This window comes from Zea mays, chromosome 10 (assembly GCF_902167145.1).
Source record: "Zea mays cultivar B73 chromosome 10, Zm-B73-REFERENCE-NAM-5.0, whole genome shotgun sequence".
In the NCBI taxonomy this organism is placed as follows: domain Eukaryota; kingdom Viridiplantae; phylum Streptophyta; class Magnoliopsida; order Poales; family Poaceae; genus Zea; species Zea mays.
Window position 1 is genome coordinate 14,695,368 of NC_050105.1, and position 288,358 is coordinate 14,983,725.

At 46.5% G+C, this 288,358-nt stretch overlaps 3 protein-coding genes across 3 annotated transcripts; 2 read left to right on the forward strand and 1 right to left on the reverse strand.

The window, feature by feature from the left end:
- Positions 1–132,380: 132,380 nt before the first annotated feature.
- Positions 132,381–134,850, forward strand: LOC100282708 (SWEET13a). Its single transcript, NM_001155615.2, has 5 exons — positions 132,381–132,666; positions 133,430–133,466; positions 133,581–133,953; positions 134,074–134,193; positions 134,290–134,850. The coding sequence occupies exons 1-5, from the start codon at positions 132,615–132,617 to the stop codon at positions 134,614–134,616; spliced, it is 909 nt and encodes a 302-aa protein (NP_001149087.1). The 5' UTR covers positions 132,381–132,614; the 3' UTR covers positions 134,617–134,850.
- A 60,167-nt stretch (positions 134,851–195,017) lies between these two features.
- On the reverse strand, positions 195,018–195,603 carry LOC103642320 (uncharacterized). Its single transcript, XM_020545289.1, has 2 exons — positions 195,259–195,603; positions 195,018–195,044 (listed from the first exon to the last, which is right to left on the reverse strand). Exons 1-2 carry the CDS (start codon positions 195,601–195,603, stop codon positions 195,018–195,020), a joined length of 372 nt encoding a protein of 123 aa, XP_020400878.1.
- Positions 195,604–197,738: 2,135 nt separating this feature from the next.
- LOC100277782 (uncharacterized) lies at positions 197,739–200,456 on the forward strand. Its single transcript, NM_001372525.1, has 2 exons — positions 197,739–197,945; positions 199,377–200,456. Exons 1-2 carry the CDS (start codon positions 197,759–197,761, stop codon positions 200,291–200,293), a joined length of 1,104 nt encoding a protein of 367 aa, NP_001359454.1. The 5' UTR covers positions 197,739–197,758; the 3' UTR covers positions 200,294–200,456.
- The last annotated feature ends 87,902 nt before the right edge of the window (positions 200,457–288,358 follow it).

Consider the following 288,358-nt stretch of genomic DNA (forward strand, 5'->3'; position numbering starts at 1 on the left):
CCACGGACTTACCTCCCGTGTCGAGGTCGAGATGCCCATTGGTTCCCATGGGTGTCTTGATGGGTTTGGCATCCTTCATCCCAAACTTGGTTAGAATGTCTTGAGTGTACTTTGTTTGGCTGATGAAAGTGCCCTCTTGGAGTTGCTTCACTTGGAATCCTAAGAAATACTTCAACTCCCCCATCATAGACATCTCGAATTTCTGTGTCATGATCCTACTAAACTCTTCACATGTAGACTCGTTAGTAGACCCAAATATAATATCATCAACATAAATTTGGCATACAAACAAATCATTTTCAAGAGTTTTAGTAAAGAATGTAGGATCGGCCTTTCCAACTTTGAAGCCATTAGCAATAAGGAAATCTCTAAGGCATTCATACCATGCTCTTGGGGCTTGCTTGAGCCCATAAAGCGCCTTAGAGAGCTTATAGACATGGTTAGGATACTTACTGTCTTCAAAGCCGGGAGGTTGCTCAACATAGACCTCTTCCTTGATTGGTCCATTGAGGAAGGCACTTTTCACGTCCATTTGATAAAGCTTAAAGCCATGGTAAGTAGCATAGGCCAATAATATGCGAATTGACTCAAGCCTAGCTACGGGTGCATAGGTTTCACCGAAATCCAAACCTTCGACTTGGGAGTATCCCTTGGCCACAAGTCGAGCTTTGTTCCTTGTCACCACACCATGCTCATCTTGCTTGTTGCGGAAGACCCACTTGGTTCCTACAACATTTTGGTTAGGACGTGGAACTAAATGCCATACCTCATTCCTAGTGAAGTTGTTGAGCTCCTCTTGCATTGCCACCACCCAATCCGAATCTTGGAGTGCTTCCTCTACCCTGTGTGGCTCAATAGAGGAAACAAACGAGTAATGTTCACAAAAATGGGCAACACGAGATCGAGTAGTTACCCCCTTATGAATGTCGCCGAGGATGGTGTCGACGGGGTGATCTCGTTGTATTGCTTGGTGGACTCTTGGGTGTGGCGGCCTTTGCTCTTCATCCTCCTTGTCTTCCTTATTTGTATCTCCCCCTTGATCATTGCTATCATCTTGAGGTGGCTCATTTGCTTGATCTTCTACTTCATCAACTTGAGCTTCATCCTCATTTTCAGTCGGTGGAGATGCTTGCATGGAGGAGGATGGTTGATCTTGTGTATTTGGAGACTCTTCGGATTCCTTAGGACACACATCCCCAATGGACATGTTCCTTAGCGCTATGCATGGAGCCTCTTCATCACCTATCTCATCAAGATCAACTTGCTCTACTTGAGAGCCGTTAGTTTCATCAAACACAACGTCACATGAGACTTCAACTAGTCCAGTGGACTTGTTAAAGACCCTATATGCCCTTGTGTTTGAGTCATAACCAAGTAAAAAGCCTTCTACAGTCTTAGGAGCAAATTTAGATTTTCTACCTCTTTTAACAAGAATAAAGCATTTGCTACCAAAGACTCTAAAATATGAGATGTTGGGCTTTTTACCGATTAGGAGTTCATATGATGTCTTCTTGAGGATTCGGTGTAGATATAATCGGTTGATGGCGTAGCAGGCGGTGTTGACTGCCTCGGCCCAAAACCGATCCGAAGTCTTATATTCATCAAGCATGGTCCTTGCCATGTCCAATAGAGTTCGATTCTTCCTCTCCACTACACCATTTTGTTGAGGTGTGTAGGGAGAAGAGAACTCATGCTTGATGCCCTCTTCCTCAAGAAAACCTTCGATTTGAGAGTTCTTGAACTCCGTCCTGTTGTCGCTTCTTATTTTCTTGATCCTTAAGCCGAACTCATTTTGAGCTCGTCTCAAGAATCCCTTTAAGGTCTCTTGGGTTTGAGATTTTTCCTGTAAAAAGAATACCCAAGTGAAGCGAGAATAATCATCCACAATAACTAGACAGTACTTACTTCCGCCGATGCTTATGTAAGCGATCGGGCCGAATAGGTCCATGTGTAGGAGCTCCAGTGGCCTGTCACTAGTCATAATGTTCTTGTGTGGATGATGAGTGCCAACTTGCTTTCCTGCCTGGCATGCGCTATAGATCCTGTCTTTCTCAAAATGAACATTTGTTAATCCTAAAATGTGTTCTCCCTTTAGAAGCCTGTGAAGATTCTTCATCCCAACATGTGCTAGTCGGCGATGCCAGAGCCAGCCCATGTTAGTCTTAGCAATTAAGCAAGTGTCGAGTTCAGCTCTATCAAAATCTACCAAGTATAGCTGACCCTCCAACACTCCCTTAAATGCTATTGAATCATCACTTCTTCTAAAGACAGTGACACCTACATCAGTGAATAGACAGTTGTAGCCCATTTGACATAATTGAGATACAGAAAGCAAGTTGTAATCTAAAGAATCAACAAGAAAAACATTGGAAATGGAATGGTCAGGAGATATAGCAATTTTACCCAAACCTTTGACCAAACCTTGATTTCCATCCCCGAATGTGATCGCTCTTTGGGGATCTTGGTTTTTCTCATATGAGGAGAACATCTTTTTCTCCCCAGTCATGTGGTTTGTGCACCCGCTGTCGAGTATCCAACTTGATCCCCCGGATGCATAAACCTACAACACAAATTTAGTTCTTGACTTTAGGTAATTGAAAGTCGCCTAGAGGGGGGGGAGGTGAATAGGGCGAAACTGAAATCTACAAATATAAACACAACTACAAGCCGGGGTTAGCGTTAGTAATAAAGAAACGAGTCCGCGAGAGAGGGCGGAAAACAAATCCCAAGCGAATAAGCAAGTGAGACACGGAGATTTGTTTTACCGAGGTTCGGTTCTTGCAAACCTACTCCCCGTTGAGGAGGCCACAAAGGCCGGGTCTCTTTCAACCCTTCCCTCTCTCAAACGATCCACGGATCGAGTGAGCTTTCTCTTCTCAATCACTTGGAACACAAAGTTCCCGCAAGGACCACCACAAGATTGGTGTCTCTTGCCTCAGTTACAAGTGAGTTTGATTGCAAAGAAAGGATCAAGAAAGAAGAAAGCAATCCAAGCGCAAGAGCTCGAAAGAACACAAGCAAATCACTCTCTCCAGTCACTATTGTGTTGTGTGGAATTTGGAGAGGATTTGATCTCTTTGGTGTGTCTAGAATTGAATGCTAGAGCTCTTGTAGTAGTTGGGAAGTAGAAAACTTGGATGCAATGAATGGTGGGGTGGTTGGGGTATTTATAGCCCCAACCACCAAACTTGACCGTTGGCTGGGTTGTCTGTTCGATGGCGCACCGGACAGTCCGGTGCACACCGGACAGTCCGGTGCCCCCTGCCACGTCATCACTGCCGTTGGATTCTGACCGTTGGAGCTTCTGACTTGTGGGCCCGCCTGGGTGTCCGGTGCACACCGGACAGGTACTGTTTGCTGTCCGGTGTGCCAGCATGGGCGTGCCTGCCATCTGCGCACGCAGAGCCCGCATTAAATGCGTGGCAGAGAGCCGTTGGCGCGAAGATAGCCGTTGCTCGGAGTCGCACCGGACAGTCCGGTGCACACCGGACAGTCCGGTGAATTATAGTGGACGAGCCGTTGGCTTTTCCCGAAGCTGGCGAGTTCCTGAGGCCGACCTCCCTTGGCGCACCGGACACTGTCCGGTGTACACCGGACAGTCCGGTGAATTATAGCCGAGTCGCCTCCGGAAATACCCGAAGGTGGCGAGTTCGAGTCTGAGTCCCCCTGGTGCACCGGACATGTCCGGTGGCACACCGGACAGTCCGGTGCGCCATACCAGGGGTGCCTTCGGTTGCCCCTTTGCTCCTTTGTTGAATCCAAAGCTTGGTCTTTTTATTGGCTGAGTGTGAACCTTTTACACCTGTATCATCTATACACTTGGGCAAACAAGTTAGTCCAAAGATTTGTGTTGGGCAATTCAACCACCAAAATTATATAGGAACTAGGTGTAAGCCTAATTCCCTTTCAACTGGAACAAGGCCTGAGATGTGACTGGCTTTGTCTGAAAGCCTTGAAAACTGGTAACCAGCATGTCCTTGAGCTTCTGCCACGACGTGATTGTCCCTGGCCGAAGGGAAGAATACCATGTTTGGGCCACATTTTGGACTGCCATGACGAAGGACTTTGCCATGACAGCTGCATTGCCTCCGTATGAGGATATTGTTGCCTCATAGCTCATTAAGAATTGCTTTGGGTCCGAGTGCCCATCGTATATGGGTAGCTGGGGTGGCTTGTAGGATTGTGGCCATGGAATAGCCTGCAATTCTGTTGCCAGGGGAGAAGCATCATCAAAAGTAAAGGTACCATGATTAAAATCATTGTACCTATCATCTTCGTTGGATGAGCCCTCCCGACGAAGCTCCCTGTGTTGGGGCCTTCGGTCATGATCATTCTGAGCAAGATGACGTACTTCCTTAGTAATTTCATCGATCTTCCTTTGAAGATCGGCTAGCCGAGCCATCTTCTCCTTTTTCCTTTGCACCTGCTGGTGGATGATTTCCATGTCCCTGATCTCCTGGTCCAACTGCTCCTCCTGGAATGTTGGACTAGTGGCCTTTCTCTTTTGGCTTCGGGCCTCTTGGAGAGAGAGAGTCTCCTAGTTTGTGTCCAGTGGCTGTAGTGTAGCCCCTGGCGCTGTTAACTTCTTCGGCGGCATGACGAAGGTCGATGTTTTGCCGAAGGTTGTGGAATTGAGTACACCGGAGGTGGGCGCCAATGTTGGGGACTTGTTCTTAAATGCTATGAATTAAGAACAAGGCAACACAAAAGGGGTTATTGGTTAATGCCCTTCGTCCTTCGAAGCATTATTTCCCTTAGGATATAACGATCTTCGGACGAAGGCCATGAAGGACGTACCTTCATTATCACATTACATATTGATGAAAGACAAAGCATATGGAACATGAGAAATAAGATGAATAATTATGTGAAATTATTTATATATCTTTTCTATATTATCATGAATGAATAAGAACAACATTGAATTACATTGTACCTTCAGCTTAACAGAAGGCAAAAGTACAAGCGTGACACACGAGCAGGTGTAAGTCAGCGTGAACAGTACGGTGGTACTATTCATCTATTTATAGGCACAGGGCGCAGCCTGTGTAAAATTACATTCATGCCCTTTATGTTTACTATTGTCTTAAGGACAATCCACCGAGGACTAGATAGCCTTTTCCCTTTTAAGTTGGTTTCTCTTTCTGCCGTTGAGCTGAAGCACCCTTGCGCATAGCTTCGGAACTGCATCAACCTTCGTCTTGACCATGCTTTCCATATCATGTATAGTTTTATTCCGAGTCCGAAGGTACCTGTATGTATATTACACTTGGGAAACATTGTTAAATCATGTTTTTGAGGACCTTCGGAAGACGAAGGCCCCCAACACCCATTTTACATAATTGAGAAACTGAAAGCAAATTGTAATCTAAAGAATCTACAAGAAAAACATTGGAAATGGAATGATCAGGAGATATAGCTATTTTACCCAAACCTTTGACCAAACCTTGATTTCCATCCCCGAATGTGATAGCTCGTTGGGGATCATCGTTTTTCTCGTAGGAGGAGAATATTCTCTTCTCCCCTGTCATGTGGTTTGTGCATCCGCTATCAATTATCCAACTTGAACCCTCGGATGCATAAACCTGCAAAACATTTTAGGCCTTGTTCTTAGGTACCCAAACAGTCTTGGGTCCTTTCACGTTAGAAACAAGCACCTTGGGTACCCAAACACAAGTCTTTGAACTCTTGTGTTTGCCCCCAACATATTTGGCAACTACTTTGCCTGATTTGTTAGTAAGCATATATGATGCATCAAAAGTCTTAAATGAAATGTTATGCTCATTTGATGCAGCAAGAATTTTCTTTTTAGGCATTTTAATGTGAGTGGTATGCCTAGAGCTAGAAGCCTTATTTTATACATAAATGCATGATGAGAAGAATTGTGAGGTTCTCTAGCATGAATTCTCCTAATTTTATGCTCAGGATATTAGCAGGATATAAAATGTAACCCTCATTATCCTGAACCATGGGAGCCTTGCCCTTAACAAAATTGGACAATCTTTTAGGGGCATTAAGCTTGACATTGCTTCCCTGTTGGAAACCAATGCCATCCTTAATGCCAGGGCGTCTCCCATTATAGAGCATGCTTCTAGAAAATTTAAACTTTTCATTTTCAAGTTCATGCTCGGCAATTTTAGCATCTAATTTAGCTATATGATCATTTTGTTGTTTAATCATGGCAAGGTGATCATTTATAGCATCAACATTAATATCCCTACATCTAGTACAAATAGAAACATGTTCGATAGTACATGTAGAGGGTTTGCATGAACTTAATTCCTCAATCTTAGCATTTAAAATAGCATTCTCATCTCTAAGACTAGAAATAGAATCATTGCAAACATTTAAATCTTTAACCGTAGAAATTAAGCTAGCATTTTCATTTCTAAGGCTAGAAATTGACCCATGGCAATGCTAAGCTCCTTAGATAAATTTTCACATTTTTCTACATCCTGAGCATAAGCATTTTTCAATTTAACATGTTTTTGTTTTCTTTAATAAGGAATTCCTCTTGGCTATCCAAATGTTCATCCTTCTCATGAATAGCTCCTATTAGTTCATTTAATTTTCCCTTTTGTTCCATGTTGAGGTTAGCAAAAAGAGTAAGTAAATCATCTTCATCTTCACTAGAGCTACCCTCATCACTAGATGTTGTATATTTGGGGGTGGCTCTAGAGGGTACCTTCTTTTTCCTGTCGTCCTTAGCCATGAAACATTTGTGGCCGACGTTGGGGAAGAGGAGGCCCTTGTTGATGGCGATGTTGGCGGCGTCCTCGTCGGAGGAGGAGTCGGTGGAGCTCTCGTCGGAGTCCCATTCCCGACACACGTGGGCATCGCCACCCTTCTTCTTGTAGTGCCTCTTCTTCTCCTTCTTCATCCCCTTCTTGTCGTCGTCCCTGTCACTTTCAATAGACATTGGACATTTAGCAATGAAATGACCAGGCTTACCACATTTGTAGCACACCCGTTGGGAGTGGGGTTTGTAGTCCTTCCCCCTCCTTTGCTTGAGGATTTGGCGGGAGCTCTTGATGATGAGCACCATCTCCTCATTGTCGAGCTTGGAGGCGTCGATTGGAAGCCTACTTGGTGTAGACTCCCTCTTTTCTTCTTCCATCGCTTTTAATGTGACGGGTTGCACCTCGGGTGTGGAGGTGGCGCCTTGCTCCAAGTTGACAATATGTTTGGAGTCTTTGATCATAAGTTCAAAGCTCACAAACTTGCTAATAACCTACTCGGGAGACATTAGTTTATATATAGGATCCCCACGTATTAATTGAACTTGAATAGGATTACAAAAAACGAGGGATCTTAGAATAACCTTGACCATTTCATGGTCATCACATTTGGTGCTCCCGAGGTTGTGCACTTGGTTTACCATCGTCTTGAGCCGGTTGTACATGGCTTGCGGCTCTTCTCCTTTGTTGAGGACAAATCGATCGAGCTCGCCCTCGATCGTCTCCTGCTTGGTGATCTTGGTCACCTCGTCCCCTTCGTGCGTGGTCTTTAGCACGTCCCAAATTTCTTTTGCGCTCTTTAACCCTTGTACCTTGTATACTCCTCTCGACACAAGGAGGCGAGGAGTATAGATGTGGCTTGGGAGTTAAACTGCCGAGTTTGGGCGGCCTCGTCCGAGTCAAAGTCCTTATCCCCCACCTGTGGTACCTGCGCTCCAAATTCAACTATATCCCAAATGCTTTCGTGGAGTGAGGTTAGGTGATGCCTCATTTTATCACTCCACATACAATAATCTTCACCATCAAAATATGGTGGTTTGCCTAAGGGAACAGAAAGTAATGGAGCGCGCTTAGAAATACGGGGATAGCATAGGGGCATCTTACTATAATTCTTGCGCTCATGGCGCTTAGAAGTGACGGACGAGTCGGAGCTTGATGACTTGGAGGGTGATGAAGTGTCGGTCTCGTAGTAGACCACCTTCTTCATCTTCTTATTCTTGTCACCCTTCCGATGCGTCTTGTTGGAGGAAGAGGATTGCTCCTTATGCTTGTGGCCGGACTCCCTTGAGAGGGTTCTCCCCGAGCTTGCGGGCTTGTCGCCGGTGACGATCTCCCTCTTGGCGTGTTCTCCCGAAATCACTTCGAGTTGTTAGACTCTTAATGAAGCAACGGGCTCTGATACCAATTGAAAGTCGCCTAGAGGGGGGCAAATAGGCGTAATCTGAAATTTACAACTTTAAACACACACTACAAGTCGCGGTTAGCGTTAGAACTTAAATCAAGTCCGGGAGAGAGGGGAAACAAATCAAATGAAAATCAAGCGAATGAACACGGTGATTTGTATTACTGAGGTTCGGTTCCAAAGAACCTAGTCCCCGTTGAGGTGGTCACAAAGACCGGGTCTCTTTCAACCCTTTCCCTCTCTCAAACGGTCACTTAGACCGAGTGAGCTTTCTCCTTTATCAAACGGGTCACTTAGACCCCGCAACGACCACCACACACTTAGGTGTCTCTTGCTTTGATTACAAGTCACTTGGGAACAAGAATGAGGAAGGAAGAAAGCGATCCAAGCAACAAGAGCGCAAAAGAACACGAACACACACTCTCTCAAGTCACTAGGTGGTTGGGATGAATTTGGGACTTGGAGAGGCTTTTGATCTTTTGATTTGTGTCTAGGAGTGAATGCACTAGCTCTTGTATTGAATGAAAAACTTCAGAAGACTTGGACTCTTGGAGTTGTGGTGGTTGGGGGGTATTTATAGCCCTCAACCACTAAGAAGCCGTTGGGGAAGGCTGTTGGCGATGGGCACACCGGATAGTCCGGTGCGCCACCGGATATGTCCTGTTCACTGTCCGGTGCGCCGCCACGTCACCCAACCGTTAGGATTCGGAGCTCGGTCGACCATTGGAGCTTTGTCTTCTTGCGGCACCGGACAGTCTGGTGTCACACCGGACAGTCTGTTGCCCCTCTGACTTTCTGCTCTGACTTCTTCGTTGCACTGTAGCTGCACTATTCACCTTTGCAGAGTCGACCGTTGCGCGAGTTAGCCGTTGCTCCGCTGGCACACTGGACAGTCCGATGAATTATAGTGGAGTGCGCCTGCTAAAACCCGAGAGTGGCTGGTTGGACTCAGTACGGTCCTGGTGCACCGGACACTGTCCGGTGGCACACCGGATAGTCCGGTGCACCAGACCACATCACACTTGGTTTATTTTGCTCCTTTGAATTTGATCCCTAACTTGAATATTTATTGGTTTGTGTTGAACCTTTGTGCACCTGTAGAACATGTATTCTAGAGCAAACTAGTTAGTCCATACATTTATGTTGGGCATTCAACCACCAAAATTAATTGTGGGAAAAGGTTAACCCTATTTCCCTTTCAAATACCCGCTGGGCCATCTCTACATGCCAGTGACTTTCGACGCCACCGATAACTACCGAACTGAGTTCCTACGCTTCGAGGTGGCTCGGTTCAACTGCGGCTATAACGCCATCATTGGGAGGCCAAGGTTGACTAATTTCATGGTCATCCCTCACTACCCCTACATGGTGCTCAAGATGCCCGGGCCCCATGGAATCATCACCGTCTGGGCTCACTTCTAATGAGCAGCAGATCGTGCTACCATGGGACCATCCAGATGGCTCTTAGCGCTGGCCCCTCAGTGGCACCATGATAACCGGCGCCCAACACTGACACATCACCAGGGGATGACCTCATGATCCCAGTGAAAGAAGCAACCCCAAGAATCATCACTAGAAGAGGTATACTTGCGAGTGTCTCTACAAAATATAAGTTTATCATGCTCATCAAAAAGAAGATCTTGCTTTTCTATAAGTTCATTCTTCTCATTGATGTAGTTAATCAATTTTATATCTATCAAGGCCCTTAAACAACTTGCTATAATCCTCCTCATCACCACTATAGAAGTGGTATACTTGCGAGGTTCTCTACAAAATACCTTCTTTTCTTTTGCCATCAAGCAAGTGTGATGGACCTTGGGAAAGAGAGAAGACTTGTTGAAGGCGATGATGGAAAGGCCTTCGTCGTCAGAGTTGGAGGAGCCGCAGTACAAGTCCCACTCCTTGTCGATGTGCGCCTCACCCTTCTTTCTATAGAACTTCTTCTCTACTTTCTTCCTCATTTTGTTCTTATCTTGGTCATCATCATTATCGAGGCAGTTAGCTATAAAATGACCAGTCTTACCGAATTTGAAGCAAGCATACTCCCCCTTGGTTTAGCGCCATTGTTGTTTTGCCCCTTCAACGCTTGCTTGAAAATCCTTATGACGAGTGCCATCTCCTCGTCGTTGAGGCCGACTGCCTCAACTTGTGCCACCTTGCTAGGGATTGCCTCCTTCTTGTTTGTTGCTTTCAAAGCAACATCTTAGGACTTGGTAGAGGCATTGCTTCCATTGGCAATGTCGTCGATGTACTTGACATCTGTAACCATCATTTGATAGCTAACAAACTTACCAAGTACTTCCTTAGGTATCATCTTAGTGTACCTAGGGTTCTCATAGATCAAAGAAACAAGAGTAGGATCTAAAGTGTAAAAAGCATTAGCATGAGTTGAATGACTTCATGATCCATCCATCTCTTGCTCCCATAGTTCCACACTTTGTTCACTAGGGACTTGATCCTATTGTACTTTTCTTGTGGCCCTTATCCCTTCTTCATGGAGAACCTCCCAAGTTAAACTTCGATGAGCTCCATCTTGGTGGCTTTTGTCATCATGTTGCCTTCGTGTGCGACCCTCAATGTGTCCCAAATCTGCTTTGCATTTTCCAAGCAATTCATCTTATTATATTATTCCCTACATAGGGAAGCTAGCAAAACTCTAGTGGCTTGGGAATTTCTATGAATAATTTCTTCTACTTCTATAGCATTGTAATTGCCATCATCGCTATCAAGTATTTGCATTCCATTTTATACAATGTCTCAAATACTAGGGTGGAGAGAATAAAGATGACTACACATTTTATGGCTCCACTAAGAATAATCCTCCCCATCAAAGTGAGGAGGTTTGCCAAGAGGTACAACAAGTAATTGAGCATTGACATTGCAAGGAATGCAGGAATAGTTAAAATACATTTTATAATAGTTTGATTTAATCGCCTTTTGGTGATGCTTGGAGGAGGACTCTTCTTTGTGTGAAGTGGAGGAAGATGTAGAAGTATCGCTCTCATAGTAGATGATCTTCTTCATGCGCTTCTTCTTGCTCTCTTTCTTGTGTTGGGAGTCTGTGGTCTTGTTGTCTTCATTCGTTGCCACCACCTCCTTGTGGGTGTCCACCCCTTGCCTTTAGGATCTTCTCCTAAAATCACTTTGAGTGGTTAAACTTAACAAGATGTATCGGCTTTGATACCAATTGATAGTCACCTAGAGGGGGTGAATAGGTGATCCTAAAATAATCACAACTTAAAATAAATTTGGATCCAAATTATTGATTAGTGCAAAGCCAAGATCCAAGAGAGTAGAAAGAGGTGGGAAAAGTTCTTGCACTTGATGCCCAACTTGATTTATGAAATAGTCCAAGGTCAAAAGCTCAAGTGTAGATCAAGAACATTAGAGTGGAGAGGAAGGACAAATTCCAATAAGAATATAGCACACAAGACATAACAATTTTTTCATGTTGTTTAGTCAAGCCTCAAATGCTTGCCTACTGCATGTTGTGGTGTCCCAAAGGACCAGGGTTGCACTGAACCCCTCTCATGTGATCCAATGATCAAATTAAGACCACTGTCTTCCTTATCAAATATATCTCATCACAGGGATCTCCATAGATTGGAGTCTCTTGTAGTCATACAAAAGTTAATGGGAGTTGAAACTCAAAAGAACAATAAGAGAGAGGAGTATAACGCAACACAAGAGCTAAGAAACAACACCCAAAGACACAAAACACAAGTGCGATAGCAACATGGCTCAATCTCACTACAAAGGGTGCTCAGATCGCTTTGGCGTGGTTCACAAATGTGTAGGAATGAAGTGCTTGCTCTTGAGTATCTTGGTGAAGAGAGGGGCCGCTAGGGGCTCTATTTATATCCCAAAGTCCCGTCATAGCCATTGAAGATTCCTCCAAAAATTGCTTTGCGCAGTGGCACACTGCACCGTTCCGGTGAACCACCGGATTGAGAAAAGTAGCACACACACCAAGATTCTTATTGGCGGCTTCCATAATTGAGTAGCACATGACTAATCTGGTGCACCACCAAACTATCTCCACATCAGCTAGCCATTGGCCGCCCACTGAAGCCCGCAATAGCCCTTACTCACGAAGTCTGATGCACTACCGGACCATGGTTAGATGATTTTTAGTAGAAAACCCTGAAGACAAGAAGTTCACATACGGATGGTCCGACACACCACCAGACTGGTTTGGTGTGCTAGGCCTCTAAAGCCCTAGTCTGGGCTCCCTACGAATTCGGTCCGGTGAGCCCCAGACAGCTGGTTGAAGTCCTTTTTAGCCAAGTGTTCTTTAATTCGACTTGGCTTTCCTTGGGAGCTATTCTATGACTTAGACAAACAGACTTAAACTATGTTGGACATGCCTAAGTCATATGTTCATACCATTTAGCTCATCTCCCTTTGAGTTTTCCCGTTTCTGCTCAAAACAAGTCCAAATATGCACTTTCTCCAAAAACTAAGTTAGAGACCAAACCGAAGAGCTAAATACATAACAATAGGTGTGTTAAACTTATTCAAATGTCGAAACCTCATTGTTTTACCCATTTTCATAAAGTTGCATTTTCTCGCCTCATTTGAGCATATCTGAACTTCACTTTACTCAATTTGTCTTAAATTTAACCTGTGCTCATAGACTTTGCAAATAGTTAGTCCAGTATGTTGTGTTGTACATTAATCACCAAAACAATATGGAAATGACTATTTGTCCATTTCCTTTTCCTTTGTACCGTCGAGGTGGAATATATATCGATCGAAATTTGTTGTGCTCAATTGTTATGAATGAAACAAACTCTATTGAATTATGGAATTTTATTAAACAATGTGTCGCTTATGTGTGAAAACAAAAGTGCCATGTAATTGGCCACAAATCCAATTCAACACTTAGGAACTAAGCATATTGATATAAAGCATCATTTCTTGAGAGATCATGTAGGAAAGGGAGATATTTCTATTTGTTTTATTGGCACAGATGATCAATTGGTAGATATATTTATAAAACATTTGGATGAATCAAGGTTTTGCAAGTTGAGAAATGAGTTCAATGTCTGTTGGGGACTTGTTCTCAAATGCTTCGAATTAAGAACAAGGAAACACAAAATGTTAATGATTAAAGACATACGTCCTTCGAAACATTATCTCCCTTAGGATATAATGATCTTCAGACGAAGGTTATGAAGGACGTACCTTCATCATCTCAGTATATCATAATGAAAGTAAGAGCATATGGAGCATGGGAAATAACATGGATAATCATATGACATCATTAGGATATTTTTTGTTATATTATCATGAATAAACATGAACAATATTGAATTACATTTGTACCTTCAGCTTTGACAGAAGGTAAGAATTCAAATGTGACGAGCGAGTGAATACAAGTCAGCGTGAACAGTTCGGTGTTACTGTTCATCTATTTATAGGCACAGGATGCAGCCTGCGTAAAATTACATCCATGCCCTTGACATTTACTATTAACTTAGGAATAATCTATCAAGGACTAGACATCCTTTTCTCCTTTAAGTCGGTTTCATTTTCCATCACTAAGCTGAAGCTTTTCCACGGGTAGCTTCGGAACTAGTTCATCCTTCTCCCGAACCGCGCTTTTCATATCATGTACAACTTCATCCCGTGTCCGAAGGTTCCTGTATATATATTATACTTGGAAAACATGTTAGTTGTGTTTTTGAGGACCTTCGGAAGACGAAGGCCCCCCAACAGTAGCCCCTCGCAGTATTAATTTGTTATAATAATAAATTCAGACTGCGATGTGAACGAAGGACTTAAACCTAAGGTGCGAAAAACACCTTCCCTTCGCTAGAATAGAGAAATTCAATGATAAACGGGGCCCGCCATATTGCAAAGCGCTAGGTGTATAAATAAGAACCCACAGCGGCAACATTTGATACGCCATTTCTGTTGTTTGCCTTATTTTCTCAAACTTTTAGCTCTTGCTTACCAGCTCTTGCTTGATTTTCGAGCTTCGATTTAAGGACGTGCTTACTCCATGTCTGAGGAGAAGATGACCGAGGAAAAGATGACTGAGGAGAAGAAGTTTGCTGAGGAGAAGAAGCTATATGAAGAGAAGAAAGTTGCTGATCCTTTCATCGCTGGGTTTTATGAGTCTATGGCAAAAACGAATATAGAGAAAATTACTAAGGAGATAATGGAGGGTTTGTCCGAAGATTCTGATGATAGTGATAGTTATGATGTGGAAAGTGGGGATGAAGATTCTGAGGACCGGCCCTGGCGACCAAGCCATACCATCTTCGGAAAGTTGACCATCAAACATAGTCATATTGACGCCATGAGAGGGAGATATTTTCGCGATATGTCCATTATCAGGATTGGAGGGGACAACACTGCCCCTACGCCTGAGGAGAATGAAGTTGTTATTTACCGAAGCTTCTTGAAAGCAGGCCTTCGGTTTCCGCTGAGCAAATTTGTGGTTGAAGTGTTAAAGATATTCCAAATATTTCTTGATCAGATTACCCCCGAAGCTATAATTAGGATGGGGATGTTTGTTTGGGCTGTAAGGAGCCAGGGGCTAGAGCCGAGCGCGAAATGCTTCTGCAATATGCACGAGCTATTATACGAGACAAAGGCTACCGACAAAGAACAATACCACAACAACTTCGGTTGCTACGGGTTCATTGCCCGCTCCAATGCAAGTTACCCGGTGCCAACATTCCGGAAAAGATGGCCCAGGGCCTGGATGGAGGAGTGGTTTTATGTTAAAAATGATCTAATTAAAAGGGAAGACATCAAGGAAATTATCCAGCGCCCCATCTGGTCTCGCTTCAGCCTTCAAAGGCCGAAGGTCACTATTGAAAGTGACGTCGAAGCATGCCAGAAGGCATTTAGCAATGTTTGCGCCTTCATTGGCACAAGGGATATAATTCAAGAGCACATAGCCTTCAGGGTGTGGCCATGTGTGGAGAGTTTTGATATGCCGAAGGAGAGCACTACCGAATCCAGTGAAGGTGGCCTGGTTCGATTGAAATATACCTTTAGATTTAGAGAGAAGTTTGACGAACCAAATGATGACTGGTTGAAATGTGTTGAAGCTACCAGCGACGAGCTGCTTGGGACATATTCCAAGGCCGAAGATGATGCCTTGTCCGCAGCCTTCGGGGGTCGGGGCAAGAAAAGATTGAACATGGTGTTTGATGCGATTGGCTTCATATACCCTGACTATCACTACCCGCTACGAAGGCAAGCAAAGTAGAGAAAGACTGCCGCTTGGCCACCACTGCTGTGCCGAAGGGCAAAAAAGTAAAGGTTAAGACCCACCGGCCGCGATACATTGAACCGGCCGTAGTGCCTGATTTTGGCGAAGGGACCTCTTCAACTGCCGAAGCTAAACAAGCGAGCCCCGCCATGCGGAGCGCTGTAGAATCGGTTGTAGTGCCGAAGATGCCTACAGTCGGGCCAGCCGAATCCAAGGATGATATGACCGAAGAGCCAAAAGTGGAAAAGAAAGTAAAAATACCAGAAATTCTGAGCCCATCAGCAGGGGCGGAATTGTCGAAAGTACAAAAGGCTCCTGCTGCAACTCCCAAAAGGAGGAGGATGGCCAGCGTGCTAGACGCTGTCCTAGAGACCACAAAGGCGTTGAGCCCTGCTCCTACCAAGAAAGCTGCCGAAGCTATCAAAGTTCAGGCTGGAGCCAAAGCTGGGCCTTCAGTGCCGATTGAGACGAAGCCTGTCGCGCCTGAGGATAAAAGAGAGCAACAGACTTCGGCTATCGGCAAAGCATCAGAGGAGATCGCAACAGAAAAAACTGAAGCTCCTGCTCCCGAAGCTCCGTCTGAAGATATTAATTACATTATTCGACATGCTTCGGGAAAGAAATTATCCGAAGCAGAAATCTTGGAAGCCAAACATTACGCCCGGAAACTGAAATATCCAGAGGGGGCCTTGGTGTTTAATGGCACAGACGAAGACGATTTCATGTACTGTCTCCCGGATAACAAAGAAATATCCATTTGCCGGAAGATAGCCAAGAGTATGGGATTTCCGAAACTTGAGGAAGGCCTTTCGGCCATGTCGAAGGATGATCTTGCTGACAGCCTTACATACAACAGTATAAAGGTACAAAAGCTGTTAACTTTTAAAGTTGGGAATGAAGTATCTCATTGTCATGCTTAATTCTTTCTTTTTCTTGCAGGGCCTAATTCTTAGTAATGCCTTGAGGGCACAAAAGAATGCCGAAGACGAAGATTGCACAATAGCTCTCAGCAACCTTCGCTCAGAGGTAATTGAGCTGAGAAACGAAGGTTTTGAGAAAGATAAAATTTTAATTTCATTGGTGAATAAAATGAAAGAAGACGAAGCTAAGTATAATGTTCAGGCCGAAGCCCAAAAAGCCGAGGTTGAAGACCTTCAGAAACAATTGGCCGAAGCTAAAGAAAATTGTGAAGTAGCGAAGGCCAACCAAGAAATAAGTGAATGGTGGAAGGCCAGACTGGAGAAGAATATTGAAGAGCTTCGCGAGTCCAAGGAAAGATGCTTCGAAAAATCTTTGGACTGCGTAAAAAATTTAAAAAACAGCTTTGCAAAAGTTGTTGCCTACTCTACTGAGGAAAACTTCATCCGAGGCGATCCCGAAGGCGTCATTGAGTGGATACGCGGGGAAGCCGAAGCTTTTGAGGAGATTTTGAATGATCGTGGAGATATTTGTGCTTTCTCTGGCGCCCGGGGAGTCGCAGCTATTCTGGAGAAGGCTGGATGCAAACATGTGAAGGCTGCAGCGAATGCCGAAACTGCCTTCTCCATAGATGATACAAAAGACCCTTCAGCCGAAGCGACTTTGATGGGCGGAAAATTCTATTCTGATGTCTGGGTGAACGGTGGCCGAGAATTGGCTCATGAAATTATATAAAAGAGTGAAAAAACACCCACGACGCCCGAGAAGAAGCTAGAAAAACTGAAGAGGCTGCTGAGCGCGAAAGGCGCATATGTATTTTTTTTTAATTTTAACTTCGGTACTTACTTTATGGCTTCGCACTAATAGTTTATATATTACAGCTGAGCTATCACCGCTGCCGGAGCCGTACAATCCCCTGGCCGATCCGGAGATGAAGGAAGCACTGGACGTTATAAGCCTTGCAAATTCTATTATCGACGAAGTTGTCAACAAATTATTAAACGAAGCTGCGGAGAAGATCCTTAGAGAAGAGTAGACTTTGTAACTTCATTGTAAAAATATTTTGTAGCATTTGGTGTATGGAACAATGGACGAGACATGTAAATTATTGTAACATATTTCTTTACGACGCGTGAAATTTACACACATACCGTTTTTGAGCCTTCGGCGAAAAAACACCTTTCCTTCTTTTCAGGCTTCGTAAAGAAACAAATCCCTTCTATAGCGAGTTTGATAAAACTGTATTTCCCGAAGCTTACTTCGTGTCTCAGCACATTTTCATTTTGACGAAGCGTTTGCCGAAGATTTGCTTCGTATTCAAATTTTGTGCCGTTAATGCAATATGATGTATGATGTAATGTTATGCGAAATGATATGATGATATGATGCAAAATGATGAGGATGCCAAAGACACACACCCACGCGCCCACACTGGAATACACAAGACTCTGCATCCCCTTAGGAATGTCTTTTGAGTCTTTAAGCTTTGCATCCCCTTAGGAACGACTTTTGAGCTTCTTCACCTTCTATTTCGGTGGAATTTAAGCTCTGCATCCCCTTAGGAACGACTTTTGAGCTTCTACACCTTATATTTCGGTGGTATTTGGCTCTGCATCCCCTTAGGAACGACTTTTGAGCAGAAAACTTACGCTGCGCTCCCTTAGGAACGACTTTTGCAGCTTCAGATTGTAATTTTTGGTTCTGCATTTCCTTAGGAACGATTTTTGAGCAGAAAACTTACGCTGCGCTCCCTTAGGAACGACTTTTGCAGATTCAGATTGTAATTTTTGGCTCTGCATTCCCTTAGGAACGACTTTTGAGCTTCGAAATTTACTGCGTTCCCTTGGAGTCGTCTTTCGAGCTTTGTAAATCTATGATGAAGATATATTTCACTCTGGTGTAGGCACAATCATTACAAGAAATTGAAATTACGTTACTTGTTTCTCACACAGAAAACAAAATGGAATAAAAGATAAAGGTACATCAAAAGTATGATATTTCTCAGTATATATGCTTCGACTCTGGTACAGTGTTGTTGACTGTACGAGCTTCGGACTCCTCCCTGAAGTCGCGCTGCTGTTGGGCGTGCTGGTGCCCTTCTGGCTGCTGGCTTCGGGTATGAGTAGGGGGCATTGGTGGTGGTAGTGGGAGCTGAGGCCAGGAAGCTTGTGAATGGCTTGCCGAAGCAATAGAAGCTGCAAGTTGATTGCCTACGTATTCTGGTATATAAGGAGAATAGCACGAAGCAGTGTGTAAAACCTGCTTCGGCTGATTCTGCCGTGCTTCTGCTTCAGCAATCTCTTTTTTCTTCTGGATAGTGACCTGGCATGTTCTTGTAGTGTGGCCCTTGTCCTCGCCACAAAATAAGCAGTAGAGTTTCCTGGGCTGATCCCCATATCTTCCTCCAAAGCCCCTGCCACCTCTGCCCCTTGGAGCTCGTGGCCTGAAAGAGCTCTGCTGCTGCCCTGAAGATTGTGAGCTATGTTGTGGCCTCTGAAACTGGCTTCCTCTGTCCTCACTCTGACTGGAGTTGTGGATTGATCTAACATGCCTAGGGTGGATTCACCCTCCGAATCCCCTAGTCATCTTAGAAAACCTATAAGCTTCCTCCCTTCTTTGGTGGAAATCATTGTCGACCCGGATGTACTCATCCACTTTCTGAAGCAGCTTCTCCAGAGTCTGAGGGGGTTTCCTGGCGAAGTATTGAGCCATAGGTCCTGGCCAGAAACCCTTGATCATGGCCTCAATAACGATTTCATTGGGCACTGTGGGCGCTTGTGCTCTCAGTCGCAAGAACCTTTAGACATACGCCTGGAGGTATTCTTCGTGGTCTTGCGTGCACTAGAAAAAAGCTTGTGCAGTAACCGGCTTTGTCTGAAACCCTTGGAAACTGGTGATCAGCATGTCCTTCAGCTTCTGCCATGATGTGATTGTTCCTGGCCGAAGAGAGGAGTACCAAGTTTGGGCAACATTCTTGACTGCCATGACGAAGGATTTCGCCATGACTGCGGTATTGCCCCCATACGAAGATATGGTTGCTTCGTAGCTCATCAGGAACTGCTTCGGATCTGAGTGCCCATCATACATGGGGAGCTAGGGTGGCTTGTATGATGGGGGCCATGGGGTAGCCTGCAGTTCTACTGACAGAGGAGAAGCATCATCGAAAGCAAAATTTCCACGATGGAAATCATCATACCACTCATCATCATCATAGGAATTGTCTTGACGAAGCTCTCTGCGTTGAGGTCATCGGTCCTAGTCATCCTGAGTGAGATGACGCATTTCCTCAGCAGCTTTGTCAATCTTCTTCTGTAGATCGGAGAGGCGAAGCATCTTCTCCTTCTTTCTCTGGACCTGTTGATGGATGGCTTCGAGGTCCCTTATTTCTTGGTCCAACTCCTCCTCCTGAGGCGTTGGACTTGTAGCCTTCCTTTTTTGAGTTCTGGCTTCACGCAGTGTTTCCTGGTTGACGTCTAGTGGCTGCAGTGCAGCCACTAGTCTTGAAGAAGCTTTCTTCGGCGGCATGACGAAGGTCACGTCTTGCCGAAGGTGGTCGAATGTGGTCGAATGAGTTCACCGGAGGTGGGCGCCAATGTTGGGGACTTGTTCTCAAATGCTTCGAATTAAGAACAAGGCAACACAAAATGTTAATGGTTAAAGACCTTCGTCCTTCGAAACATTATCTCCCTTAGGATATAATGATCTTTAGACGAAGGTTATGAAGGATGTACCTTCATCATCTCAGTACATCATAATGAAAGTAAGAGCATATGGAGCATGGGAAATAACATGGATAATCATATGTCATCATTAGGATATTTTTTGTTATATTATCATGAATAAACATGAACAATATTGAATTATATTTGTACCTTCGACTTTGACAGAAGCTAAGAATTCAAATGTGACGAGCGAGTGAATACAAGTCAGCGTGAACAGTTCGGTGTTACTGTTCATCTATTTATAGGCACAGGACGTAGCCTGCGTAAAATTACATCCATGCCCTTGACATATACTATTAACTTAGGAATAATCTATCAAGGACTAGACAACCTTTTCCCCTTTAAGTCGGTTTCATTTTCCATCACTAAGCCGAAGCTTTTCCACGGGTAGCTTCGGAACTGGTTCATCCTTCTCCCGAACCGCGCTTTTCATATCATGTACAACTTCATCCCGTGTCCGAAGGTTCCTGTATATATATTATACTTGGAAAACATGTTACTTGTGTTTTTGTGGACCTTCGGAAGACGAAGGCCCCCAACAATGTCATTGATTTCTCCAATGTGGCTTGAAGTTGGGAACATATGCGATGAAATATTCATTTAGCCCATATTGCATACTATTTAGTCATTTTATTGTGTTTTAGGTGTTTTTAGTTTATTATAGATTCATGTCCATTTACATGAAATTCATGTACTTTCATGTAAATTACATGTATATATGCATACTAACCCTTGATGCAACCAAAATGTCCATATATGAGCAACGATACCTTTACAAAAGTCACAAACGAAGATAATAGCAGCAATTTCGGATAGATAAAGTGTCAGGGCTTGGACCATCCGGTCCTAGGCTTTGGACTGTCTGGGTGTCTAGGTCCCAGACTGTTCAGGCTCTGATCGTGGACCGTTCGGTCAATCAGGCCGTGGACCGTCCAAGCTCCCACTACAAACCATCCGCGGCAAGTAGTTCAATATAACCCGAGGACATCCAGCCTTTGGACTCTTTCCCCCATTCATTTTCTAGTTAGTTGTCTCTCAAATACACCCAAAAGTGAGTCTTTATCGCTAGTGCGAAGGGAGATCCTTGGAGAAATCCATGAACCATTCGGAGATCATCAAGACAAAAGAATCTTAGTCAATCAACATGTCTTCCTCATGTGGCTTGGGCAAGACTATGAAAAGCTTAGTAGGGCATTTCAAGAAAGGTGCCAGCAAGAAACAGAGGGCAGATGATGATGCAGATAGGGATTATGATTCTACTATGGACTTAGAGGCTCGATCTTCTATTGAAGGGAGTGTGTCAATGGACACTGAAGATGCTCCTACTCTCCATCCTAATGAGCTTATTGACATAACTGTATGGAACTTTCCTAAGAGAATGTTCTCAATGGTCAAGTACTTAACTCTAAGGAATCAAAATCAGTATGTCTTACAGTGAGACACCAACATTCTGTTCTTCCATTCTCAGCTACAGTTTGATCTCTTTTCGAGATACATCTTGGAAACTAACTGTCACAAGCATCAAACCATCGTTTGGGCATACATGCTAAAGGAGTCTGTGATGGTGGACTTGGTTCCTTCATTTCAGAATGTTGGGCTCTATGACTTTATGTCCAAAATGTGTGATTACAGTGAGATGATAGTTAGACAATTTTTGCCACTACTAAAATTGACATTCCTAAGAATATGACTGAGTGCATGACTAGACACAAGAGATGTAACACCCCAGGTGTTACCAAGGCCCTGACTCCATACTTGTAACCGTGAATTGTTATCACATGTGTTAAGTGGAGGAGAGGGAGCCCCAAAACCTTGGAAACCATGGATTAACTAATAATGTAAATGACAAAAACTTCACCCAAACATTTTGACCAATTATCACCTTGGGCAAAAGAGGTTAAACCCTAGACCCCTTAAAGCACTAGACTTCCAAGCAAGGGATTAGTGGGCAAGCTAATCAAATGGCAAATTCTTGTTTCGAATCCTTAACCAAGATTTAAGTACACTAATGTAACTTCAAAAACAGCAAGGGAATCATCACAAAAAGGCCCCTTAAAGACCCCAAATCCATTCCTTAAGTAGTGAGCACACTAGAGCTCTCTAATCTTCTCTAAGTCAAAAATAAACCCTAGTTTAAAGATCAGACGTGTTCACTTAGTAAATGATGCCAAAACCACTTGGTCTGAATACCAAAAAGGAGCCAAACTACCTAAGGAACCCATTGGAAAAGTTTGAACCCGAGCCAAATTCGTTTGACACGATTTGATAGCACTTTTGTCTCGGGGTGAACAGTGAGACAACGCAGAATTGGCGTCCGCAAATCTCCCTACCTAGGGCATATCTGCCATTGGAACTCACATACAAGAGACAGCCTAGCAAAATCAATTTGGTTAAATAAAACTGAAGTTATGAATTTTCCTAAGTAGTTCACATTATTCACAACCTAGCAAAATGTGGCGGAACTGCCCGAATTATTCCAACTTAAGTGCCTAAGTCCCGCCTTAGAGGCTAGACCACACTTAAATGGGAATAACCCGTCAATCCCTCGGATCTAGTCCGACGAGGCCACTAACAGGATCAAGTACCATAGTCTCACTCGATGGTGAGTCACAGAGCAAATACAATAAAGCAAAAAACCATACATTAAGGAATAGTAAATTTATTACATCAACATCAGAGTTTTAGCAAAAGTAGCATCATTGTCTGAAGTGCAACGGAAAAAAACTAACGGTAAATAACCGGAGAGATGGGGAAGCCTGTCCCATCACTCCTCATGCTCCTCCTCAGCCGAGGCAGGGTCCCACTCGACTGTCCAACCCGGTGGCAAGATGGACGGCCAAGTCACTCCAGCAACCATGTCCTCCAGAGAACCTATAAAAAATTATGCCACAAGCAAGGCTGAGTATACTAATACTCAGCTAGACTTACCCGGTGTGAGGAGTCTACTCCTCTACCTCTAGACATGCAGCTGTTTGGCTGTGGGGTTGGGTTGCCAAAAGCACTAGCTGAGTTTATAAATCAAGTTTTAGCTTTGTCATGTTTTAGTGTGACTCTCTTAAGACTAGATATGTACTATCTACTCATTCATGGTAGCAAGCAAACTTAGCAATCAACATCTTTTGTCACCTCATCATATTCCACTTGTTACTCAATGTAGCACCATGGATCAAGCAGTCTCGTTAGCTGCGAGAAGCAGACGATTTGAATCGAGTTTTTATCCTTGCAAGGTAAACCTAAACACACGACATGTAGGGGCACTCCATCCCCACACACATCAACCGTCCCCATCGATTCCCTAGCAACAGATCAGGGCTCACCGCCTTGGCGTACAATGCCTCACTGACCCCGACTGCCATCGTGCAGTGACCGCACTTGTACCCACCATAACCGGAATGGGAGACCACGTCTCAGGTCGCGTGAGGGGATATGTCTGCGGGCAGGTTCACTCAGGTACTAAGCTTATCGATTTACCATATTTCTCGGTATGTGATTAGTACGTTCAAACGCTTGACTCACGGTACAACACCTTAATCCTTATTCCAATTTTTATCCCGTGGACAACCAATCCCCATGGATTGTTGTCCACAAACCAGCATCATTATGATAAGAAAGTGGATACAACCAATTTTCTGACCTCGCGCGAGTGCTAGAAAAATCACTCGACTTCTACCGAAATCCCTAATTAATAAAGCAGCTACTCGGCTTAGCATACTAGTTTTCATCTCAATGGGATTCCTGAGATCATGCAACTAGGGTTTCAAACAACTCCTACACTTAAGTGCACATTCAATCCTACAATCATTAAGTGTAGTAAAATAGCATAATAAACAGGTTATGCATAAACCGGGGCTTGCCTTCCAAAGCTGGGGCAGGCAGATCCTCTGGTGCAGGCTCTGGTGCTGGATCCAGGGCTACCTCCTGAGCAGCTCCTTGCTCCGGCACGAGGACGTACTCTCCGTCAGCGAGGTTGCAGTCTATCGAATGCAATGAATGGGAATATGTATGTCATGATTATGCAGGATTTAACAAACATTATGCTAAATGAAGAAAAGCTAAGTTAGTTAGTAACTTAGGTTTTTCTGGTCATACGTGGCTCTTTAGTGGTTTATGCTTATCACTCTAGGTTTGGATTTTGTTAGGGATAATCATAGTGGATTTGTAACTTGGATTTCCCTTAGATGTTTTAGTAGACGTTTAAGGGATTTTGTTGGTTGGGTTAAAATGACATTACTCTCATTGTTAATTTCCTCTTTCTTTTTCTATTTATGAATTCTAGGGTGGGTTTGAACTACAACAGTGATTTAACCTATTTCAAAAATTCTGAAACAATTTCAGTAGACTACTATTGGCCACTGTAGTTTGTCCTATGAATTTGAGGTCCAGAATAAATAGAGTATGCTCTGGACAAAAATAACAAAGGTTGGGGCAAAGGGGTCACTTTGCACTACAACTCTTAACTAGGGGTAGGTTTTGTCCTAAGGGTCATTTTTGCTGGTATTTAAAAGTAATAACATGCTTCTGTGCCAAAATTCATAGAGGGTTATTTAGTTATGATTTTCTAAAGTTTAATGCCAAAAAGATACTTATAACTAACTTGTTATTTGAAAAATATCAAAACAACAGAACTAGTATTTTTCCTATGTTCTTAATAACAAAACATTAGTTATCCCAAGGTTTGGGTTGTTTTTTCCTTGGAATTATTTTTCTAGGGTTTTCCTAAGGTTTCCTTGTTTTCCTCAAATAAAAGGTATCCCATTTATTTTGTACTAAACAAGGGTATAATAAATTTTCCTGGTAAACTATATTGAATAAGTAAATTAACAAAAATGTGGGTGCTCCCTGGTTCTTTATTTAAACCTCCATTAATATTTTCTTAAACTTTAGGCTAAAAAGGATTTAAATGGTAAACTCTATCTTAACTGGGTGTACAGAGGGGTTTATTATTTTTGAACATGTTAGGAAGATGATCAAGTACTTCTCCAAATTTTCTTAACCTCAGTCTAACAGTGTAACTATTTTTCCTTCTATTATTTAGCTTTTGGCCAAACCAATATTTAAATCCTAACTTTAAGATTTTCAGTAGCACTTAGGGGCTTTATATTTTTCCTAAGTAGTTTACATTATTTAGGATCTGGCAAAATTGGTTTGACTCGATTTGGTTGAATAAAACAAAAGTTATAAATTTTACAAACTCTATTTGTATTTAAATTTGAAATATTTAAAAAGTTTCCTGGAAAATCAGTTTACACTGAGGACCCTGGGTTCTTTCTAAACTAATCCTCTCAGTTATACCCCTCCGCGACTATTCCCCTGAGTCACTGACAACGCACAAAACCCCCTAGCCTTTTCTTCTTCTCCCCCGCGGTCCCTCCCCTGGTTTAAACAGTACCCACAGAAAAAAAGGGCGGCGCGGCTTACCGGCGGCGAGAGAGGTCCGGCGAGGGACGGGGTTGGCTCCGGGAGGTCCTAGCGGTCACAGCGGTGTACGGCTCGACGGCGGAGGTGGCCGGAATCGTTCGGTCCACGTGCACAGGCGGGTGATCTCGTCAGCGGCGGGTGTTCCGGCTAAACCACGGCGATCTAGTTCAATCAAATGGCACGATGAGCTCCACGGGGTGATGTAGAGGCTATGTGCACAAGGAATTAAAGAATGGGGCAGAGATTTACCCGGTCTACGTTCACCGGCGGTCGAGCGAAGTCCAGCGATCGTGGACTGGCTTCTCCGGCGAAGCAAAGTCCGATTCCTTGCTCGGGGAGCTTCACCGAGGTGTGCACAGCCTCTTCCAAGGGTCGGGCGTGGCTAGGAAAAGCTCTGTTGGCCGGTCTACGGTGGCAGGGGCTCGGGTGGCCGCGGGCACGCCGTGCGCGGGGCAAACGCCGGTGGTTTCTGGCTCTGGTGAGGTCGAGCGTGCGCGGAGGAGTACGGTCGACGCCTGAGGATGATTTATAGGCGCGGGCGCGAGCAGGAGACGCGGGCATGGCTTGGCGTGGCGCGGGGCGCGCGGGGTCGGGCGCGGGTGTGCTCTGGCGTGCCCAGAACGCGTCGAACACGTGGAGGTGTTCTTCTGCCCATGTTCAAAAGCTTGCTGAGATCGCAAACGTGCGAATCTTGGCAAAAATCCGGTGCAGACCTCTTCCTGGCACCTATGGCTATCTCTTGTATGTGAGTTCCAAGGGAACATAAGCCCTAGGTCAGAAGATATGCAGACGCCAAATCTGGCTTGTCTCCCTGCCCAGTTCGCGACAAAAGTGATTTGCACATTTGCTTAATCTCCCCCCTTCAACCAAGGTTTTAGGAGATAGGGGTTCAAGGGGGGGTCTAGGGTTTACTCCCCTCTTGCCCAAGGTGATAATTGCACAAAACCTTGGGTAATGCTTTTGGTCATTCACATTCTTGGGTAAAACATGGTCTCCAAAGTTTTTATGCTCTCCTCCTCAAGTTTCTTCCACATGTGATCACAGTCATTAGTGCATAGATGTGCCATGGCCATAGTAACACCTGCGGTGTTACAGCCCTCCCCCCTTAAAGGAATCTCGCCCCGAGATTTCAGGTAGAGTCCTCTTGAGGGGTGCCATGAAGGCGTGTTAGTGCGTTGTTCCTTCTTTTATTCAAGTTTCTCTAGTTAACTGCTCTTCGAATGTCATTCTCTTTGCGACTTCAGAAGGAAGTCCTTTTTAAGTCAAATCCACAACTTATACTACCCTTATCATCTAAGTTTTTCTTATATTTGTATTCAAAGGGCAGGTGGGGTAGGGTTTTGGGTTACGTACCGACTCTTTTGGGCAGAAAGTTAGGGAAGCGAGAGCGTAGAAAATCCTTAGTCTCCCATGTAGCTTCTTCTACTGAATGGTGACTCCACTGAACCTTATACATTCTGATCGACCTTGCCCGTGTTGATCTCTCTTTCTGATCCAATACCTTGACGGGGTACTCTTGATAGGACAGGTCTAGTTCTATCTCAATTTCTGGTTTAGGTAGCACTTCAGTGGGTAAGCGGACACATTTTCGCAGCTGAGATACATGGAACACATCATGAACAGCTGACATGTGTGGTGGCAACTTCAATTGATATGCTACTGGTCCACAAGTTTCCTTGATCTCGTAGGGCCCAATGTAGCGAGGAGCTAACTTGCCCTTGATTCCAAATCTCTGGACACCTTTGGTGGGTGACACCTTAAGATAAACATGATCTCGCACTTCAAACTGCAGAGGTTTCCGCCTCTTATCATGATAGCTCTTTTGCCTGGCCTGAGCAGCTTCTAAGTTCTTCTTGATGACTCTGACCTTTTCCTCTGCTTCAAGTACCAAATCTGGCCCAAATATTTCCCTCTCTCCTGCTTGAGACCAATTCAGCGGGGTTCTACACCTTCTCCCATACAGGGCTTCAAAAGGTGCCATTTTTAAACTGGACTAGTAGCTGTTATTATAAGAAAATTCTGCCAAAGAAAGACACTTGTCCCAATCCTTTCCATAGTGTAGCACACATGCCCTCAACATGTCTTCCAAAATCTGATTTACCCTTTCGGTCTAGCCATCTGTTTGAGGATGGTATGCTGAGCTTCATATTACATGGGTCCCAAGTGATTCCTGCAATTGCTCCCAAAATCGGGCCACGAAAGGTGCTCCTCTGTCCGATACTATAGTCCTTGGTATTCCATGCAAACGAACTATCTGGTCGATGTAGATTTCTGCATACTTCTCCGTCCTGTGGGTGGTGTGTACTGGCAAGAAATGAGCTGACTTGGTCAATCTGTCCACAATGACCCAAATGGAATCATGGTGCCGGGAGGTATTGGGCAATCCCACGATAAAGTCCATGCAAATGTCCTCCCATTTCGAAGATGGTATGGGAAGGGGTTGCAAAGGGCCCGCTGCCTTCAAATGACTGGCCTTGATTTTCTGGCAGGTGTCACATTCGGATATGTACTTAGCAATTTCCCTCTTCATCTGGTCCACCAGTATAAGGATCTGAGATCATGATACATCTTGTTGCTGCCGGGGTGCATGGAGAATTTTGAAAGGTGAGCTTCATCCAATATCTTCTTTCTGAGCTCAAGGACCTTGGGAACAACCAATCGATCTCCAAACCAGAGAATTCCTTTGCAGTCCTGATGGAAGCATTTGTATTTTTCTGCTTTCTGCTTAATCATTTCCTTGATAACCTGAACACCCTTGTCTTCAATTTGTGCCCTGACTATTTGCTCTTGTAATGTGGGCTCCACCGAGATATAACTTAAGGCACCTGAAGACACAACTTCCAGGTTCAGCTTGCACAACTCATCACACAGGGTGGTAACTCTTGCATCCATGCTCATACAATTGCACTGGGCCTTTCTGCTCAAGGCATCTGCCACAACGTTGGCTTTGCCAGGATGGTAATGCACCTCCAAGTCATAGTCCTTGATTAACTCTAACCATCTTCTCTGCCTCATATTTAGATCTGCCTGAGTGAACGAAAATGTATTTGAGACTCTTATGATCAGTGTAAATGTTACAGTGAGCTCCCATCAAATAATGTATCCAAATCTTGAGAGCATGAACCACAGCTGCTAACTCCAAATCATGGGTAGGGTAGTTCTGCTCATGGGGTCTAAGTGCTCGGGAGGCATAAGCAATTACTCTGTTATCTTGCATTAAGACGCATCCCAATCCAGTACCGGAAGCATCGCAATAAACTTCAAAGGGCTTGGTGTTATCAGGTTGAGCTAGCACTGGGGCTGTTGTCAAATGCTGCCTTAGTGTATGAAAGGCATCTTCACACTTCTGGCTCCAATTATACTTGACTCCCTTCTTCAACAGTTCAGTCATTGGCTTGGCAATTCTGGAGAAATCCGGAATAAATCGTCGATAATACCCTGCCAATCCCAGAAAACTCCGAATCTACCGCACTGTGGTAGGAGGTTTCCAATCCATTACTTCTTGTACCTTCTCAGGATCCACTGATATCCCATCCTGGGAAATTATGTGGCCCAGAAATTTAATTTCCCGCAGCCAGAAATCACATTTAGACAATTTGGCATACAACTGATGGTCACGCAGTCTCTGAAGTACAGTATGCAAATGTTTAGTGTGCTCAGCTTCATTCTTGGAATAAACCAGAATATCATCAATGAAAACCACCATAAATTTGTCCAGCTCTGGCATGAATACTGAGTTCATCAGGAACATGAAATAAGCCGGGGCATTGGTCAGCCCAAAAGACATCACCAAAAATTCATAGAGCCCATATCGGGTAGAGAAGGCCGTCTTCGGAATATCACTGGCACGGATCTTGATCTGATGGTAGCCCGAGCGAAGGTCTATCTTGGAGAATACCTTGGCTCCCACCAACTGATCAAACAAAACATCAATGCGGGGTAGTGGGTATTTGTTCTTGACGGTCACCGCATTGAGATGGCGGTAATCAACACACATTCTCAAGCTCTGATCCTTTTTCTTCACAAATAAGGCCGGACATCCCCATGGTGAAGTACTTGGGCGAATGAACCCCTTGTCCAACAACTCTTGCAGTTGCTTTTTCAGTTCTGCCAATTCCACGGGAGGCATCCTATAGGGTCTCTTGGAGATAGGAGCGGTCCCGGGTTGCAATTCAATTGTGAACTCAATGTCTCTATCAGGTGGCATCCCTGGCAATTCGTCCGGAAAAACATCTGGGTAGTCACGGACCACTGGGATCCTTTCCACTGGGGACTCTATCATAACGAAGGCACAAGAACGGGTACAACCCTGGTCGGGCAAATATAATGTGGTTTCACCACAAGTCGGTGAGTGCACCTCAATGGCCCTAGTTTCAATATCCATAACTGCCTGATGTTTGGTTAACCAGTCAGTTCCCAATATGATATCCACACTATCCAAACCAAAAATGAGGAGGTTGGTTTTGATTATCAAACTACCAAACTTTATAGGCACATTCTTGTTGATTTGGTAGGTGGCAACCCTGCCTCCGGGTGTTGAAATTGTAATACCCCCATTGGTGTGGAGAAAAGGTAATTGACACTTGGCACTAAATTTGGTACTGATAAAACTATGTGATGCACCAGAATCGAAGAGAATAATAGCAGGATAATTCAAAACTGTAAAGATACCAGTCATGACGGGTGCTCCCTCTCGAATATCAGCCATGGTGGTGAAGTTCAGCCTGCCTTGCCTCACTTGCACCTTCTGCCTCTTGCCTTGGTTCTGATTAACATTCTGTCCCTGCCTCTGCTGGTTTCTGGGGCAATTCTTGGCATAATGTCCGGTGTTGCCACAAGTGAAACACCTGTTGTCATTTGCTTGACGATATTGCTGCTGCTGTTGATTGTTCCTCTGAGCTGGAAACTGGGTGCGGTTGGGTGCCAGCTGCTGCTACTGTGGTCGGATCACCCATCGCCCTTGCTGCTGCTGAGGTCCTCTGTTCTAAGTGTCAGACACGATCCTAAAGTGCTGTGGCTGAGCTGAAGGTCCTGCCACAGTGGTCTTCCTCTTCTTCTCTGCCTAACGAGCTGTGATACAGTCCTCCTGAGAAATGGCCATGTTGACTAACTCATTATAGCTGTTGGCCCTGACTGTGTTGAGACGGTCACGGAGCTTAGTGCTGAGCCCCCTCCTGAACCTGTCCCTCTTCTTCTCGTCCGTGTCTGCATGATACCCAGCATACTGGCACAGGTCATTAAAGGCCTGAGCATACTGTAACACTGTCTGGTTTCCCTGAGTGAGTGCCAGGAACTCGTTGAGCTTTCGGTCCATAATGCCTGCTGGTATATGGTGTCCCCTGAAAGCTGCCTTGAACTCTCTCCATTCCACCTCTCGGTCATCTGGCTGCATAGCAAGAAAATGGTCCTACCATGTCCGCGCGGGTCCGCGAAGCTGTTGGGTGGCGAACCTGACCTTAGTGACCTCTGAACAAACTCCATGGAGTAGCGGGAATTTGGATTCCACTACTCTCAACCATACATCTGCATCAAGTGGGTCCTCTGCCCTGGTGAACAATGGTGGCTGGGTACTGAGGAACTCCTGGTAGGTGGCTGCCGCGGGGTGACGCTGATGATCACCACCACCATAATGCTGAGGTGCTGGCTGACGCTGAGCTAGCTATCTCAAGATATCATTCTGCTGAGCCATCAGCTCCTGCAGAGTAGGAGGCGGTGGTGGTGGTGGAGGAACGCGCTCATTTTGACCACGACGCGCTCTCCCGGCCATCTGAACAAAAAAATCACATATATTTTCAATATCACAACTTTGAGGTTCAAGGCTCAATCGCGGTGAAAGAGTCAAAAGGCGAAATCCATCTATTCTTGCATAATCATAAAAGATCCCACATGGCATAAACTTTTCTTCTTAAATTAAGACTGACAACATTTATCAACCATGCTTCCAAAGGAGTTTATCGCGATTACATCAATACCCCAAAAGACTCAACTCCATCTAGCCTAGTACCCTAAGGGTGCAAAAGCTAAGCTAGCTTCGAGGAGTTCTACCATCGCCGACTTCTAACTCTATCCCTGCGACCTAGTGAGCAAACGAGGCAACACTCGACTCGGGGGAAGGTGGACTCCCTGAGCCAGCAGTGTCCAAGCTGGAGGCAGGCTCCTCTCCTCCCTCGATGTCGACATCCTCGTTGGCCTCCATGTCCTAGATCTCTTGGTGATGCATATCCAGGTGCTTGTTAGCCTCCGCAAGCTGCTGCTGAGTGTTGATAAGCTGATCCTCGAGAACCTCGATGGTGTTCACCCTGGTTCCCACTAGTTCCTCAAGCTCTTGGATCTCATTTGACAGTTGCTCCACCTGTAAGTCCTTTTCCACCATCTCAGTGGATAAGTCAACCACAAGCTCCTCTCTGTCATCCAAGGTGATCTTGGTTGCCTCCAACAATGCCATCAGATGGGACATTGCCTCACCACGCATCACTTGCAGACGATACAGGGAATTCATGCACTGCACCGTCAAGTGAGCAGTCTGGCCTGGGTAGATAGCCCAGATGTCCTTGGCATGCTCCACTCGGTCCTTCCACATTGGGTCGTCCTCCCTCTCAGCGGGGAACAAGCCAATCGGGTGGGTGGACAGCTCCAAGGGGTGGAATCCGCAGAAGGTGGTCCGTCCGTGAAGGGCAATCGCCTCGATCATATCATCAGCCCGGTATCCAAAGGACTCAGAGTCCAGCGAACGCCAGCCTGGCTGCAGGGGATGAGGCTCCAGGGTCATCCTCACCCTACAGCGGGGCACTCGGTGCTTCTCGAACTGCTGCACCGCGTACTGAGGAGGCGTCGTGTAACCGGCCCCATAAAGCACCTCCCACAAAATACGGGGGAAACCCTCTCGTGCAAGCCCGTCAGTGTGGGACTGTGCATTCCCTTCGTCCGATGATCCATGAGAAGTCATCTGTGTACGGTTAAGCGTAAGTAAAAGAAAAAGAATTATAAAAAGAAAAAGGGATCACAACTCAGCCTCTCTATAACTACGACAGTGGTACTGGGGTGCTTAGTTTGTCATCATTTTGTATTAAAGTTCTTACCCAATTATCCATTAGTTTAATTAAGGATGCATGCATGCTCGTCCTGAACGACCTCTCATCAACTTAGAGAGGATAGGGATGAACTCCTATCCCTTATAGTAGCCTGTAGGGCTTACTCAATTAGCCACCTAGCTACCCCTCTATCATCCTAAGGCTTCACGTCCTAGGTCTATCCTGATCGTCCTACGATCTATCCAACATTTGTTTCTATCAAGTTTTACTTTGGAAAAGGATGGTATTTATAGTTTATTGATTCCTCTGTGGTGGTACAAGCTCTGATACCAGCTGTGGCGGAACTGCCCGAATTATTCCAACTTAAGTGCCTAAGTCCCGCCTTAGAGGCTAGACCACACTTAAATGGGACTAACTCGTCAATCCCTCGGATCTAGTCCGACGAGGCCACTGACAGGATCAAGTACCAAAGTCTCACTCGATGGTGAGTCACAGAGCAAATACAATAAAGCATAAAACCATACATTAAGGAATAGTAAATTTATTACATCAACATCGGAGTTTTAGCAAAAGTAGCATCATTGTCTGAAGTGCAGCGGAATAAAACTAACGGTAAATAACTAGAGAGATGGGGAAGCCTGTCCCATCACTCCTCATGCTCCTCCTCAGCCGAGGCAGGGTCCCACTCGACTGTCCAACCCGGTGGCAAGATGGACGACCAAGTCACTCCAGCAACCATGTCCTCCAGAGAACCTGTAAAAAATTATGCCACAAGCAAGGCTGAGTATACTAATACTCAGCTAGACTTACCCGGTGTGAGGAGTCTACTCCTCTACCTCTAGACATGCAGCTGTTTGGCTGTGGGGTTGGGTTGCCAAAAGCACTAGCTGAGTTTATAAATCAAGTTTTAGCTTTGTCATGTTTTAGTGTGACTCTCTTAAGACTAGATGTGTACTATCTACTCATTCATGGTAGCAAGCAAACTTAGCAATCAACATCTTTTGTCACCTCATCATATTCCACTTGTTACTCAATGTAGCAGCATGAATCAAGCAGTCTCGTTAGCTGCGAGAAGCAGATGATTCAAATCGAGTTTTTATCCTTGCAAGGTAAACCTAAACACACAACATGTAGGGGCACTCCGTCCCCACACACATCAACCGTCCCCATCGATTCCCTGGCAACAGATCAGGGCTCACCGCCTTGGCGTACAATGCCTCACTGACCCCGACTGCCGTCGTGCATTGACCGCACTTGTACCCACCATAACTGGAATGGGAGACCACGTCTTAGGTCGCGTGAGGGGATATGTCTGCGGGCAGGTTCACTCAGGTACTAGGCTTACCGATTTACCATATTTCTCGGTATGTGTTTAGTACGTTCAAACGCTTGACTCACGGTACCACACCTTAATCCTTATTCCAATTTTTATCCCGTGGACAACCAATCCCCATGGATTGTTGTCCACAAACCAGCATCATTATGATAAGAAAGTGGATACAACCAATTTCCTGACCTCGCGCGAGTGCTAGAAAAATCACTCGACTTCTACCGAAATCCCTAATTAATAAAGCAGCTACTCGGCTTAGCATACTAGTATTCATCTCAATGGGATTCCTGAGATCATGCAACTAAGGTTTCAAACAACTCCTACACTTAAGTGCACATTCAATCCTATAATCATTAAGTGTAGTAAAATAGCATAATAAACAGGTTATGCATAAACCGGGGCTTGCCTTCCAAAGCTGGGGCAGGCAGATCCTCTGGTGCAGGCTCTAGTGCTGGATCCGGGGCTACCTCCTGAGTAGCTCCTTGCTCCGGCACGAGGACGTACTCTCCGTCAGCGAGGTTGCAGTCTATCAAATGCAATGAATGGGAATATGTATGTCATGATTATGCAGGATTTAACAAACATTATGCTAAATGAAGAAAAGCTAAGTTAGTTAGTAACTTAGGTTTTTCTGGTCATACGTGGCTCTTTAGTGGTTTATGCTTATCACTCTAGGTTTGGGTTTTGTTAGGGATAATCATAGTGGATTTGTAACTTGGATTTCCCTTAGATGTTTTAGTAGACCTTTAAGGGATTTTGCTGGTTGGGTTAAAATGACATTACTCTCATTGTTAATTTCCTCTTTCTTTTTCTATTTATGAATTATAGGGTGGGTTTGAACTACAATAGTGATTTAACCAATTCCAAAAATTCTGAAAAAATTTCAGTAGACTACTATTGGCCACTGTAGTCTGTCCTATGAATTTGAGGTCTAGAATAAATAGAGTATGCTCTGGACAAAAATAACAAAGGTTGGGGCAAAGGGGTCACTTTGCACTACAACTCTTAACTAGGGGTAGGTTTTGTCCTAAGGGTCATTTTTGCTGGTATTTAAAAGTAATAACATGCTTCTGTGCCAAAATTCATAGAGGGTTATTTAGTTATGATTTTCTAAAGTTTAACGCCAAAAAGATACTTATAACTAACTTGTTATTTGAAAAATATTAAACAACAGAACTAGTATTTTTCCTATGTTCTTAATAACAAAACATTAGTTTTCCCAAGGTTTGGGGTGTTTTTTCCTTGGAATTATTTTTCTAGGGTTTTCCAAAGGTTTCCTTGTTTTCTTCAAATTAAAGGTATCCCATTTATTTTGTACTAAACAAGGGTATAATAAATTTTCCTGGTGAACTATACTGAATAAGTAAATTAACAAAAATGTGGGTGCTCCCTGGTTCTTTATTTAAACCTCCATTAATATTTTCTTAGACTTTAGGCTAAAAAGGATTTAAATGGTAAACTCTACCTTAACTGGGTGTACAGAGGGGTTTATTATTTTTGAACATGTTAGGAAGTGATCAAGTACTTCTCCAAATTTTCTTAACCTCAGTCTAACAGTGTAACTATTTTTCCTTCTATTATTTAGCTTTTGGACAAACCAATATTTAAATCCTAACTTTAAGATTTTCAGTAGCACTTAGGGGCTTTATATTTTTTCTAAGTAGTTTACATTATTTAGGATCTGGCAAAATTGGTTTGACTCGATTTGGTTGAATAAAACAAAAGTTATGAATTTTACAAACTCTGTTTGTATTTACATTTGAAATATTAAAAAGGTTTCCTGGAAAATCAGTTTACACCGAGGACCCTGGGTTCTTTCTAAACTAATCCTCTCAGTTATACCCCTGCGCGACTATTCCCCTGAGTCACTGACAACGCACAAAACCCCCTAGCCTTTTCTTCTTCTCCCCCGCGGTCCCTCCCCTGGTTTAAACAGTACCCGCAGAAAAAAAGGGCGGCGCGGCTTACCGGCGGCAAGAGAGGTTCGGCGAGGGGCGGGGTTGGCTCCGAGAGGTCCTGGCGGTCACAGCGGTGTACGGCTCGACGGCGGAGGTGGCCGGAATCGTCCGGTCCACGTGCGCAGGCGGGTGATCTCGTCGGCGGCGGGTGTTCTGGCTAAACCATGGCGATCTAGTTCAATCAAATGGCACGATGAGCTCCACGGGGTGACGTAGAGGCCATGTGCACAAGGAATCGAAGAATGGGGCAGAGATTTACCCGGTCTACGTTCACCGACGGTCGGGCGAAGTCCGGCGATCGTGGACTAGCTTCTCCGGCGAAGCAAAGTCCGATTCCTTGCTCGGGGAGCTTCACCGAGGCGTGCACAGCCTCTTCCAAGAGTCGGGCGTGGCTAGGAAAAGCTTTGTTGGCCGGTCTACGGTGGCAGGGGCTCGGGTGGCCGCGAGCACGCCGTGCGCGGGGCAAACGCTGGTGGTTTCGGGCTCCGGTGAGGTCGAGCGTGCGCGGAGGAGTACGATCGACGCCTGAGGGTGATTTATAGGCGCGGGCACGAGCAGGAGACGCGGGCACGGCTTGGCGTGGCATGGGGCGCACGGGGTCGGGCGCGGGCGTGCTCTGGCGCGCCCAGAACGCGTCGAACACGTGGAGGTGTTCTTCTGCCCATGTTCAAAAGCTTGCTGAGATCGCAAACGTGCGAATCTTGGCAAAAATCCGGCGCAGACCTCTTCCTGGCACCTATGGCTATCTCTTGTATGTGAGTTCCAAGGGAAGATAAGCCCTAGGTCAGAAGATATGCGGACGCCAAATCTGGCTTGTCTCCCTGCCCACTTCGCGATAAAAGTGATGCCAAGACATGTCAAATTCAAGGGCTCGGTCTCAACTTTTTCCAGGGGGTGCCTTAGGTGGTATGCCACATTTTTGGTATACAACTTAGGTGGTTTTGGTGCCATCTACTAGGTGAACACGGTGGATCTTTAGATTAAGTGTAGAATTTGACTTATAGAGAATTAGAGAGCTCTAGCTCTCTCTCTAGTTAAGGAATGGATTTGGGGTTTCTTAAGGGGTCTTTTTGCAATGTTTCCTCTCTATATTTGTAGATTAATATGTTACTTAACTTTGGCCAAAGGTTAGGTCATGATTTGCACATTTGCTTAATCTCCCCCCCTTCAACCAAGGTTTTAGGAGATAGGGGTTCAAGGGGGGGTCTAGGGTTTACTCCCCTCTTGCCCAAGGTGATAATTGCACAAAAGCTTGGGTAATGCTTTTGGTCGTTCACATTCTTGGGTAAAACATGGTCTCCAAAGTTTTTATGCTCTCCTCCTCAAGTTTCTTCCACATGTGATCACAATCATTAGTGCATAGATGTGCCATGGCCATAGTAACACCTGGGGTGTTACACAAAAGAATTTAAAGTTTTGAATTCAATAGTGTTCTGGCCAAAAGCTGAATAAAAGGGGGAAAATGTTTACACTGTTAGACTGGGGTTAAGAAAAATCAGAGAAGTACTTAATCACTCCCTAATCTGTGTAAAAATAGTAAACCCCTCAGTGCACCAGAGTAAGGAAGGGTTTACCATTTAAAATCATTTTTGCCAAAGTTAAAAGAAATAAAAATGGTAGTTTAAATTAAGAACCAAGGGGCAACCAAATTTTTGCTAGCTCACTTATTCAGTATAGTTCACTGGAAAATTTTGTTAGACCCTTGTTTAGTACAGAAGAAATGCATTACCTTTTATTTTATAAGAACAATGAAAACTTAGGAAAATCTTAGAAAAAATAATCCTGAGGAGAAAACACCCTAATCCTTGGGATAACTAATATTTTGTTATTATAAATATAGGAAAATATGAGTTCCGTTGTTTGATATTTTTTCAAATAACAAGTTAGTTATAAGTACCTTTTTGCCATTAAACTTTAGAAAATCACAACTAAATATCCAGTAGCTCTTTTTCTGTGATTTTTAACACAGAGGCCTAATATCACCTATGAATCTGGACAAAAATAAAATTTAGTGCAGAGACCTCACCTAAATTAGAGCTATAGTATAAAGTGCCCTTTTTCCCTTACTTTTGATAATTTTACACAAGTAGTGTCTGAATCAATTTCAGCCTCAAACTTCTAGAATAACCCACAATGGTGAATATTTACTCACTGTAATTTTTATAACAGTTTTGGGAAAAAGATAACTGACCATGATAGTTTAAAAATGCTTAAATAGAAACACAATGGAAAGAAAAAGTAAAATGTTGGGAGAATTAAATAATGTACAAACCAAAGCCTTTCAAGTACCTCATAGAGCATAGAAATAGAATTAAAGAGTGTAAGTTTATTCAAAAAAAATCTCAAAGGTGGAAGTATAAAACCCTTAAGTATACCCAAAAGAAACCCTAGAATACCACTACACTTAGTACTATTTTACCATGCATAACCTCTACAATTTATCATGTCATTAATAAGCATATATCTTATTCATTGCATTCGATAGACTTTAATCTCACTGACGGGGAGTACATCCTCGTGCCCGAGCAAGGAGTTGCTCAGGAGGTAGCCCAGGAGCCAGCACCAGAGCCTACCCTCGAGGATCTGCCTGCCCCAGCTTTGGAAGGCAAGCCCCAGTTTTATGCATAACCTACTTATTATGTTATTTTAATACACTTAATGATTGTAGGTTTGTACTGTGCACTTAAGTGTAGGAGTTACCTGAAACCCTAGTTGCATTAACTCAGGATTCCTTTTGATATGGATACTAGTATGCTAGGTCGAGTAGTTGCTTTACTAATTAGGGATCTCGGTAGAAGTCGAGTGATTTTTCTAGCACTCGCGCGAGGTCAGGAATTGATTGTATCCATTTTATATCGGAATGATGATGGTCTGTTGACGACGGTCCATGGGGATGCATCGTCTCCGAGACGGAAACTTGAATAAGGATTAAGGTGTGGTACCGTGTGTGAAGCGTTTGAACGTACTAAGCACATGCCGAGAAATTTGGTAAATCGGTAAGCCTAGTACCTGAGTGAACCTAGCAGCAAATTGCCCTCCTCACGCGACCTGAGACGTGGTCTCCCATTCCGGTTATGGTGGGTACAAGTGCGGTCACTGCACAACGGCAGTCGGGGTCAGTGAGGCATTGTACGCCAAGGCAGTGAGCCCCTCTCTGCTGATGGGGAATCGATGGGGACGGTTGATGTGTGTGGGGACAGAGTGTCTCGCCACGTCGTGTGTTTAGGTTTACCTTACAAGGTTTAAAACTCGATTCGAATCGTCTGCTTGTCGCAGCTAATGAGACTGCTTGATCCATGCTGCTACATTGAGTAACAAGTGGAAATGTGCTGACTTGGTAAAATGTGTTGAATGCTAAATGTTTGATACCATGTATGACTAGATAGGTACACATTTAGTCTTAAGAGAGTCACACTAAAACTTGAAAAAGCTAAAACTTGATTTTAGACTCAGCTAGTGCTTTTGGCAAACCAAACCCCTCAGCCAAACAGCTGCATGTCTAGAGGTAGAGGAGTAGACTCCTCACACCGGGTAAGTCTAGCTGAGTATTAGTATACTCAGCCTTGCTTGTGGCATAATTTTACAGGATCTCTGGAGGACATGGTTGCTGGAGTGACTTGACCGTCCATCTTGCCACCGGGCTGGACAGTCGAGTGGGACCCTACCTTGGCAGAGGAGGAGCATGAGGAGTGATGGTCCAGGCTTCCCCATTTCTCTATTTATTTACCGCTAGTTTTATTCCGCTGCATTCCGAACAATGATCACTACTTTTGTTAAACTCCGATGATGTTGTAATAAATTAAATACTCCTTAATGTATGGTTTTATGCTTTATTGTATTTGCTCTGTGCCTCACCATCGAGTGAGTACGTGGTACTTGATCCTGTTAGTGGCCTCGTCGGACTAGATCCGAGGGACTGATGTTTTATTCCTATTTAAGTGTGGTCTAGCCTTTAAGGTGGGACTTAGGCACTTAAGTTGGAATAATTCGGGCGGTTCCGCCACAAGAGATATGAGGCCACATTTGTAGAGTTTTCTTATGCAAATTATCTCGATTGTGCTCTTATTTTAGCTAGTATTGACCTTTATGAGGAAGAGAACTATGAGATGGAACAATTCTATGAGCTAGCAAGGTTCGGTATTGCTAGGAGGTAGGAGACCCTAGGGTTAAGGCACCAACCTACAGTAATCAACAAAAAAGGGTCACCATCTTTCATAAGAGCGGTGACAAGAGAAATATTAAAGATAAGTTTTGTAATATCATTAAGTGATGTGACCATTCCAGCATCGTCAACCTTGCCGATCATTTCTACCGGACCTATCAATCGAAGCCGAGCAAAATAGATACAACAAGAGGTGCACGATCTACTTTACGAATTTAAATTAAACACTAATGATAACTTTATGCTACTTAAGTCGTGTATGTTGATTTTGCTTAGGTTCACCAAAGAGGAAGGACAAAACATATCAAGGGCGAATCAGAGAGAAGAACTATGTTCGAGTTAGCCCAACGTGAGAGAATCGTCTAGAAGAAACAATCATATCTTTTGATTCCCAAAAGCTATGAATGTCCATAAGTAAATTTTGGAAATCTATTGAATTCTAGTTTCGAATGCTTCTAAGACCGACTTAATCGGATCTCCCAGCAAGGCAACCGACCTACTTTAGTGTTGACTGGTCAGAAGGTCAACAGACTGCTTGATGACCAAGTTTCAGTATTAAACTGCATCATTATACAAAGTTTCATTAGCCATGCTATACATGGTGAGAAAGATTATAAAGTTAGCTTTCCAACGCATCTAGCCCCACGCCATTTGGAGATTGCTAGGAGAAGTTATTATTAAAATGATGAAGGCTGCGCAGAAGTCAAACAGCCACGCGGAATTCAGCTCTGGATATCTCCCGAAGAGGCCCCTTCAGATTAGCACGTTAAAATACTTTTTTTTCGTGTTTATGCCTATCTAAGGCTGGTTGTTTCTAGTATAAATACCCCCTATGTCTATGATATAAAACAACTTTTGATAACCTTTGATGATTTGATAATCCAAGTGATTACCTCAGCCGAGTTGCTGAGTGTTACTCTACCCCTGTTCTTCCTTGTTCTCCTGGACTTGTGAAGAGATTCCTCTGGGATCCACTAGTTCGTGCCTTGTGAGTTCTAGTACGGCTGCCTCACATTATGTGGATTAGCTCCGGTTGTGGTTCTGCGGTCGTTCGGAGATCGAGTCGAAGTCTACACAGTTTCGGTGTCTCTCTCCCCCTCACTTGGTCACCTCCGACCTTGATCAGGTATAAAGTTAGTTACTCGTTGTTCTTCAGTAAGATTACCTTGTTATTCCGTTACTTTTATACCCAACCATCCTATTTATCAACCTACTGTCGTGAAGATCGAGCCACCCTAGTACCGAATATAACTCGGTACATATCATCTGGTATCAAAGCTTTCGTTGTCATGGTAGGTCTTACTATCATCCACTTATTTATCACAGTCTTCATCCAAAGCCAAAAGAACCTATAACCCTTTGGCGGTACTGTTACCTTGTGTTGTTTAAACTTCCTCAAGTTGCTAGTTACCACCATCGTATTCATATTATGTCATTGCATTTGATCTTGGCACCCCATTAGTGTTATAAAAAAGAGAGAAAGAAAAAAAGAAGAGAAATAAGTAAAAAAAGAAGTGAAAAAATTGTGAAAGGGGATTGTGTTGCAATGTGTTGCTGAAAATTTCAGTTTACATTGATTTGGTGAGAATCTTTGCAGCAACAATTTCATATATTTTTAGCACGTCAACACACTTGGTTGACAATACCATAGCCCACCTTGATTAGCCTCCTATAGCTCCACTAAAAACATGAATTGGGACGTTTGACTTGTGATCCTTTCGACCGCTCTACCATCTCTGTCGAAGCTGTCACATCGGCACCATCATGGTCCTAGAGATCAGGAAAGAGCTTGGATAAGTAAGAGGTGAGATCGAGTGTTCCACAAATACTTTTATATTCTACTTTCTCTTTCTTCCCTTTAACATGGTAGGATCCAATTCAAGTGTTCAAAGTGGAAACCATGGAGACGGAGAGCCCCCTGTCTCTCGGGCTGAATCGCATCAGATGGCCGACTCACTTGTGTAGGCCATGGAAAGGATGTTAAATGAACGTCTGCCCGTGACAGGTGGTCGAAGGCAACATCATCGTGATCCAGAAGAATTTAACCGTGAAGAATCCGAATATGAGAATTCTGGTTTCGGCCATGAAATCGATCCCTTCGACGATGGCCGTAGAGGTTATGGTGATGGTCACCACGCTAATTTCGATAATTTGTGTGGAAGGCGTCGTGTACATGAACGCCAAGTAAGATTTGAAGACGAGGAGTTTGAAGACCATGATCGTGAGGAAGAATCTGATGAGAATCCCTTTGCAAATGATGGAATGTTTGGTCAGCGTCATCATCACTGACATGCTAACTTTGAAGATAGAGACTGTTATCATGGGCGTCGTCATAGAAATGACCCGGACAATATTTCCTGAGTCAAGTTGGATATTCCTAAATATACTGGGAAAGAAAGTGCAGATGAATATCTTAATTGGGTTGAGAAGCGCGATCAAATTTTCAGAGTTCACAATCTTTTAGATCAACACCGAGTGAACTTGGCTTCAGTCGAGTTCTCTGGTTATGCTCTAAGTTGGTGGAATCAAGTGCAAGAACATCAAATTAGATTGGGACTAGTCCATATTAATACATGGGAAGAGATGAAGCGAGTGATGAAAAGGCGATTTGTTCCTTCCAGCTATCAACGTGATCTTCGAAATCGATTGCAATTATTGAAGGAAGGAAAGAAATTAGTTGATGAATATTTTAAGGATATGGAGTTGCTGTTAGTGCGGACTAGAATCAGAGAAGATCCCGAGTCAACAATGGCAAGATTTCTAGGCGGACTCAATGAAGAGACTTCTGGATTTGTCGAGATGTTCCCATACCGTACCTTGCAAGATCAAGTTGATCAAACAATGCGTACAGAGAGAAAAAATTCAGCAAGAGTCACGTGGAAAATCTTATGCAAGTCATTATAATGTTGTCCCATGGCGCAAACAGCAATCCAATGCTTCTTTTGGTGGAGGATGATCCCAAGGAAATGCAGCTAGGTCTTCTCCATCCAATGGTACATCAAAGGTGGCAGCTTCTATAGGGTCATTCCCTACAAATAATCAGCGGCCTCCTGCTAGTACATCAGATCCAACTAAAACTTCAGTCGCTACTTCTTCTACCCGTACAAGAGAAATTGTGTGCCATAAGTGCCATGGTCGTGGGCACATTGCTGCTCGATGTCCAAGTAGGAGAACAATGATGTTGAATGAGAAAGGTGAATGGGAATCAGACAGTGATCCAGAAGATGATGGACCGAAGTTTGATGAATATATTCAATAGGACGAGAATGAGATTTAGCCAGAAGAAGGAGATCATAACTGTTTTATCTCTCTTCGAGTGCTAAGTGTGATTGCTGAAAGGGAAGAAAATGGACAGCGCCACAATCTTTTCCATACCCGAGGTATGATCAAAGATAAGCTATGCCGCATCATTGTTGATAATGGTAGCTGCAACAACATTGCTAGTCAAGAATTGTTGGACAGATTAGAATTAAAATCAAGGCGTCATCCTAGTCCATATAAGATGCAGTGGCTTAATGATTGTGGAGCGTTGCGTGCTAGCCACATGGTGAATGTTCCTTTTTCTGTTGGGAAGTACAATGATCATGTGGAATATGATGTGGTCCCTATGCAAGCATGTCAATTACTGCTAGGCCGACCTTGGTTATATGATTGTGATGTCTAGATTTTTGGAAGAACCAACAAGTTGTCTTTCTTTTATAAAGGGGAGCGAATCTCTTTGCTTCCTTTAACACCGGAGGAAATTTTGAAGGATGATCTAAAGAAGAAACATCGAAAGAGCAAGAACCACTTGATAGTGATCCACAAAAATAGTAGGGGAGAGTTTCCAAAGCCAAATAAAACTCCACCGCCTCCAATAACCAAGACACCGGGAAAAGAGGGATTAGTCATGATGACTAGGAAGGGGGATCTAAAAGAATTGAGTGAACCTAATGTCATGTTCTTTGTGCTCCTGTACAAGGACACCCTTCTTTCTACTAACAACTTACCCTCTACCTCGCCAAGTATTGTCTTTGATGCATTAAAAGAATATGAGGATGTGTTTCCTAATGAAGTGCCACTAGGGCTACCACCTAAGAGAGGGATTGAACATCAAATAGACCTTGTGTCTGGCGCTTCCCTCCCAAATCGTGTTGCCTACCGCACCAACCCAGAAGAAACAAAGGAGATTCAACAACAAGTGAAAGAATTGATTATTAAAGGGTACGCACAAGAAAGTCTTTCCCCTTGTGTTGTCCATGTCCTACTAGTTCCTAAGAAAGATGGATCTGGGAGAATGTGTGTGGATTGCCGAGCTATCAATAACATCACCGTAAGGTATAGACATCCAATTCCTAGATTAGATGATATGCTTGATGAACTTAGTGGTGCTTTTATTTTCACTAAAATTGACTTAAGAAGTGGCTATCATCAGATTCGTATGAAAGAGGGAGATAAATGGAAAACAGCCTTTAAAACAAAATTTGTGTTGTATGAATGGTTGGTGATGCCCTTCGGGTTAACAAATGCACCTAGTACATTTATGAGATTGATGAATCATGTTCTTAGAACTTTCATTGGCAAATTTGTTGTTGTCTATTTTGATGACATACTAATTTACAGTAAATTCCTTGATGAACATGTTGAACATATCTGATACATACTTACTGTCCTTCGAGAATAGAAATTGTATGCTAACCTTGAGAAGTGCACCTTTTGCACCGACAAAGTAGTGTTTCTTGGATTTGTTGTATCAGGACAAGGTGTGGAGGTAGATGAAGAAAAGATCAAAGTTGTACGTGACTGGATGCCTCAATAGAATGTGAGCCAAGTGAGAAGCTTCCTTGGGCTCACTGGGTTCTAGCGGCGGTTTGTAAAAGACTTAAGTACTATTGCTGCTCCCATCAACGAATTAACCAAAAAAACAAGTACCTTTCAAATGGGGAGAAGCACAACAGAAGGCATTTGAAGAATTGAAGACAAAGTTAACAATAGCCCCAGTTCTTGCACTCCCAGACTTCGGTAAGACATTTGAAATAGAATGTGATGCCCGTGGAATTGGGATCGGAGGCGTGCTCATGCAAGAATGAAGACCAATTGCCTACTTTAGTGAAAAGCTAAGTGGCCCGACTCTAAATTATTTAGTTTACGATAAAGAATTATATGCTCTTGTTCGGAGTTTGGAAACTTAGCAACACTATCTTTTTCCTAATGAATTTGTGATACATTCAGACCATGAATCATTAAAACATCTTAAAGGACAACTAAAACTAGATAGAAGGCATGCAAAATGGTGTGAATTTATTGAATCATATCCTTATACTGTCAAATACAAGAAAGGAAAAGATAATGTTGTAGCAGATGCTTTGTCTCGACGACATGCTTTGCTAACACAACTCGATGCTAAAATTGTCACACCCGGATTTAAGGGACAAAGTCGGTGCATCTCATATATGCGCCAAAGAAGACAACACATATAATAACAGAGTGTATAGAGATAAATGTCACAATATAATCAGAGTACTTATTACATAGCGGAAGTCTTACAGGATAAAAGATAAATATAAAACGAACTAAGGTCCATCCTTGGTGCCATAAAGTCAACTGGGAGACGCCACCTAGATCAAATTGAACTCCTCGATGTGTGGCTCCACTTGAACCACCTGTTCTTCTCCTGTGGGGGGGTGTGAGACAGCAAGGGTGAGCTCACACATGTTCATCGCTCAACAAGTTATGGGAAATAATGTGGCATGAACTCACCAAAGGTGGGAGTTCCTGTGATGTGTAAAGCTGATCAACAAAAGGGGTTAAAGTTGAGCATTGCTTTTAATAAGTTGGTCAAATTTTATTAGTAGTTACTAAGTGTAAGTAAATACCAAACCATAATAAATAATAGAACAAAATTAATAAATAATCCCATACAATGCAAATGACAAATTGAACTTAAGTTCCATAAATTAATCATGCGAGAGTCCTAAGCTGCTCTTGACCGTGAGCTCGACTAGTATACCAGTTTTACACTCTGCAGAGGTTGTACCCTGTACCCACAAGTCATGTTACCCATCTGCCAAGGGGTCATGAATCACATACACCTCTACCAAGGAAGCGAGGCAGGGTAACGCTATGAGGCCGTTACAAAGTTCCACTAGCTTCCAAAAACCGCTACAGTTTATGGGAAGAGCACTTGCAAAATCCCTTGTCTCACCGCCATCGCAGCAAAATCAACCCGAGAATCTCCCTGCATGCAACTCTCCTACTGCCTTTGCCCCTTTCGGGTAAGATAGTCTTCCACTAGCTTTCCTAATTAGTCAGCCAAGGGCATCCCATTCCACCCTTGTGGTGGCACGTGTTTCTCAAGTTAAGCTCCATGTTCCAATTAAAGATAATGATCTTGACATGAACATAAATAACATAACAGAATAATTGGAACATGGATATAATGAAATATTAACCCAAAACCATATAGAGCAATAGCAAAAACTACCCAAATAGTTGAGGGGTAAACAAGGCATAAAGATAATCAGACTAGGGTGACCTGTTGGGTCCCATCGAAATTAAACCTATGCATTGAATAGTGATAATAAAGAACATTATTGGGTAAATGAAAGTGATCAAGGGCACAACTTGCCTGACACTTGAGATTCCAAGTACCAGGATGATCTTCAGATCCTCGTGACCTCACTGCTAGTCGCAGCAATACAAACAAACATAGTATAGGCAAAATTAACATCACATCAAACATAAGTACAAATTGAATAATAATAATAATCTACGCGAAGCTATGAGCTCGTGGCATCGAGAACTACCAAGATCGGAGTCAGGGTTACGAAGTTATGATCTATGGAAGATCTATGTGATTTAAACTATATTATAAATTGGTTAGTACATATCATACGATAGATTATTCCATAAATAATTATCTCAATTTAAATCTAGGACATTATTTGATTAAAGATCATCTAGTTAAATTATAACCATAAGATCAGAAGTTAATCCAATAGACCTAGATTAATCTAATTAACATAGGATAAATAAATATCTAATTATAAAAGTATGAGACATGGTATAATCAATGTTGTTATTGCGTAGTAAATATTTATACAAAACTAACACAACTGGAACGAGTCAATTCGGAATTAAACAGAGAAGTTATAAATTTCCAAAGGTTTTATGTATTTGGTACAAGATTAATTAAGAGAATAATTTTAATGGGGTTTTCATGTCAAAACAGTGGCACTATTTGATAAACAATAATATTTTTATAAAATTATAGGAACTGGAATGGTTCAATTTGGAGTTAAAATGAATTTTCTATGAATTAAACAAGTTCTAGGAATTGTTTTGTATTAAAAATGCATTTTCTAATTCATTTACCTTGATTTTCCATTCCCTGGACTGCGCGCATTAAAACAGAGAATAACAGGGGTTAACTCGCAAGAATTCCCAAGACTCAGGCTACTATTCCCTGGATTGCGGGTTGATTTGGTGAATTCGCGAGGGTTCTTTTATAAAATGGGCGCGACCGAGGGAAACTCCTGATCCGAGCTGTCAGATCAAAACAGACGGCCTAGATCAGATTTACCCCTCCATGAACCGGTACGCGATCTAAGTCGTCATTATTGCGTCAATGGCCTAGATCTAACCGAGCGAATCCGTATCTCATGACTTAATCACGACCGTCCGATCTAGATTCTACGGAGTACACGATCTCACCGTTTCTTCCCCCTCCGTTCAGCCGTCGCCACGACGGCGCCGACTGCGCAACGACGACAATTGCATCGGCGAGCGACCTAGTCGAGCACAAACTCCAAATTAAGATGCGCAACACATTGACAAGAACATGGGGAGCACGTGGGAGGGTTGCATACCAAGGGTAACGCGGAGCAGAGCGCTGCCCGCGGGGGTCCGAGATACGCAGCGGATGGAGAAGTCCGGTGAGCAATTCACATCACCCCGAGGCTTCATGCTCCCGAATTTCGTGCCGCGCACAACCCACAAACACGTCCAAGCGTCTAGGATCCAGTCACTGGTGCTAAGCGGCAACAGAAGTGAGGTTCGATGACAACGGCGAACTCCTTCTCGACTCTCCCTCACTGATGGCGATGGCAGCCCTCGGTGGTTAGAGCGGCGAGAAACCTCGACACACGGGTCACGCAGGAGGGACTGCGGAGAGCCTAGGGGGGTCTTATCCCCACGGCGCGGCAGACCCGGTCTAGCTTCCGGATTCCACGCGGAGGTGGTAACAGCACGCCCGCGAGAGGGGGAAGACTGGCCTAACCAGCGGGGCCACACATCGACGACAGGCTTTGACGAAATAGGGCTGACCGGTGGGGTCCGCACGTCAGGTACGCAAGGCTTGCGGCGCGTGACAGAGAATGACCGAGGGGCCCGCTTGTTAGTGGGGCGCGATCGTGTGTGAGAGATAAGTGTGAGGCTGACAGGGAAGCCCCGCCATCCAGCGAGCGCGCAGGTGGTGAGGTCGTGTCGCGTGGAGAAGGAACACTAGTGGGCCGAATTAGGATAGAGTGAGCCCATGCGTCTATTTTTCTTTTTCTTTTGATTTTATTTTCTGTTTTCTTTTATTCTCAACTCTTTTGAATCCAAATTTGTATTCAAACTTAATTGCAAATTTAAACTCATTTTAATTGTGAAATTTTGTCAAACCTTCATAGCAAGGTTTTATTTATCCCATATTTTGTTTTATTTTGTATAGTAGCTTTCCTTCACTTTTTCAAATTTCTAGAATTGTAAATTAGGTATCAAATCACAATATTAACATAATTATATTTTTATTGATATTATCATTGTTTATAAATACCTAACAAAATAAACTCCAGCATGGTGCACAAGTTGTTCATGTCTCATTTGTCAATTCTTCACTTTTAGGTGTGGTTATAAGTGGAGACAAAATACATAAGAGAGTTACCCCTTTTTTATATGGTTTACAACTTTGGGTATTACAAAAATTCTTGGAGTAGAAGGTATAAAGGAATTATATCCGACTGACTTAAACTTTGCTGAACCATATTCTAAGTGTTGTGATGGCAAAGGATGGGTAAATTTTCATATTAATGATGGTTTTTTGTTCTGAGCTAACAAACTGTGCATTTCAGAATGTTCTGTTTGAATTTTGCTTTTGCAGGAAGCTCATGCAGGAGGACTTATGGGTCATTTTGGCACCAAGAAGACAGAGCAAGTGCTTGCCGATCATTTCTTTTGGCCTAAAATGAGAAGGGATGTGGAGTGACATGTCCTTCGATACGAATCATGTCATAAAGCTAAGTATCGTTTAAACCCTCATGGCTTATACACTCCACTACCTATTCCTAGTGTGCCTTGGGAATCATGTCCTTATACATGTCCTTCGATGCGAATCATGGTGTTGTCCGCGAGGGCCTTGCCTTTTTTCTCCACCAGTAGCGCTGCATGGGGCTGCCTTCGAACTAGCTCGCTTGGAGGCCAACACGGGTTGTTTTTCGTAGCACGAACGGTGGGCGCCATATGTTGGCACTTGCTCTCCTGGGCAAGTTGATCCAACGGGAAAGCAGAAAGAGTATTTGCAAAGTTTGGCATGGGATGGCAAAAGCTTTGTTTATCTACCACTATGAGGGCACTGTATGAGGGTATTTATAGGCACTCGAGCGGCCACCCGTCCCTTGTCAAAGACGTTTATGCCCTTGAGTACCCGGTTTATCCCCATAATATTCCCACGAGGGGAGGTTATAGATAGTCATTACAGCAAAAGGCTATTACTAACGCGGCCCGTAATGTGCTTATCCTCGCGGGGGTCGTTACCGTGGGCCAAATCCCGCATGGGCCTCCCGGGGCGGTGACGACGTGGGAGACTTGTAAACTTCGACGAAGCCTTCGTCTTGCAATAGAGAGGACGAAGAGGGACCGCGCCGTTCTTCATCCAATCGACGCCTTCGGCTTGTTCGGGCGTGTTATGTGGATGTAGTCTTCGTAGGAGTGACAAGGCGACGAAGGCATCGAGTGAAGGGTAGCATGTTTGCCTTCGCCCCAACAGATATATCCATGGATTTTGTTCTTGGTTTACCACGAACTAAGCAGGGAAGGGATTCCATTTTTGTTGTGGTTGATCGATTTAGCAAAATGGCAAATTTTATTCCATGCCACAAGAGTGATGACGCGTCACATATTGCTGAATTGTTTTTCAAAGAAGTTGTTCATTTACATGGGATTCCACGAACTATTGTTTCTTATCATGACACTAAATTTTTGAGTTACTTTTGGAAAACTTTGTGTGGAAAACTTTGAACATGACTTCTGTTCTCTACAACATGTCATCCACAAATAGATGGACAGACTGAAGTTGTAAAACGAACATTATCAATATTGCTATGAGCTATCCTCAAGGAAAATTTAAAACTTTGGGAAGAAAGTCTACCACATGTCGAGTTTGCATACAACAGAGCTGTAAACTCGACTACTAAATTTTGTCCATTTGAAACTGTATATGGCTTCAAACCCACTGCTCCCATAGATCTTTTGTCATTTCCTATGCAGGAACGGGTAAACTTTGATGCTAGCAAGCGAGCCGAGTTAATCAAGAACCTTCATGAAAAAGCTCGAGCAAATATTGAGAAGATGACCAAGAAATATGAAAAGTGTGCCAACAAGGGACGAAGAAAGATGTTGTTCGAACTAGGAGACATGGTTTGGGTACATCTATGCAAAGAAAGATTTCCTGATCAACGCAAAAGCAAATTACAACTACAAGCTGATAGTCCATTCAAAGTGCTTCACAAGATCAACGACAATGCTTAAGAAATTGATCAGCCAGATACTTATAGTGTGAGTTCCAATTTTAATGTGGACGACCTCTCTCCTTTCTTTGGATTGGAAGAGTTGGGGACGACTCTTTTCAAGGGGGGAGGATGATGTGACCATACCAGCATCGTCAACCTTGCCGACCATTTCTACTGGACATATCACTCAAAGCCGAGCGAAACAGATACAACAAGAGGTGCACGCGCTACTTTACGAATTTAAATTAAATACTAATGATAACTTTATGCTACCTAAGTCGTGTATGCTGATTTTGCTTAGGTTCACCAAAGAGGAAGGACAAAACATATCAAGGGCGAATCAGAGAGAAGAACTATGTTCGAGTCAGTCCAGCGTGAAAGAACCGTCCAGAAGAAATAGTCATATTTTTTATTCCCATAAGCTATGAATGTCCATGAGTACATTTTGGAAATCTATAGAAGTGTAGTTTCCAATGCTTCTAAGACCGACTTAATCGGATCTCCCAGCAATGCAACCGACCTACTTTAGTGCTGACTGGTCAGAAGGTCAACAGACTGCTTGATGACCAAGTTTCAGTATTAAACTGCATCATTCTACGAAGTTTCATTAGGCATGCTATACACGATGAGAAGCTTATCAAGCTAGCTTTCCAAGGCATCAAGCCCCATGCCATTTGGATATTTCTAGGAGAAGTTATTATCAAAATACTGAAGGCTGTGCAGAAGTCAAACAGTCACACGAAATTCAGCTCTAGATATCTCCTAAAGAGGCCCATTCACATTAGCACGTTAAAATACTTTCTTTTCGTGCTTATACCTATCTAAGGCTGGTTGTAGCTAGTATAAATACCCCCTATGTCTATGATGTAAAACAATTTTTGATAACCTTTGATGATTTGATAATCCAAGTGAATACCACAACCGAGCTGCTGAGTGTTTACTCTACCCCTGTTCTTCCTTGTTCTCCTGGACTTGGGAAGAGATTCCTCTGGGATCCACTAGTTTGTGCCTTGTGAGTTCTAGTATGGCTGCCTCACATTGTGGGGATTAGCTCCGGTTGTGGTTTTGCGGTCATTCGGCGGTGTCCCTCTCTGTGTCGCTTGGTCACCTCCGACCTTGATCAGGTATAAAGTCAGTTACCCGTTGTTCTTCAACAAATTTACCTTGTTATTATGTTACTTTTATACCCAACCATCCTATTTATCAACCTACTGTCGTGAAGATCGGGCCACCCTAGTACCGAATATAACTCGGTACATATCATTAAGCATGTTATGAATGGAGAGATCATGGATGTGGTTACTTTCATATATCATGCGTATGCTCCATATATCATGATCCTTATAAAAGAGAAGACCAGATTTCAAGGTAGGCGTGAAGTGGTACACACCTCCTTCGGGCCATTCAAGAATGACACAACCTTTCTTCATAGGCCTCTAACTCCATTCCTTAATTAGGAGCAAGCAAACTATGATGATGAGGAGTAGGATGCTCCAGTTGATTAGGGTGCTTATAAAATGCCTCCATGTCCTCCACAACAGTTCTGGGTTCCTCCCCTAGGTACACTGATTCATATTTCACCTCTATGCAGTAGGCGACCCAGAATGCTATTACTCATCGGTTTCAAGTGATGAGAAGCTACGTGGCTGGACAATTTAGTAACATGACCTTCAGATTTGAGGAGATGGATGAAAGGCTTGTGAGGTAATGATGAGAATACAAACTCTGCAGGAGAATGTCCTGACCCAAGTGCATGATCCTCTCATGGTTGGGATGAATAACATGCAACAAAGTTTCTAGGACAACATGGGTGCATTATCTTGTCTATTAAGGAAATTATCATGAGCATGATCAGAAGAAACATGACCTCTAGAATGATTTCAGTCAGTTCACATCTATTTTTGATGACTTCAGTGAGCACTTCTATTCAGTCTATCCTCTTCCTCCACCTGGTGGTCAGTAGGTGGCGCCTTTTATGACAAGTTGATGACAAAGTGGTAGATAACTGAAGTGAAGCTCAAGAGAAGGTTGAATGACTAAGGGGGAGCTCATGAATTATCATAGACAATTGTTATATTTTTATGCATGAATATGTGTGTTGGACTATGTGTTGAACTATGTTGGTTATGCATTTCATGTGAACATATGCTTACTATTTAGTGTAAAAACTTGGTGTCTGCCAAATATTTAATCTTCTTATGGTTTATCTTATAGAAAATCTAGCATGATTTGTTGGTTGATCGAGTTGTTATGATTGCCCTATAGTATCTTGATTATCATAATATTAAGAAGTGTGCCTCACTCACCATCATATAGGGAGACTTCACTAAAACTCTGGTCATGTATATGTGCATAGATCAAATGATTATATCATGAACATATCTAGGGGAGTTATCGCAACACCCTTGAGTTTTGTTATGACTTATCCACTTTTCAAAAAGGGACCTCACTGCCAGATAAGTCACTCAAATCTCACCCTCAAATCCTTCTTATACCTCGGGTATTAGAATGATTTGATCTCCAAATGACCTCTTGAGATGCATTGTCATCAACTACTCAAAATGGGGATATTATGAAGCATCTTGGCCCCTAAGTACTATTTTGGTAATTAATGTCAAACATGTGTGGACTAACGATTTCTTTGAGAAAATAAGAATGCAGGTTGGTCCATGAACATGTGAGCTACATAAAGTCTTGAAGGACTTTGGAATGAATTGTTGGATAGCTCAAGGCAAAGGTAAAACGTAGGTTTTTCCGTTTGCCGGTTAAAAGGTGATTAGAGAAGTACATTGACTAGATTAGTAGGATATATAGTCATACTATTAAGAGGGGTTAATGATGTTTTCTTGACGAGTTTTTAAGGCCTCGTTGATCATATAGTTGAGGCATGTGCATGAGGGATAATAACGCTTTTGATTGTGAAAAAAAATCTTTTCAGAAGCAGATTTTGACAAAGGGGTTGATTTGTGTATTGTGGATCGTCCGGGCCAGGAGGTCGGACTATCTATAGGTCTAATAGAAAGGTTGCATAAATGTGTGTTTCTATGTGGTTTGCAAAATTTGTAGTGCAGACCATCCAGATCAAGTGGCCGGACCGTCCGCAGTAGAGGCCAATAGTGCCACAGATTTTGGCTAAGTCCTTAGTGCCTTCTACGGGCCGTCTAGCCCAAAGGCATAGATCGTCCACATTTCTCGTGTTGGATCTATGCAATGACTATGTGTTTTTTGGGTATTGTCTTGCAAACAGTCCATGCCCAGGTCATAGACAGCCCAGTTGCCCAAGCCATTAATTGTTCGTGCCTAGGTGTCGTATCGTCCACGATTGTGCAAAATTAGGTCTGCAGAGCTTGGGGTGCTTTAAGTTTGTGGTTAGTGGACCACGGCCAGGGTCAGTGGATCAAAGAAGATCGTCATCTTATTACTCTTGGAGGTTGGCGCCTCCTAGATGGCTTAGTAAAGGTTCCTCGTTGAGCTATCCAACAAAGATTATGGAGAGGCCATGACGATGATTGTGAGAGGCTTGTGCTTGCCTCACCGAAGCGATTAAAAGTGATGCTAGTGGAATCGAGGTGCGAGTGATTCTTTGACCTTCTAGCTTAAGAGATCAAGTGGAGCCTTGATAGAGGACGGTAGAGTGCATTGGATCCACCTCAATGTGGATTAGGGGTGATCGACAAATCATTGAGACCATGATAAAAAAATCCAGTGTCTTATGTGTTGATTACTTTGTTTTCATGGCCATTACTTGTGTTTAATTTATGTTATCTCACATTACTATCAATATTGATCACTTGTTCATCCTAGCATGCAACCAAGCCATGGGCCCTCTCCACACGCAAGTGGTGCTCCGCTTCTAGCTCCTCTCGGATGCACCCCGCCGTCTCCAATATTGAGCTTCTGGCCGAAACGTTGTGGGCCTTGTTCCCACCGGTACACGGTGGCCGTCGTGACACAAACATGGTTGTCACGGCCTCGCAAGACTCGCGCCCCACTCTGTACAATTACAATGGCTCACACAAGAGCCGAGGAGTTTTGTGGGTTTTTTTCTAAACTCACTCAACTAACTAGGATTCACCTAGAGCAAGTGCATAAGCGGTCTAACTAACCTAAGCACTTCGCAAAGCACCTACGCTAATCACCTAGTGATTTTATTAAGCACTTGAGTGTTTGGGCACTTGGAAATGTCTATATCCTTCCTTGGTATGTTGCTTGGGCTCCCACTCCTTCAAATGGCCGGTTGGGTGAAGTATATATAGGCCCCAACTCTAAACTAGCCATTGGAGAAAAGTTGCTACTTCTCTGCGGCACACCATACAGTCTAGTGGTAGTCACCGGACAGTCCGGTGCCCTGTCTGGTCCTCCACTAGACCTTGGATTCATCATTGCAGGTGACCATTGCCGCACGTCAGCCTTGCATCGGACAATCCGGTGGCTCTGCTCCACAGTTCCACCAGAAACTAGTCATTGGGCTACTATTCCCTGGTGACCAGACAGTCCGGTGTGCCACCAGACAGTCTGCTGCTCTCAGTCGGACGGTCCGCTAGTGGCTACACTCTCTTCATGTCTTGGACTTTGATTGATGCTTGTTGATCTTCACTAATAGTCTTTATAATGTCTTCTTTTGAGGTGTTGCTTCCTTAATGCCTAGTCCAAGTCACTTTAGCATCATGTGAACTACAAATACAAACACTAGCAAACACATTAGTCCACGAGTTATGTTAATCATCAAACTGTTAGAAATATGTCCTAGAGATAATCATAGAGATGAGCATATTTATTTGTATCCATGATATATATATATATATATATATTGCTTAATTGAATATCCATGAAAGGCACCTTGTATTGATTAGCAATTATGTGAATTGTTTGTGAGATTCTTTACTTTTATGGTTATTCTAAATGATGTCCCTAATCAGAGTCGATGACTAGCACATGTATTAGCTGATGACTACATTTCACAAGTCATGGACATGGAGATGTTAAACTAATAATGTGCATGCCTGTATGACATGAGGCTAGACCGACCCAACATGAGATATTGTAATATAGTTATCTTTTTGCAACATGTATATTGTATCCTTAGACCTAAGATTGTCACATGTTCTTAAGATGTGAATTAACTTACTTAGGTACTATCAAACGCTACTCCGCAACTGGGTAGTTATAAAGGTAGTTTTGGGTTTGTCAGGAAGCATGCTGTGAGGCATGGTCAGTCAAGATGGAATTTGTCCCTCTCTTCTTGAGAGAGATATCTCTGGGCCCCTCAAGTGATTGGATCAAGAAATGAATGGTCGTGCTAGGGCTAAGTGTTAACCAATATAAGGATTCCAATTCACAGTATCGAGAAAGAGAGGTTAGCTTAGAGTCAGACCATATATCGTGAGACAAAGAGAACAACACGTACGTAATGTTGCAATGGTTCATCTGATGTGATCTTTACGTGCGCATAGGAATTGACATGTCTTGCTAGAGGCCGCTGTCAATTATTAGGCCAAGTAAGAGTACTTGGGTCATATGTACGTGAACCTATAGGGTCACACGCTTAAGGGGAAGGAAGCGTAACTCGGATTAGATCTGAAATTAGACAGGACTTTAGGGTTACTGATGTGTCTCAGAGTTATAAGCCCAACAGAATGCCTATATAATGAGGGGCAGGGGCACGGATAAGAGAACGCTAATTCGCTACCAGTAAACGCGCAGCCGCCTGCTCCTTGCCCTCGCCTAACTGCCATCGCGAACCTAGCAGTTCGGAACGCGACGCTTCCTCCCTGTACGTGTGGATACCTCGGAGGTGCTGCATCTGGAGCAATAGGATGAACCACGCGAGGACGTGAAGGTCGCCGGCGACTGCACAACACTGCTCGACGTGTTCGTCTACATCGAGACGTGTTCCACTGCCCTGCGCGTCTAGTGGTAATTCTATGATCTATAACCGTAACAGTTTCAGGTTTTATGGGGTCGAAATTTTTGTTTTGCGCTAGTGTAGCCTCCCCATAATCCTTCACAAACACCAAAATTAATTAGTTAAATGGGTCGAGGTCTATTTTCCTTACAACTTGAAACCTTGGAACAGACAATATTTTTTCACCATTACTAACCTAGTCTAAGGCTCCCTTTGGTAGGGCTCTTCCTCTGCCACCTTCAGCTCTGGATCTGGCTTCTTCAGAAAAAACAGTTCCCTACTTATTTTTAGGAAGAGCTTCAGAAAGATTATCCTGTTTGGTTAGAAACACAGCTCTACATCGTCTCGTGCGATGTGGGTCCATCGAAAAGAAAAAAAATGGGAGAAAAGCCGCTAGAAGCTCCTTTTACTAGCTCCTGTTATTTTTTGGAGGACCTTCTTTCTCTTTTCTAGAAAGAGCCCAACAAAGAACCTCTCATTTGGTAGATTTTTTCAACTAGATGTTGGAGGAGCCCTACCAAAAGACCTAAACTTGCATTTTTTTTATTTGGAGTGGTAGTGGGGTTTAGGGTTTAGGGCACAAAAAGAGCACCTTGTTTGGTTAGAAACACAGCTCCTTCTGCAACGTCTCATGCGATGTGTGGGTTCATCGAAGAGAAAAAATGGGAGAGAAAGTCGCTAGAAGCTCTTTTTATTGGCTCCTGTTTTTTTAGGAGTTTTTCCTCTTTTCTAAAAACAGCCCATCAAATAACCTCGATTTTTTTCAACTAGACGTTGGAGGAGCCCTACCAAAAAACCTAAACTTGCATTATTCTTTTTTTTTATTTGGAGCGGTAGTGGGGTCAGCCTTTTGGTCAATAGTCTTTCCACGATGATAGCCACTGAAAGTGGTTCGATAAAATGTTTGCCAAAGAAAAGTGAAAGATCGAGGAAAAAGACCAATAATATAAGTAAAGAGAAATAAAGAGTAGTGACGAGTTCACGTCACAGCAGGGATAAAAGAAAATGCAGAACGCGCATATCCTAATGTTAATGCGCACAAGATCGTGGTCTGGAAAAAACGTAGTAGCTAGCAGCGAAGGTGACAATTCAGCAAGATTTTGTGGGGGAAAGCGCTTTATTACCGGAAAACGACACCGGAGATTCTGCTGCGATGCAAGAAATTATACAGTGTAGTACTGCTGCTACCTCATACGGTGAACAAAATATCTCTAGTCTACGGCGCGCGCCTCTACACGTACGGTACGTATGTGCCATGCAAAAACAATACAGTTATAATAACAATCAAATACCTATAGATGTTACAAAATAAATAAAAAAGGTAAAACGTAAGGCTATTGTGTATTCTGGTAGTAAGGCTAAAGTCAGCAGGTCGTGTATCTGACCATGCAAAATACTATTTTTGTACTGTAGATAATATTGTTTACATAGCGAAGTTTGAAATACGGTAATATGAGATAAGAACGGGGATAGGAGAGCCGTTGGAGTTTAAGATCAAGAACTAACTTGTAGAACCATAATATATAACAAGACATTGCGAAAGGATGGTGGTGAACTCTACAGACAAAAGGGTTCTTTTCCTGTAATCATGATGAGCTTCTCTCTTTTCTGCAGGCGACCGTGTGATGCATGAGCCGTGCATGTTCATCGTTCAGCGAGAATATTCGCCACAAGTCAGCATCAGCAGCTAGAATCTGGTCTCTCCAAGCATCGGCTGTGCTGCAACACCCCTCGAATTGTCAATTAAGCTGATACGCTTCTTTTGCTTTTTAATTTCAGGGTGGGAGATTCTTTGAGCTATGATCACTACTAATCAAGCCAGCTAGTGAATCCATACATGCTTTATATATAACAACATTAATCATACACCTGACATTTGTGGGCTTTTTGGAAAGCATGACTTTTGTTGACTACTACTTACAACCTAAGGACGAACGATCTCAAGTTCTCAACCATACATAGACATGGATGGTGTACGCTTGTCTAGTGTATAGCCTATTGGTTTGACTGCATTTGTTATTATTGTTAAACAATACCATGATCGTAGTATAATATGCTTGACCATCTTTATAAAAAGAAAAAGGAATGACAGTTGGATGCACCATTTGGGGTTAGCATGAGCAGCGTAGGCTTTAGGTCCGTGCCATTATCATATTATGATCGAGCTACCGTTCATGCATGTATGAAGATTGGTTAGCAGCTAAAATTAGCTGAAATGTTTAGAACGGATCAACTAATGGACCAACTAGTAGTTAGTTATACCTCTTAAATAGCTATTAGTTGTTAACTACTCCAACGCAACTAAAATTGATTAGCTACCTAACAATTAGCTCTACGGAAAGGGCTAACTACAAATCGAAGATTTTTGGCACATGGTTTCAATTAACAGAAATTAACCATTTTCCAATATATAACAAAGGGCATTTTGGCTACCACGAGGTAGTATACAAAGTTCACAAAGTTGAAAATCAGTTCTATGATGACAGTTGGTTCAAAAGTTTCAAGTACTAATAACTGAAACTGAAAACCCAATGCATCGAAAATCCTCATCCATGGTGAGAGGCAGATAAAACATGGCATTTCCAAAGTGCAAAATTATCACATACTTTCTTATGGTTGTAAGTGCCTAATATAAGGTGCCTTTGTTATGATATTTTTTTCATTTGCATTATAGTTTTGTTTGACAACACATTTTTATTGTATTTCCGTTGTCCCCTATCCATTTGTTTACCAAATCCACAACACAATTAAAGTTATATTTACTTACATGATAATAAAAGGCTACATGAGAACAATAACTAGTTGACCACCAATATCTCTGTTAGAAAATAAAGCTGCTACTGATACACTAAGGGAGAGAAAGAGTCTTCAGACACTTAACGTTTAGTACTGGTTGATTTAGAACTGATACAGACGCAAGCATTACTACCAGTTCTAAGTACCGAATTCTTAGAGGAGCCATTAATATCAATTGGTGGCTTCAACCGGTATTAATGTTCCTTTTTCAGTAGTGGATGTAGCTACATGTTGGAGACTTGTTCTCAAATGCTTCGGTTTGACGGAAGGCAAAAATCCAAGTGTGGCGCGTGAGCAATTACAGAATCGCGTGAACAGTACAGGGGTACTGTTCATCTATTTATAAGCACAGGACGCAGCCTATGGGAAATTACATTCAAGCCCTTTACAAAGGTCTACAATCATAATACAAATTATTATGGGTCGATTGGTCATTTCATCTTTAAGTCGGTGCCTTTGGAAATGTACTCCGAAGCCTTCTGATTGGTAGCTTCGGCTTTGTGTCAATCTTCCGAAGGTGTTTCTTCTTATGGGATCTTCGGCGACGAAGCATACCCCCAACAGTAGCCCCTTCGCGGTGCTAGATCGTTTTTCGTAACGAGCTTGATCCGTGAAAAAATCTCAAAGGCTTCGGAATGCCGAAGGTCCGAAAAACACCTTCCCTGAGCTCGTTGCCGAGAAACGATCACAATATTCCGAGCGTGAAATGGTCCCACCATGCAACGGATACGCGCGTCCTGGCGATTCACCTTCTTGGGTTCTGTGGCCCACCCACTAGTACAATTTGGCTCTATACAAGCGGTAGGATTTTTACATCACAGGCGGTTCGGTTAGAAAACCGCCTGTGATGTCCCAGGCGGTTTAGTACGCCTGTGATGTAATAGTATCACAAGCGGTTTTTGTTAAGGACCGCCTTTGATGCTCTATCCTTTTCACAAGCGGACCCTAAGACAAAACCGCCTGTGATTGTAAAAATATGAAAATACAATTTAAATATGAAAATAATTTTAATTTTTAACAGAAATATGCAAATACAATTTAAATGAATTAATATTTAATTTTTAACAATAATATGCAAATACAATATAAATGAATTATAATAGCACACATCGATAACTAGAGAGATTTTAAATTAATTGGCAACCACAATTCATAGTCGATCATACATGATAACAAATACAATTTGATTCATACAATTTTTCATGAACTACCATTTTTCCGCATGTATGGCTTTAAGTTCTTATCAATTTTCTTTTCCACACGCTTGATTCTCTCTGGACCGTTAAAGACGAACATCTCTTCATACTTATTGTATTCCTCATCTTGGTCTCCCACATTCTCAACTCCAACAATTTTTTGCTTTCCAGAAATAACTACATGCATCTTCTCATCTGCTGGATCGAGTACATAGAACACTTGTGCAACACATTCGGCGAGAACCCACGGGTCATCTTTATATCCTACTTTCTTTAAGTCTACCAGTGTGAGTCCGTAGTTATCCACTATCACCCCCACGGGATGTTGTACCCATTGGCACTTAAACAAGGGTATTTTCATGCTTGGGTCATAATCAAGTTCCCATATTTCCTCTATGAATCCAAAATATGTGGTCTTCTGTCCATGTAGGTCAAAAGCATCGATACGAACACCGCTATTTTGTGCAACACTTTTCATGTCTTTTGATTTAGTGTAGAATGTGTACCCATTGATGTCATATGCTTGCCATGATGTCACAAAACACGATGGCCCAGAAGCCAAATTCTTCATTGTTTTCTCATCCGAAGAGTCTCCGAATGGGATGTTTTTGTCCATTAACCATTCGCTGAAACGATGTTTGTGCTCCCTCATGATCCAGTCCTCTGTGCGGTTCTGATTTTCTTTACGAAGCTCATTCAGGTGTTCCTCTATGTAAGGCTCGGCTATCGTGAGATGTTGTAGTACACTACCATGAGCACAATGTACTAGCTTGTAATCCTCAACGCGAAAAGTTTTCTTGCCCATTCTCCCTCTCCCACATAGTTTACCCTCATGTTTAGGTACAGGCACACCTATCATTGTTCCGTCACTGATGTAATCTATACAGCTCTCAATCACTTCTTCTGTAGTGTATCCCTCCATGATTGAACCCTCTGGGTGAGCGCGATTTCGCACATAACCTTTTAATACTCCCAGGTATCGCTCCAACTGAAACATATGATGTAAATATAGTGGCCCTAATATTTTTATCTGATCCACGAGATGTATGATTAGGTGTACTTGCATATCAAAAAATGATGGAGGAAAACACATTTCAAGCTTGCACATAGTCTCGATGATGTATGCCATTAGATAGTCCAAGTCTTCTAAAGCTATTACTTTTTGTGAAACCGCATTGAAAAAGTAACACAAGCGTGTGATGACAACTTTGACATGCTCTGTTTTGAGGGCTCTTACCGCAATTGGGAGGAACACCGTCATCATCACATGGCAGTCATGAGAGTTGTAGCCAAATAGAGACAAGTCCTTCATCCTGACTAGTCTGCTGATATTGGATGAGAAACCTGTGGGCACTTTGACCCCACGCAAACATTTGCAAATCTTTGTTCTCTCCTCAACTGACAAGTTGTAGCTAGCTGGGGGGAGGTAAGGCTTCCCTTTGCCACTATCCACTGGATGAAGTTCCGGTCTGATTTGAAGATCTACTAGATCATTGCGTGATTTAAGTCCGTCTTTTGTCTTACTCGGCATGCCCAACAAGGTTCCAATGATGCTGTCAAAAACATTTTTTGTTACATGCATCAAATCAATGCTGTGGCAAATTTCCATATCCTTCCAGTATGGGAGGTACTTGAAAAATATTGATTGCTTCTTGAAAGTTGTGTAAGTTGAAGGGTTAGTTCTCTTTCTCTTTTCTCCTTTGTTTTTTCCCTTTCCGAATACAACATGAATGTTCTTTACAATTTCAAAAACAAGTTTCCCACTATAAGGCTTTGGTGCACCTTCACTTTCCAGTTGATTGTTAAATTCCTCTTTCATCTTTCGGTACTTATGCTGCATCATCAAGAACCGTCTGTGTCCCATGAACACCAACTTCTTGGATGATTTAAGGTACATGGAAGCAGTTCCATCGACGCACACTACACAACCATTCTTTCCTTTAGTCTTTTGCCCTGATAGTGTGGCGCCACCGGGAGAATCATGGATGGTAACAAATATAATTGCTCTTAAGTTGAAATACTCACGGCAATACTCATCCCATATTCTAACTCCTTCATTCCAGAGCTTTGTCATATCTTCCATAAGAGGTTCTAGGAACACATCAATATCAACACCAGCTGATTTCGGACCTTGAATAAGAATAGTCAACATAATATACTTTCTTTTGTGACACAGCCATGATGGAAGGTTGTACATCGTTAAAGTCACGGGCCAGGTGCTATGTACACTTCTTTTTTCACCAAATGGATTCATTCCGTCTGTACCCAAAGCAAATCTTACATTTCTGGTTTCTTTGGCAAACTCAGGATACATAAGATCGAAATTTTTCCATTGTGATGCATCAGCAGGGTGTCGAATCTGTTTGTTATTCTGCTTGCGATTTTCAGCATGCCAACGCATAAGCTCAGCCTCCCTAGGGTTTGAGAACAAACGTTTTAAGCGATCAATTACTCGAAGATACCACATCACCAAAGCTGGGTTCTTTGACTTCTTTTTCCCATCCATGTCATCAAAAGTGTCATCGTCACTTTCAGGTCCAATAGTGGATTTCTTGTTTTTATTTTTCTTCGGGAATTTTTTTACACAGTCTTGATTGTAGCTCTTCTTGTATCGACTGACATTGAAAACTGGGCATCTTGATGCGTTCTCAAAATCGCCACGATACAGAATACAATGGTTCGGACATGCATGAATTTTTTGCACACCCAGAGCTATGGGAGATATAAGCTTCTTCGCTTTATAAGTGCTTGTTGGTAGTTTGTTGGGTTTTGGTAGTAATTGAGACAGAAAATTCAAAAGATCTGTGAAGCTAGTATCAGACCATCCGGCGCTAGCCTTCAACTTCAGAAGTTCTAGAACTGTACGCAGTGTAGTAAACTCTTTGTCACAACCCTTTGATTCATCATATAAAGGTTCTTTTGAGGCACTTTCTAGTCCCTCCATTTTAGATAGCCCTTTCTGCGATCCCACAGAACTTAACATTTCTGGTTCCATATGGCGCAACATCTCTTCACAATCAAATTCTTCAAATTCTTGATTAGCATCCACATTATCCACTTTACCATCAACTTTAAGATCTAAAATTCCGACAACTCTCTCGTCATTACCAAACACTTCACACGGATCCAACTCACCATGTTCTGACCATATCGTGTAATTGTTTTTAAACCCTCTTTTTAGCAGATGTGATTGGATTACTCCTATATCTCTCCAAGCTATCTTATTATCACAATCGATGCACGGACATAATATCTCCTTGCTCTTTCGCAAATTCGCGTGCTTGTTGGCCGCTTCAATAAAGCTTCTCAAATTTCGAATGTACGACGGATGTGGTCTTGGCACATTGTACATCCAACCTCGGTCCATTACCTATCCCTATATTGATTAACGTCAATATCGAGATGTAACATGAAAAAAATAAATGTTCATGAAAGTGAAACAAGATCATATCGAGATGTACCTAGTACATGAGACAAAATTTTTTAAAATATCCCTAATTAATTGAATTTAATCCCTAAATCATGAACGAATTAATGTGCATGAAAATGAAACAAGATTGCAGCAATATAGGTACCTTGAGGTGAGACAACTCTTCAAAAAAAATCTTTAAATTAGATCAACTACAAGTCTAAATCTTGGAATTCCTGAGTTTTTCTTCAATTCCGGTCTATATTACAAAATTGAGGCAAAAAATCGTATCAAAATGAGAAATAAAACAAACGGAGATCATATATATGCATAAACTCTTGAAATCAAGCCCGAAAATCAAAAACAAAACCTTCTCCCCGTAGATCAAAAAAATCCGCCGCCGCTACAGTAGTGTGCAGCCTAGCGGCGTCGGGCTCCGGAAGTTAGGGTTCCTGCGCTGGAACCGAGCCTTTTATACTACATACACATCACAGGCGGATTTTAAGAAAAACCGCTTGTGATGTATAACATCACAAGCGCTTTTCTATTTCGACCGCCTGTGATGTTTACATATCACAGGCGGTCGACATAGAAAACCGCTTGTGATGTTATACATCACAAGCGGTTTTTCTTAAAATCCGCCTGTGATGTGTTTACTATATAAAAGTGTCGGTACGGTGGCTTAGGGTTTAGTTTTCGCCCGGAGCTGATACTACGCCGCCAGGCTGCTGCGCCGCCGTTCCCGTCCCCGTCTCCGAGCCGTGAGCGCCCGCCACGCCGTCGCCGAGCCCGAGCCCAACCGCCACCGTCTCCGAGCTGGGCGCCCGTCCCCGTCCCCGAGCGCCACCGTCTCCGAGGCCAAGCGCCGCCGTCTCCGTCCTCGAGCCCGAGCGCCGCCGAGCCCGAGCGCCGAGTGCGCCGCCGTGCCCATCTCCGAGCCCTCGGTGCACTCCTTGATCATGCCTTAATTACTTGTTAAAAATCCATGCCTTGATTACTTGTTTTTGCTAGTCCTGCCTTAATTATTGTTAATCTTATATTGTTAATGTTGGTCATTATGCTTATATTGTTGGTGTTTTCACTTACATATTTTGTTAAGGTCACCATTTTTGCTTTAGTAGCTTGTATCCCTTGTGATTAAATGTTGGTAATTATGCTTATGAAGAATTTTGTCATGGATAGTTGATGCAACTACTAGGACCCCTTCTTGGTAGAAAATCTCCATAGTGATTGGGGAAACAAGTCTATTTTTAGTGTTTATGGCCACATACATCATGGAAGTACATAGCCATGGCAATGTTATTATCTCCCTATGTTATACGACTTGTTCTTATCTCCCTTCTTAGTTTTTTGACTACCTATCTTTGCTTCCCAACCCTATGTTATAAGACTTGTTCTTATCTCCCATCTTTGACTTGTTCATAGCCATGACAATGTTATTTGGACCCCTCTTTTTGCCCTATAAGCCACATCCTTGTTTTCCCTCTGATCTCTGCCTTTGTTGCGATCTCAATGTTGATTGTGAGGCTTGGCCATTTTCAGTTTTAGAGATGGAAAAAGAGCCACTTGACATGGTTGAGAGCTCAGTTCGAGTCATCGAGACACATGTTGACATCATTTGCAGTCTAATGACTGATGGGGTTGTGGATACTAGTGAACCAGAATCAGTGTACACACTTAAGACCACTTTGTTTCAAATTGGAGATGTATGCGACATGCTTGAGAAGTGTGCTCTGTCCATCAAAAAGTATGCTGACTCCAAGAGGGCTAAAATTATTCAAGATGAAGCCCTGCAATATGCTGAAGATGATGAAGCTGCAGATGATTTGGAGGAACTCCCAAGCCCAGATCTCCTTACTCAAGCCGACATATTGGAAAAATATTTTGGAATTGAGTATGATAGCGACCAGTCAAGGGGTTGTTGATGTTTAGTCCTAAACAACACGATATGAGTATCGTAGGTTTCACTCTTAGAGATAATGTATTTTGTATGAACCTCTTAGAGAGTGTCAAGTCAATGAACTATCTTCGAGTACTATTGGGAAGTGTATCTCTTTGATGTATTTTTTTTTCTAGTGATATCGATGGTGCCGAGTAGCACCAAATTTGGACTTGTGTCCATATCTATAGATGCTAGTAGTTGAGCACTAGCTCCTACAATCTTGACTACCTCATCCCTATTCTCTGTTTGGGACTTATATGGAGAATGGCATCGGCGGAATGCCTGAATCGGCAGACCCCAAGAAGAGATTAAGTCCTGTAGTCTACCACCTCCCGTTATTTGTGGGCTTCACCGATGGCTGGAAACATTTGGTGATAGCAAACGACCTTCGGGTTGAAGACGTCTGCGAGCTTGTTAAGGGGCCAGATGATGGTGAGCCGGTGTACTATGTCCGGATGTGTGGTCACAAAATTTAAAGCTGCCCCGGCTGCATGTGTGTGCTTCTCTTCTCTTAGGTGGGGTGCTAAGTGATCTTAGTAGCCGACATAAGAGAAGAGAAGCGCACAGATGAAGCCGGGGCGGCTTTAAATTTTGTGACCACACATCCGGACAGAGTACACCGGCTCACCATCGTCTGGCCCCTTAACAAGCTCGCAGACGTCCCCAGCCCGAAGGTCGTTTGATGTCACCAAATGTTTCCCGCCCTCGGTGAAGCCCACAAATAACGGGAGGTGGTAGACCACAGGGCTTAATCTCTTCTTGGGGTCCTACAGGGCTTAATCTCTTCTTGGGGTCCTTCAGCATGGCTGTGATGTTATAATGCTGAAGGACCCCAAGAAGAGATTAAGCCCTATAGTCTACCACCTCCCGTTATTTGTGGGCTTCACCGATGGCTGGAAACATTTGGTGATAGCAAACGACCTTCGGGTTGAAGACGTCTGCGAGCTTGTTAAGGGGCCAGACGATGGTGAGCCGGTGTACTATGTCCGGATGTGTGGTCACAAAATTAAAAGCTGCCCCGGCTGCATGTGTGTGCTTCTCTTCTCTTAGGTGGGGTGCTAAGTGATCTTAGTAGCCGACATAAGAGAAGAGAAGCGCACAGATGAAGCCGGGGCGGCTTTAAATTTTGTGACCACACATCCGGACAGAGTACACCGGCTCACCATCGTCTGGCCCCTTAACAAGCTCGCAGACGTCCCCAGCCCGAAGGTCGTTTGATGTCTTCAAATGTTTCCCACCCTCGGTGAAGCCCACAAATAACGAGAGGTGGTAGACTATAGGGCATAATCTCTTCTTGGGGTCCTTCAGCATTATAACATCACAGCCATGCCTTCTCTGTCTAACTGCATTGGAAAGTGCCTTTTCTCCAAGTTCCCTTATTGATGGAACCAGTATATTAGACTAACAGTATATCCCTTTATCGATGGAACCAGCTTGAATGGCAGACAATGAGCAGCCTAGTATGGATGTGGTCTGCACCGGTGCGTCTAACAAAGTTGATGAAGACGCGACCAAACTTGAATGGCAGACAACGAGCAGCTCCAGTGAAGGGAGCGGGGAGGATAGTTCTAGTGACGACAATCCTTGTACTCCTATACCTCCAAGGAAGAAAAAAACATCAGATGAGTTTGATGCCGACTATATTCCCAACGATGAAGAGGTAAATAGAAATATGTCGACTATATTGTAAAATAATGTTCATATATGAATGGCCATTAATTTTTTCACTATATAGATTTCAAATGAAGAGAAGAAAGAGGATGCATCTTCTACACGAAACACGGAGGATGCTCCGATGCCTGAATCATCCATTTCACATAAGCGGAAACGAGGGCGACGAGGTCCAAATCAGATGAAAGAAGGTGCAGTTATGTATGTAACAAAACTAAATGCAGAGGGGTTTCCTGAAGAACCACTTGACGTGGTTACAAAGTTTCAAAATTCCTGCGGGGCTACTGTTAGAGATATAGTGCCAATCACACTTCAAAAATGGAAGGATTTAGATGAAGACACCCGCAACAAGCTATGGGCTAAGTTGTCTGAGTCATTCAAGTTCCCAAAAGGCACAGAGGATGCAGTAAGGAAGTCGATGCTCTCTGCTATGGCCAAGATGTTTCGTGGGTGGAAGGCCGAGATGAATAGGGACTTTGTTAAGAAGAATAAGGTTCCTCCGCCCAAGAAAATGGGGAAAATCACTCAAGCTCAGTGGGAGGAATTTGTTCGTCAGAAGACCGAACTGAAGGCCAAAGAACTGGGCGAAACTAATTCTCAGAGAGCGAAGATGAACAAACACCCCCATCGCCTGGGGTCAAGCGGATATCACCATAAAGTTGTGCAGTGGAACAAGATTATCGAGGAAGCTATAACTAACGGCACTTTGGACTCAATATTAAAAGATATCGATGAGAGAGCTATTCGTTGGATCTTAGGTCGAGCAGGTTTGAGTGAGGACGGCAAACTTGTGCATCCAGAATTGGTAGGCGAAGTTTCGTCAAAAATTCAAGAATATGCAGATAAGAGAAAAAAAGGAGAATTTAAGCCTCGGAGGGAGAATGACATACTAACTGCAGCCCTAGGCAATCCTGAACACACTGGACGGGCTCGGGGAATCTCTTCTAAGATTTCCTGGAGAGAGGTGTTTCCAGAGTATGCGTCGTCATATAGGAAACACGAGAAGTCGAAAAGGACCCTTGAAGAGACTATTGATGAAAGGGTACAAAAGGCTATTAATGACGTGATGAACAAAATGAAGAAAACAGAATGCATATCATTTGAACTCAAGCCAAGCCACATGAGTCCACCTATAGTCCCTAGCAGCGTTGGATCTGTGCAAGACTTGACCAAGTACCCTGTAGACGATATTGTTGAGGACAAGCCTTGCTTTCTTCATATTCCAATCAATCGATCTGGGACAAAAACAAAGCAAGCTGCTACTAGTTTGGTAAAACCAGGACTTGTTAACTACAAGGACAATCCTGTCCCACCACACTATGCTGTGGTCCAAGTTCTAGAAATCACAGACAATGGTTGTGAAGATTGGGAGATAGATTTTCCAGTTGAGGGGATCATAACTTTGCATGAGGCAATTAACGAGTTGGTCCTTTGGCATCGACGCGACATCAAGTTTGGTGATGAGCCGAATTCAACACCAATGCAACAAAAAGCTAGTTCGATCATTCCACACCCCATGGTGCAGGAAGATATGACACCGACCTCCAAAAAAATCGTTGAAACAATCATATCGCCTCTTGCGAAGGAACTCGACGAGGGGGACGTAGACAAAATTGTTCCTCAGAATGTCGACGTCAACATCAAAAAGGAACCAAAGGTTGGCACCAATGTTGAAGGGCCAACTATTTCAAAGAAGATTCATAAGCGAATCGCCACAGACGATGTCAAGAAACCGTCAGAATCAGTGGCACGCTACCTGCATAAATTGCAGAGAGTTATGACTAATCAATCAAAAGCAGTATCAGCATCTCATGGAGTAGGCACACGGCCGGCCCAAATAGACAATTTCGAAGTATGGGAAGAAGATGGAATGATTCATACTCGAGAATCATTACGTCTTAAAACCAATATCTCGGTATACAAGAAGGAGGATGTTCCTCTTAAATTTGTGAATGGGAGGCCGTTCTTAACGACGGTGCAACTTTCTAAGTTGTCGACTCCGGAGATTAGAATGCATGAGTGGTACATGGTGGCTAGCAACAAATACAAACTCGAGGAATTCACATTTGTTGTGCCAGAAGATGCATTTTGGAGCAATGATCATATAAATCCTGTGCGGCATTTATTCTTTGACGATCTCTGGTCGTTGTACCACCGACAAAGGATGGAAACGAACTGCTTAACCCTCTTCTGCTTGTAAGTACCTCTAAACTTTCATATTTGTTAGTTTTGTACACGCACACATAAACGAGAGTCTAACGATTAACACTATTACACGTAGGATGCAATACATGGATGATAAGAAGAAACAACTTAAGACAGGGTTTCTTGACCCGTTGATGATATCCCAAGCTCGCTACAAAGTAGTTGCTCGGAGGCAAGGAGAAGAATACAAAGACTTGGACGATGCTGAATTTGAGAAAGCCGTCAAACAGAATCAGAGAAAGAAAATGAAGGTAATGGCGGCATACATTGGATGAGCCATGTATAATCATGTACAACATGGCAAGGACTTAATAATAGCTCCTCACCACTTTAAGTAAGTTATCGACATGGTTTAATTTTGAACTATAAATTATGGCAATCGTGATATTAACATGTGTTTTCGTCTATGTATATATAGTGACCACTACATTTGTATCATGATCTGGCCAAAGGATGGTAAAGTCGTGGTCTTCGACTCACTGAGAATGGAAAAGGCTACGTATAATGACTTCTTGAAGATTTTAGAGAAGTATGATTATTATTGCACACTTGTACTTATTACAACTTAACAAATGTATTCTTAATCTCACAATGCTATTCTTATATGCAGTGCATACCGTTTTTATTGGAAAGATCTTGGCGGCGAACATCCAGAGGACAAGCCTAATTTGTCAATATCATTATTTCCATATGGTGACAAACAACCTCCGGGTACTGTCCTGTGCGGTTATTATGTATGCGAATGGTGTCGTGTCACCTTCCATTACATGGTCAATCGTGAGGATGTAAGTTCGCTATCATTATCTATATTGCAATTTTTATGTTATATTGTTGCTCATCACATTACTCTTAGCACCGATTGCTTTTTGCTTTCATTGCAGGTTCCTAAATCTAAGATCAATGCTGAATGGTTAGAAAGAGATATGGTTTCCACCGGCGTGGCTAAGGTTGTAAGAGACTTGCTTTACTTTATGCGCCGTGAAGTTCTTCATCAACAAGGGCTATTCTACAATGTAAATGGAAATTTGCAAAAATTCCTAGAACTAAGTTTGTACACAATATCACACAGTGTTTAGGTCTTTAGTTAGGAAGTTTAGATGTTTAGGTGTCTATGGAACTTTGAGATGTTGAGTTGTTATGCAACTTGATGTGTATAAATCTGTGTATGATGGAACTTGATATATATGTGGATGAATCTGTGTATGGAACCTGCTATATATGGGGATGTTTGAATCTTTGTATGATGAATATGTGTTTGAATCTGTGTTTGAATCACAGGCTGTTATTAATTCTGTTTCTGTATATGAATCTGGAAAATATATATGAATCTGCTTCTGTATATGAATCTGGGAAATACAGGCGGCTTATAATTAAAACCGCCTGTGATGTGTGTCTATCACAGGCGGTTCTTTTAAACCGGACCGCCTGTGATGTGTGACTATCACAGGCGGTTCTTTTAAACTGGACCGCCTGTGATGTGTGTCTATCACAGGCGGTTTTTGATTGACCGCCTGTGATGTTGTTTTACATCACAGGCGGTGCACCACAAGCGGTTCCTGGAACCGCCTGTGTAGAGGCTATTTCGACCGCCTGTATAGAGGATACCTGTAGTAGTGACCATTCAGTGGGTGCGAGCGACTGTTCGTCCGGTGCGGAAGACTTGACGATTCACCTTCCCACCTGCGGCACTATACAAACAGACGGGTAGGTGTGAAGTTACCACAGCATTCATTGCTATTGCACTGTTTTGCTGCCAAAAATTTGACCATAGCCGAAGCTTCTTCATCGTACTCAACCGAAGTACCGTTGTTGGTTTTGCTTCGTCACAAGAGGAAGAGCTTCGGGAAAATTAAAAAAGTCAACAACTTGATCAAAAATTGTAAGGAATTCATCATCAAATGGCGAGGGTACGTTCCACTGCCAGGGTTACACGTGACGGAGAAGAAGCCGAAGCTGCTGAAACCGCTCTGATTTCTGAAGTGATGAAACGGTCAGGGCTGGTAGTGCCGGAGGATGTTTCTGACGAAGGTGCACCTGCCACTGAAGCTGAGGAGGTTGATGCTGAGGAAGGTGAATCTGAAGATGATTACAGTGCCCTGCCAGCCACCTGGAGTTTGGGAGGTCCAATGTTACCGAAGATGATATGCCTAAGTTGATGAAGTTAGGCTATTTCAGTGAAGCCAAAAAGAAGCTGATTCGTTTTGGCGGAGATGAAATTACTCCAAAGCCAGAAAAGGATGAGGTGGTAGTCTTTAAAAGCTTCTTTAAAGCAGGATTAAGATTTCCTTTGAATGATATGATTGCGGATGTTTTGGAGAAGTTTGGGATTTATCTTCATCAGCTAACTCCTAACACCATCATTAGGCTTAGCATCTACATCTGGGCTCTTCGAAGCCAGGGGGCAGAACCGCTTGCCGAGGGCTTCTGCCGGGCACATGAGCTTCATTATCAGACAAAAGCTAGAGAAGATGGGCTGCACGAGAACTTCGGCTGCTACAATTTTGCTTATCGCCAAGATGCGAACTCTCCAGTTATCAGCTATCGTACCAAATGGCCAGCTGGCTGGAAGACTGAATGGTTTTATGTCAAAGTTGATGAGAAAAAGGAGAAGCTAGTTCAAATCCCATTAGAATTAATATTCGAAGAGACTAGGCCCCGGTGCGACATGAAACCAAAGAGTCCATGCCAAGTTGCACTGGGCGACTTTCAAGTTATTGCGGAGCACATTGGTACTAGGGATCTGGTGCAAGAATTCTTAGCTTTTAGAGTATTCCCAACTTTGAAAGAATGGGACATGCCGAAGCTCAAAGGGGAAAAGAAAGAGAAGGAACTTATTCGGTTGCCCTATTACTATAAATTCAAGAAACACTTCAAAGAACCTTACCAAGAATGGTTAGACACGATTGAAGTTATGTGCAACAAGATCATTGGCAACTATTCTAAAAAAGAAGATCAATTAATGACTGCAGCCTTCGGCACTCGACCGAAACGAAGGTTGAGCCGGGTGATGGATGCCCTGAATTTTGAGTATCCTGACTATGAGCGATTGGACAGAGGTGCCGAAGGACAAAAAAGAAAAAGAGTTGCTAGCGTCCTGGATAAAGAAGCTGCTAAATTGGTGAAAAAGGATGAAGAAACTTTGAAGAAAAGAAAATTAAGCCCTGAGCCGAAGATAGCTGCTTCGAAGAAAAAGAAAGTTGCGGCTTTGAAGCGAAAAATGACTGATACTGAGGATGAAGCTCCTTCAACACCTCCTGCTGCCGATGTGGAAGAAATTTTAAAGGTAATGACTGAATCTTTGCCTGTCAAGCTAAGTCCACTAGGGCCACATCTGACGAAGCTTTTTCAGAAGGAAAAGGAGCCTTCGGTAGCGAAGAAGCCAGATGAGCCGAAAAAACGAAGAATTATTCATGTAGTTGAAGTTATCGAGCAGACACCGCCGCTGGCATCGGCGACAGAGACTCCAGCTATTGAGAGCAGTGCTGCTGCCGAAGCTGCACCCACCGAAGCCGAAAGTGCCGAAGCTGAAACCGCTGAAGATGTAAATCTAGAGGCCACACTCTCTGAAATTGATACCATGCTTCTGGTGCGGCCGCGGAAGAAGCTGCTGCAACCGCTGAAGAGATCCCGGGCACAGTGGCTGGAAAAGGAAAGGAAAAAGCCAAGGATACTTCGGAAGAAGAGGACTTCAATTTCCAAGATATACTTGGGCAAGAATTGTCAAAGGCTGAAAAAGAAGAACTGAAAGAGTATGCTATATCTTGCGGGTACAGACCAGGTGTGTTACTCTTCGGGGGAGTCAACGAAGAAAGCTTAGGATGCCTTCGGGACAACACTAGGGTGAAGGTTGTCGGCACTCTATCGAAGAGTGTTGTCCTCCCGAAGGTTGAGGCAGACCTCAGCAGGTACCGGTGGCATCATATCGCCGGTAGCCTATTTTATGCTAACTTTAAGGTAAAATTCTTAACTTTGTATTGCTTTGATATGAAGATTGTTTTCTGATGAAGCTTATTTTATCAGAGCTTACCACTGAGCAAACTCCTGAGGATGCAACAAGACCTCGAGGACAAAAAGAATGAAATTATAATTGACGGCCTGGAGAAGAAGATTAAAGACCATGAGGCTACCTTGGAGAAAAAGACTTCGTACTTCAAACCATGGAAGGTTCAGTGGCGGTGGCCCAGGCCGAAATTGCTAGATTGAATAGTGAACTCTCTATGGAAAAGAAAATTTTTGAAGCCAAACTCGAAGCTGAAGCTGAGAAAAATTCAAATTTGCGGAAATCACTGAAAGAACTTCAAGAAAAATGTGTAGACTTCGGCAACCAGTGCCTGCAACGACTAAAGCAGGTTTTCAACTCGGTTGGAGCCAGCGCTGAGAAATTCAGTCCTTTAGTTGAAAACCTGCCGGAAACCTTCGAACACATTGAGGGCGAAGTTGATGCACTCGACAAAGTTATAGCTGGACACGCCGATTTCTGCGCTCTGCTAGCTTCTCGGGGCACAGTTGTTGCCTTTATGAAATCTGGCTGTACACATGGAAAAATTGTCAACAAACCAAATTTTAGCTTATCACCAGCAGACTAAATTGATATCCCCAGCCTAGCTCGGAGTATAGGAAATAGATTCATAACTCAAATTTGGGTAAAAGGCGGGCGAAAAATGGCTGGCGACAAAGCTCGAAGCCACCTTAAGCCGGTAAAAAATTTGTGCCTGTTACTTTACCTTCTCCTTGAACTCTACACTTCTCTCATATCATTTTAATATGTACAGGATCACGATGCTGAGGAACAATGAGCCGAAGCTTGACAGGTGATCCGAAGCTCAGATGATCCGAAGCTCAATAATGTCAAAGCTGGAGACCTTGCTGAAAAATTCTAGAGAAAATCTTGTAATATCATTGTAAAAATATTTTTAATTTAAGAATCAAATACTAATTCTGTAAATTTGTGCATACCTTGTAATATATTTTTACCTTTTCGTCCATGTATGAACTGCTTTGATGTGGACGAAATTAGTATTTTTTGAGCCGAAGGCGAAAAACACCTTTCCTTCTTTTCGTACACAACGAAGCATGAAACTGCTTCTTTTTCTTTTTGCCGAAGCTTTATCTTTATAGCCAAAGCATCTGCCTGTGTGTATGTTATGATGATGATCATCCTATGTATGTCTAAATGAATGTTTATGAATGCAAATGTATGATGTAATGTGTCGTGCAAATGAATGCCCAAACACACACATCCGAAGCTTCATGCACAACCTTCATTCCCTAAGGAATGACTGAAATCTCTTTGTCGTTTATTTTTCGGCTGCACCGTTTATTTTTCGGTGTAAGTTCTGCATTCCCTAAGGAACGTCTTTTGAACTTCTTCGCCTTCTATTTCGGCGGTATTCACGTTGACTTTTCACGCTTCGCCTTATATTTCGGCGGTATCAGCGTTGACTTTTCACTGTAAGATCTGCATTCCCTTGGGAACGACTTTTGAGCAGAAAACTTACGCTGCGCTCCCTTAGGAACGGCGTTTTGTAGCTTCGTCATGCTCTGCATCCCCTTAGGGACAACTTTCGAGCTTCTCCCTGTTTTTTCCTTTTTTCCCTGCACTCGATGGTGCATGCTCAGTTTTTACATTTACATATTTGGGGGATTTTGCTCTCGTAGAGCTGAATAAGAAAAAGAGAAATTACATGCTATGGCCCCATTAAAAACTTTTCTCCCCCTTTAGAAAGGAAAAGGGTGCCATAGGAAAAATAAAAAGATTACATCAAACTAGACATAATATCGTCGAAGCTCATCCGCATTCCAAGATCTAGGAATGTCGTTGTTGTCCATATCCTTCAACCTGTAAGAACCGGGTCTTGACGAAGATACTACCAGAAAAGGTCCTTCCCACTTGAGCTGTAGCTTGCCTACTGTATCTGGGTTGGCCACTCTCCGAAGTACCAAATGCCCTGGCTTAATGTTCTTTAGCCGAACTTTTCTGTCACCCCATTTTATTGTTTTGGCTTGATATTTATTGATATTCTCCATGGCCTGAAGCCTGATCCCTTCTATAGCATCTTTTGCCACAGAATAATCAGCTTCGTCCTCTGCTGAAGCCACTGTTCTTATTGATCCTGCCTTAGCTTCTTCTGGGGTTATTGCTTCGTCACCAAACAATAGTTTGAATGGTGTAAAACCTATTGACCTTGATATTGTTGTGTTGTGGCTCCACACCACTTTGATCAATTCATCTGGCCACTTTCCTCTGGGCTGATTGAAGATTAACTTTATTATTCCCGTCATTATAATGCCATTAGCTCTTTCAACAAGTCCATTTGACTCTGGATGTCTGACCGATGCAAAATGAATCTTTGTGCCAATTTGTTCATAGAATTCCTTGAAAGCTTCAGCATCGAACTGTGTTTCGTTGTCTACAGTAATAGCCTTCGGCACTCCGAAGCGACAAACAATGTTTTGCCAGAAGAATTTTTTGACGGTGACCAAAGTTATTGTGGCTAAAGGCTTCGCCTCAATCCACTTGGAAAAATACTCTACCGCCACCACAACATATTTTAGATTTCCTTGTGCTGGTGGAAGTGGGCCTAGCAAATCGAGGCCCCACCTTTGCAACGGCCAAGTGGGCTGTATTAACTGAGTGAGAGATGAAGGTTGCTTCTGGTCTCTTGGACATTTTTGATAGCCTTCACATTTTTGGACTAATTCTGCTGCATCCGAAGCTGCCTTCGGCCAGTAAAATCCTTGTCGAAAAACTTTTCCCAACAAGGGCCTAGATCCAATGTGAGATCCACACAGACCTGCATGTATCTCTTTCATTAATTCCATACCTTCAGTTCTTGATGAACACTTGAGGAGTGGTGAACAAACTCCATGTTTATACAATTCCCCTTCTATTATCACATATGGTCTTGTTCTTGCCTCCATTCTCTTGTTATAAGCTTCGTCACATGAAAGACAATTGCCTTGGAGAAAAGATATTATTTCAGTTCTCCAGTCTTCACTTTGTATTGGAGAAATAGTAGGCACTGCTCCTTCCATGAGCTCAACCGAAGGTGCTTTTATTGTTTCGAAAAATACTTCTGAGGGTAGGGGGAGCCTCTGAGCCACTGATTTGGCTAGCAAATCTGCATGCTCATTTTCGCCTCTTGGAATATTCTTGACAGAAAAACCTTCGAATGAAGCTTCCAACCTTCGAACTGTATCCATATATCTTTCAAGCTTCAGATCTCGTGCCTTGCTACTTTTGTCCACATGGCCAGCAATAACTTGAGAATCAGTCTTTAGGATGGCCCTTCTTATTCCCATTGCCCTTAGTTTCCGAAGCCCTAATAGAAGTGCTTCGTACTCAGCAATATTATTTGTGCAACTGAAATCCAGTTTGATTGCATAACATGTTTTAACTTTTGAAGGTGCCACAAGGACCGCAGCTGCTCCTGCACCGAAGGCTCCCCAAGAACCATCGCAAAACACCATCCAGGCTTCGGCATCTTTGCTTGTCCCCTTTTCGTGAGCCCCGGGAGTCCAATCAGCGATGAAATCTGCTAGCGCTTGGGATTGAATTGAAGATCTGTGCACGTAGTCAATAGTGAATTCATTGAGCTCCACGACCCACTTTCCAATCCTTCCAGTAGCTTCTCTATTCCTTATGATATCCTTCAGGGGTTGTGATGAAGGAACAATTATGTGATATGCTTGAAAATAATGCCGAAGCTTCCTGGATGCCATTAACACAGCATACAACACCTTCTCCAATTCTGTATAGTTTTTCTTTGATAAACTCAAAACTTCGGAGACAAAGTATACTGGGACTTGCTTTTTAGCTTGCCCTTCAAGCTTTTCTTGTACAAGCGCCGCACTCACTGCAGAGTGCGAAGCTGCCACATACAATAGCAATGGAGCCCTAAGCACATGTGGAGTTAATGTTGTTAAATCAATCAGGTATTGCTTCAGCTCTTTGAAAGCTTTCTGTTGAGTTGGGCCCCATTGAAAAACTTCAGCTGACTTTAGTACTTCAAAGAATGGTAAATTTCTTTCTGCTGATCTAGATATAAATCGATTTAAAGATGCCAGTCTTCCTGTCAGCCGTTGGGCCCCCTTCTTTGTGCTTGGCGGCTCCATTCGAAGGATAGCTTCGATCTTGCTTGGGTTGGCTTCGATCCCCTTTGTTGAAACTAGACAGCTAAGGAACTTTCCCTTCTTCACTCTGAAGACACGTTTTTCTAGATTTAATTTCAGGCCAGCTTGCCTAAAGTTAGCAAATGTTTCCTGCAAATTAGTAATGTGGTTTTCTTGCTTCGTGCTCTTCACTATGATATCATCAACATATGTTAGTACATTTCTGCCTATCTGAGAATGAAGAACCTTGGTTGTCATCCTGCTGAAGCTTCCTCCATCATTCTTGAGCCCCTCAGGCATCCGAAGATAACAATATGTACCACTCGGGATTATGAAGATGGTCTTTGGCTCGTCTTCCTTCTTCATCCAGATTTGGTGGTAGCCTGAATAACAATCTAGTAGACTCATGAGCTCTGACGAAGCTGCTGCATCTACTAGAGAATCTATTCTTGGTAATGGGAACTCATCCTTTGGACAAGCCTTGTTCAGATCAGTAAAATCAATGCACATTCTCCATTTACCATTGGCCTTCTTCACCATAACAGTGTTGGCTAGCCATTCTGGGTATTTTACTTCTCTGATGACACCAGCACTGAGAAGTCTTTTTACTTCGTTCCGAGCACCTTCGACTTTATCGTCAGACATTTTCCGAAGCTTTTGCTTCCTGGGTCTGAAGGATGGATCGACATTGAGTGAATGTTCAATGACGTCCCTGTTGACACCACAGAGATCGTTGGCTGACCATGCAAAAACATCTTTGTTGTTGAATAAAAACCTTATCAAGGTTTTCTCTTGCTCTTCAGATAATTGGGACCCCAGTAATACCTTCTGCTCTGCTATGTCTTCACATAGAAGCATGGGCTTCGGCTGATCAGCCGAAGCAGCTTTCTCTCTTCTGTACTTATACTGTTCACAAGCTTCGGCTCCATCTATATTGTGGATTGCTTTTGAGTCTGTCCAATTTCCTTCAGCCTTTCTGGCAGCTTCCTGACTTCCATGAATAGCAATATGCCCTTGATCCGAAGGTATCTTCATGCATAAATATGCTGGATGAAGAATTGCTTCGAATGCGTTGAGTGTTCCACGACCAATGATCGCATTGTAGGGGTACTCCATGTCAACAATATCAAACACAACATGTTCAGTTCTTGTATTGTGAACAAATCCGAAGGTCACTGGCATCGTGATCTTGCCAAGTGCTACAATCTACCTTCCTCCGAAACCACAAAGAGGGTGTGTAGCATCATGGATCTTATCCTCTCGCTCTTGCATCTGTCTGAAGGCCTTAGCAAATATGATATCCGTTGCACTGCCTATATCAACCAGAACATTGTGGACTAGAAATCCCTTGATGACACAAGATTTGACCATAGCATCATTGTGAGGGTAATCCTTGAGCTGAAGGTCCTCTTGGGAGAAGGTAATTGGGATGTGGGACCATTTTGACTTGATGAAGGGTCCCTGCACCCCAACATGTTGTACCCTTCTCTAGGCCTCCTTCTTCTGCTTCTTATTGGCCGGCTCTGAGCATGAACCACCTGTTATCGGGACCACCAGCTTCGTAGCCGAAGCAGCTTCAACTTGATTGTTGAAAGAAGCCATCAGCTCAAAAAGTGGAAGTGAGTTCACCGGAGGTGGGCGCCAATGTTGGGGACTTGTTCTCAAATGCTTCGGTTTGACAAAAGGCAAAAATCCAAGTGTGGCGCGTGAGCAATTACAGGATCGCGTGAACAGTACAGGGGTACTGTTCATCTATTTATAGGCACAGGACACAACCTGTGGGGAATTACGTTCATGCCCTTTACAAAGGTCTACAATCATAATACAAATTATTATGGCCCGATTGGTCATTTCATCTTTAAGTCGGTGCCTTTGGAAATGTACTCTGAAGCCTTCTGATTGGTAGCTTCGGCTTTGTGTCAATCTTTCGAAGGTGTTTCTTCTTATGGGACCTTCGGCGACGAAGCATACCCCCAACACTACCGATTAGTTCTAATATCTCCGCAGAGGTTAGGATTAATTGGTGGCTCCAACCAGTACTAAACAAGGGACAATAATACCAATTGGATCCACAAACCGATACTCTCCAATCCACTATTTAAGGGTTTCTTTCTCTAGGGCCATAAACAAATACGACCTATTTTCATACTCTATTTATGGTGATTTTTATGGGAGTTTCTACCAATTTATTTTAAGGTATTTTCTTGTATCTTATACTTATTTAGTTGTTTAGCAAAAGGTTAGCAAGTTGATCCTCTCATCTTTTATGATGACAAAGGTTTATTGTCTTATTTACTTTTTTTGAGTTAGGTGGTTTGTATTTGGTTACAAAAAGAAATATGTATGATCAAAAAAATTCATAAAATGTTTTTGAAGACTTCAAGCATCTAAATATGAAAAAGGTTTAGCAACTTGATACTCTCACCTTGTATGGTTACAAAGTTTTCTTGGACTTTTGGAAATTTTGATTTAGATGGTATGCCTTTAATTAGATGCAAATGGATATATGTACGAACTTCATTGTCCATATATCTGGTATACTGTATATGTTATATATAGTTGTTTTTTTGTTGAAAGTCTAAATGCTTTAGAGAAAATATAAGTTAACACATTTCATGGAAGAGTTGAAATGTTATTACATGTAATTATCTACAAATTATTACATTTTATAATATTCTATATCTTTTAAACTTTAATTGGGGCTATATTTTGAAGCCGAGGTGCTCACAAAATATTTCCAATAGATTTTTGAAGCGGAGGTGCTCATCTAATCCTGCAAAACGTTAGCACCTTGATCCTCTCACCTTGTATATACAAATGTTTCACATTTTATATTCAGAAAAAAATACTTTTTAAATTGTATGTATGTTGTATACTATTTTTTTAAATTTTGTTGAAGACCTAAATGCTTTAGAGAAAATGTAAGGTAATTAGGTTCATAGTATTGGTATGATGCATGCATGCATGTTATATTTCATTGGCTATAGATGTTTACTTTTATTGTCACACCCTAAAATTTTCCCAAATTACAGGATTTGAATAAGAAGAAAAGTTAATACAGCTATTTTTTGCATAATTTTAAATTTTTTGCTAACCTGCACGTGTAGGGTGTAGGGTCCACTCACTGGAGTCGTCTTCTATCAAGAGTCCATATAATGAGAGGTGAGCCCATGTAACCGCCCACCTCCTTGGACTATATAAGGAGAGGTGAGAGGAACCCCGAGAGCACAGACCAGAACATAATAGATCAATAGCCACAAAAACACTGGATATAAGGTATTATCTCACAACGAGCGTCCGAACTAGAATAACCTGTAAATTTACTATCGGAAATCCTCGATGGAGGGATTGGAAGACCAACCCTATGAAGACTCGGAGCAACATGTAGAAAGAAACAAGTTGTGTTCTTGATCACGTTGCTTTGACCTATTTAATATTTACTGTTATGTTCTCACATTTGCATTACTCAGTTAAGTCAATTTGACGGGACCAAATAGAGTATACCTAGAATTGTTTTCCCTAGACCTTGATTACACCTGGTTTATTTTATATTGGGTAGACTGCTAGTGCTCTACTTGATTTTTAGAATAATGTTACATATGAAATATTTATAATGAATTATTATTGTTGGCTTATTTATTATGCATGATAAAATCACTTTGTTTAATTGGAACATGGAATAGCAACCCAAGAAAACAGTACAATTACAAGGACAATTATGCTTATGGTTTTAGCTGATTAATTAGCAAAGGTAGTTTGGGTTTGTCGTACACGAAAGGGCAAGAGGGGAGGAGTTACTCAAATATAAGTATGTTCTTAGGCTAATCGGCTCTATCGTAGCTTTGTAGACAAGGGATATCTATACCACCTCTACTTGAAACCTTAGCAGGCACTCTAATACTAGTGGATCTTAAAGGCCTCGTGGTGAACCCTGCCTCACCTCCTACGAAGAGATGTATGGGAGTCATAACTCTTTGGCAAATGGGTAACACATTTATGGGTAAAGATGTACAACCTCTATAGAATGTAAAACTATTATATCAGTCATGCTCAATATCAAGAGTGGCTCAGATCCTCACATGGTTAAATTACGGAATTAAAATAAACTAGACATGCATTTTATTGTTAGTATTTTATTTATGATCTTTTACTTCATTGATGTGTTATCAACATATACTTAGTAATTACTAATAAAATTTTGACTAACAAAATTAAAATGTGCAATGCTCAGATCAAACTATTCCTTGATAAGACTTACACTGCACTTTTCTTCATACTTGCTAAGTAACAACCATAAGTGTACTCATTATTGCTGAATTTGTTGCTCAGAACAAGGACAGCATGAGGAAGACTGTTATGAAGAGTTTTAGATTATCGTCGCACCGGTCAACTTATCTGTGGCTCGTTATCGGGATCATCGTCGTCGCTTAGTTTCTTTAATTCAATTAGTTTTGCAAAGATATTTTATTTATAAATAAAGTTTGTGACATCAGTATCTGTACGCTGAGTCATCATATGTGTGTAAATTGGTCCTAGCGCACATATGGAATACATCTGGATTTGTGTTGAAATCAAAGTGTGAAAATTATAGAACCCCATATCATTTGATCTAATGTGCCTAAGTGTTTTCCAAGAGATTACTACAAGTAAAATTGACCTTGTGATTTTTAACTAGGGCATCAATTTCTTTACTAGTTTAACACTATACAAAATTTGATTCTAGAATACTATCAAATTTGTTAATAAAGACACTCCATAATTATCATCTACTAAAATATCTAGTTAAATCATGGACGTTGTGTCCATTTTTAGAGAAAATTAAACAAAATTGAAACAACCATGTCTCAAAATGTACTTACATAGACATGTCTCTAAAAAGAACGTCTGTAAAACTAAGATATTTTTCGACGGATAACCCTACAAATGGGATGAAGCCTAGCTACCCCATTATTATTTTTCCATCAATCTCAATATTCCTTTGGATCTCTCTCTTTCAAAGGCAAGGGTACACTAGTGAAGGATGGCTTTGAGCATGGTGACACGATCTCTCGCATGATTGAGGGTGCATTTAAAGGCATGGTTTCATGCATGTCAACCCGACCATACTATACTATGCATACAGAACATTAGGTGTGTTTGTCTTCAATGTTATCAATGGGAAATTTAATAGTGTGGTGTTAAGCATGTGACCACTGCAATTTCTACATGATCGTGGACATGATGGCCTTGCCCCCAACTGATGTCACCTCTTAGATGTGGCATGTGGGGTGACTTTAGCATTGATGGGTTGGCTATTGACTATATGCCCAAGAGGCTATCATTATCCATGGGAACACATTGGAACTTTAAGATAAAAGCACATTAGCATTGGAGATTTATACACAAAGGGGTTGGCATGCTAAACAAAAGACAAACTCGTATTAACTGGCATGACATTTCTCTCTAGGGTTATGGGTACCCAAGATGCTACTATCGTTTCTCTTGCTGCACACACACTGCTAGCACACTAACATGGCGGCATTCCCTCCTCACACATGAGGATACCATGGAGGAGCATCTACTATTGTTGTAGTGTTGATCAGCAACGAACTTTATGAGCACGTGTGAGCATTTTGTTGTTAATGGTACCTGAGGACGTACGAGTACTTCCACTATATCATCGTGCTTCTTTTGCTATATTGCATGTCTAGTGGTAACAATCCATGAGGCACTTCTCACATGCTATATTGGTTGAAAATGGCAAATAAAAAACACGACATGTGGAAAATGTCAAATGTGCTATTGTGGAGAGTACCAATTTACCAACAATGGTGCCAAAGCTAGATCATGCACAATTTTTGATCTAGATAGTTTACATGTAAGTGATATACCTAGTAGATTAGATATAGTTTTGCTTTAGTTGTAGCATAAATTGGGATGAACGAGGTAGTTATCGCTATAGTCGCATATTTTATTTTCCACTACCAGTTTGGAATCACCATCGGGGCTTAAGTTCAGTTTGCTTTCCCTCTTAACCCCTCACAATACTTACCCCTCCCAACCAGTATCACCGTTGGGGCTAATAGTGCATGTAGCTTTCAGGTTGAAAAGGCGATAAAACTGAGTTGGGTGTACTATTATCATTATACCTAACATTGTTTACATATAATGCATAAATTGTCTGAACAATCCCTTTTCACATCACGTGTAGTATCTAGTTGTCCACATAACTTGGTTTTGCAGGAGAAGTTCTGAAATGGTATGGACTAAATCTAAGGTCCATGGACGGAAACTTAGTGATGGAGATCACCATGATAAAGGACCATACTATCTCACATTTAATATGATTTTCTGTGATGTTTTTTTCATGTTATATTATTCGTCCATGTATTAAATGTGATAGAATAGTTTACCTTAGAAAAATTAAGAGTTCACTCTGATTCCCTTCTAATTGCTGATGCATATTCTAATCATTATTTGGTAGGTCCACAAGTGTAGTGTACCATCAATTATTTTGACCTAATAGGGTGAATGTCAGACATCTACAAGCATAATGTTGGTTTGCATAATGAGGCTATAAAATTAGATTTGGGCCTTGGGCATGATGTTTGGAGCCAGGGTAATGGATGTCACCTAACAAACAAGAGTCACATCGAATGTGATTAGCAAATATTGCTTACTTATGTCTGTATGTTTCTAGCCTTGTTGCCAAGGATTTCAAAAAGGCTTAAGGAGCTTCCACCTTTGGAACAAAGGTAGCTTATCCTCGTTACAAGGTTAAGCTTTAAGCTCTTTGACAATAAAATCACTTTACCCAGTTTTAGCAAAAATGCATTAATGCAGGAATGAAATTTTTGAGAGGTTAAACTAGGTATGAAGCAGGGATAATGCATAGACATGCTTTCTCTTCCTTTTATACAAGATATGCAAGGAATGTATAGGAAGATTTAGGTATATGTGTAAATGAGAGGAAGTGGTTTACCCTTATGTACCTTCATATAGAGATGCTCTCTTCATTGTGTTTTGTCATTAGTCTTGGTTACTTAAGACCTATATTCAAGACAATGTATGGAAATATTTTGCACAAGAGAGAGTTCTACAACTAGTGATCCTTTTTTTGTTATAGCTATCATATATCAAGTAGATCACAAATTGCATAAATTTATCCTGAATTCTCCTTTAACTTAGTGCATATCAAGAGAGATATTGATTGATAGTATATCAGGCACTAAGCAACATAAGTGTCAATTGAAGTTATTCAATGAATAACAGATGCGATCAAAAGAACAACATAAGAATATCAAATATGCTTAAAATAGGAGAATCCAGTAAATATGCTACTTTAAGAATAAAAGCTACAATCCTTGATTAAAAGTGATATTACTTTACCAAATTGGATTGAATTGAAGCAGCATAATTCATGAGAAACTTATTCTCATACTTGAGACTTTATGAGATTACTAAGAGAAAATGTTAGTCTTAATATGATCAAGATATAGAAATGGAGCTCCCCCTAAAGATATGCATCAAGAATTTGAATGACTTGGTTAGATACACTTTTCCTTTAAAGAAACATAGGGGAATACATTGAACATCTTGATCAAGGCATGTAATATTTCCAATAATCAACATATGCCTGGTATTCTCAACAATCAAAAAGGTTTAGAATACTTACAACCACACCATTGACCATTTGAAGATCTTACTGACCAAGTAGGTGTTGTTGTGCTTGATGTCTTCCTTTTGAGTGTCCTCCCTTTGAAGTTGTCTCTTTTTCTTTTCAAACTTATTGAAAATACTCAAGAAAGATATTAGCAGCACAGAGAAGTATATGATGAATGATGATTTCTTTGCTTTTACCTTTCTTCTTTTAGGGGAAGAGCAACCCTTGAGGCTTGTGTCTTTTAATAAATTGAACATGCACTTACTCTCTTGTAAATTTTCATAAATATGCTCAAGAGATATGTCATTAGTAACACAAGCACTAGTTTCCCTTTTGTAATCATTTTTTAGAAGGAATGAAAAGTAGATTACTAAAGCATGTAAACTTCATAACATGAACTAGATTATCCCATAGATAATATCATGCTTAGTTTTAACTCATAAAACAAGCATAATTAATCTCTCAAGATCATGGGAACAAATCTAATTCATAATATGGATAGTGATTAATGTAGAAGAATCATATTCAAATGAAGCAAGAAGAAATACATCATATACTATTGGACTGATCTACCTTTTGTGTTAAAAGTATGCATTCCATAGAGAAACTCATTATCTTGATGTAAGACTACTTGAGTCACTTAGACAAAAGCATTAGTCTCACAAATCTAGTCATAAAGAGAACTTTTCTTTTATAAGTGTCCTAATGATTTGAATTCCTTATATGCCACTTTATTCTTTTAAGAACTTGGAATATCTCTCTCTATGTCTAGAACATGGCAACAATAGGATAATTAATGTAGATCATGCCATAAGGTAGTTAAAACAATTTAAAGCATGTAGATTGCCATAATATAGAAATGATAAATATGCAATCTACCATAAGAGAGAAACTTCCTCCAAAGAATAGTAACAAAATTTAACATCATTCTTAAGTGCTTCCTTTTTTATGTGACTACACAAGACACAAGAGATATGATAATTGAAGATACTTGCACTTAAAGACATAAGTGTTACCATCCTTCGGCTTTCCTCCATGTTGTAGGTCTTCTTGATTTTCCACATAGGATAATCCTACAACATCAATGTCTTGCTCGAGATGATATGAGTTTTAGATATAATAACTCAAAATAACTTTGGGTCAATTTTAGATATATATATAACATTGTAAGATTGATAGCTTGAACTAATAAGAATTGAATTAACCCACTCAAGCACCGCCAAAGCTTCATATCATCTCCTTTCCCCTGCAAAGCTTGTCATGCATATTTTGGTCCCCATCTCTTGATGGGTCCATCAAGGTTAGTCAACAAAGATTTAGGAACCCAGATGTCCTTTGTGCTAGCACTTGGTAAACTTATTACCTTTCTAGCACAAGTTGCGATTTTGGATTGCCTAGTTACATATGAATCAATTGACAAGTTAGGGGCGGGATAGTTACCAATAGGACAATCCTTACATTGATGTCCTTTCTTTCGGCATATGTAGCAAAGGCGATCTTCTTGTCTTGAAGATTTCTTCTTTCCTTGTTTCTTGCTTGCTACATGGTTAGTAAATATTTTCTTTTCTAAAACTATGCCTTTTTGTTTTACATAGGGACATGACTTTACTACATGTCCCTTCTTAGAGTATTTGAAACAAAGTTTATCATCCTTGTTAATAATCAAGCCATTTTCTTTAATATAGGGTCATGACCTAATCAAGTGCCCCTTTTCAAAGCAATTACTACACTTCTTACTTTTCTTAGCGCGAAGTGTGGCTTGATCATTACCTTGGATGTTACCTTGTGTGGAGGCATGGTTGAGGCTTTTGACAGAGGTATTTATTTTCTTCTTTTGTTCCTTCCTCTTGACAATCCTCAAGTCCTTGACATTTCTTTCAAGGGATTTTGTGCATGCCTCGGTTGTTCCCGTCTCAAGCTTTTTCACCATGTGATCATGGTTATCTTGAGAAGGTTGAGCAGTGCACTTCCCTTTTTGTTGTGTCAAGCTCATTCTTAGCCTCTCATTTTCTTCCTTGAGCTCTTGACATGAATCATCTTTTACTCCTGCAAATTCTAGCTCAAAGGAAGATTTGCTTGCTGACGAGCAACAAGCATTAGCACATGGTAATACACTTTCAATTTGAATACATGTGCATGAGTGAGGTTGTTTGGATTTTAAGTTTTCTATCACAACCTCATGAGCAATGTTTAACATGATATGATCATCCATAAGATTTTCATGAGAATATAGAAGCATATCATGTTTTTCTTGAAAGGCTAGATTTTCAATTTTTAGCCTTTCTACTTGGTCCTTAAGTAAGGCATTCCTATTTACTAATTGAGCGATACAATATAAAGAATTATCTTGCTCAATTGAAATAGTTTCATACCTTTGGACCAAATCAACATGAGAGCACTTTAGCTCCTCATGTTCTTTAGTCAACTCTTCAAAGTAGTGCATTTTTATGTTGAGAATATCTTCTAGCATGTGAAGAGCTTCACTTTGCTCTCTCGCTCTTTTTAAAAGTTTGAGCATGACCTCCTTATCTTCTTGGCTTAGATGAGCGTAGAGTTGCATGAGGCTTCTTTCATCCTCCTCATCCTCATTTGCGCTTCCACTATCATTTTCATTAGCCACACAACATATGTGTGAATCGAAATGGGAAGACAAACCTTTTGGAGAGGTGGATTCATCATTTGGTCTCCAACGTTCATTTTTTTCTTCTTCCTTCAAAGGGTTAGTTTCACAAGGACTAAAGGAAGTAGAAGCATCAAATGAACTAATATGTTTGGACTCTTCAAATTTATTTTTAATTCTAGTCCAAATATCATGCGCATCATGAATAGGTTCATCATATCTCATTATGATGGCACGAAAATCTTCTTTGCTAAGAGAATTACTTAAGATGTCATAAGCTAGCTAGTTTAATCGTATACATCTTTGATCCTCCTTGGAAGCATTTTTCTTATCATAACTAGAAGGTATAATACTCTTGTCTAAAATCTGTTCTAATTGTGAATCTATGGTTCTAAAAGCATTTATCACACGAGTAGACCGTGAAACATAATTAGAACAATCGGAAAGTAATAACTCAAGAGTTACCTCATAATTTTCCTTCGGAGGTGTCTTCTTGTTCTTTTGGGATCTTCCTCAAGCCATCACTTCGAGTTGTTAGACTCAATATGAAGTGCCTAGCTCTGATACCAATTGAAAGTCGCCTAGAGGGGGGTGAATAGGCGAAACCTGAAAATTATAACTCTAAATACAAACTAGATCCCTTGATTAGTGATTGGAACAAGAAGCACAATTATCGAAGTGTAAAACTAAGTCCCTTGCTTGTAAAGAGTGTTGCTTTCAAAGAATGCGGAATTAGCAAATCAATACAACTAATAAATTTATGGAATATAGAGCAAGAGGGCTTAGGTAAAAGGAGGAATAACGCAAGTTCTTTCTTGCAAGACGTTGCTTCTCTAAATGAGAATTTAACTTGAAGTAACACAAAATAATATTAGCAAGGAATAGTGCAAGAGAACTTAGAGAGAAAGAAAACAAACAAATCAAAATCAATAAGCACAAGAGACACGGGTGATTTGTTTTACCGAGGTTCGGTTCTCGAGAACCTAATCCCCGTTGAGGAGTCCACTAAGGATGGGTCTTTTTCAACCCTTTCCCTCTCTCCACCGATCACCAAGACCGGCGAGCTCTTCTTCTTCTTTGTCAACAAGAGACTGAAGTCTCCGCAAGGCCAACCACAAAGATAAGGGGCTCTTGCTAGCTTTACAATGAATGGGTGTCAAAACTCCACGATCAAATGATCACAAGAGGTAGCACACACTTTCTCTCAATAATTCTCACAAGACACTATCACTAAACGCACACGAGTAGCTCTTTCTTGCTTGATCTCTCTTTTGTGGCACTTGTGAGGCTTTGATGTGTATAGAAGTGTTGCTCTAGTAGATAGGAGTTAATACCCAACTCTTGTGTATGAAATGGATCAATGAATACTTGTGAATGGGCTGGTTGGGGTGGCTTTTATAGCCCTCAACCACCCATATAGCCGTTGGGGCGCATCTGCAAGAATTTGCACTGGCGGATGGTCCGCGGCTAGGGCCCGGACGGTCCGTGACCCTCCAACGGTCGATTCTGACATCTTCAACGGATACATCTGACAGATCAACGGCTTTCTGCCTCGGTCACACCACCCGGACGGTCCGCCCTTGGTCCCGGACGGTCCGCGTCAGCTCTATAATTCCTTTTGCTCAACTTGTCACCTTCGGGCCGAACTAGGTTTACACATGCGGACGGTCCGTGAATTATAGCCGGATGGTCCGCACTGTATAGACGGACAATCCGCGGTTTACTCGGACTATCCATGATTTTCAGTTCCTGGCCGAAGTCGAAACGGTGTCGCGGACGGTCCGCCAGAAGGGGCCGGACGGTCCGTGATAGGCAATTTCAGAACTTGAGTTTCTGACTTCCTGTTGATCTTTGAACAATCTTCTCCAAGTTGCTTTGGCTAAACTTGAGAGAGATCCTATGACTTAGAAAAATATCTCAAGTGGCTTTCCATCTATTCTAAATCATGGATCATGAACATTTTGATTCTTTCATTCATGTTTCTTCTTTTGCTCAAACTAGCTACAAAATAGTGATACGTTGATTTTGAGCTTTCCAACCTTTCTAGAAATGTTGAATACATTTCTCAGGGTATTTTGAACTTATCCAAAGAGTAGAACTATTGGTAGTTCATCTATCTCATGTTTTACCCCCTATTTGGTTGAATCTGAGCTGATTCTTTCTTAGAAATTGAACTGTTGAATCTTATGAACCTGTGAATCAAAGACTAGGCAAACTAGTTAGTCTAAATGGTTGTGATGGTCGTCAAGCACCAAAATACAAGAAATGGTTTAAGGCCATTTCCCTTTCACTAACAAAACCAAATCGAATGAACCTCGACACCCACCCTTAGCAGAGCAAGCACTATGCCCCAGCCCCCATTGACAGCACAACAGTGAAGCAAACTACACCCCCAGGTTCCTCCAATTAATCAGCTAAGGGCGTCCCAGTCCACCCTCATGGTAGTACTGTTGTCCTGAGTGGTCTCTCAACAAACAGGTCCTTACGGAGAGGTACTCGGGAAACAGCCCGAGCCCCCTAAGTGCCACAAGTTCTACATCTCAAATACCCATTACTACCAGATCAGCAGGAAACTGTATCCCCCATCTTTCGACTCTTGCATTTGGAAAAAATTTGTCTATTGGGGTCCTCCCACCAATTGAACTAACCCTCATAGGTGGGAACATTGTGTGTTTCTACCCATGATATAGTCACAAAAGAATGTGTGGCTCCCGTATCAAACAACACATTTGCAAAATGAGATTCGACTAAGAACGTACCTAGTGCCACTCCTGGGGTCTCCTAAACTGTGTCGGCCTCCAGGAAGTTCACCTTTCCCTATTGGGTACGCGACTGGCCACGGATGCTTGCTTCCTGCCGAGGTGCATTATGTCTTGCTGGGGCATTAGGAGTTGACTGTTGTTGAGCCATCTTCTTCGAGCACTGCATCACCTAGTGGCCTTGCTCTCCATAATGGAAACATCCTCGGCCTCCTCCTTGCACTTGGGCTATCTGGCTGTTCTAATTAGCTGCTGGGGCAGGAAGGCGAGGTGCCTAACTGTTCTGGCTCTAGTACTGATTTCCTCCTGGTTGGCTGTTCTGACGGTACTGCAGCGGCTGCTGATACTGCCTCTGAGTCTGCTGCTAGTTCTGACACTGATTCCGCTGCTGATATCCCTGTGGGTGGCTATGCCTGAACTACTGAGATGAGTTGCCTGAGAAACGGGGGCGACTATTGCTCCTAGGCTGGGATCCACTCATCTTGCGCTTTCTTTCAGTCATGATAGCTCTATCAATCAGGTGTTGGAAGGTAGGGAAGGTGTGATTCATCAGTTGGTAGTTGTAATATCCCAAAAAAATATTGCCAAAGGTTGATCTTTGGTGTGTGGATGTGGGAAAAGGGTTGTGGGCCGTTGGATGCTAAGTCAGAGTCATCTGTGGCTTCACTTCATGTCTCCCGCAAAGAAACCCTAGTGGTGGCCTTTTCCCCTTTTTGCCCCTACTTGGCCGCCACCCCTTTCCCCCCCTCCCACACTTGGTGGCCGCCCCTTTCCCCTTGGGCTGGCCATCCTCTCCTCCCATGGTAGCCCCTCTCCACGGCTTCCTCCTCCCTCTAGATCTCCCTCGCGCAGCAAGGATCGAGAAGAGCAGGAGCACATTGAATTGAAGGGGAAGAGAGGATCAAGGAGATGTTCTTCCCTATCTCTTCTTGCAGAATTTCTTGTGGAAACCCTAGGTATGGATGAGATCCTTGTTCCTCCCTGTAATTATGTGCTTTTGGAGGTTGTGGATCATGGGAATTAAAGGATTAGAGGTTGGATTAGATGTGGGGTTAGGTTTTGATCTCGAATTTAGTTTTCTGCAGAATGGCAGATTTGTCAGTTTCTGTTCATGCCAGCTTTCCGTGGTTTTAGTGGCCTCAAAAAATAAAAAGTCTATATATTAATCGTAGATAATTTGTAGATCTTTTTGTGGCCGCGAAGAACACCTCAATCCGACGTCATATCAGAGAGTTATTGTAGTTTGATTATATCAGTTTTTCAGTCTCTTAATTCTGTGCAGAATCTGTTCTCTTAAGATTTAGGCAATTTTATCAACATAATTAAACCTTGGGTTTGTAAAAAAATATGTAGATAATTTCATAAGCTTTCCATATTGTTAAAGAGTGCATTCATATGAATTATGAAACTCCAGTTATGTTTGTTTTACTGTGGCTGTTCCTGTTTGCCTGACAAAAATGAGCGGGTCTGTTCACCGGTAGGTTTCATGAGGTAAATGGCCGAATTGGCTCTCCCAGCTATGGAGAATTTTGTAGAGGGATAAAAGTTCTTACTTCCAGCAAAATTTCATGATTTTTGGTTGAGTAGTTGTTTGATATATCGAATTGAAAGTTAACTATGCTGGTGTCTAAAACAGATTCAGTCAGTTATTTTGTCAGATGTTTTAGAACTTATAGATGGCAAAATTTAATTATCCATCGAATGTCGAAGTTGTAGAGTATTTTGTGTAGATACTCTTAGAGTATTTGTTTGATATCAACACTGTTATAATTTTAAAGATACAAAATTAACAAACAGCGCTGCTGCTGTATGGCATATGGTTCAGAGTGGGAGGTTTTCCACCAGGTCTTGGTTTCAGGTGTAGGAGCGATTTGTTGATTGTTGGCAAATGTTTGTGAAATATTTGTACTAAGTTTTATGCCCACTAGCAGGTGGCTACACTCCAGACCATGCCTAGTACATTTTTCTTCTTCGATGAAGGCAAGTGAATGTAGGGGTGGTTGCTTCCGTTCTGACCTGTTATTTCTATCGCCTACACTCTAGTATTCAGAATTATTGGATTCTTTCATAATTGGACTCCATGGTGATGCTTTACTTGCTTGCATTATCCTGATGCTCAATCATATATTGATGATGATTATTATTCGAGTACGACTCATGAGATTAATTCACACCCCTGAAGGTAAATGAAGTATTATTTGAGGTTTGTATTGTATCTAAAGGTAAATGAAGTATTATTTGAGGTTTGTATTGCATGTGAAGGAAGTGAAGTATATTGATAAATGCAACATGCCATATACATTGCATGATTCACTTGCATCTGAAGTTGGGTCGTGACCTATGGCCTGACCGTACCGGTACAACTTAGCATCGTACGTTGCCCGAGAAGGGGTACGATGCGGCTTCATACCCTTAGAGGTATGAAGGCAGAGGACATATGCATTGCATTCATATGCATTCATTGAAGTGATATTTGCAGATGATGTGGTTTTATACCCTCAGAGGTATGAAGACAGAGTACTTACACATTGCGTTCCTATGCATACATTGAAGTGATATTTGCAGGTATTGTTGACGCAGGGAAGTGTTATACAAACTATTGTGGTTGTTCGAGGAAATGAGATGGTATTGGTTATATTGAGAATACTGAGTTCTATATCTACAAGTATTTCTGATCTTAATTGTGATTCTTTTAAAATGTTGATTAATTCAATTTGTGGTTTAAATATCTTGTCAAAACAATTCGCTTGTTGAGATGTTTCATCTCACTCTTGCATTACTCAATGCAGGTGCTTGTTGCTCATCAAGGGAAGTGGGAAGTAGCAACACATCCACCGTCACTCTCATAATAACGCTGCCTAGGCGCAGTCATGATTTAGTTAGAAACTTCTTGTCAAAGGATGTTGTTTCTAACAAGTTGTGCGCACTGGTTGATTTAGTTCATGCTGTTATGGTTGTCTTCCCATTGCTAGCAGATTATTAATGTCTATTATGTTTTCTTATCATGTATCTATTTATACTTTGTTGTTTCCCCATTTATGCAATTTTCAAAGAGGATGCTGTCGAAATTTTATATATGAATGTTAGATGTGTAGTTTAGTAGCATTCTAGGGTGTTTGTAGATCCCGGGGTGTTACAGTAGTGTAGGGGATCAACCAAACCTCTCAGGAATCGATACAGCCTCTTCGCATCAGTGTTGACGTCTTAGGGTGCATAGCGAGACAACTGCAGGAATCTGTCTCGGTACTCACTGACGGACATGTGTCCCTTCTTCAGTGCCAGGAAATCCTCCTTCACTATCATCATACCCTCTGAAACATGATATCGATAGAAATTTTCTATTAATTCCTCCCAAGTGATAGCTTCAGGATCGGCATGGGTGGCGAGGTAGGACTCCCACCAGGACTGTGCTGCTTCCCTTAGCATACGAGGACCATATAGAACCTAGTATCTGTCATTGCATTGTGCGGTGTGCAACTCCTGCTCCATTGTGCGCAGCTAGTCTTCGGTGTCCATGGGGTTGGTAGAGTGGGTGAAGATAGGGGGTGACCTCTAATGAACTCCACAAGCTTATCTCTTGGCATCTTAGGCATCTACATTTGTGGTTGAGGTTGAGGTTGTTGTTGTGCTTGCTGCATGGCTGCTAGAGTCTGCCCAATTGCTTGCACGGCTTGGGTCTGCATGAAGAACGTTATCTAAGCGAGTGCGAACACACATTCAATATTCTTGAAACAGAAAAGAACTATACACCATACAAGGGAAAAACATGTGCCATACAAAATAGTGCTCGTTTCTACGGTCACACGAGAAAAAGAAACGCCGAGATCAAAGCTACGATTGAGAAGTCATTGCATGTACGTTCTACAAATATGAAATGTAACATTTAATTCTACATACTCGTATTATTCAAAATTTATTAAATGCAATTAGAGCTATCGCTTAGTCTTAATTAATCTACTACGCTAACAACCTTCAGTTAGATGAGTAATTTAAATAATATTAGTGACTCTAAGCGAGACGAATTAACGGCGCGAGACGAAATACGCAACGCGCGAAACAGCACGGCAGCACACTCACGGAGCGTGGGCCAACACGACACGCGAGGAATAATAAATAGATAGCATGTTCAAACTAAACAATTATTAATAAAGAATATTTCAGTTAAATTTAACCGTGTTGGTGTTTATTTATAAATACGCAAATCAAAACCCTAAATTAGATTTAAATTGAAACGTTATTCTAATAATCATTGGTCAAACAAACATTTAAATAAATTAAATAAAAGGTGTAACAGCAGAGAGAAATACTTCTAACATGTAGAAAATTTTAATACAAATCTAACGCAACTTGAATGGAATGAATCAGATTTAAAACGCAAAAGTGAGAGAAAGTGACTTAAAGAGTCTAGTACATACATGTGGATTAATGAGTTCAGTTGCGAGAGGTAGTTTTTAGTACTTCATCACTATTATTGATGACTTGAGTAGATGTGGGTATGTCTACTTAATGAGGCACAAGTATGAATAATTTGAAAATTTCAAGGAATTTTAGGATGAGGTACAAAATCATTTGGGCAAAATATTAAGATTCTACCATCAGATCATAGAGGTACCTTGTCTGTGGTTACCATTATTATATTACCCATGCCATTACAGAACATTCTTCTTCGGCACAACCTTGCCCAATGTTTAGTCTTTCCACAATGGATGCAATCATCCCCAATAGAATGTTTGGGAGTGCCTTACTTCATATTGGTGTTGGGTGGAGCTTGAAGATGGGAGCCTGATTGCTATGATGTTGCACCTGGTTCTGCAGACTGGGATACTGGGGTGCCTGCCCTAGTAACCAAGGCATTGTTACTAGTGATTTTGTTGATCAGAACATGGTTGATTGTACTATTGTTGAGAGTACCGTGTAGATCTGATCATGGGTTGCTCGAGGCCGCTTGACAAAACCCAACCCAACCCAACCAATGCAATAGGAAGGTATGAGCCATAGTGTTGGGGACTTGTTCTCAAATGCTATGAATTAAGAACAAGGCAACATAAAATGTTAAATGTTAATGCCCTTCGCCCGCTGAAGCATTATTTCCTCAAGGATTTAATGAACTTCGGACGAAGGTTAAAACGGTACAATTACGAAGGTTGAATCTTCGTAATTGAACTCTCAAAGATTATATAAAATAATGCGAGATATAAAGCATTAAAGACAAGTAAATTATAAGTAAACGACATCATTTACATTATATAAACTTGATGTATTTAAATATTAGATACATTTATACCTCTGCCTTGGCAAAGAATAATTTCCGAGTGATGCGATTGCAATTACAGGAATGCGTGAACAGTAAAGGAGTACTGTTCACTATTTATAGGCACAGGACACAGCCTGTGAGGAATTACAATCATGCCCCTCATAAAAGTTTACAACATTGACTCAGACCTTTATGGGCTAAAAGGTCATTCTATCTTTAAGTCGGTTCGACCCTTCATCTTCGGATATGTTGTAATACCGAAGCTTCATGAGTGGTCCCTTCGGCGTTACGTATGAGTAGCTTCAGCCGAAGCTGTCTCTTTCTGCAGGACCTTCGGCGACGAAGCATGGTCCCAACAGTAGCCCCTTCGCGGTGCTAGATCGTTTTTTGTAACGAGCTTGATCCGTGAAAAAAGTCTCTTAGGCTTCAGGAAGCCGAAGGTCCGAAAAACACCTTCCCTGAGCTCGTTGTCGAGAAACGATACAGTTTCCGAGCGCGTAACGGTCCCACCCTGCAGGTTTACTATTTGGTCTTTGCGGCCCACCGCGCAGCGGGTGCGAGCAGCTGTTTGTCTGGTGTAAAAATCCTGACGATTCACCTTCTTACCTGCAGCACTATATAAACAGACAGGTAGGTGTGAAGTTACCACAGCATTCATTGCTATTGCACTGTTTTGCTGCCAAAATTTTTAACCATAGCCGAAGCTTGACTCTCTCATTCAGACGAAGCTCCAGTTTAGTTCCTACTTCGTCAAAAGAAAAGCTTCGGGAGAAGAAGTTATTTAGTTCCCAAGAAATCTTTCAAGAAATTCAAAATTAAATGGCCAGAGTGCGTTCTACCGCTAGAGTTGAGCGTGAGGGAGGCGAAGCCGAAGGAGCGGAGACTGTTCCCATCTCCGAAGCAATGCAACGATCCGGATTGGTGACCTCGGAAGGAATCCCTACTGCCGAGACAGAACAGACTGTTGCCGATACAGAACAAGCTGCTGCCGAAGCGGAGGAAGGAGATATTGAGGAAGCTGATTCCGATGATGATTACCATATCGCCGTACCGAGCAAGCCCAGCCATTTGGACTTCGGAAAGTCGACGATCTCCAAGGCTGATTTCTCCAAAATGGTGAAGTCAGGCTATTTCAGTGAAAATGAGAAGAAGCTGCTTCGCTTCGGGGGGAGGAAACTACCCCGAAGCCAGAAAAGGATGAAATAGTTATTTTCAAGAGTTTTCTGAAAGCTGGGTTGAGATTCCCTTTAAATAGAATGATCTCAGATGTGCTACAAAAGTTTGGTATCTATTTTCACCAACTGACTCCTAACGCCATTGTCAGGCTTAGCGTTTACATCTGGGCTCTCCGAAGCCAGGCGGTGGAGCCGTTCGCCGACAGCTTCTGTCGAGTTCATGAGCTGCATTACCAGACTAAGGCCAGAAAAGATGGATTGCACGAAAATTTTGGTTGTTATAATTTTGCCTATCGGAAAACCACAAAGTTTCCTGTGATCAGCTACCGAAGCAAATGGCCGGCAGGCTGGAAGTCAGAATGGTTTTATGTCAAAGTTGACGAAGACAAAGAGAAGCTGGTACAGAGCCCTCTTGAACTGATCTTCGGAGAAACAAGACCCCGATGCAAAATGGCAGTAGAAGGTCCAACTTGGGCTGCACTGGCTGAATTCAAAATTATTGCAGAACATATTGGCACTAGAGATTTAGTGCAGGAATTTCTGGCCTTCAGAGTATTTCCAACTATGAAGGAGTGGACTATGCCGAAGCTTAAAGGAGAAAAGAAAGAAGGGAAGCTTGTCCGACTACCTTATTATTATAAGTTTAAAAAATATTTTAAAGCACCCTGCTAAGAATGGCTCAATACAATTGAAATAATGAGTAATGAAATTCTTGGAAATTACTCCAAAAAAGAGGACCAGCTGATGACAGCAGCCTTCGGCACTCGGCCGAAGCGAAGGCTGAACAGGGTGCTTGATGCTATAGGATTTGAATATGCTGATTATGGTAGACTGGGCGGAGATGCTGGAGGTCCGAAGCGAAAAAGAATTGCCAGCGCTACTGACGAAGAGGTCGCCAAGGTAGCTAAAAAGAAAAAGAAAGAATCTGAAAAAGTTAGCCCTGAAGAGTTAAACCCTGAGCCGAAAGTGGCCACTACAAGAAAGAGAAAAAGTGTATCTCCAGAGCCGGAAACGCTGGTTCGAGAAGAAGATACTCCTGCTACTCCTTCTGTTGTTGAAGTAGAAGAGATTATGAAGGTAATGACTGAACCCTTGCCTATCAGGCTAAGTCCGCTGGCACTGGAACTGACGAAGTTTTTTCAGAAGGACAAGGCAGCTTCGGCAGACGAAGGCCCTGCGCTGCCGAAAAAATGAAGGATTATTCAAATAGCAGATGTAATTCATGGGACACCGTCACCAACACCTGCATCAAAAATTGTCATTGATCAAACTGCCGAAACTGCCGAAGCTAAAGGCGCCGCAGCCGAAGCCACCAGAGCGGAAATCTTCGAAGCTGATACTGACGCAGCCGAAGCTACCGGGGCTGAAATCGGGGCCACAGAAGATCCGAACCTAGAAGAGACACTTGAAGTTATCGATAACATACTCTTAAAAATGACTGAGGAAGAATCTGTTGTGGCTGCGGCAAGCACAGCTACTGAAAAGGGGAAAAAACAAGCTGAAGACATTTCGGAGGAAGAAGATTTTGAATTTCAAGATTTACTTGGGCAAGGACTGACAGACGCTGAAGAGGCAGAACTTAAAAAATGTGCCATAGCCTGCGGATATAAGCCAGGGGCTATACTATTCGGTGGGGTTAACGAAGGAAAACTGAGGTGCCTTCGGAACCGCAGCGAAGCTAAAATTGTTAGAACTCTCTGCAAGAACATTGGCTTGCCGAAGCTAGAAGCGGACCTCTGCCATTACCAACGACACCATATCGCTGGAAGCTTGCTTTAAGCTAATTTCAAGGTAACAAATATTTTTGTTATTTTATTACTATTACTATTATCTTTTAGGTCATTTTCTGACGAAGATCGTTTCGACAGAGCATATTATTAAGTAAGGTTCTAAAAATGCAACAAGATCTCGAAGAAGAGAAGAACAAGGCCGTCATTCAAGATTTGGCTGAAAAAGTTGAAAATTACGAAGCTAATCTGAAAAAGAAAGACTTCACAATCCAAGACCTTGAAATCATGGTTAAAGAGCACGAAGGTGCATTAGAAAAGAAAGATTTTGTTATTCAGACCATGGAGGGTTCTTTGGCTGAAGTCCAAACTGAGAATAACAAGTTAAAGAATGAATTGCTCCAACAGTCAGAAAAATTTGAGCAAGAAAAGAAATATCGTGAAGCAAGCCTGAAAACTGAAGTGGATAAAAATTCAAATTTGCAGAAATTCTTTAAAGAACTTCAAGAGAAATGCTTAAGCTTCGGCAGCCGATGCGTGCAGCGGCTGAAGGATGTGTTTCACTCTGTCGGAGCCAGTTCTGCGAAATTTACACCTTCAGCTGAAAATCTGCCCAGCACATTAGAATAGATTGAAGGCGAATTTGATGCCCTTGACGAAGTTATTGGTGGGCACGCCGACTTCTGCGCCCTGGTAGCTTCTCGGGGCACAGCTACTACTTTTTTGAAGGTTGGCTGCACGCATGGAAATATTGTGAACAGACCAAACTTCAGCTTGTCAGCATCAGATCTGATAGATATCCCAAGCCTAGCCCAAAGCATTGGAAATAGATTTATGACCCAGATCTGGGTAAGTGGCGGGAGGAAAATGGCAGGTGACGAAGCTCGAAGTCATCTTAAGCCGGTAAGAAACTTATGTTTGTTACTTTTACCTTCTCTTTTGAAATTTGCACCTTTCTTATTCTGCTGTTTGGTATACACAGGATGACGAAGCTGAGGAATGACGAAGCTGATGACGAAACCTAGGCTGAAGCTTAAAGTTGCTTACAATATGCTCTCCTGCAAAAATTCTGGAGAAATTCTTGTAATATAGCTATGGAACAACTCATGTAAATTTGTACATACCTTGTAATATATTCTGTCTCCCTTATTCGCATACAGTCTGCTTTGCTGTGGACGAAACTTCTCTTTTGAGCCGAAGGCGAAAAACACCTTCCCTTCTTTTCGTACACAACGAAGCATAAAATTTTTCCTTCGAAGTTTTTCCTTATTTCTGAAGCACCTGTCTTCTTTGTGTAGCATGATGATGATTCTATATATGTCTAAATGAATGTTTATGAATGCAAATGACATGATGAAATATACTGTGCAAATGAATATTGGGACACATGTTCAAAAACCATAAGCACAGCCATTCATCCCCTTAGGAATGATACAAATCTTTTTGCCGTTTACTTTTCTGCTTCACCGTTTACTTTTCGGTGTATCAGCGTTGACTTTTCGTTGTAAGCCTCCCTTGGGAGGTTCTTCGCCTTTTACTTTCAGCGGAATCAGCGTTTATTTTTCGCTGTAAGCCTCCCTTAGGAGCTTCTTCGCCTTTTACTTTCAGCGGAATCAGCGTTTATTTTTCGCTGTAGGCTTTGCATTCCCTTAGGAACGACTTTTGAGCTTCTCCCTGTTTCCTTTTCTTTTTTCCTTTGCGTTTACATTTACATTTTTTGGGGGATGTCATTCTCATAGAATTGAAATAAGGAAAATTACATGTTGTGGCCCCATTAAAAACCTTTCTCCCCCTTTGGAAAGGAAAAGGGTGCCACAAAAAAGAATATAAAAAATTACATCAAACTAAACATAATATCGCCGAAGCTCATCCGCATTCCACGATCTAGGAGTGTCGTTGCCGTTCATATCCTTCAATCTGTAGGAATCGGGTCTTGACGAAGATACTACTAAAAAGGGGCCTTCCCACTTCAGCTGTAATTTGCCTACTGTCTCAGGATTGGCTATTCTTTGAAGTACCAAGTGTCCTGGTTCAATGTTCTTCAGCTTGACCTTTCTGTCACGCCATTTTATTGTTTCAGCTTGATATTTATTGATGTTTTCCACAGCTTGAAGTCTGATCCCTTCAATAGCATCTTTTTCTACAGAGCAATCAGCTTCGTTTTCGCCTTCTGTCGAAGCTACTGTCCTTATTGATCCTGTTTTGGCCTCTTCTGGGGTTATTGCTTCATCACCGAACAATAGTTTAAAGGGTGTAAAGCCTGTTGACCTTGACATGGTTGTGTTGTGGCTCCACACCACTTTTATTAACTCATCTGGCCACTTTCCCCTGGGCTGATTGAAGATTGACTTCATTATTCCTGTCATTATGATCCCATTGGCTCTTTCGACAAGTCCATTTGACTCTGGGTGTCGGACTGATGCAAAATGGATCTTCGTGCCGATTTGATCACAAAATTCTCTGAAAGCTTCAGAATCAAACTGTGTCCCATTATCCATAGTAATAGCCTTCGGCACTCCGAAGCGACAAACAATGTTTTGCCAGAAAAACTTTTGAATAGTAAATGAAGTTATTGTGGCTAAGGGCTTTGCCTCAATCCATTTGGAAAAATATTCCACTGCCACTACTACATATCTTAAGTTCCCCTGTGCTGGTGGTAATGGACCTAGCAAATCAAGACCCCACCTTTGCAACGACCAAGTGGGTTGTATTAATTGAGTTAAAGACGAAGGTTGTTTTTGATCTCTTGCACATTTCTGACAACCTTCGCACTTTTGAACTAAATCCGCTGCATCCGAAGCTGCCTTTGGCCAATAAAATCCTTGGCGAAAAACCTTCCCAAGCAAGGGCCTAGATCCAATGTGAGATCCACACAGGCCTGCATGTATTTCCTTCATTAATTCTATACCTTCGGATCTGGATAAACACTTGAGCAATGGGGAACAGACCCCACGCTTGTATAACTCCCCTTCTATTATAACATATGGTCGAGCTCTTGCTTCTATTCTTCTGTTATAAGCTTCGTCGTCTGAAAGAAAATTACCCTGAAGAAAAGAGATGATCTCAGTTCTCCAATCTTCACTATAAATAGGGGATATGTTAAGGATTGCTCTTTCAAGAAGCTCGACCGAAGGTGCTTTTATTGTTTCAAAAAATACTTCCGAAGGTATAGGCAGCCCCTGGGCTGCTGACTTAGCCAATAGATCAGCGTATTCATTTTCTCCACGAGGAATATTTTTGACAGAGAAACCTTCGAAGGAAGCCTCAATCCTTCGGACTGTATCTAGATATTTTTCAAGCTTCGGGTCTCTTGCTTTATAGCTCTTGTCGACATGACCAGAAATAACTTGAGAATCAGTTTTAAGAATGGCCCTTCTGATTCCCATTGCCTTTAATTTTCGAAGACCCAAGAGCAGAGCTTCATACTCAGCGATGTTATTTGTGCAACTAAAATCAAGTCTTGCCGCATAACAAGTTTTAACTTTGGAAGGTGAAACCAACACAGCAGCCGCTCCTGCTCCGAAGGTTCCCCAAGACTCATCGCAAAACACTGTCCATGCTTTGGCATCTTTATTTGTTTCTTCCTCTTGAGCCCCTGGCGTCCAGTCAGCAATGAAGTCTGCTAACGCCTGGGACTGAATCGAAGATCTATGAACATAATCAATACAAAATTCATTGAGCTCTGCAACCCATTTTCCAATCCTTCCAGTAGCTTCTCGGTTTCTCATAATATCCTTCAGAGGTTGTGAAGAAGGAACAATTATGTTGTAAGCTTGAAAATAGTGTCGAAGCTTCCTGGAGGCCATCAAAACAGCATACAGTACCTTCTCCAATTCCGTATAATTTTTCTTTGATAAACTAAGAACCACGGATACGAAATATATTGGGGCCTGCCTCTTAACTTGGCCTTCAAGCTTCTCCTGGACAAGTGCTGCACTTACCGCTGAGTGCGAAGCTGCCACATATAATAACAAAGGAGCCCCTGGCGTAGGTGGAGTTAATGTTGTTAGATCTATCAAATACTGCTTCAGCTCTTGGAAGGCTTTCTGCTGGATTGGCCCCCATTGAAAGACTTCGGCTGACTTTAGTACTTCGAAGAATGGTAAGTTTCTCTCTGCTGATCTGGATATGAATCTGTTGAGAGATGCCAGCCTTCCTGTCAATCTTTGAGCCCCTTTTTTGTACTTGGTGGTTCCATTCGAAGTATAGCTTCGATTTTACTTGGGTTGGCCTCAATTCCCTTTGTTGAAACTAGGCAACCAAGAAATTTCCCCTTCTTTACTCCAAAGACACATTTTTCTGGATTCAGCTTTAGACCAGCCTGTCTGAAATTAGCGAAGGTCTCCTGTAAATCAGCAATGTGGTTATCTTGCTTCGTGCTTTTTACAATGATATCATCAACATAGGTTAGTACATTCCTGCCTATCTGAGAATGGAGAACCTTCGCTGTCATTCTGTTGAAGCTTCCTCCAGCATTTTTAAGCCCCTCGGGCATCCGAAGGTAGCAATATGTCCCACTAGGGGTTATGAAGCTGGTTTTCGGTTCATCCTCCTTCTTCATCCAGATTTGATGATAGCCTGAATAGCAATCCAGCAAACTCATAAGCTCTGATGAAGCTGTTGCATCGACTAAAGAATCTATCCTTGGCAATGGAAACTCGTCCTTCGGACAGGCCTTATTGAGGTCAGTAAAATCGATACACATTCTCCATTTACCATTGGCCTTCTTCACCATAACAGTGTTAGCCAACCATTCTGGGTATTTTACCTCTCTAATAACTCCGGCACTGAGGAGTCTTTTCACTTCATTCCGAGCGCCTTCGGCCTTGTCATCAGACATCTTCCGAAGCCTTTGTTTCCTGGGTCTGAAGGATGGATCAACATTGAGCGAGTGCTCAATAACATCCCTGTTAACTCCACAAAGATCATTAGCTGACCAAGCAAAAACATCTTTATTGTTGAACAAAAACCTTATCAAGGTTTTCTCCTGCTCTTCGGACAATTGGGATCCCAATAGCACCTTCTGCTCTGCTATATCCTCACATAAGAGCATGGGTTTCGGCTGGTCAGCCGAAGCAGCTTTTTCCCTTCTGAACTTGTATTGCTCACAAGCTTCAGTTCCATCTATATTATGGATTGCTTTTGAGTCTGTCCAATTTCCTTCGACCCTTCTGGCAGCTTCTTGACTTCCATGAATAGCAATGGGCCCTTGGTCCGAAGGTATCTTCATGCAAAGATAAGCTGGATGCAGAATTGCTTCGAAGGCATTAAGAGTACCACGACCAATGATTGCATTGTAAGGGTATTCCATGTCAACAATATCAAACACAACTTGTTCAGTCCTTGTGTTGTTGATAAATCCGAAGGCCACTGACATTGAGATTTTGCCAAGTGCTACAATCTGCCTTCCTTTGAAGCCGCAAAGAGGATGTGTGGCATCAAGAATTTTATCTTCAGGCTCTTGCATCTGTCTGAAGGCCTTAGCAAATATGATATCAGCTGCACTGCTTGTATCAACCAAAACATTGTGGACCAGAAATCCTTTGATAACACAAGAGATAACCATAGCATCGTTGTGTGGGTAATCCTTGAGTTGAAGGTCCTCTTGGGAGAAGGTAATAGGAATGTGAGACCATCTTGACTTGATAAAGGGTCCTTGCACCCCAACATGTTGTACCCTTCTCTGTGCCTCCTTCTTCTGCTTCTTGTTGACTGGCTCTGAACATGAACCGCCTGTTATCGGGAGTACCAGCTTCGGAGCCGAAGCAGCTCCAGCTTGAATGTTGAATGAAGCCATCAGCTCAGAAGAGTGGAAGTGAGTTCACCGGAGGTGGGCGCCAATGTTGGGGACTTGTTCTCAAATGCTATGAATTAAGAACAAGGCAACATAAAATGTTAATGCCCTTCGCCCGCTGAAGCATTATTTCCTCAAGGATTTAATGAACTTCGGACGAAGGTTAAAACGGTACAATTACGAAGGTTGAATCTTCGTAATTGAACTCTCAAAGATTATATAAAATAATGCGAGATATAAAGAATTAAAGACAAGTAAATTATAAGTAAACGACATCATTTACATTATATAAACTTGATGTATTTAAATATTAGATACATTTATACCTCTGCCTTGGCAAAGAATAATTTCCGAGTGATGTGATTGCAATTACAGGAATGTGTGAACAGTAAAGGAGTATTGTTCACTATTTATAGGCACAGGACACAGCCTGTGAGGAATTACAATCATGCCCCTCATAAAAGTTTACAACATTGATTCAGACCTTTATGGGCTAAAAGGTCATTCTATCTTTAAGTCGGTTCGACCCTTCATCTTCGGATATGTTGTAATACCGAAGCTTCATGAGTGGTCCCTTCGGCGTTACGTACGAGTAGCTTCAGCCGAAGCTGTCTCTTTCTGCAGGACCTTCGGCGACGAAGCATGGTCCCAACACATAGTTTTTGGCCCACGACAATGTACGGGTCAGACACAAGCCATATTTTTTGTCCCAAACCCAACCCAACCCAAAAAACCTGACCCAACTTGAAAAAACCTGACCCAACACGCCTAACAGGGAAGCGCAGGCTGACCCAACCTGACCTAACACTTGGCATGGGTTGGGTACAGGCCATGTCAAACGACCCATGACCCGACCAAAACTCGACCAGACCCGACATTTGAACAGGTCTAGCAGCGGGGATGATTGTCAATAATAGACTAATTTGCATTTGTCTTGCACTTCTTCTCATCAATGTCCTAACACATGTTCTTAGTCATGAAGGCATGATCAACTAGAACCTAGAAGGGGGAAATGTGTGGTTCATTAGCTAGTACCTCAAGGGACCAATGAAACCTTGGAAGAAGTGATTCTATTTCTTCAATCAATGGCTAACTCCTTAGAATCATAACATGACAACTGAATGAACTTATAACAGTACTTAGTCACGAACATGGAGCTCTACTTCATTGCCAAGAACTCCTTTAGTGTCGTTAGTGCTTCTTGAACATACTAAGTCCTAAAGCTAACCTTGAACTCCTCCTAAGTGATAGAATCTAGGTTATCATGAGCATACATGTAAGACTTCCACTATTCATGAGCATGACCTTGCAGCTACTGTTACCCATAGAGAACCATCTCCCTATCATTTCATTGAGCAACATGTAGCTCTTGCTCCATTGTATGATGCCAATCATCTGTTTGCATGGGATCAAAGGCATAAGAGAGTATAGCTAAATGTCTCTTCAGTTTGTCATAAGTGCATGATGTTATGTGGAACCTATTGTTGAGCAAGAGCAATTACATCCATAGTCTGACGAAGTCCTTTTAGAATTTGTGTTTGTATAACCATCATATATTCCATTGTCATCAGGTTGTTGTGGTGGTGGTATTGGTATATCCTAGCACTCCTGCCTCTACCACGGACTATGCCATGACCACCACATGCGGACATTTGTAGCAATCACATCATCGTATAAGCATGCCATCTCATATTATTGTCATTGTATAATAGTGAACATGTTTGCAAGATATGTAGTGAAAACATAAGATTTAACTGAATTGCCTTATCTTATTGCAGAAAGGATGCACACTAATAATAAAGATAGGGAGAAAGAAGTATAAAGGTTTTTACCCACTATCTAACAACGTTATATAGCAACTATTGATTGAAATGTAGATATCCCCACAACTCAACTGCAATCATAACGAAGTACCAAAACAATCATAGATCACAAATGTAAGCACACATACACACTTTAAAAGAACCTAGCTACATGAACAAACTAATCGAATTAAGCTTCTATGGAGTAAATATAGGCATGGCTAATAGTTATATCACTATATGTACATTATAGTGCTAGAGAATTCCAAGCCATAATGGGTCCTTTGGCACAACAATGACTTGGAGACCTACTCCACCTCCTCCTTCAGGGTGGGAGGTGCACCAGTGGCAGCTCTCAAATCACTCAACTCTCATTGAGACCTAGAATCTGTCCTTGATTGTGATCACTCTCATCTAGCAAGTGGTCTAGCTCATGTTCAGCACCACCACAAGGTTCATGGTCGAGTCTAGGGTAGTGTTGTCTTAGTGAAGAGTGGTGGCAACAATGCAACATATATTTCCATTAGTTTGGCAAGGAGTACTTGGTGTACTTTTTGCTGATAATTTCGTCATAGTACCACCCCTTGTAGAGGCCAAGCACATTTTGCGTGGTATCATGTATTGTGGTACTCATGTCCTCCCTAGGGTAGTTGACAAGTGCTCTAATAGTACCTTAGCACCCTATATCTAAGAGTTAGACATCGTGAGTACCCACATAGTCTTCCAAGTTTTAGGGAATCAATTGGTCATATGCTAGCAAACAAAGAGTTTGTACTCCACTACTGTACATAAATTGGACCAAAAATTGAGCAAATTGCCATCTGTAGCTCTTTGTGAAAGTGTTGAACTATTTGTCAAGGTGAATATCCCTGGTGATCTAGTACTCAGGTGGTGATTCATCGCCCTCTGAGTTTAAGCCATCTGAGTCATCACTGTCATCATCGCCATCATCAGATTCACCAGTGTTGTTAGGAGCTCCTCCACATAGGGCATTCTAGGCTAGTAATTGTAGCTCTTCTAACAGAGTAGATGGCTACTATGAAGTTGGGCTATAACCTTCATGCTTGCCGTGGAAGTAGTAGGTCCCTCGAGGTCCATAGTTTGGTGGTCAAATAGCTCCCTTCCATTTGCCTTAGTTCTCAAAACAATTAGAGAATGGATTATGTGATAACCATCTAAGTGGGGTAGTTGCCTATCCCTCCTAAAGCGTTTGGTCTCTCCTATGCTTCTTGATCTTTGTTGCCAGTGCAATCCAAACACCACTCTCTTCAAAGTAGGTTCAACTAGACAGGCTCCAAGATAACTGATGGAAGACTTGCATGTGGTCTACCTAGTATGAGCCATTTACACAAAGTAGACAGAAAAGGCATGATAAAAGATTTGAACGAAGATAACTATAAAATTAAGCCACATAATTTTTTATCATGGAGTGAAGAGTCAAGCCAAAATAGATAAAATATTTTTTAACAAAAGAAAGGATGATGTAAATAACAACTCAAAAACCATAATAACGACCATTCTACACTATGTCTGATTCTTATAGTCAGTACGAGCTTTGATACTACTTCTGTTACACTCAGTTCCACGAAGACAACCAAACACAAAATCATGTATATGTTAGGATCAATTTTACATACAGATTGACATCGTCGGTGAAAGTATCATCCCATATTACTTGAAATAAATTATTACTGACCCAAGTCATAACGTAAGCAAATTAATATTAATGAATAACGATTATAACTATAAAACCTAAAACTCCATTGGCATCTAACTGGTGGTCCTCTCGCCTAATAATTGTCATACTTCTAGAACTCCTCCATATACCCATGGTCTCTATCATCTTTATCCGAGCAATAGTTGCATTTGGTTCAACATAGTTGTTATAAAATATAGCAAGGGTGAGCACTGGTCATACTCAGCAAGTGAAACTAAAGCAATGCACATATGAAGGCCTATAGTGGACTATCTCAGCATCAGCATTTTTGTTGATCAAGTTGTCACAATTTTTATTAAGGTGAAAGGATAACCTCCCAAAATTGCCATGAACATAAATTAAATGTATATGAAAACATGTATATGCCCCAACCATATTATGAGAAACTCAAATTTGTGAGCAAAACCTCAAGTTTTCCTTAACCATGAGTACTATTGATATCAGATTCTAACAACTCTCAAGAGGTTTGTACAGTTTACCTGCAGGACATGATTTTTTTCTTTGTCTGGGTTGTATCGACCCTTACACACTTCTAAGGTATGGGCATGTACTTTGACTGTAATATTGTTTCTTACGGTCACCCAGATATTTTCAGTCCCCTACAGGATTCCACCAAGTTTGTCTATATAAACTCCCATTTGAATGGGTGACTGACCAATCATGCACCGTACTTAGCATCATAAGGTCTAAACCTCAAACCCTCGCTTGTACCACGTCGGGTAAGTATCCACCCATCCGAGATCTTAAGTCTACATGGCCAAGGCATTGCTCATGTTAGACCTTGTAGTTGCATAATAAAATCTTGGTGATTACTTAACGATCCATTCCCTAGGGTGAGGCACATTGCATTTGACAACCCTATCCACAAGCCCCTCATTGCCATATTGCTAAAAAGAAAGTTTTAATTGTCATATTGCATAAAAGTCATAATCAAGATTAACCAATACTATCATAATTATATTATTAAAGGTAGAGCACTAGCAGAAGACAAACATACCTACCCAAGGTTTTATATTAGGATAAAACATAGTTAGTCATCCTTAATAGGAGCGATTAAATTACTGCAATGAAGTAGATGTATATAACTCATGGGATAGCTCTAATTACAGATGTCCAATAAGCACGAGGCCCGCGAGCCCAGCACGAAGCCCGCTGTTTGGGCCCGGTCCGAGCCCGGCACGACCCGCTTCTATGCGGGCCTGGGCCGGCCCGGCACGAACAAGCGGGCTGGGCTCGGACAGGAAACTAGGCACGGTGGGCTAGCCTGGCACGGCCCGTTTAACTCTAAGCCCGCTTTTTTTACACTAAAACGTGTTTACCGGCCCGTATAGCCCGCTTTTCGGCCCGCTTTTTTCGTGCTAAACGGACGGGCCCGGGCCGTTTAGGCCCGCTGCGGGCCGGGCTCGGACAGAAAATTGAGCCCGCGTGCTTAGACGGCCCGGCCCGGTTTTCTAACCGTGCCTGGCGGGCCGGGCCAAAAACAGGTCGGGCTTCACCGGGCCCGGGCCGGGCCGGGCGGCCCATTTGGCCATCTCTAGCTCTAATGCCACTAGCCTTGCTCATTAAATATTAGCTCTTCTCCTTTCCAAGCTTGCTCTTCATCTAACATGGATGACTCCTCTACTAAACATTACACCACATCAGGAAATAAGCACAAGAAAAGACAAAACAATACATCAAACATATATAAAAGATAAATATTAAAAAGAAATTCAAAATAATCTACATTTTTTATGAAATTATGAAGGGAAGAACTGCTGGAAACAATTAAATGGCAAAGATATGATGGTTCCATGGTGAGCCATTTAGTGGATTTTATAAATATGCATGTAGATTAAATTGTTCCATGGAACTAAGATTAAAGGTGTAGATAGATTATTGTAAAATGGTGTATGGGTAAAAATGGCTCTCAAGACAAATGAAACAACTAGCATGGAAAAGAAAGAACGGAAGAAGAATTATATGTAGAAATTTGCATGGCATGCACTATTTTTATACACATAATATTGTGCATGTTATTTGCATGGCACTGTCCTATTCAGGATTGTAGCACATGGGGAATAAGTGCTACCAACTTGCTCTAGCTCATGCTTTCTTGGGTCGGGGGTAGGGTCATCTTTATATGCACCCTAGTTGAGACCTCACAAGAAATCAGCACACACGCGAACAAAAATAGGACAACTCTATGGCTAGTTTGGAAACTCAAATCCCCTAGAGGATTGGAGGGGGGGAAGTGAACTAATTTCCCCATGGATCCCCTCCAATACTCATAGGGATTTGAGCTTCCAAACTAGCCTGAACAAAACCTATCCAAAGCACTGAACCTACAGGAGAGAGAGAGAAGGGGGAAGAAAAGGAGAGGATACAAATAGATACTTGCATACTGGCATGTAAACAATACCCCTAGTACATGATTAGTGTTGTGAACAATGTCCCTATTAGTTCCATTATGACTAGCCACTCCTCCCGATACTGCTCCTAAATGTGGCCAATGTCATACCCCGTATATGTTATTTATAGGTAGCCATATCCTGTTGCAGTGATCAAGTTCCAGTACATTCATGGAAATTATAATGCATCCACTCGTAGGTGTGAGTGGCCCCCTCCAACCTTAGTGGCGAGGGTCTTCTCATGCAAGATCCATAGGATGGGGAACCTCTAGTAGGGGTCCTCTAGTTCCTATAACTCATCTAGATCCTCCTCTCTAAAGTCTTCAGACTAGTTTAACTCCTCGAGTGACTGATACTCCTCAAAGCCATCATCCTCTTCTAAGTCTTCTAAGTTAACTAAGTCTTGTACCATCCATGACTCATCTGAATCCTCAGGCTCATCTAGGTAGTCAACCTCATCCCAATATTCTAGCTCCTCAAACTCTACTATGTCGTATTACATAACCCCCATAGGCTCATCCTACATGAACTCCTCTATAGGTTCATCCTCCTCCACAGGATCTAGAAACTAGTCGCAATTTCTGCACCCTCTAGATTATCCTCAATTATCTTCCTTACTGGCTCATATTTCACCTTGGGCTCAAAGGGTGGCAGAAACTTGGGCTGCCTAGGGACAAATCTAACATGACCTCTTGTGTGCATGCAAATAGTCTGCTTGATATGGGCCATCTATGGAGCTAGAAGATATAAGACATGCAGGGAGATATTCTAATTCAATAGATTAGTAGGGATGGATAATGACAACCTTTTGGCAAAAAGGTAGATTTAGGTGAAAATATATTTTCTAGCAACCAGTTCTACCCTAGGCTTGTGTCCTATAGTCATCATGGCTTCGATATCACTTCTGTCATATCTGATTTTAAGCAAAAAATTGAATGCTCGCTATACATGTACCAGAATTATAATCACATGCCTACCTATATCATATAATGGAAATATAAAAAGAATAGTACATTATTAATATCGAATAATAATGATTATATAATCCACAACATTGATGAAACAAGTAATTTAAACAACTTTTGTTTATGACTCTTGTAGACAACTGGAACAAAAGACGAGCATGAACTCCACAAGAACACTGACTAGTTGACCACATGCCTAGAACTTGTCAAAGTCTTGGAACTCTTGGGTCCAATCTCTAGCTTCACCTTCTTCTGAGGAGTAGTTGCATCGATTGCCACATAGATGTTATAGAAATAGAAAGGTTGATTACTTTTTGCGCTCAACAAGTATCCTATTTTGGGAAAAGTGGAGTGGCTTTATAGTGAGCTAGCTAAAGTAGTTATTTTTAGTTGGTAAAGTTTTAATTTAATAAAAGGAAAAACAAATTCCAACTTATCATAAATTGTATATAACCATAAACTGGTAACCATAATGTAGAAATCATTTGTGTTTTCATTTAAAACAATAATTTGTGAGGATCCAAGTTGGGCATAACCGTGGGTACGACTGGCATATCAGTTTTTAACATTCTCTGCAGAGATTGTACAGTTTGCTCACAAGTCATGATTCCCATATGCTAAGGGTCATGAATCACATATCACCTCTTCCAAGGAAGTGTTGCACGGTTGAGATATTTACAATAACTCCATAGAGAGTGGCTACCCATTCTAGGTTTATCCTATCATCAACCACTAAAGTCTTCCTAATGGGGGACTAACAAAATACCAAATAAACCAAATTACACCCACTAAGCAACGAATCAAATACCCATTTAAAAGTATCCCCTTACACCATCTTTGAGGTAAGCAAGCCAGAACCCTAGTTCATTTAATTATTCAGTCAAGCCTAGTGTCCATATAAGTCTCATTGTTGCAATGCTATCCCATGGTGTCACTTGGCAAACCAATCCTTAAGGTGCGGTAGCTTGAGCAAATAGAACTCGAACTCATGTTAAAGCCCCTAGTTCCACGTTGCTAAAAAACTTCTTTTAAACAATAGTTCAATGAGCCTTTAATCATCATTAAATATTTGTGGTGTTGAGCACTAGCATCATGCTAAACAAAAATCCATTCCTTGGTTATCAAGAACATGTCATGAAAGAAACTAGTAGACTTAGATAGGACCAATAAATTTGAATAAACAATATGTTGTATTATGGTGATTAAGAGACAACTCAATACTTGCCTTACTCACACTGCTTACAGCTCTCCCAAATAGGGCCTTATGGACATGTACACTCCTTTAGGTCTATATGTAGCAAGCATTCGAGCAATAAGTGCACAACAAAACAATACATATTCAATAAAAATATAGAACAATCAGGTTTTCAGAATATTCTACTTGATAAGATGATTCCAAATTGACTAAAATCATCGAAATCAAGTTTAAAATGATTAAGTTACACATTATATATAAACCAAGGGCTATTCTACAATTATCTATTAAAGCTGGTGAAAAAGATAAAAACATGGTGCCTGGATTGAGCTACGATGGACTATGGGTTATTTCTGTGAAAACTGAGGGTCTCCTTTGCAAAAGTAACAACACTCGTTCTGGTTGATTGGTATTGTTTGGGCTTGGGTTATTAGTCTACATTGGATCTCAATCCGATGATCCAAGTAAGACCATGCAACTATGGGTGACGATATTGCCATCAACAACCAATTCCACAGTAGCACGTCACTTGAGCTACGTGGAGTTCACAATACCAGGGCCTCCAGCAACCGGATCTACATAGAAAACTTAAATGTGTGATGGCAAACCCTAAGATGATGAATTGGTAATGACAAGAGGTGACTAGGTGATAGCTCACAGTGGTGGGGTTCCACAGCCATGGTTGAGAATGACGGTGAGCAATTGCTCGAATAAAAAAACAACAATTTGAGTCAAGAATTGGTAATATAGAACATATACCTCTTTGTGAAGCTCATGGGCTGAACGTTGGCTGCATGGAACAAACAGTCAAGGCTAGCGATGGTCGAGAAGCACGACAGGTCGATGTTCTCTGTGGACATATCATTGAGTTACTCCACAAGGTTAAAGAACATGCAGTTTAGGTGTTCTCAACTTTGGTGAAGCTTGGCAAGCCAAGCTCGGTCACAAGGTTCCATAGATATGGTAGAACACCAATTTTGCGTTGTCTAGGCGACGACGACTTGGGAACTTAGGGTGGCTCTAGGGTTCAACCTATTGCAGTTTGATGGGACGAACGAATGCTCCTCTGATGCCTTTATAGTGTTGAGACCTGAGTTCTCTTGAAGGGGTTAAGACATGGCAGCGCAAAATAGGAAACTACTGCGAATCCAAGTTCGACCTAGACTTAGTCTACGCAGACATGAAAATGGAAATTAAGATAAACTGAGGAAGGGCCTGACCCTGCTGATCGAACTTGTGTTCAAGGTGGACTCAATCGATTGAGTCATGCCAGAGTAGGATTTGGAAGGGTGGCATCACTACCGGAATCCGGGCCTTTGCCAAGTGCCGGACTCTTTGCCGAGTGCTTTTTCTCGGGCACTCGGTAAAGCAGCCTTTGCCGAGAGCCGCACTCGGCAAAGTCCTACTCTCGGTAACGAGCTGGTTTACCGAGTGCAGGACACTCGGCATAGAAAAACTTTCGGCAAAGACACGTTTGCCGATTGGCAAACACTCGGCAAAGGGCCGTCAGCGGCTGTTCTAAAGCTGACAGCCGTCAGCCTTTGCCGAGGGCCACAGGCGGCACTCGGCAAAGACCTCTTTACCGAGTGTCTTCCCTGGACACTCGGCAAAGCACATTTTTATTTTTTTAATTTTGGCAACCAAACTTTTTGTGGTTTGTTCCTACACTATGTAGACCTACATGTACCATTTTGGGACAATTATAACAGAGTTTTCAATAGGTAGTAGATTTAGTTCGTTTATTTAAATTTCTTCGAAAAATTTAGATTTGAATTGCAGGTCACTCGAAACTTAAAAAACCGTGCATGCAAAAATGATATCCATGCTACTTGGCACAAGTTACGACCGATTTCAGGAGCGGACCGGAAACTTCGAGCAACATGCTCACTAAACATGATCGTGAACTTGCCATCACTACCGGAATTCGCGCCTTTGCCGAGTGCCGGTGGCTTTGCCGAGTGCTTTTTATCGGGCACTCGGCAAATCCGGCTTTGCCGAGTGCCGCACTCGGCAACGTCCTGCGCTCGGTAAAGAGCTAGTTTACCGAGTGTAGGACACTCGGCACAGCCGAGCACTCGGCAAAGACTTCTTTGCCGAGGGTCAAGCACTCGGCAAACAAGGCACTCGACAAAGGGCCGTTAGCGGCCGTCTACAACTGACGGCCGTCAGTCTTTGCCGAGTGTCAAATATCTGGCACTCGGCAAACATAGTCTTTGCCGAGTGTCCTTTTTAGACACTCGGCAAAGCATATTTTAATTTTTTTTATTTTGGTCACCAAAATTTTTGTGGTATGTTTGTACACTATGTAGACCTACATGTACCATTTTGGGACAATTATAACAGTTTTTTCTATAGCTAGTACATTTAGTTTGTTTATTTGAATTTCTTCGGAAAATTCAGATTTGAACTGCAGGTCACTCGAAACTTGGAAAACCGTGAATGCAAAAATGATATCCATGCTACATAGCACAAGTTACGACCGATTTCAGGAGCGAACCGGAAACTTCGAGCACCATGCTCACTCAACATGACCGTAAACTTGCCATCCAGGTGTTTAAAAATTGTATAAAACAGAAACAAAGTCAGAAAATCATGAACCCTGTCCACGTGTCATGATATCATATGTAGAGGCTGTGATAAAAATTTGAAAAAGTTTCGAGAAAGCTGTAACGCACTATGTGTACAAACCTAAGAGATCCACATTGAAACTCTATGATTTCATGTGTGGTTCTCTTAGGTTTCTACACATAGTGTCTCACAACTTTCTCCAAACATTCTAAATTTTTTATCACAGACTCTACATATGATATCATGACATGTGGACAAGTTTCATGATTTTCTAAGTTTGTTTGTGTTTTATAATTTTTTTAAACAGTTGTATGGCAAGTTCACGGCCATGTTGAGTGAGCATGGTGCTCGAAGTTTCCGGTCCGCTCCTGAAATCGGTCGTAACTTGTGCTATGTAGCATGGATATCATTTTTGCATTCACGGTTTTCTAAGTTTCGAGTGACCTGCAGTTCAAATCTGAATTTTCCGAAGAAATTCAAATAAACAAACTAAATGTACTAGCTATAGAAAACACTGTTATAATTGTTCCAAAATGGTACATGTAGGTCTACATAGTGTAGGAACATACCACAAAAATTTTGGTTAGCAAAATAAAAAAAATAAAAATGTACTTTGCCGAGTGTCCAAGGAAGACACTCGGCAAAGACTTCTTTGCCGAGTGTCTACCATCTGACACTCGGCAAATATTACCTTACACTTCTTTGCCGAGTGCCCCTCAGGGTGGCACTCGGCAAAGATGTGTAAGGTAATATTTGCCGAGTGTCAGATGGTAGACACTCGGCAAAGGATCCTTTACCGAGTGCCACCGATCTGGCACTCGGCAAAGTTTATTTTAAAAATTAAAAAAAACTTTGTCGAGTGCCAGATCACGGGCACTCGGCAAAGAAGGCGAATATACTCGCCCGCGGCTTCCTTCTTTCTCCTTTCTTCTTTCTTCTTTCTCCTTTCTGCTTCTTTCTCCCTGCGCGCCCGCCCACGCCCGCCGCCAGCGCCCGCCCGCCGTGCCCGCCAGCGCCCGTCGCGGCCGCCGCCCGCCGTGCCCGCCGCGGCCGCCCTCGCCAGCGCCCGCGCCCGCCGCGGCCTCCCTCGCCGGCGCCCGCGCCCTCGCCGGCGCCCGCCCGTCCGCCCGCCCGTCCGCCCGCGTCCTGGTAAGCTTTATTTGATTGTGAATCTCTTGTTATATGTGGTAGGACCAAAATAATTCATGTGGGCCACAAGATGATAGGACCAAAATAAAATAATTGTATGTTTGTATATCGTACCTATCCAATTTAAATGACATGTAGCATCTCAAACATATACATATGCTAAGGAGGTAAGCAGATAGGACATGCATGCTGAACTAATAACTCCACTATATTGATCGTCAAAGTTGACAAGGCTTATTGATCACAACACAAGAATCCTAATCGTATATGCAATTGAACAAAGCATTAACAACCCACATTTATCAGTAGATGAGATAAGAGTAATCTAACGAGTAATATTGTTACACAAACTAAACTGTCTCTTTTTTAATTTCTTGATCGTTTGATGTATGCTTGCATGGTTATAGATTGGCTAAGTGTGGATTAATATACCACACTAGTTGTTAGACCCTGGTTTAGTTTCCATCTTTTATCACATGACAGACATGCTAATAGTGCAACACAATGCCTTGGTTGGACATTACATACCTCTACATGACCTTGCTCGAATGAACTAGAGCGAGTGCTTGTAGTGTTTTATTAGGATTTTGTATTGTATTAACCGCTTGATTGTATAGTGACCTTGCTCGAATGAACTAGAGCGAGCGCTTGATTTTGTATTGTATTAACCGCTTGATCGAGTGCCGGTGATGTGAATTTTTTGTTGACAGACATGTATTTTTTGCAGAGGTCTTCCTAGCCGCTGCGGGTCTGCCTGCACCGCGTCGCGTCGCCACTGCACCGACCCGCCACAGCCCCACTAGCCTGACTCCACCGCCACCCTAGGTATAACCTCTATTTCCGCATCATGGTCGTAGATCACGTAACCCAGTTAGGCGTCTCCCGTTCGAAAGAGATACGGTGTAGATATGCAGATCTTTGCATATCTACAAATGTATCAGTTTCGAATTGTCCACGTTTTTTGGACAGCCCGCGGTTGCGTAGATGGTGTTAGTTTCCATGCTCTACTCCGGTCCGAGAAAGAGTTTCGGCGTCACCTCCCTGTTGTTCTCCGGACAGTACACTCTCCCTGCCAGGACGTGTATCCGGAGAACAGCGGGGAGGTGCTGCCGAAATTCTATCTCGGATCGGAGTAGAGCATGGAAACTAACTCCATCTACGCAACCGCGGGTGGGATTAGGACCTATCCTCACCTATTAGAAGGTAGGAACGTAGTGTACATGCATTACATGTCTATATTAAACTATACTCGGTTATATATGTTAGAGGATGGAGGACCGTGAGTGGATGTACACGGGCCGCGTTCGACGTAATGATGTCACCCCAGAATGGATTAGGAAGACCGATGCTTTCGTGGAACGGGCATATGGCGAAGCTGCTAAAGGAGCTAGCCTAGTCCCTTGTCCGTGCAGCAAATGTGACAACCGGAAAAGAAAACCAAAGAAGGCCATGGTACAACATATTTGGAAGAATGGATTTACGCCGGACTATACTCGGTGGATCTTCCATGGTGAAGCGCATCGCACGAGAGAGGAGGTGGTGAGACAACGCGTCGAGGATTACGATGCTGATGCCGGGGTAGGAGACATGTTGAACGACTATCATGAGGCACAGTTCGCCGAAGGACGTACGGAGGACGAGCCAGAGGCGACCGCAAAGACATTCTACGACATGTTTGACGCGGCACAGAAACCCCTTCACGGCAAGACAAAGGTTTCTCAACTGGATGCCATTGGGCGTATAATGGCGTTCAAGTCGCAGTATAGCATGAGTCGAGACGCATTCGATGGTTTGTTGACAGTTATTGGCAGCCTGCTTCCGGAGGATCACGTTCTGCCAAAGAGCATGTACGAGGCACAGAAACTCCTTCGTGCACTCAAGATGACGTATGAGCAGATACATGCTTGTCCGAAGGGCTGCGTCCTATTTAGGAAAGAACACAATGAGGCAAAGTACTGTCCGAAGTGTAAATCATCTAGGTTCATGGAGGTAGACTCTGGTGATGGACAGAAGAGGCAGCTCGACATCCCCGTGACAATCCTACGCCACCTTCCGTTCATACCGAGGATCCAGCGTCTATACATGACAGAGGAATCCGCGAAACAGATGACATGGCACAAAAAAGGCAAACGATACAATCCTGACAAGATGGTTCACGCATCCGATGGTGAAGCATGGACCCACTTTGATGCCATTCACCATGAGAAAGCCAAAGAGGCTCGTAATGTTCGTGTTGCGCTGGCCACAGATGGGTTCAATCCCTATGGAATGACCGCTGCCCCATACACATGTTGGCCCGTGTTCGTTATCCCCATCAATCTCCCCCCCCCCCGACGTATGCTTTCAAAGACAGAACATATTCGTGTCGTTGATAATTCCTGGACACCCGGGGAATAAAATGGGCGTGTACATGGAGCCTTTGATTGATGAATTGGTCCGTGCTTGGGAGGAAGGGGTATGGACGTACGACCGAGCTACGAAGACAAACTTCAAAATGCATGTTTGGTACCAGTACTCCATGCATGACTTTCCGGCGTACGGGCTATTTTGCGCCTGGTGTGTTCACGGTAAGTTCCCATGCCCAGTTTGCAAGGAAGCTCTTAGGTTCATTTGGTTGAAGAAGGGTGGCAAATATTCGTCATTCGATAAACATCGACAATTTCTCCCTCCTGACCATGCATTCCGACTAGACATCAAGAACTTTACGAAAGGTGTCGTGGTGACAGACCGCCCACCTGCAATGATGACTGGTGCCGAAGTTCGTGAACAGATAGATGGTCTCGTGGCCAACCCAGAAGGTGGTTTTGTGGGATATGGTGAGCAACATATGTGGACACATAAGTCGGGCTTGACTCGGCTCCCCTATTATGATGACCTGCTCCTTCCACACAACATTGACGTGATGCACACTGAAAAGAATGTCGCCGAGGCACTTTGGGCGACAATTATGGAGATTCCTGATAAGTCAAAGGATAACGTAAAGGCAAGAGTGGATCTGGCAGAGTTATGTGATAGACCAAACCAAGAGATGAAGCCGCCTAGTGGTGGTAAGACATGGAGAAGGCCTAAGGCCGATTTCGTCCTGAGCAGGGCCCAGAGGAAGGAAGTACTAGAGTGGATCAAGATGTTAATGTTCCCTGATGGGTATGCAGCTAACCTTAGTAGGGGGGTGAACTTATCTACCCTGCGAGTCTTAGGGATGAAGAGTCATGACTTCCACATATGGATTGAACGAATTCTTCCGGCGATGGTTCGAGGCTATGTCCCTGAGCATGTCTGGCTAGCGCTTGCAGAGTTGAGCTATTTCTTCCGCCAGCTTTGTGCAAAAGAGTTAGCTCGGACCATGATTGCAGACTTGGAAAGGATGGCACCCGTGTTACTGTGTAAGCTGGAGAAGATCTTTCCACCCGGCTTCTTCAATCCGATGCAGCATTTGATTATTCATCTCCCGTATGAGGCACGAATGGGGGGGCCCGTGCAGGGACGTTGGTGCTATCCAATCGAGAGATGTCTAAAGAGTATCCGAAAGAAATGTAGAAATAAATGCAAAATCGAGGCTTCCATTGCAGAGGCATACATACTGGAGGAGGTGTCAAACTTCACAACAACTTACTATGGTGACAAACTGCCAAGTGTGCATAATCCACCCCCTCGTTACAATGATGGCGGCAATGAATCGAACCTCAGCATTTTTCGAGGGCAACTCGGAAGCGCGAGTGGTTCGACCACCAAGACCCTGAGACATGAAGAGTGGCGCCATATCATGCTATATGTATTGACCAACCTTGAAGAGGTGACGCCATACATGGAGCAATTTCTTCATGAATTCTGGCGTCGATCAAGGGACCCAACTCCACAGGAATATGATACCCTTCTTAGAAAGGGTGCGGGAAATGGATTGCCCGATTTCATTTCCTGGTTTAAACATAAGGTACGTGCTTAGTTTGTTATTCCAAGTTGCTCTTACGTGCGAATAATATAACAATCTAGCGTGTTTGAACTTGCAGGGCCAAAGAGAGCCGTCTATGAGTGCCGAGTTGAGACAAGTAGCCAATGGCTTTGCCTATAGGGTCAGGAAATTTTCTGGGTATGACGTCAATGGATACCGTTTTCGCACAACAAGCTACGACCAAAGTCGGCCCAATCGAAAAACCACGTGTTCTGGAGTCTTTACGCCCGGGCTTGACGAGGTCGAGTATTATGGAAGAATTGAAGAAATATATGAACTCAATTTTTATGGTTCCAAACCTCTTACTCCAGTGATATTCAAATGTCATTGGTTTGACCCTGAAGTTACGAGACGGACACATTCTAATCTTGGGCTAGTCGAAATTCGACAGGATTCCACCTTACCAGGAGACGATGTCTATATTGTGGCCCAACAGGCCACACAAGTGTATTATCTTCCATATGCGTGCCAAACGAAACAACATCTTAAGGGTTGGGATGTTGTGTATAAGGTATCACCGCACGCTAAATTACCTGTTCCAAACGATGAAGATTATAACTTAGACCCGGACACATATGACGGAGAGTTCTTCCAAGAAGATGGGCTCGAAGGGCAATTTGAGATAGACTTAACCGAAGCGATCGGAATGGAAGTAGATATTGAAATGGTTGTTGATGACGAGGATGATGAGGTGCAAAATGAGAATGACTTAGAAATACTTGAAGGCAATGCCAATGACGAAATTGCGCCTTCAGATGATGTTGACTATGAAATGGTTCATAGTGATGATGACACTTATGATCCGGCTAACCCGGACACATATGAAGATTATTTTTAATCGATGTAATGCTACATTTCATTTATTTTGCATATGTTTCTAAATACATATTTTTTTATCTGTGCTTAATTGTTTACTCTTAATTGCAGGTTGTTGGACAAAGATGGTGGGCGGTGGGACGAGGACGAGGAGGGGGAGGGGGAGGGGGAGGAGGAGCACCCGTAGGACGGAGGAGGAGGCGCAGCAGGACGACGACGTACAGCAGCAGGTGGAGCAGCAAGCCGCTGTCGATGTGGCACAGCAGGACGACGACGATGCGGCGCAGCAGGACGACGACGACGACGCCGCTCAGCAGGACATCTCAGGTTCTGGCTCCTCAGGTTCGAGGAGTATCTACCTGCGAGGTCCCGCGAGCCTACCTAAGCGACCCATACTTCGTGACAGACGTCCGCTGATACGACCCGATGGAGAGAGGTAGGTAACTTTAGATGTTGTTGCTGCTTTTTCATATTATATGTTCAAATTAATAATAGAAACTAATACTTCATCTTAATCACTGCGACAGGTCTTGGATGGTTTTGGAGACTGCAGGGGGTCACGGCCGCAACCCCAATGGCATCCTCGGCCTTCTATGCCGGGAACACTTTCCTGGACTTGTCGAGTACGCCGGAGTGACGAGCCCAGCATACACCTTCGACCACTACGCCGTCGCCCCCGATGCAGTAGATCGGGACGGCAGACAATTCAACAACAAGGCGGAGCGGGTGAAGCAAGAGCTGTGGGTAAGTCTTCCTCGCACTATATTGTTTAATAAGTCGCATTTGTTGCATATTCTTGAAATAATGTATGGATACATCGTCTTTGTATGTAGGATTTCTTCAGGTGCGATGCTGGATACGAGGCCAGGGCGGATGTGGTGTCTACGACGTGCTGTAAGAAGCTCGTCGTGGACATGCACTACGAGGCGCGCATCCAGGCCATCGTCACTTACCACGGCTCCGTCCTTGGGGAGAAGGTGAACAAGAAGGACGCCCGAACCATGTCATTGACTGCGGACCAGTACTTGCAGGTAAATACAAAACTTTATTATTGGTACTAAATATGCTTATTCTTATCTTCTGATATGCGGTGTACTTATATTTTTTTAGATGATTCCTCATTGGTGCGCCGCGCATCCTGAGTGCTGGGAGAAGATGGTGCAGAGGTGGTGCTCGGCTGAGTGGGATGAGGCGCACAACGCTAGCCGGGAACGGCGTTTGCTGATGCAAGGTCCCTCCCACCATCAAGGCAGCCGCAGCCTGGGCAAATACGCGGAAGCATGGGTACGCGCTCTTTTTTATTTAGGTATATAACTTTCGATTAGACATGATTTCTAACCATCTCGTTGGTTTTCTCGCAGTCGGCGGCACATGGTGGCGCGCCTTGCTCCACGTTCTCGGCATATGCCATGGCCCACAAGGGGAAGGCGACGTCCGACGTCACCTACAACCCGGATGACGGGCCCGAGGCGTACACCAACCCCGCCATCCACAGCCGACTCAGTGAGTACACCGCCATGGCCAAGGAGGTCCATGGGCCAGATTACGATCCGAGGACCGAGGACATCGACGGAGATGTCCTCATGAGGGTCGGAGGAGGCAAGAGGCATGGGCGGTACTGGATTGCCGATGGGGCAATCGACTCGTCCTCCACTCCCACTCTCTCTCAGGTGCGAGCAAGGAGCACGAGCGCGAGCCCAGCCATACGACCTCGGCAGGACACCTCACAGCATCGTATCCAGCAACTCCAGGTTATTCCTTATCTATTCATCGTTCATTGATTTTTATATATCTTCTCTTTGCATTATCGTAACATTAGGGCGAAATATTACAGACTCAACTAGATGATGAGAGGAGGCAACGTGAGGAGCTAGAGAAGAGGATGGCGGAGATGTTCGCGTACATGCAGAGCCTTGGCGCCGCACAGGGTCATGCTCCACCACCTCCGTTGTTCCCTGCAGCTGACCCTACAGAGTTCACTACTCCTGTGAGTATCAAAATTTTAGTACTGCATGATATATATTCATATGTTCTCACACATACAATCTGTTCTCTGTGCAGGGTCAATCGGCGGCGTCGAACAACCCTCATGCTTCGTCCAGCCCTTCGCCGAACCAGTCCAGATGCCCACCTCGTTGATGATGTGTTTTGTGATGATCGAGACTTACCTTTATGAGTGTTGGTGATGTTTGTTACACTTTATCTTGTGAGATACTTGGTGATGTTAGTGATGATGCAGACTTGTATCTGTTTTGTGATGATCCTGACTTTAGTGAGACTTGTGATCTGTTTTGTGAGACTTTGTGATATATATGGTGTTGATGATAAATGTGTTCATTCTGTGATGTGCTTGATATATAATGTGATGTGAATGATATATATCTTTTGTTTGTTTGGATGGAACAACAAAAGCAAATAAAAAAGGGACATTCTGGTCACTTTGCCGAGTGTAACACTCGGCAAAGGGTTGCTTTGCCGAGTGCTATGCCCATAGCACTCGGCAAAGAAGGAAACCTGGGAACCGGTAAAGACATCTTTGCTGAGTGCTGACAGTGGCACTCGGCAAAGAAGGAAACCTGGGAACCGGCAAAGATGTCTTTGCCGAGTGCTTTTGCCAAGGCACTCGGCAAAGATACTGGCAAAGGGGCCCACTGGAGGGTTCTTTGCCGAGTGCCAGTCCACCAGACACTCGGCAAAGAAACCTCCTTTGCCGAGTGCCTACTAGGGCTCTCGGCACAGGGACTGGCTGTGGGGTCCACTGGACCAGTCTTTGCCGAGTGTCGCCGTAGGCACTCGGCAAAGGATCCGTCACCGTCACTTGGCGCCGTGACGGTGACTTTTCTTTGCCGAGTGCCAAATGGCACTCGGCAAAGTCTTTGCCGAGTGCCCGACAAAAAGTACTCGGCAAAGAGGCTGTTGCCGATGTACAGTTCGCCGAGCGTTCTTTGCCGAGTGTTACACTCGGCAAAACCTTTGCCGAGTGCAAAATAGCCTTTGCCGTGTGTTTAGAACACACGGCAAAGAAGCTGATTCCGGTAGTGCATCCACGTGTTTAAAAATTGTATAAAACACAAACAAAGTCAGAAAATCATGAAACTTGTCCACGTGTCATGATATCATGTATAGAGGCTGTGATAAAAATTTGAGAAAGTTTCAAGAAAGTTGTGACACACTATGTGTAGAAACCTAAGAGATCATGTGTGGATCTATAGCTGCCTTCATGACTACACCGCCATGGCGCTGGAGGTCCATGGCCCAGAATATGATCCGAGCACCGAGCAGATCGACTCCGATGTACTCATGAGGGTCGGAGGAGGCAAGAGACATGGGCGGTACTAGATTGTCGACGGGGCAATCGACTCATCCTCCACTCCCACTCTGTCTTAGGTGCGAGCAAGGAGCACGAGATCGAGTCCAGCCATACGACCTCGGCACGACAGCTCACAGCATCGCATACAGCAACTCGAGGTTAGTGCTTCTGTAACTTGTCCTTCCTTGAGTTATATACCTTCTCTTTGAGTTACTATAACATTGGCTTGTAATATTACGGACCCAACTAAAAGAAGAGAGGAGGGAACGTCAAGAGATGGAGGCGAGGATGGTGGCGGAGCGGGAGGCTCGCCTAGCAGATCATTAGAGGATGGCAGAGATGCATGTTCCAGTACATGCAGAGCCTTGGCGCCACACAAGGTTTCGCTCCGCCACCTCCATTGTTCCCTGCAGTTCACCCTGCTCTGTTCCATACTCCTGTGAGTATCAAAATTGTACTTAGATGTTGGTAATGCATCTGGTATAACACATGCAATCTCTTCTCTGTGCAGGGCCAATCTGGGGCGGCATCCAACAACCCTCATGAAGGATACAGCCCAACGCAGCACCAGTCCAACCGCCTACCTCCATGAGAGTTATGTTTTTAGTGTTTCGACTACAAAACTTATGTTGAATACTTATGTCAGAGCTTGTGAACTTGTGTTGATACTTCTGAACTTGTGTTAATACTGTTTGTGTTGAGAACCTCTGAACTTATGTTGAATACTTATGTCAGAATTTGTGTTAATACTGTTTGTCTTGGCTATATATGTATGTGATGATCTGTGATGTATATATGTGATATCTATGAAATATCTTTTGTTTGTTTGGATAGAATAGGAAAAACAAATAAAAAAGGTGTGTACTGGTCTCTTTGCCGAGTGTGACACTCGACAAAGAGGTGCTTTGCCGAGTGTCGGGACCATAGCACTCGGCAAAGAACCAAGACCTGGGCACCGGTACAGGTTCTTTGCCAAGTGTAGTGGCCCTGACACTCGGCAAAGAAGCACGCTTTGCCGAGTGCCATACAGAGGCACTCGGCAAAGAACCTGACATGGGGACCCCGCTGGCGGATTCTTTGCCGAGTGCTGGCCGGCAGACACTCGGCAAAGGTAACTCCTTTGCCGAGTGCCACCTGCGACACTCGGCAAAGACGCTGTCTCCGTCACCCGGCGCCGTGACGGCTGCTTTTCTTTGCCGAGTACTTCCTGGCACTCGGCAAAGTCTTTGTCGAGTGCCCGAGAAAAAGTACTCGGCAAAGAAGGCTTTGTCGATGCACTGTGTGCCGAGCACTCTTTGCCGAGTGCGACACTCAGCAAAGAGTTTGCCGAGTGTTTTTAAGGCTTTGCTGAATGCTTTAGGCACTCGGCAAAGCCGTCGATTCCGGTAGTGCATCTGGGTCGATCACACTCACTCAATGTTGCCAGGGTAGGGCGAATGATGGTGATGACATGTGGGAGTAGGATGACAGTCGTTGTGGTGATGGGTTGTGCTATGATGTGATGCTGAGATGTGGAATCTAACTAGGAGCGACTTAGAGGAAGAGGGATGTGATGTGACTTGTCTGCTAATAGTCGAAAGCCTATGGACCACACCTGATTCATTGTTCACTATTTTTTTAAAAAAATCTGAATTGTATTTGGAAAAGAAATATAATAATCAAATTTGAATTCAAAGCAAACAAATTTGAATATACTCAAACAAAACAATTCAATGGCATGAATGCATAACCCAAGTTTTTAAAACTATATTTTACAAATTTTGAATACGGAAATAATTTATGCCATGCTCTACAAATTTAAAATAACTTTTTCATTCCAAAACTATGGTGTTACAAATCTACCCTTAAAAGAAATGTTGTCTCGATATTTTAGGTTTGTCTAGCAAAGAGATCGGGGTATGTGGCTTTAAGGTTATTCTCTCTTTACCTAGTAGCCTGATATGTGGTGTGGTTACTCCACCTAATTTTGCATATTTTTGCCACTCTTAGTTGTACCCAAAATTTCCATTGGGCTTAGTACATGTCACATCATCATAAACATTTAGATCTTCATTTGCAACTATTCCTCTAGCACCCTCAACCACCACTTGAATTATTACACATGAAATACGTCATGTACATCTGCTAACCTCTCATGCAACTTCAACTGGTATGCTACTTCATTTTTTCATTCTAAGATTGTGAACGTACTAACGTACTCTGGTGATATTTTTTCCTTTACTTCAATCCTGCGTAAGCCTTAGATAGGTGACACCTTAAGATATACAAATTCTCCTACCTCAAAAGCTAAATCTCTTCTCCTATTATCGGTATAACTCTTTTATCGTGACTGTACGCAATCCTTAAATTATCCTTGACCATTTGCATCCGGTTCTCTTCTTCCTGTATAATTTATGTACGAAATATTTGCCTCCCGTGTGTATGACTCTCATGCAAAGATGTCCTGCATCGTTTGTCTTATAATGCTTCAAACAGGATAATTAATGCACACCCTTTTTACACCAAGAACAAAGCAGAGGTGAAAACCAAGAACAGCTCACACACAACTCCTAATACTCTCTCTGTCCCAAATTTAAATAAAATTCGTATTAGATAATTAATGGATTCATACAATACTTGATGTATGTGTTTTATATATGTCTCTAGATTCATTATCATCCATTTGAATATAGATAAAAAAACTAACACCTAAAACGAATATTTCGTCCCGATCCAAAATATAATTCATTTTAAACTAATCATGCATTCATTAAGTAATATATGAATGCAGTTTGTATGTATATGTCTATATTCATTATCATTTGAATGAATGTGGGTGAAAAGAGTAGACTAGAAAGAACTATATTTTAGAATGGGTGGAGTACTATTTTATGAGGGCAGGAGTAATATACAAAGTCATGAATGAATACATGCCGTTTTGACGCCATGAATCAAGATATCATTGAAATGAGCTGTCCAAACGTCAACCATTTATAGCTGAAAACATCCTTTGCTGATGCTGCATCAATGATCATTTTAATTAACCACTCTAGTTTGATTCCAACAATCGTGATTAGGAAGAGGAACGTACGTGGAACACTCTCTCTCCTCTCGCATTCGTCAAGCTACATGAAAAAACTTGGGCACAGCTAGCGCTTTAAACTTCCGCTTTGACCATACTTTTACAATATGTGTTCCTATAATCTACATAAATTGTATTCATTCTATAAATATTTTTACTTGATTAACTGTATCATGGCCTTTTGACGGTATTTTACTGTGAGAAAAGGACAATTTTATGAAAAATATATGTAAACATTAAAGAAAAAGTTTTTTTTTCACACGACACCATAAATAATTAGTATCACATGTATGTTACTTAGGAGCACGCGTAAACTTTAATATGTTTAATTATATATGCTTAGTGTTCTAATCATTGAATTGATTTGAAACGACGCAATATAGAAAAATAAAAGCTGGCATAAAGCTATGTATGTCCACTAACCGCAGCGACGTGAGGAAAGTAGAATTAGAGAAGCAAAGGCATTCCGAATGATCTATACATGCCGACGAAGATCTACTGTTGTTGAGTCGCAGTTACTGGTGCCGTGTACAACCATATTTGATGCTATATTATTCATTTGAAGCAACACATGGGGTGTTTTTAAGCTGCAAAAAATATTTCATGGTGAAAAACTCGGTAATACACATAACAATGTTTAACCAGTGGTTAGAACAACTTAATTTTCATGTTTAATTACATGACCAAAAAGAATATTCTAATTTATCATTAGGTTCTACTCAGGAGCAAAATCACAATCAAATTAAGAATGTTATCTTGCTGTTGTTAGAAGATTTAACCTATTACAGTAGAAAGGGCCATCAATACCGATTGAAAATCGGCTATTGTATTGTATTCATATTTGGTACTAGACAACTAGGACTAAAGACATAAATCTTTAGTTTTAATTTCATGGCTGAGTGGTCTTTAGTACATGTGTTTGTGGATCGAGTACTAAAGGGGAGGGGGGTTAGGCTATCCACAACCGTTACCTCTAAATTTTTTCCTCTATATCACTTTTTCCCCCTATTTTCCCCCTATTTTTTCATCTCCCGCAGCGGTTCCCGCTAAATACTCCCCCTATACCCCACTACAACTAGAAAATATCATTTTCTATATCAACTATCAATTTTTTATCTACTAACAATTACTCGTAGACCTACATCATATCATAGTGTTTAGAGGGATGAATAGTGACACGCTAGATCTGGGGGGAGAGAAGGGGGCCGACGTGTAGGGGGCGCTGTAGGGGGCACCGCTGCGGCCGTAGAGTGCCCCCTACAGGCCGCATGCAAGGGGAGGGGGCTGCGTAGGGGCTGTCGTTGCAGTTAGTCTTAGTGTGCGCTCCTATTGGGACCTTTTAGTACTGGTTCAAGGCACATTATAGTGTCTAGGGAACTTTTATTATGTACATTTAAAAAATATTAATTGATAAACATTTAATATATATGCTTTAATTAATATATGTACATTAATATTTACAAATTTATTAATAGTCCTAGTTCATGAATATTAATATTAAATGTATACATATGTAACAACAAATAATATGATGTTTACTGAGTATTAAATATTTATTCGTTTCTATATTCTCAATATTCATCATCTTCGCCTTCTCATTTGACCAAAAGATTTCGTCCATCATAATAGAACTCTTCGTTTTTCGATACGATCTTATTATATATAAACCATATTAGTTGTCCTTGAATTGTTTCAATCTTTTCCTAAGGAACTTCCTTCGTTTTCATAAACTATGATTTATCAAAAAATTAATAATAATTTTAAATTCAAAGCTAAGACACTTTATTATCATAAAATCAACATTAATATTGTAGACTTTGCTAAGGAGGAGTCTATTGGTGCTTCCTTCATAGATAATTTCTTCTTGAAATGTTCCTTTAACTCGGCGCTGACGGCAACATTCAATTATGTGTTCTTTCTTATTGTTCGATTTGTATATATGGCAATGTTCCATTACCTCGGTGTTGATGACAACGTTCAAAAACAAAGATGTGCAAGGAGACATTGTTGCAGCAACATACCTTATGGATAAAGTTTCCCTTAGTATAAGAAATAAAAAGGTGCATCCAACTTAGGCATCACTCATAGCCCTAAGGGCTAGATTACTGTAACATCACTCATAGTTCGAAAGGCTAGTTTAATGGAACAACACATGTAGCCCTAAGGGCTAGTTTCCTGCTTATGGGTTCGTTCATGATTTAACTTCTCCATTATTTGGCGATCCATCTTAGCATGATTCCTATGAAAAATATGTCGATGTTTAGTCCCGATAGCGCACTACGGGGTTGCCCACGCAGTGCTTTTGGGAGGACGGTGACGTCGATCGCGGCTCGATGGTATGTACAGGAGCATGCCAGAACACAGGAAGTTTATACAAGTACGGGCCACGTGAATGTGTAATACCCTACGTCATGTGTGGTGATGAGTATTGAATTGCCTTGAGTTCACAAATTACAGGTGGTTTAGGGGCGGAAGATAAGGTCTCCAATCAATCTAATGGTGAACGAGAGTGAGAGAGAGAGTTTTTGGTAGGGGTATCTCTACTGCCTTATATAGTCGACTGGAGAGTTATACCTGTAAATTTCATCGAGCTTATCTAAATCTACTTTCTATTGCTATGAGTATGCCTGTTTTTCCGGTGCTTGGTTGGCTTCTCTGGTTTATCATCCGAGTTATCAAGTACCTAGCCGCGTGAGAAACGTGTCTTCAGAAATTTGGTAATTCTTATGCGATATACGTGCACGGATGGTATGTTGGTGCAGTGTTCTTCGAGATCTCCTCGTATCCAGTGCTCCGTTGCTGCATTTGACTTTTATTTCGTCAGGACGAGGCCCATCAGTACGCCCCACCGGACGTCTTATTAGGGTCCTCTCCCATGGCCCAAGGAGTACATTTATGCCTTGGCGACCCATAGGATATCTATCTCCCACAAAATATATAGAACTAAAAATAGGGTTTAAGGTTGAGCTCAAGAATGAATGTCCTTTTTAAAATAACATTATATCGAACTACTTCGAATCACGACTTTCTTGATAATGTATTATGTTCATTGGAGAAATGTGGCTCTATATACGCATTGTGGGCATTATGGTCCAAAAGAAAAAAGAGAGAGAAACAACAATTTCTATACATCAAGCTTGCAAGTGATCGTGGAAAAGGGAAACTATATAGCAAAGGCACATAAGAATCTTCTATAGCAAAGACACACAATAATCTTTCCATGAGTTTAATACACCATGATTATATATAATTATAAAGATAGATAGATATATTGCAATGATATAACAAAGCTTCGGTTTCTAATGTGCTCATTGTAGGGTTAGGGAGTCACTTCTATGGCGATGGTGCAGGGTCGATGGGAGAAGTGGTGGCGCGAGGAGGGCCCTTGCATGTATGCTCGACATGGGAAATGGTGGTGTGGGGAGAGGGCTCGACGAGCTCACCAAGAAAGGTGCTAGAAGAAGAGAAGAAGAAGGGCATAACGAAGGCTGAAGTTATATTGGGCACTTATCGATTCTTGCAAAGAACCAGTACTAAAGACCTCTGACCAAGAACTGGAAAGGGGCCATTAATACCAGTTCTTACAAAGAACCAATGCTAAAGACCTTCAGGATGGAATTGAAAAAGAACCTTTAGTACCGTTCGTGTAAGAACCAATACTAAAGAGTTCTTTAGAGAGATGGCAAACTAAACTACGAGCGTTCATTAGAGCGATGGTAGACAAAACAAAGCAAGTTACAATCTCTACTTGAAGCTTATTACACTAAGCTCCTCTTTGTTCCTAACGCCAGCTCGGGGAGCGAGGGTTGGAGGTTATAAAGCAGGTACATTAACACTAGTTGAAAACACCAATCGATAATAATGTTATGTCATCAAATTCCAGTTAAAAACACCAATCGGTACTAATAGAATTATATTAGTACCAATTGGTGTCGTCAACCGATAGTGATAAGTTAATATTAGTTCCGGTTAGAGACATTAATCAGTATTAATGCCCTAGCTCTACGAGGACGCATTAGTTAAAACCGGTGCTGACGAATTGAGTGAGTACCGATTTTAATGCAATAATAGGTACTAATTTGATTTAATTTACTTTAGTGCACAACAATTTGTATAGTGTACAAAAGTTCCTTTACCAGAGACGGCCCTTACCACAGAGTCCAAAGCAGGTCGGAGATCGAGAACCCCACGCGGTGCACAACAATTTGTAGTGTACGACTCTGGCACTGACCGATGTATAATTGACTAAAAAGCATGCACGCAAAGCAGCTCCCGCTTTTTTCGAAAATGTAGAAGATTATCTCAATCAATTAATGTAACAATTTATACACTCTGGTTATATATATACATGGCCAGAAAAAAATGTCATCTATTATAAAGCTGCTATATATATACATGCATTGAAAAGGATCTTTGCGTCTATATATAATTTCACAAAAAAAAGTGTTAATATCATATGTGTGTGATTGAAGAGCCCTGAGCTTGCTTGTACACGATGACACAACACATGTACACCAAATCATGCGTGCATGTGCCACCTCGCGTGCCTATATAAAGCCACCCACAGCCCTGCCTATCATTGCAAGAGTTTGAGCCAACACACACAGAGAGAGGACAACTCCTCACAACTCTCCCTTCCCTCCTGTAGGGGCCAAAAGGGTTAGAGAGTAGGAGAAGTAGTTCCCTAGCCCAACACAAGAAAAACAAGCTCGATCTCCTCATCACCCTAATCCAAGCAACTGCTTTGTGTGTTGGGAAATTCTTGTGACCCCTGTTATATTATTATCCGTGTAGCTACTAGCTTCATTCCCCCCTTTGTACCCATCAAATGGCTGGCATGTCTCTGCAACACCCCTGGGCGTTTGCTTTCGGTCTACTAGGTACATACTACACCTTCACTAATAGCTAAACAAGCGCCCGCCGCAAAGCTATGAATTAAGGGCAGGCATGTTTGGTTTGCTACCTATTTTACCATACTTTGTCTAACTTTTCTGTCTAAGGTTATAGTTCTTCAATTCGAACGATTAATCTTAGCCAAAGTGTGACATGGTTAGCCACGAACTAAGCAGGCCCTTAATTATTGCGCATGTATATATTATATATTTATCTTTCTATTCTGTTTAATTTGTTTTCTCTTTACATATATATACTACTATGTAAGTATATATTATATGCACAACAAGCAGGCCTCCTTCGTGCACATATGCATAGAATCAATCTATACCCTTCATAGAAGCCACTTTGAGATATACCTTCCAAAACAATCCCAAAAACAAGACGCTCGATCTTGCGCTCACAATCACTTAGTTTTGCACCAGATTAAGCATGCACCACTAGATTTTATGTACTGTATTACCTCTGCCATCCATGGTCGATCCTTTAGTTTATCCTATTCATTTCCGTCATGAACTACCTGTCGAGCTAGCAATCGGTCCTTTATTTAGAGTGTTCAGATAGGCATCTGTCTTTATACAAACAATAAAGCCTCACGAATCTTTAGTCACAAAACAAGGCAAATTAGACAGGCCACGGAGGTGTAAAGTGTCAGCTCTGCTTATCACAACTTATCTCTGCTTTATTTGGGCACACTTTTGCCATACAAATGGCTGATCTTGGCGCCTTTTTTTTCTCCTTGCTTTGCAGGTAACGTCATCTCCTTCATGACCTTCCTGGCCCCGATGTAAGTGACATATATATATATATATATTGCTTAATTAATTATCACTGCTTCTTCAGATATATATTCATCGGTTATTTTAATTAATTATGTGGATATGTATGCATCGTATAACAGACCGACGTTCTACCGCATCTACAAGAGCAAGTCGACGGAAGGCTTCCAGTCGGTTCCCTACGTGGTTGCCCTGTTCAGCGCCATGCTGTGGATCTTCTACGCACTGATCAAGTCCAACGAGACCTTCCTCATCACCATCAACGCCGCCGGCTGCGTCATCGAGACCATCTACGTCGTCATGTACTTCGTCTACGCGCCCAAGAAAGCCAAGCTGTTCACGGCCAAGATCATGGTCCTCCTCAATGGCGGCGTCTTTGGGGTCATCCTCCTGCTCACCCTTCTCCTCTTCAAGGGCAGTAAGCGCGTTGTGCTGCTTGGCTGGATCTGCGTCGGCTTCTCCGTCAGTGTCTTCGTCGCGCCACTCAGCATCATGGTGAGCCCTGAGCACGCGTATAAAACTGTGCCAAGATGCATGGACGACAGATCGATCAACCCAATCAGTTTTGATCCATGTGTATCGTTTCTAATGCACCGTGTTTATATATGTGTGCAGAGACGAGTGATCCAGACGAAGAGCGTGGAGTACATGCCCTTCTCCCTCTCCCTCTCGCTCACCCTCAGCGCCGTCGTCTGGTTCCTCTACGGCCTCCTCATCAAGGACAAATACGTCGCGGTAATTGTTTCATCTAATCTGCTGCAACCGCCATGGTATTGGTATCTCTCACTGGTCTTTACTGATAAACTACATACGATCTCTGTACGTATGCAGCTTCCAAACATCCTGGGGTTCACCTTCGGCGTGGTCCAGATGGTGCTCTACGTGTTGTACATGAACAAGACGCCGGTGGCGGCGACTGCCGAGGGCAAGGATGCCGGCAAGCTTTCCTCAGCTGCAGACGAGCACGTCCTCGTCAACATCGCCAAGCTCAGCCCAGCCCTCCCGGAGAGGAGCTCCGGGGTGCACCCAGTCACCCAGATGGCGGGCGTTCCTGTCAGGAGCTGCGCTGCTGAAGCAACCGCGCCGGCGATGCTGCCCAACAGGGACGTGGTCGACGTCTTCGTCAGCCGACACAGCCCCGCCGTCCACGTGGCATAGATTCTCGATCGATCGCGTGCATGGCCCATGCATGCGCCCGCCACACGTACGCTAGCTTTTATATATTCGAAGGACGACTTGCTGCTGGTCGTGAGCATATATATGATGGAGAAAATGATTAAGTAGTATATATATAAGTAATTAACTGCCATGCATGGAAGCTAGCTAATGGATGGAGGCAGAGGCCAGAACGATGAAGGGGGAAGCTATACATATATGTGTGTAATTAATATAGATATATGGGCTTTGTGTTCATCTTTGCAGCTATGTATTAATTTGCATGGATATCTGTTATTCCTTTTTATGTGTAACGTCTTCTAATAAAATGTAATTGAACCCACACTACTGTTGTTAGCTACCACAAGTTTCCCAAAAATGGCTTCTGTGTGTTCGGGCGGGAAAGCCCTGGCCCAAAGTTGTCATCCGGTTCAATCACACTAGGTCCCGGACGTTTATAAAAGGAGCCTCAAATTGCTAAGTTTCAGTTTTTGACTCCCCACCCCTATAAATGAGCGACAACGCCCACCCAGACGCGAGTGTGGCAGCGGTTACCCGAGAGCGCGAGGCGACGGCAGTTCCCCGAGAGCGAAAGGCGACGGCGCCCAGAGACTCGCGCGACCGCGAAGCCAAGCGCGGTGGCGGCCTCTAGAGGCACCACGGGCGGCTACTCCCAGATTTGGCGGCGCCGAGGTGGTGGCTCCCCGATTCGGTGGTGCGACGGTGGTGGCTCCCCGACCCGGAGGAGCGATGGCGGCATTTCTTCGATCCAGCGGCGCGACGGTGGTGGCTCCTTGATCCGGCGGCGCGATGGCGGCGATTCTTCGATCCGGAGGCATGACGACATCGGCTCACCGATCTAGAGGCGCAGCAGCGGTGACTCCCTGGAGGCGCGCAAGTGGTTTGCCCTCGGCTCCGCGGGCCATGTGACACCCTCCGATCCAATGTACCTCGGGCATCCTCCGGCGACGGTATCCTCCGATCCGGCTCAAAATTGATGATTTTTATGATCATAAATACAACACATATGAATAATCAACATCTCTCACGTTGGATCAGTTTTACGATAAAAATGAGGATTTTTACGCTAAAAGTTAAAGAATTTTATGCAAATCTAGGGTGCGCACCACTGTCATGCATGCATATTTTCCGCGTGCACAGTGAAAAAGGAAACCTCATAATTTATGGTGTATGTAACTACTATGAAAATTCAAATCCCTTAATTATCTTCCCTAATTAAATCCCACAATCAAGTCACGTAATCAAATCCCTTGATATATGGTGGCTGCGTGGACGTGGAGGTTGTTGGCTGGGATTGAATCAACGTTTTACGCTGTATCTAACATTGTTTTATGCTCATATCTTTATGATTTTTATGATAATTAATCTAACGTACCAGAGTTGTCAACGTCTCTCACGTTGGCTCGGTACTTACAGTGAAAACTAAGGAGTTTACGCTAAACACTGAAGCATTTTACACTCAAACCTAGAGTGCATCTAACAATGTACCACATGCATATTTTACGTGAGCACAGAGAAAAAGGAAATTTCTTGATTTATTATGTCTGTGGCTACCATAAAAAATCAAATTTCCTAATCAACTCAACTAATTAAATCCTCCTAATCAACTCCCCCAATCAAATCACTTGATTTATGGTGGTTGCATGGACGCGGAGACTGTTGTTGGGAGTGAATCTACATTTACAATATATTATACATTATTTACGCTCAAACTTGAGACTTTTTACGCTCAAATCTGGGTTGCGCCCACACAGTAGTGAAAGTCGCCTAGAGGGGGGTGAATAGGGCGAAACTGAAATTTACAAAGTTAATCACAACTACAAGCCGGGTTAGCGTTAGAAATATAATCGAGTCCGCGAGAGAGGGTGCAAAACAAATCACAAGCAAATAAGAAGTGTGACACGCGGATTTGTTTTACCGAGGTTCGGTTCTCGCAAACCTACTCCCCGTTGAGAAGGCCACAAAGTTCGGGTCTTTTTCAACCCTTTCCCTCTCTCAAACGGTCCCTCGGACCGAGTGAGCTTCTTCTTCTCAATCGAACGGGAACAAAACTTCCCCGCAAGGGCCACCACACAATTGGTGCCTCTTGCCTTGGTTACAATTGAGTTGATCGCAAGAAAGAATCAAAGAAGAAAGCAATCCAAGCTCAAGAGCTCGAAAGAACACAAGCAAATCTCTCTCACTAATCACTAAGGTGTTGTGTGGAATTTAGAGAGGATTTGATCACTTGGGTGTGTCTAGAATTGAATGCTAGAGCTCTTGTAAGTAGTTGAAGTGGGAAAACTTGGATAACTTGAATGTGGGGTGGTTGGGGGTATTTATAACCCCAACCACCAAACTAGCCGTTTGGTGGAGGCTGTCTGTCGCATGGTGCACCGGACAGTCCGGTGCACACCGGACAGTGTCTGGTGCGCCAGCCACGTCACCAGGCCGTTGGGTTCCGACCGTTGGAGCTCTGACTGCTGGGCCCGCCTGAATGTCCGGTGGCACACCGGACATGCACTGTAGAGTGTCCGGTGCGCCACTTCGCGCGTGCCTGACTTCTGTGCGCTCTGGCGCGCATTAAACGACTCTGCAGGTGACCGTTGGCGCGAAGTAGTCGTTGCTCCGCTGGCTCACCGGACAGTCCGGTGTACACCGGACACGTCCGGTGAATTATAGCGGAGCAAATTCCCGAAGCTGGCGAGTTCCAGAATTGCTCTCCCCTGGGGCACCGGACAGTCCGGTGAATTATAGCGAAGCGCCCCTGGATTTTCCCGAAGGTGAAGAGTTCAGCGTGAAGTCTCCTGGTGCACCGGACACTGTCCCGTGGCACACCGGACAGTCCGGTGCGCCAGACCAGGGCACACTTCGGTTATCCCTTGCTCTCTTTGATGAACCCAATTCTTCGTCTTTTTATTGGCTAAGTGTGAACCTTTGACACCTGTATAACTCATACAGTAGAGCAAAGCTAGTTAGTCCAATTATTTGTGTTGGGCAATTCAACCACCAAAATCAATTAGGAAATAGGTATAAGCCTAATTCCCTTTCAATCTCCCCCTTTTTGGTGATTGATGCCAACACAAACCAAAGCAAGTATATAAGTACATAATTGAACTAGCTTGCATAATGTAAGTGCAAAGGTTGCTTGGAATTGAGCCAATATAAATCCTTATAATATATGCATGGATTGTTTCTTTTATTTTTGACATTTTGGACCACGCTTGCACCATATGTTTTGTTTTTGCAAATTCTTTTGTAAATCCTTTTCAAAGTTCTTTTGCAAATAGTCAAAGGTAAATGAATAGGATTTTTCGAAGCATTTTCAAGATTTGAAATTTTCTCCCCCTGTTTCAAATGCTTTTTCTTTGACTAAACAAAACTCCCCTTAAATGAGATCCTCCTCTTAGTGTTCAAGAGGGTTTTGATGTTTTGATATATCAATTTTGAAATACTACTTTCTTCCCCTTTGGAACATTAATAAGATACCAATTTGAAATTTCCAATTGAAAATCATTTTAAAATTAGGTGGTGGTGCTGTCCTTTTGCTTTGGGCTAATGCTCTCTCCCCCTTTGGCATGAATCGCAAAAAACGGAATCATTAGAGCCCTCTTTAAACAATTTTCTCCCCTTTGGCAAATAAAACATATGAGTGAAGATTATACCAGAGACGGAGTCCTTTTGCTTTGGACTCATGCTCTCTCCCCCAAAGATGGAGAGTGGCTCGGAGCGACGGCGAAGGATGAGTTACGGAGTGGAAGCCTTTGTCTTCGCCGAAGACTCCAATTCCCTTTCAATATACCTATGACTTGGTTTGAAATTCACTTGAAAACACATTAGTCATAGCATATATAAAAGAGACATGATCATAGGTATATGAATGAACTATGTGTGCAAATCAACAAAAGAAATTCCTAGAATCAAGGACATTTAGCTCATGCCTAAGTTTGTTAAAAGTTTGTTCATCTAGTGGCTTGGTAAAGATATCGGCTAATTGATCTTTAGTGTTAATATATGAAATCTCGATATCTCCCTTTTGTTGGTGATCCCTTAGAAAATGATACCGAATGGCTATGTGTTTAGTGCGGCTATGCTCAACGGGATTATCCGCCATGCGGATTGCACTCTCATTATCACATAGAAGAGGAACTTTGGTTAGTTTGTAACCGTAGTCCCTAAGGGTTTGCCTCATCCAAAGTAGTTGCGCGCAACAATGGCCTGTGGCAATGTACTCGGCTTCGGCGGTAGAAAGAGCTACGGAATTTTGCTTCTTTGAAGCCCAAGACACCAAGGATCTTTCTAAGAACTGGCAAGTCCCCGATGTGCTCTTTCTATTAATTTTACACCCCGCCCAATCGGCATCCGAATAACCAATTAAATCAAAACTGGATCCCCTAGGATACCAAAGCCCAAACTTAGGAGTATAAACTAAATATCTCAAGATTCGTTTTACGGCCGTAAGGTGAGCTTCCTTAGGGTCGGCTTGGAATCTTGCACACATGCATACGGAAAGCATAATATCTGGTCGAGATGCACATAAATATAGTAGAGAACCTATCATTGACCGGTATACCTTTTGATCGACGGATTTACCTCCCTCGTCGAGGTCGAGATGCCCATTGGTTCCCATGGGTGTTTTGATGGGTTTGGCATCTTTCATCCCAAACTTGCTTAGAATATCTTGAGTATACTTCGTTTGGCTTAGGAAGGTGCCTTCTTGGAGTTGCTTCACTTGGAATCCTAAGAAGTACTTCAACTCCCCCATCATAGACATCTCGAACTTTTGTGTCATGATCCTACTAAATTCTTCACATGTAGACTCGTTAGTAGACCCAAATATAATATCATCAACATAAATTATTTGGCATACAAACAAGTCATTTTCAAGAGTTTTAGTGAATAAAGTAGGATCGGCCTTTCTGACTTTGAATCCATTAGTGATAAGGAAATCCCTAAGGCATTCATACCATGCTCGTGGGGCTTGCTTAAGCCCATAAAGCGCCTTAGAGAGTTTATACACATGGTTAGGGTACTCACTATCTTCAAAGCCGGGAGGTTGCTCAACATAGACCTCTTCCTTGATTGGTCCATTGAGGAAGGCACTTTTCACGTTCATTTGATAGAGCTTGAAGCCATGGTAAGTAGCATAGGCTAATAATATACGAATTGACTCAAGCCTAGCTACGGGTGCATAGGTTTCACCGAAATCCAAACCTTCGACTTGGGAGTATCCCTTGGCCACAAGTCGTGCTTTGTTCCTAGCCACCACATCATGCTCATCTTGCTTGTTGCGGAACACCCATTTGGTTCCTACAACATTTTGATTAGGACGTGGAACCAAATGCCATACCTCATTCCTAGTGAAGTTGTTGAGCTCCTCTTGCATCGCCACCACCCAATCCGAATCTTGAAGTGCTTCCTCTATCCTATGTGGCTCAATAGAGGAAACAAAAGAGTAATGTTCACAAAAATGTGCAACACGAGATCTAGTGGTTACCCCCTTATGAATGTCGCCGAGGATGGTGTCGACAGGGTGATCTCGTTGGATTGCTTGGTGGACTCTTGGGTGTGGCGGCCTTGGTTCCTCATCCTCCTTGTCTTGATCATTTGCATCTCCCCCTTGATCATTGCCGTCATCTTGAGGTAGCTCACTTGCTTGATCTTCTCCTTCATCAACTTGAGCCTCATCCTCATTTTGAGTTGGTGGAGATGCTTGCGTGGAGGAGGATGGTTGATCTTGTGCATTTTGAGGCTCTTCGGATTCCTTAGGACACACATCCCCAATGGACATGTTCCTTAGCGCGATGCACGGAGCCTCTTCATCACCTATCTCATCAAGATCAACTTGCTCTACTTGAGAGCCATTAGTCTCATCAAACACAACGTCACAAGAAACTTCAATTTGTCCGGAGGACTTGTTAAAGACTCTATATGCCCTTGTGTTTGAATCATATCCTAGTAAAAAGCCTTCTACAGTCTTAGGAGCAAATTTAGATTCTCTACCTCTTTTAACAAGAATAAAGCATTTGCTATCAAAGACTCTAAAATATGAAATGTTGGGCTTTTTACCGGTTAGGAGTTCGTATGATGTCTTCTTGAGGATTCGGTGTAGATATAACCGGTTGATGGCGTAGCAGGCGGTGTTGACCGTCTCGGCCCAAAACCGATCCGAAGTCTTGTACTCATCAAGCATGGTTCTTGCCATGTCCAATAGAGTTCTATTCTTCCTCTCCACTACACCATTTTGTTGTGGGGTGTAGGGAGAAGAGAACTCATGCTTGATGTCCTCCTCCTCAAGGAAGCCTTCAATTTGAGAGTTCTTGAACTCCATCCCGTTGTCGCTTCTAATTTTCTTGATCCTTAAGCCGAACTCATTTTGAGCCCGTCTCAAGAATCCCTTTAAGGTCTCTTGGGTGTGAGATTTTTCCTGTAAAAAGAACACCCAAGTGAAGCGAGAATAATCATCCACAATAACTAGACAGTACTTACTCCCGCCGATGCTTATGTAAGCGATCGGGCCGAATAGATCCATGTGTAGGAGCTCCAGTGGCCTGTCGGTCGTCATGATGTTCTTGTGTGGATGATGAGCACCAACTTGCTTCCCTGCTTGGCATGCGCTACAAATCCTGTCTTTCTCAAAATGAACATTTGTTAATCCTAAAATATGCTCTCCCTTTAGAAGCTTGTGAAGATTCTTCATCCCAACATGGGCTAGTCGGCGGTGCCATAGCCAACCCATGTTAGTCTTAGCAATTAAGCAAGTATCAAGTTCAGCTCTATCAAAATCTACCAAGTATAGCTGACCCTCTAACACTCCCTTAAATGCTATTGAATCATCACTTCTTCTAAAGACAGTGACACCTACATCAGTAAATAGACAGTTGTAGCCCATTTTGCATAATTGAGAAACGGAAAGCAAATTGTAATCTAATGAATCTACAAGAAAAACATTGGAAATAGAATGGTTAGGTGATATAGCAATTTTACCCAATCCTTTGACCAAACCTTGATTTCCATCCCCGAATGTGATAGCTCGTTGGGAATCTTGGTTTTTCTCATAGGAGGAGAACATCTTTTTCTCCCCTGTCATGTGGTTTGTGCACCCGCTGTCGATGATCCAACTTGAGCCCCCGGATGCATAAACCTACAAAACATGTTTAGTTCTTGACTTTAGGTACCCAAATGGTTTTGGGTCCTTTGGCATTAGATACAAGAACTTTGGGTACCCAAACACAAGTCTTTGACCCCTTGTGCTTGCCCCCAACATACTTGGCAACTACCTTGCCGGATTTGTTAGTTAAAACATAAGATGCATCAAAAGTTTTAAATGAAATGTTATGATCATTTGATGCACTAGGAGTTTTCTTCGTAGGAAACTTAGCACGGGTTGGTTGCCTAGAGCTAGATGTCTCACCCTTATACATAAAAGCATGATTAGGGCCAGAGTGAGACTTCCTAGAGTGAATTCTCCTAATCTTGCTCTCAGGATAACCGACAGGGTACAAAATGTATCCCTCATTATCTTGAGGCATGGGAGCCTTGCCCTTAACAAAGTTGGTCAATTTCTTAGGAGGGGCATTAATTTTCACATTGCCTCCCTGTTGGAAGCCAATGCCATCCTTAATGCCAGGGTGTCTCCCACTATAAAGCATACTAAGAGCAAATTTAAATTTTTCATTTTCAATTTCATGCTCGGCAATTTTTGCATCTAGTTTAACTATATGATCATTTTGTTGTTTAATTAAAGCCATATGATCATGTATAGCATTAATATCAACATCTCTACATCTAGTGCAAATAGTAGTGTGCTCAACGGTAGATGTAGATGGTTTGCAAGATTTTAATTCTACAACCTTAGCATGTAATATGTCATTTTTACTTCTAAGGTCGGAAATGGTAGTATTGCAAACATCAAAATTTTTAGCCTTAGCATGCAATTTTTCATTTTCATCTCTAAGGCTAGCAAGAGAAATGTTCAATTCTTCAATCTTAGCTAGCAAATCATCATTATTATTTCTAAGATTGGGAATTGAAACATTACAAGCAATGGAATCAACCTTAGCTAACAAATTAGCATTCTCATTTCTAAGGTTGTCTATAGTCTCATGGCAAGTGCTTAGCTCACTAGATAATTTTTCACATTTTTCAACTTCTAGAGCATAAGCATTTTTAACTTTAACATGCTTTTTGTTTTCCTTGATTAGGAAGTCCTCTTGGGAGTCCAAGAGATCATCCTTCTCATGGATGGCACTAATTAATTCATTTAATTTCTCTTTTTGTTGCACGTTTAAGTTGGCAAAAAGGGTACGCAAGTTATCTTCCTCATCACTAGCATTATCATCACTAGAGGACTCATATCTAGTGGAGGATTTGGATTTAACCTTTTTCTTTTTGCCGTCCTTTGCCATGAGGCACTTGTGGCCGATGTTGGGGAAGAGAAGTCCCTTGGTGACGGCGATGTTGGCGGCGTCCTCGTCGGAGGAGGAGTCGCTAGAGCTTTCGTCGGAGTCCCACTCGCGACAAACAAGGGCATTGCCGCCCTTCTTCTTGTAGTATCTTTTCTTCTCCTTTCTTCTCCCCTTCTTGTCGTCGCCCCTGTCACTGTCACTAGATAGTGGACATTTTGCAATAAAATGACCAGGCTTACCACATTTGTAGCATACTTTCTTGGAGCGGGGTTTGTAGTCCTTCCCCCTCCTTTGTTTGAGGATTTGGCGGAAGCTTTTGATGACAAGCGCCATTTCCTCGTTGTCGAGCTTGGAGGCGTCGATGGGTGTTCTACTCGGTGTAGACTCCTCCTTCTTCTCCTCCGTCGCCTTAAATGCGACCGGTTGTGCTTCGGACGTGGAGGGGCCGTCAAGCTCGTTGATCTTTCTTGAGCCTTTGATCATAAACTCAAAGCTCACAAAATTCCCGATTACTTCCTCGGGAGTCATTAGTGTGTATCTAGGATTGCCACGAATTAATTATACTTGAGTAGGGTTAAGGAAAATAAGTGATCTTAGAATAACCTTAACCACCTCGTGGTCATCCCACTTCTTGCTCCCGAGGTTGCGCACTTGATTCACCAAGGTTTTGAGCCGGTTGTACATGTCTTGTGGCTCCTCCCCTTGGCGAAGACGGAAGCGACCGAGCTCCCCCTCGATCGTTTCCCGCTTGGTGATCTTGGTTAGTTCATCACCCTCGTGCGCGGTCTTGAGCACGTCCCAAACTTCCTTGGCGCTCTTTAATCCTTGCACCTTGTTGTACTCCTCCCTACTTAGAGAAGCGAGGAGTATGGTCGTTGCTTGGGAGTTGAAGTGCTCGATTTGGGCCACCTCGTCCTCATCATAATCCTCATCCCCTATGGATGGTACCTGTGCTCCAAACTCAACAACATTCCATATACTTTTGTGGAGTGAGGTTAGGTGATATTTCATTAAATCACTCCACCTAGCATAATCTTCACCGTCAAAGGTTGGCGGTTTGCCTAATGGAACGGAAAGTAATGGAGTATGTCTAGAAGTATGAGGATAGTGTAAGGGAATCTTACTAAACTTCTTGCGCTCATGGCGCTTAGAAGTTACGGAGGGCGCGTCGGAGCCGGAGGTAGATGGCGATGAGGTGTCGGTCTCGTAGTAGACCACCTTCCTCATCTTCTTTTTCTTGTCCCCACTCCGATGCGACTTGTGGGAAGAGGGTTTCTTCTCCTTCCCCTTCCCTTTGTTGCGGGACTCTCCCGATGAAGCTTTCCCGTGGCTTGTACCGGGCTTGTCGCCGGTCTCCATCTCCTTCTTGGCGTGATCTCCCGACATCACTTCAAGCGGTTAGGCTCTAATGAAGCACCAGGCTCTGATACCAATTGAAAGTCGCCTAGAGGGAGAATGAATAGGGCGAAACTGAAATTTACAAAGTTAATCACAACTACAAGCCGGGTTAGCGTTAGAAATATAATCGAGTCCGCGAGAGAGGGTGCAAAACAAATCACAAGCGAATAAGAAGTGTGACACGCGGATTTGTTTTACCGAGGTTCGGTTCTCGCAAACCTACTCCCCGTTGAGGAGGCCACAAAGGCTGGGTCTTTTTCAACCCTTTCCCTCTCTCAAACGGTCCCTCGGACCGAGTGAGCTTCTTCTTCTCAATCAAACGGGAACAAAACTTCCCCGCAAGGGCCACCACACAATTGGTGCCTCTTGCCTTGGTTACAATTGAGTTGATCGCAAGAAAGAATCAACGAAGAAAGCAATCCAAGCTCAAGAGCTCGAAAGAACACAAGCAAATCTCTCTCACTAATCACTAAGGTGTTGTGTGGAATTTGGAGAGGATTTGATCACTTGGGTGTGTCTAGAATTGAATGCTAGAGCTCTTGTAAGTAGTTGAAGTGGGAAAACTTGGATAACTTGAATGTGGGGTGGTTGGGGGTATTTATAACCCCAACCACCAAACTAGCCGTTTGGTGGAGGCTGTATGTCGCATGGTGCACCGGACAGTGTCCGGTGCGCCAGCCACGTCACCAGGTCGTTGGGTTCCGACCGTTGGAGCTCTGACTGCTGGGCCCGCCTGGATGTCCGGTGGCACACCGGACATGCACTGTAGAGTGTCCGGTGCGCCACTTCGCGCGTGCCTGACTTCTGCGCGCTCTGGCGCACATTAAATGACTCTGCAGGTGACCGTTGGCGCGAAGTAGTCGTTGCTCCGCTGGCTCACCGGACAGTCCGGTGTACACCGGACACGTCCGGTGAATTATAGCGGAGCAAATTCCCGAAGCTGGCGAGTTCCAGAGTTGCTCTCCCCTGGGGCACCGGACACTGTCCGGTGTGTACCGGACAGTCCGGTGAATTATAGCGGAGCGCCCCTGGATTTTCCCGAAGGTGAAGAGTTCAGCGTGAAGTCTCCTGGTGCACCGGACACTGTCCGGTGGCACACCGGACAGTCCGGTGCGCCAGACCAGGGCACACTTCGGTTATCCCTTGCTCTCTTTGATGAACCCAATTCTTGGTCTTTTTATTGGCTAAGTGTGAACCTTTGACACCTGTATAACTCATACACTAGAGCAAAGCTAGTTAGTCCAATTATTTGTGTTGGGCAATTCAACCACCAAAATCAATTAGGAAATAGGTATAAGCCTAATTCCCTTTCAAGTAGCCCGCATGTAAATTTTTCGCATGCACAACAATTTTCGGATCTTCCGTGATTTTTGGACTTGATATAATTTTTTGATTTGAAAACCGCACTTGCCATAAAAATCGAAAATTGCATGCACATCTGGTGACGAAAAACAAGATTTTATGCTACATCTGGCACTATGTTACGCTCAAACATGAAGATTTTACGCTCAAATCTGGCATCGTGTCCATAAGTGCCATAAAAACATATCCCTAAAATCACACGCCCACATGATTTGGACGTGATATGTGGAGTGGTGGGGGCCGCACGGGCGTGGGTCGTGGGGGAGGGAGCCAACCAGAGCTTCCTATAACTATTTGAAGCTCTGGGCTCCAAATAAATCAGAAAATTGTTTCATGTCTTCTTACATCAAACAAAAAACAGGACAACTAAAAAATTACAAATTGACTTTAATGTTACGATCTTTCATCGCTTGATAGCGTCTAATGATGTTATCATCCTTAACTTGTGAAAAGAAACCACGCTCAGCAAAAGTAACCAAACAATCATTCAAGTATTGACCCCATCCTATTTCCTATCTTGTTCTTCACACAATACTCTCACCACACTAGCAGTTCCAACACGGAGAACTAGCACCTCGATTAGTGCCCAGACTATTGGTTATCTCCAGAATACTCTCGAGCCAATTATGGGTGAGGCATGGCATAGTAATTAGGTTATCTCCAGCAGATCACTTATTGCATCCCCTAACTCAAACTTCAGTCTAGAAACAGTGTCAAAAAGTATCATCTACAGTTCTGTGTCCCCTATTTTAGGATACCAGTTGTAGACAGTCTCAGTGAAATTTAGTTTTTGTGTGTGTCAAATTGTGGTACAGGGAGGGCAGGGTACACCAAAACCATCGGAAAAGTTACGTGTGGAGGTTAGGAGGGGTACTCCTAATGTCCATCGGACACAAGTGGGGGACCTTTTAGAAAAAGGGTACTTTCCTATTGGTTGAAAACTTAGTGGGTACGTACAATCTAGAAGAATCTAGTGAAAAGCCTTCTAAGTGGTCTCCTGGTCGCACACCTAGGGAGTGTGCTTGTGGCTACAACCATGGACTAGATAAAGTTGCACACCAAGTAAGTGTTTAAGTGGCTTCTACTCACAACAAGGTGGAGACATTCAAACTCCCGATGATAGGGGAATGGAGCCGCTTCTCGTGGGAAAAGTGTGCAAACTCTTCAGAGATTAAACTGTCATGATAGTCCTGCTCCCGGTTAAGAGCGGCATCAACCCTTATACAATTAGAAGTTTTGCGGTTTGGTTGGTTATGTGTTGGATATTGATCCTTGTTACGAGAAAATGCTGGGATGAGATCCACAGAATAATTACTTTCTTTTATAAATAAATTTGAACTAAAGGCATTTATGCAAAAGAACTAATTAGCCTTTTTTGATATTAGCGTGTGTAACATATTTACCACACTTGCTGAGTACTAAAAGTACTCAACCTTGCTTTGAATAATGTTGCTCAGTTGATGGTGGTGTTTGTGTGTACGCTAATGAGGATGGTGATGATGTTTAGGCTTGTGATCTCCTGGTCCATGCATGTGAAGGCCACTGACTTTTGCTAAACTTTGATACTAGATGTAATAAGATATATTTGTTTTGACCTACGGCTCCTTATGTAATGATATAACAATGTTTTATGTTGGATATGGATAATTGTTTTCACTGATGATGTCATCGTATGTGTGAATTAAACTTCATGGGCACACATATAGGTGCACTCGATTTTGTTCTTAAAACCAGGTGTGACACATAAGGTGTAGAAGATCTGGCATAGCGCTCATCTAGAAAAACGTCTTCATCAGACACGTGCCAACAGTTGAAAACACTATGTCCCCTCTTGTAGCATAGCTAGTACTTGGGCCTAGTATCAATGATGCATTTTGAAAGGGAAATAGGGTTTAACCTTTTCCCAAAATGATTTTGGTGGTTGAATGCCCAACACAAATAATTGGACTAACTAGTTTGCTCTAGATTATATATTCTACAGGTGCATAAAGGTTCAACACAAACCAATAAAAGATCAAGTTAGGGTTCAAAAGAAAAGAGCAAAAGAAAACGAATAGAACCCTCGTCTCGCGCACCGGACAGTGTCCGGTGCACCAAGGCCATACGAGTCTGAACTTGCCACCTTCGGGTTTCAGAAGCGCCGCTCCACTATAATTCACCGGACTGTCCGGTGCACCAGCGGAGCAACGACTCCCAGCGCAACAGTCGACTGCAACGGACACCTGCAAAGTGCTACAGTGCGCGGACAGTTCACGCAGGAGTCAGAGCCGCCGCTAGAGGCGCACCGAACAGTGCACAGTACCTGTCCGGTGCCACATGAAGACAAAGCTCCAACGGTCGAAACCGCCAGAACCCTAACGGTTGGGTGACGTGGCTGGCGCACCGGACTGTCCTGTGCGCCCATCAACAGCAGCCCACCCCCAACGGTTGAATTGGTGGTTGAGGGCTATAAATACCCCCCAACCACCTCCACTCCAACCATCCAAGCATTCAACACATTGCATTCAATACAAGAGCAATAGACTCCACTCCAAAGACACAATTCAAGTGATCGATCCACTCAAAGTCTCTAATCCAACTCTAGCGCATTTAGACTTGTGAGAGGATCATTTGTGTTTCTTTGTTGCTCTTGTTTGCTTGGCTTGGCTTTCTTTTCTTTCTCACTTCTTACTCTCAAGTGCTTTGTAAGCGAGGCAAGAGACACCAATTGTGTGGTGATCCTTGCAGGGTCTAAGTGACCCGTGAGATTAAGGAAGAAGCCTCACTCGGTCTAAGTGACCGTTTGAGAGAGAGAAAGGGTTGAAAGAGACCAAGTCTTTGTGACCACCTCAACGGGAACTAGGTTCTTTAGAACCAAACCTCGCTAAAACAAATCATTGTGTCATCCGCTTTACTCTCTTGGTTGATTTGTTTTCCCTCTCTTCCGGACTCGGATTTTATTATAACGCTAACCCCGGCTTGTAGTGTGCTTAAGTTTGTAAATTTCAGTTTCCGCCTATCCACCCCCCTCTAGGCGACTTTCAATTGGTATCAAAGCCCGGTGCTTCATTAGAGTCTAACCACTCGAAGTGATGTCGGGAGGATCCACTAAGAGGGAGATGGAAATGGACACAAGCCACGGGAAGGCTCCATCAAGGGAGTCCGGTGCCAAAGGAAGGGAGGAATCACCTCCCCGCGTCAAGTCGCACCGGAGTGGCGACAAGAAGAAGAAGATGAAGAAAGTGGTCTACTACGAGACCGATTCTTCGTCGCCCTCCACATCCGGCTCCGACGCGCCGTCCGTCACTTCTAAGCGCCATGAGCGCAAGAAGTTTAGTAAGATCCCTTACACTATCCTCGCATTTCTAAACGCACTCCTTTACTTTCCTTCCCATTAGGCAAACCACCGGTTTTTTATGGTGAAGATTATTGTATGTGGAGTGATAAAATGAGGCATCACCTAACCTCACTTCACGCAAGCATATGGGATATTGTTGAGTTTGGAGCGCAGGTACCATCAGTAGGGGATGAAGGATATGATTCGTACGAGGTTGCCCAAATCCGGCACTTCAACTCCCAAGCTACTACTATACTCCTCGCCTCTCTATGTTGAGAGGAGTATAATAAAGTGCAAGGGTTGAAGAGTGCCAAGGAAATTTGGGACGTGCTCAAGACCGCGCACGAGGGAGATGAGGTGACCAAGATCACCAAACGGGAGACGATCAAGGGGGAGCTCGGTCATTTCGTCCTCAACCAAGGAGAGGAGCCATAAGCCATGTACAACCGGCTCAAGACCTTGGTGAATCAAGTGCGCAACCTCGGGAGCACCAAATGGGATGACCATGAAATGGTCAAGGTTATTCTAAGATCACTTGTTTTTCGTAATCCTACACAAGTTCAATTAATTCGTGGTGATCCTAGATACAAGCTAATGTCTCCCGAGGAAGTGATAGGAAAGTTTGTGAGCTTTGAATTAATGATCAAAGGCTCCAAACAAATTGTCAACTTGGAGCAAGGCGCCACCTCCACACCCGAGGTGCAACCCGTTGCATTCAAAGCGACAGAGGAGAAGAAAGAAGAGTCTACATCAAGTAGGCTCCCCATCGACGCCTCCAAGCTCTACAACGAGATGATGGCGCTCATCATCAAGAGCTTTCGCCAAATCCTCAAGCAAAGGAAGGGGAAAGATTACAAGCCCCATTCCAAAAGGGTGTGCTACAAGTGTGGTAAGCCCAGTCATTTTATTGCAAAATGTCCTATATCCAGAGTGACAGTGACAGGGGCAACGACAAGAGGGGGAAGAAGAAGGAGAAGAAGAGATACTACATGAAGAAGGGCGGCGATGCCCACCTGTGTCGGGAATGGGACTCCAACGTGAGCTCCACCGACTCCTCTTCCGACGAGGATGCCGCCAACATCACCGTCAACAAGGGACTTCTCTTCCCCAATGTCGGTCACAAGTGCTACATGGCAAAGGATGGCAAAAGGAAGAAGGTAAAATCTAGAGACTCCACTAAATATACAACATCTAGTGATGATGGTAGCTCTAGTGAAGATGAGGATGATTTGCTCACTCTTTTTGCCAATCTTAACATACAACAAAAGGAAAAATTAAATGAATTGATAGGAGCTATTCACGAGAATGATGAACTCTTGGACAGCCAAGAGGAATTCCTTATTAAGGAAAATAAGAAGCATGTTAAAGTAAAAAATGCTTATGCTCAGGAGATAGAAAAATGTGAAAATTGACTAATGAGCTTAGCATTTGCCATGACACTATTTCCAACCTTAGAACTGAGAATGCTAATTTATTTGCTAAGGTTGAGAAGTTAAATGCTTGTGATAATTCAATTACCAATCTTAAAAATAATAATGCTAGTTTAATTGCTAAGATTGATAAATTGAATGAATCAATTGCTAGCCTTAAAACTGAGAATGCTAGTTTAATTTCAGAGGCTAGAGACTTAAATGTTTGCAATGATTCTATTTCCTGTCTTAGAAATGAGAATGTCATATTACATGCTAAGATAGAAGGATTAAATGCTTGCAAACCCTCTACATCTAATATTGAACATGTTGCTATTTGTACTAGATGTAGAGACATTAATGTTGATACTATTCATGATCACCTTGCTAACAAATCAGGCAAAGTAGTTTCCAAATATGTTGGGGGCAAACACAAGGGCTCCAAGACTTGTGTTTGGGTACCCAAGGTGCTTGTTTCTAACGTGAAAGGACTCAAGACTGTTTGGGTACCTAAGAACAAGGCCTAAAACTGTTTTGTAGGTTTATGCATCCGAGGGCTCAAGTTGGATCATTGATAGCAGATGCACAAACCACATGACAGGGGAGAAAAGGATGTTCTCCTCCTACGAGAAAAACGAAGATCCCCAACGAGCTATCACATTCGGGGATGGAAATCAAGGTTTGGTCAAAGGACTTGGTAAAATGCTATATCACCTGACCATTCCATTTCCAATGTTTTTCTTGTAGATTCTTTAGATTACAATTTTCTTTCTGTTTCGCAATTATGTAAAATGGGCTACAACTGTCTTTTTACAGATACAGGTGTTACTGTCTTTAGAAGAAGTGATGATTCAATAGCATTTAAGGGAGTATTAGAGGTTCAGCTATACTTAGTTGATTTTAATAGAGCTGAACTCGATACTTGCTTAATTGCTAAGACTAATATGGGTTGGCTCTGGCATCGTCGACTAGCCCATGTTGGAATGAAGAATCTTCACAAACTTCTAAAGGTAGAGCACATTTTGGGACTAACAAATGTTTATTTTGAGAAAGACAGGGTTTGTAGCGCATGTCAAGCACAAGTTGGTGCCCACCATCCACACAAGAACATCATGACAACGGACATGCCACTGGAGTTACTCCACATGGATCTATTCGGACCGATAGCTTACATAAGCATCGGCGGGAGTAAGTACTGTCTAGTAATTGTGGATGATTATTCTCGCTTCACTTGGGTATTCTTTTTGCAGGAAAAATCACAAACCCAAGGGACTTTAAAGGGATTCTTGAGACGGGCTCAAAATGAGTTCGGATTGAGAATCAAGAAGATAAGAAGCGACAACGGGACGGAGTTCAAAAACTCACAAATTGAAGGCTTTCTTGAGGATGAGGGCATCAAGCATGAGTTCTATTCTCCCTACACACCTCAACAAAATGGTGTAGTGGAGAGGAAGAATAAAACTCTACTTGACATGGCAAGGACCATGCTTGATGAGTACAAAACTCCAGACCGGTTTTGGGCTGAGGCGATTAACACCACCTACTACTCCATCAACCGGCTCTACCTTCACCGAATCCTCAAGAAGACATCATACGAACTCCTTACCGGTAAAAAGCCCAATGTTTCATATTTTAGAGTCTTTGGTAGCAAATGTTTTATTCTTATTAAAAGAGGTAGAAAATGTAAATTTGCTCCTAAGGCTATAGAAGGATTTTTACTTGGTTATGACTCAAACACAAGGGCATATAGAGTCTTCAACAAATCTACTAGATTAGTTGAGGTTTCTTTTGACATTGTGTTTGATGAGACTAATGGCTCTCAAGTAGAGCAAGTTGATCTTGACTAGCTAGATGATGAAGAGGCTCCGTGCGTCGCGCTAAGGAACATGTCCATTGATGATGTGTGTCCTAAGGAATCTAAAGAGCCCACTCAAACTCAAGATCAACTGTCATCTTCCAATCAAGCATCTCCACCAACTCAAGATGGGGATCAGGCTCAAGACAATGAAGATGAAGATCAAGAGGATGAGCCACCTCAAAAGGAGGACAATGATCAAGGGGGAGATGAAGTTGATCAAGTCAAGGAAGATGATCAAGAAATCCAGGGTCAAAGACCGCCACACCCAAGAGTCCACCAAGCAATACAAAGAGATCACCCCGTGAACTCCATTCTCGGTGACATAAGGGGGTAACTACTAGATCTCAAGTTGCTCATTTTTGTGAACATTACTCTTTTGTGTCCTCTATTGAGCCATATAGGGTGGAGGATGCACTAAGAGATTCGGATTGGGTGTTGGCAATGCAAGAGGAACTCAACAACTTCACGAGGAATGAGGTATGGCATTTAGTTCCACGTCCTAACCAAAATGTTGTAGGAACCAAGTGGGTATTCCGCAACAAGCAAGATGAGCATGGTGTGGTGACAAGGAACAAAGTCCGACTTGTGGCCAAGGGTTATTCACAAGTCGAAGGTTTGGATTTCGGTGAAACCTATGCACCCGTAGCTAGGCTTGAGTCAATTCGTATATTACTTGCCTATGCTACTTACCATGGCTTTAAGCTCTATCAAATGGACGTGAAAAGTGCCTTCCTCAATGGACCAATCAAGGAAGAGGTCTATGTTGAGCAACCTCTCGGCTTTGAAGATAGTGAGTACCCTAACCATGTATATAAACTATCAAAGGCGCTTTATGGGCTCTAGCAAGCCCCAAGAGCATGGTATGAATGCCTGCGAGATTTCCTTATCACTAATGGCTTCAAAGTCGGTAAAGCCGATCCTACTCTCTTTACTAAAACTATTGCAAAAGATTTGTTTGTATGCCAGATTTATGTTGATGATATCATATTTGGATCTACTAACAAATCTACTTGTGAAGAGTTTAGTAGGATCATGATTCAAACATTCGAGATGTCTATGATGGGGGAGTTGAAGTATTTTCTAGGATTTCAAGTCAAGCAACTCCAAGAGGGCACCTTCATCAGCCAAACGAAGTACACTCAAGACATACTCAACAAGTTTGGAATGAAGGATGCCAAACCCATCAAGACACCCATGGGAACCAATGGGCATCTCGACCTCGACATTGGAGGTAAATCCATAGATCAAAAGGTATACCGGTCGATGATAGGATCTTTACTCTATTTATGTGCATCTCGACCGGATATTATTCTTTCCATATGCATGTGTGTGCAAGATTCCAAGCCGATCCTAAGGAAGTTCACCTTAGGGCCGTAAAAAGAATCATGAGATATTTAGTTTACACTCCTAAGTTTAGTCTTTGGTACCCCAAGGGATTCACCTTTGATTTAATAGGATATTCCGATGTCAATTAGGCAGGGTGTAAAATTGATAGGAAGAGCACATCAGGGACTTGTCAGTTTCTGGGGAGATCCCTGGTGTCTTGGGCTTCAAAGAAACAAAACTCTGTAGCTCTTTCTACCGCCAAAGCCGAGTATATTACCGCAGGCCACTGTTGTGCGTAATTACTTTGGATGAGGCAAACCCTTAGGGACTATGGCTACAAATTGAGCAAAGTCCCTCTCCTATGTGACAATGAGAGTGCAATCCGCATGGCGGATAATCCCATTGAACACAGCCGCACTAAGCACATAGACATTCGGTATCACTTTTTGAGGGATCACCAACAAAGGGGGGATATCGAGATAGCTTATGTTAGAACCAAAGAACAATTAGCCGATATCTTTACCAAACCATTAGATGAGAAAACCTTTACCAAACTTAGGAATGAGTTAAATATACTTTTGATGAGAAATTTTGATTGAAACATTGCACACATAGCTCATTTATATATCTTTGATCATATCTCTTTTATATCTACGACTAATGTGCTTTCAAGTGTATTTCTATGCTAAGTCGTAGATTGAAAGGGAAATTGGAGTCTTCAGTGAAGACAAGGCTTCCACTCCACTCCATCGGTATCATTTACCCTTCGTTGTCACTCCACATCACTCTCAAATTGGTATAATCTTTCACTCATATTTACTTGTACCAATGTGGGATACAATAAAAAAGGACTCTAAAAGTCTCCGTTTTGGCGATTAATGCCAAAGGGGAAGAAATATTAAGCCTAAAGCAAAAGGACCGCACCACCGCCAATTTCAGATTTTTTTCAAGAATTATTTCAAAATTGGTATCTAAATGTATTTGATCTTACTCAATTTGGTATTTACAAAAAATTGGTAAAACCATCTTGAACACTAAGAGGAGCATTTGATTAAGGGGGAGTTTTATTAAGTCAAAAGAAAAACATTTGAAACAGGGGGAGAAAATTTCAAATCTTTAAAATGCTACTTGCAATCTTATTCATATACCTTTGACTATTTGCAAAAAGACTTTGAAAAGATTTTCCAAAATGATTTGCAAAAACAAAACATGTGCTGCAAATGTGGTCCAAAATATTAAATAAAAGAAAAATAACCATGCATATCTAGTAGAAGTAAAATATTGGTTTAATTCCAAGGAACCTATGCACTTACCTTATGCAAACTAGTTCAATTCTGCACGTATATATTTGCTTTGGTTTGTGTTGGCATCAATCACCAAAAAGGGGGAGATTGAAAGGGAAATAGGGTTTAACCTTTTCCCAAAATGATTTTGGTGGTTGAATGCCCAACACAAATAATTGGACTAACTAGTTTGCTCTAGATTATATATTCTACAGGTGCATAAAGGTTCAACACAAACCAATAAAAGATCAAGTTAGGGTTCAAAAGAAAGGATCAAAAGAAACCGAAGAGAACCCTGGTCTGGCGCACCGGACTGTCCAGTGTGCCACCAGACAGTGTCCGGTGCACCAGGGCGGTACGAGTCTGAACTTGCCACCTTCGGGTTTTAGAAGCGTCGCTCCGCTATAATTCACCGGACTGTCAGGTGCACCAGCGGAGCAACGACTCCCAGCGCAACGATCGACTGCAACGGACACCTGCAAAGTGCTACATTGCACGGACAGTTCGAGCAGGAGTCAGAGCCGCCGCTAGAGGCGCACCGGATAGTGCACAGTACCTGTCCGGTGCGACACCGGACTGTCCGGTGCCACATGAATACAAAGCTCCAACGGTCGAAACCGCTAGAACCCTAACGGTTGGGTGACGTGGCTGGCGCACCGGACTATCCGGTGCGCCCATCGACAGTAGCCCACCCCCTAACAGTTGAATTGGTGGTTGAGGGCTATAAATACCATCCAACCACCTCCACTCCAACCATCCAAGCATTCAACACATTGCATTCAATACAAGAGCAATAGACTCCACTCCAAAGACACAATTCAAGTGATCGATCCGCTCAAAATCTCCAATCCAACTCTAGCGCATTTAGACTTGTGAGAGGATCATTTGTGTTTCTTTGTTGCTCTTGTTTGCTTGGCTTGGCTTTCTTTTCTTTCTCACTTCTTGCTCTCAAGTGCTTTGTAAGCGAAGAAAGAGACACCAATTATGTGGTGATCCTTGCGGGGTCTAAGTGACCCATGAGATTAAGGAAGAAGCCTCACTCGGTCTAAGTGACTGTTTGAGAGAGGGAAAGGGTTGCAAGAGACTCGGATTTTATTCTAACGCTAACCCACGCTTGTAGTGTGCTTAAGTTTGTAATTTTCAGTTTCCGCCTATCCACCCCCCCCCCCTCTAGGCGACTTTCACATTTGTTGGAGTTGTTGTCGTGAGCCTAGTGTTGTCGACACATTTCATTGTTGTGGAATCCACGTCCTCGTAATCCACATGTATGGCCGCAAAGAGTGCCATGGTCGCGCTTCTCGTTGCCCCGATGATCATGACTTGTCAAGTCCGTTGAGACACCTGAGTCAGTACTATGGAAAATTTTGTTCCTTTTCTCTTGCACAATAAGTTGGGAGTACACTTCTCCCACTATGAGTGACTCTAACTTGGTCACCAAGGCCATCATAATGGAGGCAACTCTTCATTATTGCCAGAGAGAATATAAGAGATGAGTTCTTCATCTTTAATTGCCTTATGGGTGAAGATAATCTCATCAACAAATTCTAGGATTTTGATCACATATTCTATGATGGACTTGTCGTCTTTCATGAAATTAGTTAGCACAACTCTTGTGTTTATGAAGCATGTTGTTGTCATAAAAGAAAACATTCTCACTATGGTGCTCTATAGTGCCATCATGGTGGCACTTGTCGCTACCTAGCTATGTCATAACATCTTCGCAATGGATAAGAGAAGGTATGCAAGAGTACTTGTAAAATTATTGCATACCATTTTTTATAGCTAGAGTTGGTGATGTTGAATTTGTTGTCGTCTCATTGTATCTTTATCGTAGCTTGCGACGCTGGTGAGAGAGACCTTCTAGACGCGCTCCTTGCACTATGTCTAGAACTTGTGCCTCCCACGAATCATGGTTCATTTTTTGAGCTTCTCAACAATGGTATGACTGACTAAAAAATTTACTGTTGAGAAGGTAGCCATAGAATTGTGGTGGCTGAATTTTTAAGTCTAATTAGCAACTCTGATTAAAATGTCAAAAGTAAGAGGTGGCCAGAAGCATAGCAGCCTCTATAGGGTCGACACCTTTATATTCAAGGTTTTCACTACCGGAATTTGGCTCTTTGCCGAGTGCCATATTCTTTGCCGAGTGTTTTTTTGGGCACTCGGCAAAGAAGCTCTTTGCCGAGTGCCACGCAAAAAACCCTTGGTAAAAAAAACACTCGGCGAATAAGCTTGTCGGCGTTTCGAGACCGGGGGGTCCCTCAGGCCGACGAGTGAGTGCTGCGTGCCCCAGCCCAGATGGGTCGAGCGCGTGGGCGAGCGCGAAGGGGGGAAAGGAGCGAGGCGGCCGGAGACCGGCGCGAGAGAGGTGGGAATCCCGCGGCCTTCGTGTTCGTCCCGCGCCCAGGTCGGGTGCGCTTGCAGTAGGGGGTTACAAGCGTCCACGCGGGTGAGGGAAGCGAGCGGCCCCAAGAGAGGGCCTGTCCCGTCCTCGTCCCGTGCGGCCAACCCTCTCTAAGAGGGCCCTGGTCCTTCCTTTTATAGACGCAAGGAGAGGATTCAGGTGTACAATGGGGGTGTAGCAGAGTGCTACGTGTCTAGCGAGGGAGAGCTAGTGCCCTGAGTACATGCCAATGTGGCAGCCGGAGAGATCTTGGAACCCAACTAGTGTGATGTCGTGGCCGTCGGAGGAGCGGCGGAGCCTGGCGGAGGGACAGCTGTCGGAGCGGTTGTGTCCTTGCTGACGCCCTCCTGCTTCCGTAAGAGAGCTGAGAGCCGCCGTCGTCACAGGGCATGCGGGGCGCCATTATTGCCTATCTGGTGGAGACAGCCAGATGGGACACCGGTCTTGTTCTCTGCGACCCGAGTCAGCTCTGGGTAGGGTGATGATGGCGCTTCCTGTTGACGTGGCTGGCCTGCGCCCTAGGTTGGGCGACGTGGAGGCTCCTCCGAAGCCTAGGTCGAGTCTGTCTTCCATGGCCGAGGCCGAGTCCGAGCCCCTGGGTCGGGCGAGGCGGAGGTCGTCGGCAGAGGCCAGGGCGGTGTCCGAGACCTGGGGTCGGGCGAAGCGGAGTTCGTCGTCTTCTGGAGCTGAGCCCGAGCCCGAGCCCTGGGGTCGGGCGAAGCAGAGTTCGTCGTCTTCCGGGTCTTAGCTCGAGTCCGAGTCCTGGGTCGGGCAGAGCGGAGTTCGCCGTCTTCCGGGTCTTAGCCCGAGTCCGAGCCCTGGGTCGGGCGGAGCGGAGTTCGCCGTCTTCCGGGGCTGAGCCCGAGTCCGAGCCCTGGGTCGGGCGGAGCGGAGTTCGTCGTCTTCCGGGTCTTAGCCCGAGTCCGAGCCCTGGGTCGGGCGGAGCGGAGTTCGCCGTCTTCCGGGGCCGAGCCCGAGTCCGAGCCCTGGGTCGGGCGGAGCGGAGTTCGTCGTCTTCCGGGTCTTAGCCCGAGTCCGAGCCCTGGGTCGGGCGGAGCGGAGTTCGCCGTCTTCCGGGGCTGAGCCCGAGTCCGAGCCCTGGGTCAGGCGGAGCGGAGTTCGTCGTCTTCCGGGGCTGAGCCCGAGTTCGAGCCCTGGGTCGGGCGGAGCTTCCTATGGTGCCTTTGGCAGGGCCTGGCTTCCTGTCAGCATCACTCTGTCAAGTGGCGCTGCAGTCGGAGTGGCGCAGGCGGCGCTGTCCTTCTGTCAGACCGGTCAGTGGAGCGGCGAAGTGACGGCGGTCACTTCGGCTCTGCCGGAGGGCGCGCGTCAGGATAAAGGTGTCAGGCCACCTTTGCGTTAAATGCTCCTGCGATTTGGTCGGTCGGTGCGGCGATTTAGTTAGGGTTGCTTCTTAGCGAAGGCAGGGCCTCAGGCGAGCCGAAGATGTGTCCGCCGTTGGAGGGGGGCCTCGGGCGAGACGGAAATCCTCTGGGGTCGGCTGCCCTTGTCCGAGGCTATGCTCGGGCGAGGCGTGATCGAGTCGCTCGAATGGACTGATCCCTGACTTAATCGCACCCATCAGGCCTTTGCAGCTTTATGCTGATGGGGGTTACCAGCTGAGAATTAGGAGTCTTGAGGGTACCCCTAATTATGGTCCCCGACAGTAGCCCCCGAGCCTCGAAGGGAGTGTTTGCACTCGCTTGGAGGCTTTCGTCGCACTTTTTTGCAAGGGGACCAGCCTTTTTCGGTTGTATTTTGTTCCGGTGGGTGCGCGCGAGCGCACCCGCCGGGTGTAGCCCCCGAGGCCTCGGAGGAGTGGTTTCACTCCTTCGAGGTCTTAATGCCTTGCGTAATGCTTCGGCTGGACTGGTTGTTCCCTCATGCGAGCTGGCCGTAGCCCGGGTGTACAGTCGGGGCCCAAGTTCTCGGGCTGGTATGTTGACGCTGTCAACGGTTTGGCCGGAGCCGGGTTTGCGAGAGCAGCCCCCGAGCCTCTGCACAGGGCAAGAGGGCGATCAGGGACAGACTCGGCTTTTTTACATACGCCCCTGTGTCGCCTTTCCGCAAGGAGGAGGGGGGAGAGCGCCATGTTACCCTCGATGGGCTCCGAACATGGTGTCTCCGGTGAGCTGCAAGCGGGTAATCCGAGTGGACGTCCGTGCCCCGTTCGTTAGGGGTCGGCTAGGGGCCCAGAGGCACGCCCAAAAGTACCTGCGGGTGATCTGCCGGACCCGGTCCCCTGGCGACGGGGTCCGAGGGCTCGATGCCTCCCTCCGATGGGATTCCGTTGCAAGATCGCTCCCGCTGGTCTCGAAAATGTCCTAGGGTACCTCGGGAGCGCAGCCCGAGCCTTGGTTATGTATCGAACGTACCCCTGGTCATCCCTCGCTCGGCGTCTGAGGCGGCTGTGAACCCTTCGGGGGCCAGCCTTCGAACCCCTGATCAGTAATGGGCGCGGAGCCCGAGTAGCCTGAGGCGGCCGTGGAACCCTTCGGGGGGCCGGCCTTCGAACCTCTGACTAGTAGTGGGTGTAGGGCCCACGCGATCTGAGGCGGCTGTTGAACCCTTCGGGGGGCTAGCCTTCGAACCCCTGATCAGTAAGGAGGCTCGGAGCCTGGTTCCTTCACGGGGAAGGATCCCTTTCGGAGTATCCCCCTTCCCCGGTCCCTGTCGCAAGAGATAGAGAAAGAGGAAAAAGGGAAAAGGATACGAAACCGAACGACGCGGCGTACCTTTTTTGGCGCGGTTGTTTCGGTGAAGGCGAAGCGTCGCCCGCTGCTCCTGCCAGAAGCGCCGCCTGTCCAGCCGCGTAGTTAATGCGACGGGGCGAGTAGTTGGCGGGGCGGCCGTTGCGCGTGCGCGAGCCGTTCGAGGAACGGATCACGGGCGCGTTGTCTTCACGCCGTGAGAGGGGGTTCTCTTGCTGCCCCCAGATGGGACGTGAGCATGGCTGACGACGTGACCGCTGCTCCCGCACGCCTGCCACCGTCATTACTGCCGGCCCACTTTTGGCCGCGTTGACCGCCGCGTCAGGCTGGCGCCGCTGGGTCGCGCGCTGGGTCGCCTCGAGTCGCGGTATTGGTTCCGCAATCGAGGAGGCGCGGTGGTGGCGCAAGTGGCGGTGCAGTTGCTTGCATGCAGCATCCAGCGCGCCGGTTGCGCGACACGTGGGCCTGGGCCTCCATGCTGGCGTGTCGGGAGTCGGAGAAGCGCGTCCACTTGGCGCGGTTGCATGCCGCCTACATGGCTGCCCGCCTCTTTCGCCCGTTGGTCTGGGCAAAAGTGGAGGGTCACTTGTAACCGCTGGGCGGTTGCGTGCACCACGCGCGGCGGTTTGGCTTCTTCTGCTCGGAGCCGGTCTGCATGACATGCGGGGCCCAGCCCCCGGGCCGCAGGGGAGGGCTTTGGAGCGTGTTGGAGAAGACTCAACCCGTGACGGTTGGGGGTGCAAGCAGGGAGAGTTGCCTTTAAAAGGAGGGTGACCCCTTTCGAAAGGCGACCGTGTCTTCTCGCTCCCTTATGCACCGCGTCTTTCCACCTTCCAAGCCCCCGGATGGGGGATACCCGCCGTATTTTTGCCTCGTCGTTGGAGGGACGCAACTCCGTGGGAGTTGGTACCTTTCAGCCATCGTTCGGCTTCAAGGATTTTCATCATGCAGCCCGGCTGTCCCCCCCCCCCCCCCCCCCCGCCGGCGGTCACCCGAGACGGTGACCACCAGCTCCTGGGTGGGGAGAAGCAAGCCGGGCTGCGATCTTGGGCCCACCCTCAGCTTCAAGGATGTTCATCATCCTCGCTGGGGTGGGGGCCGGGCTGAGCCGGCGCTTTACCTCCCGCGCGGGTTCGTGGGTCGCCCTCTCCCGCGGTGTTCGCGGGAGAGGGCGCTCACTGGCCCTGCGGGCGGTCTGGACTTCGACAACGCGGGGCTGGTCGACGGCGGACGTCGTCATCCCCAGTGTGTCGGGCTTGCCGGCTTGGCTCCCGGCGGCCTCTTCTGCCAGGGGGTGGCTGCCGCGCCGTGCACACGGGAGGACCGCCCCAGATGCCGCGCGCTGCTAGGGCGGCGTTCGTGTTCTGGGGTGGTTCTGCCTTTGCACCGGGATGGCGCCTTCGCGCAGAGGCCGGTCCCCCACTCATCCGGGAGGATTTGAGTGGGGATCTGCCGGGGGGCTGATGGCCCCTGCCGTCGGTGCCGAGGTGGAAACGGCTCGAGAAGTCCCCGTCGCCGACGGGATCGCCGCCACCATCCGCGCTTCGGGCCTCCGGTTCTTCGTACTTGTCCTCGCCCCTCGAGCGTCGTCGTGGGCGGGGGCAAGCTCGCAGCAGCGCCCACCCCGAGGCCTGCGCTGCTGCAGCTCGGCCATCCGGAGCGGGGGGCCGTTGTCGCCGTAGTCAGAGCGGGCGGCGGCGAGCCGCTCGTCAGTCTTCTGTTGCTCCGCAGGCCCACCCCTATCGAGTGGGGCTGTTCGTACCTGCGGAGGGGGGAACCGGAGTTCCGTTTGTGATGGCACTTCGAATACCGGTGTTTTTTGTTCATTTCGGCTTTCGGGGCCTGAACATGTATGTAGTTTCGGCACGGAGCCATGTTTTTTCCTCATTTTTGAGCGCTAAGACTCGTCTGTTGATTATCTGAACCGCTTCACCAAGCATGAGTCGCCCCGTGTCAAGGTGACGAGTGAGGTATTCGTATCCCGGAGGCGTAGGAGTCCCTCGGCTTGGTCGGCCTTGCTGTCCGAGGCTCCTCTAGCTTAGTTAAAGGGACCCCTCGGCCGCTCTTCGATGAGCCGAGGCCAGGGGTAGCGATATCAGTATGAACAGAAGCGAAGTCGGCTCGAGAATGAAACCTGGTTGGCCGGAGCCTAGCTGGGTTGTCCGTTGGCGGGACCGACGTCGGAGTTGATCAGCCGAGGCCTCAGGTCGGGCTGGCGCCCTTGGGAGATGGTCGGCCGAGGCCCCAGGGGCAACCGGCCGAGCCGCCTGCTCGGGCCGGATTCCCAGAGAAGTCCCTGGTAGCGATTGCCCGGGTGTGGTGATGACGTCGTCCTTCGGAGCGGAGATCCTCGGACCGCGTCGCCGTCCGAGGCTAGGTCGGGCCTTGCCGAAGGTGTCGTCGATGCCGAGGGTGTTGCTGCCCCCTTCCAGCGTCAAGACCCGAGCCTGCAGGGTCAGAGTGTCTTGTAGTGTGTGCCTTCTGCAGCCGCCGAGGCCAGAATACACGCCCTCGCTGTGTTGTAAAGCTGCGTCTCCTTTCCTCTTGTTTCGAGTATCTGGACTTTTTTGTCGGTAACAGGGATGTTTGTGTGAGTGGGAGTTGCTTCTCGCGTAAGGTGATGTGTGAGGTATCCGTATCCCGGAGGCGTGGGAGTCCCTCGGCTCAGTCGGCCTTGCTGCTTACGCGTACTTTCACCCGTCCTTGAGGCCCTGCCACCGACTCAGTCGAGAAGGCTCGAAGGATTGCTTCGGCAGAAGAACTTCCGAACATGAAGACTTTTTCGGTCCGCGGAATCACTTTATCCGAACGCGAGTTACTTATCGCAGAAGGTGATGAGTGAGGTATCCGTATCCCGGAGGCGTAGGAGTCCCTCGGCTCGGTCAGCCTTGGCTGCTTACGTGTACTCCGTCGTTTTCAGGATCCACTTTTCGAAGTAGTCAAAAAGCACGAAAGATATTCTGGCAGAAGAGACCCTTTTTCGAAGAAAATTTCGACGCAGAGGGGGTTCCCCCCCCTTTAGCCCCCGAGGGAGGGTCGAGCTTTGCCGAGGCGAGGCCGACCCTTCCTTGATGACTAAACTTTGCGTGGGTGCGAGGTATATGAACGACTTGAAAACATCTTAAGGGTAGAAGCGATGTAGCTGTTGGATGTTCCAAGCGTTGCCGTAGACCTCGCCTTGACTGTTGGCCAGCTTGTACGTTCCGGGCTTCAGAACTTTGGCGATGACGAATGGCCCCTCCCAGGGGGGCGTGAGCTTGTGCCTCCCTCGGGCGTCTTGCCGCAGCCGAAGCACCAGGTCGCCCACCTGGAGGTCTCGGGGTCGGACCCCTCGGGCGTGGTAGCGCCGCAGGGACTGCTGATACCGCGCCGAGTGTAGTAAGGCCTTGTCCCGAGCCTCTTCCAGCTGGTCCAGCGAGTCTTCTCGGCTAGCTTGGTTGCTTTGATCGTCGTAGGCCCTCGTTCTCGGGGAGCCGTATTCCAGGTCAGTGGGCAAGACGGCCTCGGCCCCGTAGACCAGGAAGAACGACGTGAAACCCGTGGCCCGGCTTGGCGTCGTCCTCAGGCTCCAGACCACCGAGGGGAGTTCCTTCATCCATCGCTTGCCGAACTTGTTGAGGTCGTTGTAAATCCGAGGCTTGAGCCCTTGTAGAATCATGTCGTTGGCACGCTCTACTTGCCATTCGACATGGGATGAGCTACGGCGGCCCAGTCCACCCGGATGTGGTGATCCTCGCAGAAGTCCAAGAATTTTCTGCCGGTGAACTGGGTGCCGTTGTCGGTGATGATGGAGTTCGGGACCCCGAAGCGATGGATGATGTTGGTGAAGAACGTCACCGCCTGCTCGGACCTGATGCTGTTCAGAGGTCGGACCTCGACCCACTTGGAGAATTTGTCGATGGCGACCAGCAGGTGCGTGTAGCCCCCGGGCGCCTTCTGCAAAGGGCCGACGAGGTCCAGACCCCACACAGCGAAGGGCCAGGTGATGGGTATCGTCTGCAGAGCCTGAGCGGGCAGGTGGGTCTGCTTCGCATAGAATTGACACCCTTCGCAGGTGCGGACAATTCTAGTGGCGTCAGCCACCGCCGTTGGCCAGTAGAAGCCTTGCCGGAAAGCATTCCCGACGAGGGCTCGAGGCGTTGCGTGATGGCCACAAGCCCCCGAGTGTATCTCTTGCAGGAGTTCCTGACCTTCGGCAATGGAGATGCATCGCGGGAGGATGCCCGAGGGACTGCGGTGGTAGAGCTCCTTCTCAACGCCCAGCAGGACGAACGACTTGGCGCGTCGCGCTATCCGCCGAGCCTCGGCTCGGTCGAGGGGTAGCTCTCCTTGGCGGAGATATTGCAGGTACGGGGTCTGCCAATTTCGATCAGGCGTGGCCCCGCTTCGCTCCTCCTCGATGCGCAATGCCTCGCCCTCGGGGACCGAGGGTACCTCGGGTTGAGCTGAGGGTGCCTCGGGCCGTGCCGAGGGTACCTCGGGCTGGACCGAGGGCGCCTCAGGCTCGGGAGGGTCGTCGATCTTGACGGAGGGCTGATGCAGATCCCGGGAGAAGACGTCCGGGGGAACCGTTGTTCGCCCCGAGGCTATTTTTGCCAGCTCGTCCGCAGTCTCGTTGTAGCGCCGAGCGATGTGGTTAAACTCGAGCCCGTAGAACTTGTCTTCCAGGCGCCGAACCTCATCGCAGTAGGCCTCCATCTTCGAGTCGCGGCAGTGGGAGTTCTTCATGACTTGGTCGATGACGAGCTGCGAGTCGCCGCGAGCGTCGAGGCATCGGACCCCTAGCTCGATGGCGATTCGCAATCCGTTGATCAGAGCTTCGTACTCAGCCACATTGTTGGACGCCGGGAAATGGAGGCGTAGCACATAGCGTAGGTGTTTCCCGAGGGGTGAGACGAAGAGTAGGCTCGCGCCGGCTCTTGTCTTCATCAACGACCCGTCGAAAAACATGGTCCAGAGCTCCGGTTGGATCGGAGCCGTCGGTAGCTGGGTGTCGACCCATTCGGCTACGAAGTCCGCCAAGACCTGGGACTTGATGGCCTTCCGAGGCGCGAACGAGATGGTCTCGCCCATGATTTCCACCGCCCACTTCGCAATCCTGCCCGAGGCCTCTCGGCACTGGATGATCTCCCTCAGGGGGAAGGATGACACCACAGTTACCGGGTGAGACTCGAAGTAGTGTCGCAACTTCCGCCTCGTCAGGATCACTGCATACAGCAGCTTCTGAACTTGTGGGTAGCGGATCTTGGTTTCGGACAGTACCTCGCTGACGAAGTAAACCGGCCTCTGAACGGGCAATGCATGCCCCTCTTCTTGCCTCTCGACCACAATCGCGGCGCTAACCACCTGAGTGGTCGCGGCGACGTAGACCAAGAGGGCTTCTCCATCGGCTGGGGGCACCAAGATAGGCGCCTTGGTGAGGAGCGCCTTCAGGTCCCCGAGAGCTTCCTCGGCCTCAGGGGTCCAAGTGAAGCACTCGGCCTTCCTTAAGAGGCGGTACAGAGGCAGGCCTCTTTCGCCGAGGCGCGAGATGAAGCGGCTCAGGGCCGCGAGACATCCCATGACCCTCTGTACACCTTTTAAGTCCTTGATGGGCTCCATGCTGGTGATGGCTGCGATCTTCTTCGGGTTGGCTTCGATGCCTCGCTCGGAGACGATGAACCCCAAGAGCATGCCCCGGGGCACCCCGAAGACACACTTCTCGGGATTGAGCTTGACGCCTTTTGCCTTGAGACACCGGAATGTCACTTCAAGGTCGGAGAGGAGGTCGGAAGCTTTCCTTGTCTTGACTACGATGTCATCGACGTAGGCCTCGACCGTGCGACTGATGTGTTCGCCGAACACATGGTTCATGCACCGCTGGTACGTCGCACCCGCATTCCTCAAACCAAACGGCATGGTGACATAGCAGTACATGCCGAAGGGCGTGATGAAAGAAGTCGCGAGCTGGTCGGACTCTTTCATCCTAATTTGATGATACCCTGAGTAGGCATCGAGGAAAGACAGGGTTTCGCACCCAGCAGTGGAATCCACGATTTGATCGATGCGAGGCAGGGGGTAGGGAACCTTCGGACATGCTTTGTTGAGACCAGTGTAGTCTACACACATCCGCCATTTCCCCCCTTTCTTTCTCACAAGCACAGGGTTGGTGAGCCATTCGGGATGGAATACCTCTTTGATGAACCCGGCTGCCATTAGCTTGTGGATCTCCTCGCCTATCGCTCTGCGCTTCTCCTCGTCGAATCGGCGCAGAGGCTGCTTGACCGGTCGGGCTCCGGCCCGAATATCCAGCGAGTGCTCGGCGACATCCCTCGGTATGCCGGGCATGTCCGAGGGACTCCACGCGAAGACGTCGGTGTTCGCGCGGAGAAAGTCGACGAGCACTGCTTCCTATTTGGGCTCGAGCCCGGAACCGATCTGGATCTGCTTGGAGGCGTCGCCACTGGGGTCGAGGGGGACGGTCTTAGCCGTCTCCACTGGCTCGAAGTTGCCGGCATGACGCTTCACGTTTGGCACCTCTTTGGAGAGGATTTCCAGGTCGGCGATGAGGGCCTCGGACTCGGCGAGGGCCTCGGCGTACTCCACGCACTCCACGTCGCATTCGAACGCGTGTTTGTACGTGGGGCCGACGGTGATGACCCCGTTGGGGCCCGGCATCTTGAGCTTCAGGTAGGTGTAGTTGGGGACGGCCATGAACTTCGCGTAGCATGGCCTCCCCAGCACCGCGTGGTAGGTTCCTCGGAACCCGACCACCTCGAACGTCAGAGTCTCCCTTCGGAAGTTGGAGGGTGTTCCGAAACAGACGGGGAGGTCGAGTCGTCCGAGGGGCTGGACGCGCTTCCCGGGAATGATCCCGTGGAAGGGCGCAGCGCCCGCTCGGACGGAGGACAGATCGACGCGCAGGAGCCCGAGGGTCTCGGCGTAGATGATGTTGAGGCTGCTGCCCCCGTCCATAAGGACCTTGGTGAGCCTGACGTCACCGATGACAGGGTCGACGACGAGCGGGTATTTCCCCGGGCTCGGCACGTGGTCGGGGTGATCAGCTTGGTCGAAGGTGATGGGCTTGTCGGACCAGTCTAGTGTCACACCCGGTTTTAGAAGGCAAACCGAATGCAAACCATGTACGTGCCAGGATCAGTTATTCACGTACACAGCAGTTACATAATATGGACATCATCACACAGTGCTCAAAATAGTATTAAAAGGGAATAATAGTCGATTACATCGTACGTCTGAGACGTCCATATAGTTCTTACAATAAATCAAAGTGCGGAAAAGAAACGTAGATAAACGCGGCCTTCACAGGCAGCCAACTGGGGGTTGCCGCTAACCCACACCTAGAACTCGTCGTAGTCTTGGAACTCCTGGAAGTCTCCTTCCACAGCTTCATCTTTGCCTGAGCAGTGGTTGCAATGCTGACAACCTGGGGGGGGTTTGGTGTGTAGAGCAAGGGTGAGTACACATCAACATACTCAGCAAGTATCCTGTTTGGCTGTAGTGGACTAGCTTTATGTGGGGATAAGTCAAGCAGTTGCTTTTAGTTGGTCAGATTATTACTTACTAGTAGAAAGCCAAGTTTTAGCATTAACCCAAGTTATTAACCCAAACGTACTCCTTTCCAAATGGAAAGAGCACCACTTACCAGCATCATAGTCATAACCAAAACCATCAATCTCATAACCACCTGTACCAAAGTATCTCTGATCAAGTACCACTAATCATTGGAGCTCCCTTGGCCGCTCATAACCGCGAGCACGGCTGATATATCAGTTTTCAAACACTCTGCAGAGGTTGTGCACTTTACCCACAAGCCGTGATTCCCATTCTGCCCGGAGATCATGACTCTCCATTGATCACTACCAAGGTGACCCAGCAGGGCATCACTACGTAGCCTTTACAAAGATTCCCCGGGGCTGTAGCCACCCGTTAGGTTTCCTAAATGTACCGCACTCCTCCCCAAGGGACAAATCAACCTTGGCAGAGCGAGCCGCATACACCGAGCCCCATTGACGGCACGACGGCTAAGTGAACTACACCCCGGATCCTCTAATTATTCAGCTAAGGGCATCCCATTCCACCCTCATGGTTGCACTGTTTTCCCGGGCGGTCATCCATAGAACAGGTCCTTACGGAGAGGCACTCGAGAAACCGCTCGAGCCCCCTTGAAGGTCACAAGTACAACATCATAATAAGAGAAGGGAAAACAGCGTATCATAGATATTCTCATCATGTTCATTGATTAGAGTTGAGCAATAGCATAAAGCTAAACAGTAATAATCCAACCCAAATAGGTAAGCAAGGATAGGGATAACAAAAGCTAGTCAAACCTTAGGTATAAATATGTAAAGCGGGAGGTGAATTAAAGAATGAATAGGACATAGATAGGTCAAGGGACACTTGCCTCCACCAACCGACTGCTGCTCAGGGGCTTCTCCTGCGAGTTCCTCGGGCTCTTCAACCGGATCGTTCTCTATGCGATTGCAAACATACATACATCCACACATTTAATACAAAAGAACAGTACACCATACAATAGAATGCAATAAGTAAACAGACGTTCCACGCGGGCTCGCGAGTACGGTTAAGAGAGAAAGAGGAAAAAGACAGTCGAGAAACGATCACGTTACATGATTATAAATTAACTACTCGCTTAATGGAAGGAAATTTAATGTAGACACTATGTTTAGCGTAAAGTAAAGTCATGTTTCATGTCTAATTATTATAAGCAGGTGGAGATAAATAAAAAGGGTGGTCGCGCGGCGAGACGCGCGACAAAGCTCTCTAAAACAAATTAAAAAGTTAACGACTCGTCGCGCGACCGAGCACGCCACGAGACACTTCGCCTTAGTTATGAGGAGACGTTAAATGTCGCGCGACGAAGCGCACGACGGCATACGTCGACTAAACTGAGTCCAAAGTGGAACGTTGCGTGAATACACACGCGGCGTTACACCTTAAACAACCTGAAACAAAAATGGATCGTCGCGCGACGAAGCGCACGACGCAACACAAGATAGAATCTGAATTTAGACAAATCCGTCGCGCGGCGAAGCGCGCGACGCAACACGCTAATTAACGAATAATCACCGCGAGCGTGGGCGAGCGAAAATACGGTCGGGCGAGGCCGGGACGAGAACGGGCGGCCGAACGGGGGGAAGGGCGGTTGAACCGGCCCAGAGGGCGGTTGAACCGGCCAGGGGCGGCCGAGCCGGGCGGGCACGGAAGCGGCCGAGCCGGGCGGGCACGGGGCAGGGTGCGGGGGCGGCCGAGCCGGCCATGGCGGCCGAGCTGGGTGGCGGGATCGCCACCGCGCGCGGGGGAGGGGCGGGGAGCGCCGCCGGGCGGACAGGGGCGAGCGGGCGCCGCCGCGGGCGAGCAGGGGCGGGCGAGCGCCGCCGCGGGCCAGGGGAGGGGCGGGCGCCGCCGTGCGGGCCGGGCAGGGGCGGGGGCGCCGCCACGGCCGGGCGGGGGCGGGCGGGGAGCGCCGCCGCGGCCGGGGGAAGGGGCGGGGAGCGCCGCGCGGGGCCGAGCAGGGGCGGGCGGACGCCGCCGCGGCCGGGGAAGGGACGGGCGCCGCCGCGGGACCGGGGTGGAGGGCGGGCGCCGCCGCGCGCGAGGGGAGGGGCGGGCGTGCCGCCGCGGGACGGGCAGGGGCGGGCGGGACCGGCCGCGCCGCCGGCGAGCGAGGACGGGCAGGGGCGCGCGCGGGCAGGGGAAAGGGAGGGCGCGCGCGTGGGGAAGAAGAGGAGGGAGAGGGAGAGAGAGAAAGAGAAGGGGAGGGGAGGGGAACTCACCTCAGGGTCCAAAATCCGGTGATCGCCGTCTCCAAACCCTAGGGCACCACGGGGAGAGAGAGGTGGGAGAGGAGAGGTTGCGCGGGAGATCCAAATGAGGGAGAGAGAGAGGATGGGGGCGCATGGGGGGGTTTTGGGCGCCGGGGGCGCGCAGGTCGGGACGGGCCGGGCCGGCTGGGCTGGGCTAGGTTGGGCTGGGCCGAGCCACTTTGCGGATTGAAAACCCACGACGAGCGCGGACCACTAAACGGACTTAAATCGCGAACCGAAATCCGGAACGGAACGAGACGAACACACAACCTCAGACAAAGAAATGTGCTTCGGCATGATGCAACACCCATGACACTTAGGTTTTGGTTTATACATGACACGGACACCTGCCGCTATACTGGTTTGAAATTGGGAAGAAGGAGCAAACGGGGAAAGAGAAGAGAGAGTAACGCCCGAATTTGGTGAGAGAAAAGAAGAAAAAAATTCTACCCCCATATTCAGGGCGTTACAAACCTATCCCCCTTAAAAGAATCTCGCCCTCGAGATTCAGGGTTGGCTAGCAAAGAGCTCGGGGTATTTAGCCAACAGATCATCTTCACGCTCCCAGGTTGCTTCTTCCTCAGAGTGATGATTCCATTTGACTTTGCACATCCTGATGGTCTTCCTTCGGGTGACTCTGTCTGCAACCTCAAGGATTTGCACTGGCTTCTCAACGTAGGTCAAGTCCTCCTGGACTTCAAGACCTTCCACTGGCAACTGCTCTTCTGGCACACGCAAGCACTTCTTCAACTGAGACACATGAAAGACATCATGCACAGCAGACAAATTCTCTGGTAGACTGAGCTGATAGGCCACTTCTCCACGTTTTGCAAGAATCTGATACGGACCAATGTAGCGGGGTGCTAGCTTGCCTTTCACTCCGAATCTTCTGACTCCTCTGATCGGTGACACTTTCAAATAGACAAAGTCTCTGACTTCGAAACTCAGCTCTCTTCTTCTTGTGTCTGCATAGCTTCGCTGCCTTGATTGCGCTATCTTCAGATTCTCTTGAACCATCTTGATGTTCTCTTCGGCTTCAAGCAAAATGTCTGGCCCAAACACTTGCTTTTCTCCGGGTTGATCCCATTGCAACGGAGTTCTGCAACTCCTTCCATAGAGCGCCTGAAATGGTGACATCTTCAAACTGGCCTGGTAACTGTTGTTATAGGAAAACTCTGCATAGGGCAATCTCTTATCCCATCCGGACTGATCTTGCAACGCACAGGCTCTCAACATGTCTTCAAGAATTTGATTGGTTCTTTCGGTCTGGCCATCTGTCTGCGGATGATAAGCTGAACTGAAATTCAGATGCATGCCCAAAGCTTCATGCAAATGCTGCCAGAAATGAGAGGTGAACTGCGTTCCTCTGTCTGACACTATCTTCTTTGGCACACCATGAAGACAAACGATCCGAGACATATACAATTCTGCCAATACTGCACTGCTATAGTTGGTCTTGACAGGCATGAAGTGGGCTGACTTGGTCAAGCGGTCCACTACTACCCAAATGGAATCGTAGCCGGCTCGAGTGCGAGGCAATCCGACTATGAAATCCATACCAATTTCATCACATTTCCACTGAGGGATCTGCAACGGTTGCAACAATCCGGCAGGTCTCTGGTGTTCTGCCTTAATTCTTCGGCAACTATCGCACATAGCCACATGCTCTGCGATTTCCCTCTTCATTCCGTACCACCAGAATTTCTTCTTCAGATCCTGATACATCTTCTCACTGCCAGGGTGAATCGAATAAGCTGTCTCATGAGCTTCCTTGGGAATCAACTCCCGAATGGACTGGACATTGGGAACACACAAGCGGTCTTTGAACCATATCACACCTTCTGCATCTTCTCGAAAATCTTTGCCTCTGCCATCTAGAATCAGTCGCCGAATCTCACTGATTTTCTCATCACTCTTCTGCGCTTCTTTGATTTCGCGCTCCAAGGTAGGTTCCAACTCGACTGTGACTCCTCGCGAATTGTTCAGAAATCCGAGACTCAACCTGTCAAACTCCTTGGCCAACTCATAAGGCATCGGACGAGCGACCATCAGATTGACTTGACTCTTTCTGCTCAAAGCATCTGCCACTACGTTCGCTTTGCCTGGATGGTAATGAATCTCCAACTCATAGTCTTTGATCAACTCTAACCATCTTCGTTGCCTCATGTTCAACTCTGACTGGGTGAATATGTACTTCAGACTCTTGTGATCTGTGTAAACATCGCATTTCTGTCCATACAGATAGTGCCTCCATGTCTTCAGTGCATGAACCACTGCTGCCAACTCTAGATCATGGATTGGGTAATTCTTCTCATGAACCTTCAACTGTCGGGACGAGTAAGCCACAACTCTTCCCTCTTGCATCAACACACATCCCAAACCTGTGTAACAAGCATCACAATATACCGAGAAGGGCTTGTGCACATCAGGCAAGACTAGGACAGGCGCTGTAGTCAACTTCTCTTTCAGCGCTTCAAAGGCCTCTTGGCATTTCCGGGTCCACTTGAACTCAACCTTGTTGCCTAGCAACGCTGTCATTGGTTTCGCAATCTTCGAAAACCCTTCAATGAATCGTCGATAATACCCGGCCATTCCAATGAAACTCTTGATTCCTCGAGCATCTGTTGGCGCTTTCCAGTTCAAAATGTCTGCCACTTTCTTCGGATCAACAGCCAATCCTTCTTTGTTGATTATGTGACCCAAGAACAGGACTTCACTGATCCAGAACTCACACTTGCTCAACTTTGCATACAACTGGTGCTCTCGCAATCTTTGCAATACCATCCTCAAATGATCTGTGTGCTCTTCTTCGCTTTGAGAATAAATCAGAATGTCATTAATGAATACCACCACAAACTTATCAAGGTAATCCATGAATACACTATTCATCAAGTTCATGAAGAACGCTGGCGCATTGGTCAAACCAAATGACATCACTGTGAACTCATACAACCCATACTTGGTAATGAAAGCCGTCTTCGGAATGTCCGAAGGTCGGATCCTGAGCTGATGATAACCTGACCTCAGATCAATCTTGGAGAACACACTGGCTCCTCTCAACTGGTCGAACAGATCTTCAATCCTGGGCAAAGGATACTTGTTCTTGATCGTGACCTCATTCAAAGCTCGGTAATCGATACACATCCTCTTGGTGCCATCTTTCTTTTCCACAAATAGGACAGGGGCGGCCCAAGGCGAGGTGCTTGGCCGAATGTAACCTTTCTCTGACAGCTCATCAATTTGCTTCTTAAGTTCATCCAACTCTGGTCCAGATATTCTGTAAGCTCTCTTAAAGATAGGGGCGGTTCCAGGAAGAAGCTCTATGGCAAACTCAACTTTCCGCTCTGGTGGCATACCCGGTAAGTCCTTTGGAAACACATCTGGGAACTCGGACACAACCTTGATCCTCTCGATTGGGTCTGCTTTACTGCTATCAATAGCTATCTGATAACAACTTCCTTTCTTTGGCTCAGGCGGGACTAACTCGGTCACCACTTCCTCTCCTAGTGGAGACCCCAACTTGATTGTCCTCTTATCACAACTGATAACTGCCTGATACTTATCTAGCCAATTCATCCCTAGGACGACATCTATTCCCTGAGTACCCATTACTATAAGGTTGGCGGGAAACGCTATCCCCCTTATTTCCACACTTATATTCAAACAAATGCTATCGGCTCGAAATCTACCACCGACTGAGTCAATTTGAATGGGGGTTGACATGGTAGTAATTGGAAGATTATGTGCTTCTACCCATGATGCAGTAATGAAAGAATGCGTTGCTCCAGTATCAAATAACACTTCTGCAATATGGGAGTCGACTGGGAACATACCTACTATCATGCCGGGGGTCTCCTGAACTGCTTCAGCCTCCAAGTGATTCAGTCTTCCATGATTATAACGCGGCTGAGGGCGATTGCCTGCTCCAGACTGAGACACATTCTGCTTTGCTGGGGCATTGGGGCCTGACTGCTGCTGGGCTGCCTTCTTCGGACATTGCATCACCCAGTGGCCTTGCTCTCCACAGTGGAAACATGCCCTGTTTCCAACCTGAGCTGGTGCTGCCTGATTGTTCTGCTGGGCTGCTGGGGCAGGAAGACGAGGTGCCTGCTGATTCTGCCTTTGAAACTGACCTCCTGACTGATTGCTCTGACGGTTCTGGTACTGGTGCTGAGGATACTGCCTTTGAAACTGCTGATGCTGCTGAGGTGGACGCTGGTTCTGCCTGAACTACTGAGGTTGATTGCTTGAGAAACGAGGACGGCTGCTGCTTCCAGGCTGGGGTCCACTGATCTTGCGCTTACGATCTTCCATCTCCTTACGCTTCCTTTCTGTCATGATCGCTCTGTCAATCAGGTGCTGGAATGTCGGGAAAGTGTGATTCATCAGTTGGTACTGCAGAGGGTCAACCAAGCCTCTCAGGAAACGGTACTGCCGCTTGGCGTCGGTGTTGACATCTTCAGGAGCATAGCGAGACAATTGCAGAAACCTGTCTCGGTACTCACTGACAGACAACGACCCTTGCTTGAGGGCCAGGAACTCCTCCTTCTTCACTGTCATCAGACCTGCAGGTACATGGTACTGACGAAAGCTACTCCTGAACTCTTCCCAGGTGATGGCGTCAGGGTGGGCATGGGTGGCGAGGTAAGACTCCCACCATGACTGGGCTGCTCCTCTCAACAGACGGGGACCATACAGAACTTTCTCCCTGTCATCGCACTGAGCGGTATGCAACTCCCGCTCCACAGTGCGCAGCCAGTCTTCAGCATCCATGGGGTCAGAAGAATGAGCGAATGTTGGTGGATGACCTCTCATGAATTCAGCACGCTTGTCTCTAGGCACCTGGGGCATCTGAGGCTGAGGTGGGGCCTGCTGCTGTTGCTGCTGCTGCTGCTGAATGGCGGCCAAGGTCTGACCGATGGCTTGAACTGCCTGAGTCTGCATCAGAAACATCTGCTCGATGGACATCGGGGGCGGGGGCGGCAGGTGCTGCTGCTGGGGCACCTCATCCTGCGGAGCGGCTCGCTCCTGCTGAGCACGCCTTCCTCCTCTGCGCCTGTTCTCTGACATCTGCAGAATGCAACCACACATCAGAACTGATCTGACAAATCTTGCAGCATAAGGAAAGAGAATAGAATCCTTCAACAGCACTGAACAGATGAGCATCTTCACTGATCTCCAACACAGACCACACAACTTCTCAGATAAAGAGGAAAGTGGAATAAAAGGTTTCCCAACTATATAACTAACTTTATTAACATAATAGGTAAACCAAAATGCAGGGGATACCCACACTCTGGTGACAATCATTACAAAGATCCAAACCAAACATAGTTCATCATGACAAACATAAATGCACAGGATATAGCAAACTACCCTGTCTAACTAAGACTAACTAAGACCGAGACTAACGCTAAGACTGAAGCTTCTATGTATATATATTTCGTATTAATTACAAGATCCAACTCTAACGAGCTATAGTTCTAGAGTTATCTTGGTCTTGCAGTCGGGATTGCCATAAGACTGGTGTCCACGCTGAGGTGAGCGGTACGGGTGCTGAGTCCCGACGGGAGCGGGGGAACCACCATCCAGGTGACGACGTTCCGCGCGCTCAGCCCGCAACTGGGCGATCTCAGCACGAGCCCTACTCAGCTCGTCTAATGCATGGTCCAGCTCCGTGTTTAGCACGGCGGCTAGGTTGACTGTGCTGCTCAACCTAGGATTGCCCTCACCGACAGGTGAAACAATCACGCCTCCTGTACTGCCAGATGGACGGCGGGGGTAATACTTCAGGTCAAGACCGTCAGCTGCCCCACCGAAAACCGAGCAGTAGTGCGAAAGCGCACGCCGTGCAGCATCTTGCATGGCTGCCTCAGCTGAGTCCCGCTCAGAGATAGAATAGTGCTCTGAACAGACCTCAGCACCCTGGAGACTGTTCTCCGGGCAGCGCACCAAGCAGGTTGCCTCCCAGCGGTCCGGGTAGACCCCGCGACTATGCTGGTAGACCACACAGCGATACTCGACGGACCAAGTATGCCGGTCAAATGCCCGACGTAGCAGGGTGTCGAGCGCATCGTGGAAGTGGCACCCGCGAGCAGCGTCGCGAGTGATGGGTCGAGCAACCCATCCTTCCGGCTCAGGGTTAGCAGAGAAGTCGGTGTCGTGGCTTGAGCTGTCGTCGCCATCTCCGTCGTCTGGGTCTCCTCCAGCAGCTACTCCAGAAGCTGGGACGCCCAATGGTGGTGCAGGGGGCGGCTCCAGAGGAAGCACAGGGGAGCAGCTCCTCACAGACTCTATCTCCTGGTGGAGCGAGAAAGAAGAGCCCTGCTGCTCCTGCTCCTGTCGTCGACGTTCCTGCTCCTCATGCAGGCGGTGGCTGGACTGTCTGGCCACAGGACGGCGAAGCGGACGCTCAGCAAGGCGGGAGGGTAAGAAGGGGATGACTGACTTACGTGTAGTGTGTCTAAGTCGAGCCATCTACAAAAGACATCGCAAGCAAAGGGGTAAGAACAGAATCAATATGACCAGCAAATAATGAATCATAAGTGAATGAAGGATTAGAATAAAATATGATTTTCAGCAAGGTATAATATATAGTAGAACATAGGTTTGGTCGGTATGACCAACTTTTGAAGAGATATCAAAGTCAAGGAAGGGACAGAGGTCCATAGTCCTTAGAACGACCATTCTACTCTAGGTTAGCGGTCCTACAGTTAGCACGGCTCTGATACCACTTATGTCACACCCGGTTTTAGAAGGCAAACCGAATGCAAACCATGTACGTGCCAGGATCAGTTATTCACGTACACAGCAGTTACATAATATGGACATCATCACACAGTGCTCAAAATAGTATTAAAAGGGAATAATAGTCGATTACATCGTACGTCTGAGACGTCCATATAGTTCTTACAATAAATCAAAGTGCGGAAAAGGAACGTAGATAAACACGGCCTTCACAGGCAGCCAACTGGGGGTTGCCGCTAACCCACACCTAGAACTCGTCGTAGTCTTGGAACTCCTGGAAGTCTCCTTCCACAGCTTCATCTTCGCCTGAGCAGTGGTTGCAATGCTGACAACCTGGGGGGGGTTTGGTGTGTAGAGCAAGGGTGAGTACACATCAACATACTCAGCAAGTATCCTGTTTGGCTGTAGTGGACTAGCTTTATGTGGGGATAAGTCAAGCAGTTGCTTTTAGTTGGTCAGATTATTACTTACTAGTAGAAAGCCAAGTTTTAGCATTAACCCAAGTTATTAACCCAAACGTACTCCTTTCCAAACGGAAAGAGCACCACTTACCAGCATCATAGTCATAACCAAAACCATCAATCTCATAACCACCTGTACCAAAGTATCTCTGATCAAGTACCACTAATCATTGGAGCTCCCTTGGCCGCTCATAACCGCGAGCACGGCTGATATATCAGTTTTCAAACACTCTGCAGAGGTTGTGCACTTTACCCACAAGCCGTGATTCCCATTCTGCCCGGAGATCATGACTCTCCATTGATCACTACCAAGGTGACCCAGCAGGGCATCACTACGTAGCCTTTACAAAGATTCCCCGGGGCTGTAGCCACCCGTTAGGTTTCCTAAATGTACCGCACTCCTCCCCAAGGGACAAATCAACCTTGGCAGAGCGAGCCGCATACACCGAGCCCCATTGACGGCACGACGGCTAAGTGAACTACACCCCGGATCCTCTAATTATTCAGCTAAGGGCATCCCATTCCACCCTCATGGTTGCACTGTTTTCCCGGGCGGTCATCCATAGAACAGGTCCTTACGGAGAGGCACTCGAGAAACCGCTCGAGCCCCCTTGAAGGTCACAAGTACAACATCATAATAAGAGAAGGGAAAACAGCGTATCATAGATATTCTCATCATGTTCATTGATTAGAGTTGAGCAATAGCATAAAGCTAAACAGTAATAATCCAACCCAAATAGGTAAGCAAGGATAGGGATAACAAAAGCTAGTCAAACCTTAGGTATAAATATGTAAAGCGGGAGGTGAATTAAAGAATGAATAGGACATAGATAGGTCAAGGGACACTTGCCTCCACCAACCGACTGCTGCTCAGGGGCTTCTCCTGCGAGTTCCTCGGGCTCTTCAACCGGATCGTTCTCTATGCGATTGCAAACATACATACATCCACACATTTAATACAAAAGAACAGTACACCATACAATAGAATGCAATAAGTAAACAGACGTTCCACGCGGGCTCGCGAGTACGGTTAAGAGAGAAAGAGGAAAAAGACAGTCGAGAAACGATCACGTTACATGATTATAAATTAACTACTCGCTTAATGGAAGGAAATTTAATGTAGACACTATGTTTAGCGTAAAGTAAAGTCATGTTTCATGTCTAATTATTATAAGCAGGTGGAGATAAATAAAAAGGGTGGTCGCGCGGCGAGACGCGCGACAAAGCTCTCTAAAACAAATTAAAAAGTTAACGACTCGTCGCGCGACCGAGCACGCCACGAGACACTTCGCCTTAGTTATGAGGAGACGTTAAATGTCGCGCGACGAAGCGCACGACGGCATACGTCGACTAAACTGAGTCCAAAGTGGAACGTCGCGTGAATACACACGCGGCGTTACACCTTAAACAACCTGAAACAAAAATGGATCGTCGCGCGACGAAGCGCACGACACAACACAAGATAGAATCTGAATTTAGACAAATCCGTCGCGCGGCGAAGCGCGCGACGCAACACGCTAATTAACGAATAATCACCGCGAGCGCGGGCGAGCGAAAATACGGTCGGGCGAGGCCGGGACGAGAACGGGCGGCCGAACGGGGGGAAGGGCGGTTGAACCGGCCCAGAGGGCGGTTGAACCGGCCAGGGGCGGCCGAGCCGGGCGGGCACGGAAGCGACCGAGCCGGGCGGGCACGGGGCAGGGTGCGGGGGCGGCCGAGCCGGCCATGGCGGCCGAGCTGGGTGGCGGGATCGCCACCGCGCGCGGGGGAGGGGCGGGGAGCGCCGCCGGGCGGACAGGGGCGAGCGGGCGCCGTCGCGGGCGAGCAGGGGCGGGCGAGCGCCGCCGCGGGCCAGGGGAGGGGCGGGCGCCGCCGCGCGGGCCGGGCAGGGGCGGGGGCGCTGCCACGGCCGGGCGGGGGCGGGCGGGGAGCGCCGCCGCGACCGGGGGAAGGGGCGGGGAGCGCCGCGCGGGGCCGAGCAGGGGCGGGCGGACGCCGCCGCGGCCGGGGAAGGGACGGGCGCCGCCGCGGGACCGGGGTGGAGGGCGGGCGCCGCCGCGCGCGAGGGGAGGGGCGGGCGCGCCGCCGCGGGACGGGCAGGGGCGGGCGGGACCGGCCGCGCCGCCGGCGAGCGGGGACGGGCAGGGGCGCGCGCGGGCAGGGGAAAGGGAGGGCGCGCGCGTGGGGAAGAAGAGGAGGGAGAGGGAGAGAGAGAAAGAGAAGGGGAGGGGAGGGGAACTCACCTCGGGGTCCAAAATCCGGTGATCGCCGTCTCCAAACCCTAGGGCACCACGGGGAGAGAGAGGTGGGAGAGGAGAGGTTGCGCGGGAGATCCAAATGAGGGAGAGAGAGAGGATGGGGGCGCATGGGGGGGTTTTGGGCGCCGGGGGCGCGCAGGCCGGGACGGGCCGGGCCGGCTGGGCTGGGCTAGGTTGGGCTGGGCCGAGCCACTTTGCGGATTGAAAACCCACGACGAGCGCGGACCACTAAACGGACTTAAATCGCGAACCGAAATCCGGAACGGAACGAGACGAACACACAACCTCAGACAAAGAAATGTGCTTCGGCATGATGCAACACCCATGACACTTAGGTTTTGGTTTATACATGACACGGACACCTGCCGCTATACTGGTTTGAAATTGGGAAGAAGGAGCAAACGGGGAAAGAGAAGAGAGAGTAACGCCCGAATTTGGTGAGAGAAAAGAAGAAAAAAATTCTACCCCCAAATTCAGGGTGTTACATCTAGGTAGGCTGGCGCCGCCACCTTCACCGAGCAGACCTCCCGGCGCTCTCGCTTGCGATGCCGAGCCGAGGCATTCGCCGCGTGCCCGCCGTAGATCATGAAGCAGTCGCGGACCTCGGGGAACTCTCCTGCTTGGTGATCTTCCTTCTTGTCGTCGTCGCGGGCCCAGCCACCCTCCGCGGGTGGCCCGGCCCTGTGGAAGTGGCGCCGAAGCATGACGCACTCCTCAAGGGTGTGCTTAACGGGCCCCTGATGATAGGGGCACGGCTCCTTGAGCATCTTGTCAAAGAGGTTGGCACCTCCGGGGGGCTTCCGAGGGTTCTTGTACTCGGCGGCAGCGACAAGGTCCGCGTCGGCGGCGTCGCGTTTCGCTTGCGACTTCTTCTTGCCTTTCTTCTTGGTGCCGCACGGAGTAGACGCCTCGGGAGCATCTTCCGACCGGCGGCCCTGGGGCTGCTTGTCCTTTCGGAAGATAGCCTCGACCGCCTCCTGGCCAGAGGCGAACTTGGTGGCGATGTCCATCAGCTCGCTCGCCCTGGTGGGGGTCTTGCGACCCAACTTGCTCACGAGGTCGCGGCAGGTGGTGCCGGCAAGGAACGCGCCGATGACATCTGAGTCGGTGATGTTGGGCAGCTCGGTGCGCTGCTTCGAGAATCGCCGGATGTAGTCCCGAAGAGACTCTCCCGGCTGCTGTCGGCAGCTTCGGAGGTCCCAGGAATTCCCAGGGCGCACATACGTGCCCTGGAAATTTCTGGCGAAGGCTTGGACCAGGTCATCCCAGTTGGAGATGTGCCCCGGAGGCAGGTGCTCCAACCAGGCGCGAGCGGTGTCGGAGAGGAACAGGGGGAGGTTGCGGATGATGAGGTTGTCGTCGTCTGTTCCACCCAGTTGGCAGGCCAGGCGGTAGTCCGCGAGCCACAATTCCGGCCTCGTTTCCCCCGAGTACTTTGTGATAGTAGTCGGGGGTCGGAACCGGGTCGGGAACGGTGCCCGCCGGATGGCCCGGCTGAAGGCCTGCGGACCGGGTGGTTTGGGCGAGGGACTCCGATCCTCCCCGCTGTCGTAGCGTCCCCCACGCCTGGGGTGATAGCCTCGGCGCACCCTCTCGTCGAGGTGGGCTCGACGGTCGCGGTGATGGCGCTCGTTGCCGAGGTGGCCCGAGGCCGCAGGCGCGGTGTTGCGCGTGCGCCCGGTGTAGACCGAGGCTTCCCGCATGAATCGGGAGGTCGCGGCATGAGGTTCCGAGGGGTATCCTTGCCTTCGGGAGGCAGTGCTCTCGGCCCGTCGGACCGCGGCGCCTTCCAGGAGATTTTTGAGTTCTCCCTGGATTCGCCGACCCTCGGTGGTGGATGGCTCCGGCATCGCGCGGAGGAGCATCGCTGCTGTGGCCAGGTTCTGTCCGACCCCACTGGATGCAGGTGGTGGCCTGACCCTGACGACATCGGCGACGCGGTGCTGGAGACCCTGGGGCAGGTGACGTATTTCTCCGGCCGGGGGTTGGCCCGCCCATGCCTGCCCGACGTCCCGGCGGATCGGCTCAAGCGTCCCTGCTCCCTCGTCGATCCTGGCCTGCGCCCCGCGGACTTGCTCAAGCTGTGGGTCGTAACCCCCCGCCGGAACGGGGACCACAGCTAGCTCCCGCGGGATGTCAGCGCGAGGCACCGGCCCAGGGGGAGCACCGTCCTCCAGCATGCCGAGATGGTTGCCTTCGGAGGGACCCCCTAGATCGACGTGGAAACATTCGCGGCTTGGGCCGCAGTCCTCGTCGTCGAGGCTGCGGCTACCGTCGGAACAGTCGGAGAGGCAGTAGTCACATGCGGTCATGAAGTTCCGCATGGCACTGGGGTTGCCAAATCCAGAGAAATCCCAACAGATGTTGGGGTCGTCATCTTCCTCGGACCCAGAGGGCCCGTAGGTCGAGACGTCCATCAGCCGGTCCCAAGGCGACCGCAAGCGAAACCCCAGAGGGTTTGTACTTGCCTCTACGAGGGCGCCCGCCAAAGCGAGATTGCTAGGCGGGTTGAGGCTGAGTACAAATGACGTAGGATGGGAATCGGTTGGTACCTTTTGGTCGTTGAGCGGCGATGAAGTCACGTCGAGGACTGACTGCATCGTCGCCTCCGGTACGAGGGCGACGTCCTGCAAGCTTTTCGCAAGCGCGCTGGCGTCGTCCACTTGCTCGGGATTGGCGTGTCGCGGGGAGACGGCGCTCGCCTTCGTCTCAAACACGAGGTCGACGCCCAACGCGCCCCCCGTTGGGGTGCTAGGGACGTCGACTCGCTCGACAGCCGACGAGGCGCGGCCTCCTGCTTGGCCTTGGTTGCCCCGCCTCCTCCTCCGTTGGCGGGGGAGAGGACGGGGCGAGCTCGAATGTTGTTCTTCCGCCACGCGGGGAAGACGTCGTCGATTCTGCCGCCGGCGGGCGGGCTGTCGGCCGCCATTGTCGTTGTCGCGCGGCGGTGGAAGGAGTATCATGTCGTAGCTGCTGTCGAGGGACATGAACTCAAGACTCCCGAAACGGAGCACCGTCCCGGGTTGGAGAGGTTGTTGGAGACTGCCCATCTAGAGCTTGACGGGAAGCTATTCGTCAACACGCAGCAGGCCCCTACCTGGCGCGCCAACTGTCGGCGTTTCGAGACCGGGGGTCCCTCAGGCCGACGAGTGAGTGCCGCGTGCCCCAGCCCAGATGGGTCGAGCGCGTGGGCGAGCGCGAAGGCGGGAAAGGAGCGAGGCGGCCGGAGACCGGCGTGAGAGAGGTGGGAATCCCGCGGCCTTCGTGTTCGTCCCGCGCCCAGGTCGGGTGCGCTTGCAGTAGGGGGTTACAAGCGTCCACGCGGGTGAGGGAAGCGAGCGGCCCCAAGAGAGCGCCTGTCCCGTCCTCGTCCCGCGCGGCCAACCCTCTCTAAGAGGGCCCTGGTCCTTCCTTTTATAGACGCAAGGAGAGGATCCAGGTGTACAATGGGGGTGTAGCAGAGTGCTACGTGTCTAGCGAGGGAGAGCTAGTGCCCTGAGTACATGCCAATGTGGCAGCCGGAGAGATCTTGGAACCCAACTAGTGTGATGTCGTGGCCGTCGGAGGAGCGGCGGAGCCTGGCGGAGGGACAGCTGTCGGAGCGGTTGTGTCCTTGCTGACGCCCTCCTGCTTCCGTAAGAGAGCTGAGAGCCGCCGTCGTCACAGGGCATGCGGGGCGCCATTATTGCCTATCTGGTGGAGACAGCCAGATGGGACACCGGTCTTGTTCTCTGCGACCTGAGTCAGCTCGGGGTAGGGTGATGATGGCGCTTCCTGTTGACGTGGCTGGCCTGCGCCCTAGGTTGGGCGACGTGGAGGCTCCTCCGAAGCCGAGGTCGAGTCTGTCTTCCATGGCCGAGGCCAAGTCCGAGCCCCTGGGTCGGGCGAGGCGGAGGTCGTCGCCAGAGGCCAGGGCGGTGTCCGAGCCCTGGGGTCGGGCGAAGCGGAGTTCGTCGTCTTCTGGAGCTGAGCCCGAGCCTGAGCCCTGGGGTCGGGCGAAGCGGAGTTCGTCGTCTTCTGGGTCTTAGCCCGAGTCCGAGTCCTGGGTCGGGCGGAGCGGAGTTCGCCGTCTTCCGGGTCTTATCTCGAGTCCGAGCCCTGGGTCGGGCGGAGCGGAGTTCGCCGTCTTTCGGGGCTGAGCCCGAGTCCGAGCCCTGGGTCGGGCGGAGCGGAGTTCGTCGTCTTCCGGGTCTTAGCCCGAGTCCGAGCCCTGGGTCAGGCGGAGCGGAGTTCGTCGTCTTCCGGGGCCGAGCCCGAGTCCGAGCCCTGGGTCGAGCGGAGCGGAGTTCGTCGTCTTCCGGGTCTTAGCCCGAGTCCGAGCCCTGGGTCGGGCGGAGCGGAGTTCGCCGTCTTCCGGGGCTGAGCCCGAGTCCGAGCCCTGGGTCAGGCGGAGCGGAGTTCGCCGTCTTCCGGGGCTGAGCCTGAGTCCGAGCCCTGGGTCGGGCGGAGCTTCCTATGGTGCCTTTGGCAGGGCCTGGCTTCCTGTCAGCATCACTCTGTCAAGTGGCGCTGCAGTCGGAGTGGCGCAGGCGGCGCTGTCCTTCTGTCAGACCGGTCAGTGGAGCGGCGAAGTGACGGCGGTCACTTTGGCTCTGCCGGAGGGCGCGCGTCAGGATAAAGGTGTCAGGCCACCTTTGCGTTAAATGCTCCTGCGATTTGGTCGGTCGGTGCGGCGATTTAGTCAGGGTTGCTTCTTAGCGAAGGCAGGGCCTCGGGCGAGCCGAAGATGTGTCCGCCGTTGGAGGGGGGCCTCGGGCGAGACGGAAATCCTCCGGGGTCGGCTGCCCTTGTCCGAGGCTATGCTCGGGCGAGGCGTGATCGAGTCGCTCGAATGGACTGATCCCTGACTTAATCGCACCCATCAGGCCTTTGCAGCTTTATGCTGATGGGGGTTACCAGCTGAGAATTAGGAGTCTTGAGGGTACCCCTAATTATGGTCCCCGACAAAGCTCTTTGCCGAGTGTTTTATTTTTGACACTCGGCAAAGAGTTTCTTTGCCGGGTGTCTTTTTCTGACACTCGGCCAAGGGCTCTTTGCCGAGTGTCACAAATACAACACTCGACAAAGAGCTTTTTGCCAAGTGTTTTTTCTCCAACACTAGGCAAAGACAATTTAAAAATCACATTTTAAAGTAGTAAATTAATTCAAATAAAAAAGTTTTCAACTACAAATTTGTATAACTCATCATGTTGTACAATTTATATATTAAACATTTCTTCATATGACAAAATAAAAATAAATTTGTTCATAAAAATTATATCTTTCTCGTAGTTTATGAAACTACGAGAGAGACGTATAGAATTTATGCATATTGTTAGAACCATCATGTGAGATAAACAAATGACCAAACAACTAAAATAAACTTTGTAGATCTTGAGAAGTTATAGAAGTTTATAGTTGACAACTTTTTCATTTGAAGTCATATTGTCAACGAAAACTACGTCTGAATTTTAAAAATTTAAATTTTGAATTTTGAAAACGACTTCGAAAGAAAAAACCACCAACATAAAAGTTGTAGGCATTGAAGAGTTATGAAACTTTGTAGTTGACAATGTTTTGGTTTGAAATCATCTTGTTATGCAAAACTATGTTTGAATTTTGAATTTTTCAAACTATCTCGGATGGAAAAACCACCAAAATAAAAGTTGTAGGTCTTGAAATGTTTTGAAACTTTGTAGTTGACAATTTTTTGATTTGAAATCATCTTATCATTGAAAAATTCGTGTGAAATTTTCAAATTTAAAATTCAAATTTTGTAAACGATCTCGGATGTAGAAACTATTAAAATATAACTTGTAGATCTCAAAAAGTTATACAACTTTATAGTTCGCCACATTTTCAAATGAACTCATTTAGTGCCTTAAATAATCAAATTACTCTCGATTTGTTATAGTACATGGGGATCTGAAAACGTAATATAGACGTAATTGATGTAGTAGTGTAGTGGTATAGAAGGGTATGCGTGAGAGAGAGGTTACAAGTTCGAATCTCACCATTTACAAAACATATAAATTTGATTCAAAATAATAATGAAAAATGATAGGGCCAGGTTAATAGGTAATAGGTAGGGTTGGAGAGAGTTTTTTCTAGAATTTAAAAAAAATGTTTTGCTATTTTTTTAAAAAAAAATCGATTCTTAATTTGCCGAGTGTTTTTCTTTGCCCAGTGTCCGAAAAAAGTACTCGGTAAAGAAACATTTGCCGATGAAATATTTGCCGAGTGTTCTTTGTCGAGTGTTACACTCGGCAAAGGCTTTGCCAATTTGCCGAGTGTAAAATAGCCTTTGCCGAGTGTCTTAGATACTCGACAAAGAACGCGATTTCGGTAGTGTTTGACACTTAACGTGATGGAGAATATATCTAGAACTTGTATAAACTTGATCTATAACTTAATCTACTAAGAAAACTATCTAAAAAATAACTTGTCGTAATATATATATATCTTCATCTTGACAATATTATTTGCCATCGCATGGTCAAGCTAGGTTGTTGCCGATGAGGACGTCCATAGGCCATGTGCTTGGGCCTGCGACTGTATTGATTAGCAACTGATTATTGTATCACCCACGAACGAATCATGGAATAATTAAATGTAATAAATTTATCTCGTCATTTTGTCTTCATCTGTCTAATTAATTTTAGAGGTAACTATTATTATATCCTTCTCCAGTATCGCAATTGTGATTTTCCCACTTGTTTTTTTAACTTTGTGATCTTACCCGTCCGGCTTATAGGGCCCAATAATTCGGTACCATATTTTGTGCTCAACGACCATCTAATATAGTTGGTGTACCATTATAATGCACAAAAATTATACTACCCATGTCTTGTTCTCTCGGTGACATAACATGGGTGGGTATGCGTGTTTATGCCACGTGTGGTTGTCCAACCAGCCGATTTTAGATGTCGTTTGGTTTATAAAATATAACGTAAATGATTATAATAATGATTTACATTGAAGTATCAATAATAAAAAGTTTAAATAGTTCGATATCACTTTCTAGTGTAGTATCCGATTATAGTTAAACTAGAACAAACATGATTTAACGTTATCAGTTATTCATTATGTTATAAATATGCGAACCAAACATCACCTTACTTGTTTTCCTCGTGCGATTTCTTTTTTCCTAGTTATAGCTTCATAGGGCTAGTCTTGTATTTTTCTACTACCAGAGAAGCTCGTTTGTAACCCATTTTCACTAGTGTTTTTTTTTTCAGAACTGCCCGCGCTAGGATGAGTGGAAATCGATTTTTCCGCTAGCGGTTATTTTAGAACCGCTCATGGAAATATATTTTCATTGACAATTCTCTTAACACAACCACCGATGAAAAAGCATATTTGCGCTAGCTAGCGGCTTACTTGAAAAAACTATTAATCAAAATGGTGCATTTGCACTTGCGGTTGATTTAAGTGAATCGCCAGTGAAAAATGGACAATTTGCACTAGCGGTTTTATTAAGCAAACTGCTTGTGCAAATGTGTTTTCACCGATGGTTCTAGAATTGGGGTCATCAATTTTATTTCACTATCGCGCGGTAATAGAAACCGTCTATAAAAATTAGACTACACCGTAGGCATAGAGCAGGTTTCTATCCGTGAATCTATAGAAACATACAGTCTTACAGCTTGTTAAAATAAATAAATAGCTTACGTTTCAGATTCAGCAGAGGATTAAGGCGGCATTCTGTTTTGAGGAATAAGTCGATCCATGTTTTGAATTGGACTGATTGATTGTGCTTATTAAAACGATCGCTATACTCAGAAAATGGTCTTGTAGTTGTATTCGGATGTTACTACCAGGTAAAATGGTCATAAGACCGGTTGTGTAAAGGGTCATGTACTCTAAATTGTAGAGAAAATTCTCGTTCTCTACTACATCTAGCAGCGTCATCTAGACGGTCCTCTAAATTTAGAGTACGCTACTGGATTCTCTATATATTGAGTTCCTCTCACATCTACTCTATTCATTTAAATACTTTAAACAACCGGTTTTGCAAAAATAAAATATATACAATACACTTGAGAGTACGATAAATATGTATGTACAAAAAAAACATATCTCTAATATAAGTATTTGCATATAGAGGATATGATTTAGAGAATATTGTTGAAGAGTAAGATGATATAGAGGATAGAATCTTTTTAAAAAGACTACACAGGACAGATATAAGAGCAACTCCAATAAGAGCCCTAAACATACAAACAAATTAAAATATAACGTCTAAACAAGAAAGGACTGCTCCAACAGAAGCCTCATTTTAATGAAATTCATCAAAACGTTTTGGGGCCCAACTAAATGAGTAGTATATTTGAGACTCAAAGAAGTGCGGCCCTATACCATTCACGCTCCTTTCTAACCTCCACAGATATTTCAGACTTCTTCATCGCCAAGTGCAAACATCTGCTCCTGACCCGGTGGCACTCGACCACCTGTTCCCATCTCGTGCTTGCTTCCATCTCGACACCGTGGAAGCCCTTGCCCTTGTTCGTCCTCTTGCCTCCCTAGCCTCTCCTTGCTCCCCTCCTCCTGATCTACTTCGTGCCTGAGATGGATCCAACATTGAAGGTCGTCATCCCAAGCTCACGTTCGTCATTGAGGCCTCACCTATCATCTCAGCCGTTTTGCATGTCAGCCATCACCTCAAGCACCATCGTCTATCAGGGATGCCTACAAGTATATGCTAGTTTTTGTTCTTATAGATTCCAAATTTTAGTGCTGGGCATGGCTGAATATTGAAAGTCCATGGGGTCTTCATATGTGTGCATATGTGCTAGATGAGTAATGAATTGAACAGTAACATGCAGATATATTGTTATTTATGTACAAGAATTAGTTCAGCCTTAAAATCCATAGAAAGATTTAGTTTATGGCACACATAATGGTGCTTTTCCTTCTACCAGATTTCTAGTAGAAATACACTTGCTGCTTCAAGGCCCCATTACTATCTGAATTCATTATTGATTGACGGGAGCAAAGTAGCAGACCAGTTTGGGTGTTTTGGTCAGTTTTGTGGCTAAATAGTATTGTTGTTTATATTTTTTATTAGAGTACTTTCTCTGTTTGCAATTGAATAGGTTTTCAAAAACAGAAACTCTGTTGTTCATTGAATATGTTTGCAATTTGAATTGGTTAAATCTCATTCTAGCATAATTCTATCAATATCGAAACTCCGCAGTTCATTGGTTAAAGCCCAATGCATACTATTCTGAAACTCTAAATGCTATAGGTCTACAGCATCTGCTGCCCCTGTTCAGGTTCCTGCATGATCCATATGTTCCCTGTCAGCTGAGTCTACAGATAAGAAAATGCTCTCTGTCTCCAGTGAATTGCGGTGGGATGGCAGGATAGGAAAAAGGAAAGAACAAGTCGAACATGAAAGTAGCGACGTCGGGTGAGGGATGGCGGCAAATCACTGAACTGCAGCAGTTGCAAACTACACGCGGTTTAAGGCTCACTGGTTGGAGTCTAACCTTCAGTTCGGTCCTAATCAAATTGACTGAAGTAGCTAAATTAAAATATAGGGCCCAATTATGAGGCTTCTAATTGGAGTTGCTCTAAAGGATAGATATAGAAGACGTTGCTGAAGACTGTTAGCTGTTTCAGTAACATAAAACTGTGGGTAGGACAAGTCTCTAATGTATATAAAGCACCAGCTTTTCTTTATTTATATTATAAAGCATCAGTTTTAACTGTTTGAGTAGTTCTAACTTACTTAGGCTATAACTAATAAATTATGTATATAATCATATAAAACACTATTTTATAAGTTTTGTATTATTTTATATTATTTATATGGCAGAGTTTAAAATAGAAGATTGTACGTGGGCACGTGGCTGGAGTGGATTGTTCTCCCGGTGACATGAGTCGGTGCTTATTGCCACGTGCGGGTGCCCAACCAGCCGATTTTAGTTGCTCTCGTAGTTTATTTTCTTTTTCGTGATTATACAGTCTTGAATTCTCTCTCTCTACTATATCTGTAGAAACATGCGCAGTCTGACGGTGTGTTAAGATGAATAAACAGCTTATGTTTCAGCTTCAGCAGAGAGGATTAAGACGTTATACTGTTTTTGAGAAATAAAGTTGATCCATGATTTGAATTCGGCTGATTGATTGCGCATATGAAGGCGTCTTGTAGCTGTACTCCGATGTTATGCATCAGTTTACGCCGACGTGGCAAGTACCCGGTAAAATGGTCGCGACATCACGGGCGGTTTCAGTAGCCTGAAACTGTGGGCGAGTTGTAACAAATGCAAGTACAGCCCACCGTTTCCAAACATCTGACGCCATGGATCCCCGGACCATCCAGCCTCTTGTGTTTTTACGGCCACAAAGCCGCTCTGCCACAATTCACACGCCCAAGGTGTTCATTCTGCATGTAATATTGTCGTACTCGTCCACCATATAATGGGATTGATCCATTCATCAATACTATACTAGGTGTGTGCTCGTGCGTTGCAACGGGAGTATGCTGTTACAACTGCAATCTTGTTCTGACTATCACCACAGCGAAGCCAGTTATTACCGACTATTTCAAGACCTGGGAGAGAAAAGCAACAGCAGTATCCCTATATTCTCACAACTCCTGACAAAATCAGATGCAGGGATACACTTACAAAGGAGTCTTTCTTTCTGGGAAAAAAAGCAAAAATAATACAACTCAAAAAAGAATTGTAAAGGAAATTTAGAGCACAAATCGTTGAGAAGGCAACAGCGATGCTATGACCTGTCAGGTAACAGCAACCGTACCAACAAGCACAGAAAAAGAAAGAAGTTTATTCCAATTAATAGCAAAGACATTCTCAATGCACACCAGAATGCAAATGCACAGGTGTATCATTCTCTAGGAAGGTTAAACCATGAACTCCACCCAGATGAGCTCCCTTGATAGTGACGCGACTGGCTACTGGCTTGTCTATCTCGTAGACAATTGCACAGGTGTCCAGTGAGCCAGTGGCAACCAATCGACTGTCCTGTGACCAAGCCAGAGAGTTTATCCTAGTTGTGTGGTACAACATGTTCTTCAGTTTGATCTGTTGAATAAAAAAATATTGTGCTTATGTAACCCAAAACATTGAGTACAAAATAAGTCAGTCGAGCACATGAATTTCATGTAAAGAGGTAGTAATCGACATTGACTGAAACAGACTGAATGAAGTTTACAGAAAAAAAATCATACAAGGGGCACCAAACCTTGGACCTCTCCTTAGATCAAGGAAAATATATTTTCAGCAATGTACTTCCTCCGTTCTTTTTTATTTGTCACGGTTTAGCGGGTAACAAATATTCGAGAACGGAGGTAGTAATTTGCATCAGACCTTGCATTAAATGGTTTTATTTTACCATCAAACTAATGAAGATTACAAGGGTGTGAAATTGTTATGATAAAAAATATTTAGTAATCAAGACTCAAGAGACAATTTTAATTTATTTTCATGTAACATGGCAGGGAAAGCCAAGGTGTATTGAATCAATGGGCGGCATTAACCACAAGAAATATCAACAAAAATTCTAGCAAACTATAAACTCATGGAGACAAAACAGCAAAAATATCAAGTATGTGTTACCCGACAGACTCAAGGAGGGAAAAACTCATAAGAACAAAAACAAAAAACTTGGCAGTCCAATATTCATCATTTTACAACTGGAAAAATAATGAGAAAATACCACACCTATTTATTTATTTACAAGTGGATTTCAGGTTACCATATCATGAACATGAAGCGCTCCTCTAAGAAAATGAAGAAGAAAAGTTGGAGAAAATATGTTGGCTTTTAAGCATGTAACCTATAACAACTGTATAAATAGCTGATTGTTAAAAAATATGTTGGCTTTTAAGCATTTTGGGTATAGATGTTGGATTTCAAAGTGCAATACCGTAAAATATGCTCGATCATATGCTACTTGCTGGCGCCCTCCCGCCGAGCTTGTCCATCACGATGAGCCAGTGCTCGTAGTCGCACCTGGGCAGTGGCGGAGCCAACCCAAATTTGAAGCCTAGGCACCGTGAAAAGATTGACTCAGAAAATTAATCCATACAAACCAAATAGAATAATACCTTGTCTGTTACATGACTGTGAAGGAGCTAGAGATGTAAATCAGGTGTCACAAATTCTACAACTAAAATGTGTAATGCATAGGCAATCAAATAATATACCCATAATTCTTCAGAACGAACTACAGTAAACCTCTATTGGATTGTGACATTGTGTTCCTCGCACTAATAGGTTAGGCACCAACAAGCTAATTAATACGAAAAGTAAAAGGTCTTCACCTACCACAAATGTTACATCTGAATAAAACTAACTTAGAGGCAATGGAAACTCTCAAAGCCTGAAACATTGAAATGAAGTCTGAACTCTGAAGTTGTCTCCGCAGTCCTTACCTCATCTCACTGGTGCCGGTGGGCATTGGGTGCCTCGACTGAGCCGTTGTGCAGTGCCGCGGGCGACGTTGTCATTTTCTTGCGGAGGCGTCGAACTCCCAGATCTGGCATTAGAGAGTGTGCACATACTACAAAGATGCATACTACTAAAATTAACTGTTGTTGCCAGACATTAGAGAGTGTGCACGTACCAAATGCTACAAATTGTGAGTTGTCCGTGCATGGGCACGTACCTCGTCAGACATTTGAGAGTGTGCGTGTACCTAATGTTTGACTGCATGGGACCATTCAAGGCAGTCACTAAGTGCGGGTTGATCCTCAGGTGCAGTTGACAAAAGAGATGAACAGGAAGTCTCCATAAAGCCAAAACCTCCAGCATTGGGGAATATCCGGTGCATGCGCATTGGGGAAATTTGAAAGTCGAAAGAACTGCCTAGCACAAGTATATTAAGCAGACTACAGATAAACATTTGTATTCTCTATTGACCATACATTCAAGATAAACAAACAAGAGCAACAAAGAATAAAAGTTGAAAGGACGTCTCGAGCCTGCAGTTTATGTAAATGGCACAATTAACTTATGAGTTTGTTTCGCTCTTGATAACCTACCATATATAAAGGTCACTGAAAATTCTAGAAAATAACAAATTCTTATTCCAGAAGTGTGTTGAACAGAAATGTTACCTTCTATAATTGTTGATCATACATATGATGTTAAGCAGAAAAAACAGACACCAAGTATGTCCAACTGTGTTCAGTAAAAACACAGATAGAAGGTGAAGCCCCATGACTCTCAGGTTCCTGTGTTGTATGAATCAGCAGCAAAAGATTATAGTATATCAATTAGCAAATTAAACAAATAAGCAATTAGAAACTTACATAACTATCTATAAGTCTTCAGAGTCCCAAGTGCAGTGGCCTCCTCTTGTTCCCAATCCCCTCAATGGAGATGAAGCTACGGGGGCGACTTGCCAGCCAGCTTGGCGGACGGTGTCCTCCATGTTACCCTCGGCACACAGATAGACACGCATGGCCTTGAACGGGCCTGGGAGCAGCTCGACCACACACAAATAAAAATCCTGGGACACCAGCACATCGTACTACCCAAGTGTAGTGGCCTCCTCTTGATGAAGTGGACGGGGATGAAGTAGTATGTCCAGGCGCACCACCACATCGTACCGCAGGATCTATGTACACATGCAGATTTTCTTTTCTCTGTTTTTCTTTAACCAGTGTAGTAGAAAAAATAGCCACTACGTACTGAAGCAAATCATCTGCAGAGTGCTATAGAATGGCACAAGTAGCTATCAGATAGAATAGATAACTACAACAAAAAACACTCCATCCATCCTGAAATACAAGGCATCCAAGCAATTTTAGAACCAAATAAGGAGTCTGGCAATTAGACTAACTTACCCCTCACTAATTAGTTAGTTTGATTGCCAATTTGCTTAGTTTTCTGGTAATACATAGTTTGACTTAAGGAAAAAACATCTTAAACTCTGTAACAGCCAACAAGAATTTACAACAAGGGCACACTTAAGTTTTGCAACAGCCAACGAGCAGAGATAAACATCAAAATCATGTCAGTTATTAGATGTTTTTATTCAGGCAGTAACAATTTAATAGCAAACAAACACGAAGGAGAAATTAGGAGTATCTAATTTTGACACATAGTAAGCTACGCAGACTAACCAACTATACTATCCACCTATAGTATGCATTCCTATTGCGAATTTAACAGCAAACTTTTGAATAAGCGTCCTATAACAACAACCGGAGCATAAGTACCACTATGACCAAATTATATTTACCAACAAGACCAAATTACACGCTGTTCATATTTTTCGAGTAGATTCCATCTTTGAGTACATGTTTCTATGTCTATTACTACAGAGCACGGTAATTATTCAGCATATAGATGGGCTTTGCTCTAGATACAAGCACTATAACCACAGATAATTCTTTATTTACATACCAAGAGTGTTAATTATTATAATGGGCAATCCTGTTGGTTGTTTCTTGTACTGCATAACCCCTTAACTTTCTATATTGGTGTCTTGCTCTGTGGACCTGTGTCTGGTCATTATCTGCAGAATAGCTGATAGTATTGATAACATTCAATATTCAGCCAACTTAGAACTCTTTAAGTGACCATGGTTAAACTGCTGATTAGTAACACCATATGATTGAAGCCTATTGACTTAGATAAGTGTAAAACAAATGATGATGTTTTTACATCTCCATGGTCTAATCCGCTACTCCAACAGTAACTAAGTTCAACTGTTGATCCATCTTTTCGTCAAACAAACAAAACTGGTGAGCCATCTTAATAACAAGATGCTCCACATTACCACATTATTAACGAATAATGTGGCAGCAAAAATGATGACTACACTGGGACCTTGTGTAGATGTGGTCCTTACCCATGTGGACAACCAAGGTTGCAATTCCTAAACTACACTGGGTCACTGGGACAACATTTTGGTGTGGCTGCAGACAAGGATGGGCCCTTGTCCGTTTGCTCTTGTCCGCCAAATTTCCCTCTCAATTCTGGTGGATTATAGGTCCCAATCATTTATGGTTCACGAGAAATATGAAAATTCTCGTGTTGAAGTATAAAATGAATTACTGAACTTAGCCGTAGGATAAAAGTTGGAGAAGATAGAAGGGGAATGGCATTCAAGGATAGATGCTAAATCGAACATTCTTGGTGCCATTATTATCTATTCTAACCTCACACAGCACAGAACAAGTACTTCTCCCCCACTTTACAGAGACCAGTATAAATGGGCGGTGCTACCAAATGAAATTAATAAAAACAATATTTCTAATAAAAGTTTCGATGCAAAAGTAGAGTACGTACATGATGGGCATATGTGAAATTGGAGTAATCAACATTGGCATGCCCACTAAAATAATTAAACGATATGGTCTCTCGAACAATGTTATATCAGTCCTAGTATAACTCAAGTGCATATTTGAACAACAGCCTCTATGTTCTGAGTTCTGACAACACCAAAACACATAGTAAAATGTTAGTATCAGATAAAAGTAGTTTCCTTTGCCTACTTTTTATATGCAATGCATGATCTTTCCCTATACACAGACAAAACACCTGGTACTATGCGTCGAGTCATAATAGGGATAGTACTATTTTCTAACCTATTGCACTGCAGCTGCATGATCTCTTTAACGATCAATTATTTAACAGCTAGAGGTAATGGTAAGACATCATTGCAGTTTTATCTTCCTCGCTAGGAGTAGACGCCTTCGCTCCATCGCTGCATTATGTTCAAGCGGAGCAGAGAATACAGAACGATAAGATTCGCAACCAGGTCCATCAGATGGGCAGACACACAGAGTAGCGAAAAACAAACCATGCGAGAACAGAAAACTGAGGGGAAAAAAGGCCAGGCGACGGAATCATTAAAGTGTGGCGCCATAGATGGGCGGGAGGCGAGGAGAGTGTACGGGAACTGTATGTCGTAGCCGTACCTCCAGGGGCGTGTGGCCTTGGAGCTTCCTCGCCGCCTCGAGATCCGAGCTGGGGGCAGCGGCACGCTCACCGCCGCGGCCGAGGAAGAAGCGGAGTCGGCGGCGGATCCCCCGAGGCGGCGCGTGCCCGAGCGTGTGGGCCAGGGGGCAAAGGAAGTGCTCGAGGATGGCCATGGCGAGGAACATGGACACGAGGATGGCGGTGGCCACGAACCCGAACGACACTGCGCTCACGCCACTGTCTAGCTTTCGCCACCACATCTCCTCCTCCGCCGCGGCCGCGGCCGCCGCCGCCGACACAACCGCTGGGGGCATCGCAAGCCCGTCGCGCGCCACGGCAGCCATTGTTGTTCCAGTCTCCGACGATGCCGGTCACGGCCCGCGGTCGCGATGCGCCATTGCTGGCTCGCTTCGCTCGAGTAGGGTGTGGTGGAGTGGTGTGGGTTGGCTTCCGAACCCGAACTCGGACCTTTCACCTTTGGAGTTCCTGGCTTTCTCTGCCGCGTCGTCGTGACGCGGAGAGATCTGGGAGGAGGAGCGAAGGACAGGAAGTTGCCGCCGAACCCGAACCTGCCGTACCGGGAGGACTGCTGGAGCGAGGGCGAGACGGCCGCGCTCGTCGACGCCTGGGGCTCGCGCTACCTCGACCTCAACCGCGGGAGCCTCCGCCGGCCGCAGTGGCAGGAGGTCGCCGACGCCGTCAAATCTCGCCCCGGGGCCTCCGCGCGCCGCCAGACGACCGGGGGATCTGGGGGCGACGCACGCGGGGGGTAGGGTACATAGGATGGACGGTCCGGATAAGCACTTGTGTCCCCAGCCCCGGCAGGATCGCCGCCACAGCCATCGGTCGTAGGCTACTACTCCAACAACGCTAGGGTTTGCTTCGGCTCGCGGATGGGGCGGTTTGTGCGCGTGATCCGTGGGCAGTTGGGGAATCGCGGCCTGGGGGCGGGCGTGAGGGGAATCGCGGCGGGAGGGGGAGGGGAATCGTGGCGGCGGGGGCAGCGCGTGATCCGCGGCCGTTAGGGAATCGCGGCGGGTGTGGTGCGGGCGTGCGCGTTATCTGCGGGTGGAAGGGGATGCGGCGGCAGCAGTCTACACTGCCCCCTTAATAGTTAGTAGAGATAATAAAAAATATTATATAATATTACTAAGTTTAATCACTTGTTATGTAATAAGAATTTTAAATTTTTATAAATTATTTTAATTCATGAGTCTATTTTATAGCTAATTGATATATTGAACTAAAGTTATGACACAAGAACAATACCAAAAAAAATAAAGACGACATAACGATGAATATATTCAACTTTTATATAATGACTCTAGTGTTCATGAGATAACTAACAAATTTACGAGAGAATTCAAAAATCCAACTAGTCTCGAGGATCGATGAAAATTCGTCAATCTACGCTCGTACATGTTAAATTTATTGTATACACACCAACTATCAGGTGACAACTTTCGTTGAAATCTATAGATTTTATTATTCACGAGATCTAATGTAGTATGTATATAAGTTGCTGGCACTCATTCTACTGCTTCGTGTGATCACATGCAGAGGCAAGTCAAGTGGTCAGCAGCAATCGACAGTTGGCTAGCCAGACGACAGGATGAATCCTAAAGGGATGAGGTTCAGATACCAGCGTCTGTAAACGAATTAGGTGTGACGTTTTATGCATCGATTGATCATTCAACGAATATTTTATCTTATATTCTTTGTCTCTTTTAGACTTTGGTTGACATACTACAACAGAGTTATAGATCATGTATTACCAAACACTATATTAAAAAATTTTATTATTATGCTGCACAAAATTTAGAGTATATATATTTAGATACCCACAATTTAGACTATATATATTCTCTTGTCTATGTCGCAGCTTTGGGAGAGGCCATGGCCCCTGCCGGCCCCTTTTGCTCCGCCCCTGCTCGGCCACCTCTTCGGCCGACCCAATCTCAACTCCACAGCTCTTCCATTCCATCTGCAAGGTTGGAGTACGCATGGCAATGGCATCAACACACACGAGCCATCCATCCTTGGACCTGTTAGTTGCTACGAATGAATGCAGAGGTAGGCTCCAATCCAAAACCGGGATGCTTCCAGAACCACCAGAACGGAACCCGTGACGCCCGGAACGCCTGCGAAATTCAGAGTCGGCGCGCCTTTGTTAATCGCGGCGCAGGCAGAAAGGGTCCAGACGCCCTTCACATGCCCTTGTTTCTTTGCGGGTTGGAGGGATGCGTCCTCATCTCTCTTTCAGAGTTCAGACGTCCACCATGCCACTAGAGTACTTGGCTGCTGCACATTTCGCTCGCTCAATGATCAGAGAGGCCCACCTGTCTGTGGGAGCTGTGGCTGGCTGGCTGGGCGTAGATGCCTCTGCACCTTCCGAGGCTGAAGCGGACGTGCTGCTGTACCTGTACTTAACGAGATTGGATATAAGCAGGAGGAGGAGAGCCTCCTCGCAGCTCTCACACGAGCTCTGTCTGTGTGAAGATGAGGAGGCGCTGCAACCAGCTGGGGCTGCCTCTCGCGCTCTTGTTTGCCGCTCTTCTTGGCGGCGCGCAATGCCAGAGCTCTCACGGTGGTGGCGGCGCCGCCGCTAACCTCACGGTGGTGGGCACCGTGTTCTGTGACGCCTGCTCCACCAGCTCCTTCTCCAAGAATAGCTACTTCTTGCCAGGTACTTTGATCCATCGGCTGCAATGTCCACGCCCACATTTTTCTGTGCAAATGGAGCGTAATAATACCTTTTAAATGTTTTCGTTCAGAATTCTGACGATATTTTCGGAACTTCAATCCTTTCAATACTGTGTCTGCGAATTGCTTGTGGACATGCCCTGTGTTTCCTGCTGCCCCGCTTCATAATTTCCTACTGTTAGGGCTATTTGGGAGCCATAAAAGCCAAAAAAACGGAGAGGGTTGGGTAAAATCGCCTTATTATTCAATTTTGAATAAAAATTAGATTTTATTCCCTCCCATCCTCTCTAATATTTCAGCTCTCAAACTAGCCTTTAACACGAAAAAAGATTGTATTTCTACCAGCAAGAATTTCCCTGTCCATCTTTCCAATAACTGTTGAAGAATCATACGCAGAACAACTGGCAAGCCCTTGTCCTGGTTTGGCAACCCAACAAGGTAACACGGCGGCTAGGATGCACGACTTGCTTGAGGCCCACTTGGATTGCAGAAATCTCAGAGCATACAGGATTTTTATAGGAATAGTTTATTTTCACAGAAACAACATAAAGCATAAGAAAACGGAAAAGGTTCCCGCATTCTTCTGAAGAAGGCCTAATTTAATGACTAGCAACGATTTCTATTTATACTTAAGTAAAAATATAAAACATAAAAATATGTGTACTCTATTGACTAGGTCAATAGGTAGGTGTGAATATGGATTTTGAGTCAACATTCATATCCCATTTGTATATAATTCTATCATTTTACTGTTTAAATATGTACGTTTCTTCGAGGACCAAAGTCCATAACACAAGGAAATTCAGCCCAACTGGGAACGTTTACTGACACAATTACATTGCACAGAAATGCCAAATGGACACCAATTGCATCTGCGTATTCTGAGTTCTAGCTATAGCAGGGATGAAGCACAACTTTGAATTGTACTGTACTTATCAAATTGTTGGCGTGCTTGAATTCAAACATAAACACATGCCAAATTTTCGACTGCGAGAGTAAGACATTCTCCCGACATTATATTCTCACACAAGTCCAGAAACCTTCGAACCCCTGACTCACCCATACACAGCGGCCCTGCCGTAGACCATATGAGAAACGACCGTGACCGGGATTAGACTTTAGACTTAAGCTTTAGCGTGGAACAGACGAGGAGATTTTTTTTAAACACAGCCTGAAATTCATTTTCACATGTAGTCGAACTCAAAATCTGAGAAGTGCTATTTAGATCACTTAACCAACTTGGCTAGCACATGCCAAATATTTGCTAAGCGACACCAGCTTTACTCATCTGCATCTGACATCTCTGTATGAATCTACATCTGAAGCCATTCTGATATAAAGAATTGATCAGTTAGCCCACTTAAACCTACCGCGTTATATCCATTTCTCTGAATTTGTCAGTCTCCTCATTCAGGTGTCCGAGTCCGGCTGGACTGCATGATCAAAGTGAACTCGAACTCCAAGGAGGAGATCAAGATCACGGCCGAGAAGGTGACCAACAGCGACGGCGCGTACCAGCTGGACATCCCGGCGATCGACGGCTTCGAGTGCGCGGCGCCCGGCGCGACCGCCGGCGAGTCCTTCTGCCGGGCGGCCGTGCTGGACAACCCGTCCGCGCTGTGCGGCGTGCCGGCCGTGACCACCACGGTCGGCCACATCTCTCTGCCGAGCCAGGACCCCAGCGCCTGCTTCTACAGCCTCAACTCGCTCTACTACCGCCCCAGCAAGCCGGGCCCAGCTCAGTGCGGCGGCGCCGCCGGCCTGTCACCGCCTGCGGCGGCGCTGAACACGTCCCTGTTCTACTGCCCGCCGTGGCCGTGGCCGCCCATCCCGTTCTGCACGCCGCGGCCGTGGTTCCCGCCCATACCGTTCTTCACCCCGCCGCCGCCGGCGTTCCCGTTCCCGCTGCCACCGCTGCCGTTCTTCACCCCGCCGTCGCCTCCGCCACCGGCGTTCCCTTTCCCGCTGCCACCACTGCCATGGACGACGCCACCGTCGCCTCCGCCGTCGCCTTCGTTCCCGTTTCCTCATCTGCCGCCGATCTTTACAACACCATCGCCTCCGCCACCGCCGCCGCCACAATTCCCGTTCCCTATGCCACCGCTTCCACACCTGCCTCCTCTCCCGCACTTCCCACCGCTACCGTCACTTTACTCACCGCCACCTCCTCCACCTCCACCACCGCCTCCGCCGCCGTCGTTCCCGTGGACGTTTCCGCCGTTACCGTTTTTCCCTCCTGGTCCTGGTTCGTCTGGGCCATCTCCTCCACCGTTGATGAGTGGTTCTCGTAAAGATCCAACCACTTGGTCTCCTTCCAATAAACAACCATGAAGTAAATAATACTTGGCTCCTTCTGGGAAGGATAATGTGCATTGCAAAAGACTATGTTATATGTATTTTTTTTCTGTTTTATATCCCTGAGCTGTATGGATACGAATGTAAGTTTCTGCTTGCCCCCGATACGTATATACATAAAATTCCTAGGTTTTGAACACAATGCAATACAAACTTGCCAATACGTATACATACATAAAATTTCAGTTGTTATTCATTGTTTTTTAGGTCTTGTTCAGTTGTTCCGTCTTTGGCAGTGTGCAGTCAGGACTGCAATGCAAACCCAAACCAGATTTTGAAGCCTTCAACTAGTTGATTATATACAAGGCGCAAGAGTTTGAAGGTTTCATTTTCATCACACATCTGTATAACCGGATTCCCTTGAGGAGTGACTACCACATTTATCACGTGAATATTGGACTCCAACCCCCTCCTCCCCCGCCCCACACACACACAACCAACAACCACAGACTCATACTCCACACACACACACACAACCAACAACCACAGACTCATACTCGACTCGCATCTGCGAGCTCGAAAATGCGGCTCGGCTCACCTCTGGCTCGCGAGCCGGCTGAACCAACAAACCTAGCCATAAACGTAATCTACTCTCTAAATTATAATACAAAATCTTTAAAATATTTTAAATTAGTAAAATAAATATATCATTAATATAATATAAAAAATAGATTAATTTCGTATAGTAATCTTAAATAACATAAATTAATTGTGTAATCGGTACTAATATTATATGCTAATTAGGATTTTTTGTAACAAATTATTGTTGGGTCGAGCCGAGCTGGCTCACTCTTTTCACGAGCCACAAAACAGGCTCGGCTCGAGCTCGTTCTGAGCGTCGAGCTGGTGCGAGCCCGAGCCAGCTCGTCGAGCTCGAACTTTTTTTCCAGCTCTAACCACAGTGCTCATTTCAGTCAATAGGCCATGGATATATAGTCTGCAACATAAGAAATAATCATACTATAAATGAATGTATATATAACAGAACTTGGTAAATAGACTCTTTTCAAAATTTAGATGGTAAAAATACTTCATACAATAGCAAGATTCTGAAACCGTAGAGCTGATATGTCTAACTCGAATGGTATGTCACCAAGCCTAACTTTTTTGCATTATAGCCTTTTTTTGGATTTTTTGCACAACTATGTCCTTTGCAGTTTCATTTCAAAAAATAGACCCTAACCTCGACGCCATCATCATTGTCGCCGAGGTAACGCACAGCGACGCCAGTACCATTGGCACCAACTTTTCCTACATGGCAAGCGATGTGGCAAGTCCTAGGGGTCGGTGCCATAGATCTTGACGCCGAACCCCCTTGACAGCGAGGTCAAGGGGTCGGCGCCTAAACCCTAAACCCTAAACTGAAAATTGGATTCTTTTAGTTCTTAGTAAATATTGTGAACAATGTTATCAGAATTCGACGCCATGAGATTATGGCCCTGTTTGTTTCAATTTTTTTCTAGCTTTTGGCCACCAAAAGCTGCTCCGGACTGTCAAACGGTCAGCTTTTCAGCAAGCTTCTATAAAAATTGATACGGTAAAAACCATACAGAATCAGTATAAACACATAATCGGCCAAGTTGTTGTAATAGTAGTAATCTGTCACTTTCTAGTTTATGAATCATACGTGAAAGAAATAGGTGACGCCTAAAAGAGGGGATGAATTAAGACTTCTAAAACTTTCTCTAAACTAGGACACAAATAAATCCCTAGAGCAAAACTTATGCAATTAATCAAACTAGAATGTGCAAACTAGGTTTTGTCTAAGTATTGCTATCTCTACCGCAATGTTTAAGTTTCAATCCTAAACAATCTAAGTATAAAGACAAGATTGAAACTTAAATGCTTAATATAAATGCGGAAGCTAAATAGCAAAGTAGAGATGCAAACTCTCGTGGATGACGCCGGCATTTTTACCGAGGTATCTGGAACCACCCAAGGTTCCGACTAATCCTCGTTGGTGCCCCTACGCAAAGGGAAGCCCACGCGAGGGACAAGCAACTCGGTCGAGTAACTCCATAGAGAGTCGCGGGCCTTTTCCACGTGCAAGTGGTGCTCCGCTTCCGGCTCCTCTCGGACGCTCCCTGCCATCTCCACTAACGACCTTCCGGTCGAAACGCTGCGGGCCTCGTTCCCACCGGTACACGGTGGCGGCCGTGACACAAACTCGGTTGTCACGGTCTCGCAAGACTCTCGATCCACTCGGTACAATTACAACGGCTCACGCAAGAGCCGAGGGGTTGTGTGTTTTTCTAAACTCACTCAACTAACCAAGATTCACCTAGAGCAAGCGCTAACACAGTCTAACTAACCTAAGCACTTCGCAAAGCAACTACGCTAATCACCGAGTGATTCTATTAAGCACTTGGGTGTATGAGCACTTGGAAATGTCTACAATATACCTTAGTATGTTTCTTGGGCTCCCACACCTTAAAATGGCAGGTTGGGGGGTATTTATAGCCTTCTCCCCCAATTATAGTTGTTGGACAGAAGCAACGACTTTCTGTCGACGGACGCATCGGACAGTCGGTGCATGCCTGACATGCACTGTTCACTGTCCGGTGCCCTACCACGTCAACCGACTGTTGAGATCTGCAACACTAATTCATTGGATCCGACAGTTGCCTGACTGTCCGGTGCACACCGAACAGTTCGGTGCACACCAGACAGTTCGGTGCTGCAGCCCGAGGGCGCGTATCTGTGGGGCCCTCTGCGCAGACTGTCCGGGTGTCCCACCGGACAGTCCGCTGCACACCGGACATGCATTGTGCACTGTCTGGTGCGCCACCAGGGCATTGGCTGACTGTCCACTTCATAGATTTCTTTGCTGATTCTTTGGTCTTCTTTTGTTCTTGAGTCTTGGACTTCTAAGCTCTTTTTATGTCTTCATTTGAGGTGTTGCATCCTTAGTACCTTAGTCTAATCCTCTTTCGCATCCTTTGAACTACAAACATAAACACTAGCAAGCACATTAGACTACATGTTATGTTGATCATCAAACACCAAAACCTATTGAGCCAAATGGGCTGGGGTCCATTTTCCTTACAATCTCCCTCTTTTTGGTGATTGATGACAACACAACCAAAGCAAGCAAATATAACAAATATTTGAATGGGAATATGCAATCTACTTGCTAGGATGCATGATCGTGCCCACAAAGTGAGATTTTGGGCTTAAGCCTCTCCTAGCTCCATAATTCACTTGCTTCCTATTTTAGACCAAAAGACCAAAACCACTTGCAAGATCAAAAATTTGAATTTGGTGGTGTTTGGTGTTTGATATCATTTTCATTGCTTTGGTCCCTAAAACTTCTCCCCCTTTAGCATCAACCACCAAAAAGGAAGACATTAAAAGCACATAGGAAGCAAATAAGACTTGCCCTCATAAAGGATTTATCAATGATACTGATTGAAGCAGTAAAAACTAGTACCCCCCTAAATGAGTGTTCTCCTTTAGGAAGAATTTTCTCCCCTTTAGAGACGAAGAAAATACTCCCCCTGACAGATATCTTCTACTTAGGAAAAAACATGTTAGAAATAGAGGTGCAAGACATGATTTGAATAGAGTAACTTCTCTTATGTATATGTAATGAAATATGATTTAACAACATGTGCATGTATAGCAACATGAGAAGTATAAGATACGAAGTAAAGTCTAATCAAATATTGGAAAAGACATGTAAATGATACCAAATGTAGTCTCAAAGATATCAATTGAAAGCCAATTGAAGACCAATTGAAGACCAATGGCAGGCTTGTGAGACATAAGAATTCTTGTAAATTTACAGTGGAAGCATACAAGTTTTGAATACTTACAATGAAATAAACTTGAGAACATGTATTAGTCTCAAAGACTTTGATTGTAGAGTACCCTCCCCCTTAAAGTGTGCATACAAGTTTTGAATACTTGTAGGAGACATGCACTTTGATTTAATATCAAGAGAGGCAAATTATCTATAATCCGAGCTTTGGCACATATAAGTTAAATGATACCAATTGAAACATAATTGAAGCATTATACCATTTATAGTATATGTCATATATAAATATCAATTGATGTATCATTTTCTTAGGAATCTTGAATAAGCTATGTGTCGTGCTTAATTAGACATTTTAAACCATATAGGTTTGCTCAAGAATACGAATTGAAAGTGAGCAATCCTACCATATGATTAACCTAGTATGCATGCATTTTTACTCAAAGGTAAATACCAATTGTAGCACTAGGTATGAAAGGTAAAACTAGATACATGAGAATAGATACACATATCTAAAAATAAGAAGTACAATGAATCTAGTTACCTTAGTCATGGGTGGGGAATTTGGGTCCAAGATATACACTAACCTACTTGGCAATAGACTTTATCCAATATGATGCATCCCATGACATACATCCCAATTTTGCGAAGTCTCCAAATTCCCCGACGTCCTTCAGACTTTTCACTTCCCTTTCGGGATCCAAACCTTCTTGGTGCTTTTCATGGTTGAAATAATCTCCTTTGGCATCCAAATGCATTTGGCCCCCTTTCCTTTGTTGGCTTGCTTATTGGCCTTGATTTCTATCACATTTCCATTCTTTATCTTTTTGATCAAGTATTGTCGGCGTTTCGACCCCGGGGGGTTCCTGGACCGACGAGTAAATTGTCGTTGCGTGTCCCAGCCTAGATGGGTCGGCGCGAGACGAAACACAAGGGGGAACAAAAAAGGGAACCGTGGCTCGTGTTGTCCTGCGCCCAGGGCGGATGCGCTTGCAGTAGGGGGTTACAAGCGTTCGCGAGGGAGAGGGAGAGAGAGAGAGAGAGACTGTCCGTCAGCCCGTCCTCCCGCGCGGCCACCTTCCCGTACGAGGGCCCTGAACCTTCCTTTTATAGATGTAAGGAGAGGGTCCAGGTGTACAATGGGGGTGTAGCAACGTGCTAACGTGTCCGACAGAGAGGAGCCAGAGCCCTATGTACATGCCGGTGTGGCTGTCGGAGAGGTGTTAGTGCCCTGTTCATGTGATGTCGTGGCCGTCAGAGGAGCGCTTGAGCCCTGTAGAAGCACAGCTGTCGGGGCTGTCGGGTCCTTGCTGACGTCTCCTTGCTTTCGTAGGGGGCTGAGAACCGTCGTCGTCATGGGAGCACGCGGGGTGCCATCATTACTTGTTTACCGGGGCGAGCCAGATGGGATGTCGGTCTTGTTCCCTGTAGCCTGAGCTAGCTAGGGGTAGGGTAATGATGTGCCCCCTGTAACGTGGTCGGTCTGAGCCCAAGGTCAGGCGAGGCGTTAACTCCTCCGAGGTCGAGGCTGAGTCCGAGCCCTGGGGTCGGGCGAGGCGGAGATTGTCTTCCGGGGTCGAGGTTGAGTCTGAGCCCTGGGGTCGGGCGAGGCGGAGACCGTCTTCTGAGGTCGAGGCGGAGGCCAAGCCCTGGGGTCGGGCGAGGCGAAGCTTCCTATGGCGCCTGAGGCTGGACTCGGCTGCTGTCAGCCTCATCCTGGCGGGTGGCACAGCAGTCGGAGCAGGGCAGGCGACGCTGTTTTCCTGTCAGGTCAGTCAGTGGAGGGGCGAAATGACTGCGGTCACTTCGGCCCTGTCGACTGAGGAACACGCGTCAGGATAAGGTGTCAGGCGATCCTTGCATCGAATGCTCCTGCGATACGATCGGTTGGCGAGGCGATCTAGCCAAGGTTGCTTCTCCGCGAAGCCTGCCCGAGCTGGGCCTCGGGCGAGTCGAAGGTGCGCCCGTTGCTTGAGGAGGCCCTCGGGCGAGGCGTGAATCCGCCTAGGTCTACTGTTCCCGCCCGAGGCTGGGCTCGGGCGAGGCGAGATCGTGTCCTTTGAGTGGACGGAGCCTTGACCTATATTGCGCCCATCAGGCCTTTGTAGCTTGTTCTGATGGTGGTTACCAGCCGAATTTAGGAGTCTTGGGGGTACCCCTAATTATGGTCCCCGACAGTAGCCCCCGAGCCTCAAAGGGAGTGTTGGTACTCGCTTGGAGCCTTCGAACCCCTGATCAGTAGGAGGGCTCGGCGCTCGCTTCCTTCGCAGAGAAGGATCCCTTTCGGAGTATCCCCTTTCCCGGTCCCTGTAGCAAGAGAGAGAAAGGGGAAGAGGAAAAGGATACGAAATTGAACGATGTGGCACACCTTTTTTGACGCGGTCATCATGACGGAGGTGAAGCGTCGCCCGCTTCGCCTGCCAAAGGTGTCGCTTGCCCTGCCGCGGAGTTAATGCGACGGGATGGGTGGTTCGTGGGGCAGCCGTTGCGTGAGCCGTTCGAGGGACGGAACACGGGCGCGTCGTCTTCACGCCGTGGGAGAGGGCTCCCCTGCTGCTCCAGGAGGGGACGTGAGCCTATAGACTGTTGGGGCGAAGGCGAAGACGCCACCCTTCGCTCGAGGCCTTCGCCGTGGTCGTTGGTCCAACGGAGACAAGACAACGGGCAGGGACACCCTTCGCCCCATACGACATCGGACGAAGACCTGTGACGAGGTCATCCCACCGTGCGGCCTCGTCCAGCATGGAGGCCCACGTGTGATCCGGCCCATTGTAACAGGCCCTGCGTGGCCGCTGCGTGTTACGGGCCTAATTTGTAAAGGCATCTCTGTAATTACAGTATGTAACCCCGCTTTATGGGAATATTCTAGGGATAACCTAGGTGTCTGAGGGCACATGCGTCCTTAACACAAGACGCTGGGCACTCAGATACCTATAAATACCCCCGCACAGTGCCCTTGAGAGGCTAGATGAACAGAGCTATTGCCATCTTGCGCGAGAACCCTGTTAACGTCACTACTCACCCCCGTTGGATTCCCTTGCAACAGAGAGCAAGTTCCAACATTTGGCGCCCATCGTTCGTGCTACGAAAAAACCACCCGCGATGGCACCCAAGAAAGCTAACTCGAAGGCTGACGAGGCTGCAAAGGCAGCACTGCTTGCTGCAAAAAAGGGCAAGGCCCTTGCCCTCACCCACTCCACCCACCAAGAGGCTACTGAAGACGACGTTCTCCGCACCTGCGAAGACGACACTCTCCGCACCTACGGCCCTGAAGGACAATCGCAGCCTCCCCCAGGCTTCGCCCCACTAGAGGGCGTGGACCTCACCGAGGACGGTGAAGTCCTCGGCGTCTCAGCGGAATAACAGCTACAGCTGCGCGCCCTGCGCCTCAAGAACCGCAATCTCCAGAGGCAAAAGGAGATACTGGAGGCCAAGCGCCAGCGCGTGTCCGCACTAGCCAAGGTGCGGCAAATGATACGCGACGAAAAGCAGAAGGCCCAGGACGTCGAGCGGGAGATCGCGCTGATGCAGCGCGAAGGCCACCTCGGCCTGCAGCACGGGCCACCCCTACAACAGCGCGCACAACTGGAAGACATGCGCGAAGGTCACCTCGGCCTGCAGCATGGGCCACCCCTGCAACAGCGCGCACAACCGGAAGACCCGCGCTTCCCCCAGCGCGACCACACCTTCCCACACGCTGCGCCATTCCAAGGGGTCAACTACCTCGACGAGCGAAGTCCCCTGGCGCCACATCTGCAAGTGATGCCTTGGCCCGCCAACTTCCGGGCAGGGACCTATCCCAAGTACAACGGCAGCACTGACCCAGCACAATACATAATGAGTTATCAGGTCGCCGTTGTATCTTCCGGAGGGGACGACGCCACGATGGCCAAGTCTTTCATCATCGTCCTCGAAGGCCCAGCTCTCACCTGGTTTACCAGGTTGCCTCCTGAAAGTCGCCTAGAGGGGGGGTGGATAGGCGAAACCTGAAAATTAAAACTTTATCCCCCAACTAGATCCTTTGATTAGTGGTTAGAACAAGATGAACAATTATCGGAGTATAACAACTAAGTTCTTGCTAGTAAAGAGTATAGCTTTCAAATAATGCGGAAGTGATAAATCAATACAACTAATAATTCTATGATAACAAAGCAAGAAAGCTTAGATGAAAAAGAGCACTAACTCAAGTTCTTTTCTTGAGGAGTGTTGCTTCACTTAAATGAGATTTTAACTTGAAGCAACACCAAATGATATGAGCAAAGAATAGTGCAAGAGAACTTAGAGTAAGGGAAAGCAAACAAATCACAAGCAAAAGCACAATGAACACGGGTGATTTGTTTTACCGAGGTTCGGCCCTCGAAGGCCTAGTCCCCGTTGAGGAGTCCACTTAAGGACGGGTCTTTTTCAACCCTTTCCCTCTCTCCCGATCACACAAGGATCGGCGAGCTCTTCTTCTTCTCAAGGATCACTCTCGATCCCACAAGGACCACCACAATCTTTGGTGTCTCTTGCTAGCTTTTACAAGCCTCCAACACTTTGGAGGAAGTTCGAATGGGAGTCAAAAAACTCCACGCGCAAATGAACACAAAGATGTAGAACACACTATCTCTCAATGAATCTCACAAGGCGCTAGGGCTAAACTCAATTGAGTAGCTCTCAATTGCTTACTCTCTCTTTTGTGGCACTTGTGTTGGTTGTAGTGGACTAAATCTTGTGTATGGGATGGATCAATGAATATAGGTGGTTGGGAGGGCTTGAGTATGTCAACTAGATGACTTGGAATGTTGCTTGGACTCCCACACCTTGAAGTGGCCGGTTGGGGTGGTATTTATAGCCACCATCCAATTTTGTAGCCGTTGGAGAAGCTGCTGGCGATGGGCGCACCGGACAGTCCGGTGCACACCGGACATGTCCGGTGTGCCAGCCACGTCATCCTATCCGTTGAGATTGGAGCTGGTCGACCGTTGGAGGCTTTGTCCTCATGTGGCACCGGACAGTCCGGTGCACACCGGACAGTCCGGTGCCTCTCTGATCCTCTGCTCTGACTTCTGCCGCGTGTACTGTTCTGCACTGTTTACTGTCAGAGTCGACCGTTGGCGCGAAGATGACCGTTGCTCCGCTGGCACACCGGACAGTCCGGTGCACACCGGACAGTCCGGTGCACACCGGACAGTCCGGTGAATTTTAGCGGAGCGGCTGCCGCGCGAACCCGAGGCTGGCGAGTTCTGGAGACCGCGCTTCCTTGGAGCACCGGACATGTCCGGTGTACACCGGACAGTCCGGTGAATTATAGTGCGCCGGCTTCCGAGAATTCCCGAGGGCGAAGAGTTTGAGTCTGAGTCCCCTGGTGCACCGGACAGGTACTGTTCACTGTCCGGTGGCACACCGGACAGTCCGGTGCGCCAGACCAGGGGTGCCCTCGGTTGCCCCTTTGCTCCTTTATTGAATCCAAAACATGGTCTTTTTATTGGCTTTATGTTGAATCTTTGGCACCTGTAGAACATATAATCTAGAGCAAACTAATTAGTCCAATTGTTTGTGTTGGACATTCAATCACCAAAATCATTTAGGAAAAGGTTTAAAGCCTATTTCCCTTTCAATCTCCCCCTTTTTGGTGATTGATGCCAACACAAACCAAAGCAAAAATATAAGAGCATAATTGTACTAGTTTGCCTACGGTAAGTGCAAAGATTGCTTGGAATTTAAACCAATATTGATTTCATAAGATAGGCATGAATGGTTCTTTCTTATTTAGTATTTTGGACCACGATTGCACCACATGTTTTGTTTTTGCAAATTCTTTTTGTAAATCCATTTCAAAGATCTTCTGCAAATAGTCAAAGGTGAATGAATAAGAGTTTGCAAAGCATTTTCAAGATTTGAAATTTTCTCCCCTTGTTTAAAATGCTTTTCCTTTGACTTCAACAAAACTCCCCCTAAAAGAGATCCACCTCTTAGTGTTCAAGAGGGTTTTGATATACCATTTTTGAAATACTACTTTCTCCCCCTTTTGAACACAATAGGATACCAAATGATAAATACTTTTGGAAAGCACTAAGTTTTTGAATTTAGTGGTGGTGGTGCGGTCCTTTTGCTTTGGGCTCATTTCTCCCCCTTTTTGGCATGAATCGCCAAAAACGGAATCATTAGAGCCCTTGAAGTGCTATCTTCCCCTTTGGGCATAAATAAATGAGTTAAGATTATACCAAAGGCGAAGTCCGGTCTTTTAGCTTTGGGCTCCTACTCTCTTCAAAGACGAAGTCGTTTTCTTTGATGCTCATTTCTCCCCCAAAGAATAGAGAGTTGCTTGGAGTGATGGCGAAGTATGATATACGGAGTGGAAGCCTTTGTTTTCGCCGAAGACTCCATTTCCCTTTCAATCTACGACTTAGCATAGTAATATACTTGGAAACATATTAGTCGTAGTCATGGTACGGGAATAGTAGGATATATGCATTTGTACCAAAATGAAAGAGATATGATCAAGAGATATGTCAATTAAGCATGATCATAGTTCTATATAGGTTTCTCCCCCTAAATATGTGCCTTGAGAGGAATACATATTTTGGCCTTAAATGCCAAGTGCACATAATTAGGTTAATGAGAACAAGTCTATATCATAGAGAAAGTGAAGTGCATTGTGTCATAGTATATGAGTGATGCTCAAGACAGTTTATGCACTTATGAAAGCATGTTGCAAACATTTTAAGCATTTTTCCTTTAAGGATTTCAAAGAGACTTAAGAACCATCCACCTTTGGAACAAAGGTAGCTTATCCTCGTTACAAGGTTAAGCTTTAAGCTCTTTGACAATAGAATCACTTCATCTAGTTTTAGCAAAGATGCAATAATGCATGAGTGAAATTTTAAGAGGTTAAACTAGGTATGAAGCAGGGATAAATGCAAAGGACATGCTTTCTCTTCCTTATGTATAAGATATGCAAAGAATGCTTATAAGAGGAAGATTTAGGTACAAGTTTAAATGAAAGGAAGTGGTTTTACCCTTTTGTACCTTCTCATAAAGACGTTCTCTCCATTGTGCTTATGTCCTTGGTCTCGTTTGCTTAAGACCTATGCTTAATAAAAGTGTGTGAAAATATTTTGCACAAGAGAGAGTTCTATAACTAGTGATCTTTTTCAAGTTATTGTTAGCATAAATCAAATGGATCACAAGTTGCATAAATGAATCATGAATTCTCCTTTTTCCTTAGTGCATATCAATAGAAATTAAATTCAAATTACATGAGGCACTAAGAAGCATAAGTGATAATTGAAGTTGTTCAATGATCAACCAATATGCGATCAAGAAAACAACAAAGGCATTAAATTTTCAATCAAGCTTAAAAATAGGAGAATCCAATAAGCATGCTACTTTAGAAATGAAAGCAACAATCCTTGATACAAGCGACATTATTTTAACAAGTTGGATTGATGTGAAGTAGCATACTATATGAGAAACATTATTCTCATGCAAGAGACTATATGAAATTACTAAGATAAAGCAATAGTCTCAACATAATCAAAATATAAGAATGGACTCCCCCTAAAGATATGCATCAAGTAATTGAAAGAACTGACTTCGATGCATTCACTTTTAAGAACATAAAGGGAGAAGCATTATACATTTTGATCAAGGCTCATAAATTTAGCAATAAACAACTTAAGCCTTGTAATCTCATAATGAAAGAGAATTTAGAATGCTTACAACCACACCATTGATTATTGCGAAGACCTTATTGTCCAAGTAGCTGTTGTTATCCTTGATGTTTTTCCCTTTTCATTTGAGTGTCCTCCCTTTGTATTTGTCTCTTTTTCCTTCCAAACTTATTGAAAATACTCAAGAGACATGTTAACAGTGCAAGGGAGTATATGGGAAAGGATGATTACTTTAGATAATTAGCATACATAATTCATCATCCACAAGTCACATAGACATGAAGTAAAATCCTTAACATAAGTGCATTTCATTTGAGAAAAATGAGTGAGCACCTTTTAAGCATTTTAATAATCATTGGAGATTTTACTTTATCATATTGAAGTTAGTTAATCATCACTTGGAAGCAAATCAATATGATAACATATATATAAATATCGCAGAGGCATTAAATAGATTCTAATGGACATGAGCATTGAGAAAATGATATTTGAATGCACACTTAGTTAATTTCGGTCCAATAGCGAATCTATTCCTCACAAGGGTAGAATATGATAATTTAGATTAAATACCCATTGAGATGGGAACTAAACTTAATTAAGAAGATGAGTTCCCATACCTTTGCTTTTTACCTTTCTTCTTTTGGGTGAAGATCAACCCATGAGGCTTGTGTACTTTCCCTTCTATGCATATTTATAAGTAAGCTCAAGAGATACGTTAGCAACACAAGCACTAGTTTCCATTTAGTAATCATTTTGATAAAGAATGAGAAGTTAGATTAACAAAACATGGAAACTCCATAGCATGAACTAGATTATTCATAGATGATGTTATGCTCAATTTTAACTCATAAAACAAGCATAACTAATCCTTTGAGATTATAGGAATAAATCTAAATCATGATTTGGAAAACGATAAATGTGAAAGAATCATATCCAATTGAGCAATAAGAGATACAACATGAATTATTGGATAGAATTTCCTAGACATGATGAGATACGCATTTCCATAGAGAAACTTATTCTCTACAAGTGAGACTACTTAAATTACTTAGATAAAAACATTAGTCTCACTTTTCTAGCTATAGAGAGAATTTTTCCTTTTATAAGTGTCCTAAGTATTTGAATTTCTTATATGACACCTTATTCTTTTAAGAACATGAAATATCTCTTTATACCTAGAACATGGCAATAATAGAATAATTAATGTAAAGACATGCCATGTGAACTTGCAACAATTTAAAACATGTAGATTGTCATAATATAGAATTGATAAATACACAATCTACCGTATGAAAGGAATTTCTTCAAAGAATGATGACATAGTTTTAAAGCATGCTTAAGTGCTTTCTATTTCTATGTGACTACACAAGACACACGACAATTTAAGATAATTGCACTTAAGAATATAAATGTTACCATCCTTTGACTTTCTTCCATGTTGTAGGCTTTGATATTCCGCACATGATAATTCTTTAATTCCTACAACATCAATATCTTCCCCGAGATGATATGGGTTTTGAATAACATATTGAAATAACCTTGGGTCAATCTTGAATATGTAGATCATTTGAAGATTGATAGCTTGAGTTGATAAGAATTGAATTAACTCCCTCAAGCACCCCAAAGGTTCATACCATCTCCTTCTCCTACAAATCTTGTCAAGCACATTTTGGTACCCATCGCTTGATGGGTCCGTTAAGGTTAGTAAACAAAGATCTAGGAACCCAAGTGTCCTTTGTGCTAGCGCTTGGTAAACTTGTTACCTTTCTAGCACAAGTTGCAATCTTTGGTTGCCTAGTCATATATGAATCAAATGACAAGTTAGGAGTGAGATTTTTACCAATGGGACAATCTTTGCATTGATGTCCCTTCTTTCGGCATGTGTAGCATAGGCGTTTTCCAAATTTTGAAGATTTCCTCTTTCTTTGTTTATTGCTTGCTACATGGTTAGTAAGAATTTTCTTTTCTAACCCTATGCCTTTTTGTTTTAAATGGGGACAAGATCTAAGCAAGTGTCCCTTCTTGGAGCATTTAAAACAAAGTCTATCATCCTTGTTAATAATCAAGCCATTTTTAATGTAGGGACATGACCTAATCAAGTGCCCCTCTTTAAAGCATTCACTACACCTCTTAATGTGAAGTGTGGCTTGATCATTACCTTGGATGTTACCTTTTGTGGAGGCGTGGTTGAGGCTTTTGGAGGAGGTGTTGAATTTCATCTTTTGTTTCTTCCTCTTGGCAATCCTCAAATCCTTGACATTTTCTTCAAGGGATGTAGTACATGCCACGGTTGTTCCCGTCTCAAGCTTCTTCACCATGTGATCACGGTTATCTTGAGAAGGTTGGGCAATGCATTTCCCTTTTAGTTGTGTCAAGCTCATCTTTAGCCTCTCATTTTCTTCTTTGAGCTTTTGATATGAATCATCATTTGTTCCTGCAAATTCTAGCTCAAAGGAAGATTTGCTTGTTGACAAACAACAAGCATTAGCACATGGTAATATAGTATTAATTTGAATACATGTGCACGAGTGAGGTTGTTGGGATTTTAAGTTCTCTATCACAACCTCATGAGCAATGTTTAATATGATATGATTATCCATAAGATTTTCATGAGAACATAAAAGCATATCATATTTATCTTGAAAAGCTAGATTTTCAACTTTTAGCTTTTCTACTTGGTCCTTGAGCAAGGTATTCCTATTTACTAATTGAGCTATACAATGTGAAGCGTTATCTTGCTCAATTGAAATAGTTTCATACCTTTGGACCAAATCATCATGAGAGCACTTTAGCTCCTCATGTTCTTTAGTCAACTCGTCAAAGTGTTGCATCTTTATGGAGAGAATATCTTCTAGCCTTTGTCGAGCTTCGCTTTGTTCTCTCGCTCTTTCTAGAAGTTTGAGCATGACCGCCTTATCTTCTTGGCTTAGGCGAGCGTAGAGATGCACAAAGCTTCTTTCTTCCTCCTCATCCTCATTTGTGCTTCCGCTATCATTTTCATTAGCCACACAACACATGTGGGAATCGAAATGGGAAGACAAACCTTTTGGAGAGGTGGATTCATCGTTTGGTCTCCATCGTTCATTCTCTTCTTCTTCCTTGCAAGGGTTAGTATCACAAATACCAAAGGAAGTAGAGACACAAAATGAACTATCATGTTTGGACTCATCAAATTTGCTTCTAATTCTAGTCCAAATATCATGCGCATCATGGACGGATTCATCATAGTTTGATATGAAGGCATGATAATCTTCTTTGCTAAGAGAATTAGTCAAGATGTCAAAAGCTAGATAGTTTAAGCGATAACATCTTTGATCCTCCTCGGAATTAATTTTTCCATTGAAATTAGAGGGAAAAATACTCTTGTCTATAATTTGTTCTAATCGAGGATCTATGGTTCTAAAAGCATTTATCACACTAGATGACCATGAATCATAGTTAGAACAATCATCAAATAAAATCTCAAGAGTTACCTCCTTCCGAGTTGGGTTCTCCTGAGTCTTCTTGTTCTTTTGGGATCTTCTACGAGCCATCACTTCGAGTTGTTAGACTCAAGATGAAGTGCCTAGCTCCGATACCAATTGAAAGTCGCCTAGAGGGGGGGTGGATAGGCGAAACCTGAAAATTAAAACTTTATCCCCCAACTAGATCCTTTGATTAGTGGTTAGAACAAGATGAACAATTATCGGAGTATAACAACTAAGTTCTTGCTAGTAAAGAGTATAGCTTTCAAATAATGCGGAAGTGATAAATCAATACAACTAATAATTCTATGATAACAAAGCAAGAAAGCTTAGATGAAAAAGAGCACTAACTCAAGTTCTTTTCTTGAGGAGTGTTGCTTCACTTAAATGAGATTTTAACTTGAAGCAACACCAAATGATATGAGCAAAGAATAGTGCAAGAGAACTTAGAGTAAGGGAAAGCAAACAAATCACAAGCAAAAGCACAATGAACACGGGTGATTTGTTTTACCGAGGTTCGGCCCTCGAAGGCCTAGTCCCCGTTGAGGAGTCCACTTAAGGACGGGTCTTTTTCAACCCTTTCCCTCTCTCCCGATCACACAAGGATCGGCGAGCTCTTCTTCTTCTCAAGGATCACTCTCGATCCCACAAGGACCACCACAATCTTTGGTGTCTCTTGCTAGCTTTTACAAGCCTCCAACACTTTGGAGGAAGTTCGAATGGGAGTCAAAAAACTCCACGCGCAAATGAACACAAAGATGTAGAACACACTATCTCTCAATGAATCTCACAAGGCGCTAGGGCTAAACTCAATTGAGTAGCTCTCAATTGCTTACTCTCTCTTTTGTGGCACTTGTGTTGGTTGTAGTGGACTAAATCTTGTGTATGGGATGGATCAATGAATATAGGTGGTTGGGAGGGCTTGAGTATGTCAACTAGATGACTTGGAATGTTGCTTGGACTCCCACACCTTGAAGTGGCCGGTTGGGGTGGTATTTATAGCCACCATCCAATTTTGTAGCCGTTGGAGAAGCTGCTGGCGATGGGCGCACCGGACAGTCCGGTGCACACCGGACATGTCCGGTGTGCCAGCCACGTCATCCTATCCGTTGAGATTGGAGCTGGTCGACCGTTGGAGGCTTTGTCCTCATGTGGCACCGGACAGTCCGGTGCACACCGGACAGTCTGGTGCCTCTCTGATCCTCTGCTCTGACTTCTGCCGCGTGTACTGTTCTGCACTGTTTACTGTCAGAGTCGACCGTTGGCGCGAAGATGACCGTTGCTCCGCTGGCACACCGGACAGTCCGGTGCACACCGGACAGTCCGGTGAATTTTAGCGGAGCGGCTGCCGCGCGAACCCGAGGCTGGCGAGTTCTGGAGACCGCGCTTCCTTGGAGCACCGGACATGTCCGGTGTACACCGGACAGTCCGGTGAATTATAGTGCGCCGGCTTTCGAGAATTCCCGAGGGCGAAGAGTTTGAGTCTGAGTCCCCTGGTGCACCGGACAGGTACTGTTCACTGTCCGGTGGCACACCGGACAGTCGGGTGCGCCAGACCAGGGGTGCCCTCGGTTGCCCCTTTGCTCCTTTATTGAATCCAAAACATGGTCTTTTTATTGGCTTTATGTTGAATCTTTGGCACCTGTAGAACATATAATCTAGAGCAAACTAATTAGTCCAATTGTTTGTGTTGGACATTCAATCACCAAAATCATTTAGGAAAAGGTTTAAAGCCTATTTCCCTTTCACCTCCACTGTCCATTGATTCCTGGAGAAGCCTCCAGGACAAGTTCCTGCTCAACTTCCAAGGGTACCGCCCAGACACCGACGCCTTGGCCGAACTCTCACTCTGCAAGCAGCTAGAAAAGGAGACTCTGCGGGAGTATTACCGCAAATTTCTAACACTCAAGTCACAGCTGCCCTCAGTCGATGACCAGATCGCCATCCACTACGCCATCAGTGGCCTTCGCGCCAGCGTCCTCTATAGCCACTGCATCAGAGATCCGCCCAAGAACCTCCAGGAATTATATCAGCTATTTGAAAAATACGCCAAATCCGAAGAGCTCCACCAGCGCAAGGTTGAGTCTCAAAGGAAGCCCAAAGAGGCTCCACAGTCCAGCCGCACTTGGACGAGGACTCCTCAGCAAGACTCCGGTCGAGATGACCGCAATCAACAACAAGTGCACAACATCGCCAACCAGCACCCCGCTGCTGACGCCCCTCGCCGTCAGGAATATCCCCCCCAGGGCCGTGGAAATGGAACTCGCGGTAGGGGCCGGGGGTGTGCGCAGCCGCCGCGCCGATTCTACTGTCTCTTCCATGGCGAAGACTGCGCCCACCAAACCAAAGACTGCCTAGAAACGAAGGCCACCAAAGACAGGATGGCACGGGCGCAGCCAGCCGACAACCCCAGAGTTGTCGCGCACACTTATCAGCAACCCCCTCCACCCTACATCCACGCCCCCGCTCCGCATCCACCGCACCACGCATACCAACACCACCAGGAAGTACAAATCGTACTTCCTCCACCGCCACCTCCACACCAGCAACACCAGAACATCCCCCACCCCCACGCCCCAAAACAAGAAGACTTCGCCGATCAGCCATATCGCGGAGTCATTCATATGATCACTGGGGGGTCCAGCACCGACTTCGACACAAAGCGGCAGAAGCGGGACCACTACCGCAGCATCAACCACGTCGCCATCACCGGCCCAGTCGTGCAGACGAAGTGGTCCCACGTACCGCTAACCTTCGACGCACGAGACGTCGACCTGCGCAGCGCCCCCCACATCGACGCCATGGTTATCAACTGCACCATGGCAGGCTGGGATCTGCACAAAGTCCTAGTCGACAATGGCAGTCAAGCAGACATCATTTTCATCCATGCCTTCGATCGCATGGGCATAAGCCACAGCCTGCTCAAGCCTTCGGACAACCCGTTGTATGGCTTCAGCGGCAAGGGCACTTTTCCTGTCGACAAAATAGAGCTGCCTCTCTCCTTCGGTGTAGCACCCAATGCCCGAAGTGAGCAAGTGACCTTTGATATTGTGGACTTGGTATATCCGTACAACGCCATCATGGGCCGGGGCTCCATCAACAAGTTTGAGTCACGGACTGTACCTGTGCATGAAGATACCAGGTCCGTTAGGCGCCATTGCGGTCTACGGCAATCAACAGACCGCACACAACATAGAGCGGGACTTCGTCCCCGGACAAAGAAACGTGCACTGCCTCATGGCTCAGCGCGAGGTCCCTGCGTCCGTCAGCCCAACCGACAAGGTGCAGGACAAGGCACAGCTGCAGAGCAACGACGGGACCAAGACTGTCCCCCTCGACCAGGCCACGCCCATGCAGACAGTCACTATCAGCGAAGACCTCACTTCGCATGAAGAGGAGAAACTCCTCTGCTGCCTGTCTAAGAACAAAGATGTCTTCGCCTGGTCAGCCCTCGACCTGGTCGGGGTCAGCCGATCCATAATTGAGCATAGCTTGGGAATCGATCCTTCGGTGAGACCGAAAAAACAGTGGCTTCGCAAAATGTCCGACGAGAAGACAGAGGCCGCCAAGGCAGAGGTGCACCGCCTCCTGGAAGCCAAATTCATCGAGCCGGTGGCTTACCCCACGTGGCTCTCCAACGTTGTGATGGTGCAGAAAAAGAGCGGCAAGTGGCGAATGTGCATCGACTTCACCAGTCTCAACAAGGCCTGCCCAAAGGACAACTTCTCGTTGCCGCGGATCGACAAAATAGTCGATAGCGCGGCCGGATGCGAAGTCATGTCACTCCTCGACTGCTTCTCCGGCTACCACCAGATATACATGAAGGAGGAAGACAAGGCTAGCACCATCTTTATAACACCCTTCGGCACATATTGCTTCATAAGAATGCCGGAGGGACTCAATAACGTCGGGTCCACCTTCTCCAGGCTTACCAAAACAGTGCTCGAAGGGCAAGTTGGCAGAAATATATTCACATATGTGGACGACATCGTCGTCGCCAGCAAGAGCAAGGAGGATCATCTCGCCGACCTCGCCGAGACATTCGCGAACATGCGAGACGCACGACTCCGCCTAAACCCGGAAAAGTGTGTCTTCGGCGTTCGCCAAGGCAAAATATTGGGCTACCTGGTATCACACCGCGGCATCGAGGCCAACCCAACCAAAATTCAGGCCATCATAAACATGACGCCTCCGCAGTCCGCCAGAGACGTCCAGCGCCTGACAGGCAGATTGGCCGCCCTCAACAGATTCATCTCCAGATCCGCTGTGCGAAGTCTCCCTTTCCTCAAAACTCTCTGTGGCGCAAAAGACTTCGCTTGGGGACCAGAGCAGGCAGCGGCCTTCGCCTCATTAAAACAGTACCTATCGGAGTTGGCAGTCCTTACAAGCCCCGACTCTTCGCTACCCCTGTTGCTCTATGTTGCGGCTTCGCCGCATGCGGTCAGCGCGGCACTGGTGCAGGAGCAGACAGTTGAGGGCGTGATCAGGCAGTGCCCAGTTTATTACGTCTCCGAAGTGCTGACACCGTCCAAATGTAACATGACAGAGCTGGAGAAGATTGCCTACGCAGTCGTTATGACTTCGCGCAAATTGCGCCATTATTTTGAAGCATTCAAGGTCCGAGTCACCTCAGACAGGGGACTCGGCGAATTGTTCAGAAACCTGGAAGCATCGGTGAGGATTGCCAAGTGGGCGGCCGAACTCTCCGGCTACCACATCAATTTCGAGCCCAGGACAGCCATCAAGTCACAAGTCCTGGCAGACTTCGTCGTCGACTGGACTGGGCCAATAACACAGCCGGACCCGTCCGCAGAGAAGGTTTGGATGATCCACTGCGACGGCGCATGGTGCCATGCGGGGGCAGGCGCCGCTGCAGTCATCACCTCACCAGCTGGGGTCAAGCACAGATATGCAGCACGCCTCAGCTTCGCTCTGGAATCTGACAGATGCACAAATAACATAGCAGAATACGAGGCAGTCATCCTCGGCCTCCACAAGCTGAGGGCCCTTGGGGTCACCACCTGCATCATTAGAACAAACTCCAAGGTAGTTGCCGGCCAAGTCGAGAAAGACTATGCAGCAAAGGACCCCGCACTCATGCAATACCTCGCGGCCATCCGAAGTCTCGAGAGACAATTCAAGGGATTCACCTTGTAGCATGTGGACCGAGCCAAGAATGAAGAGGCCGACGCACTGGCCAAAGCTGCCGCCAGAGGCGAGTCTCTGCCCTCCGACGTGTTTTACCATGTCATCAGCACGCCAGCCGTCCGGAGCCCCGAAGGGCTCTAAATAACCAATGACAGCGAGGGCCACCGCATAGTCAACCTTATTATGACCGAAGACTGACGGGCACCAATAACCCTGTTCCTACAAGGGTACTACCACCCAACCGACATCAACGAGGCCAAGCGCCTCAAATATCGAAGCCAGGACTTCGCACTGATTGAGGGCCAACTCTACAAGAAAGGGGTCAGTCAGCCAATGCTTAAATGTGTCACCGAGACCGAAGGCGTCCAAATCCTGCGCGAAGTCCACAGTGGTACTTGCGGCTCTCACGCAGGGCCAAGGGCCCTAGCCGCAAAAGTGATCCGCCAAGGCTTCTACTGGCCCGCAATGATCTGCGCTGCAAATCGGGTTGCAAGGTCCTGCGAAGCCTGCCAGAAGTTTTCTCCTCGATCAGGCAGCCCCTCGCAATTCACAAAACTGATCGCCCACACATGGCCTCTCCAGCGCTGGGGCCTGGACATCGTCGGACCCTTACCCACGGCTCAGGGGAACCTTAAGTTCGCCTTCATCGCTGTCGAATACTTTACTAAATGGATCGAGGCGAGGGCCGTTTCCACAATAACATCAAAGACTGCACAAAAATTCTTTTGGCAAAACATTGTTTGCCGCTTCGGAGTACCGTCCGAACTAACAATCGACAACGGCAAGCAGTTCGACAGCCAAGACTTCAAGGATTTTTGCTTCTCCATTGGCACCAAGCTTGCCTTCGCCTCGGTATATCATCCACAGTCCAACGGAGTTGTGGAATGAGCCAATGGAAAAATTTTCACAGCTGTCAAAAAGATGCTCCTCAACGAAAAAAAGGGCAAGTGGGCCGATTTGCTTCCTGAGGCGGTCTGGGCGCTAAACACGACTGAGTGCCGGGCGATCGGGTTCACCCCTTTCCGCCTTCTATATGTATCGGAGGCCATGACCCCACAAGAAATAAAACATGGGTCCCCGCGAACAGTTCCTTCAGCCGTCCCCGACGTGGACGAGCCCACTTCGAAGAATCTCATCGATGGAGACCGAGTCTTCGCTCTACAGGCTCTGAACAGATACCAAGCCCAGACAAAAGCATGGCGTGACCACGCGGTCACCCCGAGAGAGTTCAGCGAAGGGGATCTCGTACTCGTCCGATCAGCTCGGACAGAGTCCAGGGGCAAGCTGGAGCCCAAGTGGGAGGGCCCTTTCATTGTCAAGACGAAGGCTTCCCCCGGCGCTTACAGACTCGCAACGCCAAACGGCGAAGACCTGGAGCACTCCTGGAACATCGACAATCTCCGCAAATTTTTTGTTTGACTCATCAGGGCCGATTCGCCCTTGTAATTCACAAAAACAATGTTATTGTGGCCCGCACTCTTTTCCTCCCGGGGGGTGAGGTTTTTAACGAGGCGGAGTCATGTAATATACAAGCGAAAAATCCCCCGCAAAAACATGCGTCGAAAAAAGACCGCGACGACGGTCTTCGACATTCGACCAATACAAAGTCACCGCGAGGCTCAGCGCTAGCCACCCTCGCGTGCGACAACTCCGTGCAGAAGTCGCCTAAGGGTGCAGCCGGACTAGCACAACAAGTGCGAAAAACCGAAGTCTAACGCGAAGACTATCCGTGCAGAAGTCGCCTACGGGTGCAACCGGAATAGCACAACAAGTGTGAAAAACCGAAGTCTAACGCGAAGACTATCCGTGCAGAAGTCGCCTAAGGGTGCAGCCGGACTAGCACAACAAGTGCGAAAAATCGAAGTCTACCGCGAAGACTATCCGTGCAGAAGTCGCCTAAGGGTGCAGCCGGACTAGCACAACAAGTGCGAAAAACCGAAGTCTACCGCGGAGACTATCCGTGCAGAAGTCGCCTACGGATGCAGCCGGACTAGCACAACAAGTGCGAAAAATCGAAGTCTACCGCGAAGACTATCCGTGCAGAAGTCGCCTAAGGGTGCAGCCGGACTAGCACAACAAGTGCGAAAAACCGAAGTCTACCGCGGAGACTATCCGTGCAGAAGTCGCCTACGGGTGCAGCCGGGCTAGCGCAACAAGTGCGAAAAATCGAAGTCCTCCGCGAAGACTATCCGTGCAACAGTTGCCCAAAGGCGTAGCCGGACGAAGCGTAACGAAAGCGAAAACGACTACACCAAACTGTCCGCGCAAAGACCGACTACATGCGCACCAGTCCAGCATAATAAATACACCTGACCAAGTACGTAACGCCTTCGCGAGCATAGCCAAATGTGCGAGGGCACACAACTTCATCATACAAGACATTACACATGTACAAGCGAGGGCATCACACTCTACATCGGCTCAACCTTCGGAATAATTCCCATCTCCCTATAGTTAAATAACATTATCCTAAGCTCCTCACCCGCAAAAAGACTTCGCAATTCCCCCTCACCTGCACTCACGGCGGCCGGCAAGGACAACAGTTCCTGCCGGCCAGCCCTACTCACACGAAGCCGACCGATGTCCGCCCCACTCACTCTACGCTTCGCAACCGTCCTTCGTCGCCTACGCCCAGTACTCGGACTAGGCACAACTTCAGCATCCGCAGCGCGCGGCGAAGCCTCCGCCGCTGCCACATCCAAGGCCGCAAAGTAGTCCAAGTCCTCATCCGACGACACCTCAGTCCACTCAATCGAGCTCCCGGAGTCACCAAAATCAGAAAACTTAGATGCAGACCCATCCGATTTATTACCATCATCCACGGTCGAAGCCGCCAAAAAATTAGTAGTAGCGGTTGCGTGCGCAGGCCCAAAATCTTGAACCTGCGCAGCAACCAAGATTCAGCAACATATCCAAAATTCCCTAACTACCCACACCCACTACGCCACCTGCGAAGACCCAGCCGTCGCGGGCCCCTCCGCTGTCGACTCCGCCGCCACCTTCATAGGATCCTCAGCCCTCGGCGCGGCAGTTGGCGACGGGCCTCCGCCGGCTGCAGTGGCTGCGGGGGCATCAGGAGCACCTTCGGCGGTTTCCGGAGGCGGCTGCAGGGCGGCCTCGGGCACAGCTTCCGTCGGGTTCGGCTCCGGGTCAGGAAGCACGCTGTTCAAAGCCCCGAAATCGTCCACCCTCTCGCCACGCGCCGCCTGAGACACAGCACACAAATTCAGCAAACCCATACATAGCCCACATTCAACAAACACCAAACAAAAGCCAAACATTACCTGACCCCTCGCCGTCTCGGCCCACTCCCTGACCACCTCTCGACCGTAGGGGCCCCACATCCGGTCGTAGAGGGCTCCGGCGGATTCCTTCACTATAGGGTCCTCAACCTTGTAGATATCACGCTCGAAATCCTCATCCGCTTGGTCGAAGACCTCATAGTGTCGGCACCCTCCGCGAGAGAGCGCGTTCATCGCCCCCTCGCAGGTGACCAGGGAAGCATAAGACATAAACCCCTCCACGATGGTGGGGAGCGCCTGCAACTCCTCCTGTACCCACTCCAGGCAGCAAAGTCCGGGCTCTCGGTCCGGCACTTCGAAGTCAGCGGTCCGCGCGCCCAGCTCATGGTATGAATCCATAAGCTGTTTACGTGTCCGCTCAGCCTCCGTGCGCGTCGCGGCCTCGGCCCTCTCCACCCGGCTCTACAGAGCGCTGAGCCGCTCCGCCAACTGCTCGGCGCGCTCCCTGGCAAGGCTGCCCTCCACCCGCGCCAAATTGGCCTCCGCCTGTGCAGCCTGTGCCTTGGCGAGGGTCTCATTGGCCTCCTTCCTCTCCTCTGCCAGTTGGCGCCGGAGGTCAGTTTTCTCCCCCTCCAGCGTGGCCACCTTGTCCGCCAGCTTGCGGCACTTACTGTCGGCGGCCGACTTCTCCCGGACGGCGTCAGCATGTTGTGTCCGAAGTCTCTCGACTTCGACAGACACAACTGTCGTCAGGGCCCCCGACGCCGTGCGGTCTGCGAAGTCAGCCGCCTACAAGACACACATAAGACCACAGCCCCGGCGAAGCCGGTTAAAAAAAACGAAGTCTAGCTCAACATACCTAACTCAGCGCCTCCTTCATCTCCTTCAGCCGGCGGGACACAGCACCCGCCTCGTCCCTAACGGCAGTGAGTGCCGGCATCTCGCCGCCGGCACTAAGAGCATCGCCCTTCGCCCTTGGCACCACGGCAGCCGCGGTGGTCGCCGCGGCAGGCGGAACAACAACAAGTTGGCCTTCGTCCGACCCTGCGACGTATCAACAAATTTAAAAAAAAAACGAGCCAGCGACTTACCAACAAGATAATCGTCCACACTAATGTCGGTGGCGAAGTCGGCGACGCGCTTGCCCAGCGGCGGCAACTCTCGGGCCGCCTTCGCGGCCTCCGGCACCCTGCAGGACGCCGGCACAGCCTTCGCAGACTTGGAACCACCGGCGGCAGCCGCAGCCTCCGGCGCCTTGCTGGATGCAGGGACGGCCGACTTCGCCGCCAGCGGCGGCTTGCCTCCGCCGGGGGCAGCAGCCTTCGCAGCCCCCCGCTGCCTCTTCGGCCTGGCTTCATGAAGCCTGACGACCGCCTGATGCTTCTGTGCAGCTCCCTAGCGATCCTTGTCCATCACTGCCGACACAACAGCAGCAATATTCCGCCCGTAAGGAAACACTCGAACCATGCGAGATGTAAAAAAGTCTTCGCCGGCCGCGCGGGGGATAGGAACATTCCTAGGCCACCAACCCCCGGTAACCCTCAGCATCCGCGCCGAAGACTCCTGGAGCTCGGGCGAAGACATCCTTCCCCCCGGGGCCACGCATGTCCTCATCAATTCTCTAGCAAAACCATCGGAAACCCCAAGTCCTCCCATAGCAGTACCTAGTTTCCTCTTCTTAGAGGATGGGGCGGCCGCCGGCGCGGGGTCGTCTCCAGACTCTACCACCGGTTTCTTCCCGCGACGATCCACATCGTCTTGGCCGGGATAACCGTCATACGGCAGACGATTCAACTCAAAAACCCTGTTCAAGCGGTCATTCGACCCGCGAATATCCCAGCTACGCTGGCCCTCTGTCCTCGGCACGTACCGACCAACGATCCGCACCGCCCCATCCTCCGCCTCACGCACAAAGGCGGCCGGATCGCGGCTTTGCAGATCAAGCGCAAAGGCAGGACTTCGCACCAGCTTCCCACCATGGGAAGGCATCTGGCGAGGGCACACTTCGCCCAACGCCCAGCCATGTGCCAAAGGCCATACACCGTATGCCACAAATTCCTCAACCAAATCGCGCCCGCTGCTCAGGCTGGCGGCGCACCGAAGGGCCCCTTCGTCCGCATCCTCCTCCGCCACTTTAAAAGGTGGGTATGCTGAGTAAAAATGCGAGCACATCTCGGACGCGGGGAGCCCCGGATGGTATTCGACTGTACCCTTCGCGACGTAGAACCAAAACTCATGCCAATTGCCCCACTTGTTGCGGGCGCAAGGAACTAACTCAACTACCTCCATCGTGGTCTTGCCGGTCTTCGGCGTAAATGTACAGGACCCAAACTGGGCAACTTCATCTCTGATCATCCTCTTCTGCCAGTGCAGGCAATAGTACTTCACGACGACTTCGACTGATGGCTGTCCGCCGTACGAAGTCGTCGCCCAGACATACTTCGATAGAGCCACCACGACATTCGGAGCTAGCTGATGGATCTGAACATTAAATCTGCGCAGGACTTCTCCAACAAATCGGTGCGCAGGCAGGCGGAGACCAGCGGCGAAGAACGCCTCGAACACAACCAACTTGCCCTCCGGCTCGGGAACTTCCTCCGTCCCCGGGACACGAGCGACTCCACCGCCAAAGTAACCCAGCCGCTGCATATCTTGCACGCGGACCGACGACATCCGCGACACACCAAAATCCACCGTATCGCCGGCGCGAACTCCTCCTCCGCCACAGTACTCAGCGTTTCCTCAGACGACGCGTCGGCCGGCAGCGTCGCGGCAGCAGAAGAAGAAGAGGTCGGCATCGCTACGTACCGTCGGCGGCGGCAGGCGGTCTGCTTCACTCGAGCCAGATCTCCGGCGAACAAGAGCAAGGAGGGCAGACGAGCAGCAAGACGGTGGAAAAGGCGGCTAGGGTTTTCACGGAGCGCGGAAAGATAAAGTTCAAAACGCGCCGCCCACCGCCCCCTTTTATACACAGGGTGCGACGCTTCGAGAAACCCGCAGTCCAACAGTACGGTGTCAATCAACGGTCATGTCAAAAACCCCGGCGGAACCACTTCGAGCGAGGGCAGCGTCTCCGCCATCTAGCGACGTCTTCGGCACCAGATGACTTAGTCGAACTGGTCCCTCGGAGGGCAAATGTTGGGGCGAAGGCGAAGACGCCACCCTTCGCTCGAGGCCTTCGCCGTGGTCGTTGGTCCAACGGAGACAAGACAACGGGCAGGGACACCCTTCGCCCCATACGACATCGGACGAAGACCTGTGACGAGGTCATCCCACCGTGCGGCCTCGTCCAGCATGGAGGCCCACGTGTGATCCGGCCCATTGTAACAGGCCCTGCGTGGCCGCTGCGTGTTACGGGCCTAATTTGTAAAGGCATCTCTGTAATTACAGTCTGTAACCCCGCTTTATGGGAAAATTCTGGGGATAACCTAGGTGTCTGAGGGCACATGCGTCCTTAACACAAGACGTTGGGCACTCAGATACCTATAAATACCCCCGCACAGTGCCCTTGAGAGGCTATATTAATAGAGCTATTGCCATCTTGCGCGAGAACCCTGTTAACGTCACTACTCACCCCCGTTGGATTCCCTTGCAACAGAGAGCAAGTTCCAACACAGACGATTTGACTGCGGCTTCCGCCCGCCTGCCGCTGCCATTACTGTCGGCCCACTTTTGGCCATATCGACCATCACGCTTTCTCCCGCGGCTGACTGACCTGTGACCAATGTGCTTGGTTGGCACTGTTGGGCCATGTGCAGGGTTGCCTCGAGTCGCGGCACCGGTTCCACAGTCGAGAAGGCACGACATTGGCGTAAGTGGCGGTGCAGTTTTTCGCATGTAGTAACCGGTGCGCCGGTCACATGACGTGTGGGCCTGGGCCGCCACGCTGGATGCGTCAAAGTCGAAGGGGTGCGTCTCCGTGGTGCGGTTGCACACCACCTGCATGGTGGTCCGCCCTTTCAACCGTTGGTTTTGGCGAGGATGGAGGAGTGCTTGTAACCGTGGGGCGGTTACACGCTCCGCCACGCGGCGGTTTGGCTTCTTCTGTTCCGGGCCAGCTTGCATGACGTGTGGGACCCAGCCCCCGTGTTGTAGGGGGAGGACCCTGGGGCACGTCAGTGAAGACTTAGTCCGCGACACCTGAGGACGCGAGTGGGGAGAGCCACCTTTAAAAAGGGATCGACCCCCTAAGTGGTAGCCATGCCTTCGCACTCTCCTCATGCATTGCGTCCTTCCACCTTCCGAGCCCCCAGATGGGGAGCGCCCGCGTTGCCTTCGTCTCGTTGCTGTTGGAGGAGCGCAACCTTGCGGAGGTTGGCACCTTTTAGCCATTGCTCGGCTTCAAGGATTTTCATCAGGCAGCCCGGCTGCATCCCCTCACCAATGGTCACCCAAGACGGTGACCACCAGTTTGATGGTGGGGAGAAGCAAGCTGGGCTGCGGCCTCTGCCCCGCCCTCAGCTTCAAGGATCTTCATCATCCTTGCTAGGGAGGAGGGCGAGGCGAGCCGGGGCCTGCCTTTGCGTTGGCTGGCGTCCCGCTTCTTCCTCCGGCTTCTGGGGGTGGAAACCATCCTCCAGCTCTGCGCAGGAGGCGTCCTCCAGCCATGCCGGGGAAGGCGAACTGCTGTTGCCCAGCCAGGGTGCAACATTCCGTCCTCTGTCCGGGCGACGATGGCCAGCCGCACCTGGGGGTCTCACAACACGTCGTACGCCGCGAGGGCGGTTCTCGTGTTCTGGGACGGTCCCATTCTCATTTTCGTGGCGAGGACGGGAGTGAGGACCTGCCGGTGCGCTTTGGGGTGGCCGGCGCTCGCTGGTGCGGTGGTGGTGGGCAGGTGGATGCCGCCGTCGGTGCTGAGTTGGTGGCAGCTGGAGAAAGCTTCTCCGTCGATGAGACCATCAGCGCCACCCGCGGACTGACCTCCGGCTCTTTGTCTTTAATATCTGGTTCTCGTCCCTCGAGTGGGGACGCGAACGAGAGCATTCCAGCGGTAGCGTCCGCCCTGGGACCATCGCTGCTGCTGCAAAGGTCGCCGGCGAGTCACCCGGAGTTTGTCGTCTCACAGGCCCTCCGATGTGGGGGGTTGTTCGTACCCGCAGGAGTGGAACCGGAGTTCCGTTTGTAATGGCATTTTGAGTGCCGGTGTCTGTTCATTGTGGCTGTTGGGGCCTGAACATCTAGGTATTTTGGGTGCAATACCGTGTTTCTTCCTCATTTTAAGCGCCAGGACTCGCCTGTCGGCTAGCTGAACCGCTTAACCAAGTGTGAGTTGCCATGTGCGGAAGGTGACAAGTGAGATATCCGTATCCCGGAGGCGTAGGAGTCCCTCGGCTCGATCGGCCTTTCCACCCAAAGCTTCACTTGCTCAGTTAAAGAAACCCTCGGCCGCTCTGCGATGAGCTGGAGCTGGAGGCCGCGGTGTCAGCGTGGACAGAGGCGGAGTTGGCTCGAGAAGAAACTTCGTCGGCCCAGGAGCAGGTGACTTCCCAGGCCGAGGAGGCGTAGCAGCGGCGGCTGGAACCTGGCCAGGTCGTCCACTGGCGGGACCAACCCTGGAGTCAGGCTGCCGAAGCCATGAGCCGGGCTGATGTCCTCGGGGGACAGCTGGCTGAGGCTACGAAGCGACCGGTCAAGCAGTCTGCTCGGGCCGGGTTCCTGGAGGAGACCCTGGCGGCGATGGCCCAGGCGCGGTGCTGACATCTTCCTTCGAGGTGGAGATCCTCCGACCGTGTCGTTGTCCGAGGCCGGGCCGGATTCCGCCGAAGGCGGAGTCGACGCCGAGGGTGCTGCTGCTCCCCCTATTGATGTCTGAACCTGCAGTAACAGTTTGCATGTAGTACACGTATGTTTTTTGCGGCCGCCGAGGCCCAAACATATCGTTGTCGTGTTATAAAGCTGCGTTTCTTTTCCTCTTGTTTCGAGTATCAGGACTTGTTTGTCGGTAGCAGAATCGTTTATCCGAGCGAGAGTTACTTATCGCGGAAGGTGATGAGTGAGGTATCCGTATCCCGGAGGCGTAGGAGTCCCTCGGCTCGGTCGGCCTCGCCGCTTACGTGTACTCTTACTCGTCCGCAGGATTCTATTATCGATATAGTCGAGAAGGCACGAAAAATTGTTTCGACAGAAAGGTTTTCGAGCGTTTAAGACTTGTTCGGTCAGCAGAATCGCTTATCCGAGCGTGAGTTACTTATCGCAGAAGGTGATGAGTGAGGTATCCGTATCTCGGAGGCGTAGGAGTCCCTCGGCTCGGTCGGCCTTGCTGCTTACGTATACTCCGTCGTTTTCAGGATCCCATTATCGAAGTAGTCGAAAAGCGTGAAAGATGTTCTGGCAGAAAGACTTTTTCCGAGGAAAATTTTGACATAGAGGGGGTTCCCCCCTTCTAGCCCCCGAGGGAGGGTCGGGCTTTACCGAGGCAAGGCTGACCCTTCCTTGATGGTTAGACTTTATTTGTGTATGTAAAGAGAACGAGGTATATGAACGACTTGAAAACATCTTAAGGGTAAAAGCGACGTAGCTGTCAGATGTTCCAAGCGTTGTTGTAGACCTTGCCATGACTGTTGGCCAGCTTGTATGTTCCGGGCTTCAAAATCTTGGCGATGATGAATGGCCCTTCCCAGGGAGGTGTGAGCTTGTGGTGCCCTCGGGCGTCTTGTCGCAGCCAAAGCACCAAGTCCCCCACCTGGAGGTCTCGGGACCAAACCCCTCGGGCGTGGTAGCGTCGCAGAGACTGCTGATACCGTGCCGAGTGTAGTAAGGCCATGTCTCGAGCCTCTTCCAGTTGGTCCAGTGAGTCTTCTCGGTTGGCCTGGTTGCTTTGGTCGTCGTATGCCCTTGTCCTCGGGGAAACGTATTCTAAGTCTGTGGGCAAGATAGCCTCGACCCCATAAACTAGAAAAAACGGTGTGAAGCACGTGGCTCGGCTTGGCGTTGTCCTCAGACTCCAGACCACCAAGGGGAGTTCCTTCATCCATCGCTTGCCGAACTTGTTGAGGTCATTGTAGATCCTCGGCTTAAGTCCCTGCTGAATCATGTCGTTGGCACGCTCTACCTACCCATTTGTCATGGGGTGAGCTACGGCGGCCCAGTCCACCCGGATGTGGTGGTCCTCGCAGAAGTCCAGGAACTTCTTGCCAGTGAACTGGGTGTCGTTGTCGGTGATGATGTAATTCGGGACCCCAAAGCGATGGATGATGTTGGTGAAGAACGCCACCGCCTGTTCGGACCTGATGCTGTTTAGGGATCGGACCTCGATCCATTTGGAGAATTTGTCGATGGCGACCAGCAGGTGCGTGAAGCCCTTGGGTGCCTTCTGCAAGGGACCCACGAGGTCCAGACCCCATACAGCAAACGGCCAGGTGATGGGTATTGTTTGCAGGGCCTGAGCGGGCAGGTGTGTCTGCCTTGTGTAGAATTGACACCCTTGGCAGGTGCGTACAATCCTAGTGGCGTCGGCCATCGCGGTTGGCTAGTAGAAACCTTGTCGGAAGGCGTTTCCAACGAGGGCTCGAGGTGCTGTGTGATGACTGCAAGCCCTCGAGTGTATTTCTTGCAATAGCTCCTGACCTTCGGTGATGGAAATGCATCGCTGGAGGATGCCTGAGGGGCCGCGGTGGTAGAGCTCCTTTTCGTCACCCAGCAAGACGAACGACTTGGCGCGCCGCGCTAGTCACCGAGCCTCGGCTCTGTCGAGGGGTAGCTCTCCTCGGAGGAGATATTGCAGGTATGGGGTCTGCCAGTTTCGATTAGGCGTGACCCCATTCTGCTCTTCCTCGACACGCAGTGCCTCACCCTTGGGGGCCGAGGGTGCCTCGGGCTGGGCCGAGGCCTCCCCGGGCTCGGGCGTGTCGTCGATCTTGATGGAGGGTTGATGTAGGTCTCGGGAGAAGACGTCCGGGGGAACCGTTGTCCGCCCCGAGGCTATTTTAGCCAGCTCGTCCACAGTCTCGTTGTATCGTCGAGCGACGTGGTTGAGCTCGAGCCCGTAGAATTTGTCTTCCAAGCGCCGAACCTCGTCGTAGTAGGCTTCCATCTTCGGGTCGCGGCAATGGGAGTTCTTCATGACTTGGTCGATGACGAGCTACGAGTCGCCACGAGCGTCGAGGCGTCGAACCCCTAGTTCGATGGCGATGTGCAACCCGTTAACCAGAGCCTCATACTCGGCCACGTTGTTTGACGCCAGGAAATGGAGGCGTAGCACGTAGCGGAGGTGCTTCCCGAGGGGTGAGATGAAGAGCAGGCCTGCACCCGCTCCTGTTTTCATCAACGACCCATCGAAAAACATGGTCCAGAGTGCCGGTTGGATCGGAGCTGCTGGAAGCTGGGTGTCGACCCATTCAGCCACAAAGTCCGCCAAGACTTGGGACTTGATGGCCTTCCGAGGAGCGAACGAGATTATTTCGCCCATGATCTCCACTGCCCACCTTGCAATCCTACCCGAGGCCTCTCGGCACTGGATGATCTCCCCCAGGGGGAAGGATGACACCACAGTCACCGGATGAGACTCGAAGTAGTGTCGCAACTTTCGCCGTGTCAGAATTACCGTGTACAGTAGCTTCTGAATTTGCGGGTAGCAGATTTTGGTCTCGGACAATACCTCACTGATGAAGTAGACCGGCCTCTGGACGGGCAATGCATGCCCTTCTTCTCGTCTCTCGACTACGATCACGGCGCTGACCACCTGAGTGGTTGCGGCTACGTAGATCAAGAGGGCTTCTCCGGCAGCGGGGGGTGTGGGGGATAGATATCCCCTGGGTCCACTAAAGAGTAAAAGACCTCGTGAAAGGCCCAAGGGCCCAATAAATCATAAGGTCATTCTTTCGTGGGCCTGGGGAGAGACAACCAGCAGAGCAGATCGACATGAGGCCGGATTGATGTAAACTCGGACGACCCATGACGTCGAGCGAGTGACCACAACAGAGATCCGACTTTCCCGCGCTGGAGCCCCCATGCAACGGAGCCATGCGAGGATAAGTCGGCGAGGGTTACGTGGAGATAAACTCAAGAGGTTCACTATCTTTTAGCTACTCGTTGTTATCATATCCACATGTATTGCCCCACGGTCGAATATATAAGGCCTAGGGGGCACCCCTTCAGAACGATCGACCCTATCACTTAGCCATCCACGTCAACTCTCTGTATTCTCAATCCAGAGAGCTCTCTTGTAACCACATTCACCAAGCATACTCACCAGGACGTAGGGTGTTACGCATCTCTAAGTGGCCCGAACCTGTAAACCCTGTCTACTGTTCCTCGTGCCATCGACACGAACCATTTTTCTACAGTTGTCGACACCGTCCTACTCCTAAAAACACCTTGAGGGGCAACCCCGGGTGTGCGGTCGGACCCAAAACACCGATAGCTGGCGCGCCAGGTAGGGGGCGTGTCGACGATCCAAGCTAGCTCAATGGCCGTCACCTTCTACAGCAAGATCACCCTGCGTCCCGGATCCGTATTCTGCTTCGGAACAATCTCATCTGTAGCGGATGAAGTGGGAATTCTACACCGTATCGCGGATCCGCCGGAAAAGAAGTCTCCTCCAACGAACTCCGAAAATACCGGAGAAACGCAACCTCCAGCTCTTCGGAAAAAGATCATCTCCGAAAAGTCGGGGGCCGAGGGCTCGCTGACCCGGAAAACTCCACTGTCTACTTCCCCGACAAAAGAATGGACATGGATCGCGAAGAAGAAGGAGACCAGGGGGAAGCAAGTTGTTCTTTCCGTTCCTCCGGCCTCAAAGGAGAACGGAAAGAAGATCGCCACGACAGCAGCACCATTCTATCCCGACGTCCTCTTCATCGGGAGGGTGGAGTCACCTACCATCTCCGACGACGAGCCGACTGCACCCGGAGAAGAACCGCCTCAACGAGAATCCCACCGACGGAGGAATCGGCGCAGGAACGTTCGACGACATCACGCAGCCGGAGAACGGGACCCGGAACAGCCTGTCTCGCGAGACGAGGTCTCGGAGATACGGGAAACTCCGGAAGAACGCGTCTTCAGAGAACGAAGGAACTCCCGACGACGTTATCGCCGACGGGCTCAGGAGCAAGCCGAGCAAGACGCAAGGCAACGCCGGGAGAATCCATTCTTCGGGCGCAACCTGAATCCCGACTTCGCCCGAGCTATGAACACGCCGAGCGAAGTCGGAGGGGTACTAGCTCGGATAGCTGATGGACTTCCTCGGACTCCCGACGCTGAGGGCTACTGACGCCTGTTCACCCAGGCAGCCAACCATCTTCTACCGCTTGCTCACCCGCCGAACGATCTACGACACGCCATCAACAGTCGCCGAGATGCGCGAAGCTCCATCAATGCTTCGCGCGAACGGCGGCATGAGAACGAGATTCGCCGTCGGCAGGAGTACGACAGGGATCATGGCATCCCGGCTCAGAGCCAGGCCACCAAAACTGAGTCGGCAACGGCCTCAACTGGCGGAACCACCCGGGGACGGTCGAGGAACCACAACCACAACTCCCCTCCCCGGGACAGACATCGTCCCCGACGACAGGAGGACACGTGCGGAGTATCCGCTCTTACTCCGCTCCTTAGGGCCATTCAATGGCCTCCCAACTTCAAGGTATCCAATGTCGACAAATATGAACCTAAGCAGGATCCAGGGGGTTGGCTAGCCGTCTACACCACCGCTGCTCGAGCTGCCGGGGCGTCCAAAGACGTGATGACCGCGTACTTACCCATTGTCCTTGGGCAAGACGCGCTGCAATGGCTGCGACATCTACCCCGACACTGCATCGACGACTGGGGCGACTTCAGTCGACGCTTCACCGCCAACTTCCAGTCCCTCTCCGACAAGCCGGCACAACTGTGGGACCTCAAATCCATCAAGCGCCGGGGGGACGAGACTCTCCGGTCGTACCTCAAAAGGTTTCAGACCATGAGAAATCGTATCCCCGAGGTCACGGAGGCGGCTGTGATCGAGGACTTCTACAGAGGATCCAATGACTCGGCTTTCGTCCGAGCCATACTACAGAAGGCGCCGACTACCTCCGAGGAGCTGTTCCGGGAAGCCGACCTCTACATCACCGCCGACGAGCGGGCCCAGGACCTCATCGGAGGAGCAAAGCCCGCACCGGCAGCACCACGACGCGACGCGAACCAGCAACCCGACAAACGATGGGAGAAGAGGCCTCGCGAAGAAGTACACGCCGCCGGACCACCTGCCTCTCGCGCCCGAGGAGGACCTCGTGGAGGCGAACGCACGCTGGACGACATCCTCGACGCCTAGTGCTCGTACCACAAGGACATGCGCCACACTCTTCGTAACTGCCGGGACTTCAAGCATTCCGTCGGGCACGACCGACCCTTCCAGCCTCTACCTCCTCCTCCGCCGAGAGGAGGGCCAGATGAACCACGACAACCCCATCAGCAGGAGGAAGGAGGAGGAGGAGGAGCTTTCCCACGCGTTGACAGGGAGGTCAACGTCATCTTCGGCGGACACAGATCGTAGGAGAACAAAAGACAGCAAAAGCTCAACGATCGCCAGATACTGGTGGCGACCACCGGCCCTCCCGCCCCATACCGGTGGTCGGAGCACCCGATCACCTTCACTCGGGCGGATCAATGGCTCAACTTCGACCATCCGGGCAAATACCCGCTCCTCGTCGATCCGGTGATCCGAGAGAGCCGGGTGAAGAAGGTGCTAGTGGACGGGGGGAGCAGCATCAACGTCACCTTCCCCCGGACACTCAAAGGCTTGGGAGTTCACCTCAAAGAGCTCCACGAGTCGGACACTCCCTTCTTCGGCATCGTGCCGACTGAAGGGGAATACCCGCTGGGCCACATCTACATGCCTGTCACCTTCGGAACTCCGGAGAACTACAGAACTGAGTTCCTGAGGTTCGAAGTGGCGAACTTCGACTGCGGGTACAACGCCATCATCGGGAGGCCGGGATTGGCCAAATTCATGGCCATCCCTCATTACACATATATGATACTAAAGATGCCGGGGCCGCAAGGAATCATAACTGTGCGCGCCGACTTCCAAGGCGCCGCAGAGTGTTTTCGAATGGCCATCCAAGCAGCCCTCACCACCAAGTCGTCGGTGGTTTCTTCGACACTGGCGAACTCTAAGCCTGAGGAGGACCTCGCAGTACCGGCAAACGAAGCTCAAGCCGCGACCTCTATGCGGCCGACTGAAGAAACTAAGAGGATCAACCTGGGGTTCGCTGATGAACGCAAGACTGCCATCATCAGCTTCAGCCTGGACGACAAATAGGAAAGCGCGCTCGTCCAGTTTCTGCAAGACAACCGAGATGTATTCGCGTGGCAACCTGCGGATATGCCGGGAGTCCCGAGAGAACTGGCCGAGCACAAACTGAAGGTCTATCCCCAGGCGAGGCCGATTCGGCAAAAGCTACGTCGTTTCACGCCTGACAAGAGAGAGGCCATTCGCGCCGAGTTAGCTCGCTTGGTCGCGACTGGATTTATTAGAGAAGTATTACACCCCGAGTGGTTAGCCAATCATGTTCTTATACTCAAAAAGAATAAAGTGGATTGGCGCATGTGTGTTGATTATACTGATCTCAACAAACACTGTCCGAAGGATCCCTTCGGGCTCCCGAGGATAGATCAGGTGGTGGACTCCACCGCTGGATGTTCTGTGCTATCTTTCCTGGATTGCTATTCCGGGTACCACCAGATTAGTTTGGCAAAGGAAGATGAAGAAAAAGCAGCATTCATTACTCCATTTGGCGCTTTCTGTCATACCTCCATGTCGTTTGGCCTCAAAAACGCTGGAGCAACCTACCAGAGAGCCATTCAAACATGCTTAGCCGATCACTGGGGCAAGCGTGTGGAGGCCTACGTGGATGATGTGGTTATCAAAACAGAGAACTCAGAAAACTTCATCGAAGACTTACAACTGGTTTTCAACAGTCTGAGGCGGTATAGATGGAAGCTTAATCCCGAGAAATGTGTTTTTGGGGTACCGGCAGGAAAGTTACTCGGGTTTATTGTCAGCAACCGGGGAATTGAGGCTAATCCAGATAAGATTGAAGCCATCATGAAGATGGAAGCTCCTCGATCACAAAAGAAGGTTCAGCGACTTACTGGATGTATGGCAGCACTGAGCAGATTTATATCTAGGCTGGGGGAGAAAGGTCTACCGTTTTACAAGCTACTCAAAAAGGTGGATAAGTTTCAGTGGACTTCAGAGGCACAAGAAGCTCTAGATGCACTGAAAAAATTCTTGACAACACCACCAGTACTGAAACCACCCCGGCGAGCTATGTCAACTCAACCAGCTGAAGATTTGCTACTGTATATCTCTTGCACGACTCACGTGGTAAGCACCATGTTGGTAGTCGAGCGAGTAGAAGAAGGACATGCCTATCCAGTACAACATCCTGTTTACTTCATCAGTGAAGTTCTAGGCCCCTCAAAGAAAAAGTATCCTCAAGTTTAGAAGCTATTATACGCAGTACTTCTAACTCCCCGCAAGCTGCGTCACTACTTTGATGACCACAAAGTCATAGTAGTTACTGGTTTTCCAATAGGGGATATTCTTCACAACAAGGAAGCCATTGGCCGAATAGCCAAGTGGGCTTGCGAGCTGGGATCTCATGACATCGAGTTCCGACCTCGCACTGCCATCAAAACTCAAGCACTGGTTGATTTCGTATCAGAGTGGACCGAACAGCAAATACCAGATAACCCAAAGACTGCATAAGTATAGCGAATGTATTTTGATGGCTCGCTGAAGCTGCAGGGAGCAGGAGCAGGGATTCTCTTCACCGCACCTGGAGGCGAACACCTCAAGTACGCCCTCCAGTTGCTATTCCCGGCCTCCAACAATGCAGCCGAGTATGAAGCTCTGATCCATGGATTGAACATCGCCATATCATTGGGCGTCAAGAGATTGATGGTATACGGAGACTCTCTGGTAGTCATCAGCCAGATAAACAAGGAGTGGGATTGTTCAAGCGATTCAATGGGGAAATACTGCGCTGCCATCCGAAAGCTGGAAGATAAATTCGAGGGTCTGGAATTTCATCATGTAGAAAGAGATCGGAACACAGCAGCCGATGTACTGTCCAAGCTAGGATCCAGTCGAACTCAGGTCCCACCCGGAGTCTTCGTGCAAGAAATTCTACAGCCGAGTATCTCAATGGATCAAACAGAAGAGTGTAACGTCATAGATCAACCCGAGTCAGACTCTGATGACTGGAGAAGGCCGATCATTAAGTATATAAAGAATGAAGAAGAACCAGACGATAAGAACTCGGCAGAGCGCATTGCCAGGCAGTCGGCTCACTATACACTCATTGGGGAGATATTATACAGAAGGGGTGCGTCAGGCATCCTCATGAAATGCGTTCTCCCGTCCACTGGGAAGCAACTTCTGGAGGAGGTCCATGCTGGGCAATGTGGAATACATGCAGCCTGCAGAACACTAGTCGGGAAGGTCTTCAGGTCAGGATTCTATTGGCCAACAGCGAAGAACGATGCAGCCGAGTTAGTTCAGAGGTGCGAAGCTTGCCAATACTTGTCAAAGCAACAACACATGCCAGCGCAGCAACTACAGACCATACCAGTAACTTGGCCTTTCGCATGCTGGGGACTGGATATGATTGGACCTTTCAAGAAATCTCAAGGGGGATACACTCATGTATTGGTGGCGATTGACAAATTCACTAAATGGATAGAGTTCAAGCCCATTGCCTCTTTAACCTCTGCTAAGGCCGTGGAATTCATACAAGACATAATATTCAGATTCGGGATACCAAACAGCATCATAACTGACTTAGGATCCAACTTCACAAGTTCAGAGTTCTTCGACTTCTGCGAGCAAAAGAGTATTCAAATCAAGTATGCGTCTGTAGCACATCCAAGGGCAAACGGGCAGATTGAGCGAGCCAACAGGATGATACTGGAGGCACTCAGGAAAAAGGTCTTTGATAAGAAAGAAAATTTCGCAGGAAAGTGGATAAGGGAATTGCCCTATGCCATTTGGAGCCTAAGAACCCAACCTAGCCGAGCCCTGCAGGGGAACACTCCTTTCTTCATGGTCTATGGGACGGAGGCAGTGCTACCCGCTGATCTCAAGTTTGGGGAGCCAAGGTTGATCTTCGATAGCATAGTAGAAGCTGAGGCCACCAGGCTGGAGGACATTTGTAACACCCACTTTGTAGTTTGCTAAGAATAATACCAATAGAGAAACAATTTCTCTTTATGTTAGTTTGATCTTCATGTATCATCACTTGTGAACACCATATTAAAAAAAAATTTAATAAAAGGATATACCATTAAATTGTGCATCATGCTGAGGTTTTATTTGGTGTGCATTTTGTGACAACATAAAAATAATGTGACAAGAAATATATTAAAGCCCAAAGTGGAATTTAAGAGCTAAAAGGAATTTTAGAATTTGAGAAAAGAGGAGAAAAGTACTAGATAAATATAAATAAAATATGATTAATCAAATAATTGCACTTGAGCATACTATATTATAAACTTATATTTTTGGTTAAGGGATAAACTTCACAACAGCACTTGAATTCAAAATTTGAAAAACATAAACTTAGGAAAGAAAAGAAAACAGAAAATAAAAAGGAGAAAAGAATAAAACCTTAATTGGGCCGGCAGACTCCCATTTTGGCCCACTAGGGCTTTCCACTGCGCGCAGCCATCCCTCGTTCTCGCGCTCCCGGCGCTGACATGCGGGACCGAGACGTCAGGCACTCCCTGCTTCTTACCTCTTCCGCTCTTCGCCGCATACCCCCCCTGGCGTGTGGGGCCCCTTTGCCAGCTTGCGTAGCTCATTCGCGCCGCACCCTCACTGCGTCTGGGCCCCCTGCGCCAGGACCTCACCGCTACTGTCGCAACAACCTTGGCCGCAATGTCCGCCACCGCGCGCAATTTGTGGATCAGCTGGCTGATGGCCAACCAACCTCACCCGGCCATAAGACTCTGGTGCCCGAACCCTGTGCGCCTCTCGCACCCGTGCCAAACCCTTGCCGTCGCGTGTAGAGCTTAGGGAAAGATAAAGCTAGGGTGGCGGAAGCGGGGAGGCACGGAATTCACGTTGCCGTCGACGTCGGGTGCCGGAGTTCGGATCAGAAGCCTGCGCCGGGTTGCTGCGAAGGTGGTAGTGGCACTGGCCGGCCGGATTGAAAAGCTGAGCGACCTTAATTGCTCGTCGGAGTTTGGCTTGGGTGCCGCGCCGCCCTGCACCGTGAACGGAAACCTTGCCGCCGTGAAACAAGGTAAATAAACCCTCTAGTGCGTTCGCCATGTCCTTCTTTAGGTGTGTGCGTTGTTTAATTTCAATTTCGTGGCGTGGGTGCGCTTGTGGGTGATCGCCGGGGTGCTCCGTCACGGGGAAACTTGCCACCGCGCGGTAGATCGGCTCTGAGGTTGACGATGGAGTGTGAACCGTTAGATTCCAGGCGTACGATCCAGATTAGATCACAGCATACCGCTTCGCTGAGATAACCCATGTCGTTAGATCGCGATCGGGCGTGCGCGGGTGGACCTCAACTACTTAAAATCCATGCCGTCGGTTGGCTGACAGAGGGTGCAGATCGGATCGCCGGGATGTGATCCGGACCGTAGAAATCGTATCCAACGATCTCTGTCCGCACCAAAGCAGTAAGGTCTATGTTCTAATCGTGGCCATCTTGGTCTGATCGGACGGTCACGATTATACTATACCCCTTCGCGGGTACATTTTGCACAAGAGACCCCAGAGATAGGCATAATAAACCGCCGTCCAGTGGAACTATTCCCTGAGTCTTGGTTAGCTTGCGCAGAGACCCTCTTACTTACCAGAAAATGAGGCCCAGTCCAATACAGAGTTAATTTGATAAAATGAATTGAAAATCTGAATTTTAATATGGAAATAAACCCTAGAATTTGTATAATTCATAGAAAATGCATATAAACTCCAAATTGGTCCATTCCAGTTCCTAAAATTTTGTAATTTTATTCTCCATCACTTAGTGTCTCTGTTTTGACATGAAAGCAGTAAGAAAATTAATTTATCATTTAATCCTATTTTAATCACATTTAACCTTAGGGAATTCATAACTTGAAATCTATAACTCCAAACTTAATGAATCCAGTTCCTATTATCTCATTTTAATGTGTAGATTTTTACTGCATATTTTATTTACATGTTTGATGTAATGTTAATTTATGCTATACTATGTATGTATTGTGTTGATGCGAGTAGACGAGCAAGCCACTGTGGAATCTGAGGTTCAACAAGTAGAAGTAGCTGAGCAGGAGCTCATTGAAGGCAAGTTGTGCCCTTGATCACTTACTTTCCCAGCCATGTTCTTATTAATTTTAATGATCTGCATAGGATAATTTTGATGGGAGCCTTTATGTTACCCCAGTTTTGATTACCTCTATACCTTGTTCACCCCTGAAATATTTTTGGGTAGTACTTGCTATTGCTTTATGTGGATTGGGTATGGAGATACACTATTCATGATTATTCTGTTATTAACTTGTTATTATTATTGTTCATGTTAAGATCATTAAATTAATGGGAACATGGAGCGACCACCCGGGAAAACAGTGCTACCACAAGGGTATAATGGGACGCCCTTGGCTGACTAATTAGGAAAGCTAGTGGAAGACTACCTTACCCGAAAGGGGCAAGGGCAGTAGGGGAGAGGTCAGTGCGGGGAGGTCCCTGGTTGATTTTGCTGCGATGGCTGTCAGCCAGGAACCCTGTACTGGATCTTCCTATAAACTGTAGCGGGTTTTCGGAAGCTAGTGGAACTTTGTAAAGGCCTCGTAGTGGATCCCTAGCCATTCACCTCGGTAGTGTCTAAGGGCCTTGCAAACCCAGGCGACATGGGATACACGACTTGTGGGTAAAGATGCGCAACCTCTGCAGAGTGTAAAACTAGTATACTAGCCGTGCTCACGGTCAAGAGCGGCTCGGACCCTCACATGATTAATTATGGAACTTAAATTTAATTTGACATTTGCATCGCATTTGGGATTATTTTACTATTACTTTTCTTTATTATTATTAAGGTTTGGTATTTACTTACACTTAGTAATTGCTAATAAAATTTTGACCAACTTATAAAAGCAATGCTCAGCCTCAGCCTTTATTCCATTGATTAGCCTTACACTACACGAACTCCCACCTTTGGTGAGTTTATGCCACATTATTCCCCACAACTTGTTGAGCGATGAACGTATGTGAGCTCACTCTTGCTGTCTCACACCCCCCCCCCACAGGAGAAGAGCAGGTGGTTCAGGAGGAGCTACAAGGCGAGGAGTTTGATCTGATCTAGGTGGCGTTTCTCAGTCGACATTGGCGCCGACGATCCTTAGTTCGTTTTATGTTTACACTTTTATTTTGTAATAAGTCTTCCGCTATGTAATAAATACTCTGATGTTTTATGACATTTATCTCTATACACTCTGTTATTATATATGTTGTCTTCTTTGGCGCATGTATGAGATGCACCCGGCTTTGTTCTTTAAAACCGGGTGTTACAACATTGATGTACTTGAGGAAGAACGGCTAAACGCGGTAATCCAATCAGCACGGTACCAGCAGACTCTAAGGCGCTATCACGACAAGGGTGTGCGACAACGATTCTTCTCACTAGGAGATCTCGTCCTCCACCGAATTCTAACGGGGGAAGGGCGGCGCAAGTTATCACCCTTATGGGAAGGACCCTTCATGGTAGCAGAAGTCACTCGGCCCGGATCGTATCGCCTCAATCAGATGGATGGCACAGAAGTTGGGAACTCTTGGAACATAGAACACCTCAGAAAGTTTTATCCCTAGCGGTATTTCAAAACTGCTAGGACGATGATGTATTCTGTAAAGTGGAAATATGTCATCAATAAAAAAGAAGTTTCAAAGACACTCAGTTCGTTTACGATTGACTTGCATGCTTACTTAACTCGGGGTGACCACTATGCCCTACCAACGGAGCAATCGACTTAAGTCGGCAACGACTTAAGGCGGTACAACATGCTCACGCTTACTTAACTCGGGGTGACCACTATGCCCTACCAACGGAGCAATCGACTTAAGTCGGCAATGACTTAAGGCGGTGCAACATGCTCACGCTTACTCAACTCGGGGTGACCACTATGCCCTACCAACGGAGCAATCGGCTTAAGTCGGCAACGACTTAAGGCGGTGCAACATGCTCACGCTTACTTAACTCGGGGTGACCACTATGCCCTGCCAATGGAGCAATCGGCTTAAGTCGGCAACGACTTAAGGCGGTGCAACATGCTCACGTTTACTTAACTCGGGGTGACCACTATGCCCTACTAATGGAGCAATCGGCTAAAGTCAGTGGCAACTTAAGCCGGTGCAACATGCTCATGCCTATACAATCCAGGGTGACCACTACGCCCTATTAACAAAAATAAACGACTTAAGCCAGCAGCGACTTAAGGCGATCTGACGTAATTATGATTACTCATACGGGGATGACTTCTATATCCCGCAAACAAATTTCATAATCATCGCGCGTCATTTCACCACTGCAAATCTACAAACTGATAAATTCTGAGACAATAAGAGAGTAATTATATCATTCGAATGCTGAACTGACATCCTCTAACAAATACCCAATCATGCTAACCGCGCGCTCAAAGCACGCAAAATGTTTCTCTATTTCGCAATGTCTTTTTCAGGAGCGACCGACGAAGAAGGGCGACTCGAGGAATCAGGGGCAGCATTCACATCAGCCCTTATATCTTCAGGAACAACCACGCCGGGTCTCCTCATCAGGATCCGTCCCGCCCGAATAGCCTTGTCCATGGCTCTGTCGCGCTGAGCTTTGAGAGTAACAGAAGTTTCTTCGGCAACTTTAGTAGCCAGTCGAGCAGTTTCTAACTCCTGGACAATGGATTTTTTGGAAGCTCGGAGTTCTTTGATAGTAGCATCCTTTGCTGATATCAACTGCTTGAGTCGGGTTACCTCATCCATGGATTCCTGCAGCTTACAACGTTGGAGGTCTAATTCTTCCATGGTGAAGCGATGACTTCTTTCCAAGATAGTCAGCGAGTTGCTAGAGTCACGATACAGCCTTTCAAGATTGTCTCTAGAAGCAGCAAGGATGTGTTTCTCTTCCTGCAAACAAAAATCAACCCCCTCAAACACCAAGCAAGTAATGGCAGCACAACAAGGCAAAGCGCAGTTTCATAAATCACCTTTTCAGAGTCGAGCCGAGCATGAAGAGAAGAACTCAGTGCATTGGCGTAATCTAAAGCAGCGGAAACCTGACCCAACTCAACCTGACTCTGAGAGTACTTTTCCTCAAAGTCAGAGCACCGCTGGGCCAATTCAGCCTGATCTCGGGAATGTTTTTCTTGAAGAGTGGAAATCTGCTGAGTCATGCCTAACAGGAGATAATCAAACAAAATAATGGTCAAAATATAGAGCGGTCTACAGTGAAGGCAAAGAAAAGCAAAAGGGCACTAACCAATGTTGGTTGCCTCCAATTCAGAGATACGACGTTGAAGCGACACTGGATTCCAACATGTAAGTGACGAAGCTACTTCTGGGATAGAAGCACCCGGTAGCCTCAGCTGGCCAGCCATCCCATCCACCAAAGCCTGATGAGGAAAATAGATGAGTGTAATGACAGTAGTGCACACAATGTGAAAATCAAGCTAAAATACATCGCAGTACCTGGAGGTTGGAAAAGAACGAAGGGATCCCCAAATCAGGAGAGATCAGTTGATAATCAGGCGTGAGGCCACCACCCGAAGCAGGGTGCAATGAACCAGTAGGAATCAGCACGGTGCCTTCAACAGAGCCAAACACTCGATCAGCGGGGACGCTGCCCTCTAAAGCCACTCCCTGGTCCACGGTTTGGGCTACCACCATACAGCCAGAGTGTGGAGGAGATCCCGCATGAACGTCCATGGAAGTACAGGAAGGAGACCCTGCTCGGGCACCCTCGGGGGCTGGGTCATGGTTTGCACTGCCCACTTGAGCCGGATCATCCCCGGCAGCACCCTCGGGGGCTGGGCAGTGGCTCACACTCTTCACCCGAGCCAAGTCATCCCTGGCGACATCCTTGGGGGCTGGGCATGTGTCAGCACCATTCTTGAGGTCCAAGCTCTCTGCAGTAACCACTTCTAAGGTTGACGGGTCCTCAGCCACTTCCATAGGACCAGGACAATCCAAGTCAGCTTCCCGACCCTCGAGATCGCGCTCTAAGGTCGACGAGGCACGGGATGACCTCAACCCAGCATCAGGCACGTCAACGCAAGCCTCCATTGCACCATCATCCACTGGCTCCGATAACAAATCTTCTGGAACCATATATTCGAGAGTCTGGTCAAAGTTGGCCAGGGACAGTTCTTGCAGACCAATGAGGGTAGACAAAGCAGGAGAGGGAACTCCACTACTTTCACCGCTGGCGATGAACTGCCGACTGTTTTTCCGAGTCAAAGGAGTTTCATTCTCTTCCTCCTCATCATCTACATTGGCAACACAAGCAGCACCCCCATTGGGGTCAGCAAAAGAGGGAGCACCCACATTGGGATCAGCAGCAGATTGGGGACACCCATTGGGGTCAGCATCAATAAGTCCAGTCGCAGGCATTTCTTCAGTAGCAGGAATCGAGGTACCAGCGTCCTGACCAAAACTGGACACTCGCCGGAGGCGTCTTCTTTTCTTCTTCTGCTCATCAACAGAAGGATCAGGTTGATTGGTTCGGCAAGGACGCCTCGGGCGAGCACTGACTGGCTTCTGAACATCCAAAGTCGTATCAGCTTTTGGGAGGGACGCCACTACCAACGCACCAGCAGGAGCAGCGTCGGAAGAATCCTCAGCTAGCAGATCAAGCATAGCACTTATCTATGCATCGCTAGGGTTCAGGGGCACCTCAAAATGAACCTGCCGTTCGTCATCAGGAATCTCCCCAAGCGAGGCAACCAAAGCACTGACTTCTTCAGCAGAGGGTCGCACTCTAAGGCCCAAACTGCCATCAGTAATGGGTGGATTCGACACGAAAAGGGTGAAGGCTTTGGGAGGAGGCAAGTTCCAGGCCGAGTACGCCACTGGAGCACCAACATTTGACACCTTACCCCTGAGGATCATTTCAAGTCGGCTCGCCAAGTCTGCAGAAGGAATTCTCCTGTTGGTAACCCGAGTGGAGTCAGCTAGCCCTCGATACAGATAAGCTGGATAGGCCCTGTCTTTCAGTGGCTGAATATTCTTGAAAACAAAGCCAGTAACCACAGCTTCAGCAGTCAGACCCCTTTCTTTCAGCAGTCCAACTTCAGCTAGCAACACACCTGCCTCAGCTACCTCCTGATCTGTGGGAGACTCGGTCCAGCTTGGGGTGTGAACGTCCGGCTGTCTTCCCGACCGAGAGGGGAGAGAATTCCCATAATTCTCAACTATGAACCACTCTAGGCGCCATCCCTTAATACTGTCCTTGAGGGGGATCTCGAGATATTCAGTTTTCCGCCCACGGCGCATCTCCAAGCTGGCACCCCCGACCAACTGATGTTGTCCCCCGGCCATCCCAGGGCGACAATGATACAAGTATTTCCATAAACCGAAATGTGGCAGCACGCCAAGAAAGGCTTCGCATAAGTGAACGTAAATGGAGATTTGCAGAATTGAATTGGGGTTCAAATGGGTCAAGTTAATATGATAGAAATCAAGGAGGTCGCGGAAAAAGGGAGAGATGGGAAGGCCAAGGCCGCGGAGAAGAAAAGGGGCGTAAACAACGGACTTGTGGGTATCCTCTGTCGGAACAGTAGACCCATGGCAAATCCGCCAAGAACAGAGTTCCCGCGGAGGAAGAACCCCGATGGATACGAGATGAAGAACTTCAGTTTCAGAAATGACGGACATGTGGTTACCTGCGAAAGGCAACTGGCTGTTGGGGTCGATTGGAGGAATCATCACAGCAGACGAGCTCGCGGTCTTCCTCTTGGGTGCCATCTCGATTCTACCAGCGAGCAGAGCGGAAGGCGAATGGCGGAGAGGATTCGGAAGCGGAAAAGCAAGAACTAGGGCACGGAAAGCAAAGGCGGCTAAAAGCGCAGCTCTTATGGGATATTCTCGAGCCAGATACCGTTTCAAAAAGGTGCCCAGTCATCACCCGGCGGTTATTTCCAAAACCCCAGCATGCCACGTGGAAACCCGGCAGTTATCTCCAGAACACCGGTGCGCCACCTCATCACTCGGCCATCGTCCTCAAAGTGGCTCGCGTGGCCTGCTATCACTCGGCGTTGCCTCCAAAACGCCAATTTCGTGTTCAGTCGCTCGGCATTACCTCTAAAAATGCCAACGTCGCCTTCCAGTCGGTCGGCGTTGCATCCAAAACGCCGATTTCGTGTTCAATCGCTCGGCATTGCCTCTAAAATGCTGACGTCGCTTTCCAATCACTCGGCGTTGCCTCTAAAACGCTGATATAGGGCTCAGTCGCTCGGCGTTGCCTCTAAAACGCCGACATCGCCTTTCAGTCGCTCGGCATTACCTCTAAAAATGCCAACGTCGCCTTCCAGTCGGTCGGCGTTGCCTCCAAAACGCTGATTTCGTGTTCAATCGCTCGGCATTGCCTCTAAAATGCTGACGTCGCTTTCCAATCACTCGGCGTTGCCTCTAAAACGCTGATATAGGGCTCAGTCGCTCGGCGTTGCCTCTAAAACGCCGACATCGCCTTTCAGTCGCTCGGCATTACCTCTAAAACGCTGACGTCGCCCTCTGGCATCATCTCAAGTCGCTCGACATTACCTCTAAAATGCCGACGTCGCTTTCCAATCACTCGGCGTTGCTTCTAAAACACTGATACAACCTTCAGTTGCTCGGTGTTACCTCTAAAACGTTGACACCGTCTACAAGTTACTCGGCAGCTATTTCTGGAAGCGTCAGTTTGATCCCCAAGTTATTCATCTACTGTCTCAAAGGAATCAGTTTTACAAACAAGCAAGACGAGTTATCAAGGAGAAGCCAACGTCATTCTTTCATTAAAAGGGAAGATAACAAACTTACAAATCAACTCTTTACGAGTTGATACATCCCTACTATTACTACATTACATTAATACTACTACTACACTACGCTATACTACTCTACATTACTACTATGTTATTCTAACTATACTATACTAATATCTAAAAGACCAGTGGCATCTAGCCACTGGCCCTGTTGTTGCTGCCGCCGCCGCCGCACCTGGTGCCGCCCCTGCTGCCGCCGCCGTCACCGTCCTTGCTGCCGCCGCCGCCGCCCCTGCCGCTGCCGCCACCGTCACCGTCGCCATCGTCGTCGTCGTCGCCGTCGTCATCGTCCTCGCTGCCGCCGTCTGAGTCCTCCTCATCCGAGGAGTACTCCGACTCATCCGAGCCCTCGAGCCCGGAGCGCTCGACGGCCCGGATGTACGTCCAGACCTCCGCCGCAAGCCCCTAGGAGTCGTCTGAGTCGTCAGACGACTCACGCAGGGGGACGGGAGCCGGAGACCCCTCAGACTTAGAGGAGAACTCCTCCTCTGAGTACTCCGAGTCACCAAACTCCTCCGATGGAGGAGTTGGCTCACGCTTGCGCTTGTTGTTCTTGCCCATGGTGGAAGCAGAAGGGAGAGAAGAGAGGGAAGCAGCAGAGAACAACGAAGAGATGTGAAAAAGCAAGAGAGACAACGGCGTTATTTATAGAAGGAGAAGGCAACCGCTCACCTCCAACCGCGGTCACTAAACAGTCGCAAAGCATTCAATAAGCACTTCAACTCGTCTGAAGACACGTTAGGCGGCTGACGCCGTTTCACGCAACACTACACCCATTGGGACTCCAGTCAACAGCGCGGAGGATATGATTACACTCGCCGTCACATCACATTACTACTCAGAAGCAGCCGGCTAAAACACTCAACGTACCAAGCCGTCCCTTGCCCACACCCATTGGGGGGGGACGCCCAGGAATTATCAGTATATTTTTCAAAATGGTCACATCTGTGCAGGGCACGCAGTGAATACCTCAAGACAAAAATGAGATATCAGTGAGGATTAGAGGAAAGCCAAATATAGCCAGTGAAGTACAAAATATGGTCGACAGAAGCGACTTGAAGACTAGACAGAGAACGTCCATCAAATGTCCAATCAGTCACAGAGCAAATAAATTACACTACCTAGCAAGATATGGATGGATTGCGAACTCGGCTGCAAAAGACAAAATACATGCTGACCTCTGAAGCATAATATTGATGACATAGTGCGGATGACATCATGCCGGTTTTTTACAAGCAGAAAGGATAATCTTCAGCAAAAAGACACAAAAGGAAGACCTTCGAGTGGATTATCCTCAAAAATCCACTTGAAGGTCGGGGGCTACACCCATTGGGTGCACCTCCGGTGCACCCCATGAATCAACATTCCAAGCCAAGATAGAGCCGACTCCTAACGCATGGGACAAGATTAAAGACAAATCTGGCATTCAACCGAAATGCAGGAGCAAAAATGGGAATAATTTTTGGTGAAGACCTTCAAGTAGATTATTTTCTAAAAATCTACTCGAAGCTCGGGGGCTACACCCATTGGGTGCACCTCCGGTGCACCCAATGAAGTTTAGGGCCATGCAAAGCGAAATGTCGACCTCTAAGGCACGTGTACAAAATAAAGCTTCGGTTTGTGAAGGATCAAAAGCAGGAGGAAACGGTAAAAAGTCGTTCTCTTCGAATCACCTGCAAGCTGGACCTGGGATCTTTGGGCTGATTACTTCTAAATTAACCCAAAGATCGGGGGCTTGTGGGGGATAGATATCCCCCGGGTCCACTAAAGAGTAAAATACCTCGTGAAAGGCCCAAGGGCCCAAAAATCATAAGGTCATTCTTTCGTGGGCCTGGGGAGAGACAACCAGAAGAGCAGATCGACATGAGGCCGGATTGATGTAAACTCGGACGACCCATGACGTCGAGCGAGTGACCACAACAGAGATCCGACTTTCCCGCGCTGGAGCCCCCATGCAACGGAGCCATGCGAGGATAAGTCGGCGAGGGTTACGTGGAGATAAACTCAAGAGGTTCACTATCTTTTAGCTACTCGTTGTTATCATATCCACATGTATTGCCCCACGGTCGAATATATAAGGCCTAGGGGGCACCCCTTCAGAACGATCGACCCTATCACTTAGCCATCCACGTCAACTCTCTATATTCTCAATCCAGAGAGCTCTCTTGTAACCACATTCACCAAGCATACTCACCAGGATGTAGGGTGTTACGCATCTCTAAGCGGTCCGAACCTGTAAACCCTGTCTACTGTTCCTCGTGCCATCGGCACGAACCATTTTGCTACAGTTGTCGACACCGTCCTACTCCTAAAAACACCTTGAGGGGCAACCCCGGGTGTGCGGTCGGACCCAAAACACCGACAGGGGGCACCAAGATGGGCGCACTTGTAAGGAGCGCCTTTAAGTTCTCGAGGGCTTCCTCGGCCTCGGGGGTCCAAGTGAAGCGCTCGGTCTTCCTCAAGAGGCGGTACAAGGGTAGGCCTCTTTCGTCGAGGCGCGAGATGAAGCGGCTCAGAGCCGCAAGGCATCCCATGACCCTCTGTACTCCTTTCAAGTCCTTGATAGGCCCCATGTTGGTGATGGCCGTGATTTTCTCCGGGTTGGCCTCGATGCCCCGCTCGGAGACGATGAACCCTAGGAGCATGCCTCAGGGGACTCCGAAGACACACTTCTCGGGATTGAGTTTTACGCCTTTCGCCTTGAGACACTTGAATGTCGTTTCAAGGTCAGTGAGGAGGTCGGAGGCTTTCCTCGTCTTGACTACGATGTCATCGACGTAAGCCTCGACCGTTCGGCCAATGTGCTCTCCGAACACGTGGTTCATGCACCTTTGGTATGTCACGCCTGCATTCCTTAAACCGAATGGCATAGTAATATAGAAGTACATGCCAAAGGGTGTGATGAAAGAGGTCGCGAGCTGGTTGGACTCTTTCATCCTGATTTGGTGATACCCTGAGTAGGCATCAAGGAATGACAGGGTTTCGCACCCAGCAGTGGAATCCACGATTTGATCGATGCGAGGCAGAGGGTAGGGAACCTTCGGACATGCTTTGTTTAGACCAGTGTAGTCTACACACATCCTCCACTTCCCACCTTTATTTTTCACAAGCACAGGGTTGGCTAGCCATTCGGGATGGAATACCTCTTTGATGAACCCTGCAGCCATCAGCTTGTGGATCTCCTCGCCTATGGCTCTGCGCTTTTCTTCGTCGAATCGGCGCAGAGGTTGCTTCACGGGTCGGGCTCCAGCTCGGATATCCAGCGAGTGCTCTGCGACATCCCTCGGTATGCCAGGCATGTCCGAGGGACTCCAAGCAAAAACCTCGGCGTTCGAGCGGAGAAAGTCGACGAGCACTGCTTCCGGGTCGAGCTCGGAGCCGATCCGGACTTGCTTGGAGGCGTCGTTGCTGGGGTCGAGAGGGACGGACTTAACCGCCTCTGCTGGCTCGAAGTTGCCGGCGTGGCGCTTCGCATCTGGCACCTCCTTGGAGAGGCTCTCCAGGTCGGCGATGAGGGCCTCGGGATTCGGCGAGGGCCTCAGCGTACTCCACGCACTCCACGTCGCATTCATACGCGTGTCGGTACGTGGATCCGACGGCGATGACCCCGTTGGGGCCCGACATCTTGAGCTTGAGGTAGGTGTAGTTGGGGACGGCCATGAACTTGGCGTAGCATGGTTTCCCCAGCACTGCATGGTAGGTTCCTCGGAACCCGACCACCTCGAACGTGAGGGTTTCCTTTCGGAAGTTGGAGTGAGTCCCGAAGCAGGCGAGCAGATCGAGTTGCCCAAGGGGTTGGACGCGCTTCCCGGGGATGATCCCGTGAAAGGGCGCCGCACCGGCCCGGATCATGGACAGATCGATCTGCAAGAGCCCGAGGGTCTCGGCGTAGATGATGTTGAGGCTGCTGCCTCCGTCCATGAGGACCTTGGTAAGCCTGACGTTGCCGATGACGGGATCGACAACGAGCGGGTACTTCCCCGGGCTCGGCACGCAGTCGGGGTGGTCGCCTTGGTCGAAGGTGATGGGCTTGTCGGACCAGTCTAGGTAGACTGGCGCCGCCACCTTCACCAAGCAGACCTCCCGGCGCTCCTGCTTGCGGTGCCGAGCTGAGCCGTTCGCCACTTGCCCATCGTAGATCATGAAGCAGTTGTGGACCTCGGGGAACTCCTCTGCTTTGTTGCCCTCCTTCTTGTCGTTGTCGTGGCCTTTGCCACCTTCCGCTGGGGGCCCGGCCTTATGGAAGTAGCGCCGAAGCATGACGCACTCCTCAAGGGTGTGCTTGACGGGACCCTGATGATAGGGGCATGACTCCTTGAGCATCTTGTCGAACAGGTTGGCCCCTCTGGGAGGCTTTCGAGGGTTCCTGTGCTCGGTGGCGGCGACAAGATCTGTGTCGGCGGCATCGCATTTCACTTGCGACTTCTTCTTCGTGCCGCGCTGAGCGGACGCCTCGGGGACGTCTTTCTGCTGGCGCCCCTGAGGCTACTTGTCCTTTCGGAAGATGGCCTCGACCGCCTCCTGACCAGAGGCGAACTTGGTGGCGATGTCCATCAGCTCGCTCGCCCTGGTGGGAGTCTTGCGACCCAGCTTGCTCACCAGGTCGCGGCAAGTGGTGCCGGCGAGGAACGCGCTGATGACATCTGAGTCGGTGATGTTGGGCAGCTCGGTGCGCTGCTTCGAAAATCGCCGGATGTAGTCCCGCAGGGACTCTCCTGGCTGCTGGCGGCAGCTTCGGAGATCCCAGGAGTTCCCAGGGCGCATGTATGTGCCCTGGAAGTTGCTGGCGAAGGCTTTGACCAGGTCGTCCCAGCTGGAGATCTGCGCAGGAGGTAGATGCTCCAGCCAGGCCCGAGCGGCATCGGAGAGTAACAGGGGGAGGTTGCGGATGATGAGGTTGTCATCGTCTGTTCCACCCAGCTGGCAGGCCAGCCGGTAGTCCGCGAGCCACAGTTCCGGCCTTGTTTCCCCCGAGTACTTGGTGATGGTAGTCGGGGTTCGGAACCGGGTCGGGAACGGCGCCCGTCGTATGGCCCGGCTGAAAGCTTGCGGACCGGGTGGTTCGGGCGAGGGGCTCCGATCCTCCCCGCTGTCGTAGCGTCCCCCACGCCTAGGGTGGTAGCCTCGGCGCACCTTCTCATCGAGGTGGGTTCGACGGTCGCGGCGGTGGTGCTCGTTGCTGAGGCGACCCGGGGCTACAGGCATTGCGTCCCGCGTGCGCCCGGTGTGGACCGAGGCTTCCCACATGAATCAGGAAGTCGCGGCGTGATACTCCAGGGGGTACCCCTGCCTTCGGGAGGCAGAGCTTTTGGCCCGTCGGACCGCGGCATCCTCCAGGAGATTCTTGACTTCTCCCTGGATACGCCGCCCCTCGGTGGTGGATGGTTCCGGCATCGCTCGGAGTAGTATTGCTGCTGCAGCCAGGTTCTGGCCGACCCCACTAGAAGCCGGGGGCAGCCTTGCCCTGACATCGTCAGCGATGCGGTGGTGGACGTCCGGGGGCAGATGACGCGCTTCTCCAGCTGGCGCTCGGCCTGCCCACTCCTGCCCGATGTTCTGCCGGAGCTGCACAAGTTGTCCTGCTTCCTCGTCGAGCCTGGCCTGCATCTCGCGGATTTGCTCGAGCTGTGTGTCCTGACCCCCCGCAGGGACTGGGACCATAGCTAGCTCCCGAAGGATGTCAACGCGAGGCGCAAGCCTAGGGGATCGCCGTCCTCTGGCATACCAAGGTGGTTGCCTTCGTCGAGACCCCCTAGATCGACGTGGAAACATTCACGACTTGGGCCACAGTCCTCGTCGTCAAGGCTGTGGCCACCATTGGAGTAATCAGAGAGGCAGTAGTCACATGTGGTCATGAAGTCTTGCATGGCACTGGGGTTACTGAGCCCGGAGAAATCCCAACCAGAGTCGGGCTCGTCATCTTCCTCGGAACCCGGGGGCCTATATGTTGAGACGACCATCAGTCGGTCCCAGGTTGACCACATATGGTACCCCGGAAGGTTAGGATATGCCTTTACGAAAGCGTCCACCGAAGCGGGGTCGCTTGGTGGGTCGAAGCTGAATCTAAAAGGCACAGGGTGGAAAACGGACGGTACCTCTTGATCGACAGATGGTGACAAAGTCGCGTCGGGGACGGACTGCACCGTTATCTCAGGTACGAGGCTAACGCCCAGCAAGTCCTTCGCGAGTGTGCTGGCGTCATCCGTCCGCTTGGGGTTGGCGTGTTGCGGGGAAACGACGCACGTCTTCGTCTCAGACGCGAGGTCAACGCCCGACGTGTCCCCCGCTGGGGCACCGGCGTCGTCGACTCACTCGACAGCCAACGAGGTGCCGCCTCCTGCTTGGCCATGGTTGCCCCGCCTCCTCCTCATGCGGCGGGGAAGGTGACGGGACAAACCCGGATGCTGCTCTTCCGCCACATGGGGAAGACGTCGTCGATTCTGCCACCGTCGGGCGGGCTGACGGCCGTCGTTGTCGTTGTCGCGCGGCGGAGGAAGGAGTACCATGTCGTAGCTACCGTCGAGGGGCATGAACTCGAGACTCCCGAAACGGAGCAGCGTCCCGGGCTGGAGAGGTTGCTAGAGACTACCCATCTGGAGCTTAACGGGAAGTTGTTCGTCAACACGCAGCAGGCCCCTACCTGGCACGCCAACTGTCAGCGTTTCGACCCCGGGGGGTCCCTGGACCGACGAGTAAATTGTCGCTGCGTGTCCCAGCCCAGATGGGTCGGCGCGAGACGGAACATAAGGGGGAACAAAAAAGGGAACCGCGGCTCGTGTTGTCCTGCGCCCAGGGCGGATGCGCTTGCAGTAGGGGGTTACAAGCGTTCGCGAGGGAGAGGGAGAGAGAGAGAGACTGTCCGTCAGCCCGTCCTCCCGCGTGGCCACCTTCCCGTACGAGGGCCCTGGACATTCCTTTTATAGATGTAAGGAGAGGGTCCAGGTGTACAATGGGGGGTATAGCAACATGCTAACGTGTCCGGCAGAGAGGAGCCAGAGCCCTATGTACATGCCGGTGTGGCTATCGGAGAGGTGTTAGTGCCCTGTTCATGTGATGTCGTGGCCGTCGGAGGAGCGCTTGAGCCCTGTAGAAGCACAGCTGTCGGGGCTGTCAGGTCCTTGCTGATGTCTCCTTGCTTCCGTAGGGGGCTGAGAACCACCGTCGTCATGGGAGCACACGGGGTGCCATCATTACTTGTTTACCGGGCGAGCCAGATGGGACGCTGGTCTTGTTCCCCATATCCTGAGCTAGCTAGGGGTAGGGTAATGATGTGCCCCCCTGTAACGTGGTCGGTCTGAGCCCAAGGTCGGGCGAGGCGGTGACTCCTCCGAGGTCGAGGCTGAGTCCGAGCCCTGGGGTCGGGCGAGGCGGAGACCGTCTTCTGGGGTCGAGGTTGAGTCCGAGCCCTGGGGTCGGGCGAGGCGGAGACCGTCTTCCGGGGTCGAGGTTGAGTCCGAGCCCTGGGGTCGGGCGAAGCGGAGACCGTCTTCTGAGGTCGAGGCGGAGGCCGAGCCCTGGGGTCGGGCGAGGCAGAGCTTCCTATGGCGCCTGAGGCTAGACTCGGCTGCTGTCAGCCTCATCCTGGCGGGTGGCACAACAGTCGGAGCAGGGCAGGCGGCGCTGTTTTCCTGTCAGGTCAGTCAGTTGAGGGGTGAAATGACTGCGGTCACTTCGGCCCTGTCGACTGAGTACCGCGTGTCAGGATAAGGTGTCAGGCGATCCTTGCATTGAATGCTCCTGCGATACGGTCGGTTGGCGAGGCGATCTAGCCAAGGTTGCTTCTCCGCGAAGCCTGCCCGAGCTGGGCCTCGGGCGAGTCGAAGGTGCGCCCGTTGCTTGAGGAGGCCCTCGGGCAAGGCGTGAATTTGCCTGGGTCTACTGTTCCTACCTGAGGCTGGGCTTGGGCGAGGCAAGATCGTGTACTTTGAGTGGACGGAGCCTTGACCTGTATTGCGCCCATCAGGCCTTTGCAGCTTGTGCTGATGGTGGTTACCAGCCGAGTTTAGGAGTCTTGGGGGTACCCCTAATTATGGTCCCCGACAAGTATGATGTAGCAGCCTTTTTGTCCACCTTGTTGATGTAGGTGTTGGAGATTTTGCTTGTTGGCTTTTGTTTGAGCTTTTGCTTTTGCTTATCCCCGGTCTTTGGAAAGACTTGTGGCCTTCTTTGTGACATAACCTACAAATCACAGTTCCACCCTTCACATGCTTGTTCACTCCTGCAGTGGTGTTATCCTGTGGAGGTTAGATTTGTTTGGCTTTACCTTTCTTGTCATACAAAGCATTCCCAAGGCGAGCCACCTCTTGCTTTAATTTATCATTCTCCAATGCAACCTCATCCGAACATGTTTCTATAACAACATTTTTAACAAGAACTTGATTGCATGGGTTAGAATTATCAATTAAATCAAAGAAAGAGATAGAAGCATATTTCTTAATAATTTTAGGCATTTCAACCAAAGATACTTTTCGGGTGCTACCAATGTTTTCTAGTTTAGTAGTTAGCTCATCATTGAGTATGCTAAGAATTTCCATTTTCCCTAGCAAATTTTCAATGGCTTCTTGGGAGCTAGCTAACTTAGCCCTAAGTTTTTTATTCTTTTTAATAAGGCCATCATCGGTAGCTGTGGATGAGGCACTAGACTCTAATTGCTCAATTTAAGTTGATAGCTCACAATTTAAATTTGCAAATGTTTAAAATTTTTCTAGAAAACCTTTATAATCATTTTGAGAGATAATCAACTTATTTTTCAAAGTTTTAAGTTGAGCCTTTTGTTTAGTGCAAACATCCTAAAAAATTTAACGGCTTCCGCAAGCTCATCTACGGAGGCCTTTCTCTCACCTTCATCATCACTACTGCTATCATCACTAGAGGATGCAATACTTATTTTACCTCTTGCCATAAGGCACCTCCGTGATGACCGTTGAAAGCATCTAGGTCCCTAGTTGGTTTTAGTGATTAATGACACTGTAATATTATATGTGGCTAACGTGTGTTTTGCAGAGACAATGGTAAGTTAGGTCGCATTACAGGAAGATGTACTACAATGGTGAAAACAATCCCCGAGATGAGAACTTGAAGCGACGGCTGAAACGACGAATCAAAAGACGAAGGTCTTCGTATTCCGAGTGTCAAGGAGTTGCGAACACTCGGTATAGAGTTAGGTCTTCTATTTTATTTTAGCCGTACTATAAAGAGGGGTTGTCGATGAGTAGTTTGACCAAGAGAGTTCTAGTGTAGTGTTGGTGCATATTCACACTCACATCTAGTGCTAGGTGTCACTCTATAACATACTCACGAGTTAGAACGAAAACGGATTTGAAAAATAGAAGGAAATAGAACCTAGGGTTTCTGTCTTAGGGGCACCGGATTGTCCGGTGCGCCCTCTGACAGTGGAGCCAGTCTGGCTCAGGGAAGACCTTCTCCCCTCATAGAAACCCGAGAGCAATGAGTTGGGAACTAGAATTTTAGCCGGCACACCAGACTGTCCGGTGTGCCATTAGCCCAACGGCTAGCTGTCAAAACTAGCCATTGGAAGTGACCATTGGCGCACCAGACTGTTCGGTGCGCCCATGCGCGGGAAGTTCTGGTGGCTAGTTTCATGGGTGGGGCTATTTGTACCCCCTCCACCCACCATATTGAATGTCTTGCTGCCCACAATAACACCCATACATTGCTAGAGCATTGCAAGCACCACAAAGCATAGTGAGGTGATTAGAAAATCTTAATCCCGCATTAGGACCTCATTAGTGCAAGTGAGAGCCACCTAGAGCACACAATATATGCATTAGGCTTCTCTTGGTCAAGTGAAAGTCTACGACTTGTTACTCTTGGTGATAGGCATCACCAAGACGGCTTGGTGGCGTTGGGAGCACGGTGATCACCTTGGAGGACTTGTTGTTGACCTGGCTCGAGATTGTAAGCGGTCGTGAGGGATCCACCGCGCCGGAGTGGCAAAGGATCATCTCATAGTGAGCACTTGGTTCTTGAGAGGACCAAGGGAGAGCGATACCCTTGCGCGGGTGCTCCAACGAGGACTAGGGAAGAGTGCCGACTCTTTGATACCTCGGGAAAAATTGGAGGAGTCTTCTAAACTTTGCTTTACATTCCGCATTTAATTTAAGCATTTTACCTTGTGCATTTGTTTAGCAAGTAGTTGAAGTATTGTCTTAGTATTGTTGTATTTCTAGAAGTTTTCTCTTATTGCTAGTTGTTGGGTGAAGTTAGGCTCTTGCTTAGGGTTTAATTGTTGTTGATTTTTAGAAAAGCCCAATTCACCCCCCTATTGGGCATCATGATCCTTTCAATTGGTATCGGAGCCTTGTTGCTCTTAGATTAGCTTAACCGCTAGAGTAGCGATGTCCGGTGGGGATGGGACCTCCTCCCCTTTTTGATGGTGACGATTTTCCATATTCGAAAATTTGTATGGAAGCTTATTTAGAGGCTATAGGCATTGGTGTCTACAAAGCCGCCACAGAAAGGTTCCCCGAACCAAGAGATCCCACAAATCTTGTAGGAGAAGAGTTCAATTATGAAAAATGGAATGCTAAGGCCAAAAACACTCTTTTTAGAGGCCTTTGCAAAGATGTCTTTAATAGAGTTATAAATCATAGAAATGCTCATGATTTGTGGATGGATATTTGTGCTCTACATGAAGGGACTAGAAGTGAGTGTGAGGAGAGATATCATATTGCAATGAGAAAATTAAATACTTTTGAGATGCTTGCAAATGAAAATGACAATGCTATGTACTCACGTCTTAACATTCTTGTAGAGGAAGTAAATGGCTTGGGGCTCACCTAAATTTCACAACCGGATGTTGTGAGGAATATTCTCAATGTCCCTCCAATTGACAAATATGGACACATTGTCAAAGTGCTACATCAAATGGATCTTTCAGTTGCTACTCCTACACAAATATTGGGAAAGATCAATGCTCATGAAATGTACATGCACATAAATGGCAAGGATGAGTCATCTTCCAAGAGAAAAGATTTGGCTCTCAAAGCCAATCAAGAAAAGAAAGGAAAAGCTAAAGTGCAATTTGAGGAGGAATCCTCAAGTGATGATGATCTTGATGCTAACATTGCTTTGATGGTGAGAAAGACCACCAAAATGTTGAAGAAGATCAATAGAGAAGGCATCAAGTTTGACTCAAGAAAGAAGTTCTTCTCTAGTAAAAGAAAGCCTATCTCTAAAATGGACTGCTACAATTGTGGAGAGCTTGGTCATCTTGCTCATCAATGCAACAAGCCCAAGAAGAACAAGTTTAAGGGCAAGAAAGATGATGAAAGTGATGACGAGAAAAAAGAAAAGAAATTCTTCAAGAGAAAGGATGGGAAACACAAAAGATTCCATAAAAAGAAAAATGGAAAGGCATACATTGTTGGTGACTGGCTCACTGACATTGAGTCCTCAAGCAGGTCTTCTTCAAGTGAAGAAGAAAATGATGAAAAAGTTGCCGCCATCGCTGGGGACTTCTCTTCACCATCACCCTCATCCACTTCTCACATATGCCTCATGGCTAAAGGTGAACGGAAGGTACAAATTGATAATGATATTATTGATGATAGTGATAGTGATGATGAATTTGCTTCACCTTCCTATGATGAATTAGCTGACTTGCTTAAGGAATACACTCAAATCATTAGGAAGTCAAAGGCTAAATGTGATAAGTTAAAAGATGAAAATGAATTTTTAACTACAGAATATGACATAGTTGTAAAAGCTAGTGATGAGATGAAAGAAGAAATCAAAACTATGCCATCCACTGTAAATGAGCTTAAATCCTCCCTAAAAGATGCTAAGGATAAGTGTGACAAATTAAATGAAGCAAATAGGGAGTTGAAAGATAGACTTGTAAAAATTAAGGAAGACTATACAGAAATTAAAATTGATCATGATAATATTCTTATTGCAAATGAGATTTTATCTTGCAATACACATGAGGCTATTAACCCTGCTGTTAAGATTGATGTAGCAACCTCATGTGATGATTTGAGCTAAGATGATGAACTGACTGAAAAAGTTGAAGTCTTGACATTAGAGAACCAGAAATTGAAGAGATATTTGACTGATGCAACTACTAGAGAAAAGGTTGCCATAGAGAGCAATGACTTCAACAATGAGTTGGCAGTGGACAATGAAAGGCTTAGAAATGAGGTCAAGAAACTTAAGAATAAAAATGAACATCTTGCCACAAGTGTGCAAAAGTTGAACAAAGGCTAATACCTTCAAAATGAATTGCTCATGAACACTGTCATGAAAAACAACAAGAGTGGTATTGGATATAATTCTTTTGTGCAAAAGAAAGCAACAAATCAATACAAGGAAAAACATACTCATAAGCCTATCAAATGCTTTGAGTGTGGAAAAGAAGGACATTTTGCCCACAACTGCAAAGCCAAACCACCAATCCCTTGCCAAAGCACTCAAGACCATTTGTTTTCAATGCTCATTATGTTCTAAGAAAAGTAGCAAATGGAAAATTCAAAGTTACATTCCTAGGTCCACCAAGCAAGAGTAGACCTAGACAAATTTGGGTTGCAAAGTCTTTGATTGAGAAAGTCACTGGTCCTTTGCAAAATAGGGCCCTCAAAATCGAAGCTTGATTTATATGTTGATATAGGTGAACTACAAGACCGGTGGGAGTCATTGGGTTATTGACAGTGGATGTCCTCAACATATGACTGGCAACCCACGTATGTTCACCTCACTTGATGAGAATGTTGATGGACAAGATAAAATCACTTTTGGGGATAATTCAAAGGGAAAAGCTCAAGGACTTGGCAAGGTGGCTATTTCAAATGATCTTTCAATTTCAAATGTTCTCTTGGTTGCACCTTTGAGCTTCAACTTACTATTAGTGGGTCAACTTTGTGATCTTGGTCTTCAATGCTTATTCACTCCTACAGAGGTTGGTGTCAAAAATGGATGATGAGTCAATGGTGTTCAAAGGATTTAGATACAAAAATCTCTACTTAGTGGATTTCACCTCTGAAGATGCAAACCTAAGAACTTGCCTCTTTACCAAAGCGTCACTTGGATGGCTATGGCATAGAAGTCTTGCACATGTTGGAATGAGCACACTCAAGAAAGTACTAAAGAAAGACATGGTTAGAGGACTAAAGGATGTTGTATTTGAAAAGGACAAGCCTTGTAGTGCATGTCAAGCTAGAAAGCAAGTTGCTAACACACATCCTACAAAAGCTTTTATGTCAACATCAAGGCCACTGGAACTGCTTCACATGGATCTATTTGGACCAACAACTTATGCTAGTGCTGGTGGCAACCTCTACTGTCTTGTCGGGGACCATAATTAGGGGTACCCCCAACACTCTTAAACTCGGCTGGTAATCACCATCAGCACAAGCTGCAGAGCCTGATGGGCGCAACTCTGGTCAAGGCTCTGTCCGCTCAAGGGACACGACCTCGCCTCACTCGAGCCCAGCCTCGGGCAGGAACAGTAGACCCAGGCGAATTCACGCCTCGCTCGAGGGCCTCCTCAAGCAACGGGCGCACCCTCGACTCGCCCGAGGCCCAGCTCGGGCACGCTTCGTAGTGAAGCAACCTTGGCCAGATCGCCTCACCAACCGACCGTATCGCAGGAGAATTCAATGCAAGGATCGCCTGACACCTTATCCTGATGCACGTTCCTCAGTCGGCAGGGCCGAAGTGACCGCAGTCACTTCGCCCCTCCACTGACTGACCTGACAGGAAAACAGCGTCGCCTGTCCTGCTCCGACTGCTGTGCCACCTGCTAGGGTGAGGCTGACAGCAGCCGAGTCCAGCCTCAGGCACCACAGGAAGCTCCGCCTCGCCCGACCCCAGGGCTTGGCCCCCGCCTCGGCCTCGGAAGGTGGTCTCCGCCTCGCCCGACCCCAGGGCTCGGCCTCGACCTCGACCTCGGAAGGTGGTCTCCGCCTCGCCCGACCCTAGGGCTCGGCCTCAACCTCGATCTCAGAGGAGTCTCCGCCTCGCCCGACCTTGGGCTCGGCCCGACCACGCCACAGGGGGGACCATCATTACCCTACCCCTAGCTAGCTCAGGCTACGGGGAACAAGACCGACGTCCCATCTTGCTCGCCCCGGTAAACAAGTAATGATGGCACCCCGCGTGCGCCCATGACGACGGCGGTTCTCAGCCCCATACGGAAGCAAGGAGACGTCAGCAAGGTCCCGACAGCCCCGCCAGCTGTGCTTCTACAGGGCTCAAGCGCTCCTCCGACCGCCATGACATCGCATGCACAGGGCTCTAGCACCTCTCCGATAGCCACGTTGGCATGTACATAGGGCTCCGGCTCCTCTCTGCCGGACACGTTAGCATATTGCAACACCCCCCATTGTACACCTGGACCCTCTCCTTACATCTATAAAAGGAAGGTCCAGGGCCCTCGTACGAGGAGGATGGTCGCACGGGAGTCTCTCTCTCCCTCTCTCTCCCTCGTGAACGCTTGTAACCCCCTATTGCATGCGCATCGACTATGGCGCAGGACAACACGAAGCCGCGATTTTCCCCTCTTTGTGTTCCATCTCGCGCCAACCCATCTGGGCTGGGGCATGCAACGACAATTTACTCGTCGGTCCAGGGACCCCCGGGGTCGAAACGCCGACAGTTGGCGTGCCAGGTAGGGGCCTGCTGCGTGTTGACGAACAACTTCCCGTCAAGTTCCAGATGGGTAGTCTCCAGCAACCTCTTCAACCCGGGACGCTACTCCGTTTCGGGAGTCTCGAGTTCATGTCCCTCAACGGCAGCTACGACATGGTACTCCTTCCTCTACCGCGCGATAGCGACAACGACGGTCGTCAGCCCGCCCGGCGGCAGCGGACTCGGCGACGTTTTCCCTCCATGGCGGAAGAGCAACATCCGGGTTTGTCCCGTCGCCTTCCTCGCCGCTGGAGAAGGAGGCGGGGCAACCATGGCCAAGCAGGAGGTGGCACCTCGTCGGCTGTTGAGCGAGTCGACGATGCCGGCGCCCCAGCGGGGGACACGTCGGGCGTTGACCTCGCTTCTGAGACGAAGACGGGCGCTGTTTCCCCGCAACACGCCAACCCCAAGCGGACAGATGATGCCAGCACACTCGCGAAGGGCCTGCTGGGCGTTAGCCTCATACCTGAGATAACGGTGCAGTCCGTCCCTGACATGACTTCGTCACCGTCCATCGATCGAGAGGTACCGTCCGTTTTCCACCCCATGCCTTTTAGATTCAGCTTCGATCCACCAAGCGACCCCGCTTCCGTGAGCGCTTTCATAAAGGCATATCCTAACCTTCCGAGGTACCATATGTGGTCAACCTGGGACCGACTGACGACCGTCTCGACCTACGGGCCCCCGGGCTCCGAGGAATACGACGAGCCCGACTCTGGTTGAGATTTCTCCGGGCTCGGTAATCCTAGCGCCATGTGAGACTTCATGGCCGCATGTGACTACTGCCTCTCCGATTGCTCCGATGATGGCCACAGCCTTGACGACTAGGGTTGTGGCCCAAGTAACGAATGTTTCCACGTCGATCTAGGGGGTCTCGACGAAGGCAACCACCTTGGTATGCCGGAGGACGATGACCCCCCTAGGCCTGCGCCTGGCGTTGACATCCTTCGTGAGCTAGTTGTGGTCCCAGTCCCTGCGGGGGGTCAGGACACACAGCTCGAACAAATCCGCGAGATGCAGGCCAGGCTCAACGAGGAAGCAGGACAATTTGTGCAGCTCCGGCAGAACATCGGGCAGGAGTGGGCAGGCCGAGCACTAGCTGGAGAAGCGCGTCATCTGCCCCAGGACGTCCAGCACCGCATCGCTGACGATGCCAGGGTAAGGCTGCCCCCGGCTTCCAGTGGGGTCGGCCAGAACCTGGCTGCAGCGGCAATACTACTCCGAGCGATGCTGGAGCCATCCACCACCGAGGGGCGGAGTATCCAGGGAAAACTCAAGAATCTCCTGGAGGATGCCGCGGTCCGACGGTCCGAGAGCTCTGCCTCCCGAAGGCAGGGGTACCCCCCGGAGCATCGCGCCTCGACTTCCCGATTCATGCGGGAAGCCTCGGTCCACACCGGGCGCACGCGGGACGCGACGCCTGCAGCCCTGGGTCGCCTCAGCAACGAGCACCACCGCCATGACCATCAAGCCTACCTCGATGAGAAGGTGCGCCGAGGCTACCACCCCAGGCGTGGGGGACGCTACGACAGCGGGGAGGATCGGAGCCCCTCGGCCGAACCGCCTGGTCCGCAAGCCTTTAGCCGGGCCATACGAAGGGCGCCATTCCCGACCCGGTTCCGAGACCCGACTACCATCACCAAGTACTCGGGGGAAACAAGGCTAGAACTGTGGCTTGCGGACTACCGGCTGGCCTGCCAGCTGGGTGGAACGGATGATGACAACCTCATCATCCGTAACCTCCCCCTGTTCCTCTCCGACGCCGCCCGTGCCTGGCTGGAGCATCTGCCTCCCGCGCAGATCTCCAACTGGGACGATCTGGTCAAAGCCTTCGCTGGAAACTTCCAGGGCACATACGTGCGCCCTGGGAACTCCTGGGATCTCTGAAGCTACCGCCAGCAGCCAGGAGAATCCCTGCGGGACTACATCCGGCAATTTTCGAAGCAGCGCACCGAGCTGCCCAACATCACCGACTCAGATGTCATCGGTGCGTTCCTCGCCGGCACCACTTGCCGTGACCTGGTGAGCAAGCTGGGTCGCAAGACTCCCACCAGGGCGAGTGAGCTGATGGACATCGCCACCAAGTTCGCCTCTAGTCAGGAGGCGGTCGAGGCCATCTTATGGAAGGACAAGCAGCCTCAGCCCTCAGGGACGCCAACAGGAGGACGTCCCCGAGGCGTCCGCTACGTGCTATGTGACGGAACCTCCCAAGTAATTTGGCCCACCTATAGTTGTCCTTGTCCAACACACATCAGACAACCCTGTAGATGTTCCTGAATCACTCGACAAGTTCGGTATCTTCTTTCTTACCTTTCCAGGAACGTTTCACCCGTCTTGCAGACATTACAGAACATCGGAGATATAGAAATGCGGAAGCGATTACATAAACTTACATTTATTTAGAAAGTAAGACCAAGTTACTTATTACAGACCAGATTATCCTAGGAGTGCAGAGTAATATTATTACACATACCAAGGGAGGCAAAAACTCATCCCGATAAGTTCTTATATAAAAGTTCTATATGGAGGATCCTTTCCTCCCGCACTTCGTTCTTGTTTTTCTTCCTTTGGAACCACCTTGGAGCAAAAGCAACAAAAATTTGTCGCTTTCTCACCTAAAAACAACGGGGGAATAAACCCTGAGTATGGAATTACTCAGCAAGTCTCACCCGACTAAAGAAAAGACTCTCAAGGGTATGCTGGTTAAGGGAGTCAAGGTAAGGCTTTTCAATAATCAAAGACTCTGTTTTGCAGAAATGCTTACTAAAGTGGATCCTTAAAAATCCAGTTTTATTTGTCAAGTTAAGTAAAATTACCTGCAACTAGAGTTCTTTCTACCCTAGTTCAATCACTTGTCCTGCACTAGCCAATTTCTTAACAAACCATCATCTTTAGTGGATTGCTACGTGTAAGTCAGTGACCAAGTCTTCATAACCGCGAAGGTATGGCGATCCGAATCGATTATACTCAGCTGAGGATCTCCAATCACACGACATATGTATCACTTAACACTTGCATATGTCAACCCGCCACCGGTGTTCTTAAGACTAGATCAGGTTCACGCAAACCGAGAGCACAGATACACCACCGTCCAGCCTCTTGCTACGGAGGGTACACGCTACTCCCGCCACCGCTCCACGCCCATTTTGTGTTATCTTATTCTGGCCTTAGTCTGCCTGAGGCAAGGCTTACCCATGATGAGGCATGTGACCAGCTAAAGGGTCCTCGGTCATCAAGCCTACATCGAGACGGTCCTTAATCGACTCAGACGGAGACACTACACCGAGACTCTCTTCTCGTGCAAGTCACCCGCCCGGTCTCAGCTTAATTATTTCAAACCCAAAGTTTGGTACCTGGCAGAGGTACATCTTTTCCGATGTTGAACCCATCATGGCCATGATGGATTCACCATCAAGTTTTATTTTTGAAAACAACCCTCCCACTTTGCCAATCATCTTTTGTAAAACAAATCCTTTTGTTTTTCTAGAGCAATACTAAGCATAGTAAAACCTTTTTGTAAAAATAGGGTTTCAAGGAGGGTAATCAAGTTCAAGGAAGGTAATGCAGGAATTGTTTAAGCATTCAACTCCTATCACCTAATGCAGCAAGCAAGTGAGAAAGATTTTAAAAACATCAAGGAAGGTGGCAAATGCACCGGGGCTTGCCTTTGTTGATAGGTGAGTCAGGCTCGGACCCGCAGATATCAAAGTAGAAACAATTCCCGGCCTGAGATTCCGAAGGTGGTGGTGTCTTCTCTTTGGTCACTTCGATCTCTTCTTCATTTTCTAAATATAACCATATAGGTATATATATATATAAGAATGAATGCCATGTAATGCTCATGAGAGTGCAAAGATAATAAGAATTTATTATCTAAGTCTTCAATACAACTTTCCTTCACGGAACTCCAAGAACTTAGGGTTTCCGGAGTCAGTAAAGGAGTTCAAAGGGCAGGGGTAGGGGTTTTGGGTTCTAAGTATCAAACAAGGTCCAAATCAACCCAAACTCTACCCAAGGCTTCTAAATAATGTGTAGAGCTTATATAAAAAGTTTGAGCAATTTTGGGATTACCATTTATTTTCTAAAAATTCAGAACTAATAGTTTAAGCTAGTTTAAATACTCCAAAATTCCTTATTTTATCTAAAAATCAGTCAACTATTTTTATTAAATTTTATGGAAAATAAGAAGCCTAGGAAAATTAGTTTGACAATTTTATGAATTTTCTATAATTTTCTATGGATTTCTAAAGTTCCACTGAAAAAGAAAAGGAAAAAGATTGAATAGTGTTGGGCTGGAATCAAACTAGGCGGCCTAGGCCCACACGGAATGCGCGCGCCCGCGCCCGCGCTGGCATCTTTGCAGATAGGCCCTCGGCTTAACAGCTAAACCGAAATAGGTCCATTCACTATTGCACTAAGTCGCTAACACTTTGCAAAAATGTCCTTGAACTTCTATTTCTTCCCCCCGAATACCCCTGGCTATGGCGCGCTCGTCGTTCGTCCCTGGCGTGGTCCGTACCGGCCATGACCGGCGACGACTGCTACGGCTAACTACCGGGGAGGCATCACTGGCTTAAGGCGACCTAGGAACATCCATTTAATTGACACAAACCCCACTGGAAACTATTTGTCCACGATCAGGGTGGAACCCGTGGTGTCGATCCTGTGTTCCCAATAATCTACGCTCGGATTGGTCAAACGGCCACTATGAGGAGCTTCATGAATACACAGAGCTACTAAAGCAAAGCTCGAATCGGACAGGGCCTTACCAAGGAGGGCTGGCCACGGTGGAGCTGTTCTTCACGGTGGCGGCAACAAATTTGGGGGAAATTTGAAATTCCAGAGCTCGGGTGAACAATTACGGGTGGGAGTGGGTGCTAAGGCTTCACGATGACATAGCGCAGCTGCCCGGGCCATCAATTTATAGAGGGCATCGACGGTGGCGCTCAATTTGGTCGGGCAGAGCTGGCGGCCGGAAACAGGAAAGGACCATGGCGCAGTGGGTTCGTGTCCTCAGTCGTGGCGAGCTCACCGGCGATGATTTGACGGCTGTAAGCAGCCACGGTGACGCGACGGGAGTGTTCGGATACGTGGCGCAAGGCCATGCGACGGCGGTTCTCCGGCGAGCTTATCTGCTCAAGCCGCAAAGCAGGGGGTACGGCGGGAATCATCAGAGTGTTGTCCAGCGCACGGGGGGAAACGATCTTTTTACCCCGCGGCGCTATCCAACCATCCAGGCACAAATCCCGACGCCGGTGACACGAATCGCGGCAGAGGGAGTCGTCGGCGGTGAGGGCTGTCGCGCTGGCGATCTCATCCATTTCAGCTACTGTACCATCGCGGAGTGTAAGTAGTCGACCTGACAGACGGAGTTTGGGCCTCATTTTCTCTCGGATTTCTATGGCAACTAGTCCAGTGATCTGCAGCAATATTGTGGAGCTACAAACCAGCTATAAGTTTGTCATAGCTGCCATGGGCAGATTCTTATTGGATCATAGTCAAAATGACTCTCAAACTTGGATCAAAGTCACTGTCCATCTGAAGTTCAGAATGTATCAGCCTGATAGCCTAACTTCAGGCTTAATTATCCCCAATTTATTCTTAACAACTGAGCTCACATTCTTAAGCAAAGTTGTTCTCCTATGATTGGTCTACAACTTTGATGTGGTGAACTAGGACAAATTCTCACCAATTTGAAAACTACAGAGCTCCAAAGTTGAGCCAAAACTCTGATTTCAGACTTAGTTAATATAGAGTTCACTTGGTACTTTTTGCAAATAAACCCAAAGCTTAGGGTTTAGTTTACAAATCCACATATTTGTGAACCAAATGACTTAGGATACTTATTTAACCTGGTTTTTGCACTTTAGTCCAAAAGTGGACTAATTTTGCACATAGGCCCCTAGGGTTTGGACTTAGGGTTTTCCAGGGTTTCAATTGAGGTTTCTGGTATCCCAGGGGTATAAATGTAATGTAGATCTATCTTTAGTAATATTTTATGATTGTTTTACTTAAACCTTAGGGTTTTCTCAATTTGGGTCATGTCTTACCCATTTAATCCCTATTTAGGGTTAAGTTCCCTATCCAGGGTTCTATTTGCAAAGTGCTATAACAATACAACTTGTTTGAAATTTTAGCCTAGTGAATGCATTCTAGGTGTGTCAAACATATGCAATGCCAATGTTTATGATGCCATGCTCAAGTTTTAGTTATAGTAACACCAGGGGTGTTACATGCTACACCTCCATTTCCCGGCGTCAAACAACGTGGCCGAGTATGAGGCTCTGGTTAACGGGTTGCGCATCGCCATCGAGCTAGGGGTTCGGCGCCTCGACGCTCGTGGCGACTCGCAGCTTGTCATCGACCAAGTCATGAAGAACTCCCACTGCCGCGACCCGAAGATGGAGGCCTACTGCGACGAGGTTCGGCGTCTGGAAGACAAGTTCTACGGGCTCGAGCTCAACCACATCGCTCGACGGTACAACGAGACTGCGATGAGCTGGCTAAAATAGCCTCGGGGCGGACAACGGTTCCCACGGACATCTTCTCCCGAGACCTACATCAACCCTCCGTCAAGACCGACGACACGCCCGAGCCCGAGGAGGCCTCAGTCCAGCCCAAGGAGGCCTCGGTCGAGCCCGAGGAGGCCTCAGTTCAGCCCAAGGCACCCTCGGCCGCCGAAGGTGAGGCACTGCGCATCGAGGAAGAGCGGAATGGGGTCACGCCTAATCGAAACTGGCAGACCCCGTACCTGCAATATCTCCACCGAGGGGAGCTACCCCTCGACAGAGCCGAAGCTCGGCGACTGGCGCGGCGCGCCAAGTCGTTCGTCTTGCTGGGTGACAAAAAGGAGCTCTACCACCGCAGCCCCTAAGGCATCCTCCAACGATGCATATCCATCGCCGAAGGTTAGGAGCTATTGCAGGAAATGCACTCGGGGGCTTGCGGTCACCATGCAGCACCTCGAGCCCTCGTAGGAAACGCCTTCCGACAAGGTTTCTACTAGCCAACCGTGGTGGCCGACGCCACTAGGATTGTACGCTCCTGCCAGGGGTGTCAATTCTACGCAAGGCAGGCACACCTGCCCGCTCAGGCCCTGCAAACAATACCCATCACCTGGCCGTTTGCTATGTGGGGTATGGACCTCGTCGGTCCCTTGCAGAAGGCACCCAGGGGCTTCACGCACCTGCTGGTCGCTATTGACAAATTCTCCAAGTGGATCGAGGTCCGACCCCTAAACAGCATCAGGTCCAAGCATGCGGTGGCGTTCTTCACCAACATCATCCATCGCTTTGGGGTCCCGAACTCCATCATCACGGAAAACGGCACCCAGTTCACTGGCTGGAAGTTCCTGGAGTTCTGCGAGGACCACCACATCCATGTGGACTGGGCCGTCGTAGCTCACCCCATGACGAATGGGCAGGTAGAGCGTGCCAACGGTATGCTCCTGCAAGGACTAAAGCCGAGGATCTACAACGACCTCAACAAGTTCGGCAAGCGGTGGATGAAGGAACTACCCTCGGTGGTCTGGAGTCTGAGGACGACGCCAAGCCGAGCCACGGGCTTCTCGTTGTTCTTTCTAGTCTATGGGGCTGAGGCTATCTTGCCCACAGACTTAGAATACGGTTCCCCGAGGACGAGGGCGTACAACGACCGAAGCAACCAGACCAGCCGAGAAGAATCACTGGACCAGCTGGAAGAGGCACGGGACATGGCCTTACTACACTCGGCACGGTATCAGTAGTCTCTACGACGCTACCACGCCCGAGGGGTTCGGTCCCGAGACCTCCAGGTGGGGGACTTGGTACTTCGGCTGCGACAAGACGCCCGAGGGCGCCACAAGCTCACTCCCCCTGGGAAGGGCCGTTCATCATCACCAAGATTTTGAAGCCCGGAACGTAGAAGCTGACCAACAGTCAAGGCGAAGTCTACAGCAACGCTTGGAACATCCGACAGCTACGTCGCTTTTACCCTTAAGATGTTTTCAAGTCGTTCATATACCTCGTTCTCTTTACATACACAAATAAAGTCTAACCGTCAAGGAAGGGTCAGCCTTGCCTCGGCAAAGCCCGACCCTCCCTCGGGGGCTAGAAGGGGGGAACCCCCTCTGCGTCAAAATTTTCCTCGAAAAAAAGTCTTTCTGCCAGAACATCTTTCGCGCTTTTCGACTACTTCGATAGCGGGATCCTAAAAACGACGGAGTACACGTAAGCGGCAAGGCCGACCGAGCCAAGGGACTCCTACGCCTCTGGGATACGGATACCTCACTCATCACCTTCTGCGATAAGTAACTCACACTCGGATGAGCGATTCTGCTGACCGAACAAGTCTTAACGCTCGAAAACTTTTCTGCCAGAACGATTTTTTGTGCCTTCTCGACTATATCGATAACATAATCCTGCAGACGAGTAAGAGTACATGTAAGCAGCGAGGCCGACCGAGCTGAGGGACTCCTACGCCTCCGGGATATGGATACCTCACTCATCACCTTCCACGATAAGTAACTCTCGCTCGGATAAGCGATTCTGCTACCGACAAACAAGTCCTGATACTCGAAACAAGAGGAAAAGAAACACAGCTTTATAACACGACAATGATATGTTTGGGCCTCGGCGGCCGCAAAAAACATACGCACACTACAGACAAACTGTCCCTACAGGTTCAGACATCAACAGAGGGAGCAGCAGCACCCTCGGCGTCGTCTCCACCTTCGGCGGAATCTGGCCCGGCCTCGGACGGCGACACGGGCGGAGGATCTCCACCTCGAAGGAAGATGTCAGCACCGCGCCTGGGCCATCGCCGCTAGGGTCTCCTCCAGGAACCCGGCCCGAGCAAACGGCTCTGCTGGCCGCTCTGTAGCCGCAGCCAGCTGTCCCTCGAGGACATCAGCCCGGCTCATGGCCTCGGCAGCCCGACTCCGGGGTTGGTTCCGCCAGTGGACGACCTAGCCAGGTTCCAGCCACTGCTATGCCTCCTCGGCCTAGGGAGTCACCTGCTCCTAGGCCGACGAAGCTTCTTCTCGAGCCGACTCCGCCTCTGTCCACGCTGACACCGCTGCCTCCGGCTCCGGCTCATCGCAGAGCAGCCGAGGGTTTCTTTAACTGAGCAAGAGAAGTCTTGGGTGGCAAGGCCGACCAAGCCAAGGGACTCCTACGCCTCTGGAATACGGATACCTCACTCGTCACCTTCCGCACAGGGCAACTCACACTTGGTTAAGCGGTTCAACTAGCCGATAGGCGAGTCCTGGTGCTCGAAATAAGGAAGAAACAAGGTATTGCACTCAAATACCTAGATGTTTAGGCCCTGACAGCCACAATGAACAAACGCCGGCGCTCAAGGTGCCATTACAAACGGAACTCCGGTTCCACTCACACGGGTATGAACAACCTCCGCATCAGAGGGCCTGTGGGACGACAAACTCCAGTTGGCTCGCCACCAACCGGTCCATCAGCAGCGACAACGACCTTCGCTCTAGGCGGCTAAACAGCAGCAGCGATGACCTCAGGACAAATGCTGATGCGACAAGGCCCTCGCCCGCGTCCCCACTCGAGGGGCGAGGACAAGCTATCAAAGCCAAAGAGCCAGAGGTCGGTCTGCGGGTGGCGCTGACGGTCTCGTCGGTGGAGAAACCATCTCCGGCTGCCACCACCTCAGCACCGACAACGGCAGCCACCTGCCCACCGATAGATCCCCACTCAAGTCCTCCCGGACGGGCGAGCACCGACCTCCGCACGGAGGCGTCATGCCGAAGCGAGGGCGGGACAACCAAAGAACACGAACGCCGCCCTAGCGGCGCGTGACGTCTTGGGCGGTCCCCCGGTGCGCACGATGCAACAGCCGCCCGTACGGCGGGCAGACAGCCACACTCTGCCCCAGCGGTGGGAGGTGGCACCGGAAGCTGTGCCAGAGCCAGCTGAGCCAGCGAGCCAGGCATGCTGGAGCTGACGACGCTTGCGGCCGATTGGCCCCACGTTGTCGAAGTCCGCCCCCTCCGCTAGGCCGATAAGCGCCCTCTCCCCTGAATGCTGAAGGAAGAGGTGGCCCGCCGGCTCGTACGGGAGGTAGAGCTCCGGCTTAGCTCGCCCCCCGCCCCAGCTAGGATGATGAAGATCCTTGAAGCTGAGGGTGGGGCAGAGGCCGCAGCCTGGCTTGCTTCTCCCCACCATCAAACCGATGGTCACCATCCTGCGTGACCATTGGTGAGGGAATGCAGCCAGGCTGCCTGATGAAAATCCTTGAAGCCGAGCGATGGCTAAAAGGTGCCAACCTCCGCGAGGTTGCGCTTCTCCAACAACAAGACGAAGGCAACGCGGGTGCTCCCTATCTGGGGGCTCGGAAGGAGGAAGGGCGCAATGCATGAGGGGAGTGCGAAGGCGTGGCTACCACCCAGGGGGTCGATCCCTCTTTAAAGGCGACTCTCCCCACTCGCATCCTCAGGCGTCGTGGACTAAGTCTTCACCGACGTGCTCTAGAGTCCTCCCCCTACGACACAGGGGCTGGGCCCCACGCGTCATGCAAGCTGGCCCAGGACAGAAGAAGCCAAACCGCCGCGCGCGGAGCGTGTAACCGCCTCGCGGTTACAAGCACTCCTCCTCCTTCGCCTAAACCAGCGGGTGAAAGGGTGGACCGCCATGCAGGTGGCATGCAACTGCACCACGGATGCACCCTTTCGACTTCGACGCATCCAGCATGGAGGCCCAGGCCCACACGTCATGTAACCGGCGCGCCGGTTACTACGTGCGAAAAACTGCACCGCCACTTGCGCCAATACCGCGCCTTCTCGACTGCGGAACCGGTGCCGCGACTCGAGGCAACCCTGCGCATGGCCCAACAGTGCCAACCAAGTGCGTCGGTCATGGGTCAGTCAGCCGCGGGAGAAGGCGCGATGGTCGATATGGCCAAAAGTGGACCGACAGTAATGGCAGCAGCAGGTGGGCGGAAGCAGCAGTCAAATCGTCTTCAGGCTCACGTCCCCTCCTGGAGCAGCAGGGGAGCCCTCTCCCACGGCATGAAGACGACGCACCCATGTTCCGTCCCTCGAACGGCTTGCGCACGCACAACGGATGCCCCGCGAACCACCCGTCCCATCGCATTAACTCCGCGGCAGGGCAGGCGACACCTTTGGCAGGCGAAGCGGGCGACGTTTCACCTCCGCCATGATGACCGCGTCAAAAAAGGTGCGCCACATCGTTTAATTTCGTATCCTTTTCCTCTTCCCCTTTCTCTCTCTTGCTACAGGGACCGGAAAGGGGATATTTCGAAAGGGATCCTTCTCCACGAAGGAAGCGGGCCCCGAGCCCTCCTACTGATCAGGGGTTCGAAGGCTGGCCCCTCGGAAGGGTTCGACAGCCGCCCCAGAGCACTCAGGCTTCAGGCTCATTACTGATCAGAGGTTCGAAGGCTGGCCCCTCGGAAGGGTTCAACAGCCGCCTCAGAGCACTCGGGCTCTGCGCCCACTACTGATCAGGGGTTCGAAGGCTGGCCCCTCGAAGGGTTCGATAGCCGCCCCAGAACACGCAGACCGAGGGATGACTCTGGGTACGTCCGATACATGGCCGAGGCTCGGGCTACGCTCTCGAGGTACCCTAGGACATTTCCGAGACCAGCAGGAGCGATTCTGTAACGGAATCCCATCAGAGGGAGGCATCGAGCCCTCGGACCCTATCAAATGGGACCGGGTCTAGCAAATCTCCTGCATGTACTTTTGGAGTGCGCCTCTGGGCCACTAGCCGACCCTTATCGAACGGGGCACGAGCGTCCACTCGGATCACCCGTTAGCAACTCACTGGAGACACCATGTTCGGCGCCCTCCGAGGGCAACATGGCGCTTTCCCCCCTCCTCCTTGCGGAAAGGCGACAAAGGGGCGGATTATAAAAGCCGAGTGAGTCCTTGATCGTCCTCTCGCTCTATGCAGAGGCTCGGGGGCTGCTCTCGCAAACCTGGCTCCGGCCAAACCGTTGACAGCGTCAACAAACCAGTCCGAGAACTTGGAACCTGACCATGCACCCGGGCTACAATCAGATCGCATGAGGGAACAACCAGACCGGCCGAGGCATCACGAAAGGCATTAAGACCTCAGAGGAGTCAAACCACTCCTCTGAGGCCTCGGGGGCTACACCCGGTGGGTGCGCTCGCGCGCACCCACTGGAACAAAATGTAACCGAGAAAGGCCGGTCCCCTTGCAAAAAAGTGCGACAAAGCCTCCAAGCGAGCACCAACACTCCCTTTGAGGCTCAGGGGCTACTGTCGGGGACCATAATTAGGGGTACCCCCAACACTCTTAAACTCGGCTGGTAATCACCATCAGCACAAGCTGTAGAGCCTGATCGGCGCAACTCAGGTCAAGGCTCCGTCCGCTCAAGGGACGCAACCTCGCCTCACTCGAGCCCAGCCTCGGGCAGGAACAGTAGACCCAGGCGGATTCACGCCTCGCCCGAGGGCCTCCTCAAGCAACGGGCGCACCCTCGACTCGCCCGAGGCCCAGCTCAGGCAGGCTTCGCAGTGAAGCAACCTTGGCCAGATCACCTCAGCAACCGACCGTATCGCAGGAGCATTCAATGCAAGGATCGCCTGACACCTTATCCTGACGAACGTTCCTCAGTCGGCAGGGCCGAAGTGACCGCAGTCACTTTGCCCCTCCACTGACTTACCTGACAGGAAAACAGTGCCGCCTGCCCTGCTCCGACTGCTGTGCCACCCGCCAGGGTGAGGCTGACAGCAGCCGAGTCCAGCCTCAGGCACCACAGGAAGCTCCGCCTCGCCCGACCCCAGGGCTCGGCCTCGCCTCGGCCTCGGAAGGTGGTCTCCGCCTCGCCCGACCCCAGGGCTCGGCCTAGACCTCGGCCTCGAAAGGTGGTCTCCGCCTCGCCCGACCCCAGGGCTCGACCTCAACCTCGACCTCGGAGGAGTCTCCGCCTCACCCGACCTTGGGCTCGGCCCGACCACGCCACAGGGGGGGCCATCATTACCCTACCCCTAGCTAGCTCAGGCTACGGGGAACAAGACCGACGTCCCATCTGGCTCGCCCCGGTAAACAGGTAATGATGGCACCCCGCGTGCGCCCATGACGATGGTGGTTCTCAGCCCCCTACAGAAGCAAGGAGACGTCAGCAAGGTCCCGACAACCCCGACAGCTGTGCTTCTACAGGGCTCAAGCTCTCCTCCGATGGCCACGACATCGCATGCACAGGGCTCTAGCACCTCTCTGACAGCCACGTTGGCATGTACATAGGGCTCCGGCTCCTCTCTGCCGGACATGTTAGCATATTGCTACACCCCCCATTGTACACCTGGACCCTCTCCTTACATCTATAAAAGGAAGGTCCAGGGCCCTCGTACGAGGAGGATGGTCGCGCGGGAGTCTCTCTCTCCCTCTCCCTCTCCCTCTCTCTCCCTCGCGAATGCTTGTAACCCCCTACTGCAAGCGCATCCACTCTGGCGCAGGACAACACGAAGTCGTGGTTTTCCCCTCTTTGTGTTCCGTCTCGCGCCAACCCATCTGGGCTGGGGCACGCAGCGACAATTTACTCGTCGGTCCAGGGACCCCCCGGGGTCGAAACGCCGACATGTCTAGTTATTGTTGATGACTTTTCAAGATACACTTGGGTGTTCTCTCTCCATGATAAGTCTGAAGTTGCATCTATATTCAAAATGTTTGCCAAGAAGGCTCAAAATGAATTTGATTGCAAAATCAAGAAGATTAGAAGTGACATTGGAATAGAATTTGATAACACCAACATAATTGAATATTGTGATGAGATTGGGATCAAGCATGCAGTTTCAGCAACATACACACCTCAACAGAATGGAGTTGTTGAAAGGAAGAACAGGATCTTGATCACTCTTGCAAGGACAATGATTGATGAGTATAACACACCGAAGAGGTTTTGGGCTGAAGCTGTCAGCACTGCATGTTATGCATCAAACAGGCTATTTCCTCACTGGCTACTTGATAAGACTCCCTATGAACTACTAAATGGGAAAAAGCCAGACGTCTCCTTCTTTCAGATGTTTGGATGCAAATGCTACATCTACAAGAAACGCCATCACCTAGGGAAGTTTCAAAGATGTTGTGATATTGGTTTTCTACTTGGTTATTCATCAAAATCCAAAGCATGTCGAGTATTCAATCATGCCACTGGCATGGTAGAAGAAACATATGATGTGGAGTTTGATGAGACTAATGGATCCCAAGGCGCACTTGAAAATCTTGATGATGTAGGTGATGAGCCACTTAGGGAAGCTATGAAGTATTCCAATTAGAGCCATCAAACCAAAAGAAGATGAAGAAGAGGTGCAAAATATTGACAGGCCTTCTTCATCAAATGTACCACATGATGATGAAAAAGATAAGAAGCATGCAAATGAAGATACATTTGTCTCTCATGAACAAGCAAGGGTACAAGCTAAAGATGTTGATGCTCTAAGACCTTTTTGCCAAGTGGTTGACAAGAGAAACTCATCACTACTTCAAGCTCACCCACAAGATCAAATCATTGGGAGTCCTTCACAAGGGGTTATCACTCGTTCTCATAAACTTGCTTCATTTATTGAACATCACTCTTTTGTTTCTTGTGTTGAACCTACATGTATAGATGAGGCGCTACAGGATCGGGACTGGGTGAAAGCCATGCATGAAGAATTAAACAACTTCACCTGCAACCAAGTTTGGACCCTGGAGAAGCCTCCACAAGATGCAAGGATCATTGGAACAAAATGGGTGTTTAGAAACAAACAAGATGATCAAGGTGTGATTATGCGAAACAAGGCAAGACTTGTTGCAAAGGGCTTCTCTCAAGTTGAAGGCTTAGATTTGGAGAGACCTTTGCACCGGTTGCAGGACTTGAAGCCATTCGTATCCTACTTGCATATGCATCATGCTATGACATAAAGCTTTATCAAATGGATGTAAAAAGTGCATTTTTAAATGGCTTCATAATTGAACTTGTATATGTTGAGCAACCACCCGGGTTTGAAGACCCTAGATATCCTAATCATGCTTACAGGTTGTCCAAGGCGCTATATAGGTTAAAGCAAGCTCCAAGGGCTTGGTATGAGCGTCTTCGTGACTTCCTCATTGAAAAGGGCTTCAAGATCGGGACCGTCGACACAGCCTTATTCATAAAGAAACATAACGGTGATATTTTCATCTGTCAAGTTTATGTTGATGATATAATCTTTGGCTCGACAAATGATTATCATTGCAAGGAATTTGGTGAGTTGATGTTGAAGGAGTTCGAGATGTCTATGATTGGTGAGCTGACATACTTCCTCGGATTTCAAGTCAAGCAAATGAAAGATGGTAACTTCCTCTCACAAGAGAAGTATACCAAAGACTTGTTGAAAAGATTCAACATGGAGAAGTGCAAACCAATCAAGACACCCATGCCTACCAATGGACATCTCGACCTAGATGAGGGAGGTAACCCGGCTGATCAAACTCTCTACCGTTCTATAATTGGTAGTTTATTGTATCTTACCGCATCTAGGCCCAATATCATGTTTAGTGTCTATATGTGTGCTCGATTTCAAGCAAATCCTAAGAAAGCTCATCTTCGCACTGTTAAAAGAATTCTTAGATATCTTAAGCACATCACAAGCGTTGGTCTTTGGTATCCCAAAGGAGCTACTTTTGATTTAATTGGCTATTCTGATTCGGATTATGCCGGTTGCAAAATTGATAGAAAAAGTACATCCGGGGGGACACCATTTGCTTGGGAGATCACTAGTATCATGGACATCTAAGAAGCAAAATAGTGTTGCCTTGTCAACCGCCGAAGCGGAATACATTGCCGTGGGTGCTTGTTGCACACAAATTCTTTATATGAAACAAACTCTTCTAGACTATGGTGTAGTTCTAGAAAAGGTACCTTTGTTGTGTGACAATGAGAGTGCTGTTAAAATTGCTAATAATCCTGTACAACACTCTCACACCAAGCACATTGATATCCGTCATCACTTCCTTAGAGATCATGTTGCTAAAGGAGACATTATTTTAGAAGGAGTGAGATTGAAAGATCAATTAGCAGATATTTTCACAAAGCCACTAGATAAAACCCGCTTTTGTATGTTAAGGAATGAGTTAAACATTCTTGATCTCAGAAATTTCATTTAAATCTCAAAATGGTGTTGTCAAGCCTGCATTGCATATTTAAATTTCTTGTATTGCATCTTGAGCTTGTCTAACCTAGTTAAGATAACCGCCAACAAAGCGAGTAAAAAAGCTTAACTCAGGCTCAAACTTGACAAGTCTTAGTATTTAAGCTTTTTTGTACTTAAAATTTCATTTACTATGCAATGGTTGGTTCTTGAGATATGCATTTGGCACTGTACTTAGGGGGATTATTCAAAACTCAAGTCTTTCATGAAACCCCTAGTGCCAAGCCGCAATGCAATTCTCATCATTTGATTATTTTCTCTAAAAACTATCTAGCCTATGGCAAAATATTTTGAAAAATATCAGAGAATATGTGAGGGCACCAATACCTGTCCCAACATGTGTTCTTTTGTCTGCTTATAAGTTAGGATTTGGTTTGTGTGACACCCCAGGTGTTAGTTTTGTGTTATGACGGGAGATTAATCCTAATCTCGGATGCTCAGTAAAAATTTCTCTTTCTCACTCGCGTATGTCTCTGATTATCCAGATTATTCATTCACATTTCGCCGAATTCGAAATTATTCAATCTCACAGAAGGCCAATTTGGAGCCTGTTAAAAACTTTTATTCTCGACGAATGCAAACTCGGGAATCATTCTCGATTTATAAATCTTGTCTAAAGCTCGATTAATCAAGCGCTCGACAGTTGCTAGTCGAGCTGTGTCTGAATCCAATTTTCTCGATGTTCGATCTATGTCCAAAAATTTATCCGAGTCCGTACTCTCAAACGGAATACTCAGTATGTCGTCCTCTAATTAATTTCTATCCGATTCGGCTTAATATCTCTGTATCCAATCCGATTTCAAAATCAACATCGGCAGCGATTTTTAAATATCACGATTCGCTTTCTCCGACAAAAAATCCAAGGCCGATCGGAAATATGAGAGAAACATTTATTTAAAATAGTGCGCGAGGAAATTATTTCCGAGCGAAATCAAATCCAACTCTCGGTCGAGTTAATCGCTAAATCGTCCGTTCATCGGAACTCTAATTCACTCTGTTCTCCGTAGAAACGAATTCCGCAGGAGCATTTGGATTCTGGGAAACAATTAGCAATCTGATAATCCATGTTTAATCAAAGGTTTGGTCAAAGGTTTAATCCCGGGAAAAGGATGTTCTCCTCATACGAGAAAAATGAAGATCCCCAAAGAGCTATCACATTCAGGGATGGAAATCAAGGTTTGGTCAAAGATTTGGGTAAAATTGCTATATCCCCTGATCATTCCATTTCCAATGTTTTTCCTATAGATTCTTTAGATTTCAATTTGCTTTTTGTTTCACAATTATGCAAAATGGACTACAACTGTCTATATAAGGATGTAGGTGTTACTATATTTAGAAGAAGTGATGATTCAATAGCATTTAAGGCAGTGTTAGATGGTCAGCTATATTTGGTCGGTTTTAATGATAACAAAGCTGAACTAGACACTTGCTTAATTGCTAATACTAATATGGGCTGGCTCTGGCATCGCTGACTTGCCCATGTTGGAATGAAGAATCTTCACAAGCTTCTAAAGGGAGAGCATATTTTAGGACTAACAAATGTTCATTTTGAGAAAAACAGGATTTGTAGCGCATGCCAAGTAGGAAAGCAAGTTGGAGTTCATCATCCACACAAGAATATCATGACAACGGACAGGCCGCTTGTGCTACTCCACATGGACCTATTTGGCCCGATCGCTTATATAAGCATCGGCGGGAGTAAGTACTGTCTAGTTATTGTGGATGACTGTTCTCGCTTCACTTGGGTGTTCTTTTTGCAGGAAAAATCTCAAACCCAAGAGACATTAAATAGATTCTTGAGATGGGCTCAAAATGAGTTCGGATTGAGAATCAAAAAGATTAGAAGCAATAATGGAACGGAGTTCAAGAACTCTCAAATCGAAGGATTTCTTGAGGAGGAGGGCATCAAGCATGAGTTCTCTTCTCCCTACACACCTCAAAAAAATGGTGTAGTGGAAAGGAAAAATAGAACTCTACTGGATATGGCAAGGACCATGATTGATGAGTACAAGACACCGGACCAGTTTTGGGTGGAGGCGATTAACACCGCCTGCTACTCCATCAACCGGTTATCTCTTCACCAAATCCTCAAGAAGACATCATATGAACTCCACACTGGTAAAAAGCCCAATGTTTCATATTTTAGAGTCTTTGGGAGCGATGGTTTATTCTTATTAAAAGAGTTAGAAGTTCTAAATTTGCTCCCAAAGCAGTAGAAGGCTTTTTATTAGGTTATGACTCAAACACAAGGGCATATAGAGTCTTCAACAAATCCACTGGACTAGTTGAAGTTTCTTGTGACATTGTGTTTGATGAGACTAATGGCTCCCAAGTGGAGCAAGATGGTCTTGATGAACTAGATGATGAGAGGCTCCATGTGTCGCGCTAAGGAACATGTCCATTGGCGACGTGTGTCCAAAAGAATCCGAAGAGCCCATACAAGCACAAGATCAACCATCATCTTCCATGCAAGCATCTCCACCAACTCAAGATCAGGATAAGTCTCAAGAAGAAGAGGATGAATATCAAGACCATGAGTCACCTCAAGAGGAGGACATTGATCAAGGGGGAGATGAAGATGATCAAAACAAGGAAGATGATCAAGAGATTAGGGATCAAAGACCGCCACACCCAAGAGTCCACCAAGCAATTCAAAGAGATCACCCCGTCAACTCCATTCTTGGTGACATTCATAAGGGGGTAATCACTAGATCTCAAGTTGCTCATTTCTGTGAATATTACTCTTTTGTGTCCTCTATTGAGCCATACAGGGTGGAGGATGCATTAAGAGATCTGGATTGGGTGGTGGCTATGCAAGAGAAGATTAATAACTTCACGAGGAATGAGGTATGGCATTTAGTTCCACGTCCTAACCAAAATGTTGTAGGTACCAAATGGGTATTCCGCAACAAGCAAGATGAGCATGGTGTGATGACAAGGAACAAAGCCTGACTTGTAGAAAAAGGTTATTCACAAGTCGAAGGTTTGGATTTTAATGAAACCTATGCACCCGTAGCTAGGCTTGAGTCAATTCGTATATTACTTGCCTATGCTACTTACCATGGCTTTAAGCTTTATCAAATGGACGTGAAAAGTGCTTTCCTCAATGGCCCTATAAAGGAAGAGGTATATGTTGAGCAACCTCCTGGCTTTGAAGATAGTGAGTACCCTAACCATGTGTACAAGCTCTCAAAGGCGCTTTGTGGGCTCAATCAAGCCCCAAGAGCATGGTATGGATGCCTGCGAGATTTCCTTATCACTAATGGCTTTAAAGTTGGTAAAGCCAATCCTACTCTCTTCACTAAAATTGTTGCAAAAGACTTGTTTATATGCCAAATTTATGTTGATGATATTATATTTGGGTCTACTAACAAGTCAACTTGTGAAGAGTTTAGTAGGATTATGATACAGAAATTCGAGATGTCTATGATGGGGGAGTTGAAGTATTTCCTTGGATTTCAAATCAAGCAACTCCAAGAGGGCACCTTCATCAGCCAAACTAAGTACATTCAAGACATACTTATGAAGATTGGAATGAAGAATGGCAAACCCATCAAGACACCCATGGGAACCAATGGGCATCTCGACCTTGACACGGGAGGTAAATCCATAGATCAAAAGGTATACATGTTGATGATAGGATCTTTACTCTATTTATGTGCTTCAGGACCAGACATTATGCTTTCTGTATGCATGTGTGCAAGGTTCTAGGCAAATCCTAAGGAAGTTCACCTTAGGGCCATGAAAAGAACCATGAGATATCTAGTTTACACTCCTAAGTTTGGGCTTTGGTACCCCAAGGGATTTACCTTTGATTTAATTGGGTATTCCGATGCCGATTATGTCGGATGTAAAATTTATAGAAAGAGCACATCAGGGACTTGTCAGTTTCTGGGAAGATTCCTGGTGTCATGGGCTTCAAAGAAACAAAATCAAGTAGCTCTTTCCACTGCCAAAGCTGAGTATATTGCTGCAGGTCATTGTTGTGCGCAATTATTTTGGATGAGGCAAACCCTTAGGAACTATTGCTACAAATTGAGCAAAGTCCCTCTCCTATGTGATAATGAGAGTGTAATCCGCATGGCCGATAATGTCGTTGAACACAGCCGCACTAAACACATAGACATCCGATATCACTTTTTGAGAGATCAACAAAAGGGGGATATCGAAATAGCTTATGTAAGCACCCACAATCAATTAGCTGATATCTTTGCCAAGCCACTAGATGAAAAGACCTTTAGCAAACTTAGGAATGAGCTAAATATACTTGATTCTCGGAACTTTGATTGAAACATTGCACACATCGCTCATGTACATACCTTCGATCATGTCTCTTTCATTTGGTACAAATGCATGTTTCTTATTCTTCTTGTGCCAAGGCTAACACTAATGTGCTTTTAAGTATATCTCTATGATTAGTCTTAGATTGAAAGGGACATGGAGTATTCGGCAAAGACAAGGCTTCCACTCCAACTCTGACGGTATCATTTATCCTTTGTCGCTACTCACAATATCTCAATTGGTATAACCCTTCACTCATATTATTTTACCAATGGGGAGAAAGAATTCGGCCCCAAAGGGGGAGAAAATGGAAAAGGGCTCTCAAGTCTCCGTTTTTGGCGATTAATGCCAAAGGAGGAGAAAGTATTAAGCCCAAAGCAAAAGGATCGCATCACCAATTCAAAATTTTCACAAATGCTTATTTCAATTAGTAGTTGAGTTTATTTCAATTGATATTTGAGTTAGCCTCAAAATGAATTTTCAAGTGGTATCTAATTTTCAATTGGTATCTCATTAGTATGAAAGATTTCAATTGGTATCTCATTAGTATGAAAAATTTCAATTGGTATCCATTTCAAAAAGGGAAAATCATTTCAAAAACCCTCTTGAAAGCTAAGGGGAGAATTCATTCAGGGGAGCTTTTATTTAGTCAAAGGAAAAGCGTTTGAAACAGGGGGAGGAATTTTAAATCTTAAAAAATGCTTCTTGCAATCGTATTCCTATACCTTTGACTATTTGCAAAATATTTTGAAAGAATTTTTCCAAAAGATTTGCAAAAACAAATAAGTGGTGCAAATGTGGTGCAAAATGTTAAATAAGAGAAAAGCAATCCATTTATATGCATAAAGCCTTTCATTGGTTTAATTCCAAGTAACCTATGCACATCTATCTGAATTGCAAACTAGTTACAATTCTACACTTCATATTTGCTTTGGTTAGTGTTGGCATCAATCACCAAAAAGGGGGAGATTGAAAGAGAAATGGACTTAATCATTTCCTATAATCGATTTTGGTGGTTGACGTCCAACACAAACCACGTGGACTAACTAGTTTGTCTAGTTATCATTTGTCACAGGTGCATAAGGTTCAACACAAACCAAGAAAGAAATTCAGTTGGGGTCACAATCAAATTTGGAGCAAAAGACTTAGATTGTGCTGAAAAATGGCGCACCAGACACTGTCCGGTGCGTCAGGCCAGACAGCAGCGAACCAGCCACTCTCCGGTTTCTGCTGGGCGCGCTCCACTATAATTCACCAGACTGTCCGGTGAGCCAGCGGAGCAATGGCTCCCTGCGCGCCAACGGTCGTCTGACACGATGAACAATAATGAACAGTACCGAGACAGAAGTTAGAGCGCAGAAGTCAGAGATCACCGGACTGTCCGGTGTGGCACTGGACTGTCCGGTGCAGTAAAAAGACAAGCGGCTCCAATGGTCAACTACTCCAAACCCTAACGGACGCGCTGACGTGACACGCACCGGACAGTAAACAGTGACTGTCCGGTACGCCACCGGACTGTCCGGTGCGCCCATCGCCAGCAGACTTCACCAACGGCTAGGAAGTGGTTGGGGGCTATAAATACCCCCCAACCACCTCATTCAAAGCCATCCAAGCATTATGAGTTTCTCATTCATTGTAAGAGCAAAGTGCAACACTCTAAGACACAATCAAAGCAATCAATCCACTCAAAGTTCCCAAAATCAATGCTAGTGCTTAAGGGCTTGTGAGAGGATCATTTGTGTTCTTTTTGTTGCTCTTGTCGCTTGGATTGTCTTCTTCCATTCTCATTCCAATTCTAAGTGCTTGTAAAGCTAAGCAAGAGACACCAAGTGTGTGGTGGTCCTTGCGGGGTCTTAGTGACCCGTGTGATTAAGGGAAGGCTCACTCGGTCTAAGTGATCGTTTGAGAGAGAGGAAAAGGGTTGAAATAGATCCGGCCTTTGTGGCCTCCTCAACGGGGATTAGGTTCTTTGGAACCGAACCTCAGTAAAACAAATCATCGTGTCCACTTGTGTTGAGTTCCATTTGATTTGTTTGTCCTCTTTCCTCTCTCTAAAGTTTCCTTGCCAATAGTAACTTGAGTTTGCTCCCAAACGTCATTCGCATCATTTGAGCAACTCGTGGCAAGAGAAACAATATTCCGCCTCGGATTTAATTCTAACGCTAACCCCGGTCTTAGTGTGTATTTTTGTTTATAAATTTCAGGTTTTGCCTATTCACCCCCTCTAGGCGACTTTCAGTCAGAACTAGCCGTTGGAAGTGACCGTTGGCGCACCGGACTGTCCGGTGCGCTCATGCACAGGAAGTTCTGGTAATGATAGTTTGGTGGGTGGAGCTATTTATACCCCCTTCACCCACCATATTGAATGTCTTGCTGGCCACATTAACACCCATACATTGCTAGAGCATTGCAAGCACCACAAAGCATAGTGAGGTGATTAGAAAATCTTAATCCCGCATTAGGACCTCATTAGTGCAAATGAGAGCCACCTAGAGCACACACTGCATGCATTAGGATTCTCTTGGTCAAGTGAAAGTCTACGGATTGTTACTATTGGTGATCGACATCACCTAGATGGCTTGGTGGCGGTGGGAGCACGGTGATCACCTTGGAGGATTTGTTGGTGACCCGGCTCGAGATCGTAATCGGTCGTGAGGGATCCACCACGCCGGAGTGGCAAAGGATCATCTCATAGTGAGCACTTGGTTATTGCGAGGACCAAGGGGGAGCGATACCCTTGCGCGGGTGCTCCAACGAGGACTAGGGAAGAGTGCCGACTCTTCGATACCTCGGGAAAAATTGGAGGAGTCTCCTAAACTTTGCTTTACATTCCGCATTTAATTTAAGCATTTTACCTTGTGCATTTGGTTAGCAAGTAGTTGAAGTATTGTCTTAGTATTCTCTTATTGCTAGTTGTTGGGTGAAGTTGGGCTCTTGCTTAGGGTTTAATTATTGTTGATTTTTAGAAAAGCCCAATTCGCCCCACTCTTGGGTATCATGATCCATTCAACCGTGATGAGCGTGATGAGGATCGGTGGTTGCGTGATCTTGGAGGTTCATCTTCGCTTGAAGAGTCATCCCAAGTTTTGACACTTGTAAGTGTCTTGCCTTTGCTCCTCCCTTTTATGGGTTCGGCCATATTTGGACAGCTGTCCCTGAAGTGGCCCTTCTTCCCATATGCGAAGCATCCTCTCTTTCTTTGCTTTTTCCTGTCAATGTTAAAGAGAAGATCCTCGACCTGCAGGGGCACACCCATTAGATTAATCTTGCGGATCATCCCCATTACCTTTTTGATGCGTCGGTTTGTTTCTTCGTCCTCGGAGGATGATGTTGATGGTTGATTATCTTCATCATCATCACTTTCTTCTTCCTCCTCTTCTTCGCTTGAGGAACTTGGAGTGGGAGCCTTCTTTTTACCCTTCCTTTCATCACATGCAAAAGCATATGGCCTTGAGTTAGTTGGCTACTCTTGTCGACCCATTTTTCGTGACATCTCAAATGTCGCAATTTTTTCAATCACAATGGTCGGGGTCATTGTACTCAAATCCTCTATGTTGTGAAGAACAGTGATGATGCTCCCATATCTTTGTTGCGGTAATAGGGAGATAATCTTCCTCACAATGTCCGCATCACCTAGCTTATTAATGCTAATAGAATTGAGCTCATTGATGATTAAATTCAAACGAGAATACATATCTCTAACAAGCTCATTAACCTTCATAGCAAAAGAATTATACTCATTTAAGACTAGGCAATGTTTTTGCTCATGGACATTGGTTGTGCTGTCATGGAGCCCATACAATTTTAGCCAAATCTCATTAGCAGTTTTTAATGTAAAAAACTTGATTTAAATTATCCATGCTAAGACATTCATACAAGCAATTTTTGGCTCTAGCATTTAAATGAATTTCTTTTTCCTCACTCGTGGTGGGTTTCTCGGGATTCTTGGGTGGTTTCATCCCGTCATGAGTGAATCTCCAAACACCTAGATCAACGACCTCTAGGTAACAAGCCATTCTAGCACTATAATATGGGAAGTTAGTGTTGTCAAAATATGGTGGCCTATGGGTATCCATCTGAAAGGGAAATGGGCTTAATCATTTCCTATAATCAATTTTGGTGATTGACGTCCATCACAAACCACGTGGACTAATTAGTTTGCCTAGATGTCATTTATCTCAGGTGCATAAGGTTCAACACAAACCAAGAAAGCATTTAAGTTGGGGACTCAAATAAATTTGGAGCAAAGGACTTGAGAGTGTGCTCCTAGTGGCGCACCGAACAGTGTCTGGTGCACCAGGCCGAGCACCAAGCGAACATGACACTCTCGGGTTTTCTCAGAGCTCGCTCCGCTATAATTCACCGGACTGTCTAGTGTGCACCGTACATGTCCGGTGAGCCAATAGAGCAACGGTAACCTGGCGCCAAGGGTCGACTGCAATGTGAACAGTGCGCATCAGAGCTCAGAGTAGAGAAGTCAGGATCTGGTGTGGCACCAGACTGTCCGGTGCAACTACAGGACAATGGTTCCAACGGTCAAGTCACTCAAACCCCAACGGGCGTGCTGACATGGCACACACCGGACAGTGAACAATACCTGTCTAGTGCACCACCGGACTGTCTGGTGTGCCCATCACCAACAAACTCAACCAACTGCTAGGAAGTGGTTGGAGGCTATAAATACCCCCAACCACCTACTTCAATGGCATCCAAGTATTCTGAACATCACATTCATTGCAAGAGCAAAGGCAACCACTTCAAAGACACAACCAAAGCATTCAATCCACTCCAAGTTCCAAAACCAACTCTATTGCTTAGAGATTTGTGAGAGGATTATTTGTGTTCTTTTATTGCTCATGTTGATTGGATTGCTTTCTCCTTCCCATTCTAATTTCTCTAAAAGTGCTTTGTAAAGCTAACAAGAGACACCTAAGTGTGTGGTGATCCTTGCAGGGTCTTAGTGACCCAAGTGATAAAGGAGAAAGCTCATCCGGTCTAAGTGACCGTTTTAGAGAGGGAAAGGGTTGAAATAGACCCAACCTTTGTGGCCTCCTCAACGGGGACTAGGTTCTTTGGAACCGAACCTCGGTAAAACAAATCACCGTGTTCACTTGTCGATCTTCACTTGATTTGTTTTCCCTCTCTAATAGTTCCCTTGCTAATATTGATTTGAGTTTGCTCCCAAAGGTCATCCGCATTGATTGAGCAACTCTAAGCGAGGAGAACTATTTCTCGAACTCCGATTTAATTCTAACGCTAATCCCGACCTTAGTGTGTGTTTAAGTTTATAAATTTCAGGTTTCGCCTATTCACCCTCGCCCCCTCTAGGCGACTTTCACCATCCCCTTTCTCTAAAAAGTGTCATCTCTTTTAGCGGTGAAGCTAAAGCGTTTCAAATGAGCCAAACCAGGCTCTGATACCAATTGAAAGAAATAGGTGACGTCTAAGAGGGGTGGGTGAATTAGGCCTTCTAAAACTTTCTCTAAACTAGGCCACAAATAAATCCCTAGAGAAAAACCTATGCAATTAATCAAACTAGAATGTGCAAACTAGGTTTTGTCTAAGTGTTGCTATCTCTACCGCAATGTTTAAGTTTCAATCCTAAACAATCTAAGTATAAACACAAGATTGAAACTTAAATGCTTAATATAAATGCGGAAGCTAAAGAGCAAAGTAGAGATGCAAACTCTCGTGGATGACGCCGGTATTT

Bases quoted from the DNA above. Each gene is read 5' to 3' on its own strand.
- LOC103642320 (XM_020545289.1), bottom strand. From the start codon at position 195,603: ATGGCTGCCGTGGCGCGCGACGGGCTTGCGATGCCCCCAGCGGTTGTG. The intron at 195,045-195,258 runs GTACGGCTACGA...AACATAATGCAG, and splicing joins AAGGCCACACGCCCCTGGAG to CGATGGAGCGAAGGCGTCTA.
- LOC100277782 (NM_001372525.1), top strand. From the start codon at position 197,759: ATGAGGAGGCGCTGCAACCAGCTGGGGCTGCCTCTCGCGCTCTTGTTT. The intron at 197,946-199,376 runs GTACTTTGATCC...CTCCTCATTCAG, and splicing joins GAATAGCTACTTCTTGCCAG to GTGTCCGAGTCCGGCTGGAC.
- LOC100282708 (NM_001155615.2), top strand. From the start codon at position 132,615: ATGGCTGGCATGTCTCTGCAACACCCCTGGGCGTTTGCTTTCGGTCTA. The intron at 132,667-133,429 runs GTACATACTACA...CTTGCTTTGCAG, and splicing joins GTTTGCTTTCGGTCTACTAG to GTAACGTCATCTCCTTCATG. The intron at 134,194-134,289 runs GTAATTGTTTCA...GTACGTATGCAG, and splicing joins TCAAGGACAAATACGTCGCG to CTTCCAAACATCCTGGGGTT.